We start from the raw sequence: 288,358 nt of genomic DNA, 5'->3' as shown, positions 1-288,358 counted from the left end.
TATTCTGCCACCGGGGCGTGCACTTTTTACGTACCATTGGGATACCCATCTTGGACTTTTTATCCTGCCTCCAAGGTGCACTCTTTGGCCATTGGCGTGCCACCGGAACACACCCTTTTCCCGTTGGCGTGCCACCGGAGCACACTCTTACCGTTGGCGTGCCACCGGAGCACACTCTTACCGTTGGCGTGCCACCGGAGCACACTCTTTACCCGTTGGCGTGCCACCGGACCACACCCTTTACCCGTTGGCGTGCCACCGGACCACACCCTTTACCCGTTGGCGTGCCACCGGAGCGCCCCTTTTCCCGTTGACGTGCCATCGAAGCATATCCTTTCCCCGATGGCGTGCCACCGAATCACACCCTTTTACCATTGGCGTGCCACCGGAGCACATCTTTTTCCAGTTGACGTGCCACCGAAGCACATCCTTTCCCCGTTGGCGTGCTGAAGAGGCGTGGCTCCGGTGGCACGTCAACGGGAAAAGGGTGTGTTCCGGTGGCATGACAATGGCCAAAGCGTGAACCTTGGAGGCAGGATAAAAAATCCAAGATTGGTACCCCGGTGGTACGCAAAAAGTGCACCCAAGTAGCAAGCTAAAATGCCCAGGTGGGGCAAGCCTGGTCATAAGCTAAATGGCCAAAAAATGCAGCCTGGTAGCAAGCTAAAAAGTCCAAGATGGGTGGACAGGTGGAAGGCAAGAGGCCAAATGGCACGCCCCAGTGGCAGAATAAAAAGCCAATGGGTGCCCTGTTGGTAAGCAAACAGGCCAGAGAGCACCCCAGTGTCAGGCTGAAAAGTTCAAAATGGGCGCCTCGGTGGTAAGCAAAACTGCCAAGTATTGGTCCCTTCTGGTGGGCCAATGGGAGATGGTGTGCTCCGGTAGAACGACAACAGGAAAAGGGTGTGTTCTGGTGGCACGCCAATGGCCAAAGAGTGCAACTTGGAGGCAGGATAAAAAATCCAAGATGAGCACCCCAATAGAACATAAAAAGTGCACCCTTCGGTGGCAGATTAAAAAGCCCAAGATTTGTGACCATATTCCCGTTAGCGTGCCACCATAGCACATCCTTTTCCCGCTGACGTGCCACCGAAGCACATCCTCTCCTCGTTGGCGTGCCACCGGAGCACACCCTTTTACCCGTTGGCGTGCCACCGGAGCACACCCTTTTACCCGTTGGCGTGCCCCCGGAGCACACCCTTTTACCCGTTGGCGTGCCACCGGAGCACACCCTTTTACCCGTTGACGTGCCACCGGAGCACACCCTTTTCCCGTTGACGTGCCACCGAAGCACACCCTTTCCCCGTTGGCGTGCCACCGGAGCACAGCCTTTTCCCGTTGACGTGCCACCGGAGCACAGCCTTTTCCCGATGGCGTGCCACCGGAGCACATCTTTTTCCAGTTGACGTGCCACCGAAGCACATCCTTTCCCCGTTGGCGTGCTGAAGAGGCGTGGCTCCGGTGGCACGTCAACGGGGAAAGGATGTGCTCCGTTGGCACGCCAATGGCCAAAGAGTGCACCTTGGAGGCAGGATAAAAAGTCCAAGATTGGTACCCCGGTGGTATGCAAAAGTGCACCCCAGTAGCAAGCTAAAAATCCCAGTATAGACGGCCCCAGTGGTAGGCAAAATGGCCAGTCATCCCGGTGGCGGAATAAAAAGCCCAAGTTGGGTGCCCCGATGGAAGGCAAAAATTGCACTCCAGTACCAAGCTAAAATGCCCAGGTGGGGCGAGCCTGGTCATAAGCAACAAGGCCAAACAATGCACCCTGGTAGCAAGCTACAAAGTCCAAGATGGGGGGACCGGTGGAAGGCTAGAGGCCAAATGGCACGCCCCAGTGCCAGAATAAAAGCCAATGGGTGCCCTGGTGGTAAGCAAACAGGCCAGAGAGCACCCTGGTTTCAAGTCCAAAATGGGCGCCTCAGTGGTAAGCAAAACTGCCAAGTACTGGTCCCTTCTGGTGGGCCATGGGAGATGGTGTGCACGTCAACAGGAAAAGGGTGTGTTCTGGTGGCACGCCAATGGCCAAAGAGTGCACCTTGGAGGCAGGATAAAAAAAATCTAACAAGGGCACCCCAATGGTACGTAAAAAGCCCAAGATTTGTGTCCACTTTCCCGTTGGCGTGCCACCGGAGCGCACCCTTTACCCGTTGGCGTGCCACCGGAGCGCACCCTTTACCCGTTGGCGTGCCACCGGGGCGCACCCCTTACCCGTCGGCGTGCCACCGGGGCGCACCCTTTACCCGTCGGCGTGCCACCGGGGCGCACACTTTACCCGTCGGCGTGCCACCGGAGAGCACACTTTACCCGTCGGCGTGCCACCGGAGAGCACACTTTACCCGTTGGCGTGCCGCCGGAGCACACCCTTTACCCGTTGGCGTGCCGCCGGAGCACACCCTTTACCCGTTGGCGTGCCACCGGAGCACACCCTTTACCCGTTGGCGTGCCACCGGAGCACACCCTTTACCCGTTGGCGTGCCACCGGAGCACACCCTTTTCCAATTGTGCCACCAGAGCACACTTCACCGTAGGCGTGCTACCGGAGCACAACATGTCCCGTTGGCTCACCAGAAGGGACCAATACTTCGCAGTTTTGATTACCACCGAGGCGCCCATTTTGGACTTTTCACCCTGACATCGGGGTGCTCTCTGGCCTGTTTGCTTACCACCAGGGCACCCATTGACTTTTTATTCTGCCACCGGGGCGTGCCATTTGGCCTCTTGCCTTCCACCGGTGCACCCATCTTGGACTTTTTAGCTTGCTACCAGGGTGCATTTTTTGACCTTGTTGCTTATGACCAGGCTCACCCCACCTGGGCATTTTAGCTTGGTACCGGAGTGCAATTTTTGCATTCCATCGGGGCACCCAACTTGGGCTTTTTATTCCGCCACTAGGATGACTGTTTGGCCATTTTGCCTACCCACCGGGGCGCACACTTTCCCCGTCGGCGTGCCACCGGAGCACACCCTTTACCCGTTGGCGTGCCACCGGAGCACACTCTTTACCCGTTGGCGTGCCACCGGAGCACACTCTTTACCCGTTGGCGTGCCACCGGAGCACACCCTTTTCCAGTTGTGCCACCAGAGCACACTTGCCCGTTAGCGTGCTACCGGAGCACACCATGTCCCGTTGGCTCACCAGAAGGGCCCAATACTTGGCATTTTTGCTTACCACCGGAGTCGCCCATCTTGGGCTTTTCAGCCTGACACCGGGGTGCTCTCTGGCCTGCTTGCCTACCACAGGGGCACCAATCTTGGGCTTTTAATTCTGCCACCGGGGCGTGCATTTTTTACGTACCACTGGGGTACCCATCTTGGGCTTATCCTGCCTCCAAGGTGCACTCTTTGGCCATTGGCGTGCCACCGGAACACACCCTTTTTCCGTTGGCGTTCTACCGGAGCACACCATCTCCCATTGGCCCGCCAGAAGGGACCAATACTTCGCAGTTTTGATTACCACCGAGGCGCCCATTTTGGACTTTTCAGCCTGACATCGGGGTGCTCTCTGGCCTGTTTGCTTACCACCAGGGCACCCATTGGCTTTTTATTATCTCACCGGGGCGTGCCGTTTGGCCTCTTGCCTTCCACCGGTGCACCCATCTTGGACTTTTTAGTTTGCTACCAGGGTGCATTTTTTTACCTTGTTGCTTATGACCAGGCTCACCCCACCTGGGCATTTTAGCTTGGTACCGGAGTGCAATTTTTGCCTTCCATCGGGGCACCCAACTTGGGCTTTTTATTTCGCCACTAGGATGACTGTTTGGCCTTTTTGCCTACCACTGGTGCCTTGCATCCTGGGATTTTTAGCTTGCTACTGGGGTGCACTTTTTACGTACCACCGGGGTAGACATCTTGCACTTTTTATCCTGCCTCCAAGGTGCACTCTTTGGCCATTGGCGTGCCACCGGAACACATCCTTTTCCCGTTCACGTGCCACCGAAGCACACCCTTCACCCGTTGGCTTGCCACCGGAGCACACCCTTTACCCGTTGGCGTGCCACCGGAGCACACCCTTTACCCGTTGGCGTGCCACCGAAGCACACCTTTTACCCGTTGGCGTGCCACCGAAGCACACCCTTTACCCGTTGGCGTGACACCGAAGCACACCCTTTACCCGTTGGCGTGCCACCGAAGCACATTCTTTTCCCGTTGGCGTGCCACCGGAGCGCCCCTTTTCCCGTTGACGTGCCATCGGAGCACATCCTTTCCCCGATGGCGTGCCACCAGAGCACATCTTTTTCCAGTTGACGTGCCACCAAAGCACATCCTTTCCCCGTTGGCGTGCTGAAGAGGCGTGGCTAGGGTGGCACGTCAACGGGGAAAGGATGTGCTCCGGTGGCACGCCAATGGCCAAAGAGTGCACCTTAGACAGGATAAAAAGTCCAAGATTGGTACCCCGGTGGTATGCAAAAGTGCACCCCAGTAGCAAGCTAAAAATCCCAGGATAGACGGCCCCAGTGGTAGGCAAAATGGCCAAACAGTCATCCCGGTGGCGGAATAAAAAGCCCAAGTTGGGTGCCCCGATGGAAGGCAAAAAATGCACTCCAGTACCAAGCTAAAATGCCCAGGTGGGGCGAGCCTGGTCATAAGCAACAAGGCCAAACAATGCACCCTGGTAGCAAGCTACAAAGTCCAAGATGGGTGGACCGGTGGAAGGCTAGAGGCCAAATGGCACGCCCCAGTGCCAGAATAAAAGCCAATGGGTGCCCTGGTGGTAAGCAAACAGGCCAGAGAGCACCCTGGTTTCAAGTCCAAAATGGGCGCCTCAGTGGTAAGCAAAACTGCCAAGTATTGGTCCCTTCTGGTGGGCCATGGGAGATGGTGTGCACCGGTAGCACGTCAACAGGAAAAGGGTGTGTTCTGGTGGCACGCCAATGGCAAAAGAGTGCACCTTGGAGGCAGGATAAAAAAAATCTAACAAGGGCACCCCAATGGTACGTAAAAAGCCCAAGATTTGTGTCCACTTTCCCGTTGGCGTGCCACCGGGGCGCAACCTTTACCCGTTGGCGTGCCACCGGGGCGCAACCTTTACCCGTTGGCGTGCCACCGGGGCGCACCCTTTACCCGTTGGCGCGCCACCGGAGCACACCCTTTACCCGTTGGCGCGCCACCGGAGCACACCCTTTACCCGTTGGCGCGCCACCGGAGCACACCCTTTACCCGTTGGCGTGCCACCGGAGCACACCCTTTTCCAGTTGTGCCACCAGAGCACACTTGCCCGTTGGCGTGCTACCGGAGCACACCATGTCCCGTTGGCTCACCAGAAGGGCCCAATACTTGGTATCTTTGCTTACCACTGGAGTCGCCCATCTTGGGCTTTTCAGCCTGACACCGGGGTGCTCTCTGGCCTGCTTGCCTACCACCGGGGCACCAATCTTGGGCTTTTAATTCTGCCACCGGGGCGTGCATTTTTTACGTACCACTGGGGTACCCATCTTGGACTTATCCTGCCTCCAAGGTGCACTCTTTGGCCATTGGCGTGCCACCGGAACACACCCTTTTCCCGTTGGCGTTCTACCGGAGCACACCATCTCCCATTGGCCCGCCAGAAGGGACCAATACTTCGCAGTTTTGATTACCACCGAGGCGCCCATTTTGGACTTTTCACCCTGACATCGGGGTGCTCTCTGGCCTGTTTGCTTACCACCAGGGCACCCATTGACTTTTTATTCTGCCACCGGGGCGTGCCATTTGGCCTCTTGCCTTCCACCGGTGCACCCATCTTGGACTTTTCAGTTTGCTACCAGGGTGCATTTTTTGACCTTGTTGCTTATGACCAGGCTCACCCCACCTGGGCATTTTAGCTTGGTACCGGAGTGCAATTTTTGCATTCCATCGGGGAACCCAACTTGGGCTTTTTATTCCGCCACTAGGATGACTGTTTGGCCTTTTTGCCTACCACTGGTGCATTCCATCCTGGGATTTTTAGCTTGCTACTGGGGTGCACTTTTTACGTACCACCGGGGTAGACATCTTGCACTTTTTATCCTGCCTCCAAGGTGCACTCTTTGGCCATTGGCGTGCCACCGGAACACACCCTTTTTCCGTTGGCGTGCCACCGAAGCACACCCTTTACCCGTTGGCGTGCCACCGAAGCACACCCTTTACCCGTTGGCGTGCCACCGAAGCACACCCTTTACCCGTTGGCGTGCCACCGAAGCACACCCTTTACCCGTTGGCGTGCCACCGAAGCACACCCTTTACCCGTTGGCGTGCCACCGAAGCACACCCTTTACCCGTTGGCGTGCCACCGAAGCACACCCTTTACCCGTTGGCGTGCCACCGAAGCACATCCTTTCCCCGTTGGCGTGCTGAAGAGGCGTGGCTCCGGTGGCACGTCAACGGGGAAAGGATGTGCTCCGGTGGCACGCCAATGGCCAAAGAGTGCACCTTGGAGGCAGGATAAAAAGTCCAAGATTGGTACCCCGGTGGTATGCAAAAGTGCACCCCAGTAGCAAGCTAAAAATACCAGGATAGACGGCCCCAGTGGTAGGCAAAATGGCCAAACAGTCATCCCGGTGGCGGAATAAAAAGCCCAAGTTGGGTGCCCCGATGGAAGGCAAAAATTGCACTCCAGTACCAAGCTAAAATGCCCAGGTGGGGCGAGCCTGGTCATAAGCAACAAGGCCAAACAATGCACCCTGGTAGCAAGCTACAAAGTCGAAGATGAGGGGACCGGTGGAAGGCTAGAGGCCAAATGGCACGCCCCAGTGCCAGAATAAAAGCCAATGGGTGCCCTGGTGGTAAGCAAACAGGCCAGAGAGCACCCTGGTTTCAAGTCCAAAATGGGAGCCTCAGTGGGAAGCAAAACTGCCAAGTATTGGTCCCTTCTGGTGGGCCAATGGGAGATGGTGTGCTCCGGTAGAACGCCAACGGGAAAAGGGTGTGTTCCGGTGGCACGCCAATGGCCAAAGAGTGCACCTTGGAGGCAGGATAAGCCCAAGATGGGTACCCCAGTGGTACGTAAAAAATGCACGCCCCGGTGGCAGAATTAAAAGCCCAAGATTGGTGCCCCGGTGGTAGGCAAGCAGGCCAGAGAGCACCCCGGTGTCAGGCTGAAAAGCCTAAGATGGGCGACTCCGGTGGTAAGCAAAAATGCCAAGTATTGGGCCCTTCTGGTGAGCCAACGGGACATGGTGTGCTCCGGTAGCACGCCAACGGGCAAGTGTGCTCTGGTGGCACAACTGGAAAAGGGTGTGCTCCGGTGGCACGCCAACGGGTAAAGAGTGTGCTCCGGTGGCACGCCAACGGGTAAAGAGTGTGCTCCGGTGGCACGCCAACGGGAAAAGGGTGTGTTCCGGTGGCACGCCACTGGCCAAAGAGTGCACCTTGGAGGCAGGATAAAAAGTGCAAGATGTCTACCCCGGTGGTACGCAAAAAGTGCACCCCAGTAGCAAGCTAAAAATCCCAGGATGGAAGGCACCAGTGGTAGGCAAAAAGGCCAAACAGTCATCCTAGTGGCGGAATAAAAAGCCCAAGTTGGGTGCCCCGATGGAAGCGCACCCTTTACCCGTTGGCGTGCCACCGGAGCGCACCCTTTACCCGTTGGCGTGCCACCGGGGCGCACCCTTTACCCGTTGGCGTGCCACCGGGGCGCACCCTTTACCCGTTGGCGTGCCACCGGGGCGCACCCTTTACCCGTTGGCGTGCCACCGGGGCGCACCCGTTGGCGTGCCACCGGGGCGCACACTTTACCCGTTGGCGTGCCACCGGAGCGCACCCGTTGGCGTGCCACCGGAGCGCACACTTTACCCGTTGGCGTGCCACCGGAGCGCACACTTTACCCGTTGGCGTGCCACCGGAGCGCACACTTTACCCGTTGGCGTGCCACAGGAGCGCACACTTTACCCGTTGGCGTGCCACAGGAGCGCACACTTTACCCGTTGGCGTGCCACCGGAGCGCACACTTTACCCGTTGGCGTGCCACCGGAGCGCACACTTTACCCGTTGGCGTGCCACCGGAGCGCACCCTTTTCCAATTGTGCCACCAGAGCACACTTTCCCGTTGGCGTGCTACCGGAGCACACCATGTCCCGTTGGCTCACCAGAAGGGCCCAATACTTGGCATTTTTGCTCACCACCCGAGTCGCCCATCTTGGGCTTTTCAGCCTGACACCGGGGTGCTCTCTGGCCTGCTTGCCTACCACCGGGGCACCAATCTTGGGCTTTTAATTCTGCCACCGGGGCGTGCATTTTTTACGTACCACTGGGGTACCCATCTTGGACTTATCCTGCCTCCAAGGGGCACTCTTTGGCCATTGACGCGCCACCGGAGCACACCCTTTCCCCGTTGGCGCGCCACCGGAGCACACCCTTTCCCCGTTGGCGCGCCACCGGAGCACACCCTTTCCCCGTTGGCGCGCCACCGGAGCACACCCTTTCCCCGTTGGCGCGCCACCGGAGCACACCCTTTCCCCGTTGGCGCGCCACCGGAGCACACCCTTTCCCCGTTGGCGCGCCACCGGAGCACACCCTTTCCCCGTTGGCGCGCCACCGGAGCACACCATCTCCCATTGGCCCGCCAGAAGGGACCAATACTTCGCAGTTTTGATTACCACCGAGGCGCCCATTTTGGGCTTTTCAGCCTGACATCGGGGTGCTCTCTGGCCTGTTTGCTTACCACCAGGGCACCCATTGGCTTTTTATTATCTCACCGGGGCGTGCCGTTTGGCCTCTTGCCTTCCACCGGTGCACCCATCTTGGACTTTTTAATTTGCTACCAGGGGGCATTTCTTGACCTTGTTGCTTATGACCAGGCTCACCCCACCTGGGCATTTTAGCTTGGTACCGGAGTGCAATTTTTGCCTTCCATCGGGGCACCCAACTTGGGCTTTTTATTCCGCCACTAGGATGACTGTTTGGCCTTTTTGCCTACCACTGGTGCCTTCCATCCTGGGATTATTAGCTTGCTACTGGGGTGCACTTTTTACGTACCACCGGGGTAGACATCTTGCACTTTTTATCCTGCCTCCAAGGTGCACTCTTTGGCCATTGGCGTGCCACCGGAACACACCCTTTACCCGTTGGCGTGCCACCGAAGCACACCCTTTCCACGTTGGCGTGCCACCGAAGCACACCCTTTTCCCGTTGACATGCCACCGAAGCACACACTTTTCCCGATGGCGTGCCACCGAAGCACACCCTTTTCCCGATGGCGTGCCACCGAAGCACACCCTTTACCCGTTGGCGTGCCACCGAAGCACACCCTTTACCCGTTGGCGTACCACCGAAGCACACCCTTTACCCGTTGGCGTACCACCAGAGCACACCCTTTACCAGTTGGCGTGCCACCGGAGCACATTCTTTTCCCGTTGGCGTGCCACCGGAGCGCCCCTTTTCCCGTTGACGTGCCATCGGAGCACATCCTTTCCCCGATGGCGTTCCACCGGAGCACATCTTTTTCCAGTTGACGTCCCACCGAAGCACATCCTTTCCCCGTTGGCGTGCTGAAGAGGCGTGGCTCCGGTGGCACGTCAACGGGGAAAGGATATGCTCCGGTGGCACGCCAATGGCCAAAGAGTTCACCTTGGAGGCAGGATAAAAAGTCCAAGATTGGTACCCCGGTGGTATGCAAAAGTGCACCCCAGTAGCAAGCTAAAAATCCCAGGATAGACGGCCCCAGTGGTAGGCAAAATGGCCAAACAGTCATCCCGGTGGCGGAATAAAAAGCCCAAGTTGGGTGCCCCGATGGAAGGCAAAAATTGCACTCCAGTACCAAGCTAAAATGCCCAGGTGGGGCGAGCCTGGTCATAAGCAACAAGGCCAAACAATGCACCCTGGTAGCAAGCTACAAAGTCCAAGATGGGTGGACCGGTGGAAGGCTAGAGGCCAAATGGCACGCCCCAGTGCCAGAATAAAAGCCAATGGGTGCCCTGGTTGTAAGCAAACAGGCCAGAGAGCACCCTGGTTTCAAGTTCAAAATAGGCGCCTCAGTGGTAAGCAAAACTGCCAAGTATTGGTCCCTTCTGGTGGGCCATGGGAGATGGTGTGCACCGGTAGCACGTCAACAGGAAAAGGGTGTGTTCTGGTGGCACGCCAATGGCCAAAGAGTGCACCTTGGAGGCAGGATAAAAAAATCTAACAAGGGCACCCCAATGGTACGTAAAAAGCCCAAGATTTGTGTCCACTTTCCCTTTGGCGTGCCACCGGGGCGCACACTTTACCCGTTGGCCTTGCCACCGGAGCGCACACTTTACCCGTTGGCGTGCCACCGGAGCGCACACTTTACCCGTTGGCGTGCCACCGGAGCGCACACTTTTCCAGTTGTGCCACCAGAGCACACTTTCCCGTTGGCGTGCTACCGGAGCACACCATGTCCCGTTGGCTCACCAGAAGGGCCCAATACTTGGCATTTTTGCTTACCACCGGAGTCGCCCATCTTGGGCTTTTCAGCCTGACACCGGGGTGCTCTCTGGCCTGTTTGCTTACCACCAGGGCACCCATTGGCTTTTTATTCTGCCACCGGGGCGTGCCGTTTGGCCTTTTGCCTTCCACCGGTGCACCCATCTTGGACTTTTTAGCTTGCTACCAGGGTGCATTTTTTGACCTTGTTGCTTATGGCCAGGCTCACCCCACCTGGGCATTTTAGCTTGGTACCGGAGTGCAATTTTTGCCTTCCATCGGGGCACCCAACTTGGGCTTTTTATTCCGCCACTGGGATTTCTGTTTGGCCTTTTTGCCTACCACTGGTGCCTTCCATCCTGGGATTTTTAGCTTGCTACTGGGGTGCACTTTTTACGTACCACCGGGGTAGACATCTTGCACTTTTTATCCTGCCTCCAAGGTGCACTCTTTGGCCATTGGCGTGCCACCGGAGCGCCCCTTTTCCCGTTGACGTGCCATCGGAGCACATCCTTTCCCCGATGGCGTGCCATCGGTGCACATCTTTTTCCAGTTGACGTGCCACCGAAGCACATCCTTTCCCCGTTGGCGTGCTGAAGAGGCGTGGCTCCGGTGGCACGTCAACGAGGAAAGGATGTGCTCCGGTGGCACGCCAATGGCCAAACAGTGCACCTTGGAGGCAGGATAAAAAATCTAAAAAGGGCACCCCAATGGTACGTAAAAAGCCCAAGATTTGTGTCCACTTTCCCGTTGGCGTGCCACCGCAGCACATCCTGTTGGCGTGCCACCGGAGAGAACACTTTTACCCGTTGGCGTGCCACCGGAGAGAACACTTTTACCCGTTGGCGTGCCACCGGAGAGAACACTTTTACCCGTTGGCGTGCCACCGGAGAGAACACTTTTACCCGTTGGCGTGCCACCGGAGAGAACACTTTTACCCGTTGGCGTGCCACCGGAGAGAACACTTTTACCCGTTGGCGTGCCACCGGAGAGAACACTTTTACCCGTTGGCGTGCCACCGGAGAGAACACTTTTACCCGTTGGCGTGCCATCGGAGCACATCTTTTTCCAGTTGACGTGCCACCAAAGCACATCCTTTCCCCGTTGGCATGCTGAAGAGGCGTGGCTCCGGTGGCACGTCAACGGGGAAAGGATATGCTCCGGTGGCACGCCAATGGCCAAAGAGTGCACCTTGGAGGCAGGATAAAAAGTCCAAGATTGGTACCCCGGTGGTATGCAAAAGTGCACCCCAGTAGCAAGCTAAAAATCCCAGGATAGACGGCCCCAGTGGTAGGCAAAATGGCCAAACAGTCATCCCGGTGGCGGAATAAAAAGCCCAAGTTGGGTGCCCCGATGGAAGGCAAAAATTGCACTCCAGTACCAAGCTAAAATGCCCAGGTGGGGCGAGCCTGGTCATAAGCAACAAGGCCAAACAATGCACCCTGGTAGCAAGCTACAAAGTCCAAAATGGGTGGACCGGTGGAAGGCTAGAGGCCAAATGGCACACCCCAGTGTCAGAATAAAAAGCCAATGGGTGCCCTGGTGGTAAGCAAACAGGCCAGAGTGCACCCTGGTTTCAAGTCCAAAATGGGCGCCTCAGTGGTAAGCAAAACTGCCAAGTATTGGTCCCTTTTGGTGGGCCATGGGAGATGGTGTGCACCGGTAGCACGTCAACAGGAAAAGGGTGTGTTCTGGTGGCACGCCAATGGCCAAAGAGTGCACCTTGGAGGCAGGATAAAAAAATCTAACAAGGGCACCCCAATGGTACATAAAAAGCACAAGATTTGTGTCCACTTTCCCGTTGGCGTGCCACCGCAGCACATCCTTTTGGCGTGCCACCGGAGCACACCTTTTTACCCATTGGCGTGCCACCGAAGCACACCCTTTTCCCGTTGGCGTGCCACCGGAGCACACCCTTTTCCCGTTGGCGTGCCACCGGAGCACACCCTTTTCCCGTTGGCGTGCCACCGGAGCACACCCTTTTCCCGTTGGCGTGCCACCGGAGCACACCCTTTACAACCGTTGGCGTGCCACCGGAGCACACCCTTTACAACCGTTGGCGTGCCACCGGAGCACACCCTTTACAACCGTTGGCGTGCCACCGGAGCACACCCTTTACAACCGTTGGCGTGCCACCAGAGCACACCCTTTACAACCGTTGGCGTGCCACCAGAGCACACCCTTTACAACCGTTGGCGTGCCACCAGAGCACACCCTTTACAACCGTTGGCGTGCCACCAGAGCACACCCTTTACAACCGTTGGCGTGCCACCAGAGCACACCCTTTACAACCGTTGGCGTGCCACCAGAGCACACCCTTTACAACCGTTGGCGTGCCACCAGAGCACACCCTTTACAACCGTTGGCGTGCCACCAGAGCACACCCTTTACAACCGTTGGCGTGCCACCAGAGCACACCCTTTACAACCGTTGGCGTGCCACCAGAGCACACCCTTTACAACCGTTGGCGTGCCACCAGAGCACACCCTTTACAACCGTTGGCGTGCCACCAGAGCACACCCTTTACAACCGTTGGCGTGCCACCAGAGCACACCCTTTACAACCGTTGGCGTGCCACCAGAGCACACCCTTTACAACCGTTGGCGTGCCACCAGAGCACACCCTTTACAACCGTTGGCGTGCCACCAGAGCACACCCTTTACAACCGTTGGCGTGCCACCAGAGCACACCCTTTACAACCGTTGGCGTGCCACCAGAGCACACCCTTTACAACCGTTGGCGTGCCACCAGAGCACACCCTTTACAACCGTTGGCGTGCCACCAGAGCACACCCTTTACAACCGTTGGCGTGCCACCAGAGCACACCCTTTACAACCGTTGGCGTGCCACCAGAGCACACCCTTTACAACCGTTGGCGTGCCACCAGAGCACACCCTTTACAACCGTTGGCGTGCCACCAGAGCACACCCTTTACAACCGTTGGCGTGCCACCAGAGCACACCCTTTACAACCGTTGGCGTGCCACCAGAGCACACCCTTTACAACCGTTGGCGTGCCACCAGAGCACACCCTTTACAACCGTTGGCGTGCCACCAGAGCACACCCTTTACAACCGTTGGCGTGCCACCAGAGCACACCCTTTACAACCGTTGGCGTGCCACCAGAGCACACCCTTTACAACCGTTGGCGTGCCACCAGAGCACACCCTTTACAACCGTTGGCGTGCCACCAGAGCACACCCTTTACAACCGTTGGCGTGCCACCAGAGCACACCCTTTACAACCGTTGGCGTGCCACCAGAGCACACCCTTTACAACCGTTGGCGTGCCACCAGAGCACACCCTTTACAACCGTTGGCGTGCCACCAGAGCACACCCTTTACAACCGTTGGCGTGCCACCAGAGCACACCCTTTACAACCGTTGGCGTGCCACCAGAGCACACCCTTTACAACCGTTGGCGTGCCACCAGAGCACACCCTTTACAACCGTTGGCGTGCCACCAGAGCACACCCTTTACAACCGTTGGCGTGCCACCAGAGCACACCCTTTACAACCGTTGGCGTGCCACCAGAGCACACCCTTTACAACCGTTGGCGTGCCACCAGAGCACACCCTTTACAACCGTTGGCGTGCCACCAGAGCACACCCTTTACAACCGTTGGCGTGCCACCAGAGCACACCCTTTACAACCGTTGGCGTGCCACCAGAGCACACCCTTTACAACCGTTGGCGTGCCACCAGAGCACACCCTTTACAACCGTTGGCGTGCCACCAGAGCACACCCTTTACAACCGTTGGCGTGCCACCAGAGCACACCCTTTACAACCGTTGGCGTGCCACCAGAGCACACCCTTTACAACCGTTGGCGTGCCACCAGAGCACACCCTTTACAACCGTTGGCGTGCCACCAGAGCACACCCTTTACAACCGTTGGCGTGCCACCAGAGCACACCCTTTACAACCGTTGGCGTGCCACCAGAGCACACCCTTTACAACCGTTGGCGTGCCACCAGAGCACACCCTTTACAACCGTTGGCGTGCCACCAGAGCACACCCTTTACAACCGTTGGCGTGCCACCAGAGCACACCCTTTACAACCGTTGGCGTGCCACCAGAGCACACCCTTTACAACCGTTGGCGTGCCACCAGAGCACACCCTTTACAACCGTTGGCGTGCCACCAGAGCACACCCTTTACAACCGTTGGCGTGCCACCAGAGCACACCCTTTACAACCGTTGGCGTGCCACCAGAGCACACCCTTTACAACCGTTGGCGTGCCACCAGAGCACACCCTTTACAACCGTTGGCGTGCCACCAGAGCACACCCTTTACAACCGTTGGCGTGCCACCAGAGCACACCCTTTACAACCGTTGGCGTGCCACCAGAGCACACCCTTTACAACCGTTGGCGTGCCACCAGAGCACACCCTTTACAACCGTTGGCGTGCCACCAGAGCACACCCTTTACAACCGTTGGCGTGCCACCAGAGCACACCCTTTACAACCGTTGGCGTGCCACCAGAGCACACCCTTTACAACCGTTGGCGTGCCACCAGAGCACACCCTTTACAACCGTTGGCGTGCCACCAGAGCACACCCTTTACAACCGTTGGCGTGCCACCAGAGCACACCCTTTACAACCGTTGGCGTGCCACCAGAGCACACCCTTTACAACCGTTGGCGTGCCACCAGAGCACACCCTTTACAACCGTTGGCGTGCCACCAGAGCACACCCTTTACAACCGTTGGCGTGCCACCAGAGCACACCCTTTACAACCGTTGGCGTGCCACCAGAGCACACCCTTTACAACCGTTGGCGTGCCACCAGAGCACACCCTTTACAACCGTTGGCGTGCCACCAGAGCACACCCTTTACAACCGTTGGCGTGCCACCAGAGCACACCCTTTACAACCGTTGGCGTGCCACCAGAGCACACCCTTTACAACCGTTGGCGTGCCACCAGAGCACACCCTTTACAACCGTTGGCGTGCCACCAGAGCACACCCTTTACAACCGTTGGCGTGCCACCAGAGCACACCCTTTACAACCGTTGGCGTGCCACCAGAGCACACCCTTTACAACCGTTGGCGTGCCACCAGAGCACACCCTTTACAACCGTTGGCGTGCCACCAGAGCACACCCTTTACAACCGTTGGCGTGCCACCAGAGCACACCCTTTACAACCGTTGGCGTGCCACCAGAGCACACCCTTTACAACCGTTGGCGTGCCACCAGAGCACACCCTTTACAACCGTTGGCGTGCCACCAGAGCACACCCTTTACCCGTTGGCGTGCCACCAGAGCACACCCTTTACCCGTTGGCGTGCCACCAGAGCACACCCTTTACCCGTTGGCGTGCCACCAGAGCACACCCTTTACCCGTTGGCGTGCCACCAGAGCACACCCTTTACCCGTTGGCGTGCCATCAGAGCACATCCTTTCCCCGATGGCGTGCCACCGGAGCACATCTTTTTCCAGTTGACATGCCACCGAAGCACATCCTTTCCCCGTTGGCGTGCTGAAGAGGCGTGGCTCCGGTGGCACGTCAACGGGGAAAGAATATGCTCCGGTGGCACGCCAATGGCCAAAGAGTGCACCTTGGAGGCAGGATAAAAAGTCCAAGATTGGTACCCCGGTGGTATGCAAAAGTGCACCCCAGTAGCAAGCGAAAAATCCCAGGATAGACGGCCCCAGTGGTAGGCAAAATAGCCAAACAGTCATCCCGGTGGCGGAATAAAAAGCCCAAGTTGGGTGCCCCGATGGAAGGCAAAAATTGCACTCAAGTACCAAGCTAAAATGTCCAGGTGGGGCGAGCCTGGTCATAAGCAACAAGGACAAACAATGCACCCTGGTAGCAAGCTACAAAGTCCAAGATGGGTGGACCGGTGGAAGGCTAGAGGCCAAATGGCATGCCCCAGTGCCAGAATAAAAAGCCAATGGGTGCCCTGGTGGTAAGCAAACAGGCCAGAGAGCACCCTGGTTTCAAGTCCAAAATGGGCGCCTCAGTGGTAAGCAAAACTGCCAAGTATTGGTCCCTTCTGGTGGGCCATGGGAGATGGTGTGCACCGGTAGCACGTCAACAGGAAAAGGGTGTGTTCTGGTGGCACGCCAATGGCCAAAGAGTGCACCTTGTAGGCAGGATAAAAAAAAAAATCTAACAAGGGCACCCCAATGGTACGTAAAAAGCCCAAGATTTGTGACCACTTTCCCGTTGGCGTGCCACCGCAGCACACCTTTTACCCATTGGTGTGCCACTGGAGCACAACCTTTTACCGTTGGCGTGCCACCGGAGCACACCCTTGGCCCGTTGGCGTGCCACCGTAGCACACCCCTTTTCCCGTTGGCGTGCCACCGGAGCGCACCCCTTTTCCAGTTGTGCCACCAGAGCACTCTTTCCCGTTGGCGTGCTACCGGAGCACACCATGTCCCGTTGGCCCACCAGAAGGGCCCAATACTTGGCATTTTTGCTTACCATCGGAGCCGCCCATCTTGGGCTTTTCAGCCTGACACCGGGGTGCTCTCTGGCCTGCTTGCCTACCACCGGGGCACCAATCTTGGGCTTTTTATTCTGCCACCGGGGCGTGCACTTTTTACGTACCATTGGGATACCCATCTTGGACTTTTTATCCTGCCTCCAAGGTGCACTCTTTGGCCATTGGTGTGCCACCGGAACACACCCTTTTCCCGTTGGCGTGCCACCGGAGCACATCCTTTTCCCGTTGGCGTGCCACCGGAGCACACCCTTTTCCCGTTGGCGTGCCACCGGAGCACACTCTTTCCCGTTGGCATGAGTGTCCCTTTTTGCTTACCACTGGGACACTCATTTTGGGCTTTTTTAGCCTGGCACCAGGGTGCACTTTGGTCTTTTTGTTTTCTACAGGGGCGCCTTTTGCCTTTTTAGACTACCACTGCGATGCACTCTAAGGCCATATTGCTTACCAGTGTGCACTCTTGGGCTTGTTAGCCTGCAACTGGGGTGCACTCACTGGCCTTATTGCGTACCACCAAGGCGACCACCTAGGGCTTTTTAGCCTGCTACCAGTATGCGCTGTCTCGCCTTTTTGCCTACCCCCAGGTAGCAAGCTTAAAAGCCCATGATGGGCACACTGTTTGGCCTTTTTGCCTACCACAGATGCTGCCCATCCTGGGATTTTCAGCTTGCTATCGGGGTGCACTTTTTGCCTATCACCGGGGCACCAATTTTGGGCTTTTTATTCTGCCACCGGAGTGTGTTGTTTGGCATTTTTTCTTATTACCAGGGTACCCATCTTGGACATTTTAATCTGCCACCAAGGTGCACTCTTTTGCCATTGGTGTGACGCTGGAGCACACCTTTTTCTGTTGGCGTGCCACAGGAGCACACCTTTTGCTGTTGGGATGCCACAGAAGCACACCCTTTGCCATTGGCCTGCAACTGCCTGTTTAACCACTTGCACTACTTATTTTTTTGTAGACAATTGTAGAGTACGAATTGAATCTTTTTACATACTCCCGGGATGTACACTCTTTGGCCAAACATTTAATGTAATAGGCCTCATATAGACCAACATTTAATGTAATGGGCACCACACAACCCAACATTTAATGTAATGGCTCCACATAAGCCAACATTTTATGTAATGGAGTTCACATAACAACATTTAATGTAATAGGCCTCACAAAGCCCTCCATTTAGTACAACAGAATCAGTGGCAATTAAAATTTGTTAGAAGCTGTTTTGACTGTGTGAGACAATCAGCATCTCCTGGGTATGATGCAGGCTCAGCCCACATGAAACACAAGAACCAAAATGTGCCATTAAGGGGTTGATAAAGGTCACAGATTTATGGCATCTGCACAACCTTTCCAATATAAAACAGTCATTTAAAATGTAGAACTACTTACCCTTCGCTGTCAGTATGAATAGTCAGTCTGGTAATATTGTTATCACGGGCTGGTACCTCTGTTCTGGCTGTCTAATAAAGGGAAACATGTAAGTTTTGCGCTGATTTATTCATACTTGTTTTCTGTTAGAAGAAGTATCCTTTCAAGTCTATACAGGAAATTTCAACAACTGCTTGCATATAGTGATTGTAAATGATTCTATGACCAGAGGAAAACAGAGGCCAGCGATGGTCTTTACAGGGTAATGGGGCACTTTTTATAATACACATACATTTATATATATGCATGTCTTTTTTCTACCAGGGAAGCAGAATGAGGGTGTTTTCTTATAGGTAGGTTCACACAGCAAAGTTTCTAATTGCCTTTATTTTACTGAAAAAAGGATTAAATCCAAAAAGTCCTTATTGCCTTAAAAAAAAACAGCCCAACTGTTCTGTGCCATAATCAACATATTAAAAAAGCAAATTGTGACACAGTGTTTAAAAATTATTGCAAGTTTTTAAGCAGTTATCTGCTCTTCGGAAGTAACAGGGCCAAATTGCAATTTTTTTATATACAGTTGTATTAAAAATTATTTATTCATTTCTTGCAAAAATGTCCAAACTTTCTGCTGTAAACTGATGAAGCAAGACAAACTTATATTGTTCATTACAACTAATATAACAAACGGATTCTTCAAATACAAAATAAAATGCCACTAATGACAACTACAGTCTCAGAATTATTTCCCCTCCCCCTTAAGACAGGAGACTACAGTACTAAGGCCAGAGTCACACTACAGCTACAGTCACACTATCAGTATTTAGTCATTATTTCACATCAGTATTTGTAAAGGTACTGTCACACTTAGCGATGTACCAGCGATTCCAACCAGCGATATGACGCGGTTAGGATCGCTGGTACATCGCTAAGTGGTCGCTAGTGAGCTGCCACACAGGCAGACCTCACCAGCGATATCGCTGGGGACGGGGGTCGCTACTTACGTGTCCCACTAGGCGATCCTGACGTCCTCCAGCCCGGGTCCACGCTCGTCTCTCCACAGGAAGCTGACGACGAGAAACAGTCCAGGACGTTCTCACGCGATCAGCGATAACCAGCGGGGGAGCGGGTCGTTGGTAAGTATCAGACACAGCGATCTCGCTAGCAATATCGCTATAATGTCACAAGTTATAGCAATATTGCTAGCGATATCGCTTAGTGTAACAGTACCTTAAGCCAAAACCCGGAGTGGATCAAACATGCAGAATTGGTGTACTTGTTTCTATTATACCTTGTCCTCTGATTGTTCCTCACCTGGTTTTGGCTTACAAATGCTGAGAAAAAATACTGAAGAAATACAGAGAGTGTGGCCATAGCCTTATAGACAGGGCTGTAGAGTCGGAGTCGTGGAATCGTAGCCCATCTTGGTGAAGTCGGAATAAAATGGGCCAACTCCGAAAATATAATAAATTGGGTACAGTAGTTCAATGCAGTTTATGTGTAATATTTTTTTCATAAGAATTTTGAAAAGTTATGAAATGTCCTATAAATGTCTGTCCTATTCCTGATCTAAGGTGTAGACTTTTAGCTGAGATGAATCTGTGATGCATTTTATGTTCATGATTAGTGAAGCCCCTCCTCTACAGATAAAATAACAAAACACACACGGAAGGAATGCCTGTATTCATCTCAGAACTTCTGAAGTGAACAGGAAAGCTGGATTAAGCTAAGTACTTCTTAAAGCATATCTAAACTTTCAATAAACTGTGCATAAATCAATAGTCCAGTATATGTTGTATGCTCTGTATTGCTTGAGGTTTTAGTTTGTTTTTCCTCTTAGCTCATGTTTGGAGAAATTAGCTGCTCTGATGACTTATATACACTGTACATAAAATATAAGGGGAAAAACCTTTTCTAACATCTCAAATTCGGAAATACAGTAACAGGACCAATGAGTAAGGTACATATATATTTGTGTGTATATTCTGGAATATGATTCAGCACAAACATGCTCCCTTCCTTCCTCCCCTCTTTGTAGACTGTGAAGAAATATGATGAAGCATTTAGTGAGCTGTACCCTGAGACAAGCCTAGCATTGAAATTCAGAGTAAAGCTATCTAACATATTTTACAAACTTTATACTTATCATATGTCCTGATTTATGCAAAGATTGTATAATTTAGGATAGAAATAAAACAGTGTATGATTCCCTATTCTTGTAAGAATTACAATATACCTTATTTTTTACAGGACAAAATTATTTTGAGAGCGAATTTACAAAATTACAAATTGTCTAAGAAGCATCTTATGAAGCAGGGCTGTGGAGTCGGTAAGCCACAGTTGCGACTCCGACTCCTGGATTTTATCAGGCTCCGACTCCTTCATAAATGGCCAATTCATAACAACAAATTTACTGTTGTAAAATATTAAACATCGTGCTCATTCAGTTTCTCACCATCATATAAGTAAGTAATCAGACCACTTAGAGCAAAAACTACATTTATTAGAATACAATTAGAATATAGCAAATAACTTTTATAAACTTTTCTAAACTGTAAGTAAATATGCAATAAACACTTTTATGCAGTTAATAAGAAGAAATCTATAAATTTGTCCTCAGAAAAAGTATTGCCTCTGTCAAATCCTCCTTCATGGATGCCCTCAAATCTGATCTAATTATTTTGAGAGCAGAGAACAACCTCTCTACACTAACTTGTGTTGGTGGCAAAGTAGTAACCACTCGGGCAACATCTCTGACAATGTCAGGATACAGAGGAATCGCTTGTTGCACTGTTATTTTTGATGAACGGTCAAATTTCTCAATTTCTTTTAGTGCACATGAAAAATTCTGCTGAAATGTAATGGCTGTGTTCCTTGATGGGGATGACTCTTCTTCTATGCGGGAACGCTTTGCACGGTCCTTGTGATCCAAATATTTTTCGAAATTAAATTCTTCATCAGTTGATGATGAGGGTGAAGATGTGTCAGGACGACCAAATTCTTCTTGTTCCTCCTGACGGTTCTGCAACCCTTTCATCCTTACTGCTATTTCAAACAGAGCTTCTTTTCTTTACTTAGCTGTTGATCATCTAGAAGAATCCGATGCATTGGGTCTACATAAACAGCTGCCAAAAGAATGTTATTTTGTAATAGTAGCTCCTCTCTGTTTCATTGATGTAGCAATGCCACTTGCAATTAACCCTCCTCTTTGGGACAGGCGAAACATCAGGTTCTTCCACTGCTTTAAGAAAATACCTGGAGTTAAGTCCTCTGCTTGTAATTTTTTAGTCACTGTAAATGGGTGCTCTAGCAATTTTTCCAGCTCAGTCACCTGATTCCACTGACTTTCATTTAGCGTCAGTTGAGGGTTAGCCATGTCTACAAGAAAGGTTTTCAGTTCAACCCAGCGCTGAATCATTAAGTAAGTACTGCCCCATCGTGTGGCTTGATCAATAATTGCCCCTTTTCCAGCACGTCTCTTCAAAATTGAGTCAACTTTAGGGGTTCTGGCAACAGTGGCCAATTTTCTCACCTTGCCAATCAGTGCAGCAGCATGTCCTTCTTGCAGACTGTCTCTTATAGCCAGCTGTAGCGTATGCACAACAAGGCGCATGTGATGAATGAAAGAACATATTGACAGTTTCAACAAGATCTAAACGATCATGTTGCTGTTCATCTGAAGCAACTTCAGTTTGCTCCTCAGTTACAATACTGTGTTCCTCTATTTCAAACATTTCTGTGTCTGTGGACCCAGAATGTTCTTCTAGCTGCTGGTCACCATCATTACTCTCATTCATTAGCTTAATAGTACTTATCATATTTGAAGCATTGTCACTTACGACAGAAAGACCTTGCTCTTTTTTAAGCTCATAGTCTTGCAGAACCTTTTCCACCAAGACCTGGAGAAACTCACTGGTGTGATGAGCTTTGGTGTCTTTTACTGCCAATGTCTTGGTAACTATTTCATTTTTGTCACAAACAAATCGGACATTGATGGCAAAATAGTTCACTCTGTGACGTGTGCAGGCATCCATTTTAAGAAACAGAAAGCGTCCCTTGAGAGTTTTTTTACGTTCTTCCTTTTGTTTAAAAGCTTCTTCGATTACTAATTTTCTAATACTCTCTCTCTCCAGAGAAACACCAAGCTTGCGGGCCATTTCCCCATTCAGACACATAAAAGCTGGTCGTGAAAATAATGAAATAGGCACACTATCCTTTACAACAAGCTCTATGATCTGTTTTTTAAATGTATCTACGGTCATTGTCACAGTAACTGTCACTGACAAAATATCTTGCAACTGATGGCTGCAAAGTTCTCTGCTCCTTTGTTTGGCTGGAAGAGCTGGGCACTGGTTCATTGGTTTGGATGCAGTCTCTCTCATCCACTGCTTTCAGTGCTTCTGGATGAAAGCGCTGTAAATGTCTCTTTACATTAGAAGCTCTGGTAGGAGCATTTTTATCTTTGCCTGAATATGCACTCATCTTGGCTTCACAGCATTTGTTTTCGTCTGGATCATTTGTCATACACTGACAGACATAATGTTTTCTATCTTGAGTGATGGTGAAATGTTCAAATACAGCTGATTTATTGTGATGCTTCTTTGACATTCTCAGGTTTTTAATTCTGCATTCACAATCCAAATGACAATTGTTTTTCCTAAAAACAATTGTACAAAATTATTGCCAGGTCGTACAACTGATATAGTGGTTAGTAATACTGTTATTATTCCTCATGTACTCACAGTTAACTGATGCAAAGTTTGTTGAAAGGATAATACTTCTTACAGTCTTCCTCTTCTGAGTAGCAGGCAGCTGTGAGATGCTTGGAAGACGCACACCTAGTATGATCTAGTCTAGAGGAGGAGCTTTACTACTAAGAATTTGCAACACATTTTCACTTTCAGTTTCATACATTGTAAGTAGGGAGGTTGGGGCAGCATGAGGTTAACCAAGTATAAGATTAGATAAGGGCAGTGGATAACAGTGACACACAAGAAGTAAGAAATGTCTCTATCTCCAGCAGAACTGCTTATAACTGTTGTTCATAGTTTGATAGAGCATATATATTTGAGTAACATTTATAAAATTAATATGAAAGTTCAATTATGAAATATTAATACATTTTTTTTTAAAGCTGGAGTCGGAGTCGGTACATTTCTACCGACGCCAACCAAAACTAACTCCGACTCCACAGCCCTGCGTGCCACACAAGAAATTGGTACACAAAATGAGAATGCTGGGTCTGGGGGAAAATTTGTGTAAATAGATAGTAACTGGCTTAGTGATAGAAAGCAGAGGGTGGTTATAAATGGTTTATTCTCTAACTCTGTCGCTGTGACCAGTGGGGTACTGCAGGGGTCGGTGTCGGGACCTATTCTCTTTAACATATTTATTAACGATCTAGTAGGTTTACACAGTAAATTATCGATATTTGCAGATGATACAAAACTAATTAAATCAGTCAATACAAGAGAAGATAGCATTCTGCTACAGATGGATCTGGATAAGTTGGAAACTTGGGCCGAAAGGTGGCAGATGGGGTTTAACAATGATAAATGTAAAGTTATACACATGGGAAGGCATTAATATCACCATTACACACTGAACGGGAAATCACTGGTTAAATCTGACATGGAGAAGGACTTGGGATCCTAGGTAATGATAAGACTGCTTAGTGCAGTTGAAACGCGTCGACTGGGTCATGTCGACAATTAAAATTTTCTTTTGTATGCACTATATTTTCTTTAGAAAAAGAGAAATCCTGTCCTGTTGAGCTGGACCCCAATTTTTTCTATTGTCCTTGATGGGAGGCCAGGGTGAGGCCGGTGTCTGAGCCCCAAGTGGGTGAGCATGGAGCAACTGGGTGAGCTGGAATCAAGATTTTGTTAATGATAAACTTACCTGGAGCAGTCGGTGCCAGGCAGCGGCTGCCACCAAAGCAAATAGGATCATGGGGTGCTGTCACGCTGCAGCACTGCAGGTAACTGCAAACTCCACTAGATGGCAGCAGAGTGGAGAGAGGCCTGAAAACCTGCTCAGAGCAGACCAGCAGCGAGGCTACCACCAGGTGGCAGCAGGATACTCAGACAAGCCGGGTGTTAGGCCTGTTTCACACTTCCGTTTGTCACCATCAGTCAAAATCCGCCGTTTTGCAAAAACAACGGTTCCGCCATTTCTCTTTGCGGATCCGTTTTTTTCCCCCATTGACTTGCATTGTGGGCGGATTGACTGATGATCAACCGTTGCGTCCGTGTTTGTGCGGATCCTCGAGAATTTTGGCGTCCGCCGAGATCACCGAACGAGCCTGTAACTTTTTTTGCTTCACGGATCCGCATTTTTCTCTCTCTCTCTCTCTCTCTCTCTCTCTCTCTCGGCGCGGTTCCTTTTAATATTTACCATCGGCGGATCCGTACATAGCAAAAGACGTGCTAAAGAAGCACGAAAACGCACAGTGCGAGAAGCAGCGTGCGTGCAAGGGAGCATAGAGGACACGACTGGGGCACCAGCAGGTGGTACCGGCTGAGGCACAGACAGGCGGGCACGACTGAGGCGGCACGGCTGAGGCACAGAAAGGCGGAGACCACTAGAGCACTGGCCGGCGAGCACGACTGAGGCACAGACAGGCGGGCACGGCTGTGGCACAGACAGGCGGGCACGGCTGTGGCACAGACAGGCGGGCACGGCTGTGGCACAGACAGGCGGGCACGGGTATGACCAGGCGCGTGCAAGGGGCACGCAGCCACAAGGCAGGGCTAGGCAAAAGTACAGAACTAAGACGTGTGCAAGACGACACGGCGAAGGCTGGTACGAAAGGAGAATGTGCAGGTGCGCACGAAAAATGGAACTAGTCAGGAAGTGCGCTAGGAGCACAGACAAGGTACAAAAGCTAGAGAGCGGAGAAAGCTAGAGAGCGGAACATAGGCTGAAGCACAGAGGCGGGTACAAGAGAAAGAAGCGGAATATATGCTTGAGCCCAAAGCCGGGTTCAGACAAAGCACACAGAAAGTACTACAGGGCTAAGAATAGCAAAGACAAAACATGGCACAAAAGACAACACAAGACATGGCACAGGACAATAGACAGTACAAGCACAGAGCGTGTGCAGAGAAGCACAACAGAGCAGGTTGCAGGGGCACTGAATACAGGGAGCGACCAAGCAGGGACCATGCAGCCCTAGCAGGGAAGCAAACACGATAATCAGGCCCCAACCATAGGAAGGGGTGGCCTAATAAAGGGCAGGAGCATCTGAACTTCCGAGTCAGAACCATGGAAAGGACTTCGGGTTCAGTGCCTCCAGGATCAGAGAGAGGACCGCTGGATTCAGTTCTCCAGGATCATAGAGAGGATTACTAGATTCGGTCCTCCAGGACCATAAAGAGGAATCGTTGCAGGCAGCATGGAGATGAGCGCGCACTCGGGTGCCGAGCACAGGCATCCGGCCAGAGGATCCAGCCCAGGAGATGCGCGTGCGCACCAGCAACGACGAGCAACCGCAAAGTAATGCACACAGCAACGGCATGCAGCCAGGGTGAGGTACGCGTGCACACTAGCGATGACGCACAGCCATGAGATGAAGCACATGTGCGCGCAAGCCATGGCGTATAGCCATGAGGTAAAGCACGAGTGTGCACCAGCAACGGCAAGCAGCCATGGGACGAGGTGCGCATGCACACTGCTCCAGGAATCATGCAGCATAACAGACACGACAGGCATGACTGTGGGGTGCGCATGCACACTGCTCCAGGGGTCATGCAGCATAACTGGCACGACAGGCATAAGAGGTGCTCGTGCACACTGCTCCAGGGGTCATGCGGCATAACAGACACGACAGGCATAACTGTTAAGTGCGCGTGCACACACGAGAGGGACCTCAGGGGCGCCCGCAGGGACCCGGCACTGGGAACAACGTGGCATGACAGTGGGGATCATGCAGCGCAAGCAGCATGACATGACAGCGGGTCAATACCAGAGTAGCGTAGTACCAAGGGGAATCCCAAACACAGAGTCAGAGGAGCACCAAAAGGTCAGTACCGGTCCGTAGCAGAAGTACCAGAAGGAAGAGAAAGGGAAGGAAGTTAGGCAGCAAGTTTACTCATACATGGACGAATGCTGCTGAGTTGGAGGGCATGGATATGGAGGGCAAAGATATGCTCACTCAGGTTGTCATTAGAGCAGATTTTACATCCAGAAATTCTGTTGCATACTACAGTACCAGCATTGAGAATGAGATGTTACAAAATGTCTTCCAACAGCCATTGAGAAAAACCACCAACGCGCGGAATTACATCAAATCCCCAGTGCGTTGTGCACACAATGTAAATCAATGGGAAATACAAAAACGCTGCGGAAAAAAAAAACAGCGAATTTGCAGCGTTTTATTTTGCGCAGCATGTCAATTCTTTGTGCGGATCTGAAGTGTTTCTGCACCCATTGACTTGCATTGAGTCAGGCACTTCCGCAGCAAAACCACAGGGCTAAAAAAGATCTGTCGTTTTGCTGCGGATGAAACGCTGCAGATCGGGAGAAGGGAAGTGTGTGGGGTGACTGTGTGCGTGTATAGTAGGGTGACCGCAAAAAATCGATGTCGGAATTTTGTCCGTCTGGACCCCACAGCGTGCTCTGATGGTTCATCTGTGCTACTGAGCAATTTATTAGCCATTAACAACTTTTCATTGTCTGTAATGGTGGGATCAAAAAACGATAATCCCACCAACTCTGCATTCAAATACCACAAATGGTTCGAAAATTTGGTCAGGGCTATTTCTGCAATGTTGTTGTCACATTCTTTATAGTCTAACAGACTATGCAAAATACCTAAATCTTAAAATACCTCAATTTGGATTTTTTCAAACTTTGAGCAACGAGCGGCACGGGTTAACGTCGTTTGATCGAGCTGAAATTTTGGCTCTCTCAATATCTGGAAAGGGGAATCGTTTTGTGGGGTCCAGATGAACAAGATTCCAACATTTTTTCCCCCCCATATGAGATCCGGTCACCCTAGTGTATAGTGTTGGGGCAATGACTGTGTGCGTGTATGGTGTGTGCGGTCTCTATGTGTGTGCGTGTGTGTGGGGGGGGGGGGGGGGGGTCTACCGGGGCTGTGCGTGGGCTGTGTGTGTGTATGCAGGCATCGTTCGATGTGACTACGAGTCCCATAGGGCTATGCCTGCTACAGTGGCAGTGAGTGACACATTAGCCAATGATGGGACAGTAGTAGTCCCATCATCCGGCTAATGTGTTGAATGTAAAAAAAAAAAAAAAAAACCCCCGCAGCCTCAGTGACGTCAGCAGGAGTCCCCGGCTGATCTGTGAATGAACTAATGACCGTGTGAAAAAAGTCAGAAACTTTCCCCCGGTAATTTGATCATATACAGGCAGCCATTGAGGCTGCACAGAGCTGAATCAATTAATTTTGTAGATTACAGTGAGGCTGGTCGCATTAGCATCGGTCCTCATTGTAAACTATTTAACCCCTTCTGATGGATTGCAGCGTGGGACATGACTGAACAGCGGAGAGGTAAGGATATTGGTGATTTTTTATGTTATTTTTGTTGCAGGTCATGGTTATTTTGGACTACCAGACTAATAAAAATTTGTCAAAAACTTGGTGTATTTATTTCATTAAAATACTTTTTAATTAATGTCTGGTGTGTGGTTTTTAACCCTTTCTTAGTATAGGGTTAATAATGGATCGGTGTCTTATTGACACCTCTCCATTATTAATCGGCTTAATGTCACCTTACAATCAAATGGTGACATTAACCCTTTGTTACATTAACCCATTCGCCACCGCTACAGGGCAATGGGAATAGAGAGGATAAGTGCCAGAAATGGCACATCTTATAGATGCGCCATTTCTGGGGTGTCTGGGGGCAAAAACAATGGTCTCTCTCATGGCTATTAGGCTGTGTTCACATACAGCTTTTTTTTAGCGGTATTTTTAGCGATTTTGCCAATAACACCGCTAAAAATAAGCTTCCCAGTCATTTCTATGCATTTTGCACTTTTTGTGCATACTGATGCGTTTTTACCACGAAAAAAACGCATTGCAGTAAAAACTGCAGCATGCTCATTAATTTCGCGGATTTTTCTGCGTTTCTGGCTATTTCTATGCGTTTTGAAAACGCGCGGAAAAAACGCATAAAAACCGCGCGTTTTCTGCGCAAAAACCGTACAGAAAGCGCGCAGAAAAAAAACGCGCGGTTTCTGAGAAGGGAGTCAGGTTTTCCAGCAGAAATTTTCTGCTACGTGTGCACTTAGCCTTAAAATTTGCCCTCACTCGCCTGCTTTACGTCTCTGGTTGACAAATTACAGCAGGAGCACACTTTTTTTTTTACAACGAATTAACCCCTTAAATTAACACCTACACCTCCCAAATTTGGCACACAAACCCTCATCTAATTATTAGTCAGGGACATATAAAAAAAAAAAAAACATGAAATGAAATGGTTTACTGTATGTAAACCATGTGTCACTTCATGTCGGGTTGGGGAATGATTTGACAGAAGCCGGCAATTGAATTAGCGGCCATTCTGCTATGAAGAACTCTGTGAAAAGTGAAATATAAATATATATGTGTCCCAATGACATATATATATATATATATATATATATATATATATATATATATATATATATATATATATATATATACACACCTATTCTTTCGTTTGGATTTGAAAACCTGTCATTGGGCTCCATTATATGTCCGTTTTGCAAGCCTGTGAGAAAAAAAAACGGTATACGGATGCCATACTGATTACATACGGATGCTTACATGAGAAAACTACGCAACCATACCCTGACAACGGATGACATAAGGAGCACTATTTAGGGACCATTTATGCGTATTACGGACGTAAAATACGGTCCGTATTTTTCTACCTTGTGTGTGACTCCAGCCTTAGGCCGGGATCACACACAGCGTAGTACGGCCGAGTCTCGCAGGTTAAAACCAAGTTCTGGCACCAGGACTCCTGAGCGGAGCGTGCAGCTCCATTTATTGCTGTGCGGCTGCACACTCCGCTCCAGAGTGCCGGCGCCAGAGCTTGGTTTTAACCTGCGAGACTCGGCCGTATTACGCTGTGTGTGATCCCGGCCTAATACACATGCACGCTCACACACACAGGAAAATACACATGCACGCTCACACACACAGTAAAATACACATGCACGCTCATACACATACAGGAAAATACACATGCACACTCATACACACAGGAAAATACAGATGCACGCTCACACGCACAGTAAAACACACATGCACGCTCATACAGGAAAATACACATGCACCCTCACACAAAAGAAAATACACATGCACATACACACACACACAGGAAAAGACACATGCATGCTTATACACATGCACATACAGGAAAATACACATGCACGCTCATACACACAGTAAAATATACATGCACGCTCATACAGGAAAATACACATGCACGTTCACACACATACAGGAAAATACACATGCACGTTCACACACAGGAAAATAAACATGCACGCTCATACATAGGAAAATACACATGCACATACACACACACAGGAAAATACACATGCACGCTCACACACATACAGGAAAATACACATGCACACGAACGATCACAAACAGAAAAGGTAAATATGCATCCGATAATTTGCGCAATAGGTGCGGGCATTATGCAGCGTCAAAACCGCAGCAGATCCTGAACGTGGGAATCGACCTTAATGCAGTGACATTGAGTACCACGACAAGAAGAGGCTGAAGTTGGTTTCCTATTAGTCCAGTTTCTTATTTGGAGCTGAAGTTGGTTTCTTAGTCGTCAATTTCTTATTCGGCAATTTTTTCGTTACTGCTTTTTATAGGTTTAACAAAAAATAAGCATCACAATAATAACATGCAATGCAGCGAGGTGCCCTGGTGTGAATACACTTAAAAACAGCTACAAAAACTATAAGGCGGGGGGTCACACTAGAGAGGAATACGGACGAGTGAGAGGCGTTAAAAGCACGCATTACACACAAACCAATGATTCTCTATGGGGTCCCTCGCACCAGCCGTATATTTCTCGTCTGTATTCTACGGTCCGTGCCAACCGCAGCATGCTGCGATTGTCAGCGTACTACGCCCGTAGTATGCCAATGCAAGTCTATGGGTGCGCAAAAAATACGGATTACACACAGACCACACATGTGACTTGCAAGAAATACGCACCCAGTGTCCTTTAGAAAAGCCGGCAATTCAGTGCGCGATACAGTAAAATCACACTGACAGGTTTTATAACACAAACGAAAGAATAGATATAGACACATATCTAATATATAAAGCTCAAAGTGTGTATGTATGTGTATGTTTGTATGTCCGGGATAGGCATCCGCACCGTCGCAGCTACAGCCACAAAATTTGGCACAGTCACACGTCTGGACCCCGAGAGCGTCCTAAGCTATGTTGTGAGGCGAAATTTTAACCCCGTGCGTTCCAATTCACCAAACAATTTTGCCCCTATCTACATACTGGGGGAAAAAAGTGTGGGCGAGTCAAGCCCCGCCCCTCATTATGTCATAATGCTCCTATTTGCATACTGGGGAACCAGTGTGTGTGTATCAAGCCCCGCCCCTCATTATGATGTCACAATGGTTGCCATGGCGACGCTGATGTCATCATAGGTTGCAAGCCCTGCCGCCGCTCATTATGATGTCATAATGGTTGACTATGGGATGGAGGATGTGTGATGGGTATATGGGCACGGGACTATGGGATGGCGGATATGTATATGGGCACGGGACTATGGGATGGAGGATGTGTATGACGGGTATATGGGCACGGGACTATGGGATGGAGGATATGTATGACGGGTATATGGGGACGGGACTATGAGATGGTGGATATGTATGACGGGTATATGGGCACGGGACTATGATATGAAGGATGTGTGATGGGTATATGGGCACTCGACTATGGGATGGCGAATATGTATGATGGTATATGGGCATGGGATGGAGAATATGTATGATGGGTATATGGGCATGGGACTATGGGATGGAGGATGTGTGATGGGTATATGAGCACTCGACTATGGGGTGGAGGATATGTATGACGGGTATATGGGCACGGGACTATGGGATGGAGGATATGTATGACGGGTATATGGGCACGGGACTATGAGATGGTGGATATGTATGATGGGTATATGGGCATGGGACTATGAGATGAAGGATGTGTGATGGGTATATGGGCACTCGACTATGGGATGGCGAATATGTATGATGGTATATGGGCATGGGATGGAGAATATGTATGATGGGTATATGGGCATGGGACTATGGGATGGAGGATGTGTGATGGGTATATGAGCACTCGACTATGGGATGGAGGATATGTATGATGGGTATATGGGCACGGGCCTATGGGATCGTGGATATGTATGATGGGTATATGGGCACGGGACGATGGGATGGAGGGTAATTATAATTTGCTATAACTAACCACAGTTAGTTACTATGCCCGGGCTCTGCAGCTAGTATATATACACACACGTCATTGAGACACACATATATTTTAGGCTAGTTTCACACTAGCGCTTTTGAGCGCAGCGACGGCCTGCGCACGGCCGCCGCTAAGCCCCGCCCCCTGCCGCGCCTCCGCCGGTAGCTCCGCCTACCGGCGCATGACGCTGCATGCGTCCCCTATCTTTGTCACTGGGGGCGCAGGCCGTGCGCAGTATGCGTTTGGCGGCGCATGCGCCTTTTTGACGGTGCACTGAGCGCAATCAAACTGCAGCAGGTTGCGTTTGGCGCAGGTCGGCGCACCGTCAAAAGGACGCATGCGCCGCCAAACGCATACTGTGCACGGCCTGCGCCCCCAGTGATAACGATAGGGGACGCAGGACGCATGCAGCGTCATGCGCCGGTAGGCGGAGCTACAGGCGGAGGCGCGGCAGGGGGCGGGGCTTAGCGGCAGCCGTGCGCAGGCCGTCGCTGCGCTCAAAAGCGCTAGTGTGAAACTAGCCTTACAGAGTTCTTGATAGCAGAATAGCCGCAAATTCAATTGCCGGCTTTTGTCAAATCATTCCCCAACCCGACATGAAAAGAGAGAGAGACAGATGATTTCAGGGTTAAATTTCCGCCTGACTTCATTCCTCCGGGTATGCGCACTATAAAAATGCGGATCCTGCAGTACAAAAAACGTTACATGGTCCGTCCAGGAATCTCGGCGGACGCAAAAAAAATTGACGGATCCGCAAAAAAACGGATCCAACGGATGGCCATCCGTCAAGATCCGCCGGTAATGCAAATCAATGGGGAAAAAACGGATCCGCCCAAAAAAATTGCGGATCCGTTTTTTTTTGCAAAAATGGCGGATTTTGACTGATGGTCAAAAACAGAAGTGTGAAACAGGCCTTACTCACCAATGGGGGAGGCAGCACTAAAAGTGCCTAGGGCAGCATAAACTCTAAATACGGCCCTGTCAGTGGCCCAAAGTCATTTAACCCATTCATTAACGCTCTTCGGTGCCCACGTTGATGCCCATTTTTGTGCCAGTTTTATAGTTTTTGTAGATGTTTGTAAGTGCATTCACATTAGGGCACCTCGCTGCATTGCATGTTATGATTGTGATCCTTAACCCCTTACCTACAATTGACGTAATATTCCGTCCATGTGACCATGGACCTAATTTCCATGGACGGAATATTACGTCATCGCGATCAGCGGCGCCCACGTGGTGAGCGCCGCTAATCGTGGCCGAGTGTCAGCTAATTATCATAGCTGACACCCGGCACACACGTTAACCCCTTGCACACCGCGATCAAACGCGATCGCGGTGTACCGGGGGTTAAAGGGAAGCATCGGCAGGGAGGGGGCTCCCTCCGTGCTTCCCTGAGCCCCCCACGGCTGCTCTTTCCCTACAGGCCCCCGGATCCAAGATGGCGACGGGGGCCTGCAGGGAGCTGACTTCCTCACTGCCTGCAAAGCGCAGGCATGAGGAAGTCTGCAGCAGTGCCTGTGACAGATCGCTGATCTGTCACAGTGATCTGTGATGTGACAGATCAGCGATCTGTCACAGGACAGTGATGTCCCACCTGGGACAAGGTAATAAAGTAAAAAAAAAAAAAAAAAAGTGTTAAAAATAATTTAAAAATCGCTAAATAAATTAGTAAAAAAAAAAAAAATATTCCCCAATAAATCCATTTTTTCAAAATAAAAAAAAACCAAAAACAATTAAAGTACACATATTTGGTATCGCCGCGTCCGTAATGACCTGCCCTATAAAACTGTCCCATTAGTTAACCCCTTTAGCGAACCCCTTAAAAAATAAAAAAACGAAGCAAAAAATAATGATTTATTATCATACCACCGAACAAAAAGTGCAATAACGCACGATCAAAAAGACGCATATAAATATCCATGGTACCGCTGAAAACATCATCTTGTCCCGCAAAAAACGAGCCGCCATACAGCATCATCCGCAAAAAAATAAAAGTTATAGCTCGCAGAATAAAGCGATACAAAAATAATTATTTTTTATATAAAATTGTTTTCATTGCAAAAAACCGACAAAACATAAAAAAACCACCTAAATGAGGTATTGCTGTAACCGTACTGACCCGAAGAATAAAAACGCGTTATCAATTTTACCGCACGCGGAACGGTGTAAACGCACCCCCCAAAAGAAATTCATGAAACACTGGTTTTTGTTCATTCTGCGTCCCAAAAATCGGAATAAAAAGCGATCACAAAATGTCACGTGCCCGAAAATGGTACCAATAAAAACGTCAACTCGTCCCGCAAAAAATAAGACCTCACATGACTCGGTGGGTCAAAATACGGAAAAATTATAGCTCACAATATGTGGTGATGCAAAAACTATTTTTACAATAAAAAGCGTCTTTTAGCGTGCGACAGCCGCCAAACATAAAAACCGCCATAAATCGTAAATCAAACCCCCCGTTATCACCCCCTTAGTTAGGGAAAAATAATTAAACTGAAAGAAAATGTATTTAATTCCATTTTCCCGCTAGGGTTAGGGTTAGGGTAGGGCTAGGGCTAGGGTTAGGGCTAGGGTTAGGGCTAGGGTTAGGGCTAGGGTTAGGGCTAGGGCTAGGGTTAGGGCTAGGGCTAGGGTTAGGGCTAGGGCTGGAGTTATAAATGGGGGTTTCCACTGTTTGGGCACATCAGGTGCTCTCCAAAGGCAACATGGCGTCTGATCTCAATTCCAGCCAATTCTGCGTTGAAAAAGTCAAATGGTGCTCCTTCCCTTCCAAGCTCTGCCATGTGCCCAAACAGTGTTTTACCCCCACATGTAGGGTATCAGCCTACTCAGGACAAATTACAAAACAACTTTTGGGGTCCAATTTCTCCTGTTACCCTTAGGAAAATAAAAAATTGGGGGCAAAAATATAATTTTGCGGGAAAAAATGTTTTTTTTATTTTCACGCCCAGGCGTTATAAACTTCTGTGAAGCACTTGGGGGTTCAAAGTGCTCTCCACACATCTAGATAAGCTCCGTGGGGGGTCTAGTTTCCAAAATGGGGTCACTTGTGGGGAGTTTCAATAGTTTAGGTACATCAGGGGATCTCCAAACGCACATGACACCCGCATACCAATCCATCAAAGTCTGCATTCCAAAACGTCACTACTTCCCTTCCGAGCCCCGACGTGTGCCCATACAGTAGTTTTCTCCCACATATGAGGTATCAGCGTACTCAGGACAAATTGGACAACAACTTTTGGGGTCCAATTTCTCCTGTTACCCTTGGGAAAATAAAAAAATGGGGACTACAAGATCATGTTTGTGGAAAAAATACGATTTTTTTATTTTCACGCCCGGACGTTATAAACTTCAGTGAAGCACTGGGGGGGTTCAAAGTGCTCACCACACATCTAGATAAGTTGCTTGGGGGGTCTAGTTTCCAAAATGGTGTCATTTGTGGGGGGTTTCCACTGTTTTGGTACATCAGGGGTTTTCCAATCGCGACATGGTGTCCGATCTCAATTCTAGCCAAAAACGTCAAATGGCGCTGCTTCCCTTCCGAGCTCTGCTATGCGCCCAAATAGTCATTTACACCCACATATGGGGTATCAGCGTACTCAGGACAAATTGCACAATAACTTTTAGGGTCCTGTTACCCTTGGAAAAATAAAAATTGGGGGTGAAGAGAGCATTTTTGTGGAAAAAATATGATTTTTTAATTGTACCGCTGTACGTTATAAACTTCTGTGAAGCCCTTGTGGGTTCAAAGTTCTCACCACATATCTAGATAAGTTCCTTGGGGGGGGTCTAGTTTCCAAAATGGGGTCATTTGGGGGTTTCCACTGTTTAGGTACATCAGGGGCTCTCCAAACGCGACATGGCGTCCGATCTGAATTCCAGCCAATTTTGCATTGAAAAAGTCAAACGGCGCTCCTTCCCTACTGAGGTCTGCCATGCGCCGAAACAGTGGTTCCCCCCCACATATCAGGTATCAGCGTACTCAGGACAAATTGCACAATAACTTTTGCAGTCCAATTTCTCCTGTTACCCTTGGTAAAATAAAGAAAATTGAACCTGAAGTATTTTTTTTGTGAAAAAAAGTTAAATGTTCATTTTTTTTTTAATATTCAAAAAATTCCTGTGACGCACCTAAAGGGTTAATAAACTTCTTGAATGTGGTTTTAAGCACCTTAAGGGGTGCAGTTTTTAGAATGGTGTCACTTTTGGGTATTTTCTATCATATAGACCCCTCAAAGTGGCTTCAAATGTGAAGTGGTCCCTAAAAATAAAATGGTGTTGCAAAAATGAGAAATCGCTGGTCAATTTTTAACCCTTATAACTTCCTAACAAAAAAAAATTTTGGTTCCAAAATTGTGCTGATGTAAAGTAAACATGTGGGAAATGTTATGTATTAAGTTTTTTGGGTGCCATATCTCTGTGATTTAAGGGCATAAAAATTCAAAGTTGGAAAATTGCAAAATTTTCGCCAAATTTCCGTTTTTTTCACAAATAAACGCAAGTTATTTGAATGCAATTTTACCACTAACATGAAGTACAATATGTCACGAGAAAACAATGTCAGAATCACCGGGATCCATGAAAGCGTTCCAGAGTTATGACCTCATAAAGGTACAGTGGTCAGAATTGTAAAAATTGGCCCGGGAGTTAACGTGCAAACCACCCTTGGTAGTGAAGGGGTTAAAAACAGAAAGGAAAAAATTGCCGAATAAGAAGACAACTTCGGCTCTGAATAAGAAACTGGACGAATAAGAAACCAACTTGAGCCTCATAACACCAAGCAGAAGTCAGCCTTTTTGTGACTTTCCCCTTGTGGTATCCTACGAGTTGCAATGGGACCCCCATTCACCTGAATTACGCTGTGATGTACCATAGTAACAGCACATAGTGATTTTTGGCCACGTGACATATGTTGCGGCTAAAGTCAGTGTAGCCCGGGTCTTAGGGTATGTGCACACTTTGCGGATTTGCCTCTGTGGATCCGCAAGTGATGTACAGTACAATGTTAGGCTATGGAAAATAAAAACCGCTGTGCACATGCTGCAGAAAATTCCGTGCGGAAACGCTGCAGTTTATTTTCCCCAGCATGTCAATTCTTTGTACGGATTCTGCAGCGTTTTTACACCGATTCCATTGTAGGAATCTGCAGGTGTAAAAAAGCAGGCGAAATCCACACAAAATTTGCTATAAATCCACAGGTAAGACGCAGGCATTTTGACCTGCGGATTCTGCAGATTCCAGGCAAAAAAATCCGCATACGAATCCGCAGCGTGTGCACATACCCTTACAAGGTCAGCACCCTAGCAGGACAAGGCACTGTCAAACTCTTTGCAATACTAATACATAAAAAATGAAATTACAAAATGGTTATTGCAGTAACTGTACAGATCTGGAGAATCCTGTTTCCAGGTTTTCTTTATCACACTAACTGCTCTAAAAACAAAACACATAAAAAAAAAAAAAAAAAGATAGCAGAATAATTTTTCCACACCACTTGAGACATTTTTTCCCCATTTTTCACTACATTATATGGTAAAATACATGGGGTGATTCAAAACTACAACTTGTCCTGCAAAATCCTGCAACTTGTCCTGCAAAATAACTAGCTCTAGTACAGCCAAGTCAGAAAATTACTACATGCTACATCTAAGGCCTCTTTCACACTTCAGTCTTTTGACGTCAGTTCCAAACCGTCAAAGTGTGAAAAAACGGATCCGTTGCAGATTTGAAAAAAAATGATGCACGGGATCCTTGTTTGAGAGAGAAAGAGAGATAGATTTTTCTTGAGCCAGAACGGGTTTTGGGGTTAAATTTTATGAAAGGAAATTCTTCTGGGCATGCTCAGATGAAAAAAAGCGGAATCCGTCACTGGATTCCATCATGTGGCGGACGGCGACGGATCCGCCGCCCGTAGACGTCCATCCTATCAGAGGATGGACAGCAATGGATCCATCATCGTCTGCCTTTTCAACGCAGACAAAAAATGTTCCCACGTCCGTTGTATCAAGACACCGGACATCACAATTATGACGGATCCGTCAAAAGGCGGATAAAACGGACGAACATCTGTTGCAATCCGCCACTAATGCAAGCCTATGGGAAAAAAACGAATTCCACAAAAAAAGAATTCGGATCATTTTTTTTTCTCAAAAGGGCGGATTTTGACTGACGCCAAAAGACTGAAGTGTGAAAGAGGCCTTCTCAGCAAAATCCTGTCAGGTGAAAGTGACCTAAAGGGCTTTCCACAATTTCCAGCCGCACAGTTACCGCGACAAGGAGGCAGGGAAGGATCTTTGCTAATCTAGACGTGGGCCAAACTGCGGGGACTTCTCTCATGCTTTATTTCCATAATTTTTTTAAACTGACCGAGTAAAATAATGCAATAAATCTACATATATTACAAATAACAGAGCATGAAATGGGCTAAACAAAAACTTTGCTCAACTCTTACAGTAACTGTTCTACTAACCTGTGGACAGTAGTAAGTTTAGCATGCGACATTTGCCAAGATAACTGCACATTAATTTCCACCTTTTTCTATTGATACCCTTTCTACGTGCAATATATAAAGCCTGCCATTATGCATAAGTACTGAACATTAGCGCCATGCTATTTGTTTAGCTCCTGCCACAATTTGTCGGATTTGCTGCTCGTTTCGTTATACAGAATTATGCGGAGCAGCGCAGCCATTTTGTGCCCGCTCTTCCCGCCATTTTCTGTGCGTGGGCAGCCTTATGGTTTCCCGCCTTATTTGCCCGCAGTCAGGGCATGTCCTCGTCTGCAGTTGCAGCAGAACCGCGCAGTTATCATCACAAGCACAACAGATTTCTCACTTCTGCCATAATAAAACCTCTATAATGTGCAAACAGCTTCTAGGAGGAACTAACTAGACTATAAAGTCTCTACCCCCGCGCTGTATGGCAACTGCTAATGGTTCTTGCCCCGCTCCTCACCAGTTCCTGTAGGCTCCTTGCCGAGGTCTGAGGTGAAAATCTGCAGCCAATACTCCACGGTGCTCGTCCTCATCGGTGGTGGAGTGATGATAATAATGACCACCACCTCACCTCTCCAGGCAGGGGGCGGGCTGTACAATGACACGTGTGAGGGGAAGGGCTGTCCTCATGGCCTGTCATCCTACACCACTATGCCCAAGAAAATAAGGGCAGACAGTGCAGGGAAGTAGACACAGCCCCTAAAATAATACCTGGCTCACAACTAAGTCATTAAAGGGTTATTCTCAAATTATTTAATGGGAATATTGCAAAGTATTTGTAAAAAACAAGCAGCTTTGCAAAGGGAATCTGTCACCCCATTTTTGGACAGCTGCCGGCATCGACATCAGGGGCTTATCTTCAGCATTCTGTAATGCTGTAGATAAGCCCCCGATATAACCTGAAAGATAAGAAAAAAAGAGTTATAGTCACCCAGGGGCGGTCCGGTCTTGGTCCGATGGCTGTCGCGGTCCGGCGCCTCCCATCTTGTAGCAGTGACGTCCTCTGCTTCCCGTCTCAGCTCCGGCACAGGCGCACTGCTCTGCCCCGTTGAGAGCATTATAAAGGTGTCAAACCACAGAGGAAAACTGCAGGCAAATCCGCAGGAAAACCGCAGGTCACTTTACCTGCGGATCCGCACGGAAAAATCTGCAGGTGAATCCGCAGCGTGTGCACATAACCTAAGGGCATTTTCTGGGCAGCACACTAAAAATAGTATTGAGAAAAGTAACAGAGAATCTAGTGGGGACATGACACAAGTGTACAAATTAGGCCCCTTCACATATCAGTTTTTTGCCATCAATCACAATCCGTCGAATTTTTTAAAAAACGCATCCGGCGACTGATGTCGCTGGATCCGTTTTTTTCTCATAGTCTTGTATTAGTGATGGATTGCGACGGATGGCCGCACGTTTCATCCGTCGTTCGACGGATCCGTCGGAAATTCTTTGTCCGTCGGCCGGAGACAACAGACATAGGAACATTTTTTGTCTACGTCGAAAAATCGGACAGAACAGAAGCCTATGGGTGACGGATTCCGTTTTTTTAACTGCGCATGCGCCGACACTGTGTGTCTGTATGGTGTGTGCGTGTGTGTCGGGCCCGTGTGTGTTTGTGTGTGTGTGTATGCAGGCATCGTCCGATGGGACTACAAGTCCCATCGGGCTATGCCTGCTACAGTGATTGATTGACACATTAGCCAGTGATGGGACAGTGGTAGTCCCATAATCCAGCTAATGTGTTGAATGTAAAAAAAAAAAAAAAAAAAACACAACCACATATAGTTCATACTTACCATATACTGCTAATCCCCGAAGCCATCGATCACGTGAAAAAAAAATTAGAATAATAAACCAACAATGTACTCCCTGTGACTGACATAATCCAATACGATTGTCCCACGACAATCTCCGTGGGACAATCGTGGGGGGTATATGTATGTGGGGCCGTCATACTGTGGGGGTATATGTATGTGGGGCCGTCATACTGTGGGGGTATATGTATGTGGGGCCGTCATACTGTGGGGGTATATGTATGTGGGGCCGTCATACTGTGGGGGTATATGTATGTGGGGCCATGATACTGTGGGTGTATATGTATGTATGGCCATCATACTGTCGGGGTATATGTATGGCCATCATACTCTGGGAATATATGCATGGCAATCATACTGTGGGGTTATATATATGTGGGGCCATCATACTGTGGGGGTATATGTACGTGGGGCCATCAAACTGTGGATGGTATGTGTATGTGGGGCCGTCATACTGTGGGGGTGTATGTATGTGGGGCCCTCATACTGTGGGGGTATATGTATGTGGGGCCATCATACTGTGGGGGTATATGTATGTGGGGCCATCATACTGTGGGGGTATATGTATGTGGGGCCATCATACTGTGGGGGTATATGTATGTGGGGCCATCTTACTGTGGGGGTATATGTATGTGGGGCCATCTTACTGTGGGGGTATATGTATGTGGGGCCATCTTACTGTGGGGGTATATGTATGTGGGGCCATCTTACTGTGGGGGTATATGTATGTGAGGCCATCTTACTGTGGAGGTATATGTATATGGGGCCATCATACTGTGGGGGTATATGTATGTGGGGCCATCTTACTGTAGGGGTATATGTATGGCCATCATACAGTGGGGGTATGTGTATATGTATGGCCATCATACTGTATGGGGGATTATAAATGATGTCATTATATGTGCAGGACTATATGTGGAGCCATTATATATGCAGGGCTATGTGCGATACCATTATATGTATATGTGCAGGGCTATATGTGATACCATTATATATACATGGCTATATGTGATATCACATATGTGGGCCATTATACTGTATGTGCAGGGCTATATGTGATGCCATTATATGTACAGGGCTATATGTGGGGCTGTTATATTATGTGCAGGACTACATGTGATACCATGATATGTGCAGGGCTATATGTGATGCCATTATATGTCCAGGACTATATGTGATGCCAATATATGTGCAGGGCTATATGTGACACCATTGTATGTGCAGGACTATATGTGATACCATGATATGTACAGAGCTATATGTGATGCCATTATATGTACAGGGCTATATGTGGGGCTGTGATATTATGTAAAAAAAAAAAGAAAGAAGCCAGCGCTGCTTGTGGTTAGAACACATAACATGAGGTGCATATGCACATATTAACATCTAACTGTATTCAAAATGAGACATTTGGCAAAATATTGATCAATAAATTGAGCCATCCCGCCGCGCCAAGGCAATCTCATGTGGGGGGTCCTACTCTACATTATTATTATTCACTGTGCCATTACGGCCTCCTAAATATTTTAAAAGCAAGACCATATCTAATGCAATCCGTACCTGAAGCATATCTGCATCACTCCCATGCAGCCAGATGAAGCAAGTGCAGATAAAGGCCAACCAGGTCTGAACATAGACATCTCAGGTTTGACCTCCACACATTGCCTGACCAGCAAACACAGATGAAGGGCGATGCAGGCTCAGACACAGGTGCACAAATTAAATAAAGCCTGGGGCGGGGCTGCTGTGTGTGTGTGCACAGCAGCCTAGATCCATCACAATGAACACAGCAAAGATGGCGAACATAACCCAGCGCGCACGGCAACAGTGGTGGTCAACCACAAACCAATATGCAAAAAAAAAGAGAAAGAAGCCAGCGCTGCTTGTGGTTAGAACGCATAACATGAGGTGCATATGCACATATTAACATCTAACTGTATTCAAACTGAGACATTTGGCGAAATATTGATCAATAAATTGAGCCACCCAACCACGCATATTGCGTCATGGTTGACCACTGTTGCCATGCGCACTGGGTTATGTTTGCCATTTTTGCTGTATTCATTGTGATGGATCTAGGCTGCTGTGCACACACAGCAGCCCCACCCTGCCCCAGGATTTATAATTTGTACATCTGTGTCTGAGCCTGCATTGCCCTTCATCTGTGTTTGCTGGTTGGGCAGTGTATGGAGGTGTTAAGCGTCAGATTTCCGGCGCTGCACAGCGGGAATTCCAAGCTTTGCCTCCGACAGTCTCCCATTCCTTCCCAGCCACAGAGGAGCTTGCTCAGCAAACTTGTCGATCCCGGCACTCTGTCCAGACCAGCTCCGTGGGTTTGATTGCTACTGCCACCCCTGGTTCAGCTTTGGCAATGCATGCTGCTCAGCAGCAAGATCCTCCAGGGACTAAGTCCTCATGTCGAGCCACTGAGCATGCCTGTGGAGTGATCTCCCATTGGAGATCAAAGGTCATGTGCTCAGGTCTTGCTCGTGTTCGGATTGGCCCATCCGAGAAGCAAGGAGGATCACGGACGCCTGTGGCTATAAAAGGTTCGCATGGTCGCTCGGCCATGCGCTAAGGCTGGTTTCACATTAGCGCATTTTCAGCGCGCGCACGGCCGGGGGTAGCTCCGCCCCCGAGCCGGCTCTCTGCCCGGCGTGCCCGCCCCTTGCTTGTAGCGCCGCCTACTAGCGGACAGCGGCGCCTGCGATCGGCGCACCCTATCTTTAGCATAGGGTGCGCAGATCGTGCGCAGGCCGTGCGCTAGTTGCGCTTTGACCTGTGCTGCGCACTTTTGACGGTGCGCCGTGCGCGCCAAAATCCGAAAAGTTTGATTTTGGCGCGCACGGCGCACCGTCAAAAGTGCGCAGCACAGGTCAAAGCGCAACTAGCGCACGGCCTGCGCACGATCTGCGCACCCTATGCTAAAGATAGGGTGCGCCGATCGCAGGCGCCGCTGTCCGCTAGTAGGCGGCGCTACAAGCAAGGGGCGGGCACGCCGGGCAGAGAGCCGGCTCGGGGGCGGAGCTACCCCCGGCCGTGCGCGCGCTGAAAATGCGCTAATGTGAAACCAGCCTAAGATAGACTCAAATAGTTTGGTGTGTATGATGATGGATGCATGTATCTGGTGTCTGACGCATTATGAAACCTCTACCCTTTGATACGTCTGTTGTTAGGGTTTAGGGACTGAGTCAGCGCCTGCTAGTGGCTAGCCTGTAGGCCACAGTGCATACCGGCCGTCTGCACACTTGCACACGCCATTTATTTGATCCCTGTTGGTATCGCAGTCGCGGTACCGGGCGCTAGCGGTCTAGAGGGACTTCAGTCCTGCTGTCTAAGGGCTGAGTCCTGTGACGTTACGCTAGCGCTTACTCTGCCGAGCTCTGTGAGGGATAACAGGCTACGGCATCTATTAATTGCGGTAGTGCGGCTCTAAGTCATAAGAGTTCGCCTCGGTACACCTTGGGTGAGGTTAACCCCGTGTGTGCCGTTATTGCACCGCCATATCGTGTCCGCCATTACCGAGCAGCAGTTAACACCTCTGCACGGTGGACCACGGGCTGCGAACGCACCTAAACACCATCTTATTATTTGGTGTGTTCCGCCAGCCCTTAACATTATCTTAGCGCCAGGGTCTGGCCGATAATGGCGGATGAACAATGACTGCATAGGTACATCCAGCAGCTGGAGGGTAGGTTGGCAGCGCTAGAGCGTTCCACCTCAGCTGCGGATGTTACCTCGGTCGCCGTCCAGGCAGCCACAGAGGCTGTCGCTCGTGTCTCCACGGCCAGTCCTGCCCCGACCTTGTCCCGCCTCCCGCTGCCCGAGAAGTTCTCAGGGCTTCATGTAGGGGTTTCGTGAGTCAGTGCTCCATTCACCTAGAGCTGCTGGCTACACGATTTCCCTCTGAGCGGGCCAAGGTGGGATTTATCATCTCCCTCCTGTCGGGCAGGGCCTTGGAATGGGCCACTCCACTGTGGGAGCGTGGGGACCCCCTGGTACAGAGTGCCACCCACTTCTTGGTCGCTCTGAAACAGGTGTTCCTGGGACCTCAGGTCACACATAATACGGCACTCCAGTTGCTGGCGCTAGCCCAGGGTTCGTCTTTGGTCAGCCAGTATGCCATCCTCTTCAGAACTCTGGCCTCTGAGCTGGAGTGGCCAGATAAGGTGCTCATACCCATATTCTGGAGAGGCCTGGCTGATCATGTCAAGGACGCCCTGGCCACCAGGGAGGTGCCTACCACCCTAGAGGAGCTCATTACAGTCTCCACCCGGATTGACATTCACTTCACGGAGCGAGGGTTGGAGCGCTCCAGGTCCCGCCAATGCTATAAGTTGGCTCCAAATTTCGCCAGACCGCTGGAACCCCTCGGCCCACCGCCTGAGCCTCCAGAGGCCATGGAGGTGTCCCGCACAGGGTCCAGGGCCCGGTCCGTGCGGGTACCCCCAGTCTGCTTCCGTTGTCGGCAGACTGGGCACCACGCTAACCAGTGCCCACAGCGGCCGGGAAACGCCCCCGTCTAGTGGTTATCGGAGGGGGTCAACTAGACACAGCTAATTTCTCCTTCAAGCCCCTGTTTAAAGGGGCGTTAGAGTTTGAGTCTTCCACTCTGATGGTGGAGGTTTGCATGGACTCTGGGGCGGAGGGCAACTTTATGTCATCTGCCTTCGCTCAACAACACGCAGTCCCGCTGGTTTTGCTACCTCAGCCAGTCACCATTAGGGTGGTGAACGGGGCGACACTCCCGTCCCGAATCACCCACCAAACGGCCCCACTGAGACTCTTACTGTCTCCGTCTCATCAGGAGATGCTGTCTCTCCTTGTGATGCCAGAAGGCATCGACCAGGTCCTCTTAGGGGTTCCCTGGTTACGGGCCCACTCTCCCCACATAGACTGGTCCTCGGGGAAGATCCTCGCTTGGAGTAAGTCCTGCGAGGGTAGGTGTCTGAGGGACTGCGTTCAGGTCGCTACTTCTGAGGTTCCTGCAGATCTCTCCTCGCTTCCCAAGCCATATCGGCAGTATGCAGACGTTTTCTCCAAGAAGGCGGCGGAGATCCTTCCGCCGCACCGCCCTTACGACTGTCCTATTGACCTCTTGCCCGGCGCTGAGCCTCCCCGGGGTCGAGTATACTCTCTATCGCTCCCAGAGACAGAGGCCATGTCGCAGTATATCAGGGAGAATCTGGCAAGGGGATTCATTAGGAAGTCGGTGTCCCCGGCGGGAGCGGGATTCTTCTTTGTCCAAAAGAAGAATGGGGAATTACGTCCGTGCATCGATTACTGGGGTCTTAACGCTATAGCCGTTAAGAACAAGTATCCTCTGCCCCTGATATCGGAACTATTTGATAGGCTACGGGGAGCGAGAGTGTTTACTAAGCTTGATCTGCGGGGAGCCTATAACCTGATTCGCATCCGTGATGGGGACGAATGGAAGACGGCATTTAACACCAGAGATGGGCACTATGAATATCTGGTGATGCCCTTCGGGCTATGTAACGCCCCAGCCATCTTCCAAGATTTTGTGAACGATATCTTCCGGGATATGCTTGCCACCTCGGTAGTAGTCTATCTGGATGATATTCTTATTTTTTCTCCAGATATTGACTCCCACCGGAGAGATGTTCGCAAAGTTTTCGATCTCCTACGGGCCAACTCCCTCTATGCCAAATTGGAGAAATGTGTGTTTGAGCAGGAGTCCTTGCCTTTCCTGGGTTACATCATCTCAGCCCAGGGTTTGGCCATGGATCCTGCCAAGCTACAGGCGGTGATGGATTGGCAGGAACCCCATTCTCTCAAAGCGGTGCAGCGCTTTATGGGGTTCATAAATTACTATCGCCAATTCATTCCCCATTTCTCAACTTTGGTTGCACCCGTGGTAGCCCTCACCAAGAAGGGTGCGAACCCCAAACTGTGGTCGGAGTCTGTCTCCAAGGCTTTCGCCTCCATTAAGTCCCATTTTGCTAGCGCTCCCATTCTACATCGCCCTGATGTAGATAAGCCATTCATTCTAGAAGTGGATGCCTCCTCCGTCGGTGCTGGGGCGGTCCTTTTCCAGAAGGACTCGCAAGGTCGGAAGCACCCATGCTTCTTCTTCTCCAAGACCTTCACACCGGCGGAGAGGAATTACTCCATCGGGGACAGGGAGTTGCTAGCAATGAAGCTGGCCTTCTCAGAATGGAGACATCTCCTGGAGGGGGCTCGCCACCCTTTCCAGGTGTTCACCGATCACAAAAATTTGTTCTATTTGCAGACGGCTCAGCGGTTGAATTCTCGTCAGGCCCGATGGTCCTTGTTCTTCTCCCGGTTCCATTTCACACTACATTTTCTCTCCGGGGAGAAGAACGTCCGAGCCGATGCTCTTTCTCGCTCTGTGGTGTCATCAGAGGAGGAGGAGCCTCGACTGATAGTCCCATCAGAGAGCCTGAGGACCGTGGCTCCGGTTGCTCTTGAGTCTGTACCTCCGGGCAAGACTTTTGTCGCTGTCCATCTGCGACCGGAGGTCCTCTCGTGGGCTCATTCGTCCAGAGTGGGAGGTCATTTCGGGATCAAACGGACCACTGAACTACTGGCGAGGACGTACTGGTGGCCGCATATGGCCCGTGACGTCAAGGATTATATTCTGGCATGCGTCTCTTGCGCCCAGAATCGACCCTCCTGGCAGCGGCCTGCTGGGTTACTCTATCCTCTGTCGGTTGCGGACAGGCCCTGGGAGATGGTTGGTATGGACTTTGTGGTGGGTCTGCCCAAGTCCAGTGGCAGCACCGTCATCTGGGTGATCACCGATCATTTCTCCAAGATGGTGCACCTAGTACCACTCTCTCGGTTACCGTCGGCACGAGACCTAGCGGCATTGTTCATTAAACATGTTTTCCGCCTACACGGCATGCCGGATAAGATTGTCAGCGACCGGGGTCCCCAGTTTGCTTCTCGGTTCTGGAGAGAGCTCTGTTCTCTGCTCAGCATTGAGCTAAATCTCTCTTCGGCCTATCATCCCGAGACGAATGGGTTGGTGGAGAGAGCCAACCAGACCCTGGTGACATATCTGCGACATTTTGTCTCGGCTAGGCAGGATGATTGGGCATCCTTACTGCCGTGGGCAGAGTTCGCCTTGAACAACGCGGTAGCCGATTCCACCGGTCAGACCCCATTTCTCTTAAATTACGGTCAGCATCCGCGTGTCCCCGTGCCCATGCCCGTGTCATCCACCGACTCTAGGGTGGCAGACTGGGCGGTGGAAGCACGTGACATTTGGGACCGCACGCAGGATCCCGGTTTTCTGAGCCAGCTGCCAGAACATCAGATCTGTCGTCTGACGAGTTTGAGGTCAATGCCATTGTGGGATGCAAGGTGATGCGGGGCAAAAAATTTTACTTGGTGGATTGGAAGGGTCATGGTCCAGAGGCCCGGACCTAGGAGCCGGTGGAGAATATCCACGCTCCTCTTCTCATTGCAGAGTTTGAGCGGAGCGACACTCAGAGAGGAAGGGGCCCTGGGAGGGGGGGTAATGTTAGGCGTCGGATTTCCAGCGCAGCACAGCGGGAGTTCCGAGCCTTGCCTCCGACGGTCTCCCATTCCTTCCCAGCCGCAGAGGAGCTTGCTCAGCAAACTCGTCGATCCCGGCGCTCTGTCCAGACCAGCTCCGTGGGTTTGATTGCTGCTGCCACCCCTGGTTCAGCTTTGGCAATGCATGCTGCTCAGCAGCAAGATCCTCCAGGGACTAAGTCCTCATGTCGAGCCACTGAGCATGCCTGTGGAGTGATCTCCCATTGGAGATCAAAGGTCATGTGCTCAGGTCCTGCTCGTGTTCGGATTGGCCCATCCGAGAAGCAAGGAGGATCATGGACGCCTGTGGCTATAAAAGGTTCGCATGGCCGCTAAGATAGACTCAAATAGTTTGGTGTGTATGATGATGGATGCATGTATCTGGTGTCTGACGCATTATGAAACCCCTACCCTTTGATACGTCTGTTGTTAGGGTTTAGGGACTGAGTAAGCGCCTGCTAGTGGCTAGCCTGTAGGCCACAGTGCATACCGGCCGTCTGCACACTTGCACACGCCATTTATTTGATCCCTGTTGGTATCGCAGTCGCGGTACCGGGCGCTAGCGGTCTAGAGGGACTTCAGTCCTGCTGTCTAAGGGCTGAGTCCTGTGACGTTATGCTAGCGCTTACTCTGCTGAGCTCTGTGAGGGATAACAGGCTACAGCATCTATTAATTGCGGTAGTGCGGCTCTAAGTCATAAGAGTTTGCCTCGGTACACCTTGGGTGAGGTTAACCCCGTGTGTGCCGTTATTGCACCGCCATATCGTGTCCGCCATTACCGAGCAGCAGTTAACACCTCTGCACGGTGGACCTCGGGCTGCGAACGCACCTAAACACCATCTTATTATTTGGTGTGTTCCGCCAGCCCTTAACAGGAGGTTTAACCTGAGCTATCTGTGTTCAGACCTGGTTGGCCTTTATCTGCACTTGCTTCATCTGGCTGCACGGCAGCGATTCAGACATGCTTCAGGTACATTTGTAATAGATATGGTCTTGCTTTTAAAATATTCAGGAGGCCGCAATGGCACAGTGAGTAATAAAAAATGTAGAGTAGGACCCCCACATGAGATTGCCTTGGCGCGGCGGCTCAATGTATTGATCAATATTTTGCCAAATGTCTCATTTTGATTAGTTAGATGTCAATATGTGCATTGCACTTCATGTCATGCGTTCTGACCATCGGCAGCGCTGGCTTCTCTCTTTTTATATTTGTTATATTATGTACAGGGCTTTATGTGATGCCATTATATGTGCATGGCTACATGTTTGGCCATTACATGTGCAGGGATATATATGATGCCATTATATATACAGAGCTATATATGTGATAGCATTATATGGGGGGTCATTATATGTGCTGGGCTATATGTGATACCACTATATGTGCAGGGCTATACGTGATGCCATTATATGTACAGGGCGATATGTGATCACCATTACACACTGAACAGGAAACCACTGGGTAAATCAGACATGGAAAAGAACTTGGGGATCCAGGTTAATGATAAACTTACCTGGAGCAGCCAGTGCCAGGCAGTGGCTGCCAAGGCAAACAAGATCATGGGGTGCATTAAAAGAGGACTGGATACACATGTTGGGAGCATTAGGCTATGTGCACACGTTGCGGATTTGCTGTTGGAATTTTCAGATTCTTCCTCTCTTGGCAGAAAACACAGGAAAACATCTGCGCGGATTTGATGCATTTTTGATGTGGATTTTCATGCGGGTTTGTCTGCGTTTTTGTAAGCTAAATAAAGATATATTAACAAAAAAAACAATTGTGATGTCATTTCCTTGTCCAACCTCTTCTTCCACTCTCCATTTTGTAAATAACACCACAGACATAAGTGCACAGCTGATCGCAGAGCATAGCGCACAGCAGAGCGCAAGCCATTCCGAACTATGCTTTTCAGCTTGTTGCTACTGTACTAACGTGTGCCGACTGGGGGGTGGTCCCTTTCGGCTACGAAAAAAACTGGAGACAGAAATACATTCAATCAGGTCCACTTTATTGGTGTCTTCTTTGAGATCCACAGCAATACGACAGCTTCTGCACACTGGCCTGGGTACCTGTCACCTCCTGCTACTCCTGTTGGCGACAGCCCTCTGGGTTATTTCACCGTGGCTGCCATTAGGCCCACTGCCACAGCACTTCCCCCAGTCGAGTTCGCCCGCTGCGACACTTACTACCCCTTCATTGTCCAGCCATCCGGTACCCCAAGCTTCCTTTATTCTGCGTCCTGTGTTCTGCAGCTGTCCTGTCAGGGCCACCCCCCAACTATCCGTCTCTCTCCTCTGTCTCCTCCTGAGCTCTTCTTTCCTCTGTCTCCTTCTGGGTTCTCCCTAACCCCAGGACTCTCCTTCCTTTTATCCCCTTTCCTGGGAATTCCCCTCCTTAGTCCCCATAACTTCGCCCACCATGACTTGGCGTTTCCTAGCTTCAGCTGCTGTTAGGTCCTCTTCTCACTATTCCTATGTCTCCATCTAGTGGCCAAAACTCAGTTCTACACTGTCTCTAACTCATTCTTGCTGTTGTCCCACACATATATACAAATTCCCGTCAAACATTGTACATTGCACATTTTACATTCACTTTCCTCCATCAAACAGGTCCACATATCAGTCCACCCTCCTACACTACAAATTATCAATAGTCACAGAGATCAGATAAGCTAAAGCATATGCAAATAATATTTACATGTCTTTCTTTTTTCACTTTGTTGTGCACTAACCAATAGTTTTATCTTAGTAGTGGCCCAGAAGGAGAGCCCGAAAGCTTTGGGTGCACCCTATTGATGCAGAGCAGACTGAGATGGTGCACTTTCATGTGCTATACAGAGATTTAAGGAGGTAAGTAGTGTTGAGCATTCCGATATCGCAAATATCGGGTATCGGCTGATATTAGCGGTATCGGAATTCCGATACTGAGTTCCGATACTTTTAGCATATCGGATACCGGAATTGGAAGTTGCCATAATGCTGTGAGCCAGTTTGCTTTGATTCAGCCAATGGGAATCTTCAGAAGTGTGGGCACATCCTGTTAGGCATGTAGGCATGTTAACTAATGGCATGGCTGTGATTGGCTGCTGAAATGATGTCATGATGCACAATAAAAGCCGCCGCAGCTGCCATTTCTGGTTCACTCTGCTGTGAATTCAGTTAGGGACAGGCTGCTGTTGAAGACTGTGAGGGACAGTTAGGGAGAGCGATTGTCAAATTATTCTTGTGCTTTACCCAGGCTACATAAACCACCACTGTAGCTTTCTTTTGCCTAGCAGCGCTGTTCACAGCTGTCTGCAAGGGCTGTGTGAGTGCAGTTCACGCTGTGTAGTGTGTCCTTCAGCCACGTCTGGTTGTAGGCCGCCCAGCGTGCGTCACTGCCTCATACATATTTTTCTTTTATTGCTGCTTATTTTTCATAAATTCTATATAGTGTGCTTCCATCCGTATCCATATACGTTGTTTGCAAACACTAGTAGTAGACAGCAGAGCCTCTCTGCAGCCTTTCAGTGCTAGTGCCAAGTTATCTGCACTGTTCTTGGCTGTCTCAGAGGTCTCTGTGTGTGAGTGCAGCTCACGTTGTAGTGTGTTCTGCAGCCCCACCTGGTTGTAGTCCGCTCAGCGTGCGTCACTGTCTCATACGTAGTCCTTTTTTTGATTTTTTGCAGCACATTTTTCCTGTTTTGTTTCTCCTATATTAGTGTGCTTCCATCCGTATCCATCTACATTGGTTGGTTGCAAACACTATATAGGAGTAGATAGAGGAGCCTTTTTGCTGGCTTGTGCCCTGCAGGCCCAGCCAGATTAGTATTACCCTATTTTTTGGGGCCTCATCTATTGCATTGTAGGTTTGCTTCCTGCATTATAATAGCTCCAAAAAGTTTGTGATACTATCCCTTTCACATCCCTTTCACATCTGTCACATCCTTATTTTTTTTGGAAAAAAAGTTCACCAAACACTCCACTTTACAGTTGTGTAGGCCACGGTAGCTTATATTAAAGTGTAGTCCACACACTTTATAAAATTAGTGTTTCTTATACCTGTTAGCAGCTGTTCAGGAATAAGCACACTAAGCCCCCTTTTTTACTTTTCTGCCTATCTTTATCAGTCTACCAAGATGAAGAAGGCAGGGAGTAAGGCTCGTGGGCGTGGAGTTGGAGCAGGGAGAGGACGTGGGGATTCTGTGCCGGCTGCGGGCACCAGTGACCCAGCATCCCCCAGTTTTATCAGGCAACAGTCCTTTATGCGCAGCTTTGTAGGACCTCGCCGTACCCCACTGCTGCGGGATGAACAATTTGAAGCCGTTGTCGGATGGCAGCCAACGCATCGACGTCAATGACTTCCACATCCTCTCAGGGCCAGAGCACTGAAGAGCAACCATCTGTCTCTTCACCACCTGCCAAATTGCCCAGGCAGTCAGAGAGCCCTGTACAGGAGCCATCTCAGTCTCTACTTCTGTTCTATGAATCTGTTGGCTTGGAAAGAGGGGGCCAGCCAAGCAGCATTCTAGAATGTGAAGAAGAGGGAGTATGCAGTGAGGCGCAACTGCTTTGTCCCTCTGAATCTGAAGAGGCGGGTGGGCCAGTGCCTATGGGCAGTACATTTCAGTACGCATCAGATGATGAGACTCAGGTGCCACTTTCTGGTGCGTACGGTGCTGGTGAGACTACCCAGGAGAAGCAGGTGTTTGCAGAGGGGAGTGTAGATGATGAGGTCCTTGACCCATCATGGCGTGAGGAACAGGAAGGTGGTGGGAGCAGCTCTGAGGAAGAGATTCCCCGAACGGCCAAAAGTGGAGGGAGAGGGAGGGGGCAGACTTGGTTGCCTGTAGCCTCCACTTCGGCACCCGTTAGGAGCACTCCTCTTCCAAAACATAAATCGGGCGCTCCCAGGACTTGCAGTGCGTGGTCCTTTTTTGACAGAGTTGTAGATGACATTTGCTTTGTCAAACGCAAGCTGTGTCATCAGAAAGTCAAAAGAGGGAAAAGTGTCAGCAACCTCAATACCACAAATATGTGGAAACATGTGCGGGCCAAGCACGTGTTGAAGTTGCAAAGACACACTTAAGACGTAGGCCAACCTACAGCACCACCTACCACCTCTTCAGCTCGTGTTGGTGCCTCTTCCTCCAGCTCACACACAGCTGGTTCGGCTTCCTCACAGGATCGCCATGGAAGAACCTCTAGCACTGTTGTCCAGAGACCCAGTGACATTCCACCCACAGCACCACATTCCCAGTCATCCTCACACTCCCAGGCCACTCTACAGCCATCGGTAGCACAGGCATGGGAGAAAAGGCCCGAGCACAGGCTCTGAATGCTTGCATTGCCAAACTACTGGCACTTGAAATGCTGTCATTCAGGCTGGTGGAGACTGACACCTTCCGGAACTTCATGGCATTGGCAGTCCCACAATACACCGTGCCCAGCCGCTTTTATTTCAGCAGGCAAGCCGTCCCTGCCCTGCAAAAGCATGTGGAGGGAAAAATAAAACATGCGCTACTAAACGCCGTCAGTAGCAAGGTCCACCTGACCACCAATGTGTGGACCAGTAACCATGGACAGGGACGATACCTTTCTCTCACTGCCCATTGGGTCAATGTTGTGGAGCCGGGTACAGATCAGGAGAGTGGCGCTGTACGTGTTCTGCCAACTCCAAGGATTGCAGGAATCCAGTCTGTACACATTGACTCATCCTCATACTCAAGTTCCTCAGAATCAGCGCAGCAAGAGCCTGTTACGACCGATATGAGCACAGCCGTGGCCAAACGTCAACAGGCTGTACTCAAATTAATTTCTTTGGGGAAACTAAGCCACACAGCGCAGTAGCTCTGGAATGCCATCAAGCAGGAGAGCGACGTGTGGTTTGTGCCAGAGAATCTCCAGCCAGGCTTGGTAGTGTGTGACAATGGCCGAGATCTGGTGGCAGCTCTGGGCCTAGGCAACCTCACTCACATACCTTGTCTGGCACATGTGCTCAACTTGGTCGTGCAGAGCTTTCTGAGGGACTATCCGGATCTTGATGCACTGCTGCACAAGGTCCGCATAGAGTGCGCTCACTTGCGGCGTTCGAGCATGGCAAGATAGCGCATTGCAGCTCTGCAACGCCAATTCCGCCTTCTGGAACATCGCAGCATATGTGACCTCCCTACCAGGTGGAATTCAACGTTACATATGTTGGAGCGGTTGTGTGAGCAGCAGGCAGCAGTAATGGAGTACCAGCTGCATCAGGCGCAAACAAGTCGCACTGTGCACCAGTCACAATTCAGCACCACAGAGTGGGCCACTATGAAGGACATCTGCCAAATTTTGCATGCCTTCGATGATTCCACGCAGATGGCGAGTGCAGATGATGCACTAGTCAGCATGACTGTCCCCCTTATCTGCCTGCTTCAAAAAACACTGCAAGCACTAAGGGACAAGGTTTTGGAAGAGGTGGAGGATGAGGAGTCACAAATGCCATCTGCTTCTGGACAGTCTGCGCAACATGGTTCCTCACAAAGGCCTAGGCCGGGGACACTTTGTGAGGAGGATGAGGAGGAGTCAATGGAGGAGGAAGACATCTCTCCAGAGGAGGGAGTTACACAAGGCTCTAGTAGTCAGTATGTACAGCGAGGGTGGGGTGATGCAGAGCAGGCAGAGATGACGCCTCAAGCAGGGGACAGCATTTCTTGGCCAGTTTGGAGTCTTCAGCACATGGTTGATTTCATGCTGCAGTGCCTGAGAAACGACCGCCGCATCGCCCACATTCTCCACACGGCTGATTATTCGATGTATACCCTCCTAGATCCTCGCTACCGGGACAACTTATAAAGCCTCATAACATCGTTGAACCGGGAGTGTAAAATGCGGGAGTACCAAGAGACACTGGTGCAGTCCATCATGTTCTCCATTCCACCCGAGAGCAGTGCTGCTAGTGCTTTTCAAAGCAGCTCTGTGTGTCGAGGCAGTGGAGGAAGCTCTGCACAAAGAGGGAGCAGAGGCAGCGCCGCAGCACAAGGCAAGACCAGTATGGCCCAAATGTGGCAAAGTTGTGTGTGCCCGCCAAAAATGGCTACACCATCACAGATGTTTCAGTCAGCAGGAGGCAATGTTTCCGTCAGATGGTGACATACTACATGTCTTGCCCTCTGTCCATGGTCTCTCAGGAATTGGCAGTGGTACCAATTGGCTGGCCGGTTATGGGGGGTTTTTGCACGGGCACAAACATCACAAGCAGACACAAATTCCCCAACATCAGAGGCTAAAGCAGACCACCAGAATACTCTAGCAATGGCCTTCCGGGTAGCCGAGATCCCTGGATGTCCACCCAGAACTGAGTCATGGAACTCCCGGAGGACCTTAAGGTGAAGCTGAGCTGGCACAAAAAGTTTGTCCACCGGCTTAGCCGGCGGTGCAAGAGACTGGGCTTCCCGAATCTCTCGTTCCAACATATTCGAAATACCTGCCACCACCACCCCAGGCTGAAGAATGGAGGATGGAGGTTCCGGGGGGGACACCGGATCTAAACTGCGTGACAAAGCATCCGCTCTGACATTTTTGGACCCTGGCCGAAAAGTGATCGAGAAGTTGAATCGGGAAAAAAAAAAGTGACCATCTAGCCTGTCTAGGAGTCAACCTCTTAGCTGACTCAATATAAGCTAGGTTTTTCTGGTCCGTAATTACGGTTATAGGATGGACAGCCCCCTCCAAAAAATGCCTCCATTCTTCAAAGGCCATCTTAACGGCCAGAAGTTCTCGATTTCCCACATCATAGTTTCTCTCCGCAGGAGAGAATTTTTTTGAGAAAAAGGTGCAAGGTCTTAAATTGGTCAAAGTGGCGGGTCCCTGGGACAATACCGCCCCCACCCCCACCTCTGAGGCATCTACCTCAACAATAAATGGTTCAGACGGGTCCGGTTGAACAAGAACCGGGGCCGACATGAAACATGTTTTCAAAAACTGAAATGCCGCTACCGCTGCGGTTGACCAATTCTTGATATCGGCCCCCTTTTGAGTCATGTCTGTGAGGGGTTTAACCACCTGTGAGAACCCCTTTATAAATTTGCGGTAGTAATTGGCGAATCCTAGGAAACGCTGCAGAGCCTTCAAATCACAAGGTTGAACCCACTCGACAATGGCCTGCACCTTATTTGGATCCATGCGATACCCTTCAGCAGACACAATGAACCCCAGAAACGACAGTTCCTGAACAAAAAACAAACATTTTTCCAGTTTAGCAAAGAGACAGTTCACCCGGAGCCTTTGGAGAACTGCCCGAACATGACCAATGTGAGTCTGTTTATCAGGAGAATAGGTCAATATGTCATCCAAATATACCACCAAAAAACATCCAATGAAATCAGAGAACACGTGATTTATGAAGTTTTGGAAGACCGCTGGAGCATTGGTCAAGCCGAAAGGCATGACCAGATTTTCAAACAACCCTTCAGTAGTGAGAAAAGCAGTTTTCCATTCATCTCCGTCTCGGACTCGGATAGGGTTATACGCTCCCCGTAGATCTAATTTTGAAAACCACTTAGCTCCGGAAAATTGGTTGTATAAATCAGGAATAAGTGGAAGGGGATACGTATTCCTCACAGTTATCTTATTTAACTCACGAAAATCGAGGCATGGGCGTAAACCACCGTCTTTTTTCTTTACAAAAATGAACCCCGCCTCCACAGGAGAAACTGAAGGACGAATGGGTCCCTTACGGAGGCTCTCGGAAATATACTCCTTCATCGCAGCCCGTTCTGGACCCGAAAGGTTATACAAGCGGGCTTTGGGCAATTTAGCACCTGGAACCAGGTCAATGGCACAATCAAATGGGCGGTGTGGTGGTAAAACCTCAGCCTCTTTTTCGGAGAAAACGTCCATATAGTCTTTCAGGCACTCCGGAATACCTTCCAGACCCACGGACGACACAGACACAGTATCAAGACATTTCTCAGAACAATAGGGACCCCATTAACAATGTCCCGACATTCCCAATTAATTACAGGATTATGCAATTGTAATCAGGGGAACCCCAACACCAGTCCCGCTGGCAGGTTGTCCATCACAAAACATGAAATACGTTCCTGGTGCAAGGAACTCACTTTAAGGAGCAACTCTTCAGTACGAAACATAATGTCATTCTTTACCAGTGGTAAAGTCTCCAACCTAACTGTCCCTATCTTACAAGTGGATATGGAGACACTCCCACAACAAAGTTCCACTTGCAACAACATTTTAGAGAAGGCAGAAAAAGGTACCTGAGAGCCTGGGTGACCTCCACGACAATCACCCGGGCTCAGTCGCTTGTTGGTCAGCGGACAGGAGGTGCAATCCTTTTTCCAATGTCCAGAATCGCCACAGTGAAAACATCATTTTCCCAAGCGCCGTTGTCTCCTTTCTTTCTCCTTGAGGTCGATGGTTCCCATTTTTATGGTTTCCAATATAGGACTGGCTCCCCTTCCTTGGGAGAATAACGGTGTCTCCAGTTTCATCACTCCCCTCGCCCGTAGCCTGCGATCCATTCAGACGGCCTGTGTCATAGCCTCCTCCAGGGAATCAGGCTGAGGGTCGAGAGCCAAGGCATCTTTCAGATATTCAGACAGGCCTCTACGGAACAAACCCTGGAGGGCGGCATCATTCCAACAGACCTCAGCAGCCCAGCGTCTGAATTCTGTACAAAACCACTCGGCTGAGTGCTTCTCCTGGCACACACTCATCACCATGTCCTCAGCCATACACATCCGATCTGGCTCATTATAAATATGCCCCAGAGCCTCAAAAAATGAATCCACAGTCATATGCTCAGGGGCCATGGTAGGAAGGGAGAAAGTCCAAGCTTGGGGGGCTCCCCTTAACAGAGACATGATGACCCCCACTCTCTGACTTTCATCCCCAGAAGAGTGTGGTCTTAAGTAGAGTTGAGCGACTTTTGCTTTTTTAGGGTCGAGTTTCGTTTCATGAAACCCGACTTTTCCAAAAGTCGGGTCGAGCAAAATCGGCCGACTATAGGGAAAAGTCGGGGGTCCGACCGAAACACGACACCCAATGTAAGTCAATGGGGAATTAAAGTCGGCAGTGAGAGGAGGACAGGAAACACACCTACAGTGCCCATTTGAATGCCAAAAGCATCAATTCTTCTTACTTAAGCTTGTCAACCTTAATTAACTTCATAATGCTAGTTACGCACTGAAAAATGGGGGTTATTTGGCTAAAGTTGTGGGGGGTAGGGCTGGCTCCATGTTTTCATGTGCCCTGGGCAAAAGAGCGCCCCTTTAACACATACCACAACTCATGATGCTCCGATACGGCAGAGAAATAGCGGTATAGTACAATGAAAAATACTTCACTTTTTACATCTCATGAGGAGGCCCATCTATTTCTCCATACAGAATCATTGGTCCCATATAATGTTTGAAACAGTATATGATGAGCTCCACATAATGCTACAGTATATGTTGGTCCCATGGATGAAGCTCCACTGTCTTATGGGCCCAAATAATGCTCCAAACATAATGGGCCCCATTTCTAATGCTCTAGTGTATAATGGGCCCTGGAAATGCTGCTCCAGTGTCTGATGTCCACCTTTAGAATGTTCCAGTGTATGGTGGGCCCCATCTATCATTCTCCAGAGTATAGTGCTCCCCAAAAATTGCTGTCCCAACATTGAAAACAATGAAATAAGTCTCCTCGCTAGGGAATCCCTGTACTAGTCTGGATTCCTCGTCGTCCCCATCTTCCATCTCACTGCACAGTATTTCAACCTTGCAAGTGCTGTGATCCTGAGCAAGCAGGGGGGGCCCACTCGTTGGCGACGGCACTGGCACAGGGCCCCAGATAGTACGGTGGTGTGTCTGACGGCGGGTGGGCCGAACCTGCACTTTCATCTGCAGCTTCCTCTTTGTCACCGTGTAAGATGGAACTGTATATGGGAAGGGTAACCTGAGTTTCATCAGGGTCAGATTCAGGCCGTGTAGCGTGCGAGGGGAATGTAGTGGTCTGGGTCAATGTACCAGCAGATTCATCGAGCAGTGGCTGGGCATCAGTGCACTTGTGTTGCCCCCAGGAGTACGGTCGCCACAGTGGCATTACCTTCCTCCTAGGGAGTGTGATGTCATGCTTGGGAGCAACGAAGGATCTCTCTAGCAGGTTAACTGATTGGGCGGCGTTATTCCCACGAGTCACGACCCTCCAAACAACGTTCATGAAGGCAAAGTGTTTGTTTTACGTGGGCAGTATGGTTGCAAAGCTGAACCTTAAAGGAACGTCCAGAAGGGCACCACCAGGAGTGGAGCCTACGGCATAATTTGACTCAACATGGGCAACCTCAACCATCCAGCCACAAAAAAGATGCACACATTGCAAGCTTAATTCCGCTAGCGAACGAGACTCCGTCATGCCCCGCGGTCCGAGTCCAGCTTACTAGAGGGACACACGAGGCTCTGGCACGTGAGATTGGCCAATAACTGGTGTGTCATGCCCTTACATGTCTGTGGCTGCATGTGCGCTACACTGAAAAGGCCAGCGTTTGTCGCTTACAGGTGCAGATAACCCGTTGAACAACGTTAGTGATGGGGATCTGGGATTACAATTATTACCCGCGAACGATGATTTCCCAGTAAGTGCAGGTCAACCGCAGTTCCGGAATTAGGCCTAACCGTCATTCCTGAAAAAATGAAAAACTTATGTGTGCAAACCACAGGTGCTGTAGCTTGCTTAACAGCTCGCCAGCCGTTCTCAGGCCCAGTATGGATTACACGTGATTGCACAAAGGTGAGAAAGGGTACCGTATCACCGGATAACATCTATGGATAGCATAGTGTACACATTCAAAATATATGTCTATAGATCAGGAGGCAGGCTCAAACGGTGTCAGGCCCAGTATGGATTACACGTGATTGCACAAAGGTGAGAAAGGGTACCGTATCCCCGGATAACATGTATGGATAGCATAGTGTACACATACAAAATATATGTCTATAGATCAGGAGGCAGGCTCAAACGGTGCCAGGCCCAGTATGGATTACACGTGATTGCACAAAGGTGAGAAAGGGTACCGTATCCCCGGATAACATGTATGGATAGCATAGTGTACACATTCAAAATATATGTCTATAGATCAGGAGGCAGGCTCAGACGGTGTCAGGCCCAGTATGGATTACACGTGATTGCACAAAGGTGAGAAAGGGTACCATATCACCGGATAACATGTATGGATAGCATAGTGTACACATTCAAAATATATGTCTATAGATCAGGAGGCAGGCTCAAACGGTGTCAGGCCCAGTATGGATTACACGTGATTGCACAAAGGTGAGAAAGGGTACCGTATCCCCGGATAACATGTATGGATAGCATAGTGTACACATTCAAAATATATGTCTATAGATCAGGAGGCAGGCTCAGACGGTGTCAGGCCCAGTATGGATTTGACGGCCCAGACTACACAGCGGAGGAGCAGGGAGAGGTAAAGATTGCAAATGCTGGGGCCCTGCCCAAGCAAGGGGGGCCCACTCGTGGGCGTCGGTACTGGCACTGGGCCCCTCATAGTACGGCGGTGTGTCTGACGGCGGGTGTGCACCACCACCGTCAGAAACACTTGATTGCACTATGAGGGACCCTGTGCCAGTGCCCGCGCCCAAGAGTCGGCCTACCCACCTGTCCAGGGCAACGGCACTCGCACGGTTTCGTGCGCTAGGTGGTGACCCCGGCCATGGGGGGGGCAGCACAGTTAGAGAGTTTTAGTGGCATATGTTGATGTTGGACATTCAGCTGATGCAAAAGGCGAAATTGTTCAAGTCCCAGGAAGAGGAAGACCAAAGCAAGCCATTTTTCTGTCACCCTATGTGTCATCAGGGGAAGGTGGGACAAAATCCTTGGAAGCCCATGCATGGTTCATTTTAATGAAGGTTAGATCATCCACATTTTGGGTTGACAGACGGGTCCTTTTTTCTGTCAGGATTGATCCAGCTGCACTGAAGACTCTTTCCGATAGCACACTTGCAGCTGGGCAAGCGAGCTCCTGTAAGGCATATTGTGCCAATTCAGGCCAGGTGTCCAGTTTAGCGGCCCAATAGTCAAAGGGGAATGACCTGTGTGGGAGAACATCGATATGGGAGGAAAAGTAGTTTGTAACCATAGTTGACAACTGCTGTCTCCTGTCACTTTCCATTGATGCAGTATTACCAGTTGTGTGAGCGTTACTTGAAAAATCAGTCCACAACATTGTCATGAAACCCCTGTCTCCAACGCCACTTCTGCTGTGTGCACCACGAATACCTCTGCCAAGCTGCCCCCGGCCCGTACGGCTCGTGTGAGAAACATCACCGCAGCTGTGTGCTGGGAATGCCTCAACCAACCGGTTTACTAGAGTTGCTTGTTTATTAGCCAATATTAGGTCAAGGTTCTCGTGTGGCATGATGTTTTGTAATTTGCCTTTATAGCGTGGATCCAGGATGCTGGCCAACCAGTAGTCGTCATCGTTCATCATTTTGGCAATGCGGGGGTCCCTTTTTAGGATCTGCAAGGCATAATCTGACATGTGGGCCAATGTTCCCGGTGTCAATGATGCACTGCGCGTGCTGGTTGGAGGAGCACTTTCTGGCAAATCCACATCCCTCCAGTCACGCACAAACCCTGTACCAGACTTTGCCACGCCAACATTTTCACTTGCCCCACGAGATGCATCCTCCTCCCCTAAGTAATCATCCCCATCATCATCCTCCTCCTCCTCTTCTTCCTCCACCTCGTCCAGGAGAGGTCCCTGAGCAGACAATGGCTGAATGTCATTAAGGATTCCCTCCTCCTCTTCCTCCTCGTCAACATTGGCTGCAGACGCCTGCTCCTTAAGGTGCGTCAAAGTTTGCATGAGCAGACGCGTAAGTGGGATGCTCATGCTTAGGATGGCGTCGTCTGCGCTTACCAGCCGTGTGCATTCCTCAAAACACTGAAGGACTTTACAGAGGTCTTTCAGCTTTGACCACTGCACACCTGTCAACTCCATGTCTGCTCTCAAAGTGCCTGGCTGTGTATCCTCCCACAAATGCATTATGGCCTGCCTCTGTTCGCACAGCCGCTCAACCATGTGCAGGGTGGAGTTCCACCTTGTTGCAATGTCGATAATGAGGCGGTGGTTGGGAAGGTGGAGCAATCGCTGCAGCTTCTGCATACGAATGGAGTGTACAGGCAACCGGCGGATGTGCACGCACAGTCTTTGCACCTTCTGGAGCAGGGCTATTAACTCCGGATAATTGTTGAGGAAGCACTGCACCACCAGGTTCAAGGTGTGAGCCAAGCAAGGTATGTGGCTGAGTTTTGAAAGGGCTATGGCTGCCACAAAATTACGGCCGTTATCACTAACTACCTTGCCTGCCTCAAGATGTATACTGCCCAGCCATGACTCAGTTTGTTGCTGAAAGTACTCGGCCAGCACCTCCGCGGTGTGTCTGTCGCCCAAACACATCATCTGCAACACAGCCTGCTGACGCTTTCCACTAGCTGCTCGATAGGGGGACACCTCGTGTGCAACAGTGGCAGCTGCAGATGGAGTGCTCGTACGACTGCGTTCTGTGGACGAGCTTTCGCTTCTGGAGGAGGAGGAGGGTCGAACGCCTACAGCCAACTGTTTCCCATACCGTGGGCTAGGCAGCACTGTCCCACCACCGCTGTCCCCTGTGGACCCTGCATCCACCACATTAACCCAGTGCGCAGTGATGGACACGTAACGGCCCTGGCCATGCCGACTGGACCATGCATCTGTTGTGAGGTGCACCTTTCCACTCACTGACTGCTTGAGTGCATGGACAATGCGGTCTTTCACATGATGGTGGAGGGCTGGGATGGCTTTGCGAGAGAAAAAGTGGCGACTGGGTAGGTCATAGCGTGGTACTGCATAGGCCATGAGTTCGCGGAAAGCTGCGCTTTCCACCAACCGAAAGGGCATCATCTCTAACGAGATTAGTTTGGCAATGTAGGCGTTCAAACCCAGTGTACGCGGATGAGAGACTGAGTACTTTCTTGACCTACTCATAGTCGCTGCACTTGAGAGCTGCATATGGTGGAACTAGCGGTGGACAGGGCGGACTGAGAGAGGGTTGATGATGGTGATGGAGTTGGTGTTCTTTCTGATGGCCTAGATTCAGTCTTTCGTTGATATAACAGTGGGATTCCCTGACTGCTTTGGCCTTGCAACGACACCTCAACATTTGCTGCTGTGCTAACCGGTGGGCTTACAGTGGGGGAAACAATGTAGCGTTGCTGACTACCTTCCTTGTGATCAGTTGCACATGTGGTACTTGAGGTTTGGTGTTGTGTCCACGCTTGCAAGTGCATGCTGGTTAAATGTCTAAGCATGTAACTGGTATTCAAATTTTTCAGATTTTTCCCTCGGCTAAAGGTCTTTGCGCACTTCTTACAGATAACCTTGGCCTGATCATGAGGATTTTGTTCAAAAAAGTGCCACACTGCACTCTTCCTACTTTGGAAGACATTTTGCGGCCTAGCACGCTGTGCTATTTTGACCATCTGGACAAGCTGTCCAGCAACTCTTTTGATTTTTGGAACCTGTCTTTGGAGTGCTCCGGGCCTGCCAGATAACAGCTGTTGCGATGTCGATGTCTGCTGTGGATGCTCCTCATCCTCATCTGAGCTATTGGAAGCAGCACCCTCTTCCCCCAATGGATGCCAATCTGGGTCAACAACTGGGTCATCCATCACCTCCTCTTCAATGTCATGTGCACCTTCCTCTGTGTCACCGTGTATGGTGGTATAGTATGCGGGAAGGGGCACCTGAGTCTCATCAGGGTCAGAATCTGGCTCTGTACACTGCGAGGACAATGTAGTGCTCTGACTGAATGTACCAGCAGAATCATCTATCAGTGGCTGTGCATCAGTGCACTCCATGTCAGATTCATCTTGGCCTGGGTAATTCACCATTTCACTTGATAACCCAGGCATGGTATGTGAAAACAGCTCCATGGAGTAATCAGTTGTATGGCCTGCGTCATCCTTCAATCTTGGTTGGGGTGAAGGACACAAGGAAAGGTGTGGTTCATGAACATGAGCCTCCAATGACGACTCAGTGCTTTTATTTTTTACAACTTCAGAAGAGGAGGCGATAGAGCTGGAGGCTGAGTCAGCAATGTAAGACAAAACTTTTTCCTGATGCTCTGGCTTTAAAAGCGGTTTGCCAACTCCTAGAAAACTAAGCCTTCGAGGCCTTGTGGAGCCAGACGATGATGCAGGCTAAACACCTCTTGCATTCGGTCCTATTTTGCTTTTGCCACTACCATCAGAACCACCACCAACATCATCATTACCAGCTGGCAACCCCCGCCAAATTCCACGGCCTCTTCCACCAGCCTTCCTCATTTTTGGTAAAAATGTACACAAAATCCCAGAAAGTATATGGTAATGTAAAACAAGGTACAAGGTGTATATAGGACAGGGGAGACGTAGAATTTCTGAACACACTTGTGGACACTGTTGGATTGTGTGAGGCCCAGTTAATATCACACCGCTATGTCACAGGCTCAATGTCGCAGGTGTGAAAAATGTCACTATAGGACAGGGGAGATGTAGAATTTCTGAACACACTTGTGGACACTGTTGTGTGAGGCCCAGTTAATATCACACCGCTATGTCACAGGCTCAATGTCGCAGGTGTCAAAAATGTCACTATAGGACAGGGGAGATGTAGAATTTCTGAACACACTTGTTGACACTGTTGGATTGTGTGAGGCCCAGTGAATATCACACCGCTATGTCACAGGCAGAAATTGGCTAGTGTATTACAAACTACAAGGTGTATATAGAATTGGGCAGAATAGGAATCTCGCTAGAGTGTAGGTCTGTAAGAGCGGAACATGTCCTCGACTTATTCTTACAGAGTGACACACAGATAGCTTCGCTGTGGCCGTGATAACAGCCGTTAGACGGTTCTGAGAGAGAGGCGTGCACGTACACCGCTGTCCGGTGTCCATAAAATTGTCAAGCTCCGTGTTTTTTAAGTATACGGACTGACACACGCTGTCTCTCTATAGTTTTGAATGTGATCAAACAGCAAATATACTTAACTGTTTGAAAAGCAGACAAAACTAGAAGGTGGAGGTCTGTAAGAACGGTACATGTCCTCGACTTATTCTTACAGAGTCACACACAGCTTCACTGTGGCCGTGATAACAGCCGTTACATGGTACTGTGTGAGGAGCGTACACCGCTGTATGGTGTGAAAAAATGCACGCTCAGTACCTCACCAGGACAAAAAAAAAAATTTGGATTGCTTTTAAAAAAGCAGTTTGCAGAGCAGTGGGAAAACAGCAATGCAGCTATCAGGAAGCCTTATAAGGCAGCCTAACAACCAACACAGCTGATCCAGCAAAATATAGCCTCCACTTGAACTGCACACACAGTGACTGGTGTGTTGTACAGAAAAAAATCGCTAGCAGCAGAAGCAGTTTTTGGTGTCTTCTTCCCTGCCTAACGCTCTCCCTACAGAATCAGCAGCAGCAGCAGCTCTCCCTATTCTGAGATCAGCATGAGTAACATGGCGGTCGGCGTGCACGCCCTTTTATACCCCTGTGACACCCCCCAAAGTAAGCCAGTCACTTGCATGCCCTTCTCAAAGAAGGTGGTGACCCCTGCCTATGTCATCACGTTGCCCACAGTGTCCGTGGATTCTGATTGGCTGAAAAAGGGCGGAAAACAAACTTTTGAAATGCGACTTTGGCGCTAAAGTCGCCAAGCTCGTGGCCGACCTCACCCTAGGGTCGGGTTTCGTTTCATGAAACCTGACTTTACCAAAAGTCAGCGACTTTTGAAATTTTTCGACCCGTTTCGCTCAACTCTAGTCTTAAGGAAAAAAAAAGCTTACAGCCCTCCTTGAAAACTCTGAATTTCCTTTTATCTCCAGAAAAGGTATCTGGTAACTTCACTGGAGACTCAGGGGAAACTAATGTAACATCCCGAGCCCCCGATGATAAAACCCCCTGCACAGTGTCAGCGATCAGCTGCTGAGAATGAGCCAGGACTCGTTCTCCAAGGAGTTTCTGAGACATCTGGGTCAGGTGTTTAACCTGCTCAGAAAGAGCGTGGATAGGATCCATCACACACACAGGAGAAAGGGAGCAGAGAAAAAAAATGGTATTGGTCAGTTATAATATCAGGATCCTGACAGTGCCGGCGTACAGCCTCCGCTGAGCAGGGACTCACCCGCACTGTAGGGACCCCTGGGGACCAGGATAGCCAGAAAGTATAGGTGCACAGGACCTGAGTGATGAAGATTAGCAAGCCGGCATGGGACCTACGGTCATGTGACTGCAAGGGGGTGGGGCTTAGCGTCCTGCTTTCAGAAAAGACAGAAAACTCAGTCGGGCAAAACGGAGGTCATTCACAGTACGGACAGTGAGGTACAGGAGGGGTAAACAGACGGGAGGTCAGACAAAGCCAAAGGTCATACACAAGAGGGCGATGCGGTACCAAGGGGATGAGCAGAGAAGTCGGGTCACAAGCAGAGAGTCATACACAAGAGGTAGTGCAGTACAAGAGGGACAGGCAGAACTCGTAACAGGCACAGAACCGGATCAAAACCAAACAAGCAAGCAAGATATCAGGCACAAGGCACACGTATGCACAAGGTCAACTAACTCAGCCAAGGGCAGGAGTATAACTGACTCCGGACCTAGGTCCAGTGAGCATTAAATAGCCGCCCTCTGCCAGGGAGAGGCGGAACAATTAACCCCCAGTCAGACCAGGACGGGCCAAAGCGAAACCCCGTCCTGGATCATGACACAATCGTTCCTGTGTAAGTCTGGTTCAGTAACGTCAGCTGATCCCCTGCTGTGTGTACGGCAATATCTCCTGCTCCCTGCAAATTCAAAGTACATGATACATAAAAATTGCTCCAAGTAGGCCTCATCCTACACCCTGATTGATCCTGGGCTCCAACACTGCCAGTTGGTGCTCAGAAGTGGAAGTGCTGTAGGCACAGAAAAACACACTCGCTCCTGTGTAAGTGGGGTTCAGTAACGTCAGCTGTTCCCCTGCTGTGTGTACGGCAAAATCTCCTGCTGCCTCCAAAATCACACTACTACTGATTTAAAACATTATCTGATTTGGCATCTGGCACCACTCTGTCTCTAGTATTTCCCCTGGCCTCCAACACCGCCAGTTGCTTCTCAGAAGTGCCGTCTGCACAATCAATACTTGTTCCTGTGTTACAGGTGTTCAGTAACGTCAGCTGATCCCGGCAATGTCTCCTGCTCTGTCCACATTCCCATAACTAGTAGTGGGAATGTGGACAGAGCAGGAGACCTTGCCGGACACACATCAGGGGATCAGCTGACATTACCGAATCCCAGTAACACAGGAACAAGTGTTGATTGTGCAGACGGCAACTCTGTGCATCAACTGGCGGTGTTGGAGGCCATGGTAAATACCGTATATACTCGAGTATAAGTCGATCCGAGTATAAGTCGACCCCCCTAAATTTGCCTCAAAAAGCTGGGAAAACTTATTGACTCGAGTATAAGTCTAGGGTGGGAATTGCCGAAGATACTGGTAAATTTAATGCTGCACAACATACAGTATGCCCCCAAAATGCTGCACAGTGAATGCTGGCCCAAATAATGCTGCACAACATACAGTATGCCCCCAAAATGCTGCACAGTGAATGCTGGCCCAAATAATGCTGCACAACATACAGTATGCCCCCAAAATGCTGCACAGTGAATGCTGGCCCAAATAACGCTGCACAACATATGCCCCCATAAATACTGCACAGTGAATGGTGGCCCAAATACCGTAATGCTGCCCCCAAAGTGATAGGATTACTGGTAATCCTATCATGTTGCTGCCGCTGCCGCTGCCCCTGCTGGAATTTAAAAAACAAAAAAAAAACACTATATACTCACCTACGTTGATGACAGCTGCTCCTGAGCGTCGCCGGCTTGTCAGTGACTCAGGCAGAGGGCGCGTGCTTTCCACGTCATCGTGCCCCCTGCACGTCACTGCCGGAGGACGGGAGAGAGCGGCGCGCAGAGATTTTGAACGCCGCCGCGGCCCTATCATCACCCGCCGCCGCCAGGATGCTGCAGGGGACCGCAGACGAACACCGGGGACCACGGAGACGACTGGGACCGCGGAGATGACGGGGACCAGGTAAGTTGGCACCGTGACCCGAATATAAGTCGAGGGGGGTCTTTTTCAGCCCCAAAAGGGGGCTGAAAAACTCAACTTATACTCCATTATATATGGTACTAGAAACAGAGTGGAGACAGAGGCCTAATTGGAGCACATTGACAATCAGTAGTAGTCTACAACCGATATTAGACTTGATGCAAATAGGCCTCAGCCTACTCCATGATTGTTCCTGGGCTCCAACACTGCCAGTTGGTGTTCAGAAATGCCGTCTTCATAGAGAAAAACACTAGCTCCTGTGTTAGTGGGGTTCAGTAACGTCAGCTGTTCCCCTGCTGTGTGGACGGCAATGTCTCCTGCTGCCTCCACATTCAAAAAACATCAGGCCTCAGCCAGCTCCATGCTTGATCCTGGGCTCCAACAACGCCAGTTGGTGCTCAGAAGTGCTGTAGGCACAGAAAAACACAATCGCTCCTGTGTAAGTGGGGTTCAGTAACGTCAGCTGATCCCCTGCTGTGTGTACGGCAATATCTCCTGCTGCCTCCAAAATCACACTACTACTGATTTAAAGCATTCTCTGATTTGGCATCTGGCTCCACTCTGTCGCTAGTATTTCCCCTGGCCTCCCACACTGCCAGTTGCTGCTCAGAAGTGCCGTCTGCACAATAAACACTTGTTCCTGCGTTACAGGTGTTCAGTAACGTCAGCTGATCCCCTGATGTGTGTCCGGCAATGTCTCCTGCTCTGTCCACATTCCCATAACTAGTAGTGGGAATGTGGACAGAGCAGGAGACATTGCCGGACACACATCAGGGGATCAGCTGACATTACCGAATCCCAGTAACACAGGAACAAGTGTTGATTGTGCAGACGACAACTCTGTGCATCAACTGGCGGTGTTGGAGGCCATAGTAAATACTATAAACAGAGTGGAGACAGAGGCCTAATTGGAGCACGTTGACAATCAGTAGTAGTCTACAACCGATATTAGACTTGAAGCAATTAGGCCTCAGCCTACTCCATGCTTGATCCTGGGCTCCAACAACGCCAGTTGGTGTTCAGAAGTGCCGTCTTCACAGAGAAAAACACTAGCTCCTGTGTTATTGGGGTTCAGTAACGTCTGCTGTTCCCCTGCTGTGTGGACGGCAATATCTCCTGCTGCCTCCATATTCAAAACACATCAGGCCTCAGCCTGCTACATGCTTGATACCTGGGCTCCAACAATGCCAGTACTTGTGTTCAGAAGCGCCGTCTTCACAGAGAAAAACACTAGCTCCTGTGTTAGTGGGGTTCAGTAATGTCAGCTGTTCCCCTGCTGTGTGGATGGCAATGTCTCCTGCTGCCTCCAAAATCACACTACATCAGGCCTCAGTCTGCTCCATGCTTGATCCTGGGCTCCAACAACGCCAGTTAGTGTTCAGAAGTGCCGTCTTCACAGAGAAAAACACTAGCTCCTGTGTTAGTGGGGTTCAGTAATGTCATCTGTTCCCCTGCTGTGTGGACGGCAATGTCTCCTGCTGCCTCCACATTCAAAAACCATCAGGCCTCTACCTGCTCCATGCTTGATCCTGGGCTCCAACAACGCCAGTTGGTGTTCAGAAGTGCCGTCTTCACATAGAGAAACACACTAGCTCCTGTGTCAGTGGGGTTCAGTAACGCCAGCTGCTCCCCTGCTGTGTGGATGGCAAAGTCTCCTGCTGCGTACACAGTCACACTACTACTGATTTTTAACCGTGCTCCACTTAGGCCTCTGGCTCCACTGTCTCTAGTATTTCCCCTGGCCTCCAACCCCGCCAGTTGCTGCTCTGAAGTGGCGTCTGCACAATCCACACTTGTTCCTGTGTTACTGGGGCTCAGTCACGTCAGTTGATCACCTGACGTGTGTCCAGCAATGTCTCCTGCTCTGTCCACATTCCCATTACTAGTAGTGGGAATGTGGACAGAGCAGGAGACCTTGCCGGACACATATCAGGGGATCAACTGACGTGACTGAGCCCCAGTAACTCAGGAACAAGTGTGGATTGTGCAGACGCCACTTCAGAGCAGTAACTGGCGGGGTTGGAGGCCAGGGGAAATACTAGAGACAGTGGAGCCAGAGGCCATAGTGGAGCACGGTTACAATCAGTAGTAGTCTACAACCTATATAAAACTTGCTGCAAGTTGGCCTCCGCCTGCTGCATGCTTGATCCTGGGCTCCAACAACGCCAGTTGATGTTCAGAATTGCCGTCTTCAGAGAGAAAAACACACTAGCTCCTGTGTTAGTGGGGTTCAGTAACGCCAGCTGCTCCGCTGCTGTGTGGACGACAAAGTTTCCTGCTGCCTCCAAAATCACTCTACATTTTATTTTCTACTCGCTCCAAGTAGGCCTCTGCCTGCTCCATGCTTGATCCTGGGCTCCAACAACACCACTTGGTGATCAGAAGTGCCGTCTCCACAGAGAAAAATGGGTCGCCCTCGCTCGCCTAGGGCAGCGGGGTACTCGGTACCGGGCCGGTGTCGAGGCGGGAATGTGTCATAGCAGCGGTGACCCGGTCCGTGGCCCTGGGCGCCCAATATCAATGGCGGTGATGTTAATGGTGTTAAAGTTTATATGAATAGTGTTAGGAATCTGAGTTCTGCCATACCTATGCAGAAACCCAGGTCCTCACATTTATCTCCAGAGGCTAAGTCCTTTGTGCCAACTTCTGAGCATGCTCACAGGACAAGCTCCTATTGGAGTTCGGGAGTCAGGTGCTCAGGTCCTGCTCTGAATCCTATTGGCTCCTATTGGAGTTCTGGAGATTTCCGGCAGGTCCCGTACGCTATAAAAAGCGCGCATGGCTGTTCCGCCATGTGCTAGTATAGTCAAACTTGCTGCTGTATGTTTGTTGATGGATGCATGGACTGGTGAATGACTCATTTGAAACCCCCATTCCTTGGTTATTACGAATGTGAGAGAGTTTGAGTTAGAGCCAGTACTAGTGCGAGTTCCAGCGCGCCTTTGCTCCAGCGCCTCAGCAGCTAGCTTCAGCTTGCGCCTGCTTGACAGCGGCGTTTCTTCAGCGGCTTAGTTATTGCCGCGCTGCAGTTGCAGCACTAGGTGCGTTCACACGTGCAACGCCCTATTTTCCAGACGTCCACGGTAGGTCTAGACGGAGTTGGTGCCGTCAGCTAGGGCCACTCCTGTGACCAGATACCGCGTCTGTGTCGCTGAGCTCCTGTGACATTTAAACAGACTCATCGTTATTGCACATGTGTATATGCTTGCAGCTCTGTTATGCTTGCAGCTCTGTGAGTGTAACAGAGCTTGTGTATATGCTTGCAGCTCTGTGTGTGCAACAGAGCTTGTGTATGCTTGAAGCTCTGTGTGTGCAACAGAGCTTGTGTATGCTTGCAGCTCTGTGTGTGCAACAGAGCTTGTGTATGCTTGCAGCTCTGTGTGTGCAACAGAGCTTGTGCATGCTTGCAGCTCTGTGTGTGCAACAGAGCTTGCTCCAGCCTTATCTGTTCATGTGCTTATCCTTGCAGCTCTGTGAGTGCAACAGAGCTTGCTCAGTGCACTTGGGTGAAGTCTGAACCCTGTGCACTCTACCGCCAGATACCTTCTGCCACCACCTAGCAGCGGTCTTACCATCTACCACACGGTGGACCCCGAGCGGTGAACGCACTTTATTTATAATTTTATTTAGTGCGTTCCACCACTCCTAACATTATACTAGCGCCAGGGTCTGGCTAGTGATGGCAGAACAGCAGCAGCTCCTGCAGTGCATTAAGCAGCTTGGCGACCGGGTGGCCGCTCTTGAAAAGTCTCTCTCTGCTGCTCAAGCCACTGATGCTGCTGTCCAGGCTTTAACCGATGCGGTAGCGCGTCTGTCCATGTCCACCCTTGCGCCAACAGTTACCCGCCTCCCGTTGCCCGATAAGTTTTCCGGCAATGGCACCTCCTGCAGGGGTTTTATCAGCCAGTGCTCAATCCATCTGGAGCTGCTGGCTGAACAATTCCCTTCGGAACGGGCCAAGGTGGCATTTATTATATCCCTACTGTCGGGCAAGGCTCTGGAATGGGCTACGCCTTTGTGGGAGCGTGGCGATCCCGATATTCGGACCGCAGCTCACATGCTTATGGCTATCAAGTAGGTGTTCCTCGGTCCTCCGGGTCACGCACGACACCTCTCTACAACTACTCGCACTCACTCAGGGATCCCTCTTGGTGAGCCAGTATGTTTTCGGACACTGGCGTCCGAGATGGAGTGGTCTGATAGGGCCCTCATCCCTGTATTTTGGAGGGGATTAGCAGAGCATGTCAAGGATGCTCTCTCTACAAGAGAGATCCCTACTAGCCTGGGGAGTTAAAATCGATCTCCTCACGCATTGACCTCCATTTTTCTGAGCGCGGTTTGGAGCGTGCCCACTCCAAACGGAGAGGTACTCCGGCTCTCGAATTTTTTCTGCCTCTGGAATTGCCTGAACCAGAGGTTCTACCCCCAGAGCCCATGGAGGTGTCTCATGCCACGTTTAATACACCTTCGGCTCAGGAGTCCGTTTGCGGTTGTCACCGTTTACATGCTGCTTCCCAGGAAGACAGCGCCCCGCAATGCTCGGATTTCGTGCCAGGCGATGAGACCTTTGTTCCTCCTCATCTCCGGCCTAAGTCTCTCGCGTGGGTACACGCGTCCAATGCGCACAACCATCGTGGATAGAGTTAAGCGAAACGGGTCGAAAAATTTCAAAAGTCGCCGATGAGGTCCGCCACGAGGTCGGCGACTTGCGCGCCAAAGTCGCGTTTCATAAGTTTGCTTTGCGCTCTTTTTCAGCCAATCAGGATCCACGGACACTGTGGGCAACGTGATGACATAGGCAGGGGTCACCACCATCTTTCAGAAGGGCATGCAAGTGATTGGCTTGCTTTGGTGGGCGTCACAGGGGGTATAAAAGGGCGTGCACGCCGACCGCCATCTTACTTCTGCCGATCTTAGCATAGGGAGAGGTTGCTGCTGATTCTGTAGGGAGGGCGTTAGGCAGGGAAGAAGAAACAAAAACTGCTTCTGCTGCTGGCGATTTTGCCTGTACAACACACCAGTCACTGTGTGTGCAGTGCAAGGGGAGGCTATATTTTGGTGGATCAGCAGTGTTGGTTGTTAGGCTGCCTTCTAAGGCTTCCTGACGGCTGCATTTCTGTTTACCCACTGCTCTGCAAACTGCTTTTTTAAAAGCAATCCCAATTTTTTTTTTTTTGTCCTGCTGAGGTACTGAGCGTGCATTTTTTCACACTATACAGCGGTGCACACTCCTCACACAGTACCGTGTAACGGCTGTTATCACAGCCACAGTGAAGCTATCTGTGTGTCACTCTGTGAGAATAAGTCGAGGACATGTTCCGTTCTTACAGACCTGCACCTTCTAGTTTTGTCTAGCTTTCAAACAGTTAAATATATTTGCTGTTTGATCCCATTCAAAACTATAGAGAGACAGCGTGTGTCAGTCCGTATACTTAAAAAACACGGAGCTTGACAATTTTACGTACACCGGACAGCCGTGTACGTGCACGCTCCTCTCAGTACCGTGTAACGGCTGTTATCACGGCCACAGTGAAGCTATCTGTGTGTCACTGTGGAAGGATAAGTGGAGGACTTGTTCCATTCTTACAGACCTACACTCTAGGGAGATTCCTATTCTGCCCAATTCTATATACACCTTGTAGTTTGTGATACACTAGCCAATTTCTGCCTGTGACATAGCGCTGTGATATTCAGTGGGCCTCACACAATCCAAAAGTGTCCAGTGTCCACTAGTGTGTGCAGAAATTCAAAATCTCCCTTATCCTGTAGTCACTTTTTTCACACCTGTGCCATCGAGCCTGTGACAGAGCGCTCTGATATTCAGTGGGCCTCACACAATCCATAAGTGTCCAGTGTCCACAAGTGTGTGCAGAAAATCAAAATCTCCCCTGTCCTATAGACACCTTGTACCTTGTTTTACATTACTATATAGTTTGTTGGATTTTGTCTACATTTCTACAAAAAATGAGGAAGGCTGGTGGAAGAGGCCGTGGAATTGGGTGGGGGTTGGCAGCTGGTAATGATGGTGTTGGTGGTGGATCTGATGGTAGTGGCAAAAGCAAAATAGGACCGAATGCAGGAGGTGTTGAGCCTGCGTCATCGTCTGGCTCCACAAGGCCTCGAAGGCTTACTTTTCTAGGAGTTGGCAAACCGCTTTTAAAGCCAGAGGTGCAGGAAAAAGTTTTGGCTTACATTGCTGACTCAGCCTCCAGCTCTATCGCCTCCTCTTCTGAAGTTGTAAAAAGTAAAAGCACTGAGTCGTCATTGGAGGCTCATGTTCATGAACCACACCTTTCCTTGTGTCCTTCACCCCAACCAAGATTGAAGGATGACGCAGGCCATACTACTGATTACTCCATGGAGCTGTTTTCACATACCATGCCTGGATTACCTAGTGAAATGGTGAATTACCCAGGCCAAGATGAATCTGACATGGAGTGCACTGATGCACAGCTACTGATAGATGATTCTGCTGGTACATTCACTCAGAGCACTACATTGTCCTCGCAGTGTACAGAGCCAGATTCTGACCCTGATGAGACTCAGGTGCCCCTTCCCGCACACTATACCACCATACACGGTGACACAGAGGAAGGTGCACATGACATTGAAGAGGAGGTGATGGATGACCCAGTTGTTGACCCAGGTTGGCATCCATTGGGGGAAGAGGGTGCTGCTTCCAATAGCTCAGATGAGGATCATCCACAGCAGACATCGACATCGCAACAGCTGTTATCTGGCTGGCACGGAGCACTCCAAAGACAGGTTCCAAAAATCAAAAGAGTTGCTGGACAGCTTGTCCAGAGGGTCAAAATATCACAGCGTGCTAGGCCGCAAAATGTCTGCCAAAGTAGGAAGAGTGCAGTGTGGCACTTTTTTGAACAAAATCCTCATGATCAGGCCAAGGTTATCTGTAAGAAGTGCGCAAAGACCTTTAGCCGAGGGAAAAATCTGAAAAAATTTGAATACCAGTTGCATGCTTAGACATTTAACCACCATGCACTTGCAAGCGTGGACACAACACCAAACCTCAAGTACCACATGTGCAACTGATCACAAAGAAGGTAGTCAGCAATGCTACATTGTTTCCCCCACTGTAAGCCCACCGGTCAGCACAGCAGCAAATGTTGAGGTGTCGTTGCAAGGCCACAGCAGTCAGGGAATCCCACTGTTATATCAACGAAATACTGAATCTAGGCCATCAGAAAGAACACCAAGTCCATCACCATCATCAACCCTCTCTCAGTCCACCCTGTCCACCGCTACTTCCACCATATGCAGCTCTCAAGTCCAGCTCACCCTCCCAGAGACTATGAGTAGGTCAAGAAAGTACTCAGTCTCTCATCCGCGTACACTGGGTTTGAACGCCCACATTGCCAAACTAATCTCGTTTGAGATGATGCCCTATCGGTTGGTGGAAAGCGCAGCTTTCCGCGAACTCATGGCCTATGCAGTACCACGCTATGACCTACTCAGTCGCCACTTCTTCTCTCGCAAAGCCATCCCAGCCCTCCACCATCATGTGAAAGACCGCCTTGTCCATGCACTCAAGCAGTCAGTGAATGGAAAGGTGCACCTCACAACTGATGCATGGTCCAGTCGGCATGGCCAGGGCCGTTACGTGTCCATCACTGCGCACTGGGTTAATGTGGTGGATGCAGGGTCCACAGGGGACAGCGGTGGTGGGACAGTGCTGCCTAGCCCACGGTATAGGAAACAGTTGGCTGTAGGCGTTCGACCCTCCTCCTCCTCCAGAAGCGAAAGCTCATCCACAGAGCGCAGTCGTACGAGCACTCCATCTGCAGCTGCCACTGTTGCACACGAGGTGTCCCCCTATCGAGCAGCTAGTGGAAAGCGTCAGCAGGCTGTGTTGCAGATGATGTGTTTGGGCGACAGACACACCGCCGAGGTGCTGGCCGAGTACTTTCAGCGACAAACTGAGTAATGGCTGGGCAGTGTACATCTTGAGGCAGGCAAGGTAGTTAGTGATAACGGCCATAATTTTGTGGCAGCCATAGCCCTTTCAAAACTCAGCCACATACCTTGCTTGGCTCACACCTTGAACCTGGTGGTGCAGTGCTTCCTCAAAGATTATCCGGCGTTAACAGCCCTGCTCCAGAAGGTGCGAAGACTGTGCGCGCACATCCGCCGGTCGCCTGTACACTCCATTCGTATGCAGAAGCTGCAGCGATTGCTCCACCTTCCCAACCACCGCCTCATTATCGACGTTGCAACAAGGTGGAACTCCACCCTGCACATGGTTGAGCGGCTGTGCGAGCAGAGGCAGGCCATAATGCATTTGTGGGAGGATACACAGTCAGGCACTTTGAGAGCAGACATGGAGTTGACATGTGTGCAGTGGTCGAAGCTGAAAGACCTCTGTAAAGTCCTTCAGTGTTTTGAGGAATGCACACGGCTGGTAAGCGCAGACGATGCCATCCTAAGCATGAGCATCCCACTTATGCGTCTGCTCATGCAAACTTTGACGCACCTTAAGGAGCAGGCGTCTGCAGCCAATGTTGACGAGGAGGAAGAGGAGGAGGGAATCCTTGATGACATTCAGCCATTGTCTGCTCAGGGACCTCTCCTGGACGAGGTGGAGGAAGAAGAGGAGGAGGAGGATGATGGGGTTGATTACTTAGGGGAGGAGGATGCATCTCGTGGGGCAAGTGAAAATGTTGGCGTGGCAAGGTCTGGTACAGGGTTTGTGCGTGACTGGAGGGATGTGGATTTGCCAGAAAGTGCTCCTCCAACCAGCACTCGCAGTGCATCATTGACACCGGGAACATTGGCCCACATGTCAGGTTATGCCTTGCAGATCCTAAAAAGGGACCCCCGCATTGCCAAAATGATGAACGATGACGACTACTGGTTGGCCAGCATCCTGGATCCACGCTATAAAGACAAATTACAAAACATCATGCCACAGGAGAACCTTGACCTAATATTGGCTAATAAACAAGCAACTCTGATAAATCAGTTGCTTGAGGCATTCCCAGCACACAGCAGTGGTGATGGTTCTCACACGAGCCGTACGGGCCGGGGGCAGCTTGCCAGAGGTGTTCGTGGTGCACACAGCAGAAGTGGCGTTGGAGACAGGGGTTTCATGACAATGTTGTGGACTGATTTTTCAAGTACCGCTCACACAACTGGTAATACTGCATCGATGGAAAGTGACAGGAGACAGCAGTTGTCAACTATGGTTACAAACTACTTTTCCTCCCATATCGATGTTCTCCCACACAGGTCATTCCCCTTTGACTATTGGGCCGCTAAACTGGACACCTGGCCTGAATTGGCACAATATGCCTTACAGGAGCTCGCTTGCCCAGCTGCAAGTGTGCTATCGGAAAGAGTCTTCAGTGCAGCTGGATCAATCCTGACAGAAAAAAGGACCCGTCTGTCAACCCAAAATGTGGATGATCTAACCTTCATTAAAATGAACCATGCATGGGTTTCCAAGGATTTTGTCCCACCTTCCCCTGATGACACATAGGGTGACAGAAAAATGGCTTGCTTTGGTCCACCTCTTCCTGGGACTTGACCTATTTCGCCTTTTGCATCAGCTGAATGTCCAACATCAACATATGCCACTTTCTAAAACTCCCTAACTGTGCTGCCTCCCCCCCCCATGGCCGGGGTCACCACCTAGCGCATGACACCGTGCGAGTGCCGTTGCCCTGGACAGGTGGGTAGGCCGACTCTTGGGCGCGGGCACTGGCACAGGGTCCCTCATAGTGCAATCAAGTGTTTCTGACGGTGGTGGTGCACACCCGCCGTCAGACACACCGCCGTACTATGAGTGGCCCAGTGCCAGTACCGACGCCCACGAGTGGGCCCCCCTTGCTTGGGCAGAGCCCCAGCATTTGCAATCTTTACCTCTCCCTGCTCCTCCGCTGTGTAGTCTGGGCCGTCAAATCCATACTGTGCCTGACACCGTCTGAGCCTGCCTCCTGATGTATAAACATATATTTTGAATGTGTACACTATGCTATCCATACGTGTTATCCGGGGATACGGTACCCTTTCTCACCTTTGTGCAATCACGTGCAATCCATACTGGGCCTAACACCGTCTGAGTCTGCCTCCTGATGTATAGACATATATTTTGAATGTGTACACTATGCTATCCATACATGTTATCCGGGGATACGGTACCCTTTCTCACCTTTGTGCAATCATGTGTAATCCATACTGGGCCTGAGAATGGCTGGCGAGCTGTTAAGCAAGCTACAGCACCTGTGGTTTGCACATGTAAGTTTTTCATTTTTTTCAGGAATGACGGTTAGGCCTAATTCCGGAACTGCGGTTGACCCGCACTTACTGGGAAATCATCGTTCGCGGGTAATAATTGTAATCACAGATCCCCATCACTAACGTTGTTCAGCGGGTTATCTTCACCTGTAAGCGACAAACGCTGGCCTTTTCAGTGTAGCGGACATGCAGCCACGGACATGTAAGGGCATGACACACCAGTTATTGGCCAATCTCATGTGCCAGAGCCTCACGTGTCCCTCTAGTAAGCCGGACTCGGACCGCGGGGCATGACGGAGTCTCGTTCGTTAACGGAATTAAGCTTGCAATGTGTGCATCATTTCTGTAGCTTGCATGGTTGAGGTTTCCCAGGTGGAGTCGAATTAAACCGTAGGCTCCACTCCTGGTGGTGCCCTTCTGGACATTCCTTTAAGGTTCAGCTTTGCAACCATACTGCCCACGTAAAACAAACACTTTGCCTTCATGAACGCTGTTTGGAGGGTCATGACTCGTGGGAATAACGCTGCCCAATCAGTTAACCTGCTAGCGAGATCCTTCGTTGCTCCCAAGCATGACATCACACTCCCTAGGAGGAAGGTAATGCCACTGTGGCGACCGTACTCCTGGGGGCGACACAAGTGCACTGATGCCCAGCCACTGCTCGATGAATCTGCTGGTACATTGACCCAGACCACTACATTCCCCTCGCACGCTACACGGCCTGAATCTGACCCTGATGAAACTCAGGTTACCCTTCCCATATACAGTTCCATCTTACACGGTGACAAAGAGGAAGCTGCAGATGAAAGTGCAGGTTCGGCCCACCCGCCATCAGACACACCACTGTACTATCAGGGGCCCTGTGGCAGTGCTGTCGCCAACGAGTGGGCCCCCCCTGCTTGCTCAGGATCACAGCACTTGCAAGGTTGAAATACTGTGCAGTGAGATGGAAGATGGGAACGACGAGGAGTCCAGACTAGTACAGGGATTCCCTAGCGAGGAGACTTATTTCATTGTTTTCAATGTTGGGACAGCAATTTTTGGGGAGCACTATACTCTGGAGAATGATAGATGGGGCCCACCATACACTGGAACATTCCAAAGGTGGACATCAGACACTGGAGCAGCATTTCCAGGGCCCATTATACACTAGAGCATTAGAAATGGGGCCCATTATGTTTGGAGCATTATTTGGGCCCATAAGACAGTAGAGCTTCATCCATGGGGACCAACATATACTGTAGCATTATGTGGAGCTCATCATATACTGTTTCAAACATTATATGGGACCAATGATTCTGTATGGAGAAATAGATGGGCCTTGTCATGAGATGTAAAAAGTGAAGTATTTTTCATTGTACTATACCGCTATTTCTCTGCCGTATCGGAGCATGATGAGTTGTGGTATGTGTTAAAGGGGCGCTCTTTCGCCCAAGGCACATGATAACCTGGAGCCAGCCCTACCCCCCCACAACTTTAGCCAAATAACCCCCATTTTTCAGTGCGTAACTTGTATTATGAAGTTAATTAAGGTTGACAAGCTTAAGTAAGAAGAATTGATGCATTTGGCATTCAAATGGGCACTGTGGGTGTGTTTCCTGTCCTCCTCTCACTGACGACTTTTATTCCCCATTGACTTACATTGGGTTTCGTGTTTCCGGACGAACCCGACTTTTCCCTATAGTCGGCCGATCTTGCTCGACCCGACTTTTGGAAAAGTCGGGTTTCACGAAACGAAACTCGACCCTAAAAAAACAAAAGTCGCTCAACTCTAATCGTGGATATATGCAAACCACGAAGCTGTTGGCTGGTGCGTATTGGTGGCCACACAGGGCTCGGGACGTTAAGAGGTACATTCAGGCATGCACCTCATGTGCTCAGCATAGCCTTCCTAGGCAGAGTGTGGCGACGACCGTCGACACACTGCGGCGTCCCACTGTCACTCCCGCTCCTCCCATCTCCCAGGTGTCCCTTCTGAGACCTGGTGATCTTGCCTCCACCGATCCCTTCCACGTGTCCCGGGCTATCGTGCCACCTACCAGGACACCAGCCTCGCCTTCGGACGAGTCTAAGACCTATGCCACTGTGGGGCACAGGCTTGTGGGTCGGAAGGCTCGGGGGGGGGCATTAGGAGGGGGGTAATGTTAGGAATCTGAGTTCTGCCATACCTATGCAGAAACCCAGGTCCTCACATTTATCTCCAGAGGCTAAGTCTTTTGTGCCAGCTTCTGAGCATGCTCACAGGACGAGCTCCTATTGGAGTTCGGGAGTCCGGTGCTCAGGTCCTGCTCTGAATCCTATTGGCTCCTATTGGAGTTCTGGAGATTTCCGGCAGGTCCCGTACGCTATAAAAAGCGCGTGTGGCTATTCCGCCATGCGCTAGTATAGTCATACTTGCTGCTGTATGTTTGTTGATGGATGCATGGACTGGTGAATGACTCATTTGAAACCCCCATTCCTTGGTTATTACGAATGTGAGAGAGTTTGAGTTAGAGCCAGTACTAGTGCCAGTTCCAGCGCGCCTTTGCTCCAGCGCCTCAGTAGCTAGCGTCAGCTTGACAGTGGTGTTTCTTCAGTGGCTTAGTTATCGCCGCGCTGCAGTTGCAGCACTAGCTGCGTTCACACGTGCAACGCCCTATTTTCCAGACGTCCACGGTAGGTCTAGACGGAGTTGGTGCCGTCAGCTAGGACCACTCCTGTGACCAGATACCGCGTCTGTGTCACTGAGCTCCTGTGACATTTAAACAGACTCAGCGTTATTGCACATGTGTATATGCTTGCAGCTGTGTGAGTGTAACAGAGCTTGTGTATGCTTGCAGCTCTGTGTGTGCAACAGAGCTTGTGCATGCTTGCAGCTCTGTGTGTGCAACAGAGCTTGCTCCAGCCTTATCTGTTCATGTGCTTATCCTTGCAGCTCTGTGAGTGCAACAGAGCTTGCTCAGTGCACCTGTGTGAAGTCTGAACCCTGTGCACTCTACCGCCAGATACCTTCTGACACCACCTAGCAGCGGTCTTACCATCTACCGCACGGTGGACCCCGAGCGGTGAACGCACTTTATTTATAATTTTATTTAGTGCGTTCCACCACTCCTAACAAATAGTTTGTGACGCCACCCGTGGTGTTTAGCAAGTAAGGTGGTAAGCCAATGCCGCATACAGATCCGCTGGGACTGATGGTGTGGTGCAGCAGAGATGGTATAGCTCCCCACAGTTTTTGGATCAATCAGCGTCTATGATCTCCACAGTTCCATTTGTAGAAACAGGCAACAAAAGTGCTACCGTAAAAACATGATAGCAAAAGCAACAAAGCACAACTGGTGCAACAAACCCTCCTGGGTAACGAAATTTGGTAAATGTAAATTTCAATTGTGGCTACCAGATTCAAAGTAGTCATTGGCAATCCGTAGGTACTCCTCTTCCCACGGTGTCAAGCCAGGGATCTTTGGTTTGGGCTGCCGAACTGGAGGTGTTGCAGGAGCAGCCTGGTTCCTAGGATCAGGTACCTGAGCAGTCTGAGTGGTACCGGTGGATGGAGGGGCATTGACTGGTTTCGATGGCAGGTACCTCTCGACGAACTCTGCAGGGATACGTCGTACATTCAGGGCGTACCACCCCCAGAGTCCTTCATGCCGGGTAAAGGTCACATACTCCCCAGACTGCAGGTCTCTATCTGGATGCCCTCTCCTCAGATGGGACTCCACATCCCGCCGGTTGAAGAACAGGTCACCAATGCGCTTGGGGTCCGCGATGAATCCAAAACCCCTCTCCTTATTCACATTCAGCACCTGCCCCCATCCGGCTGCATCCCGGAGGCCATGATGACCTGCACGGGCCCTCTCCTTCCGGGCTAGATCCGGGCCCAGCACAGCCTGCTTCCTCTGCTCCCTCTCCCGATATTCCGCTGCCAGCTGCCGAATAGTGTTCCGACATCCTGCCCAACTCTCTTCTTTCTCTCGCTCTTCCCGGGACCTGCTCTCACCCACGGCACCAGCATCCCGGTCCCAGACCAGATCCAGGACAACCTGGCCAGCCACTGCGACTGCGGTACACCCCGGGGCCTTCCCAGGTGGAGGAACATCCGACATACCTGGGGCCTCCTGGCGGTGCGGCCTCTGCTCCGGTACAGGCGGTGATGGAGCGGATGGTGGCTCCGGATCCGCGGGGGCTTTGGTCGGGACCTGCGCAGCCGCAACAGGTCCAGGCGGGAGCACGGTCTCAGCTCCCGGGTCCTCCGGTGACTTCTTTGGGCGAGCGGGACTCAACCGCACGGACAGCGTGGAGGTGAAAATTAACGCTGCCGGGGAACAGTCCGGTGCGGTAGCGGCAGGTACCGATGGAGGGGGTACCGCTAATGTAGGCCCCGCAGGGGCGCGCTGCTGTCTCAGCCTCTCCAGCGCTTCTCTTCTTAGCTGCAGACGGGTAGTCAGTTCCGTGATCTCATCCTGTAGCTGCCGGCAAGTCATGCCAGCTTCAGGGTTGGAGCCGTCAGCCATGGCGCCGGGGAGATCCACTTCCCCGCGTTCCGCAGGCCTCCTTCCCTCACTCTCCAAGATGGCGTTCTGGTGTTCTTCCTCTTGCTCCGCCCTTCTGCTCACCACTGGCTTTCTCTGCCCCTCCTTCCGGGGGCGGCGTCTTCTTCCCGCGCCTCCATACCAAGCCAGTATACGAATCCCTCGGGGGGTGGGCCATGCATCGGTCACATAGTAATTCAGGCAGGGACGGCCCAAGACTCTTCGTGGTCTTTTCTTGGGACCTCCCATCTCTTCACGCCCTTCTCCGCGCCAGGGGCTATTTCTAATGTCCATTTTACAGTCTATTAAGTTTGGTCTTTTGCACATTTTCAAAAGTTGTAAATCCAAGGCACACAGAACCCGATGGCATCGGGTCTCGTTATCCTGTTCGTGACGCCAAAATTGGGTCGCCCTCGCTCGCCCAGGGCAGCGGGGTACTCGGTACCGGGCCGGTGTCGAGGTGGGAATGTGTCACAGCAGCGGTGACCCGGTCCGTGGCCCTGGGCGCCCAATATCAATGGCGGTGATGTTAATGGTGTTAAAGTTTATATGAATAGTTCGTGACGCCACCCGTGGTGTTTGGCAAGTAAGGTGGTAAGCCAACGCTGCTTACAGATCCGCTGGGACTGATGGTGTGGTGCAGCAGAGATGGTATAGCTCCCCACAGGTGGAGCTGTAGTCCCAGGGCAGTGTAGGTGCAATGAATGAGGAGAGGCGCAGAATGGTATGGAGGCTGGTACCCAGGTGTAGTGGTGCTGGAATAACTGGAGGACACCAGAGTATGCGGTTCCAAAGCTTTACTCACTGTTTGCAGTTCACACAACTGCCTGCCTCCGTACTGTGTTCTCCAGGTCAGGGCTCCAGCCAACCTCCAGGCAGGATAGGATTCTCCCCCCCCACACTCCGCCAACATGTACCTTACTGAACGACTCCTCCTATGCGCCTTTAGGTGCGAAGCACTCCAGTACTTAGTTACCCTGTAATGCCTCTCTCTAGGTGTTCCTAGTCTTTACTTGTATGACACAGCTGTAGCCTGCTTCGGGGACTCCACTCTGCGTCCCGGCTCTCTATTCAGTTGCTGTTGTGTCCCAAGTCTATGATGGGAGCAAGGCGCTAGCGGATCACTACTCCTCCGGTGTCTGTTGCCGGACATAAAGTTCCAATCAACCTTGGGGACCGGGCCCCGGCCTTTGCACTCTCTGGACTGGAAGGGTTCTCTCTCTTTCTCAACCTGCTTCCCACCGTCCTTCTATTCTCCTTCGTTCCGATGTGTTCTATCTCTCTTATGGAATCTGTAGTCTTCAGTCTACGTCTTTCTCCTTCTCTTCCTTCCCTGAGGAGCTCGTTCCACTAAGACCAGTCCTCAGCTTCTCCTGACTGACTGCCTTCCTCCGCCTTGAGCTCCTCTCAGGCTGACCTGCTGTCAGCCTGCTCTCTCTCTGGGACTCACCCCAGACTGACTCTGTCAGACTGACCTGAAATCCTACACCTTCCCTTTTATATCTAACTCCACCCGACTCCCCAGCACCTCTCGTGATACGAAGCCAGGGACCACAAAAGGCACCCTTTGACCTTTCCAGCATAAAGCATGGATGGGTCCCTGCTGAACTATCCTGTGTGTGGGGTGCAGGTGTTGGAGTGCGGAAAGGAGTTCCCAGCCTACCTGGATGGTGGGGCACTACACCTTAGGAGAAGGTGCAGTACCTCTGTGGCGACTGAAGCCTCAGGGGTGCCACAAAAACACACTAGCTCTTTTGTTAGTGGGGTTCAGTAACGCCAGCTGCTCCCCTGCTGTGTGGACGACAATATCTCCTGCTGCCTCCACATTCAAACTAGATCATATTTTCAACTTGCTCCAAGTAGGCCTCAGCCTGCTCTATAATTGATCCTGGGCTCCAACATCGCCAGTTGTTGCTCGGAAGTGCCGTCCGCACTAGCTCCTGTGTTAGTGGGGTTCAGTAACGCCAGCTGCTCCCCTGCTGTGTGTACGGCAAAGTCTGCTGCTCCCTCCAAAATCACACTACATCAGCTTTTCAACTTGCTACAAGTAGGCCTCAGCCTACACCATGATTCACCCTGGGCTTCAACACAGCCAGTTGTTGCTCAAAAATGCTGTGTACACAGAGAAAAACATATGCTCCAGTGTTAGTGGGGTGCAGTAACGCCAGCTGCTCCCCTGCTGTGTGTACGGTAAAGTCTCCTGATCCCTCCAAAATCACACTACATCAGCTTTTCAACTTGCTCCAAGTAGGCCTCAGCCTACACCATGATTCACCCTGGGCTTCAACACAGCCAGTTGTTGCTCAGAAGTGCCGTGTACACAGAGAAAAACACATGCTCCAGTGTTAGTGGGGTGCCGTAACGCCAGCTGCTCCCCTGCTGTGTGTGCGGCAAAGCCTACTGCTCCCTCCACATTCAGACTACTACTGATTTTTAACCATGCTCCAATTAGGCCTCTGGCTCCAGTGTCTCTAGTATTTACCCTGGCCTCCAAAACCGCCAGTTGCTGCTCAAAAGTGCGGTCTGCACAATCAACACTTGTTCCTGTGTTACTGGTGCTCAGTAACGTCAGTTGATCCCCTGATGTGTGTACTAGTAGTGGGAATGTGGACAGAGCAGAAGACATTGCCGGACACACATCAGGGGATTAACTGACGTTACAGAACCCCAGTAACACAGGAACAAGTGTTGATTGTGCAGACCGCACTTTTGAGCAGCAACTGGCGGTGTTGGAGGCCAGGGTAAATACTAGAGACACTGGAGCCAGAGGCCTAATTGGAGAACGGTTAAAATCAGTAGTAGTCTACAACCGATATTAAACAGGATGAAATTAGGCCTCAGCCTACACCCTTATTGACCCTGGGCTCCAACATCGCAAGTTGCTGCTCAGAAGTGTCTTTGGCACGAGTACTTCCTCCTGCCCATCCTGGTTCCAGCACGCCTGCTGTTTTCGGGGAGTGTCAACGTCACTTTGCCATCAAAACGTTGTCCAGTTGTGTTGCGGTCAGGTTAGCCGAGTCTATGGTGCCTGCAGTTTAGGTGCTTCCTATGTGGGCTGCGGGTTCTGGTAATAAAGGCTGGTTCCGTAGTGCCAATAGGACAAGCACCCCGTGTAGGACAGTGGGTTTCGGTAACTGCGGCCGGCTCGCGGCCTTGCAACGTTGGTTTTCAGGGGTAGCTTCTGCTACCCATCCGGGTTCCTGTACCGTCAGCTGGTTCTCGGCAGTGCCTTTGGCCTAGGTGCCTCCTTCTCAGTATCCGAGTTCCAGCAATGTCTGCTGGTCCTTGGTAGTGCTTTGTAGCACAGGTACCTCCTGCTTAGTAACCGTGTTCAAGCACCGTCAGCTGGTCCACTGTTGTGCCATTGGCTCTTGTTCCTTCTGTTGCCACTCTGGGTACCAGCACCGTCAGCTGGTTCTTGGTAGTTCCATTGACTCTTGTAGTTTCTGCTACCCATCCGGGTTCCAGCACCTTCAGCTGGTCCTCGGCAGTGTCTTTGGCACGGGAACTCCCTCCTGCCCAACCTGGTTCCAGTACGCCTGCTGTTTCCGGGTAGTGTCAACGTCACTTTGCCGCCAATACGTTGTCCTGTCGTGTTGCAGTTGGCTTAGCCGAGTCTATGGTGCCTGCAGTTTAGGTGCTTCCTATGTGGGCTGCGGGTTCTGGTAATAAAGGCTGGTTCCGTAGTGCCAATAGGACAAGCACCCTCTGTAGGACTGTGGGTTTCGGTAACTGCGGCCGGCTTGTGGCCCTGCGACGTTGTTTTTCAGGGGTAGCTTCTGCTACCCATCCGGGTTCCTGTACCGTCAGCTCGTTCATGGCAGTGCCTTTGGCCTAGGTGCCTCCTTCTCGGTATCCGAGTTCCAGCAATGTCTGCTGGTCCTTGGTAGTGCTTTGTAGCACTGGTACCTCCTGCTTAGTAACCGTGTTCCAGCACCGTCAGGTGGTCCACGGTTGTGCCATTGGCTCTTGTTCCTTCTGCTGCCACTCTGGGTACCAGCACCGTCAGCTGGTTCTCGGTAGTTCCATTGACTCTTGTAGCTTCTGCTACCCATCCGGGTTCCAGCACTGTCAGCTGGTCCTCGGCAGTATCCTTGGCCTAGGTGCCTCCTTCTCGGTATCCGAGTTCCAGCAACGTCTGCTGGTCCTTGGTAGTGCTTTGTAGCACTGGTACCTCCTGCTTAGTAACCATGTTCCAGCACCTTCAGCTGGTCCACGGTTGTGCCATTGGCTCTTGTTCCTTCTGCTGCCACTCTGGGTACCAGCACCGTCAGCTGGTTCTCGGTAGTTCCATTGACTCTTGTAGCTTCTGCTACCCATACGGGTTCCAGTACCATCAGCTGGTTCTCGGCAGTTCCTCAGCCTTCTTGTACCTTCTGCTACTTTTCAAAGTTCACGCTTGTGGAAATGGTTTTTGGTTCTCACTCTGGATCTCCCTGACGACGACCCTGAAGACGACGACCCTGAAGACCACATCGAAGAAGACCAAAGAGATGACCCTGAAGAAGATGACCAAGAGGACAAAGAACATGAAGACAACCACCAAGATGCAGAACAAGAGACAGAAGACCAAGAAGCAGAAGGACCAAAAGCAGAAGAACATTAAGCATAAGACTAAAAATCAGAGCAAAAGATATTATCTAAATTATAAGCAGAAGAAGACTAAGCAGTGTATGGGGGTGAGTCCGTTCCTCCTCGTGGTGCCCCTGGAAAATGTCTGCTGCTGCAGGCCAAACTGAACGCGGACAAATCCTGTTGTAAATCTTTTGTGACAGGCTGAACGGAAGGTGTAATCTTCAAACTTTTAGAGATAACAACTACAGGAATGCCTGTCACAAATAAGAATATGATGAAGAAGAAGAATAGGAAGAAGTAGAATATGAAGAAGAATAATTGGTGAATAAGAAGAATATGAAGAATGTAAAAAAAATAATAGGAAGAATGTGAAGAAGAAGATGAATAAGGTGAAGAAGAAGTTGATGAAAAAGATGCTGCTGCTGCTGAGGATGATGAAGGAGAAAGTGTGGGAAAAGTAAAAAAGAAGGTGAAGAGCATGGAAGTAGTGAAACATAAATATCTAACAAAATATACAAAGGTTAACATAGTCAATATCTTTGTAACTCCGAACATCTTTAAAAAAAAATTTATTCCTGCTATTCCATTTGATTGGGCTAAACCTCTATGCCTTTTACCCCCTTTCTGACATCATACGTACTATCCCGTCCATGGGACCCGGGCCCCTATGCCCATGGACGGGATAGTACGTCTACCGCGATCAGCGGCGCCCACGTGGTGAGCGCCGCTGATCGCGGCCGGGTGTCAGCTAATTATCACAGCTGACACCCGGCACAATGTGTTAGGGGCGGTCACGGACCGCCCCCGACACGTTAACCCCTTGCACACCGCGATCAAACATGATCGCGGTGTACCGGGGGTTAAAGGGAAGCATCGGCAGGGAGGGGGCTCCCTCCGTGCTTCCCTGAGCCCCCCCACAGCAGCGCAATGTGCAGCGCTGCTACGGGGGGCTCCTTTCCTGCAGGCCCCCGAATCCAAGATGGCGACGGGGGCCTTCGGGGGCCTGCAGGAAGCTGGCTTCCTCAGTGCCTGCAAAGCGCAGGCATGAGGAAGCCTTCTGCACTGCCTGTGACAGATTGCTGATCTGTCACAGTGATCTGTCACAGGACAGTGATGTCCCACCTGGGACTATTTAATAAAGTTAAAAAAAAATAAAAAAAAGTGTTAAAATAAATTTAAAAAAATCGCCAAATAAATTAGAAAAAAAAAATATATATTCCCCCAAATAAATCCATTTTTTGGAAATAAAAAAAAACAAACAATAAAAGTACACATATTAGGTATCGCTGCGTCCGTAACGACCCGCCCTATAAAACTGTCCCATTAGTTAACCCCTTTAGTGAACCCCTTAAAAAATAAAAATAAAAAACGAAGCAAAAAATGATTTATTATCATACCGCCAAACAAAAAGTGTAATAACGCGCGATCAAAAAAACGCATATAAATATCCATGGTACCGCTGAAAACGTCATCTTGTCCCGCAAAAAACGAGCTGCCACACAGCATCATCAGCAAAAAAATAAATAAGTTATAGCTCGCAGAATAAAGCGATGGAAAAATAATTATTTTTTATATAAAATAGTTTTCATTGCATAAAACCGACAAAACATAAAAATAGACCTAAGTGAGGTATCGCTGTAACCGTACTGACCCGAAGAATAAAACCGCTTTATCAATTTTACCGCACGCGGAACGGTGTAAACGCACCCCCCCAAAAGAAATTCATGAAACGCTGGTTTTCGTTCATTCTGTGTCCCAAAAGTCGGAATAAAAAGTGATCAAAAAATGTCACGTGCCCGAAAATGGTACCAATAAAAACGTCAACTCGTCCCGCAAAAAATAAGACCTCACATGACTCGGTGGGTCAAAATACGGAAAAATTATAGCTCTCAATATGTGGTGATGCAAAAACTATTTTTACAATAAAAAGCGTATTTTAGCGTGCGACAGCTGCCAAATATAAAAACCGCCATAAATAGTAAATCAAACCCCCCGTTATCACCCCCTTAGTTAGGGAAAAATAATAAAATAAAAAAATGTATTTATTTCCATTTTTCCGCTAGGGCTAGGGTTAGGGCTAGGGTTAGGGTTAGGGCTGAGATTAGGGTTAGGGGTGTGTTGGGGTTCGGCTTGGAGTTAGAATTGGGGGTTTCCACTGTTTGGGCACATCAGGGGCTCTCCAAATGCAACATGGCGTCTGATCTCAATTCCAGCCAATTCTCAGTTGAAAAAGCCAAATGGTGCTCCTTCCCTTCCAAGCTCTGCCATGCGCCCAAACAGTGTTTTACCCCCACATGTAGGGTATCGGCCTACTCAGGACAAATTGCAAAACAATTTTTGGGGTCCAATTTCTCCTGTTACCCTTAGGAAAATAAAAAATTGGGGGCAAAAATATCATTTTTGTGGAAAAAAATGATTTTTTTATTTTCACGTCTGAGCGTTATAAGCTTCTGTGAAGCACTTGGGGGTTCAAAGTGCTCACCACACATCTAGATAAGTTCCGTGGGGGGTCTAGTGTCCAAAATGGGGTCACTTGTGGGGAGTTTCAATAGTTTAGGTACATCAGGGGCTCTCCAAAGGCAACATATGGGGTGTCAGCGTACTCATGACAAATTGGACAACAACTTTTGGGGTCCAATTTCTCCTGTTACCCTTGGGAAAACAAAAAAATTGGGGACTAATTGATCATGTTTGTGGAAAAAATATGAATTTTTTATTTTCACGCCCGGGCGTTATAAACTTCTGTGAAGCACTGGGGGGTTAAAAGTGCTCACCACACATCTAGATAAGTTCCTTGGGGGGTCTAGTTTACAAAATGGTGTCATTTGTGGGGGGTTTCCACTGTTTTGGTACATCAGGGGTTTTACAATCGCGACTTGGTGTCCGATCTCAATTCCAGCCAAAAACGTCAAATGGAGCTGCTTCCCTTCCGAGCTCTGCCATGCGCCCAAATAGTGGTTTACCCCCCACATGTGGGGTATCAGCGTACTCAGGACAAATTGCACAATAACTTTAGGGTCCTGTTACCCTTGCAAAAATAAGAATTGAGGGTGAAAAGATCATTTTTGTGGAAAAAATATGATTTTTTAATTGTACGGCTTTATGTTATAAACTTCTGTGAAGCCCTTGGGGGTTCAAAGTTCTCACCACATATCTAGATAAGTTCCTTGGGGGGTCTAGTTTCCAAAATGGGGTCACTTGTAGGGGGTTTCCACTGTTTAGGTACATCAGGGACTCTCCAAACGTGACATGGCGTCCGATCTGAATTCCAGCCAATTTTACATTGAAAAAGTCAAACGGCGCTCCTTCCATTCTGAGCTCTGCCATGCGCCGAAACAGTCGTTCCCCCCCACATATAAGGTATCAGCGTACTCAGGACAAATTGTACAATAACTTTTGCAGTCCAATTTCTCCTGTTACCCTTGGTAAAATAAAAAAAATTGAACCTGAAGTATTTTTTTTGTGAAAAAAAATTAGATGTTCATTTTTTTTTAAATATTCAAAAAAATTCTTGTGACGCACCTAAAGGGTTAATAAACTTCTTGAATGTGGTTTTGAGCACCTTAAGGGGTGCAGTTTTTAGAATGGTGTCACTTTTGGGTATTTTCTATCATATAGACCCCTCAAAGTGGCTTCAAATGTGTTGTGGTCCTAAAAATAAAATGGTGTTGTAAAAATGAGAAATCACTGGTTAACTTTTAACCCTTATAACTTCCTAACAAAAAAAATTTTGGTTCCAAAATTGTGCTGATGTAAAGTAAACATGTGGGAAATGTTAGTTATCAAGTTTTTTGTGTGCCGTATCTCTGTGATTTAAGGACATAAAAATTCAAAGTTAGAAAATTGCGAAATTTTCAAAATTTTCGCCAAATTTCCGTTTTTCTCACAAATAAACGCAAGTTATTTGAATGAAATTTTACCACTAACATGAAGCACAATATGTCACGAGAAAACAATGTCAGAATCACCGTGATCCATGGAAGCGTTCCAGAGTTATGACCTCATAAAGGTACAGTGGTCAGAATTGTAAAAATTGGCCCGGTCATGAACGTGCAAACCACCCTTGGAGGTGAAGGGGTTAATGTCTCCTCCACCTCCCCCAATACATTCTACAATATTCTTAGTTGTTTTTCTTCATGTAGAATTAAACTACAGGGAAAGAAAGGGTTTTTTTTAATTCCGATATTTCTGTTCCATTGACTTGAATGGGACTTTCGGAATCGGCGATACCCGATACTTTTTTGATATCGGCTGATCCAATCCGATATTTTTCAATATCGGGTGGTATCGCTCAGCACTAGTGCTGAGTAGAGTTGAGCGAAAAGGGTCGAAAAAATTCAAAAGTCGCCGACTTTTGGCAAAGTTGGGTTTCATGAAACGAAACCCGACCCTAGGATGAGGTCGGCCACGAGGTCGGCGACTTACGCGCCAAAGTCGCGTTTCAAAAGTTTGTTTTGCGCTCTTTTTCAGCCAATCAGGACACTGAGGGCAACGTGATGACCTAGGCACGGGTCACCACCATCTTTCAGAAGGGCATGCAAGTGATTGGCTTGCTTTGGTGGGCGTCACAGGGGGTATAAAAGGGCGTGCACGCCGACCGCCATCTTACTTCTGCCGATCTTAGTATAGGGAGAGGTTGCTGCTGATTCTGTAGGGAGAGCGTTAGGCAGGGAAGAAGACAAAAAAACTGCTTCTGCTGCTAGCGATTTGGCCTGCACAACACACAAGTCACAGTGTGTGCAGTGCAAGGGGAGGCTATATTGTGGTGTATCAGTGGTGTTGGTTGTTGGGCTGCCTTTTAAGGCTTCCTGACACGCTGGCATTGCTGTTTACCCACTGCTCCGCAAACTGCTTTTTTAAAAGCAATCCAATCTCCCTTATCCTCTAGTCACTTTTGTCACAGCTGTGCCATCGAGCCTGTCACATAGCGCTCAGATATCAGTGGGCCTCACACAATTCACAAGTGTCCAGTGTCCAAAAGTGTGAGCAGAGATTCAAAATCTCCATTATCCTCTCGTCACTTTGGTCACAGGCAGCTGTGCCATCGAGCGTGTCACATAGCGCTCAGATATCAGTGGGCCTCACACAATCCACAAGTGTCCAGTGTCCAAAAGTGTGCGCAGAGATTCAAAATCTCCATTATCCTCTCGTCACTTTTGTCACAGGCAGCTGTGCCATCGAGCCTGTCACATAGCGCTCAGATATCAGTGGGCCTCACACAATCCACAAGTGTCCAGTGTCCAAAAGTGTGCGCAGAGATTCAAAATCTCCATTATCCTCTCGTCACTTTGGTCACAGGCAGCTGTGCCATCGAGCGTGTCACATAGCGCTCAGATATCAGTGGCCTCACACAATCCACAAGTGTCCAGTGTCCAAAAGTGTGCGCAGAGATTCAAAATTTCCATTATCCTCTCGTCACTTTGGTCACAGGCAGCTGTGCCATCGAGCGTGTCACATAGCGCTCAGATATCAGTGGGCCTCACACAATCCACAAGTGTCCAGTGTCCAAAAGTGTGCGCAGAGATTCAAAATCTCCATTATCCTCTCGTCACTTTGGTCACAGGCAGCTGTGCCATCGAGCGTGTCACATAGCGCTCAGATATCAGTGGGCCTCACACAATCCACAAGTGTCCAGTGTCCAAAAGTGTGCGCAGAGATTCAAAATCTCCATTATCCTCTCGTCACTTTGGTCACAGGCAGCTGTGCCATCGAGCGTGTCACATAGCGCTCAGATATCAGTGGGCCTCACACAATCCACAAGTGTCCAGTGTCCAAAAGTGTGCGCAGAGATTCAAAATCTCCATTATCCTCTCGTCACTTTGGTCACAGGCAGCTGTGCCATCGAGCGTGTCACATAGCGCTCAGATATCAGTGGGCCTCACACAATCCACAAGTGTCCAGTGTCCAAAAGTGTGTGCAGAGATTCAAAATCTCCATTATCCTCTCGTCACTTTTGTCACAGGCAGCTGTGCCATCGAGCCTGTCACATAGCGCTCAGATATCAGTGGGCCTCACACAATCCACAAGTGTCCAGTGTCCAAAAGTGTGCGCAGAGATTCAAAATCTCCATTATCCTCTCGTCACTTTGGTCACAGGCAGCTGTGCCATCGAGCGTGTCACATAGCGCTCAGATATCAGTGGCCTCACACAATCCACAAGTGTCCAGTGTCCAAAAGTGTGCGCAGAGATTCAAAATCTCCATTATCCTCTCGTCACTTTGGTCACAGGCAGCTGTGCCATCGAGCGTGTCACATAGCGCTCAGATATCAGTGGGCCTCACACAATCCACAAGTGTCCAGTGTCCAAAAGTGTGCGCAGAGATTCAAAATCTCCATTATCCTCTCGTCACTTTGGTCACAGGCAGCTGTGCCATCGAGCCTGTCACATAGCGCTCAGATATCAGTGGGCCTCACACAATCCACAAGTGTCCAGTGTCCAAAAGTGTGCGCAGAGATTCAAAATCTCCATTATCCTCTCGTCACTTTGGTCACAGGCAGCTGTGCCATCGAGCCTGTCACATAGCGCTCAGATATCAGTGGGCCTCACACAATCCACAAGTGTCCAGTGTCCAAAAGTGTGCGCAGAGATTCAAAATCTCCATTATCCTCTCGTCACTTTGGTCACAGGCAGCTGTGCCATCGAGCCTGTCACATAGCGCTCAGATATCAGTGGGCCTCACACAATCCACAAGTGTCCAGTGTCCAAAAGTGTGCGCAGAGATTCAAAATCTCCATTATCCTCTCGTCACTTTGGTCACAGGCAGCTGTGCCATCGAGTCTGTCACATAGCGCTCAGATATCAGTGGGCCTCACACAATCCACAAGTGTCCAGTGTCCAAAAGTGTGCGCAGAGATTCAAAATCTCCATTATCCTCTCGTCACTTTGGTCACAGGCAGCTGTGCCATCGAGCGTGTCACATAGCGCTCAGATATCAGTGGGCCTCACACAATCCACAAGTGTCCAGTGTCCAAAAGTGTGCGCAGAGATTCAAAATCTCCATTATCCTCTCGTCACTTTGGTCACAGGCAGCTGTGCCATCGAGCGTGTCACATAGCGCTCAGATATCAGTGGGCCTCACACAATCCACAAGTGTCCAGTGTCCAAAAGTGTGTGCAGAGATTCAAAATCTCCATTATCCTCTCGTCACTTTTGTCACAGGCAGCTGTGCCATCGAGCCTGTCACATAGCGCTCAGATATCAGTGGGCCTCACACAATCCACAAGTGTCCAGTGTCCAAAAGTGTGCGCAGAGATTCAAAATCTCCATTATCCTCTCGTCACTTTGGTCACAGGCAGCTGTGCCATCGAGCGTGTCACATAGCGCTCAGATATCAGTGGCCTCACACAATCCACAAGTGTCCAGTGTCCAAAAGTGTGCGCAGAGATTCAAAATCTCCATTATCCTCTCGTCACTTTGGTCACAGGCAGCTGTGCCATCGAGCGTGTCACATAGCGCTCAGATATCAGTGGGCCTCACACAATCCACAAGTGTCCAGTGTCCAAAAGTGTGCGCAGAGATTCAAAATCTCCATTATCCTCTCGTCACTTTGGTCACAGGCAGCTGTGCCATCGAGCCTGTCACATAGCGCTCAGATATCAGTGGGCCTCACACAATCCACAAGTGTCCAGTGTCCAAAAGTGTGCGCAGAGATTCAAAATCTCCATTATCCTCTCGTCACTTTGGTCACAGGCAGCTGTGCCATCGAGCCTGTCACATAGCGCTCAGATATCAGTGGGCCTCACACAATCCACAAGTGTCCAGTGTCCAAAAGTGTGCGCAGAGATTCAAAATCTCCATTATCCTCTCGTCACTTTGGTCACAGGCAGCTGTGCCATCGAGCCTGTCACATAGCGCTCAGATATCAGTGGGCCTCACACAATCCACAAGTGTCCAGTGTCCAAAAGTGTGCGCAGAGATTCAAAATCTCCATTATCCTCTCGTCACTTTGGTCACAGGCAGCTGTGCCATCGAGTCTGTCACATAGCGCTCAGATATCAGTGGGCCTCACACAATCCACAAGTGTCCAGTGTCCAAAAGTGTGCGCAGAGATTCAAAATCTCCATTATCCTCTCGTCACTTTGGTCACAGGCAGCTGTGCCATCGAGCGTGTCACATAGCGCTCAGATATCAGTGGGCCTCACACAATCCACAAGTGTCCAGTGTCCAAAAGTGTGCGCAGAGATTCAAAATCTCCATTATCCTCTCGTCACTTTGGTCACAGGCAGCTGTGCCATCGAGCCTGTCACATAGCGCTCAGATATCAGTGGGCCTCACACAATCCAAAAGTGTCCACTGTCCACAAGTGTGTGCAGAAATTCTAAATCTCCCCTGTCCTATAGACACCTTGTACCTTGTTTTACATTACTATATAGTTTGTTGGATTTTGTCTACATTTCTACCAAAAATGAGGAAGGCTGGTGGAAGAGGCCGTGGAATTGGGCGGGGGTTAGCAGCTGGTAATGATGGTGTTGGTGGTGGATCTGATGGTAGTGGCAAGAGCAAAATAGCACCGAATGCAGGAGGTGCTGACCCTGCGTCATCGTCTGGCTACATAAGGCCTCGAACGCTTAGTTTTCTAGGAGTTGGCAAACCGCTTTTAAAGCCAGAGCATCAGGAAAAAGTTTTGTCTTACATTGCTGACTCAGCCTCTAGCTCTATCGCCTCCTCTTCTTCAGTTGTAAAAAGTAAAAGCACTGAGTCGTCATTGGAGGCTCATGTTCATGAACCACACCTTTCCTTGTGTCCTTCACCCCAACCAAGATTGAAGGATGACGCAGGCCATACTACTGATTACTCCATGGAGCTGTTTTCACATACCATGCCTGGATTATCAAGTGAAATGGTGAATTACCCAGGCCAAGATGAATCTGACATGGAGTGCACTGATGCACAGCCGCTGATGGATGATTCTGCTGGTACATTCACTCAGAGCACTACATTGTCCTCGCAGTGTACAGAGCCAGATTTTGACCCTGATGAGACTCAGGTGCCCCTTCCCGCACACTATACCACCATACACGGTGACACAGAGAAAGGTGCACATGACATAGAAGAGGAGGTGATGGATGACCCAGTTGTTGACCCAGATTGGCATCCATTGGGGGAAGAGGGTGCTGCTTCCAATAGCTCAGATGAGGAGCATCCACAGCAGACATCGACATCGCAACAGCTGTTATCTGGCAGGCCCGGAGCACTCCAAAGACAGGTTCCAAACATCAAAAGAGTTGCTGGACAGCTTGTCCAGAGGGTCAAAAGATCACAGCGTGCTAGGCCGCAAAATGTCTGCCAAAGTAGGAAGAGTGCAGTGTGGCACTTTTTTGAACAAAATCCTCATGATCAGGCCAAGGTTATCTGTAAGAAGTGCGCAAAGACCTTTAGCCGAGGGAAAAATCTGAAAAATTTGAATACCAGTTGCATGCTTAGACATTTAACCAGCATGCACTTGCAAGCGTGGACACAACACCAAACCTCAAGTGCCACATGTGCAACTGATCACAACGAAGGTAGTCAGCAACGCTACATTGTTTCCCCCACTGTAAGCCCACCGGTTAGCACAGCAGCAAATGTTGAGGTGTCGTTGCAAGACCACAGCAGTCAGGGAATCCCACTGTTATATCAACGAAAGACTGATTCTAGGCCATCAGAATGAACACCAACTCCATCACCATCATCAACCCTCTCTCAGTCCGCCCGGTCCACCGCTACTTCCACCATATGCAGCTCTCAAGTCCAGCTCACCCTCCCAGACACTATGAGTAGGTCAAAAAAGTACTCAGTCTCTCATCCGCGTACACTGGGTTTGAACGCCCACATTGCCAAACTAATCTCGTTTGAGATGATGCCCTTTCGGTTGGTGGAAAGCACAGCTTTCCGCGAACTCATGGCCTATGCAGTACCACGCTATGACCTACCCAGTCGCCACTTCTTCTCTCGCAAAGCCATTCCAGCCCTCCACCATCATGTGAAAGACCGCATTGTCCATGCACTCAAGCAGTCAGTGAGCGGAAAGGTGCACCTCACAACTGATGCATGGTCCAGTCGGCATGGCCAGGGCCGTTACGTGTCCATCACTGCGCACTGGGTTAATGTGGTGGATGCAGGGTCCACAGGGGACAGCGGTGGTGGGACAGTGCTGCCTAGCCCACGGTATAGGAAACAGTTGGCTGTAGGCGTTCGACCCTCCTCCTCCTCCAGAAGCGAAAGCTCGTCCACAGAGCGCAGTCGTATGAGCACTCCATCTGCAGCTGCCACTGTTGCACACGATGTGTCCCCCTATCGAGCAGCTAGTGGAAAGCGTCAGCAGGCTGTGTTGCAGATGATGTGTTTGGGCGACAGACACACCGCCGAGGTGCTGGCCGAGTACTTGAAGCGACAAACTGAGTCATGGCTGGGCAGTGTACATCTTGAGGCAGGCAAGGTAGTTAGTGATAACGGCCGTAATTTTGTGGCAGCCATAGCACTTTCAAAACTCAGCCACATACCTTGCTTGGCTCACACCTTGAACCTGGTGGTGCAGTGCTTCCTCAAAAATTATCCGGAGTTAACAGCCCTGCTCCAGAAGGTGCGAAGACTGTGCGCGCACATCCGCCAGTCGCCTGTACACTCCGTTCGTATGCAGAAGCTGCAGCGATTGCTCCACCTTCCCAACCACCGCCTCATTATCGACATTGCAACAAGGTGTAACTCCACCCTGCACATGGTGGAGCGGCTGTGCGAGCAGAGGCAGGCCATAATGCATTTGTGGGAGGATACACGGCCAGGCACTTTGAGAGCAGACATGGAGTTGACAGGCGTGCAGTGGTCGAAGCTGAAAGACTTTTGTAAAGTCCTTCAGTGTTTTGAGGAATGCACACGGCTGGTAAGCGCAGACGACGCCATCCTAAGCATGAGCATCCCACTTATGCGTCTGCTCATGCAAACTTTGACGCACCTTAAGGAGCAGGCGTCTGCAGCCAATGTTGATGAGGAGGAAGAGGAGGAGGGAATCCTTGATGACATTCAGCCATTGTCTGCTCAGGGACCTCTCCTGGACGAGGTGGAGGAAGAAGAGGAGGAGGAGGAGGATGATGGGGATGATTACTTAGGGGAGGAGGATGCATCTCGTGGGGCAAGTGAAAATGTTGGCGTGGCAAGGTCTGGTACAGGGTTTGTGCGTGACTGGAGGGATGTGGATTTGCCAGAAAGTGCTCCTCCACCCAGCACTCGCAGTGCATCATTGACACCGGGAACATTGGCCCACATGTCAGATTATGCCTTGCGGATCCTAAAAAGGGACCCCCGCATTGCCAAAATGATGAACGATGACGACTACTGGTTGGCCAGCATCCTGGATCCACGCTATTAAGGCAAATTACAAAACATCATGCCACAGGAGAACCTTGACCTAATATTGGCTAATAAACAAGCAACTCTGGTAAATCGGTTGCTTGAGGCATTCCCAGCACACAGCAGCGGTGATGGTTCTCACACGAGCCGTACGGGCCGGGGGCAGCTTGGCAGAGGTGTTCGTGGTGCACACAGCAGAAGTGGCGTTGGAGACAGGGGTTTCATGACAATGTTGTGGACTGATTCTTCAAATACCGCTCACACAACTGGTAATAATGCATCGATGGAAAGTGACAGGAGACAGCAGTTGTCAACTATGGTTACAAACTACTTTTCCTCCCATATCGATGTTCTCCCACACAGGTCGTTCCCCTTTGACTATTGGGCCGCTAAACTGGACACCTGGCCTGAATTGGCCCAATATGCCTTACAGGAGCTCGCTTGCCCAGCTGCAAGTGTGCTATCGGAAAGAGTCTTCAGTGCAGCTGGATCAATCCTGACAGAAAAAAGGACCCGTCTGTCAACCCAAAATGTGGATGATCTAACCTTCATTAAAATGAACCACGCATGGGTTTCCAAGGATTTTGTCCCACCTTCCCCTGATGACACATAGGGTGACAGAAAAATGGCTTGCTTTGGTCCACCTCTTCCTGGTACTTCACCTATTTCGCCTTTTGCATCAGCTGAATGTCCAACATCAACATATGCCACTTTCTAAAACTCCCTAACTGTGCTGCCTCCCCCCCCATGGCCGGGGTCACCACCTACCGCACGACACCGTGCGAGTGCCGTTGCCCTGGACAGGTGGGTAGGCCGACTCTTGGGCGCGGGCACTGGCACAGGGTCCCTCATAGTGCAATCAAGTGTCTCTGACTGTGGTGGTGCACACCCGCCGTCAGACACACCGCTGTACTATGAGTGGCCCAGTGCCAGTACCGACGCCCACGAGTGGGCCCCCCTTGCTTGGGCAGGGCCCCAGCATTTGCAATCTTTACCTCTCCCTGCTCCTCCGCTGTGTAATCTGGGCCGTCAAATCCATACTGTGCCTGACACCGTCTGAGCCTGCCTCCTGAGACATATATTTTGAATGTGTACGCTATCCATACATGTTATCCGGGGATACGGTACCCTTTCTAACCTTTGTGCAATCACGTGCAATCCATACTGTGCCTGACACCGTCTGAGCCTGCCTCCTGAGACATATATTTTGAATGTGTACGCTATCCATACATGTTATCCGGGGATACGGTACCCTTTCTAACCTTTGTGCAATCACGTGCAATCCATACTGTGCCTGACACCGTCTGAGCCTGCCTCCTGAGACATATATTTTGAATGTGTACGCTATCCATACATGTTATCCAGGGATACGGTACCCTTTCTAACCTTTGTGCAATCACGTGCAATCCATAATGGGCCTAACACCGTCTGAGCCTGCCTCCTGAGACATATATTTTGAATGTGTACGCTATCCATACATGTTATCCAGGGATACGGTACCCTTTCTAACCTTTGTGCAATCACGTGCAATCCATACTGGGCGTGAGAACGGCTGGCGAGCTGTTAAGCAAGCTACAGCACCTGTCCAGACAAGTACAGGGATTCCCTAGCGAGGAGACTTATTTGATTGTTTTCAATGTTGGGACAGCAATTTTTGGGGCGCACTATACACTGGAACATTCCAAAGGTGGACATCAGACACTGGAGCAGCATTTACAGGGCCCATTATACACTAGAGCATTAGAAATGGGGCCCATTATGTTTGGAGCATTATTTGGGCCCATAAGACAGTGGAGCTTCATCCATGGGGACCAACATATACTGTAGCATTATGTGGAGCTCATCATATACTGTTTCAAACATTATATGGGACCAATGATTCTGTATGGAGAAATAGATGGGCCTCGTCATGAGATGTAAAAAGTGAGGTATTTTTCATTGTACTATACCGCTATCTATCTGCCGTATCGGAGCATGATGAGTTGTGGTATGTGTTAAAGGGGCGCTCTTTCGCCCAGGGCACATGAAAACCTGCAGCCAGCCCTCCCCCCCCACAACTTTAGCCAAATAACCCCCATTTTTCAGTGCGTAACTTGTATTATGAAGTTAATTAAGGTTGACAAGCTTAAGTAAGAAGAATTGATGCTTTTGGCATTCAAATGGGCACTGTAGGTGTGTTTCCTGTCCTCCTCTCACTGCCGACTTTTATTCCCCATTGACTTACATTGGGTTTCGTGTTTCGGGACGAACCCGACTTTTCCCTATAATCGGACGATCTTGCTCAACCCGACTTTTGGAAAAGTCGGGTTTCACGAAACGAAACGCGACCCTAAAAAACCAAAAGTCGCTCAACTCTAGTGCTGAGTAGTAAGCTATTGGTCTCTATTTCCCTCCATGTTGTTGTGTCAGTACTGGGGTAGCATGTCCTCCCTGCTCTGTGCAAAACAAGAAAAATGGCTGGTCATAGTTGAGAATGCCTAAGGCTGTGGCTGACACAATGAGCAGTTTGAGAGAATGGAAGGAATTAATTGCTTCTTGAGTGAGATCATAGGGGTCTGATGACAAGCAGTCATAAAGTGGTTGCATCATTTGTGAAGCAGACCTTATCCAAGGCCTGCAGCAGGTCACCATACCTAGGAAAGTGTGTAGATGCTGATGTGACCTGGGTAGAGGGAGATTTTGAATTGCCTGTTTCCTGTCTTCAGTCAGGTGTCTGGTACCTTCGGCAATACAATGTCCCAAAAATGGTCACCTTTTGTTTGTAATACTGTAATTTGTCACGTGAGACCTTGCAACCCTTTTCTGCTAAAAAAAAACATAGCAAGGAAACTGTAGCTTCCCTGCAGGACCTCTGGTCCATGCAGAACAGCAAAAGGTCATCCACGTACTGTACTAGTACAATCTGCGGATGAAGTGATTGCCACTACTCAAGGATCCCTGCCATCGCTGCTGAATAGATGGCAGGGGATTTCTTTCCCCCTTTGTGGGAGGACTGTCCAACAAAATTGTTTACCTTTTATGAGTAAAGGAAAAAGATACTGACAGCCAGGGTGCAGGGGTACACCTGCTAAATCAATGACTGTGAAACATTTTGACATCACTGGGATCTGTGACAGATGTGTGTGGATCAGGGACAATTGAGGTTATACTCCCTGTAACATCATTAATAGCCCTTAAGTCATGAATAGTGTTGAGCGATACCATCCGATACTGAGAAATATAGGATCGGACTGGATCAGCCCGATACTTTTTGGGTATCTGGTATCGCCGATTCCGATACCGGAAGTACCATACAAGTCAATGGGACAGAAATATCGGAATTAAAAAAAATCCCTTTCTTTCCTTGTACATCCATTTCGGGAGGGGGGAAGAGTGTGGGCGGTGCGTGGGCGGACACTGTGCGTTTCTGAGTGTGCGGACAGGGACTGTGCGGGCCTGCCGGGGGCCTGTGCCGGCTGTCGGGGGTCTGTACGGGCCTGCCGGGGGTCTGTACGGGCCAGCCGGCTGTCTATAAGTCCCATCGGGCGAAGCCTGCTACAATGACAGTGATTGACACATTAGCCAATGATGGGACTGTAGTAGTCCCATCATCCGGCTAATGTGTAGAATGTAAAAAAAAACATACATACTACATATATACTACATATTTACTACATTCATACAACATACATACATACTTCATATATACTACATTCATACAACATACATACTACATACAAACTTCATATATGCTACTTTCATACAACATACATACATACTACATACATACTTCATATATACTACATTCATACAACATACATACTACATATATACTACATTCATACAACATACATACATAGTACATACTACATACATAATACATACAACATGCTACAGACATACAAAATGCATACAACATACATACTACATACCACATACAATACATTCATACATACATACTACATACATACAACATACATACATACAACATACATGCATACATACTATATATATATACTACATTCATACAACATACATACATGCTACATACATACAACATGCTACAGACATACAACATACATGCATGCATACTACATATATACTACATTCATACATACTACATACATACTACATACATACTACATACATACAACATGCTACAGACATACAACATACATGCTACAGACATACAACATACATGCTACAGACATACAACATACATGCTACAGACATACTACACTCATACAACATACATACTACATACATACTTCATATATACTACATTCATACAACATACATACATACTACCTACATACTACATACAATAGATTAATACATTCATACAATACATACATATAGACATACAGTACATATATCATAGAGTACATACTCACCATAACTTGTCACTTTGTTCCCCGAAGCCAATGTCATCTGTGGAAAAATATGAAAAAAACAAACACTCCCTGATCCGCAGAAATCCAGTGTCCCACGACGATCTCCTGTAGAGAAAAGCAGCATCAGCTGATGTGACCGCTCTTTAGGGGGCTCCTCCGCCACTGTAAAAAAATAGTCCCTAGTCTCACTTTATGGCAATTGCTGCGTGGGAACTTTCTCACACAGCAATGCCAAAAGTGAGACTAGGGACTATTTTTTTTACAGTGCGGAAGGATACCTACCTCCCGTCATTGTATTCCTGGGACCCGCAGAGAGCGGTGGCATCAGCTGATGCTGCTCTTCTCCACGGGAGATCGTCATGGGACACTTGTGGATTTCTGTGGATCAGGGAGTATATATGTTTGTGATTCTCATATTTTTCCACAGATGACTTTAGCTTCGGGGATCAAAGTGACAAGTGATACTGAGTATGTACTCTATGTTATATGTACTGTATGTCTATATCTATGTATTGTATGAATGTGTTGTATGTAGTATGTATGTAGTATGTATGAATGTAGTATATATGAAGTATGTATGTAGTATGTATGTAGTATATATGAAGTATGTATGTAGTATGTATGTATGTTGTATGAATGTAGTATATATGAAGTATGTATGTAGTATGTATGTATGTTGTATGAATGTAGTATATATGAAGTATGTAGTATGTATGTATGTTGTATGAATGTAGTATATATGAAGTATGTATGTTGTATGAATGTAGTATGTTGTATGTATGTAGTAAGTATGTAGTATATATGTAGTATGTATGTAGTATGTATGTTGTATGAATGTAATATATATGTAGTATGTATGCAGTATGTATGTATGTTGTATGAATGTGGTATATATGTAGTATGTATGTATGTTGTATGAATGTAGTATATATGAAGTATGTATATAGCATGTATGTAGCATGTAGTATGTATGTTGTATGTATGTAGTATATATGTAGTATGTATGTAGTCCCATCGGACGATGCCTGCACACACAAGACCCCCGGCAGGCCCGCATAGACCCCCAAGAGGCCCGTACAGGCCCCCGACAGCCGGCACAGGCTCCGGCAGGCCCGTACAGGGCCCCGGCAGGCCCGCATAGACCCCTGAGAGGCCCGTACAGGCCCCCGACAGCCGGTACAGGCCCCCGGCAGGCCCGTACAGACCCCACATCATGATGCGCACAGACCGCACATCATGATGACATCATTTCAGCAGCCCATCACAGCCACAACAGTGGCTCATTGCATTATGGGGACTTCCGATTCCGGTATCCGATATTGAAAAAACATCGGTACTCGGTATCGGAATTCCGATACAGCGAATATCGGCCAATGCCCGATATTTGCAGTATCGGAATGCTCAACACTAGTCATGAACCATTCTGTGTCAGGGGAACCCTTGGGTCCTTTTTTCATAATGGGATACAATGGGGTGTTGCAGGGGGGAAGATCTTTGCACCAGAACCCCTGCCTTAACATACTCTTCAATATCTCTGCTCAGGGCCATTGATTTTGCTAGGCTCAACGGGTATTGCGTTTAACAAGGAAGAGTAGTTCCTTTTTTTTTCAATTTAATCATCACAGGGGGAATGAGCAGCTGACCCACTTCAGTTTTTCCCCTTGCCCAAACATTGTATGGCACCTGTCCCATTTCCTCATCCTCAGGCTTTTTGGTGTCAGGTGTTAGTTTCACTGCTTTTGTCATATACACCATTCTTGCAATCTTACACAAATGTTTACCTGAGAGGGGACTTGTGACTGTAATACCCTCAGGAGAGTAGTGGTAAAAAAGAAAATTTTTTCAGCTCACCCCAAAGAAGACAGCTATAAGTCCGATCGGTGCACGGAATGTGGAAACAGGATCCCTCTGCAGCAAAGCGTAATATGGAAAAAAATTCCAGCATCCAGATCAGTAATTAGATTAAAAAAATTTTTATTCCTTTATTCCAAAATTTAAAAAAATCATAAGATTCTCCATCATGATAAGAGACGCATCAGGACGTGTAGTTGGACGTGTTTCGGACAAAAAAACAGTCCTTATTCTAAGACGAAGGTCTTAGAATAAGCACTGTTTTTTTGTCCGAAACACGTCCAACTACACGTCCTGATGCGTCTCTTATCATGATGGAGAATCTTATGATTTTTTTAAATTTTGGAATAAAGGAATAAAATTTTTTTTAATCTAATTACTGATCTGGATGCTGGAATTTTTTTCCATATTACCCTCAGGAGAGTACTGTATGGTGGCCTGGATTGCACTCAGCACATCGGCTCCCAGTAAATTCATAGGGGTATTGTCACTAACAATAAGTTTTGTAAGCACCTCCTGGCTATCTCGTAATTTTAGTCTTATTTGTTTAGTCATGGGGGCTTCTGTCACTTGCCCCTCTACCCCCACACATTTCAAAATCTCATTAATCATGTCTGGCATTATCAAGTCTTTGTGTACCACAGTCCCGGCTGCCCCAGTGTCAATCAAAAATTCTGCCTTTCTCCCTCCCGGCATTGTTATGGTGGTCATCAAGGCATGACCAAGTCCGGAGGGCACACAGTTGTCACTGGGTTGCCAGTTTCCTAGTCTGGATGTGGGGGAGGTGGAAGGTTGGTCTGCTTACTCTCCTTTATAGTGTTTTTGCAATGGTTGACGTAGTTCCCATTCTCACCACAATTCCAGGACCTCATTTACATTCCTTTGGTTAGAAGATAAGTGTTAAGATAATAAAAAACAGTTATTTAACTTATCCTGTCAGACGTTTATCAAAACGTGGTAGTTTCGGAGCAGGTGATGGCGCCAACAATGGCTGACGTGGCGCTTATCCGATGTGGTCCTGTAGCTAATGATGATCAATCTCCTGGTGGCAGCGGTTAGTCCGCGGGGCCCTTTGTCAATATACTGTGGCCGGAGGAGCGTGGGCCCGACAGATATACACTGGAGAATCAGGACGCAGATGGCCGTCCTGCACCCGGTCTTTCTCTGGCAACATGCACGCAGTACTCACTAGCCTGGGAAGTTCAACACCTCGCTTTGTGGAGACCAATGGGCGCACTGCACGTCTCTCTTCACAGTCTGTCAGTAGTGGTGGGGAAGCTCGAGCGCGGACCTGTGTTATATTGATGTTCAAAGGCCAGAGCACTCACATCCCCTTACTATGCGCTTTATCTTCCCACCAAGTCTGCCAGTTTCTGCGCGTGGTGAGTCTGTAAGCGCTTAGCCACACCCCCTGTTTCCACCTGCAATGATTGGTTGATTGGTCTGGTCTCTTAAGCTTTCGTCCGGAAAACAGAGGAGACAGCCCTGACAGTTCTTGACCCGGCACAAAAAAGTTACCAGCGGCACGGTCTTCTTCTTACAGTAGCTCAATAGGACAATAATAGGGTCTATGAGGAGGAAGCTGATCTGCCATTTTCTTATCACAGATATCAGAAAATTCATTATAAATGGGTGGTAACATAGATACTTTAGTGGTACATTCCATATCACGAGAACTTGCATGACCTGTTACAGATATATTCTTTGATGAAAAGGTGATCTCCTTGGTCTCCCAGGCAAATTTGACAATGCTAAAGATGTTTTTGTGTTAACAAGCTTGAAAGGGGTAAAGTCCTAGGATACCTCAGAGGGTTACACACATGTTTTCAGCGCAAATGGTGTCTTTGTAATATTGTAAATCATGAATCCACTTTGAATTGAAATTTTGAAAAAATTTAACGAACTTGAAGAATTCAAATTTAAAAAATATTTTGTCATCTCTATGGTCCACCATTTGTCATACTGTTTTTGGAAACTCTCAAAGAAAGTATGTGAGGTTCTAAGAAGTAGCAGAGACTTCAAATATCCAGTACACCACCTAAACCTCCAAGAAGCAATTACCGTATATACTCATGTATAAGCCGACCCGAGTATAAGCCAACCCCCCCAATTTTGCCACAAAAAACTGGGAAAAATTGACTCACTAGGGTGGAAAATGCAGCAAAATAAAAATAGATACCAATAAAAGTAAAATTGAGACATCAGTAGGTTAAATGTTTTTGAATATCCATATTGAATCAGGAGCCCCATATAATGCTCCATACAGTTCATGATGGGCCCCATAAGATGCTCCATACAAAATACACCCCATATAATGCTGCACAATGGTTAATAATGCCCCCATAAGATGCTCCAAAGAATAATATGTCCCATATAATGCTCCATAAAGGTTATGGCCCCATAAGATGCTCCATAGAATGTGTTCCATAAAATGCTGCATAGATTATGCCCCCATAAGATGCTTCATAGATTATGCCCCAATAAGATGCTCCATAGATTATGCCCCCATAAAATGCTCCATAGATTATGCCCTCATAGGCTGCTCCATAGATTATGCTTCCATATGCTGCCCCATAGAATATGCCCCCATATGCTGCCCCATAGAATATGCCCCCATATGCTGCCCCATAGAGTATGCCCCCATATGCTGCTCCATAGACTATTCCCCCATATGCTGTCCCCATATGCTGCTCCATAGACTATGCCTCCATATGCTGCCCCATAGAATATGCCCCCATATGCTGCTCCATAGAATATGCCCCATATGCTGCTCCATAGAATATGCCCCAATATGCTGCCCCATAGAATATGCCCCCATATGCTGTTCCATAGAATATGTGCCCATATGCTGACCCATATGTGGCCCCATAGAATATGCCCCCATATGCTGCTCCATAGAATATGCCCCCATATGCTGCCCCATAGAATATGCCCCCATATGCTGCCCCATAGAATATGCCCCCATATGCTGCCCCATAGAATATGCCCCCATTTGCTGCTCCATAGAATATGCCCCTATATGCTACCCTATAGAATATGCCCCTATATGCTGCCCCATAGAATATGCCCCCATATGCTGCTCCATAGAATATGCCCCCATATGCTGACCCATATGCTGCTCCATAGACTATGCCCCCATATGCTGCCCCATAGAATATGCCCCCATATGCTGCTCCATAGAATATGCCCCCATATGCTGACCCATATGCTGCTCCATAGACTATGCCCCCATATGCTGCCCCATAGAATATGCCCCCATATGCTGCTGACGCGCCCCTGGGGCCATGGGATTCTCGGTACCTGGCCCGTTAACTTCAATGGGAAATGTCACAGTGGCAGTGACCCGGTCCGTGGCCCCTAGCGGTCATGTAAATTTGGTGCGTAATTAAATGAGAATATAGTTTATATGTGATTTGTGACGGCACCTGTGGTATTCTGGTCAGAGGCGATCAGCGCTGCAATGCCGTTCCCCTGGGACCGTTGGTATGATGCAGCTGAAGTGAAAATCACTCTCCACAGGTAGAGCAGTAGTCCCAGGGCCATCGAGAATAGTTTTTGAGGTGGTGATGTAGTGGGGAGTGAAAATTGAAGCTGTGCCGGGTTGATGACACAGGAAGGAAACAGATGACGCAGTTGAATGCACTTCCAAGACTTTACTCACAGTTCTGTTCATGATACAGATGCCCGCTTTAGTGCTGAATCCTCCAGGAAAGGGGGTCCAGTCATATCCCAGGCAAAATAAAGTACACCCTTCCAGCACTCCCTGCCAGTTTGTACCTTCCCTGGCCGTCTCCACAATGCTACCTGCTGCTTTCCTTCCTTTCAGCATCTCAAAGTCAGTGTCCCAGGGCAGCTGCCGTGGATCCTGTCAGATAACATGACTCAGGAGTTTCTTTGATCCTATGTGGCTGCCTTTCTGGCGAAGATAACTGTGGTAATTCGCTGCGGCCCATAAAGTAGCCACAGCTGTCAGCGAGCTAGTTAAGTCACGATGTACACTCCACTAGGCTAGGGGCTGAGACCATTCTGCAACCTGGACTCTTTCCCCACCTGATGGCTGTCAGCATGGGACGAGCCCCACGGGGAGCATTCTCCACCCGTGCCTCTAGAAGAACCACTCTTTCCTTCAGGGAGCTTTCCTTCAAAGTCAATCCGTCCAGCAGCTCCTCCTGACAGGAGCTGCTCCAAACATGTCCTTTCACTTCCCCTCCCTCTGAGGGAACTCCCAACTGACTACAAATCTCCTGCTCTTTTCCTAAGCTCCGCCCACCTCCCAACAATCTTTATGAACCAAGCAGGGTCCATAGAGGGTGTTCTGCTGTTCAAAGTGTGAGTGGGATGCAGGTGTGGAGTGTGTTCAGGTGTCCCCATCTTTTCTGGTCGTGAGATACCACACCCCTGGGTGAGGTGCGGTACCTCTGTGGCGACTGAACCCTCAGGGGCACCACACTGCCCCATAAAATATGCCCCCATATGCTGCTCCATAGAATATGCCACCATATGCTGCTCCATAGAATATGCCCCCATATGCTGCCCGCTTAGGCTGCTCCATAGACTATGCCCCCATATGCTACCCTATAGAATTTGCCCTCATATGCTGCTCCATAGATTATGCCCCCATATGCTGCCCCATGGATTATGCGCCCACATGCTGCCCCAAAGAATATGCCTCCATATTCTGCTCCATAGCCTATGCCCCCATATGCTGCCTCATAGAATATGCCACCATATGCTGCCCCATAGAATATGCCCCATATGCTGCCTCATAGAATATGCCCCATATGCTGCTCCATAGACTATTCCCCCATATGGTGTCCCCATATATTGCTCCATAGACTATGCCGCCGTATGCTGCCCCATAGAATATGTTCCTATATGCTGCCTCATAGAATATGCCCCCATATTCTGCTCCATAGAATATGCCCCCATATTCTGCTCCATAGAATATGCCCCCATATTCTGCTCCATAGAATATGCCCCCATATTCTGCTCCATAGAATATGCCCCCATATGCTGCCCCATAGAAAATGCCCCAAAATGCTGCTCCATAGACTATGCCCCCATATGCTGCCCCATAGAATATGCCCCCATATGCTGACCCATAGAATATGCCCCCATATGCTGACCCATAGAATATGCCCCCATATGCTGCTCCATAGACTATGCCCCCATATGCTGCTCCATAGACTATGCCCCCATATACTGCCCCCATATGTTGCTCCTTAGAATATGCCCCATATGCTGCCCCCATATGCTGCCCCCATAAGATGCTCCATATATTATGCCCCCATATGCTGCTGCAAAAAAATGCCATACTCACCTCTCCTGCTCAGGACCCGGCACCTGAGATATTCACCTGTCCGGGGTCCACCGCTGCTCATTGCTGTCTGCTGCTTCCCGTGTCAGTGACTGTTCAGCCAGCAGAGGGCACCGCGCGCACTAGCCATGTCACCATGCCCCCTGCTACCTAAACGTCACTGACACAGGACGCAGCAGACAGCGGTGAGCAATGATGGACCCGGGACAGGTGAATATTGGATATACTTACCCCCTCCTGGCGCGGTCTCTGCAGCCCCGCTTCTCTGACTCCTACAGTCTCTGGCAGCTCTTCCTTCAGTGGTCACATGTGCATATTCATGAGTTTAAAGAGCGGTACCACGTGACCGCTGAAGGCAGGAAGGGAGACCGTGGGAGAAGCGGGGGGCTGCAGAGACCGCGTCAGGGAGGGTCAGTATGATCTCTGACACCCCGCTCCACCTCCCCCACTGACCCCCAGGTATATGACGCATGTACAAGCCGAGAGGGGGACTTTTAGCCCAAAAAAATGGGCTGAAAATCTCGGCTTATACACGAGTATATACAGTAATCCAGAAAATTTCTGTGCCTGATGCCATGATGGTCAATCCTCTAATCATGCACTCAAGGGAGGAAATGGAGCATGACATTTTCACCCATCTAAAGTTATCTAAAGTAGTAACATTACCCTGTAACTGTTCTCCAATACGATATTTTAACTAATGCAGACTTCTAAGCCGTTCACAAATAAAATATTAATTATAGTAATGTTATTATTTCTCATTATTACAATAGTAAGAATACCATATATATGTATTTATAACAATTTTTTTTTTTCCTAAAAAGAACAAGTTATCAAATCCCCAAAGAATGAGAGAAGAGCTACCAAGTGCTGGAAGACGCACCATTCTCGAAAACAGGACCCATGAAGTCCTCTTTGAATGGAAAGGAGGTACATTTTATTGATTACCTAGACTGTCGGTATGATCCCCTGTAATGCCCTATATTGGAATAGTCTTAACTATTAGTTTCAGTTTTATTCAGTGGGGTAACTCCAATTCCTACCAGTAATGTTGGTCTCATTCCTATTTCTATATTTAGAGCCCATTTGATTTACCATGTATTACCAACACATGGATATTAGTAGTTCAACCTTTGAATGTGCACCTTGTACAAGCTCTTCAGGGTGAACCAGATTGCTTCACTCAAGCAATGTTAATTTTGGAGTCTCTCCTTTACCGGCTGCTAAAACAATGGCCGCTCCCACAGTCTATATTCATGAAAGGGTCCTGTCCACACCACTGGCATATGCTCAACAGGCTGAACAGACCAACAAGTCACCATCCATGTTTGTGAGTGCCCTTTCACAAGTCTGTTCAACCTAAATACTGTATAGATATGCATGTGAGGAATTCTAGATAATTTTGCAACCATCTTTGCCATCCTCATAAAAATAACTGTTTTTAGGGAAAAAATACACATTTCTATTGTTTTAGTATAGATACGTATGTCCATCAATAGCCAATATAATCCCTTCTAAGTGCTAAACAAGCAAACACAGTGCATCTATGCTGAGCTTTCATCTCTGGACAGGGAGGAGTAGACAACACTGTATGGTCACTTCCGTGAAAGCAAATATACAAAAAGGCGAGCATAATATAAAGTGTCTTATAACAAGTTCTGCTTTGGAACATAATGAATCTTATTTTCTTGCTCCTGCTTTCTAAAGGTAAGAATTTTCCAGTCACAACATCTCTATCTTATTTCTACACTTAGATTACTTATCATTTATAATATGTATTTTCATTTTACAGGTTTTTTAAGTTTAACATTTTTAAAGTGTGTTTTGTTTTCTTTTTTTTTTAAAGAGTCAAATGTAGTTGCAAATACTTTCTCAAATAAAAAACTACTTTGGCGATCCATTCCAAATTATATTTGTTGAACTAATTTAGGATTAAAAGATTTTAGGATTCGTGTATTTGTTAGGTTTTAAGTTTTTTTGTATTTGTTTTTATGATTTACATTTCTTTCATCATTCTTAAAAAATCAAGACATATAAAGTAAATTATGCAGACATTCAAGTATAGTCCAACACATCCCTGATTGAGGCTGCCAAGAAATGACTCTCCTGCCTGATGTGGCCAAAAAGTAAATAGAGCAAATTCCAGCGATTTCTTTGATTAAAATAATAAAAGACACCTTTATGCCAAAACATAGTAAAAAATAGCAATCTTGGTCTATCTGACTAAATGTGTTCTTTACCATGCATTTCAGACTAAAAATAAGTCTTTAATCATGGTAAAGTAAATAATTGAATCAAAAATTATAGCTGAATCAAATATACAAAAAATATAATTTTAGATTTATAGCAGTTTTATGTGATTTTATAATGATAGTATGACAGCAACAACAAGAAACTCAACTTTACCTTTATACTTTGGGTCATTGCCAAACAACATCAACTCAACAGGATCCTAATGGGGAACAAATATGTTTTGAAAAATCCATTTAAAATTACTTGAATTTTGTATATGTTAAAAAAATTGAAAAATGGCTAATATGTTTTGAATTAAAATTTTGACTTACCGGAATTTTTATTATATTTGTAAAGAATCATCAAAATTTATTTTATTTATAAAAATTATATATTTTATTTAGAAGAGTAATCTGTTTCTATATCACATTTTTTTAGCCATTCAGGAATTCTGACAGATAGTTCTAGTGATATTTTATTAACATATAGATATATCTATATCTATCTATATATATATGTATATATATGTATAATTGCCTTAAATTGTCCATCATTCACTTCCATCTTGATGTCCCCGAATCCCACAGTCCACCACGCTGCACCAGAAGTACGCCGACCACCATATTGAAATACCCAAGTGATGGGTATTCCAATTTGACACCTGTGGTACCAGGCCCTTCCATAATACCACCAGCGGGACACTGCTGGAACCCCTCCGTCGCCACCAGACCACCTGCCGCCGCCGGACCCCCCTGCCGCCGCTACTGCTGGACCCGCCGCCACCTCTGCCTGCCCACCCACCTCTGTGCAGTCACAGCCAGCAGGAAAGACCTCGGCTTGCGGTCTGTGCTGGAGATGGGGTGCGGGTACCCCCTGGTGGTGCCGCACCCCATCTCCAGCACAGGCCGCAAGCAGCGGTCTTTCCTGCGTGGCTGCCCGCCGCCGCCAGGAACCCCCCCGCCGCTGGACCCCCCGCCACTGGATCCCCCTGCTGCCGCTGCTGGCCACACCGCTGGACCCCCCGGCCGACCCGCCGCTGCCAACGAGGGGGGTATAATGACGGGGGTGTAACGAGGGGGGTGTAATGAGGGGGGAATCACCACACATGTACACACACACACACATTTACACACACTCACACACACACGTACTCACATACACACACACGTACTCACATATACACACACACACGTACTCACATATATACACACACACACACACACACGTACTCATATATCCAGCACAGGCTGCAAACCACACTCTTTCCTGCTTGCTGTGACTGCACGGAGGTGGGTGGGCAGGCAGCTGCGGGACACACACACGTACTCACACACACACATGTACTCACACACACACATGTACTCACACACACATACACATGTACTCACACACACGTACACACATGTACACATGCACACACATGTACCCACACACGTACACACACGTACTCACACACACTTCCCTCCCAATGCGATAGCATCAGGCACACCTCTAGTATATACAGTATATAAGTATTTGATGCGGGATGTCACAGAAAAACTAATAGTATGTGTCACAGATGGAAAAATAGTATGTGAATTATAAAATCCATTAACGCTGACAATGCTTTTCCTTCATGTCACACTTGCGGGGACATGAAAGCTGAAAATAATGGGACACTTGCTGAATTCTTACACTCTGTAGATGCATTAGCAATCCCAAAATCAATCGATGATATTGTAAAATATTACTTTTTTCCATATGAACCAAATCATAGTGCACAAAGTCAAAATAAAAATCTTAACAACTAATAAAAATAAAAATAATACAAACAATAAATAAACTTAACTGGCACACAAGCACACAATGTGAAACCTGCACAGATTAGATCCAAGCTCTATAAATAAACAAAGTTATTTCATAGCTGAATATACCCAATTTATGTGACGAGATTTTGGGCTATATTGTTCAATTTAGACAAAAAAGGTAAATTGAAGTCCTAATTTCACATTTGATGCAGACTGGCTGTCTGATGCAGTATTTATGACTTTAATCACCTCTTTTTTGCCATTTTATATATATGAGAACTTTTTACATGAAAGTTTGTTGGATCACTAAACCACCCGCATGTTGTTATCCAGCTGGGGTTTAGGCTTCCAAAAATGCATACAGTATATTAAAAATATCCATGTAGGCATCAGGTAGCAGAAGGATTTTTTTCTCAACGGCAGTGGGTGCATGTGCAGTGTCATGCTAGGTGACGGGTCTTTGCTTTATCGGCGTAATGCTAATCCGTGCACTGTTGATGGACCTATCACCCGAAAAATGTTCGTCTTTATAATGCTTAATGTAAAAAGGAACAGGTTTTGACTTTAGCATGTTTAAAATGATAAACCCCAGCTGCCCACTCACATGCTAGTGTTCTAGATGGCCAAAATTTTGTAACAATTCCCTTTTAGCTCTTGAGTTGACTGCTGCCGATCTAGATGTGTGTTAACTAGAGATGAGTGCACCTAACAAAATTCAACAAATCGCGTACATTTACCAGAAAATTCTGTTCACAGCTAAGTTATTCTCCTTGAATTGAATGTCCCTTTTAACACTGTGGGGTCTCTTCAGACTCTAAAGCATGATAAATGTAAGATGAAAAAAAAGCAAAACAAAACTTATCCTCACTTCACCACTCACCTGCCTTGCTATCACCAGCTCAGTGCCTGCTGTCTGGTCCTCATAGACACCTCTGCTTTCCCCTGTCACAAGCCATATCTCCCAGCTTGTTTACTCTAAGCTGGGACGTCCAGGTGCAACTAGGCCTCAGAGGTCGCACTGCACATCCCACACAGGGAAATGTAACGTGCATTCATCACTGACACCTCGTTTCAGCCAGAAGTCCTAGACTACAGTAAATAGGCCATAGCTACGATGGCAGAAAGAAGAAATTCTGAGAATAGATGCCGGGCAGCGAGCAGCATGCTCACTCCTATACTTTATGCTCTTGGATATTTGACCTGCTCACTCTGGGTCATGACTTCTGGCTGTGACCAGGCTCTGACATGTGAAGCATAGTAACCTCCAGGGCCCGTCACAGTCAAAAGCCCCAAGCTAGAGATGGGGGAAAGAAGACTGGATGGTGGGAAGCAGAGCCATCAAACAGGTGAGCAGTGAAGTAAGTGTAATTTTGGGGGGATTTTTTTCAAACTTTTGTCGGCTGTCTATGGTTCAGCAAAGCAAATTGACAAAAATTCTCAAAATTGTAGATTTTGTGTATATTCAAGTATAATTCAGTTACACTGAAATAAATTCTCTCGCCTCTAATCTTAACTTCTCTGTAATCTTACAGTTCTATGCAATCTGGTTCCCAAATTGGTTTCCAATAGTGGATTATAATAAAAAATTGTTCTTTTTGTTCTATGTTACATTATGAAGCTATCTTGGTCATAGTGACATAAAATATTTTAATTTGCAGTATTTCAAATTAACAATGATATCTTTAGCAGTGATTAAGATTCCGATGGCCCTGTATCAGCCAGTGGATGTCATGTTTGTGGATGTGGAGACCACCGCCGAGCTCTCCTGTGTGTCCAGTGAACACTTAGAGGCTGGAACTGGGATCTCCTGGTACCGAAAAAGTTGGAGAACTGGAGGAAACATTTCACTAGTAAAATCCTGTGCTTTGGATAATGGCCAGAATAAATATGTCTGTAGTAATAGACCTTATACAGCTACACTTCAGATACGTAACACACAGACCAGCGACTCCGGAGATTACATCTGTACATCTCACATCGATAATATCATTGGAAATGGAACCGCTCTGGTTGTCAGAGGTAAGACACATCATATAAAATCATGATTATTTTGAAGTACACAGAAAAAAAAAATAAAATAGAAAGAAAAACAATTTTCACCTTTAGGATCTGACATTTTTCACATTTTTCATTGTCAAATTGCAAAAGCATTAACATTTTAATTTTTTCTGTATGTTTTTGTGGTAAGAGTTTAAATTTTAATTGTGCCATTTTGGAGTACATATAATTTATTAATCAAATTAAAAAAATAAGAGGGAATGCAACAAATAACAGCATTTCTGCAATTTTGTATATTTGTTTTTTAAAATATGGTTTTATAGCATTCACCGAATGGTTTCAATGACATGTTAAAGGGAATCTGTCACCCCTTGAGATATCATATAATGATACCATTCAATTGTGTGTCACATAAGGATTCTCTTAGTACTTTTGCTTCCCCCTGACGCCGCACCTTTCATGCATAAATACCTTTTTATATCGGTTCAGATGTATGTAAACTGCTGCTGTCCGATCCGCTGGGCGGGGCTTATTCACCTGCTCCCCCCCTCCCTGTCTTGCACTACACAAGAAGAAATGAGTAGAGCAAGACAGGGAGGGGGGAGCAGGTGAATAAGCCCCGCCCAGCGGACCAGACAGTGGCAGTTTACATACATCTGAACTGATATAGAAAAGGTATTTATGCATGAAAGGTGCGGGGTCAGGGGGAAGCAAAAGTACTAAGAGAATCCTTATGTGACACACAATTGAATGATATCATTATATGATATCTCAAAAAAGGGGTGACAGATTCCCTTTAAGTTTTTTCAGAGGCTCAGCATAATTAACACAATATCAAGCTTACATATAAATTTATTACTTTTGCATACTAAAAATAATTTAAATGAAAATTTTGTTTGTGTCTCCATATTCTTGGGGCTATACCTTGAATTTTTCTGTATACAAAACTTTGAGAAGAATAATTTTTAGCAAGATAAATTGATTTATTTATTTATATCGTACGGGAGTAAATTCAACTTTTTGGTCACCTTTTATTCCAATTCCTGCAAGAAGAGATTAAAGAGAATAAAAAAAGAGAAATTCTGACATTCTGTTTTTTACATGTTAAATAGCATCATCAATACAAGCTCAATTTTTTGTGTTTTTTTCTTTGTATTTTCACATTTTGTTCATGTCAGGATGTGGCCTTCCTTCCTTGAGCTGCATATTACATTTAACCCCCTAGTGACAGCCAATTTGGTACTTTATGACCAAACCAATTTTTGCAATTATGACCACTGTCAGTTTTATCGTGATATATTGTACTTCATATTAGCGGTAAAATTTCTTTGTCAAGACTTGCGTTTATTTATGAAAAAAATGAAAATTTGGCAAAAATTTTGAAAACTTTGCAATATTCAAACTTTTAATTAAACACTAAAACCAAACCTAACCTTAGCTATAACCCCAACTTTAACCCCAGCCATAACCCTAACTCTAGCCCATCACTAACCCTAGCTATAACCCCAATCTTAACACTTGCCCCAACCCCAACCCTAGCTATAACCCAAACTATAACCCCAACCATAACCCTAGCTATAATCCTAACTATAACCCCAACCCTAACCCTAGCCCAAACCAAACCCTAGCTATAACCTCAACTATAACCCCAACCTTAACTCTAGCCCCAACCATAACCCTAGCTGTTACAGAACCCCCCAGCACTCCGAATAGGAGATGTATGCCCTTAATGCATCAACCGACCGGCTGCGACCCCCTGGGCAGAGGTAAACGAGATATCCAACTTCTGACCTCCCCCCACCTTTGTAAATCCCACAGCTATTGTAATGTTAATCTGGCGTCTTAACTGGAGCCTGTTATCTACTGGCACAACACACATTGATTGATCTGCCCTCTGTATGTATATATATACCGAGACCGATGAGTAAAATGTTGTCACACTGGAAATACATGGCGTAGCAGTGATGTTTTATATGTTCCCATGTTACAAAGCCTTTTGAACCAGCGTCCTTAATTCAGAAGTGAGGAAAAGCAGAGTGAATGTCCTGAGAAACGGGCTAGTAATGTAACAGGTATTACAGCATAGAAGACCCCGTTACTAGAGTTGAGCGACTTTTGTTTTTTTAGGGTCGAGTTTTGTTTCTTGAAACCTGACTTTTCCAAAAGTCGGGTCGAGCAAGATCGGCCGATTATAGGGAAAAGTCGGGGTCGTCCCGAAACACGAAACCCAATGTAAGTCAATGGGGAATAAAAGTCGGCAGTGAGAGGAGGACAGGAAACACACCTACAGTGCCCATTTGAATGCCATAAGCATCAATTCTTCTTACTTAAGCTTGTCAACCTTAATTAACTTCATAATACAAGTTATGCACTGAAAAATGGGGGTTATTTGGCTAAAGTTGTGGGGGGGGAGGGCTGGCTCCAGGTTTTCATGTGCCCTGGGTGAAAGAGCGCCCCTTTAACACATACCACAACTCATCATGCTCCGATACGGCAGAGAAATAGCGGTATAGTACAATGAAAAATACTTCACTTTTTACATCTCATGACAAGGCCCATCTATTTCTCCATACAGAATCATTGGTCCCATATAATGTTTGAAACAGTATATGATGAGCTCCACATAATGCTACAGTATATGTTGGTCCCCATGGATGAAGCTCCACTGTCTTATGGGCCCAAATAATGCTCCAAACATAATGGGCCCCATTTCTAATGCTCTAGTGTATAATGGGCCCTGTAAATGCTGCTCCAGTGTCTGATGTCCACCTGTCATGATCTGGTTCAGGTTGGAGCCAGTGTTATTGTAACCACTAGAGGGAGCAAGGCAGGAAGCATAGTCAGGTGAAGCCGAAAGTCAGTACACTGGATAAGCAATACTTTAGCAATGGAGCAGGCAGATAACGAAGTCAGAGGAAAAGCCAGAAGTCGGTACACGGGATCAGCGATACTTAGCAGATGGAGCAGGCGGATAACGAAGTCAGAAGAAAAGCCAGAAGTCGGTACACGGGATCAGCGATACTTAGCAGATGGAGCAGGCGGATAACGAAGTCAGAGGAAAAGCCAGAAGTCGGTACACGGGATCAGCGATACTTAGCAGATGGAGCAGGCGGATAACGAAGTCAGAGGAAAAGCCAGAAGTCGGTACACGGGATCAGCGATACTTAGCAGATGGAGCAGCAGCAGCAGCAGCAGCAGGAGCAGGAGAAGGAGCTTGACTACAGGCTGGAAGCACAATAATCACGCAATGAGGAAGTGTACTGGCTGAGGTTATATAGGGTGGGCAATTAGCAATTAATGGGCCAATTAGGAGAGCACAGGGTGGAGCTGATCAAGAACAAGAATCACTGGTATCTGGTTTTGCATGGGATCTTCCAAGCAGCCGCATAGCTCAGATGGCTGAGCTGCTGGCCAGCAGACAAGAGGTTCCCGGTTCGATTCCTGACAGTACTCCCCTCCTTCCAGGATGGCCTCTGGACATCTCAGTGGCTGGTTTATCTGGATACCTCTGATGGAAGATTCTTGTTAACCTAGAAGCATGAACATTTTCCTACGGTTCCCATGAGTTTTCTTCTGGTCCGTAACCCTTCCATTGCACAAGATACTGCAGGTTACCTCTGATTCTCCTAGAGTCCAGAATCTTCTCCACAATAAATTCTTCCTCGCCATGGACCCTTTCAGGTGGAGGAGGAGGCTGAGTTCTTCCTGGAAATGGATTTTCACAGAATGGTTTGAGCAGAGATACATGAAACACTGGGTGAATCTTAAGACTGCTGGGAAGTTCCAATCGGAAAGCAACTTTGTTAATTTGTGCAGCAATTTGGAAGGGTCCTATGAATTTTTGTCCCAATTTAGAAGATGGCACGTGTGTTTTTAGGTTTTTAGTGGACAACCAAACCTTGTCACCCACGTGCAGATTAGGAGGTTCTCTATGGTGTTTATTTGCTGCTTTTTTATAGTCTTCTTGGGCCTTTTGCAATATCTCAATTAATTTCTCCTGGGATTCCTTTAATCTGTTGAGTCGGTCAGCAACCGCAGGGGTAGAAGTTTCAAAAGGAAGATTAGGAATACATACTGGATGCAAGCCATAGTTAGCATAAAAAGGACTTTGGGCTGTAGAGCTGTGCTTAGCGTTGTTATAGGCAAATTCCGCTGTTGGTAAATAGTCCACCCAATCATCTTGAAGATATGAAATGAAGCAGCGGAGGTATTGCTCGAGAGTCTGGTTCGTCCTCTCCGTCTGGCCATTTGATTGCGGATGGAAAGATGTAGAAAGATTCACAGTGACTCCCAGGGCTGTACAGAAGCTTTTCCAGAATTTCGATGTGAACTGCACCCCTCTGTCGGAGACTACATTATCAGGAGTCCCATGCAGCTTAAAAACCTCTTTGATCATAAACTCAGCAGTTTGTTCCGCAGTAGGAATTCTTTTAGTTGGGATGAAATGGGCCATCTTTGTGAGTCGGTCTACCACAACGAGAATCACAGTCATCTTTTTAGATGGAGGTAGATCCACGATGAAATCCATTGAGATTGATCCCCAAGGTCTGGATGGAACTGGAAGAGGTTGTCGAAGTCCTAAAGGAGAGGAACGTGGTGTCTTATTACGTGCACATGTTACACAGGAGGACACATATTTTTTCACATCCCTTCTACAATTAGGCCACCAAAAGGAACGAAGTAGTAGTTCTTGGGTTTTCATGACTCCGGGGTGTCCTGCAAGTTTAGAATCATGGACTAATTTGAGGACTTCGAGTCTCACCGATTCTGGGATATAAACCCTGTGGTTCAGCATCCAAAATCCCTTCTTGAAAAAAAGATTGACATCTTTAGGAGGATGGTTAAGAAAAGGGTCGTTGTGGTAGCCATTTTTAATCTGAGCAAAAAAAACTTTAGAGTCCAATATTCCCAAAAAATTTTTGGGGCCCAGAATAGTACTGTCAGTATTAGAACTCTCCTGAGGTTCAGAACAAATCCTGGACAGGGCGTCAGCTTTGCCATTTCTCGAACCAGGCCGATAGGAAATTACAAAATTAAATCTTGAGAAAAACAAGGCCCACCATGCCTGTCTCGCAGACAGTCTTCTTGCTGTGCGTAAAAACTCTAGATTTTTGTGGTCAGTGAGGACGGTCACCGGATGATTGGCACCTTCTAGGAGATGTCTCCACTCGGAGAAGGCGACTTTTATGGCTAAAAGTTCTTTATTTCCAATGTCGTAGTTCTTTTCCGCCGGTGACATGGTATGAGAAAGAAATGCGCAAGGATGAAGCTGCATCTCATCTCCAACTCGCTGAGACAGAATGGCTCCCACTGCAGAATCCGAGGCATCCACTTCAACAACAAATGGTAGTTCCGGATTTGGATGGACTAGTAGTGGTGCAGAAGTAAAAAGATTTTTTAATTTGTCAAAAGCCTCCTGTGCCTCTGTAGACCAAAAAAAACCTTGGGTTTTCTTGGTTAGCAAGGTGATTGGCAGAATAATTTTTGAAAAGTTTTTAATGAATCTTCTGTAGAAGTTGGCAAAGCCAATGAAGCGCTGAACGTCTTTCAAATTCTTTGGGGGTGGCCAATCCACCACTGCATTGATCTTACCAGGATCCATGCTCAGACCTTCTGGGGAGATGACATATCCTAAAAATTGGATCGTGGGTTGTTCGAATTCACATTTCTCAAGTTTTATGTAGAGATGATTCTCCTGTAGACGTTCCAAGACTAACTGGACTTGCCTGCGATGCTCCTCCAAGGTATCTGAAAATATAAGAATGTCATCGAGATAAACAACAACAAATTGATCCAAAAAATCTCGAAACACATCATTAATGAAGTGCTGAAAGGTGGCTGGGGCGTTGCTAAGGCCAAAAGGCATCACTAGGTACTCAAAATGTCCGTATCTTGTTCTGAAGGCGGTCTTCCACTCATCTCCAGGGCGAATCCGTATGAGGTTGTAGGCCCCTCTCAGGTCCAGTTTAGTAAAAATTTTAGCAGAGCGGAGTCTTTCTAATAACTCTGGAATTAACGGAAGTGGGTAGCGATTTTTTACGGTAATTTTATTAATTTCCCTGTAATCGATACATGGCCGCAGAGTTGAGTCTTTCTTTTCAACAAAGAATAAGGGTGCCCCAGCTGGAGATGTAGAAGGTCGGATGAAGCCTTTCTCTAAGTTTTCATCCAGATACTCTCTCAGTACCTTCAGTTCTGGTTCAGAGAGATTGTAAATTCGCCCGAATGGAATAGTTGTTCCAGGAAGCAGCTCGATGGGGCAGTCATACGGACGATGAGGAGGCAATTGATCAGCTTTTTTCTTGCTGCAGATATCAGAAAATTGTTGGTATTGTGGTGGTAGTTTATCTTCCTTCGTATGAGAAATCTCAGATACTTGGATTTGTTTAGGAACAGGTGGATCACTATGGCAATTGTTCTTACAGTATTCTGAAGGGAAGGTAATGGTCCTTGAAGCCCAGGTGATAGAGGGGTTATGAGTTGAGAACCAGGGAACTCCTAGGATAACAGGAAATTTTGGAGAGGAAATCAGATGGAAACTGACAGTTTCGTGATGATCAGGTTCCATACAAATCTCAAGTTCAATCGTCTCATGAGTAACAGGTCCAGAAGATAAGGGTGATCCGTCCACCGTTTCCATTTCGATTGGTATGGATTTAGTTCTGCTTGAAATATTATTATCCAATGTGAATTTTAAGTCCATAAAATTCCCTCCTGCTCCAGAATCTAACAAGGCCGAACATCGTACTGTTTGGTTGCCCATTATGACCTGAATGGGAATGACAAAATGAGATGATGATGCACACATCTTGTTTTTCTCCTGCGTTACTGATGAAATCTTCTGCATACTAGGATATGGCTGTTGGGAGAGGTCTGTATCGCTTGCAGTCATGTCGCTTATGAAGGCTATAGTCCTCTTATTAGGACAATTGATGGCGAAATGACCTGAGCCCCCACAATAGAGAAATAAATTTTCAGCCCGTAGCCTCTGCTTTTCTTGTGCTGAGAGCGGTTTTCGAATAACATCGATTTGCATCGGTTCAGACACACTTTGCGTCTTTTGTTCATGATTAGACGAAGAGAAAGAAAAGGCAGGGTTATTTTCCAGTACTCGAAGTCTCTCCTTTCTCCGCTCGGTGAGCCTCTGGTCTATTCGAACACATAGGTGAATAAAGTCTTCCAACTGATCAGGGGTTTCGCCCCTGGCAAGCTCATCCTTTACTGACTCTGATAATCCTCGTCGAAACTGACTTCTCTGGGCCGCTGAGTTCCATGTGGTGTCGGCCACCCAGCGACGGAACTCTGATGTATATTCAGCGACCGAGCGTCGTCCTTGGCGTAAATTATGCAATTTGGTTTCTGCTGTGGCACAACGGTTTGGATCATCAAAAACTTGATTCATAGCTGTGATGAAGGAATCTAAGTTATTAAGGATGTCATAGTTCTTTTCCACATATGGTGAGGCCCATGCAAGAGCTTCATCAGTCAGGAGATTAATCAGAAAAAATACTTTCTTCCTATCGCTGGTAAATGGAGCAGGTTGCATTTGGAAGTATATCCGGCATTGGTTGAGGAATCCTCGGTACTGCTGACGATCCCCACTGAATTTTGCAGGCAGCGGCATTCGTGCGTTTGATTCTGGGCTTGAATTGCGCATGTCAAGAAGTTGCCTTTGTAGTTCAATTATTTCCTTTTGTTGGCCTGATACTACTGTTTGTAGTTTAGAATATTTTTCTTGGTAAGTGGTACAAAAACTTTGAAGTTCAGAAACTTGTTTTGTCAGGGTGGCTACAACGGACTCCATTTTGGCGCGTGATTATTCTGTCACGATCTGGTTCAGGTTGGAGCCAGTGTTATTGTAACCACTAGAGGGAGCAAGGCAGGAAGCGTAGTCAGGTGAAGCCGAAAGTCAGTACACTGGATAAGCAATACTTTAGCAATGGAGCAGGCAGATAACGAAGTCAGAGGAAAAGCCAGAAGTCGGTACACGGGATCAGCGATACTTAGCAGATGGAGCAGGCGGATAACGAAGTCAGAGGAAAAGCCAGAAGTCGGTACACGGGATCAGCGATACTTAGCAGATGGAGCAGGCGGATAACGAAGTCAGAGAAAAAGCCAGAAGTCGGTACACGGGATCAGCGATACTTAGCAGATGGAGCAGCAGCAGCAGCAGGAGAAGGAGCTTGACTACAGGCTGGAAGCACAATAATCACGCAATGAGGAAGTGTACTGGCTGAGGTTATATAGGGTGGGCAATTAGCAATCAATGGGCCAATTAGGAGAGCACAGGGTGGAGCTGATCAAGAACAAGAATCACTGGTATCTGGTTTTGCATGGGATCTTCCAAGCAGCCGCATAGCTCAGATGGCTGAGCTGCTGGCCAGCAGACAAGAGGTTCCCGGTTCGATTCCTGACACCACCTTTGGAATGTTCCAGTGTATGGTGGGCCCCATCTATCATTCTCCAGAGTATAGTGCTCCCCAAAAATTGCTGTCCCAACATTGAAAACAATGAAATAAGTCTCCTCGCTAGGGAATCCCTGTACTAGTCTGGACTCCTTGTCGTCCCCATCTTCCATCTCACTGCACAGTATTTCAACCTTGCAAGTGCTGTGATCCTGAGCAAGCAGGGGGGGCCCACTCGTTGGCGACGGCACTGGCACAGGGCCCCTGATAGTACAGTGGTGTGTCTGATGGTGGGTGGGCCGAACCTGCACTTTCATCTGCAGCTTCCTCTTTGTCACCGTGTAAGATGGAACTGTATATGGGAAGGGTAACCTGAGTTACATCAGGGTCAGATTCAGGCCGTGTAGCGTGGGTCAATGTATCCAGCAGATTCATCGAGCAGTGGCTGGGCATCAGTGCACTTGTGTCGCCCCCAGGAGTACGGTTGCCACAGTGGCATTACCTTCCTCCTAGGGAGTGTGATGTCATGCTTGGGAGCAACCAAGGATCTCTATAGCAGGTTAACTGATTGGGCGGCGTTATTCCCACGAGTCATGACCCTCCAAACAGCGTGCATGAAGGCAAAGTGTTTGTTTTACGTGGGCAGTATGGTTGCAAAGCTAAACCTTAAAGGAATGTCCAGAAGGGCACCACCAGGAGTGGAGCCTACGGTTAAATTCGACTCCACCTGGGAAACCTCAACCATGCCAGCTACAGAAAAGATGCACACATTGCAAGCTTAATTCCGTTAACGAACGAGACTCCGTCATGCCCCGCGGTCCGAGTCCGGCTTACTAGAGGGACACGTGAGGCTCTGGCACATGAGATTGGCCAATAACTGGTGTGTCATGCCCTTACATGTCCGTGGCTGCATGTGCGCTACACTGAAAAGGCCAGCGTTTGTCGCTTACAGGTGCAGATAACCCGCTGAACAACGTTAGTGATGGGGATCTGTGATTACAATTATTACCCGCAAACATTGATTTCCCAGTAAGCGCAGGTCAACCGCAGTTCCGGAATTAGGCCTAACCGTCATTCCTGAAAAAATGAAAAACTTACGTGTGCAAACCACAGGTGCTGTAGCTTGCTTAACAGCTCGCCAGCCGTTCTCACGCCCAGTATGGATTACACGTGATTGCACAAAGGTGAGAAAGGGTACCGTATCCCCAGATAACATGTATGGATAGCGTACACATTCAAAATATATGTCTATACATCAGGAGGCAGGCTCAGACGGTGTTAGGCCCAGTATGGCTTGCACGTGATTGCACAAAGGTGAGAAAGGGTACCGTATCCCCAGATAACATGTATGGATAGCGTACACATTCAAAATATATGTCTATACATCAGGAGGCAGGCTCAGACAGTGTTAGGCCCAGTATGGCTTTCACGTGATTGCACAAAGGTGAGAAAGGGTACCGTATCCCCAGATAACATGTATGGACAGCGTACACATTCAAAATATATGTCTATACATCAGGAGGCAGGCTCAGATGGTGTTAGGCCCAGTATGGCTTGCACGTGATTGCACAAAGGTGAGAAAGGGTACCGTATCCCCAGATAACATGTATGGATAGCGTACACATTCTAAATATATGTCTATACATCAGGAGGCAGGCTCAGACGGTGTCAGGCACAGTATGGATTTGACGGCCCAGACTACACAGCGGAGGAGCAGGGAGAGGTAAAGATTGCAAATGCTGGGGCCCTGCCCAAGCAAGGGGGGCCCACTCGTGAGCGTCGGTACTGGCACTGGGCCCCTCATAGTACGGCGGTGTGTCTGACGGCGGGTGTGCACCACCACCGTCAGAGACACTTGATTGTACTATGAGGGACCCTGTGCCAGTGCCCACGCCCAAGAGTCGGCCTACCCACCTGTCCAGGGCAACGGCACTCGCACGGTGTCATGCGCTAGGTGGTGACCACCGCCATGGGGGGGGGGGGCAGCACAGTTAGGGAGTTTTTGAAAGTGGCATATGTTGATGTTGGACATTCAGCTGATGCAAAAGGCGAAATAGGTCAAGTCCCAGGAAGAGGTGGACCAAAGCAAGCCATTTTTCTGTCACCCTACGTGTCATGAGGGGAAGGTGGGACAAAATCCTTGGAAACCCATGCATGGTTCTTTTTAATGAAGGTTAGATCATCCACATTTTGGGTTGACAGATGGGTCCTTTTTTCTGTCAGGATTGATTCAGCTGCACTGAAGACTTTTCCGATAGCACACTTGCAGCTGGGCAAGCAAGCTCCTGTAAGGCATATTGTGCCAATTCAGGCCAGGTGTCCAGTTTAGCGGCCCAATAGTCAAAGGGGAATGACCTGTGTGGGAGAACATCGATATGGGAGGAAAAGTAGTTTGTAACCATAGTTGACAACTGCTGTCTCCTGTCACTTTCCATCGATGCAGTATTACCAGTTGTGTGAGCGGTACTTGAAAAATCAGTCCACAACATTGTCATGAAACCCCTGTCTCCAACGCCACTTCTGCTGTGTGCACCACGAACACCTCTGGCAAGCTGGCCCGTACGGCTCGTGTGAGAACCATCACCGCTGCTGTGTGCTGGGAATGCCTCAAGCAACCGATTTATCAGAGTTGCTTGTTTATTAGCCAATATTAGGTCAAGGTTCTCCTGTGGCATGATGTTTTGTAATTTGCCTTTATAGCGTGGATCCAGGATGCTGGCCAACCAGTAGTCGTCATCGTTCATCATTTTGGCAATGTGGTGGTCCCTTTTTAGGATCTGCAAGGTATAATCTGACATGTGGGCCAATGTTCCCGGTGTCAATGATGCACTGCGAGTGCTGGTTCGAGGAGCACTTTCTGGCAAATCCACATCCCTCCAGTCACGCACAAACCCTGTACCAGACCTTGCCACGCCAACATTTTCACTTGCCCCACGAGATGCATCCTCCTCCCCTAAGTAATCATCCCCATCATCATCCTCCTCCTCCTCTTCTTCCTCCACCTCGTCCAGGAGAGGTCCCTGAGCAGACAATGGCTGAATGTCATCAAGGATTTCCTCCTCGTCAACATTGGCTGCAGACGCCTGCTCCTTATGGTGCGTCAAAGTTTGCATGAGCAGACGCATAAGTGGGATGCTCATGCTTAGGATGGCGTCGTCTGCGCTTACCAGCCGTGTGCATTCCTCAAAACACTGAAGGACTTTACAGAGGTCTTTCAGCTTCGACCACTGCACACCGGTCAACTCCATGTCTGCACTCAAAGTACCTGGCTGTGTATCCTCCCACAAATGCATTATGGCCTGCCTCTGCTCGCACAGCCGCTCAACCATGTGCAGGGTGGAGTTCCACCTTGTTGCAATGTTGATAATGAGGCGGTGGTTGGGAAGGTGGAGCAATCGCTGCAGCTTCTGCATACGAATTGAGTGTACAGGCAACCGGCGGATGTGCGCGCACAGTCTTCGCACCTTCTGGAGCAGGGCTGTTAACTCCGGATAATTATTGAGGAAGTACTGCACCACCAGGTTCAAGGTGTGAGCCAAGCAAGGTATGTGGCTGAGTTTTGAAAGGGCTATGGCTGCCACAAAATTACGGCCGTTATCACTAACTACCTTGCCTGCCTCAAGATGTACACTGCCCAGCCATGACTCAGTTTGTCGCTGAAAGTACTCGGCCAGCACCTCGGCGTTGTGTCTGTCGCCCAAACACATCATCTGCAACACAGCCTGCTGACGCTTTCCACTAGCTGCTCGATAGGGGGACACCTCGTGTGCAACAGTGGCAGCTGCAGATGGAGTGCTCGTACGACTGCGCTCTGTGGACGAGCTTTCGCTTCTGGAGGAGGAGGAGGAAGAGGAGGAGGGTCGAACGCCTACAGCCAACTGTTTCCTATACCGTGGGCTAGGCAGCACTGTCCCACCACCGCTGTCCCCTGTGGACCCTGCATCCACCACATTAACCCAGTGCAGAGTGATGGACACATAACGGCCCTGGCCATGCCGACTGGACCATGCATCAGTTGTGAGGTGCACCTTTCCACTCACTGACTGCTTGAGTGCATGGACAATGCGGTCTTTCACATGATGGTGGAGGGCTGGGATGGCTTTGCGAGAGAAGAAGTGGCGACTGGGTAGGTCATAGCGTGGTACTGCATAGGCCATGAGTTTGCGGAAAGCTGCGCTTTCCACCAACCGATAGGGCATCATCTCAAACGAGATTAGTTTGGCAATGTGGGCGTTCAAACCCAGTGTACGCGGATGAGAGACTGAGTACTTTCTTGACCTACTCATAGTGTCTGGGAGGGTGAGCTGGACTTGAGAGCTGCATATGGTGGAAGTAGCGGTGGACAGGGCGGACTGAGAGAGGGTTAATGATGGAGTTGGTGTTCTTTCTGATGGCCTAGATTCAGTATTTTGTTGATATAACAGTGGGATTCCCTGACTCCTGTGGCCTTGCAACAACACCTCAACATTTGCTGCTGTGCTGACCGGTGGGCTTACAGTGGGGGAAACAATGTAGCATTGCTGACTACCTTCTTTGTGATCAGTTGCACATGTAGTACTTGAGGTTTGGTGTTGTGTCCACGCTTGCAAGTGCATGGTGGTTAAATGTCTAAGCATGCAACTGGTATTCAAATTTTTCAGATTTTTCCCTCGGCTAAAGGTCTTTGCGCACTTCTTACAGATAACCTTGGCCTGATCATGAGGATTTTGTTCAAAAAAGTGCCACACTGCACTCTTCCTACTTTGGCAGACATTTTGCGGCCTAGCACGCTGTGATATTTTGACCCTCTGGACAAGCTGTCCAGCAACTCTTTTGATTTTTGGAACCTGTCTTTGGAGTGCTCCGTGCCAGCCAGGTAACAGCTGTTGCGATGTCGATGTCTGCTGTGGATGCTCCTCATATGAGCTATTGGAAGCAGCACCCTCTTCCCCCAATGGATGCCAATCTGGGTCAACAACTGGGTCATCCATCACCTCCTCTTCAATGTCATGTGCACCTTCCTCTGTGTCAAAGTGTATGGTGGTATAGTGTGCGGGAAGGGGCACCTGAGTCTCATCAGGGTCAGAATCTGGCTCTGTACACTGTGAGGACAATGTAGTGCTCTGAGTGAATGTACCAGCAGAATCATCTATCAGTGGCTGTGCATCAGTGCACTCCATGTCAGATTCATCTTGGCCTGGGTAATTCACCATTTCACTTGATAATCCAGGCATGGTATGTGAAAACAGCTCCATGGAGTAATCAGTAGTATGGCCTGCGTCATCCTTCAATCTTGGTTGGGGTGAAGGACACAAGGAAAGGTGTGGTTCATGAACATGAGCCTCCAATGACGACTCAGTGCTTTTACTTTTTACAACTGAAGAAGAGGAGGCGATAGAGCTGGATGCTGAGTCAGCAATGTAAGACAAAACTTTTTCCTGCAGCTCTGGCTTTAAAAGCGGTTTGCCAACTCCTAGAAAAGTAAGCCTTCGAGGCCTTGTGGAGCCAGACGATGACGCAGGCTCAACACCTCCTGCATTCGGTCCTATTTTGCTTTTGCCACTACCATCAGATCCACCACCAACACCATCATTACCAGCTGCCAACCCCCACCCAATTCCACGGCCTCTTCCACCAGCCTTCCTCATTTTTTGTAGAAATGTAGACAAAATCCAACAAACTATATAGTAATGTAAAACAAGGTACAAGGTGTCTATAGGACAGGGGAGATTTTGAATTTCTGCACACACTTGTGGATACTTATGGATTGTGTGAGGCCCACTGAATATCAGAGCGCTATGTCACAGGCTCGATGGCACAGGTGTGAAAAAAGTGACTACAGGATAAGGGAGATTTTGAATTTCTGCACACACTTGTGGACACTGGACACTTATGGATTGTGTGAGGCCCACTGAATATCAGAGCGCTATGTCACAGGCTCGATGGCACAGGTGTGAAAAAAGTGACTACAGGATCACGGAGATTTTGAATTTCTGCACACACTAGTGGACACTGGACACTTTTGGATTGTGTGAGGCCCACTGAATATCACAGCGCTATGTCACAGGCAGAAATTGGCTAGTGTATCACAAACTACAAGGTGTATATAGAATTGGGCAGAATAGGAATCTCCCTAGAGTGTAGGTCTGTAAGAACGGAACATGTCCTCGACTTATTCTCACAGAGTGACACACAGATAGCTTCACTGTGGCCGTGATAACAGCCGTTACACGGTACTGAGAGGAGCGTGCACGTACACGGCTGTCCGGTGTACGTAAAATTGTCAAGCTCCGTGTTTTTTAAGTATACGGACTGACACGCTGTCTCTCTATAGTTTTGAATGTGATTAAACAGCAAATATATTTAACTGTTTGAAAGCTAGACAAAACTAGAAGGTGCAGGTCTGTAAGAACGGAACATGTCCTCGACTTAATCTCACAGAGTGACACACAGATAGCTTTACTGTGGCTGTGATAACAGCCGTTACACGGTACTGTGTGAGGAGTGTGCACTGCTGTATGGTGTGAAAAAATGCACGCTCAGTACCTCAGCAGGACAAAAAAAAAAATTGGGATTGCTTTTAAAAAAGCAGTTTGCAGAGCAGTGGGTAAACAGCAATGCAGCCGTCAGGAAGCCTTAGAAGGCAGCCTAACAACCAACACCGCTGATCCACCAAAATATAGTCTCCACTTGCACTGCACACACAGCGACTGGTGTGTTGTACAGGCAAAATCGCTAGCAGCAGAAGCAGTTTTTTTTTCTTCTTCCCTGCCTAACGCTCTCCCTACAGAATCAGCAGCAGCAACCTCTCCCTATGCTAAGATCGGCAGAAGTAAGATGGCGGTCGGCGTGCACGCCCTTTTATACCCCCTGTGACGCCCACCAAAGCAAGCCAATCACTTGCATGCCCTTCTGAAAGATGGTGGTGACCCCTGCCTATGTCATCACGTTGCCCACAGTGTCCGTGGATCCTGATTGGCTGAAAAAGAGCGCAAAACAAACTTTTGAAACGCGACTTTGGCGCGTAAGTCGCCGACCTCGTGGCCGACCTCATCTTAGGGTCGGGTTTCGTTTCATGAAACCCGACTTTGCCAAAAGTCGGCGACTTTTGAAATTTTTAGACCCGTTTCGCTCAACTCTACTTCAGGCTTAATTAGTCCTCCGGCTGTGACGAAGCGTCTAGGACCATCGTAGGTACGCTCCACGGCTGCTGCTAGTTGTGTGGTTAGGATCAGGGATCTGCAATCTGCATAGTTACCAACCTCTCTGGTTTTCTGTGACTTAGCTTTGTTTTTTTTTCTCCTCGGTGACTAATTCATAACAGAATCACCAGCCATTCCGCAGATTCTAGGGTACTCAAAAGCAGGAAAAAGTTGTTAAAGAAAGAAAAGAAAAAAGTGTCAGAATTTTTTTTTTTTTTAATTTATTTTTTCCTCTTTTTTTTTTTTCTGGGGCCGTAGGAGGATTTTTTTTTTCCTAATGGAGATTAAGCAATTGTCTGATCGTGTGGAGCAACTTGCTGCTGAAGTACAGGGAATTTCCACCTACCTCATTCAGTCACATGCTGCTGAACCTAAGATCCCTACTCCTGATGTGTTTTCTGGGGATCGGTCTAAATTTCTGAATTTTAAGAATAATTGTAAATTATTTCTTGCCTTGAAGCCTAACTCATCGGGGAGCTCTGTGCAGAAGGTTAAAATTGTCATCTCCTTGCAGCGCGGCGATCCCCAGGATTGGGCTTTTTCTCTGACACCTGAAAATCCTGTTCTTACTAATGTGGATGCATTTTTTTCAGGCCTTGGGGTTGTTGTATGATGAACCTAATGCTGTTGATCAAGCTGAGAGAACCCTATTGGCATTAAACCAGGGTCTGGATTATGCAGAGTTATACTGTCAAAAATTCTGAAAATGGGCGGTCCTTACTACATGGAATGATAGTGCATTGGCAGCTCTCTTTCGGAAGGGTTTATCAGAGACCATAAAAGATGTTATGGTGGGATTTCCTGTTCGATCTGGTCTGGATGACTATGTCATTAGCCATTCAAGTTGATCGGCGTTTACGTGAACGTAAGACTACACGGGAGGCGCTGCCACCTTTTGAACAAACGTCTGAACCTATGCAATGTGATGGGGTTTTGTCTAGGGTGCAACATCAGGAGTTTAGAAGGCGTAATAAGCTGTGTTTTTTCTGTGGAGACGCCTCTCATACTATTTCTGTGTGCCCTAAACGAGAGAAACGTTTTGCACACACATTTGCTGTGGGCAGTGTACAACCTAAGTTCCTTTTGGCAATTACTCTGATCTGCTCCTTATCCACGTTTTCTACTAAGGCTTTCGTGGATTCAGGAGCAGCGTTGAATCTGATGGATTTGGGCTTTGCTAAACATTGTGGTTTTTCCATGACGCCTCTGCAGATGCCTATTCCTTTGTGGGGTATTGATGCTACTCCTTTGGCGGAGAATAAACCTCAGTTTTGGACCCAGGTGATAATGCGAGTTGCCCCAGACCACCAAGAAAATTGTAAATTTTTGGTGCTGCATAATTTGCATGATACTATTGTTCTGGGTTTTCCCTGGTTGCAAACTCATAATCCAGTTTTGGATTGGAAGTCTGGGTCTGTGGTGAGTTGGGGTTGTCAGTGTGTTCTTAGGGGCGCTCCTGTTTTCTCCACCTCTTCTCAGTCTCATGATATTCCTGATTATCTAGCTGATTTTTCTGATGTATTTAGTGAGAGTAAGTCTGCGTCTTTGCCTCCTCATAGGAGTTATGACTGTGCAATTGAGTTGATGCATGGGTGTAAATTTCCCAAGGGTCGGCTTTTCAACTTATCAGTACCCGAGCATGATGCTATGCGGTCCTATATTAAGGAGTCATTGGAGAAGGGTCATATTAGACCATCCTCATCACCTTTTAGGTGCTGGGTTTTTTTTTGTGACCAAGAAAGATGGTTCATTAAGACCGTGTATTGATTTTCGTTCCCTTAACAAGATGACTGTTAAATATCAGTACCCGTTACCTCTGATGTCTGATTTATTCTCCAGAGTTAAGAGTGCCTGCTGGTTTACTAAGCTTGACCTCAGGGGGGCGTATAATCTTATTCGTATCAAGCACGGGGATGAATGGAAGATGGCGTTTAATACTCCGGAGGGACATTTTGAGTACCTGGTGATGCCTTTTGGGCTCACTAATGCCCCTTCTGTCTTCCAGTCCTTTATGAATGATATTTTCCGTGACTTTGTGGATAAGTTTTTGATCATCTATCTGGATGATATTTTGATCTTATCTAGTGATTGGGATTCTCATGTGGAACACGTCCAGACTGTGTTCTGAATTTTGAGGGAGAATTCCCTGTTTGTTAAGGGATCAAAATGCCTCTTTGGTGTACAGAGGATTTCATTTTTGGGATTTATCTTGTCTCCATCGAATATTGAAATGGACCCAGCCAAGGTACAGGCCATTTTTGATTGGGTTCAGCCTACTTCTTTGAAGGCCCTCCAGAAGTTTTTGGGTTTTGCCAATTTTCTAAATTTATTGGTAATTTTTCTGGTATTGTCAAACCACTGACTGATCTGACCAAGAAGGGTGCTGATGTGCTGAATTGGTCTCCTGAGGCTGTTTCAGCATTTCAGGAGCTTAAGCGGAGATTTACTTCAGCTCCAGTTTTACGGCAACCTGATGTCTCACTTCCATTTCAGGTGGAGGTAGATGCTTCTGAGATTGGTGCAGGAGCTGTTTTGTCCCAAAAAGACCCTGTGACTTCTAAGATGAATCCCTGTGCCTTCTTTTCTCAAAAGTTCTCCCCATCTGAACGCAACTATGACGTGGGGAATCGGAATTGTTGGCCATAAAATGGGCATTTGAGGAGTGGAGACATTGGTTGGAGGGAGCTGGACATCAAGTTGTGGTCCTCACCGATCACAAAAATTTGATTTATCTGGATTCGGCCAAACGCTTGAATCCTAGGCAGGCTAGATGGGCCTTGTTTTTCAAGCGTTTTAATTTTGTGGTCTCTTTTCATTCGGGCACTAAGAATGTTAAGGCAGACGTCCTTTCTAGGAGTTTCTTTGCCGATTCTTTTAATGTGACCGAGCCTACTACCATCCTAGGTGAGGGGGTAGTTCTTTCTGCCATTTCGCCCGATTTGAGACGCGCCCTGGAGGAATTTCAGGAGGATAAACCTGAGCATTGCCCTATGGGAAAATTGTATGTTCCTGATCAGTGGAGAAAGAGAGTGATGTCGGAAATTCATTGCTCCGCATTGGCTGGTCATCCAGGTATTTTTGGTACCAGAGATTTGGTGTGTCGGTCTTTTTGGTGGCCTGCCTTATCTCGTAACGTTAGGAATTTTGTACAGTCCTGTGGGACTTGTTCTCGGTCTAAACCCTGTTCTCGTTCTAGTGGGTTGCTGATGCCCCTGCCGGTGCCCAAGAGGCCATGGACCCATATCTCAATGGATTTTATTTCTGATCTTCCTGTCTCTCAGAGAATGACTGTTATCTGGGTGATTTGTGATAGATTTTCGAAGATGATCCATCTTGTACCACTCCCAAAATTGCCATCTTCTGCTGAGTTGGTGCCCTTGTTTTTACAACAGGTGGTTCGGTTACATGGGATTCCTGAGAACATTGTGTCCAACAGAGGAGTCCAGTTTGTTTCCAGATTCTGGAAAGCCTTTTGCTCCAATCTGGGAATTCAGTTATCCTTCTCCTCTGCGTTTCATCCCCAGACCAATGGACAGACTGTGAGAACAAACCAGACCTTGGAGTCTTAATTAAGATGTTTTATATCTGCTGATCAGGATGATTGGGTCTCATTTTTGCCCCTGGCCGAATTCGCACTGAACAATAGAGCTAGTTCTGCCACTTTGTTGTCACCCTTTTTCTGTAATTTTGGGTTTCATCCTCGATTCTCTTCAGGGCAAGTGGAATCTTCGTCTTGCCCAGGTGTGGACACAGTGGTTGAGAGAATGCAGCAGATATGGGACCAAGTGGTGGATAAGTTGTCACTCTCTCAGGAAAAGGCCCAGCGATTTTCCAACCGGCATAGGACCATTGGTCCTTGGTTTAAAGTGGGTGATATGGTTTGGTTGTCGTCTAAGAATATTCCTATGAAGGTTGCATCTCCAAAATTTAAGCCAAGATTTATTGGACCTTATAAGATTTTGGAGATTCTTAATCCTGTTTCTTTTCAATTGGCTCTTCCAGTTACGTTCAAGATCCATAACGTATTTCACAAGTCTCTGTTGAAGAGGTTTGTTGAGCCTGTGGTTCCTAAGGCAGCACCTCCTGACCCTGTGTTGGTTGAAGGCAATATGGAATATGAGGTAGAGAAAATATTGGATTCTCGTTTGGTTAGACGGTGACTCCAGTATTTGGTCAAACGGAAGGGTTATGGCCAGGAGGATAATTCTTGGGTCTCTGCCTCTGATATTCATGCCAATATATTGGTTCGTGCTTTTCACCGGGCCCATTCTGATCGGCCAGGTGGCGTGGATGAGGGTTCGGTGACCCCTCCTCAAGGGGGGGGTACTGTTGTGAGTTCATTTTCCGGTCCACCAGTTGTGAGTTCTCCTTCCAGGCTCCCTCTGGTGGTAACTGGAGGTAGTGAGACTGATTTTAATCAGTAGTAATCTGCCACCTGATAATGAGGATGACGATTGGACCTCAGGAATCTCAGACTGGATTTAAGACAGCCGACGCCCTAGTCTGGTGCTGGTGTTTCCTTCTGGCTTGTCAGGTCTTTGTTTTCAGCTTTGTTCCAGTCATCTAAAGCTAAGTTTTTCTGCTAATGTTCACACTTGATTTTGTTGGTCTATTCAGTTTTTTGTGTGGTCTGCCAGCCTCGACTAGGGCTGCACTAAATTTCCACTCTTATTTATCTGTATTTGCCAATTTTGCTTTTGTCCCTTATTAGATTGGCCTCTTTTTGCTCTGTCTCAGAATATTTCAGAGTGCTGATATAGTGGGAGAAGTCTAGTGACTTCAGGGTTAATTTTGCTATCAGAAGTGTTGGACTTTATTTTTGAAGGTTTTTTTGCAGATTGCAGATAGTGTCTGTCCTTTCCTATCCTTTCTAGTTAGTTTGGGCCCCATCGTTTGCTCAGCCTATTTTCCTGCCTGTGTTTGTGCTTTCATCTTGTTTCACCGTCAATACATGTGTGGGGGCTATCTTTCCTTTGGGGTCTGCTCAGGGGCAGTTAGTTTCCCCTTTCCTTGCTTCAGGCTTATTTAGTCCTCCGGCTGTGACGAAGCGTCTAGGGCCATCATAGGTACGCTCCACGGCTGCTGCTAGTTGTGTGGTTAGGATCAGGGATCTGCAATCTGCATAGTTACCAACCTCTCTGGTTTTCTGTGACTTAGCTTTATTTTGTTTTTTTTCTCCTCGGTGACTCATTCATCACAGGGGGGTATGCTTTTCCTGAGGGAAGCCTGGCCATTTTATGAGAGCCTGCCCAGTTCATGCCAAGTACCCTGACGAACCCATGCAAGTAGGAGGAGCTAGTTTGTATTCGGAGCTGCCTACGGTTCAGGGAGTGGTGTTGGCATGTTTGTACTGTAGGCAGACTGGTCATGTTCCGAAGGCTTGCCCATTGCGCGCCAAATTATCTGTGCCATCTGAGAAGCCGCATTCCCCATGTCACTTGGAGAGAGGCAACCAGGGAGTATACATTTCCTCCATTTTGCCCTCCCAAGGTACCATGTCAGCAGAGGTGTTGGCAGGTGGGGTACCAGAGGTGATACCGGTGCTTGTGGACAGCGGAGCAGGAGTCAGTCTGGAGGATGCTCGCTTTGTCCAGACTCATGGTTGAAGGTGTAGGACGCTAGCCCAACCTATAAGCGTCCAGGCCATAAACTCTGTTCCACTGAGCCAGGGAAGCTTGACCCAAGTCGTAGAGAATATCCATCTGCGTAGCGGACATCATGAGGAGTCCTTGTAATGCTACGTCTTGAAGGGAATGCCAGCACCTATTGTTTTAGGCCTCCCTTGGCTGAAAAGACACAACCCGGTAATAGGCGGTGAGGGAAGTGGTCAGCTGGGGGCAGTCGTGTGAGGGCTGCTGCCTAGGAACTACTGTCTCTGCCATCTCTCCTCAATGGACCCCTTCCTCTCCGGTGAGAGCAGCAAATGTGCTGCAGGAGAATAGGGGCAAGTCTCAAGCCTCACCATTGGCCAACCCTGGGAGGTGCAGACCTCGTGGTGGAAGGGGTTGGAGGGTGGTGTACCCCTTGGTGAAGTGCGGGGGTGTGAGTGTGGTGACACGGGGGGACGCCTCTGTTGTCAATCCCAGAAAGAGTTCTCCAAATGGTGACAAACGAACGAGTGGCAATAAACGTTCAGGTCTGGACCTGTGTGTGAACGAGCATGTATGGGTGGCCACCAAAAAACATCCAGTGGAAGTGTGTTGTGGAATGTTACCAGTTCATACCAAACATACACATACACAACCCGTTCCCCAGGTCAGCGCGTCGGAGATGTGTGTTGCCTCCAGGACATACGTTGCCAATACCAGCGGGCTCTGTTGTGAGTTCATTTTCCCCTGCATCACTGAGGCCCGAGGAACTCCCTCTTCTAGTAAGGAGAGGTAGTGAGTCTGATTATCAGACACCTGAGATTAATGATGATGACTGGCTGAGTGGAGTCACAGACTGGATATAAGGCTGCATACGCCCATTCTCCTTGCGGGTGATTTTTCTGTGGTATCCTTGGAGTCCAGTCTGAATTCCTGCTCTGCTAAAGTTAAGTTTTCTTCCTTGCTTTTTGCATTTGTGCCTTGCTTTGTTTTTTCTGGATTTCAGCCATTCCCTGCTGGAGTGAGCTGTACTCCTTAGCTCTTTCTCCTGAAAATACCAGAGTGCTGATTTAGTTTTGAAGCTTAGTTGCTTCAGGGTCTTTTTCCATTTCAGCTTGCTGGCCTATGTTTTTGATAGGGTTTTTTGCCGACTGCAGACAGCAGCTTTCCTTACCTTTCCTGTTTAGATTAGATTGGGCCCCAACGTTTGCTCAGCCTATCTTTCTATCTGTGTCAGTGTTTTTTCATCTTGCTTCACCGTCATTATATGTTGGGGGCTGCCTTTTACTTTGGGGTCTGCTCTGGGGCAGTTTAGATTTCCCTTTCTATCTTTAGGCTATTTAGTTTCTCCGGCTGTGATCGAGGGGTCTAGGGCACCGTAGGAACCCCCCACGGCTACTGCTAGTTGTGTTGATAGGTTCAGGGGTCTGCAATCGGATAGTTGCCAGCTCCTCTGGTTTTCTGGACGTAGCTTCTATTTTTTGTGTCTGCCTCCTACGGCCACTCAATCATAACAGAATCACCCGCTTGACCGCAGATCCTAGGGTACTCAATAGCAGGAAAGAATTGCAAAAAAAAAAAAAAAGTGTGTATATTTTTTCCTCTATATCTCTGAGGCCGTAGGGGGAATTTTTTTTTCTCTCAATGGAGATAAAGCAATTGTCTGATCGTGTGGAGCAGCTCGCTGCGGAAGTGCGGGGAATTTCCGCCTACCTTGCTCATTCACATGCTGCTGAACCAAAGATTCCTACACCTGATGTATTTTGTGGTGATCGGTCTAAATTTTTGAATTTCAAAAATAATTGTAAATTATTTTTTGCCTTGAAGCCTAACTCGTCAGGGAGCTCCGCGCAGCAGGTTAAAATTGTCATCTCTTTGCTGCGTGGCGATCCCCAGGATTGGGCGTTTTCTTTGAAACCAGATGATCCTATTCTGACTAATGTGAACGCATTTTTTCAAGCCTTGGGCTTGTTGTATGACGAACCTAATGCCATTGATCAGGCTGAAAAGACCCTGCTGGCATTGAATCAGGGTCGAGATTCTGCAGAATTGTACTGTCAAAAATTCTGAAAGTGGGCGGTACTTACTACTTGGAATGATAATGCCTTGGCTGCTCTCTTTCAGAAGGGTTTGTCAGAAGCCGTAAAAGATACTATGGTGGGATTTCCTGTTCCCTCTGGTCTTGACGATTCTATGTCATTAGCCATTCAGGTTGATCGGCGTTTGCGCGAACGCAAAACTGCACGAGAGGTGTTGCCACCTGTTGAACAAGTGACTGAACCTATGCAATGTGATAGAGTTTTCTCCAGAGAGCAGCGTCAGGAGTTCAGAAGGCGTAATAAGTTGTGCTTTTTCTGTGGAGATGCCTCGCATATTATTTCTGTCTGTCCTAAACGAGAGAAACGCTTTGCACACACGATTTCTGTTGGTGGTGTTCAACCTAAGTTTCTTCTGGCTATTACTCTGATCTGCTCCCTGTCCACATTTTCTGCCAAGGCATTTGTGGATTCGGGAGCAGCTCTAAACCTAATGGACTTGGATTTTGCTAAACGTTGTGGATTTCCTATGACACCTCTGCGGACGCCTATCCCTTTGAGGGGGATTGATGCTACTCCTTTGGCTAAAGATAAACTTCAGTTTTGGACCCAGGTGGTGATGCGGGTCGCCCCAGACCATCAGGAAAATTGCAGATTTTTGGTGTTGCATAATCTGCATGATACCATTGTTCTGGGGTTTCCCTGGTTACAAATCCATAATCCAGTTCTGGATTGGAAATCTTTGTCTGTGGTGAGTTGGGGTTGTCGGTGTGCCCTTAGTGATGCTTCTGTTTTCTCCACCTCTCCCCAGTCACATGATGTTCCTGACTATTTGGCTGACTTTTATGATGTATTTAGTGAGAATGAGTCTGCGTCTTTGCCTCCTCATAGGAGTTATGACTGTGCTATTGAGCTGAACCCGGGGTGTAAATTCCCCAAGGGCCGGCTTTTCAATTGATCTGTACCCGAGCACGAGGCTATGCGATCCTATATTAAGGAGGCATTGGAGAAGGGTCATATTAGACCATCCCCATCACCCTTAGGTGCTGGTTTTTTTTTTGTAGCCAAAAATGATGGATCATTAAGACCTTGTATTGATTATTGTGCCCTCAACAAGATTACTGTTAAATATCAGTATCCATTACCCCTGATTTCGGATCTATTCTCTAGAGTTAAAGGTGCTTGCTGGTTTACCAAGCTTGACCTCAGGGGGGCGTATAATCTTATTCGCATTAAGCATGGGGATGAATGGAAGACAGCGTTTAATACTCCGGAGGGACATTTTGAGTACCTGGTGATGCCTTTTGGGCTCACTAATGCCCCTTCTGTCTTCCAGTGCTTCATGAACGATATTTTCCGAGACTTTGTGGATAAATTTTTGATTATCTATCTGGATGATATTTTGATCTTCTCCAAGGATTGGGATTCTCATGTGGAACATGTTCGGACTGTGTTCCAGATCTTGAGGGAGAATTCCCTGTATGTCAAGGGATCTAAATGCCTTTTTGGGGTACAGAGGATTTCATTTTTGGGATTTATTTTGTCTCCGTCAACTATTGAAATGGATCCAGTCAAGGTACAGGCCATTTATGATTGGGTTCAGCCCACTTCTTTGAAGGCCCTCCAGAAGTTTTTTGGGTTTTGCTAATTTTTATCGGAAATTTATAGCAAAATTTTCTAGTATTGCCAAGCCATTGACTGATTTGACTAAGAAGGGTGCTGATGTGTTAAATTGGTCTCCGGAGGCTGTTTCTTCCTTTCAGGAGTTGAAGCGAAGATTCACCTCCGCCCCGGTTTTGCGGCAACCTGATGTCTCACTTCCGTTCCAGGTAGAGGTGGATGCTTCTGAGATTGGTGCAGGAGCTGTTTTGTCCCAAAAGGATCCTGTAACATCTAAAATGAATCCCTGCGCTTTCTTTTCCCAAAAGTTCTCTCCATCTGAACGTAACTACGACGTGGGGAATCGGGAACTGTTGGCCATGAAATGGGCATTTGAGGAGTGGAGACATTGGTTGGAGGGAGCTAAGCATCAAGTCGTGGTCCTCACCGACCACAAGAATTTGATTTATCTAGAGTCGGCTAAGCGCTTGAACCCTAGACAGGCTAGGTGGGCCTTGTTTTTTACACGTTTTGATTTTGTGGTTTCTTTTCTTCCTGGAACTAAGAATGTCAAGGCAGACGCACTCTCTAGGAGTTTCTTTGCTGATTCTCCTGTGGTGACCAAACCTGCTACCATCTTAGGCGAAGGGGTAGTTCTTTCTGCCATCTCGCCCGATTTGAGACGTGCTCTGGAAGAATTCCAGAGAGACAAACCTGAGCGTTGTCCCAGTGGAAAGTTGTACAGTATGTTCCTGACCAGTGGAAGAAGAGAGTGATGTCTGAAGTTCATTGCTCTGCTTTGGCTGGTCATCCAGGTATTTTTGGTACTAGAGATCTTGTGAGTCGGTCTTTTTGGTGGCCCTCCTTGTCTCGTGATGTCAGGAATTTTGTGCAGTCCTGTGGGACGTGCTCCCGGTCTAAATCATGCTCCCGCTCTAGTGGGTTGTTGATGCCTTTGCCTGTCCCCAAGAGGCCATGGACCCATATTTCAATGGATTTCATCTCTGATATGCCTGTCTCTCAAAGGATGACTGTTATTTGGGTGATTTGTGATAGGTTCTCTAAGATGGTTCATCTTGTACCACTCCCTAAGTTGCCGTCTTCCTCTGAGTTGGTGCCCCTGTTTTTGCAACAGGTGGTTCGCTTGCACGGGATTCCTGAGAACATTGTGTCTGACAGAGGAGTTCAGTTTGTGTCTAGATTTTGGAGAACTTTCTGTTCCAAGCTGGGAATTCAGTTGTCCTTCTCCTCTGCCTTTCACCCTCAGACCAATGGGCAGACAGAGAGAACAAACCAGACCTTGGAGTCATATTTGAGATGTTTTATTTCCGCTGATCAGGATGATTGGGTTTCATTTTTACCCTTGGCCGAATTTGCTTTAAATAACAGAGCTAGTTCTGCCACTTTGATGTCACCTTTTTTTTGTAACTTTGGGTTTCATCCTCGATTTTCTTCAGGGCAGGTGGAGCCGTCTGCCTGCCCAGGGGTTGACACTGTGGTGGAGAGAATGCACCAGATCTGGGACCAAGTGGTGGATAAGTTATCTCTCTCCCAGGAAAAGGGACCATTGGTCCCCAGTTTAAGGTTGGTGATTTGGTGTGGTTATCATCAAAAAATATTGCTATGAAGGTGGCTTCTCCTAAGTTTAAGCCTAGATTTATTGGACCTTACAAGATTTTGGAGATTATTAATCCGGTCTCTTTTCGTTTGGCCCTTCCTGTCACATTTAAAATCCATAATGTGTTTCATAAGTCCTTGTTGAAGAGATTTGTTGAACCTGTTGTTCCGGGAGTGGCACCTCCAGACCCTGTATTGGTTGAAGGTAACATTGAATATGAGGTAGAGAAAGTACTGGATTCTCGTCTGGCTAGACGGAGACTCCAGTATTTGGTTAAGTGGAGGGGTTATGGTCAGGAGGATAATTCCTGGGTCTCTGCCTCTGATGTTCATGCTAAAAGACTGGTGCGTGCCTTTCATCAGGCACACCCTGATCGCCCTGGTGGCGTGGTTGAGGGTTCGGTGACCCCTCCTCAAGGGGGAGGTACTGTTGTGAGTTCATTTTCCCCTGCATCACTGAGGCCCGAGGAACTCCCTCTTCTAGTAAGGAGAGGTAGTGAGTCTGATTATCAGACACCTGAGATTAATGATGATGACTGGCTGAGTGGAGTCACAGACTGGATATAAGGCTGCATACGCCCATTCTCCCTGCGGGTGATTTTTCTGTGGTATCCTTGGAGTCCAGTCTGAATTCCTGCTCTGCTAAAGTTAAGTTTTCTTCCTTGCTTTTTGCATTTGTGCCTTGCTTTGTTTTTTCTGGATTTCAGCCATTCCCTGCTGGTGTGAGCTGTACTCCTTAGCTCTTTCTCCTGAAAATACCAGAGTGCTGATTTAGTTTTGAAGCTTAGTTGCTTCAGGGTCTTTTTCCATTTCAGCTTGCTGGCCTATGTTTTTGATAGGGTTTTTTTGCCGACTGCAGACAGCAGCTTTCCTTACCTTTCCTGTTTAGATTAGATTGGGCCCCAACGTTTGCTCAGCCTATCTTTCTATCTGTGTCAGTGTTTTTTCATCTTGCTTCACCATCATTATATGTTGGGGGCTGCCTTTTACTTTGGGGTCTGCTCTGGGGCAGTTTAGATTTCCCTTTCTATCTTTAGGCTATTTAGTTTCTCCGGCTGTGATCGAGGGGTCTAGGGCACTGTAGGAACCCCCCACGGCTACTGCTAGTTATGTTGATAGGTTCAGGGGTCTGCAATCGGATAGTTGCCAGCTCCTCTGGTTTTCTGGACGTAGCTTCTATTTTTTGTGTCTGCCTCCTACGGCCACTCAATCATAACAGGGCTTGTTTCTCATCAACCTGACGTGCAGGTAGTTGCTGGGATGAACTCTGGGTCTGGGCGTCCCCGCTGTAGGTGGTTCCCTGATGAGGAGCGGTCTTGAGGGTTCAGAGGCCCCTCATTAAGGGGAGGGTACTGTCATGATCCATGCTGGATTAGGACTGATAAAAAGCACAGGTAACCTTTTTTTTCTTAAGCTGTGCTTGTTTGGTTTTTGCCCCCGGTGGCCATTAGGATTATTGCACTGTGGTGTCTTTTGTTCTAAGTTTGCCCTCGGTGGTGGTGAGCATCATTGCACTCTGGTTTCTTTAGTTGTGCACATGATTATAATGCGGGTGTGATTGCTCTGGCTCTGCAATAAGAGTCACAGGTGTTGCAATCAGTGTTGGTGATAGTGTTCATGTCAACCATCCTTGGTGGAGGAAGGAGCTGGAGAGTGTTCCTTGCAGCACTGTCTTAGCCCTGGTGTGAAAAGAGTCAGAGGGGATTTCCTTGTAGCTCTGACAGAGCTTGGTGGCAGCTATTCAGGAGGAGAGCTGCATTCTGGTGGTGGACTCTGTTGCCAGGAGCAAGAGCAACAGAGTAAAGTTAAGTGGTGTTTCCCTTTTTGTGTTTTTCCTTAGTGTGTATTAGTACAGCGGTGGGGCCAGTGCTTGCGCCACCCAGCTCCCTAGCAAGGGATAGGTGTAGGGTGTGCTAGGGCGACAGGTTCCTGATCTGCGCCCGGTGCGGAACCGGCATAGGGAACGTTAGGAGCATTAGGGACACTGACTCAGGGGAGTGCAGGAGGTCTCCACGTCCCCTTTCCCTATCGCAGGGTCCACCGTTGTAACTGTCTCCCCTTTCCCCGTGTCTTGTTTCAGTTACTGGCCTGCGGGCCGTGTCACACAGGACAGTATCACGTGCCGCGTCTTGTTGTTTCAGTTACCGGCCTGCTGGTCACGTCACACAGGACGGGTCATCGTGACACCCCCCCATTTTCTTTCCAGAAGAAGACGCCGGGGAACAGGACAGGAGGATGCGGGAGAGTCTACAGACACCGGAGGTACAGGGGGAGCTCGGGGGACCCTCATTTCTTTCTCCTCTGATATGCGATCACATCAGAGGAGAGAGAAATTAAATGGGAAATCAGACTTTTTGCCCTTGCCGTTATTCTGTTAATAATGGTGATTGCAACACCAGGGTCAGTAAAAACCGACCTGAATCATGTTCTCTGGGGTTTCAACTACTCCAGACCCCAAAGAAATTTCAAAGCTGGGGGGGGGGCGCTATACCCTTATTTCTCAGCACCATTAAAAAGTGGAGCTGAGGAATAAGTACCTTTTATCTGCTGCCGTTACAAGGCGTATCGGCAGTCATTAAGGGGTTAAATAGCTTCCCATGGCTGGTGTCAACAGTTTGGGACCCAGCCCTTTTTCTGCCCTTATACACAATGACGTCAATTCTGAAACATGGTAAGGTTTTTAATATTAGACAGTGTAGGACCGTCCCAATCTGGGTCACCTTGCCGATGGTGGATGGCTTTTATGCTTTTTTGATCAAAAACAGGATTTACTAAGAAGGTACTAAGGACCCTATATTATTTAAATGCACTTTTTCTTTTTTACTTATTTAATTACAGCAGTATATATGATCATTTTGTTTCTTGCAGGTTTTGTATACCAACTTAAACTCGAGCTCAATTGTTTTGTGTTTTTTCATATCATACCCTGCAAAATGTCATTATTAGGTGAACTAAAATTATAGCCCTGTGGGTCAGTTATTCCCAGGTGCCAAAACAGCATATAATTAATGTTGAGGGATGATGGGGTGAAAGAGTGAGTCTCCTCCCTATGTCAAATCCATTAAATGCTGCATTATTACTGACAGCATCACCTAAGGTGTTAAATTGCAAGGGTCAAGGGTGTTAACTTTAGATCTTTGTAGTTGCAGAAGGAGGATGGATAGGATTTACAGCCTGACTTCTGTCACTGATCTTTTGGGTGACCATCACCAACCTGATGAAAATCTCCATCATACTGCAGGAACTACCTCTGGACCATGATGTACATTTTTTTTATAGGTTGTGAACAAGTTAACATAAAAACTTGATTTGCACAACAGAAGATTTCGTAATGCATCTTGTATCTTCTTGATCTAATTTTACAGCATAAAATATGGATTCACTTTGCAATCACTTTATACTATTTATTTTGTACTGATCATTACTTACTTGTTGTAAAAATTATTTACATGTGGATGTGATATGTGGATTAAATCCACGCTGCCATAAAAATACAAATCCAATTGTGTTTGGAGAAAACTCAGGTGGTTTATATTGTCCGTATACAAAAACACAGAGCTTGACAATTTTACATACACACGGTACAGCGGTGTACGTGTACGCGCCTCACACAGTACCGTGTACCGGCTGGTATCACGGCCAAATTGAAGCTATCTGGGTGTGACTCTGTAAGAAAAAGCCGAGGAGTTTGTCCGTTCTTACAGACCTACACTCTAGGGAGATTCCAATTCTGCCCAATTCTATGTACACCTTGTAGTTTGTCATACACTAGGCAATTTCTGCCTGTTACATTGCGGTTTAATATACACAAGGCCTGACAGAATCCAACTGTGTCCTGAAGTCTGTAGAGAGATTCCATTTCTCCCCAGTCCTCTATACACCTCTTTTTCACCATCCAGAATCAGCCTGTTACTTTGAGGTGTAAAATACACAGGGCCTGACAGAATCCAACTGTGTCCTGAAGTCTGTAGAGAGATTCCATTTCTCCCCAGTCCTCTATACACCATACACCTTTTTTTCACCATCCAGAATCAGCCTGTTACTTTGAGGTGTAAAATACACAGGGCCTGACAGAATACAACTGTCTCCTGAAGTCTGTAGAGAGATTCCATTTCTCCCCAGTCCTCTATACACCTTTTTTTACACCATCCAGAATCAGCCTGTTAATTTGAGGTGTAATATACCCAGGGCCTGACAGAATCCAACTGTGTCCTGAAGTCTGTAGAAAGATTCCATTTCTCCCCAGTCCTCTATACACCTTTTTTTAACCATCCAGAATCAGCCTGTTAATTTGAGGTGTAATATACCCAGGGCCTGACAGGATCCAACTGTGTCCTGAAGTCTGTAGAGAGATTCCATTTCTCCCCAGTCCTCTATACACCTTTTTTACACCATCCAGAATCAGCCTGTTACTTTGAGGTGTAAAATACACAGGGCCTGAGAGAATACTTCAGTGTCCAGAAGTGTGTAAGGAGATTCAAATTCTCCCCACTACTATATACACCTTGTACCTTGTTTTACAGTACCATATAGTTGGTGTTTTTTTGGGTACATTTTCCCCCAAAATGAGGAAGTATGGTGGAAGAGTCCGTGGAAGTGGGCGGGGGTTGGCAGCTGGTAATGATGGTGTTGGTGGTGGATCTGCTGGTAGTGGCAAAAGCAAAATAGCACCAAATGCAGGAGGTGTTGAGCCTGCGTCAGCGTCTGGCTTCACAAGGCTTCGAAGGCTCCCTTTTCTGGGAGTAGGTAAACCGCTTTTAAAGCCGGAGCTTCAGGAACAAGTTTTGGCTTACATTGCTGACTCAGCCTCCAGCTCCATCACCTCCTCTTCTGAAGTTTTAAAAAATAAAAGCACTGAGTTGTCATTGGAGGCTCATGGTCATGAACCACACCTTTCCTTGTGTCCTTCACCCCAACCAAAATTGAAGGATGCGGCAGGCCACACTACAGATTACTCCATGGAGTTGTTTTCACATACCATGCCTGGGTTATCAAGTCAAATCTTGAATTACCCAGGCCAAGATGAATCTGACATGGAGTGTACTGATGCACAGCCACTGCTAAATTTATCTGCTGGTACATTCACTCAGATCACTACATTGTCCTCGCAGTGTACTGAGCCAGAATCTGACCCTGATGAAACTCAGGTGCCCCTTCACGCATACTATACCACCAGTCACGGTGACACAGAGGAAGGTGCACATGACATTGAAGAGGAGGTGATGGATGACCAAGTTGTTGACCCAGATTGGCATCCATTGGGGGAAGAGGGTGCCCCTGCCAATAGCTCAGAAGAGGAGGAGGAGCATCAGCAGCAGGCATCGACATCGCAACAGCTGTTATCTGGCAGGCCCTGAGCAGTCCAAAAACGTGTTACAAAAACCAAAAGAGTTGCAGGACAGCTTGGCCAGACGGTCAAAATAGCAGAGCGTGCAAGGCCTCAAAATGTCTTCCATAGTAGGAAGAGTGCAGTGTGGCACTTTTTTGAACAAAATCCTAATGATCAGGCAAAGGTTATCTGTAAGAAGAGCGCAAAGACCTTTAGCCGAGGGAAAAATCTTAGAAATTTGAATACCAGTTGCATGCTTAGACATTTAACCACCATGCACTTGCAAACGTGGACGAACTACCAAACCTCACGTACCACATGTGCAACTGCTCCCAAAGAATGTAGTCAGCAATGCTACATTGTTTCCCCCACTGTAAGCCCACCGGTTACCACACCACAAGCAGCAAATGTTGAGGTGTCGTCGCAAGGCCAAAGCAGTCAGGGAATCACAATGTTATATCAACGAAAGACTGAATCTAGGCCATCAGAAAGAACACCAACTCATCACCATCATCAACCCTCTCTCAGTCCGCCATGTCCACCGCTAGTTCCACCATATGCAGCTCTCAAGTCCAGCTCACCCTCCCAGAGACTATCAGTAGGACTAGAAAGTACTCATCCTCTCATCCGCATACACTGGGTTTGAACGCCCACATTGCCAGACTAATCTCGTTAGAGATGATGCCCTATCGCTTGGTTGAAAGCTCAGCTTTCCGCAAACTCATGGCCTACGCAGTACCACGCTATGACCTACCCAGTCACCACTTCTTTTCTCGCAAAGCCATCCCAGCCCTCCACCTTCATGTGAAAGACCGCATTGTCCATGCACTCAAGCAATCAGTGAATGGAAAGGTGCACCTCACAACTGATGCATGGTCCAGTAGGCATGGCCAGGGCCGTTACGTGTCCATCACTGCGCACTGGGTTAATGTGGTGGATGCAGAGTCCACAGGGTACAGCGGTGGTGGGACAGTGCTGCCTAGCCCACGGTATAGGAAACAGTTGGCTGTAGGCGTTCGACCCTCCTCCTCCTCCAGAAGCGAAAGCTCGTCCACAGAGCGCAGTCGCACCAGCACTCCATCTGCAGCTGCCAGTGTTGCACACGAGGTGTCCCCCTATCGATCAGCTAATGGAAAGCGTCAGCAGGCTGTGTTGAAGATGATGTGTTTGGGCGACAGACACACCGCGGAGGTACTGGCCGACTACTTTCAGCGACAAACTGAGTCATGGCTGGGCAGTCTACATCTTGAGGCATGCAAGGTAGTTAGTGATAACGGCCAGAATTTTGTGGCAGCCATAGCACTTTCAAAACTCAGACACATACCTTGCTTGGCTCACACCTTGAACCTGGTGGTGCAGTGCTTCCTCAATAATTATCCGGAGTTAACAGGCCTGCTCCATATGGTTCGAAGACTGTGCTCGCACATCTGCCGGTCGCCGGTACACTTCAGTCGTATGCAGAAGCTACAGTGATTGCTCCACCTTCCCAAGCACCGCCTAATTATCGACGTTGCAACAAGGTGGTACTCCACCCTGCACATGGTTGAGCGGCTGTGCGAACAGAGGCAGGCCGTAATGCATTTGTGGGAGGATACACGGGCAGGCACTTTGAGAGCAGACATGGAGTTGACAGGTGTGCAGTGGTCGAAGCTGAAAGACCTCTGTAAAGTCCTTCAATGTTTTGAGGAATGCACACAGCTGGTAAGCGCAGACGATGCCATCATAAGCATGAGCATCCCACTTATGCGTCTGCTCATGCAAACTTTGACGCACATTAAGGAGCAGGCGTCTGCAGCTGAGGTTGATGCGGAGAAAGAAGAGGAGAGAAGCCTTGACGACAGTCAGCCAATGTCTGCTCCGGGACCTCTCCTGGACGAGGTGGAGGAAGAAGAGGAAGAGGAGGAGGATGATGATGATGGGGATGATTATTTAGGGGAGGAGGATGCATCTCGTGGGGCAAGTGAAAATGTTGGCGTGGCAAGGTCTGGTACAGGGTTTGTGCGTGACTGGAGGGATGTGGATTTGCCAGAAAGTGCTCCTCCACCCAGCACTCGCAGTGCATCATTGACACCAGGAACATTGGCCCACATGTCAGATTATGCCTTGCAGATCCTAAAAAGGGACCCCCGCATTGCCAAAATGATGAACGATGACGACTACTGGTTGGCCAGCATCCTGGATCAACGCTATAAAGGCAAATTCCAAAACATAATGCCACAGGAGAACCTTGACCTAATATTGGCTAACAAACAAGCAACTCTGGTAAACCGGTTGGTTGAGGCATTCCCAGCACACAGCAGCGGTGATGGTTCTCACATGAGCCATACAGGCCGGGGGCAGCTTGGAAGATGTGTTCGTGGTGCACACATCAGAAGTGGTGTTGGAGACAGGGGTTTCATGACCATGTTGTGGACTGATTTTTCAAGTCCCGCTCACACGACTGGTAATACTGCATCGATTGAAAGTGACAGGAGACAGCAGTTGTCAACTATGGTTACAAACTACTTCTCGTCCCATATCGATGTTCTCCCGCACAGGTCATTCCCATTTGACTATTGGGCCGCTAAACTGGACACCTGGCCTGAATTGGCACAATATGCCTTACAGGAGCTCGCTTGCCCAGCTGCAAGTGTGCTATCGGAAAGAGTCTTCAGTGCAGCTGGATCAATCCTGACAGAAAAAAGGACCCGTCTGTCGACCCAAAATGTGGATGATCTAACCTTCATTAAAATGAACCATGCATGGGTTTCCAAGGATTTTGTCCCACCTTACCCTGATGACACATAGGTTGCCTGAAAAATGGCATGCTTTGGTCCTCCTCTTCCTCGGACTTGACCAATTTCGCCTTTAGCAGCAGCTGAATGTCCCACATCAACATATGCCATTTTGTAAACCTCCCTAACTGGGCTGCCTCCCCCCCATGGCCGGAGTCACCAGCTAGCGCACGTAACCGTGAGAGTGCCATGGCCCTGGACAGGTGGGTAGGCCAACTCTTAGGTGCGGGCACTGGCACAGGGTCCCTCATAGTGCAATCAAGTGTTTGACGGGGGTGGTGCACACCCGCCATCAGACACACCGCCGTACAATGAGGGGCCCAGTGCCAGTACCGACTCCCACGAATGTGCCCCCCTTGCTTGGGCAGGACCACAGCATTTGCAATGTTTACCTCTCCCTGCTCCTCTGCTGTGCAGTCTGGGCTGTTAAATCCTTCACTGGGACTGCCACTACAAATTTGTTGAACTGATAGATAATGGTTAAGACGTAGCTATGCCTTGTCCCGCTGGCCGGGCTCTAGCTTCAGATGATCAATGGCTTCCATTTCTTATGGACGTCGACTCACAGTGACATGCAGTGGTGGTTTATCATCAGCTTTCACAGTTTTCCTACTCACAGACGTGTGACATTCCGGCGTCCATTTTTAAATGTGCCCTCTCATGCCAATCCCATAGAATCGCCTACGGCCTGTGGCTTCTGTCTTTTGCACTCCAAAGTTACGTGACAGATCATGATAGGCAGTGAGCAACATGTTTACATCTCTCCCTGTGATAAAAATTTGATGGAGATGAGTAACACTGATGGGATCAACGGTACTGCGATACAGCAACACTTTCTTCACAAAGAAATGTTTTCGCTGTCTCCATACACAAATTAATTGAGGGTCAGCATCGCCTCTGAGAATTGTGATGGAAGTTTTTCCCGTGATTATTAATTCCTAGATTTCTTCAATCACTAGACTTTATGTCAGTAATTGTATGCATCTCATTTCCTATTGCGGAGAGGCTGGACTGTCTTACTGAGACAGAAATATATATGAAGATTTAAAAATACCACCAAAAGTGTATACTGGTGTACGCTTCAAATACATTTCCTTTATTCTACTTTTTAGATTTTTGTCTAATCCATACTGAGAACACGGAGATTTTAAATGTTTAAACTATGCTATATATACCTGCTATCCAGTGATAATGTACCCTTTCTCAATTTTGTACAATCTGGTCAAATCCATACTGGGCCTGAGACCGTCTGAGCCTGCCTCTTGATCTATAGACAAAGGTTTTTAATGTGTAAACTATGCTATACATACCTGTAATCCGGTGATACGTTACCCTTTATCAACTTTATACAATGTTGTCGAATCGATACTGGGCCTGAGAACGGCTGCCGAGCTGTTAAGCAAGCTACAGCACCTTTGCTTTGGACACGTAATTTTTTCATTTTGTCAGGAATGCCGGTTAGGCCTAATTCCGTAATTGCGGTTGACCTGCACTTATTGGGAAATCATCGTTCGCGGGGAATAATTGGAATCCCAGATCCCCATCACTAACGGTGTTCAGCGGGTTATCAGCACCTGTAAGCGAGAAAAGCTGGTCCTGTCAGTGCAGCGCGCATGCAGCCCCGGACATGTAAGGGCATGATAGACCTGTTATTGCTCGATCTCGCATGCCAGAGCCTCGCATATCCCTCTAGTAAGCTTGACGCATACCGCGGGGGCATGCCGGAGTCTCGGTCGTTAGCGGAATAAAGCTGAGAAATCGCTAGCACAACTACAAACGGACATACCACACAACACACAGAATCGACAAAGCCTGCAATCTGTCCATCTTTTCTGAAGCTTGTATGGCTGTGGTTTCCCGGGTGGAGTCCAATTAAGCCACAGGCTCCACTCCTGGTGGTGCCCTTTTGGACTTTCCTTTAAGGTTCAGCTTTGCAATCATACAGCCCCCGGAAACCAAACACTTTGCCTTCATGGACGCAGTTTGGAGGTTCGTGGGAATAATGCCTCCCCATCGGCAGTTGGCATAATTTATTGGTGGGAAGTCCGACGGTATATGATCGTGTTCGATTTCAGAATTTTTTGTTTTGTTTTGGTTTGTATTTTACATTTTTTTTCCAGCCTTTCTTGACTTCATAAGGGCATGACAAGTGTTATGAATGAGTCACCATAGGAGGCAAAAACAGAAATACTAGCTAAGTCCAGAAAACCAGAGAAGTTGGCAGCTATCGGATTGCAGACCTCTGAACCTAACAACAACTAGCAGTAGCCGTGGGGGGTTCCTATGGTGCCCTAGACCCCTCGATCACAGCCGGAGAACTACATAGCCTAAAGACAGAAAGGGAAATCTAAACTGCCCCAGAGCAGACCCCAAAGCAATAGGCAGCCCCCAACATAATGACGGTGAAGCAAGATGAAAAAACACTCACACAGATAGAAAGATAGGCTGAGCAAATGATGGGGCCCAAGCTAACTAAATAGGACAGAATAGAAAAGCTGCTGTCTGCAATCCGCCAAAACCCTCTCAAAAACAAGAGCCAACAGCTGATAGGGAAAAAAGCCCTGAAGACGCTAGGCTTCAAAAAGACTATATCAGTACTCAGGTATTATCTGAAGACAGAGCAAAAAGGAATTCAGCTCACACAGCTGGGAAAGGCAGAAATCCAGAAAAACAAGGCAAAACAAAACCAAAACACAAATGCAAAAAGTAGAGCAGAAAACTTAGCTTTTGAGGAGCAGGAATCAGACTGGTCTCCAAGAATCCCTCAGAGTAATCACCCGCAAGGCAGAAGGGCGTCGGCTGCCTTATATCCAGTCAGCAATCCCAGTCACCCAGTCATCATCATTCTGCTCAGGTGCTTTGTAATCAGCCTCACTACCTTCCTTCACCAGAAGAGGGAGTTCATCAGACCTCAATGGTGAAGGGGAAAATGAACTCACAACAGACAAGCCTATATCTGTGTCTCCTCCACCTCCTCCATTTACTCCTCCACCTCTTTTCTAAATCTAGTTGCCCTTTTCCATATGTTATTTTTGTCTTCTGAGCATTTTGTCTGCTTTAAAGGTGTTTTGTAATTGTTTTCTATGTGTTTGTATGCCATTGTTTTCAATGGGGTTCGACGGTGTTCTTCGAACGTTCAACAAACATTCGACGATCTTGCCTCCTGTGCGACGAACCAAAACACTAGCGGGGTGGCTCAACACTACTCCTGATATATAGATGTACATTGTTAATGTTTAAAGTATGCTATATATACCTGGTATCTGGTGATACTGTACCCTTTCTGCCAGGAAGTCCTCCTCCAACCACCACTCTAAGTGTATCATTGACACCTGTAACATTGTTCCACATGTGTGATTATTTCTTGCGGATCTTCTTGTTATATTGTGGTGTGATCCATCCTGAGCTTGTGAGTGTCTATGGGTTACTACTGCAATTTAGATGTAGATTTAAAAATTACCCCAACACTGTATACAGCTCTACACTTGTGATACATTACCCATTTACTGCTTGTTATATTCTGGTCTAATCCAAACTGACCAAGTGAGAGTTATTTTCTGACTGTGGAAATGAATACTGAGATTGACAACAATGACACCTACACTGTGTACAGCAGTACTCTAGAGATCCATTACCGTTTTATGGCTTTTTAGATTGTGTTGTAATCCAATACTGAGCCTGAGAGTGTCTGTGTGTGCCTCCTCAAATATCTACGGAGATTTAGAATGTTTAAACTATACTGTATATACCTGCTATCTGATGATACTGTACACTTAGTCTAATTTTTATATTCTTGTCTAATCCATACTGAGCCTGTGAGCATCTCTGTGTGACTGATGGAATATATAGGGAGATTGACAATTATCCTTTGACTGAATAGAGCTGTACGCTTCTGATACAGTGCCATACATCTGATGTTATTTTGGGTCTATTTTCGGCAAAATGTTGCAGTTTGGTGGAAGAGGCCGTGGATGTGGGCGTGAGGGGGCCAACTGGTGCTGATGGTGGTGGTGGATCTGCTGGTAGCGGCAAAAGCACAATAGCAGCTAAGGCAGGAGGTGTTGAGCCTGTGTCATGATCTGGCTCGAACGCCTGGAAGGCTACCTTTTCTGGGAGTAGGTTAACCGCTTTTAAATGCGGAGCATGAGGGACTGGTTTTGGCTTACATTGCCAAAACAGACTCCAGCAAATATGCCCTCCTCTTCTGAAGTTTCAAAAAATGCAAGCACTGAGTCGTCAAGTGCTGGTTCCTGGTCAGGAAGAACCCCTTTCCTTGTGTCCTTCACCCCCACCAAAGTGAATGATGCAGCAGGCCACACTTCACATTAGTCCATGTAGCTCTTTCTATCATACCATGCCTGGGTTATCAAGTCATATCGTGAATTTCCAAGTCCAAGATGAATCTGACATGGAGTGTGGGTGGCCAGCCAGGGCAGTGGGGTTAATCGGTATCGGGCCGGTGTCTCAGAGGGATGTGTCACGGTGGTGGTGACCCTTCCGTGGCCCTGGGCGTCCATGCAAAGGGGTGAATTACGTTTATAGATGAATGATACGTGACGCCACCTGTGGTTTCTGATTAGATTGACCAGCGCTGCAGTGTTGCTTCTCTGGGACAGATGTTGTGGTGCAGCTAAGATGTAGAAGCCCTGCACAGATAGGGCCATAGTCACAGGGCAGATGAAAGAGTTGGTAGATGGTGTGCAGTGCAGGATGTAGCAGAGCCGTGCGCCAGGCGCAAGAGAAAGATGACAGACACAGTCGTGCAGTTCCTTTACCTGTACTTGGTAAGTGCGGTCCAGGACCCAGAGTATAGATGGAGAAGGAGTTGGTCAGCCTGGAAGCCAATTTCGAATTCTCTCTCTGCAAATAGGTAGTGTGGCCTCCGTTCTAGCGCTTATCTGAGGTACTCACAGTGCTGAGTTCAATGAAGTTCCCCCTGTTGACTCTCTTTTGGAACTTTCTCGTATGGCAGGCAGCCATAGCCTTCTCCTTCTGGCTCCCACACGTCGATGCTGGGGCCTCTGAGCCTTAGTTGGGTACAGAGCATTTACAGCTGCTACTTCCTCTGGTTTCTGCTGCAGGAACGTCAGTGTCCCTACAAAACTCGGAGACCGGAATCTGGACCATGCGCTCCAGCTTGGAGTGAGCCTTAACTCTGCTCATCCTCCAGCTCCTTCTCACATCCACACACTTCCCCTTCCCTGCACAGAGTGCCCTAACTTACCTCCTTCCAACCACAGAGAGCAGCTCCTCAGCAGTCAGGTTCAGAGGTCTCCCTGCTGGCCTGGAGTGGGAAATGTGTTGTGTGTTGGTTGAACTGCTAGAGAGATCCTTCGTTGCTCCCAAGCATGACATCACACTCCCTATGAGGAAGGTAATGCCACTGTGGCGACCGTACTCCTCGGGACGCCACAAGTGCACTGATGCCCAGCCACTGAAAGATGATTCTGCTGGTACATTGACCCAGACAACTACATTCCCCTCACACTCTACACAGCCAGAATCTGACTCTGAGGAAACTCAGGCTCCCCTTCACGCATACTATACCACCTTACACAGTGACAAAGAGAAAGGTGCAGGTTCCTTGAGCAGGTGGGGGCATACTCATGGGCGACGGCACTGGCACAGGGCCCCTCATAGTACGCAAAAGTGTCTCTGCCAGTGGGAGGGCCCACCCGTCGTCAGACACACCGCCACACACCGCCATACTATGAGGGGCCCTGTGCCAGTGCCGTCCCCAACGAGTGGACCCCCCCTGCTTGCTCTGGATCACAGCACTTGCAAAATTGAAACACTTACCTCTCCCTGCTCCATTGCCATGACATCTTCCGCGTGTCCTGACAGTGATATTCTGATCAGACAGTGCAATGACATCACATCTGTACGCCCTCTGCTTAAACAGCCAAGTGCAGTGAGATGGAAGATGGGGACAATGAGGAGTCCAGACTAGTACAGGGATTCCCTAGCGAGGAGACTTATTTCATTGTTTTCAATGTTGGGACAGCAATTTTTGGGGAGCACTATACTCTGGAGAATGATATATTGGGCCCACCATACACTGGAGCATTCAAAAGGTGGACATCAGACACTGGAGCAGCATTTACAGGGCCCATTATACACTAGAGCATTAGAAATGGGGCCCATTATATATGGAGCATTATTTGGGCCCATAAGACAGTGGCGCTTCATCCATGGGGACCAACATATACTGTAGCATTATGTGGAGCTCATCATATACTGTTTCAAACTTTATATAGGACCAATGATTCTGTATGGAGAAATATATGGGCCTCATTACTCTGTATAGCACACTATGCGGTGCCCATAATACTGTATGGAGTTATATACTGTCCATTTTTGGAGCTATTGGAGAATTTAAAATCGCTATCAGTCATGAGACGTAAAAAGTGAAGTATTTTTCATTGAACTATACCGCTATTTCTCTGCCGTATCGGAGCATCATGAGTTGTGATATGTGTTAAAGGGGCGCTCTTTGGCGCAGGGCACATGAAAACCTGGAGCTAGCCCTACCCCCCCCAACTTTAGCCAAATAACCCCCAGTTTTCAGTGCGTAACTATTATTATGAAGTAAATTAAGGTTGACAAGCTTCAGTAATAAAAATTGATGTTTTTGGCATTCACATGGGCACTGTTTGAGTGTTTACTGTCCTCCACTCCCTGCCGACTTTGCTTCCCCATTGACTTGCATTGGGTTTCGTGTTTCAGTCGGCCTTCGACTTTTCACGATAATCGGCCGATCTCGTTCGACCCGACTTTTGAGAAAGTCGGGTTTCATGAAACCCGACTCGACCCGAAAAAAGGCAAAGTCTCTCATCTCTAACGTACATGCATTCATTCTAAACCATCAGGTGAGCAGTTCTTTGAAATTAATTGAAAATTCTGGGGGATAACACCCTATTTGCACTTTTTCTGTTCCCCAAATTCTACTAAAAATTATTTTTAGGGTCTGCATGGGTCAATTTTAATGGCTAACTCCTCCTTGACATGTTTATTTTTAATAGTTTAATATTTAAGCCCGACTCCCTTTCTACGCACAGGCTGTGATAAAAAAATGTGTGGACTTAGCTATTGAAACTAGAGCCAAAGGGAGATTTTCATATTTTTTATGTGAGTTATGGAACCAGTGGGATTGATATGTTTCTATTGTAGCTAAGTCATTGGTAGAACCCACAATGCACTATCATGAAATAAACAAACCAATAAATTAATTAATGTGGAAAACGTTTATTGATGACATTATAAAAAAATAATGATATCTCATTTTTAAAGACAAAACAACCTCTGGAATATTTGTCCATCTCCTCAATCCACACCAGCATCCTCATCTTAACAACCATCTCAGTTCCATATTGGCTTGTGTGGTACATAACGTCCCTCATGCAATTTATATAACCTGGAACGTTTCCGGAAGATTTTCCGAGGGCAAGATGACCTCCATTCAGAGATCATATGGAAGATGGACGTTTATGAACATCATCTCACTTCCTAAAGGCACCTTAAAGACTGGAGGTCAGGTGACCTGTGAAGTCCAGTTTAATTCTTCTACTATAGTAGTTGTCCACTGGCAAAACACAGGTAAGATAAAAAAAGTAATCAGAATGATCAAAATAATTAATTGTTGCCCAAAATATTATATTGTTATAAGCCAAAAAATGAACACTTTTAAAAACAGCTCTACAAACTCAAATTATTATCATACAAATGTGAATCATTACCAATTATATGGTCGTTGACTGGTGTTCTTCTGTTCATCATTTTAGGGTTTAATGATTTTTTTAAAAATAGCATATGGTGTTCATCTCCTAGGTAAACATTGGAATAATTTTGCTTCTGATTGTCAAAATTATTTGATGCCAGTAGTGACATTGGGTCTTGTACTGCTGCTGACTTTGTTTAGTCACCTGATATGGATCTACAAGAGATCAGGTAAGAAACATTTACTCATGGAGACTCCCCACTTTTTGCATAAAGTTCAATCTTTTGGAGTAGATGATAATAATGGAATATTTGAATAGATGAAATAAAAAAGATCATAGAGTGAATCTTTTTAAAAGACCAGTAGGTGATAAATATTAGCTTGGTAGAGGTCCAAAGACTGGGATTCCCATAAATCACTTGAATTTTTTTGTTTTTTGCCTTTTTTTCATATGGCCGTTAAGTTGCATTTTGTGTTAGCATTTATACTTGACAACTGCTCAATACAATATCCTCCACTTTGTGGATATGCTAGAGAAGGGTGAAGGGCTCCTGAAATGGGTCACCACTAATACATTATCATTTAAAGATTTATTATAGCAGTGTCAAAAGGGGTTTAATTAACTCTAGAACTTCTAGGTAAATTGTCTTTGAAACCACTGTCTTTGTTTAGAAGCGTATTTCAGTCAGGGGTTTATGTTATCTGAAGGGTGGAATTCTGAGATCTTAGCCTTCATCATTCAAATGTTTCAATTTTTTTTCAGATAAATTTAGCAACATTCCCACTGATAAAAATAGAAGTCAGGTAAGTTTTCAACTAACTAACTTGCTAAAATGTATTACTAGAAAGAACATTTGCAAAGGTTGGTCTGGCTCCTGGACACGCTCAGCTGGAATTGTTGGGAAAAGACTTAAAGGCCCAAATGATTTTTTCATTCTTGCCTTTATTTTGATTATTTTTTATGTTTTTTGCATATTTTTCATTTATGACTAGTCCTTTTAATTGCAGCCTTTTTAAAGCCTATTGTATGTGTTCTTCTGGGTCTTTACGTTTGCAAAAAATTTTTTTTTGTTTTCCAGATGTTTTTGGCTGTTTTTGTTGGCATATGCAACAGAAATGGACTTATTGTTTATGTAAAGGAAGACTTTACACTAGCCAGACAGCAGATAGCGATAGTGTGAAGTTATATGTTTGCTGTATTGTGGGGAGGGAAGCTCTCTTGTTGATGTTACTTTTACTTTCGCTTTTCACTGTATTATGCCAGCAGCAAGGCTGTGTGCTTCTGAATTCTTATCTCATGTTTACCCGTAAGAAGTAAATGCTGTTTACTCAACAGAACTTGCTCAATGAAGTTCTCCTGTGTACCGATGGAGTCTCAAAAGATACACTCTGCTACAGGTTATGGGCCCAGAACAGAAGATAGGCCCAGACACCCAGGACAGAGACACCCAGGAGATAACCTCAGACACCAGAGAAGCAGATAAGCTCTGTTAACAGGAGGAGATAAAACTCAGTGAACGGAGGCTGAGAAGAAAAAATCCAGATACAGAGGGACAAAGGAATTTATGACCCAGGAACTGGATGACCGCACATTGGAGATAATTACAGAGAATCACCACACATAAGATATACAGGAACTCCAAAGAAGAGAGAATAAAGAAAATCTTCATAAAACAAGTAAGATTATATAAAAATGATGTGCAGCACTGAGCGGAAACTCACAGTAGCTAAGCTGAACAGTGAAAGTTATCAGTTATGGAAATTCAAAGTAGAGATGTTGTGATCTAAAGATGATTTATGGGAGCTAATTAATACAGATAGACCTGATGAAGATAATCAGACATGGGATAGAAAGAATAGAGAAGCTAGAGCCACCATTAGATTATTAGTGGATGATGCTCAATTAATACACATAAGAAATGAAGAAACAGCGAAAGGAATGTGGGACGCACTAAGAAAATTACATGAAAGATCCAGTTTAAATCACAAGTTATTTCTATTAAGAAAGCTTTACAGTATGGGATTGAGTGCAAATGACGACATGCAGAAGCACATATTCTCAATGATGGAAGTAATATCACAGCTAAGGTCTATTTGTGAAGACATTAAAGAAAGTCATGTAGCAGCAATATTATTGCGCAGTTTACCAGATTCGTATACAGCCTTGATAAATGCCCTAGGACAAGGCCAGAAAAAGACATCACATTAGATTTTGTGAAAACCAGACTAATAGATGAATATCAGAAGAAAAGAACAGATAAATGATTCTTCTACTTACAAGGACAGTGGAAACGCTCTTAAAGCTACAGAATTTAAAAAACCCTATAATAAAGAGACAAGAGAATGTTTCAGATGTAAGAAAAAATGTCATTTAAAGAAAGACTGTACCATATGGAAAGCAGAACAACCAAAATTACAACATAGAGAGCATACACAGAAAATGAAAAACACAATTTCTGATTCATGTGAGAATAATTGGAAAGGCACATTTAAAGTAACAGACAAGAAATCATCACTTGGTTGGTTTATTAATTCAGTAGCAACAAGTCATATGACAAGTGACAAGAATTTCTTCACTGATCTTGATTTAGATAAGAAAGAAGCCATTTATTTTGCAGATGGGAGAAAAATAACCACAGAAGGTATAGGACAAGGTATGCTAAACTGTTCAAACAAGTTTGGACAAGATTCAAAGATACTTGTACAGAATGTGTTGTATGCTCCAAAATTGGAAGGCGGATTGTTATCTGTGAAGCGTTTAACAGCCAATGGACTCACTGTAAAATTCAAAGACAATGAGTGTGCAATTCTAGCAGGAAACAAGGTGATAACCAAGGTCAAGGCAGATGAACAATTATATCATCTCGACACACCAAAGGAACAGATGAAGGTATGTACACATGATCATAAGAACTGTATTCATGTGTGGCATAGACTTCTAGGACACAGACACCCTGACAGTATAAAGGAACTACAAAGAAAAGAATTTACAAAAGATCTAAAGATATCAGATTGCTCAATTACCATAAGATGTGAATGTTGTATAAAATCTAAAGCCACAAGAATATTTATTCCAAAAGAAAGAGAGATGAAAAGCAAAAGACCACTTGATTTGGTGCATAGTGACATATGTGGACCCAAGAAAGTGACTACATCAGGAGGAAAGAGATACATGGTGACTTTCATAGATGACTACTCAAGATACACAGTCACATACTTAATTAAGAACAAAAGTGAAGTTTTTGATAAACTTGTAGACTATGTAACAAGATCGAGTAACAAATTTCAAAGGAAGCCAATTGTCATCAGAAGTGATAATGGAGGTGAATTTACAGGTCACAAAATAGAAAACAGACAGAATGGAATAGAACACCAGAAAACTGTTCCGTACACAACTGAACAAAATGGAGTAGCAGAAAGGAAAATCAGAACTCTGACAGAAATGATAAGATATATGCTGACAGATTCCAAACTACCAGAGAAATATTGGGGTGAGGCAGCAATGACCGCTACATATCTACAGAACAGGCTTTTTTCCAGAAAACTGAAGAAAACTCCATATGAACTGTGGCAAGTAGAGTTGAGCGACTTTGCCTTTTTTCGGGTCGAGTCGAGTTTCATGATACCCGACTTTCTCAAAAGTCAGGTCGAACGAAATCGGCCGATTATCGTGAAAAGTCGAAGGCCGACTGAAACACGAAACCCAATGCAAGTCAATGGGGAAGCAAAGTCGGCAGGGAGTGGAGGACATTAAACACACCTACAGTGCCCATTTGAATGGCAAAAACATCAATTTTTATTACTGAAGCTTGTCAACCTTAATTTACTTCATAATAATAGTTACGCACTGAAAACTGGGGGTTATTTGGCTAACGTTGTGGAGGGGTGGGGCTGGCTCCAGGTTTTCATGTGCCCTGGGCCAAAGAGCGCCCCTTTAACACATACCACAACTCATGATGCTCCGATACGGTAGAGAAATAGCGGTATATATTGATATTGATTTTAAATTCTCCAATAGCTCCAAAAACGGACAGTATATTACTCCATACAGTATTATGGGCACCGCATAGTGCGCTATACAGAGTAATGAGGACCATATATTTCTCCATAGAGAATCATTGGTCCCATATAATGTTTGAAACAGTATATGATGAGCTCCACATAATGCTACAGTATATGTTGGTCCCCATGGATGAAGCTCCACTGTCTTATGGGCCCAAATAATGCTCCATATTTAATGGGCCCCTTTTCTAATGCTCTAGTGTATAATGGGCCCTGTAAATGCTGCTCCAGTGTCTGATGTCCACCTTTGGAATGCTCCAGTGTATGGTGGGCCCCATATATAATTCTCCAGAGTATAGTGCTCCCCAAAAATTGCTGTCCCAACATTGAAAACAATTAAATAAGTCTCCTCGCTAGGGAATCCCTGTATTGGTCTGGACTCCTCGTCGTCCCCATCTTCCATCTCACTGCACTTGGCTGTTTAGGCAAAGGGTGTACAGACGTGATGTCATTGCGCTCTCTGATCAGAATATCACTGTCAGGACATGCGGAAGACGTCATGGCGGTGGAGCAGGGAGAGTGTGAGGGGAATGTAGTGGTCTGGGTCAATGTTACCAGCAGAATCATCTAGCAGTGGCTGGGCATCAGTGCACTTGTGGCGTCCCCAGGAGTACGGTCGCCACAGTGGCATTACCTTCCTCCTAGGGAGTGTGATGTCATGCTTGGGAGCAACGAAGGATCTCTCTAGCAGTTCAACCAACACACAACACATTTCCCACTCCAGGCCAGCAGGGAGACCTCTGAACCTGACTTCTGAGGAGCTGCTTTCTGTGGTCGGGAGGAGGTAAGTTAGGGCACTCTGTGCAGGGAAGGGGTAGTGTGTGGACGTGAGAAGGGGAGCTGGAGGATGAGCAGAGTTAAGGCTCACTCCAAGCTGGAGCGCATGGTCCGGATTCCGGTCTCCGAGTTTGTAGGGACACCAACGTTCCTGCAGCCGAAACCGGAGGGAGTAGCAATTGTAAATGCTCTGTACCCAACTAAGGCTCGGAGGCCCCAGCATCGACGTGTGGGAGCCAGAAGGAAAAGGCTACGGCTGCCTGACATACGAGAAAGTTCCAAAAGAGAGTCAACAGGGGGAACTTCATTGAATTCAGCACTGCGAATACCTCAGATAAGAGCTAGAATGGAGGCCACACTACCTATCTGCAAAGAGAGAATTCCAAATTGGCTTCCAGGCTGACCATCTCCATCTGTACTCTGGGTCCTGGACGGCACTTACCAAGTACAGGTAAAGGAACTGCATGACTGTGTCTGTCATCTTTCTCCTGCGCCTGGCGCACGGCTCTGCTACATCCTGCACTGCACACCATCAACCAACTCTTTCATCTGCCCTGCAACTATGGCCCTACCTGTGCAGGGCTTCTACATCTTAGCTGCACCACAACATCTGTCCCAGAGAAGCGACACTGCAGCGCTGGACAATCTAATCAGAAACGACAGGTGGCGTCATGTATCATTCACCTATAAACGTAATTCACCCCTTTGCATGGACGTCCAGGGCCACGGAACGGGTCACCACCACCGTGAAACATCCCTGTGAGACACCGGCCCGGGAACAATTAACCCCACTGCCCTGGCTGGCCACCCACACTCCATGTCTGATTCATCTTGGACTTGGGAATTCACGATTTGACTTGATAACCCGGGCATGGTATGATAGAAAGAGCTACATGGACTAATGTGAATTGTGGCCTGCTGCATCATTCACTTTTGGTGGGGGTGAAGGACACAAGGAAAGGGGTTCTTCCTGACCCGGAGCCAGCACTTGATGACTCAGTGCTTGCATTTTTTGAAACTTCAGAAGAGGAGGGCATATTTGCTGGAGTCTGTTTCGGCAATGTAAGCCAAAACCAGTTCCTCATGCTCTGCCTTTAAAAGCGGTTAACCTACTCCCAGAAAAGGTAGCCTTCCAGGTGTTCCAGAGCCAGACCATGACGCAGGCTCAACACATCCTGCCTTAGCTGCTATTGTGCTTTTGCAACTACCAGCAGATGCACCACCACCATCAGCACCAGCTGGCCCCCCACGCCCACGTCCGCGGCCTCTTCCACCAAACTTCAAAATTTTACAGAAAATAGACCCAAAATAACATCAGATATATTGCACTGTATCTGAAGCGTACAGCTCTATTCAGTCAAAGGATAATTGTCAATCTCCCTATATATTCCATCAGTCACACAGAGATGCTCACAGGCTCAGTATGGATTAGACAAGAATATAAAAATTTGACAAAGTGTACAGTATCATCAGATAGCAGGTATATACAGTATAGTTTAAAAATTCTAAATCTCCGTAGATATTTGACGAGGCACACACAGACACTCTCAGGCTCAGTAATGGATTACAACACAATCTAAAAAGCCATAAAACGGTAATGGATCTCAAGAGTACAGCTGTACACAGTGTAGGTGTCATTGTTGTCAATTTCAGTATTTATTTCCACAGTCAGAAAATAACTCTCACTTGGTCAGTTTGGATTAGACCAGAATATAACAAGCAGTAAATGGGTAATGTATCCCAAGCGTAGAGCTGTATACAGTGTTAGGGTAATTTTTAAATGTACATCTAAATTGCTGGAGTAACCCATAGACACTCACATGCTCAGGATGGATCACACCACAATATAACAAGAAGACCGCAAGAAATAATCACACATGTGGGACAATGTTACAGGTGTCAATGATACACTTAGAGTGTTGGTGGGAGGAGGACTTCCTGGCTGAAAGGGTACAGTATCACCAGATACCAGGTATATATAGCATACTTTAAACATTAACAATGTACTTCGATATATCAGGAGTAGTGTTGAGCCACCCCGCTAGTGTTTTGGTTCGTCGCACAGTAGGCACGTTCGTCGAACGTTCGAAGAACACCATCGAACCCCATTCAAAACAATGGCAGGCAAACACAAACACATGCAAACACATAGAAAACAATTACAAAATACCTTTAGAGGTGTCCCAAAGCAGACAAAATGCTCAGAAGACAAAAATAACATATGGAAAAGGGCAACTACATTTAGAAAAGAGGTGGAGGAGTAAAAGGAGGATGTGGAGGAGACACAGATATAGACTTGTCATGCCCTTATGAAGTCAAGAAAGGCTGGAATAAAAATGTAAAATACAAACCAAAAAAAAAAAAAAATTCTGAAATCGAACACGATCATATACCGTCGGACTGCCCACCAATAAATTATGGCAACTGCCGATGGGGCGGCGTTATTCCCACGAACCTCCAAACTGCGTCCATGAAGGCAAAGTGTTTGGTTTCCGTTGGCTGTATGATTGCAAAGCTGAACCTTAAAGGAATGTCCAAAAGGGCACCTCCAGGAGTGGAGCCTGTGGCTTATTTGGACTCCACCCGGGAAACCACAACCATGCAAGCTACAGAAAAGATGGACAGATTGCAAGCTTTGTCGTTTCTGTGTGTGGTGTGGTATGTCCGTTTGTAATTGTGCTAGCGATTTCTCAGCATTACTCCGTTAACGACCGAGACTCCGGCATGCCACCGCGGTACGCGTCAAGCTTACTAGAGGGATACGCGAGGCTCTGGCACGCGAGATCAAGCAATAACAGGTCTATCATGCCCTTACATGTCCGGGGCTGCATGCGCACTACACTGAAAGGACCAGCTTTTGTCGCTTACAGGTGCTGATAACCCACTGAACACCGTTAGTGATGGGGATCTGGGATTACAATTATTTCCCGCGAGCGATGATTTCCCAGTAAGTGCAGGTCACCCACAATTACGGAATTAGGCCTAACCGGCATTCCTGACAAAATGAAAAAATTACGTGTCCAAACCACAGGTGCTGTAGCTTGCTTAACAGCTCGGCAGCCGTTCTCAGGCCCAGTATGGATTCGACAACATTGTAGAAAGTTGATAAAGGGTACAGTTTCACCGGATAACTTGTATATATGTAGCATAGTTTACACATTAAAAACCTATGTCTATAGATCAGGAGGCAGGCTCAGACGGTCTCAGGCCCAGTATGGATTAGATGTGATTGGACAAAGGTGAAAAAAGGTACATTATCACTGGATAGCAGGTATATATAGCATAGTTTAAACATTTAAAATCTCCGTGTTCTCAGTATGGATTAGACAACAATCTAAAAAGTAGAAAAAAGGAAATGTTTTTGAAGCGTACACCAGTATACACTTTTGGTGGTATTTTTAAATCTTCATATATATTTCTGTCTCCGTAAGACAGTCCAGCCTTTCCGACATAGGAAATGAGATGCATACAATTACTGACATAAAGTCTAGTGATTGCAGAAATCTAGGAATTAACAATCACGGGAAAAACTGCCGTCACAATTCTCTGAGGCGATGCTGACCCTCAATTGATTTGTGTGTGGAGACAGCGAAAACATAACTTTGTGAAGAAAGTGTTGCTGTATCGCAGTACTGTTGATCCCATCAGCGTTACTCATCTCCATCAAATTTTTATCAACGGGAGAGATGTAAACATGGTGCTCACTGCCTATCATGATCTGTCACGTAACTTTGGAGTGCAAAAGACAGAAGCTGTAGGCGATTCTATGGGATTGGCATGAGAGGGCACATTTAAAAATGTGCGCCGGAATGTCACGCGTCTGTGAGTTGGAAAACTGTGAAAGCTGATGATAAACCACCACTGCATGTCATTGTGAGTCGAGGTCCACAAGAAATGGAAGTCATTGATCATCTGAAGCTAGAGCCCAGCCAGCGGGACAGGGCATAGCTACGTCTTAACCATCATCTCTCAGTTCAACAAATTTGTAGCGGCAGTCCCAGTGAAAGATTTGACAGCCCAGACTACACAGCGGAGGAGCAGGGAGAGGTAAACATTGCAAATGCTGTGGCCCTGCCCAAGCAAGGGGGTCACACTCGTGGCTGCCGGTACTAGCACTGGGCCCCTCATAGTACGGCGATGTGTCTGATGGCGGGTGTGCACCCCCACCGTCAGAGACACTTGATTGCACTATGAGGGACCCTGTGCCAGTGCCCGCGCCCAAGAGAGTCGGCCCACCCACCTGTCCAGGGAAATGGCACTTGCACGGTTGGGTGCACTAGGTAGTGACCCCGGCCATGGGGGGGGAGGCAGCCCAGGTAGGGAGGTTTACAAAATGGCATATGTTGATGTTGGACATTCAGCTGTTGCAAAAGGCGAAATTGGGCTAGTGCGAGGAAGAGGAGGACCAAAGCAAGTCATTTTTCTGGCAACCTAGGTGTCATCAGGGGAAGGTGGGACAAAATCCTTGGAAACCCATGCATGGTTCATTTTAATGAAGGTTAGATCATCCACATTTTGGGTCGACAGACGGGTCCTTTTTCTGTCAGGATTGATCCAGCTGCACTGAAGACTCTTTCTGATAGCACACTTGCAGCTGGGCAAGCGAGCTCCTGTAAGGCATATTGTGCCAATTCAGGCCAGGTGTCCAGTTTAGCGGCCCAATAGTCAAATGGGAATGAACTGTGCGGGAGAACATCGATATGGGACGAGAAGTAGTTTGTAACCATAGTTGACAACTGCTGTCTCCTGTCACTTTCAATCGATGCAGTATTACCAGTCGTGTGAGCGGGACTTGAAAAATCAGTCCACAACATGGTCATGAAACCCCTGTCTCCAACGCCACTTCTGATGTGTGCACCACGAACACATCTTCCAAGCTGCCCCCGGCCCCTACGGCTCGTGTGAGAACCATCACCGCTGCTGTGTGCTGGGAATGCCTCAACCAACCGGTTTACCAGAGTTGCTTGTTTGTTAGCCAATATTAGGTCAAGGTTCTCCTGTGGCATTATGTTTTGAAATTTGCCTTTATAGCGTGGATCCAGGATGCTGGCCAACCAGTAGTCGTCATCGTTCATCATTTTGGCAATGCGGGGGTCCCTTTTTAGGATCTGCAAGGCATAATCTGACATGTGGGTCAATGTTCCCGGTGTCAATGATGCACTGCGAGTGCTGGGTGGAGGAGCACTTTCTGGCAAATCCACATCCCTCCAGTCACGCACAAACCCTGTACCAGACCTTGCCATGCCAACATTTTCTCTTGCCCCACGAGAAGCATCCTCCTCCCCTAAATAATCATCCCCATCATCATCCTCCTCCTCTTCCTCCACCTCGTCCAGGAGAGGTCCAGGAGCAGACAATGGCTGACTGTCATCAAGGCTTCCCTCCTCCTCTTCCTCCTCATCTACCTCGGCTGCAGACGCCTGCTCCTTAATGTGCGTCAGAGTTTGCATGAGCAGACACATAAATGGGATGCTCATGCTTATGATGGCATCGTCTGCGCTTACCAGCCGTGTGCATTCCTCAAAACACTGAAGGACTTTACAGAGGTCTTTCAGCTTCGACCACTGCACACCTGTCAACTCCATGTCTGCCCTCAAAGTACCTGGCTGTGTATCCTCCCACAAATGCATTACGGCCTGCCTCTGTTCGCACAGCCGCTCAACCATGTGCAGGGTGGAATTCCACCTTGTTGCAACGTCGATAATTAGGCGGTGCTTGGGAAGGTGGAGCAATCGCTGCAGCTTCTGCATACGACTGGAGTGCACCGGCGACCGGCGGATGTGCGAGCACAGTCTTCGAACCTTATGGAGCAGGCCTGTTAACTCCGGATAATTATTGAGGAAGCACTGCACCACCAGGTTCAAGGTGTGAGCCAAGCAAGGTATGTGTCTGAGTTTTGAAAGGGCTATGGCTGCCACAAAATTACGGCCATTATCACTAACTACCTTGCCTGCCTCAAGATGTAGACTGCCCAGCCATGACTCAGTTTGTCGCTGAAAGTACCTCCGCGGTGTGTCTGTCGCCCAAATACAACATCTGCAACACAGCCTGCTGACGCTTTCCACTAGCTGATCGATAAGGGGACACCTCGTGTGCAACACTGGCAGCTGCGGATGGAGTGCTCGTGCAACTGCGCTCTGTGGATGAGCTTTCGCTTCTGGAGGAGGAGGAGGAGGGTCGAACGCCTACAGCCAACTGTTTCCTATACTCTGGGCTAGGCATCACTGTCCCACCACCGCTGTCCCCTGTGGACCCTGCATCCACCACATTAACCCAGTGCGCAGTGATGGACACGTAATGGCCCTGGCCATGCCTACTGGACCATGCATCAGTTGTGAGGTGCACCTTTCCACTCACTGATTGCTTGAGTGCATGGACAATGCGGTCTTTCACATGAAGGTGGAGGGCTGGGATGGCTTTGCGAGAAAAGAAGTGGTGACTGGGTAGGTCATAGCGTGGTACTGCGTAGGCCATGAGTTCGCTGAAAGCTGCGCTTTCATCCAACCAGTAGGGCATCATCTCTAACGAGATTAGTTTGGCAATGTGGGCGTTCAAGCCCAGTGTACGCAGATGAGAGGATGGGTACTTTCTTATCCTACTCATAGTCTATGGTAAGGTGAGCTGGACTTGAGAGCTGCATATGGTGGAACTAGCGGTGGACATGGCGGACTGGGATAGGGTTGATGATGGTGATGGAGTTGGTGTTCTTTCTGATGGCCTAGATTCAGTCTTTCGTTGATATAACATTGTGATTCCCTGACTGCTTTGTCCTTGCGACAACACCTCAACATTTGCTGGTGGTGGTGTGCTAAACGGTGGGCTTATAGTGGGGGAAACAATGTAGCGTTGCTGACTACCTTCTTTGGGAGCAGTTGCACATGTGGTACGTGAGGTTTGGTAGTCCGTCCATGCTTGCAAGTGCATGGTGGTTAAATGTCTAAGCATGCAACTGGTATTCAAATTTCTCAGATTTTTCCCTCGGCTAAAGGTCTTTGCGCACTTCTTACAGATAACCTTTGCCTGATCATTAAGATTTGGTTCAAAAAAGTGCCACACTGCACTCTTCCTACTATGGAAGACATTTTGAGGCCTTGCACGCTGTGCTATTTTGACCGTCTGGCCAAGCTGTCCTGCAACTCTTTTGCTTTTTGTAAACCGTTTTTGGACTGCTCCGGGCCTGCCAAATAACAGCTGTTGCGATGTCGATGCCTGCTGCGGATGCTCCTCCTCTTCTGAGCTATTGGCAGCGGCACCCTCTTCCCCCAATGGATGCCAATCTGGGTCAACAACTGGGTCATCCATCACCTCCTCTTCAATGTCATGTGCACCTTCCTATGTGTCACCGTGTATGGTGGTATAGTATGTGGGAAGGGGCACCTGAGTTTCATCAGGGTCAGATTCTGGCTCAGTACACTGCGAGGACAATGCAGTGCTCTGAGTGAATGTACCAGCAGATAAATCTAGCAGTGGCTGTACATCAGTGCACTCCATGTCAGATTCATCTTGGACTGGGAATTCACGATTTGACTTGATAACCCAGGCATGGTATGAGAAAAGAGCTCCATGGAGTAATCTGTAGTGTGGCCTGCCGCATCCTTCACTTTTGGTAGGGGTGAAGGACACAAGGAAAGATGTTGTTCCTGACCAGGAGCCTCCACTGACGACGCAGTGCTTTTATTTTTTGAAACTTCAGAAGAGGAGGCGATAGGGCTGGAGGCTGTGTCAGCAATGTAAGCCAAAACTTGTTCCTGAAGCTCTGGCTTTAAAAGCAGTTTACCTACTCCCAGAAAAGGGAGCCAACGAGGCCTTGTGGAGCCAGACGATGACGCCGGCTCACCACCTCCTGCCTTAGGTTCATTTGTGCTTTTGCCACAACCAGCAGAAGCACCACCACCAACACCACCATTAGGACCAGCTGGCAACCCCCGCCCACTTCCACGGCCTCTTCCACCATACTTCTTCATTTTTTTGAAAAAGGTACCCAAAATAACAACAGCTATATGGTACTGTAAAACAAGGTAAAGGGTCTATAGAGTATTGGTGAGAATTTGAATCTCAATGTAGATTTTAGGATGCTGAACTATTGTCTCAGGCCCAGTATAGATTATACCGCTATGTGACAGTCAGAAATTGGCTGGTGTATGAGAAGGCAGAAGCTGTATAGAGTATTGGTGAGAATTTGAATCTCAATGTAGATTGGAGGACGCTGAACTATTGTCTCAGGCCCAGTATAGATTACACCGCTATGTGACAGGCAGAAATTGGCTGGTGTATGAGAAGGCAGAAGCTTTATAGAGTATTGGTGAGAATTTTAATCTCACTGTAGATTGGAGGACGCTGAACTATTGTCTCAGGCCCAGTATAGATTACACCGCTATGTGACAGGCAGAAATTGGCTGGTGTATGAGAAGGCAGAATGTTATGAGTTCATTCTCCCCTTCATCACTGAGGCCCGAGGAACTCCCTCTTCTGGTTAGGAGAGGTAGTGAGTCTGATTATCAGACACCTGAGATTAATGATGATGACTGGCTGAGTGGAGTCACAGACTGGATATAAGGCTGCCTACGCCCATTCTCCCTGCGGGTGATTTCTCTGTGGTATCCTTGGACTCCAGTCTGAATTCCTGCTCTGCTAAAGCTAAGTTTTCTTCCTTGCTTTTTGCATTTTTGCCTTGCTTTGTTTTTTCTGGATTTCAGCCATTCCCTGCTGGGTGAGCTGAACTCCTTAGCTCTGTCTCCTGAAAACTCCAGAGTGCTGATTTAGTTTCGAAGCTTAGTTGCTTCAGGGTCTTTTTCCATTTCAGCTTGCTGGCCTATGTTTTTTATAGGGTTTTTTGCCGATTGCAGACAGCAGCTTTCCTTTCCTTTCCTGTTTAGATTAGATTGGGCCCCAACGTTTGCTCAGCCTATCTTTCTATCTGTGTCAGTGTTTTTTCATCTTGCTTCACCGTCATTATATGTTGGGGGCTGCCTTTTACTTTGGGGTCTGCTCTGGGGCAGTTTAGATTTCCCTTTCTATCTTTAGGCTATATATTTCTCCGGCTGTGTCCGAGGGGTCTAGGGCACCGTAGGTACCCCCCACGGCTACTGCTAGTTGTGTTGATAGGTTCAGGAGTCTGCAATCGGATAGTTGCCAGCTCCTCTGGTTTTCTGGACGTAGCTTCTATTTTTGTGTCTGCCTCCTACGGTCACTCAATCATAACAGCAGAAGCTGTATAGGGTATTGGTGAGAATTTGAATCTCAATGTAGATTGGAGGACGCTGAACTATTGTCTCAGGCCCAGTATAGATTACACCACTATGTGACAGGCAAAAATTGGCAGGTGTATGAGAAGGCAGAAGCTGTATAGAGTATTGGTGAGAATTTTAAACTCACTGTTAATTGGAGGACGCTGAACTATTGTCTCAGGCCCAGTATAGATTACACCGCTATGTGACAGGCAGAAATTGGCTGGTGTATGAGAAGGCAAAAGCTGTATAGAGTATTGGTGAGAATTTGAATCTCAATGTAGATTGGAGGATGCTGAACTATTGTCTCAGGCCCAGTATAGATTACACCGTAATGTGACAGGCAGAAATTGGCTGGTGTATGAGAAGGCAGAAGCTGTATAGAGTATTGGTGAGAATTTTAATCTTACTGTAGATTGGAGGACGCTGAACTATTGTCTCAGGCCCAGGACAGATTACACCGCAATGTGACAGGCAGAAATTGCCTAGTGCATGACAAGGTGTATATAGAATTGGGCAGAATTGGAATCTCCCTAGAGTGTAGGTCCGTAAGAACGGACAAACTCCTCGACTTTTCCTTACAGAGTCACACAATACATATATGATAATGCCCAGTATCAGAGAACGAGACAAGGCGGTGACCATGGTCCAAAAACGCCTTGTGCATGGATTACCACTCCATATGCTAATCTTAAAAAGGAGAAAACGGAGTAACGGATACAAAATATATGCAAAAGTATAAATTTTATTAATACTCACATCAAGTGCTGACAAGTATACAAGTTGACTAAAATAGGGGGGATAAGCCCCAATGATACAACAATCAGGACAGACAAGGACAGGGTAAAAAATGATACCAGTGCTCGAAATCTACATGGCACAACGTTCAGTCAGCCCATGGGCATTGCACATAACAGACATGTGTCTAATGGTAAAAGATAGTCAAATATGGCATACTCAATTAAATGTGTATTGTACATAGTTGTACATGTCTAGAGCGCAAAAAAAAAAAAAAAACATCCAGAGGGGTCAATGTGCAAGTCCAATGGACACTGAACATAAATGAATCAATGACATGTGGAAGGATTCTTACATAGTAAATAACATATGTATCAGCATATCAAAACTGCGCAATTGTGCCAGAGAGAACCCGGGAGACGACCCGCCCAGCGGTCCAAATGACCGAAGTGTGGAAACAAGTAAAAAGGCAGGCTGCTTACCGGGGAGCAGAGGAGGTGAAGGCCCATGCAACGACACCCGACGTACGTTTCGCGCCCGCCACAGGCGCTTTATCAAGGGAGTGTTGACTGAGGTGAACCACCATGTTTTTATGCAGAAAGACCTCCCACTTGAAAGCGGTCACATGGGGCAGGTCTACCAACCAAAGGCAGCGGACAGAGCATGTGCAGTGCAGCTCACTCAAACCAGGAAGTGATCAATGGTATGGTCACAAAAAAAAAAAAAAAAAAATATGGCGGGACAAAACCGCACTCATATAAAAACTAGCTAGGGACCTACAGACTCGTTTCCGCAACCGGGGATATAGTAACAGGAGCATACGAAAGGGTTACAGTAGAGCCAGGGCTACTGCCCGTAGGGACTTGCTTTATCCGAGGCGTGATAATACTGGGAGATCTGCTAAGTCAGGTGGATCTGCCCCAATACGTTTCATCTCTACCTTCAATCATGAATGGGAACACATGAGGAGCATTTTGGCCAAACACTGGGCAATTCTTGGCTCGGAGCCATCTCTGGGCCAGGTTATCGGTGATCGTCCTCTGATGACTTCAAGAAGATGTAGAAACTTGAGGGATTTTTTGGTCAAGAGCCATTACATCGCGACGACAACGAACCCCTTTGGATCTACTGGTCCAACTCGGGGGTGTTTTCCTTGCGGCCACTGTGTTGCCTGCCCGAATGTCCTTCGCTGCTCCTCCTTTCAGTCCTCCGATGGTGAAAAAGATTTTCACATCAAACAACACATTTCCTGCAGTAGTACTAATGTCATATACTACGCGACATGTGGGTGCCCACTGATATATGTGGGCCTCACATCAAGAGAATTACGTGTGAGAGTTCGTGAGCATGTTAGGGACATTCGGGCGGCCAAGACAGTGGTCGATCCTACTACCCTTAAGACCATCCCACGTCACTTCAGATCCTCCCATGATTGTGACCCGGGGTCCTTCATGGTAAGAGGTATTGAATGTGTACACTTGGGAATCCGAGCTGGAAATTACAAAAAGGCGTTGGCCCAGAGAGAGACTAAGTGGATCGTCGCCCTGGATACTATGACCCCCAAAGGACTTAACGAATCTCTGAGTTTCTCCTCATTTTTATAGCTTCTGCTGTCTCCGCTGCACTCACCATTGTTTCATTTTTTTAGGCCCTATCAACATTCGGTTTGTATGATTTTAACTTTTTGTCTTTTTATATATTTTTTTAGTTTCCCTGTGTTTTCTGTGTTGGCTACATGTGGACTCACTGGTACCATTGTGTGGTGTGGACCCCTCTATTCTGGATGTCCATACCCACGCCTGCGTTTATTATCTGTTGGATCTGGAAAGAATATCTACCTTCATCATCGTTTCACGGCATATTGATATTATGGAGAATGCGGACACTCCATCGTGTTCGGGTCACTCGTCTATTACTATATAAGAAGAAGAGAAAGGAAGAAGGGGAAGAAGGGGTTCTCTCTGGCACAATTGCGCAGTTTTGATATGCTGATACATATGTTATTTACTATGTAAGAATCCTTCCACATGTCATTGATTCATTTATGTTCAGTGTCCATTGGACTTGCACATTGACCCCTCTGGATGTTTTTTTTTTTTTTTTTTTTTTTTTTTTTTTTTGCGCTCTAGACATGTACAACTATGTACAATACACATTTAATTGAGTATGCCATATTTGACTATCTTTTACCATTAGACACATGTCTGTTATGTGCAATGCCCATGGGCTGACTGAACGTTGTGCCATGTAGATTTCGAGCACTGGTATCATTTTTTACCCTGTCCTTGTCTGTCCTGATTGTTGTATCATTGGGGCTTATCCCCCCTATTTTAGTCAACTTGTATACTTGTCAGCACTTGATGTGAGTATTAATAAAATTTATACTTTTGCATATATTTTGTATCCGTTACTCCGTTTTCTCCTTTTTAAGAGAGTCACACAAGTAGATAGCTTCAATTTGGCCGTGAGAACAGCCGTTACACGCTACTGAGAGAGGAGCGTGCACGTACACCGCTGTACGGTGTATGTAAAATTGCCAAGCTCCGTGTTTTTGTATACGGACTGACACACGCTGTCTCTCTCTAGTTTTGAATGTAATCAAACAGCAAATATACTAAACTGTTTGAAAAATGGACAAAACTATAAGGTGTAGGTCTGTAAGAACAGACAAACTCCTCGACTTTTCCTTACAGAGTCACACATGTAGATATCTTCAATTTGGCCGAGATAACAACTGGTACACAGTACTGTGTGAGGAGCGTACACCGCTGTATGGTGTGTGAAAAAATGAACGCTCAGTAACTCACCAGGACAAAACAATAAAATTTGGATTGCTTTGAAAAAAGCAGTTTGCTCAGCAGTGTGAAAACAGCCATGCAGCTATCAGGGAGCCTTAAAAGGCAGCCTAATAACCAACAGAGCTGATGCACCGAAATATAGCCTCCCCTTGCACTGCACAGTAACTGGTGTGTTGCACAGGCACAATCGCTAGCAGCAGAAGTAGTTTTTGGTATCTTCTTCCCTGCCTAACGCTCTCCCAACAGAATCAGCAGCAGCAGCAGCTCTCCCTATTCTGAGATCAGCATAAGTAACATGGCGGTCGGCGTGCACGCCCTTTTATACCACCTGTGACGCCACACAAAGCAAGCCAATCACTTGCAGGCCCTTTACAAACATGGTGGTAACCGCTGCCTATGTCATCACGTTGCCCACAGTGTCCGTTCTTCCTGATTGGCTGAAAAAGGGCACAAAAGCCTCTTTTGAAACGTGACTTTGGCGCAATGGTCGCCGACCTCACGCTAAGGTCGGGTTTCGTTTCATGAAACCCGACTTTGGTGAAAGTCGGAGACTTTTGAATTTTTTCGACCCGTTTCGCTCAACTCTTGTGGCAAGGTATGAAACCAAGTGTCAATCATTTAAAAGTTTTTGGATGTAAAGTTTTTATATTCATTCCAACAGAAAAATGTTCCAAACTTCAAAACAGATCCATGGAGGGAATATTTGTTGGATATAGTGAAAATTGCAAGGAATACAGAATCCTAGATCCTAAAACAGACAGAGTCACGGTGAGCAACAGTGTGACATTCATTGAAGATCTAAATGAAGACACTATGATTTCAATTGGCACAAAAAATGAGAAAAACAGCAGTGACATAGCTGAAGAGGTATCTGATGATAAAGTAGTTGAAATTGATGAAGAGCAGAATACTGAAAATGAAGAAATACAACTACAAACAGACACAGAACCAAGCCGTTCAATGAGGGAGAACAAAGGTAAACCACCAAAACGTCTCTCATACAAGACAAGCACAAGTAAAATTTATGAACCTACTTCTTGGGAAGACATATCTAAACTCCCTAAAGAAGGAACTATTAAATGGATAGAGGCAACAGAAACAGAAATGAAATCCATGCATGACTCAAATACATGGACACTGACAGATTTACCAGAAGGAAGAAAAGCCATAGGATGTAAATGGATTTTTAAAGTAAAATACCAAACAGATGGCACACCTGAAAGATACCAAGCAAGACTCGTAGCTAAAGGGTATTCTCAAAAATATGGAGAAGACTATGATGAGACATTTGCTCCAGTTGTCAAACATACTACAATTAGAACTATACTTACAGTTGCAGCAATGAAACAGATGGAACTGATACATCTGGACATTTACATGGAACAACCTCCAGGATTCAAAGATGAAAGAAACCCAAACAAAGTTTGCAAACTACAGAAAAGCATATATGGTTTAAAGCAAGCAGCTAAAGCGTGGAATGACAAAATCATGGAAGTGCTTAAAAAAGTCCCTAGTCTCACTTTATGCCATTGCTGTGTGGGAAATTCCCACGCAGCAATGGCATAAAGTGAGACTAGGGACTTTTTTTTTTTTTAAGTGGCGGAGGAATACAGTGCGGAAGGATACCTACCTTCCGTCATTGGATTCCTGCAGCCCGTAGAGAACGGCAGCAACAGCTGATGCTGCAGTTCTCTACCCAAGATCGTCGTGGGACACACTCGTGGACTGCTTCGGATCGTGGGTGAGTATTTTTGTGGTTTGTTATGTTAATATTTATTCCGTAAAAGACAATGGCTTCGGGGAACAATGTGACAAGTATTGGTAAGTATGTTACTCTATGTTATATGTACTGTATGTCTATGTATGTATTGTATGAATGTATTGTATGTAGTATGTATGTAGTATATATGTGGTATGTATGTAGCATGTAGTATGTATGTAGTATGTATGTAGTATGTATGTGGTATGTATGTAGCATGTAGCATGCATGTAGTATGTATGTAGTATATATGTGGTATGTATGTAGCATGTAGTATGTATGTAGCATGCAGTATGTATGTAGCATGCATGTAGTATATATGTAGTATGTATGTAGCATATATGTAGTATGTATGTAGCATGTAGTATGTATGTAGCATGCAGTATGTATGTAGCATGCATGTAGTATATATGTAGTATGTATGTAGCATATATGTACTATGTATGTAGTATATATGTAGTATGTATGTAGCATGTAGTATGTATGTAGCATGCATGTAGTATATATGTAGTATGTATGTAGCATGTAGTATGTATGTAGCATGCATGTAGTATGTATGTAGTATGTATGTAGCATGTAGTATGCATGTAGTATGTATGTAGTATGTATGTAGTATGTATGTAGTATATATGTAGTATGTATGTAGCATGTAGTATGTATGTAGCATGCATGTAGTATATATGTAGTATGTATGTAGTATATATGTGGTATGTATGTAGTATGTATGTAGTATGTATGTAGCATGTAGTATGTATGTAGTATTTTTTTTTTTTTTAACATTTAACACATTAGCCGGATGATGGGACTACTACTGTCCCATCATTGGCTAATGTGTCAATCACTGTCATGGTAGCAGGCATCGCCAGATGGGACTTGTAGTCCCATCGGACGATGCTTGCACAGACCCCCGGACATCAGCACAGCCCCCCGGCAGGCCGGCACAGCCCCCCGGCAGGCCGGCACAGACCCCCACAGGGTGCACAGACCACCGGCAGGCCGGCACAGCCCCCCGGCAGGCCGGTACAGACCCCCACAGGGTGCACAGACCACCGGCAGGCCGGCACAGCCCCCCGGCAGGCCGGTACAGACCCCCACAGGGTGCACAGACCACCGGCAGGCCGGCACAGCCCCCCGGCAGGCCGGTACAGACCCCGGGCAGTCCACACAGCCCCCCGGCAGGCCGGCACAGCCCCCCGGCAGGCCGGCAGAGACCCCCGGAAGGCCCGAAATGACGGCGCATCATGATGCGCACACACTGCGCATCATGATGACGTCAGGCTGTCAATCAACTTTGAACTTCCGATTCCGATGCCGACTTCCGATATTGAAAAAATATCGGAAGTCGGTATCGGAATTCCGATACAGCAAGTATCGGCCGATACCCGATACTTGCGGTATCGGAATACTCAACACTACCTGCTACGCATTTTTGTATACAACACACAGGCTTCAACATGTTCCGCAAGACCTTTAATAGATTTTGTTTATGATGCAAGTTTTAGAAGTTAAATATTCAGTGAATATGTTTGGAAAATTAATAAGGTGAGTAATTCCAAATATTGCACAATTTTCAAATAACTGTATATGTTTATTAAATATTAAGTAGTTTTAAACAGTAAATATTTAAACTTTGTTCACTTAAACATAACATTACTTAAACATTAACAATTTGTTCAGTTTTAAGGTACTGTCACACTTAGCGATGCACCAGCGATCCCGACCAGCGATATGACGCGGTCAGGATCGCTGGTGCATCGCTAAGTGGTCGCTAGTGAGCTGCCACACAGGCAGATCTCACCAGCGACATAGCAGGGATCGGGGGTCGCTACTTACCTGTCAGACGAGGCGATCCTGACGTCCTCCCGCCCGCGTCCAAGCGTCACTCGTCGGCACCACAGGAAGTCCAGCAGGAAGCTGACGACGAGAAACGGCCCAGGATGTTCTCGCGCAATCAGCGATAGCCAGCGGGGGAGCCAGTCGGAGGTAAGTATCAGACATAGAGATATCGCTAGCAATATCGCTATAACGTCACAAAACCATTGACGTTATAGCGATATTGCTAGCGATATCGCTTAGTGTGACAGGTCCTTTAAACAGCTACTTAAACATTTGTTTCCTAACTTTCAGAGAAGCGAATTCATCAATTACTTTGTCAAAGTTGATCTGTTGAGCTCGATCATTCTCCACTGAAAGTAAAGCTAAGCTGTTGAGTCTTTCTTGAGCCATAGTAATTCTCAAGTAGCTTTTTATGAGTTTAAGGCTAGTTTCAGACTAGCATTTTTTGCCAGCAGCGCATGCCGCCGCTAAGCCCTGCCCCCTGCCCGCCCCTTCCGATCATCTCCGCCTAGTATCGCACACGGCTGCATGTGATCTGCACACCCTATCATTAGCATAGGGTGTGCAAACCATGCGCTAGTAGAATTTTGCGTGTGCTGCACCCTTTTGACGGTGCTCCGAGCGCACCAAAATGCAACATGGTGCATTTGGCGCACACCGGCACACCGTCAAAAGGGCGCAGCAAATGAAAAATTCTACTAGCGCACGGTCAGCGCACGGTCTGCTTACCCTTTGCTAAAGATAGGGTGTGCAGGTTGCATGCAGCCGTGTGCGATACTAGGCGGAGATGACCGGAGGGGGTGGGGCTTAGCGGCGGCGTGCGCTGCTGGCAAAAAAACGCTAGTCTGAAACTAGCCTACGATTAGAGAAGGATCGTTCAGCCTTAGACACAGTCACAGGAACAGTCAAATACATGATGCACACTGTGCAAACGTCTGGATAGCTTGATGAAAGTGAAGAATGCTCGACTATTAGGAAATCAGCAAATTCCTTAACACTTTTCATTTTTTCCAGTTGCTTTTGAAACAAAATTTTTACTGAACATAACTGTGAAGGAAAGGCTGGATTTACATAATCTGCAAACTTGTTAACAAAATCAACAGCTTTTTTGTGAATATCTCTTTCACTTGCACTGGCTAAAAAATCAGGTTTTATTACTTCATAAGAGTCAAGAACAGCTTTCATCCCTTCAAAGCGGCGATGAAGATAAGTACAAAGTGTGTCTACCATTGGATAGAACACAGTAACTTGGAAACAAGTTTTTGGGTCTGCTAATCTCTCGTCTTCACACAACTCATCAAAGTGTTTCTGCACTTTCCTTACTCTGTTCTGGTGAAATTCATTTTTTATTCCCCATTGACTACACACATCTGATGCTTCAGAAACAAGTGCTTCGAACCTTTCACGCTCACGCATTTCGCTTAGCTTTAACAATGCATTACCCAATAACCCATATGCAGACAAGAGGTCCATGGTTTCAGATTGTAAGGTTTTCGATACGAGGTTGAGAGTCTCTAAGACTTCACACTGCACAACCAAAAGTAATACAAAATCAAAACTTTCAAGTTTGTTCTTTAGCTGCTGTGCTTCATTTCTTTCCTTGCTTTTTTTGGAAGTCAAACTTATGCGAGTAAGACTTTTCATCACGTCACAAAACCTGTGTTTCAGTGCATACACTGCATCATGTCTGCCAGACCAACGAGTTGGATTAAGAGTTTTCAGTGTTACTTTTGAATTCAGTGAATCGGGCTGAGCTTCGATGCAGTACACTGATTTCAAATCTTGCCAGCAAACAATACTATTACCAAAAAAAGCAATATACACTTTGAATTGTTTCAAAAAACTGGCTCACCACTCGGTTCTCTTCCACAGCATCCTACAACACTAAATTAAGGTTAGGAGCAGCGCAGTGCACAAAGTATGCGTGTGGGTTTTTTCTTTAATACGTTGCTGCACTCCATTGTATACCCCACTCATGACAGCAGCACCATCATAGCCTTGTCCCCGACATTTGGTCAAATCCAAGTTTTTCTCTTTCAATGAAGTTATTATTTCTTCTGCAAGACCTTGCGCAGACTGATCTTTTATCTCTCTAAAGGATACAAAAGTTTCACATATTTTGATTTCAATAGGTTTCCCTTCTTCATCATTACTATTTTGACATACCGGTAAACTTCACTCACCTGATCAATTTTAGCTTTGTCCTGGCTGGTATCTTGGATCAATGGAAAAAACAAGGAATTTTGAAGCTCAACTACAATTTCATCTTTGATTTGTAAGGCTAATAGATGAAAAAGCTCATTCTGAATTTTAGGACTGAGGTATTTCACAGTCCCTTGCGGACGCTGAAGCAATTCTTGTAGTACTGGGTCATATTTTGACAAAAGCTCAACTATCGAGAGAACGTTTCCTTTGTTACTATATTCTAACTTTTCAATAGATCCACGAAAGGCAAGATTACATGTTGCAAGTGTTAATGTCACATTCAGGATTCTTTCAAGAACTTTACGCCAAAAGCTTCTTTCACTCTCCACATTTTTGTCGAAAACGTCTTCTAAAGTACCACGTTTCCGCCATTGCTCATAAACTACACAAGCATGTGTATGGCTTTTGGATGCTTCATGAACTGAAATACGTTCTGAAATATGCTTCCAGTCTCGAACTCCGGTTGTTGAAAACGGTAATACACGATTTCTGAATTATTTCTGTAGCAGTAAACACAATCTAATTTTGTTGAGTAACATAACCAACTTCTTTTAAGCTTCAACCCTGACTTTGTGTTGATAAAATAATAGTTACTTGAAAAAGATCGACCTTGTTGATTGATATCCTTGGGAAATGGTCCGTCAGGCTGGTTTGGACCAAACGCTATCAGCCTACGTTTCTTATCTTGATTTTCAATCACAGTAGGAAAGGCGTTGTAGTAGGCAGAATCTTCATCTTCCCAAAAATTTGGTGTATCATTGGTTGGGTCTGTTATATCTTCTTTGCCTATAAATTTTTGGTTTTTCGAGTCATTATCATTGTTAAGGTTGTCTTGTTCCGACGTATCTGAATTTAATTTTTGTGAGATTTCAATATCATTCCCTGTCGAGTGGTTTTCAACATCCAGCCATGCTGCTAAGTTCTTTGAACTTTTTTCAGCCTCCAAGTTTCTTCTTTTTGCAGTCTGTCTCTTTATTTCCACTTGGCTGGTGCCGAATTCGTTGCGTAATAAATGGTTTTATTAACACACTCAATCACAGTACCGTATTTTCCTTTTCCGGCATATAAGACTACTTTTTAACCCCTGAAAATCTTCTCAGAAGTCAGGGGTCGTCTTATACACCAGGTGCAGGGCGCCACCTACTGGCAAAGAGACAGTGCGGCTGCCCAGGATATGTTCACTGTGTCCAGCCGCTCTCTCCAGGAGGAGAGAGACTGGAGCTGACATTTCTGCCTCCCCCAGAAGGTGCCAGACATCAAATACTACAAGAACCGACTACAGGTACAGCAGTCACTATTGCTCCCTCCCGGTTGTGAGGAGAGACTGAGTGGGGGTTGTACACAGCTCTGATTATTGAAAACAAGAGGCAGATGACTCACTGAAAAGATAGATACTGCATGACCCGGTGCCGGGAGGAATGTGTGATTATGGAGACTTCCTCCTCCCCTCCCCCTCGCAGCAGTATAGACCTGCAGACTGGAGAGGGGCAGGGCTTCTGACAGTTTGTTACAGAGATATTTGTGTCTGCTGAGACTGTCTCCTCTCAATGCTGAGAGTTTGCTACAGTGTGCACTGTGCCTGCCTTGCCAACTCTCTGTGATCTCCAGACTAACATATTATTACAAATCTTGTGCTATGAGACTCTCCAGGCCAGTGCAGGTTTTCATTCATTGACAGCTGGCAGAGCTCCTGGAAATTATTGAAATGAGAGTCTCCTGTCCTCCGGGTGACATTGTTACTGAATACTATCTACCTACACACGCACTACAGCTGCTATGTGCGACACAGACTGCACTGATGATCCGACACTGGCCGCTGACCGAAGAGCAATGACCAATGAGCAGTTCAGCAGTTGGGGTAAACAAGACCTCAGTGTCAGTGCACGTCACGTCGCGGCTGCTGCCTGAACTATTGGCTGAGTCACCGCCTGGCGCGACACCACACAATCAGCTAACAGTCTACTGTCGGCCATAGAGCTCCTGTTACTAGCGTTTCCCCGTTTAAAGTGTAAACGAACAAAAAACATTTACGCTTGCACTTTCATGGATCTTTTTATTTTTATTAACTTTAAACTCAAATAATATAGGAGCTGGGTATTTTATGAGAAATTAAAGTATTAAAATACAATTTTTTACCATCAGTTTGGAGCCCCTTGGGTGGTTGGGGCCCCAGGGCAGTGCCCCGGCTGCCCCGTTTGTAGTTACGGCCCTGGATGAAGTGCATGGAGGAGAATGCCATTGCAAAGATGCACCACTAAGGGGCTTGTGCCTTTTTATGAATTCTGCGCATCATACTCCAGCGAGCCCTTCATTAAGATTGGTGAGTGGAGCAATCGGCTCCATTATATTCTCAATGATCTTAAATTACATCTAGATCTCAAGGAACAGGCAATTGTCGTAATATAGGGTAAATGCATTACAATCTGTTCCCATTTGCATCATAGTTTTAATAGAAGTCACAACATAAAGTAATGCACCTGGGACGGAGTAAACCTGTTGCTGCATAAACATTAAGGCCGGGGTCAGACTAGCGTATAGCATGCGATGCGAGAGCATGCGTCTGTGCTCCGAGCCTCTTGCACAGAGGTGGAGAAATGAATTTCCCCATTTCCTCCATTGCCGGGGTCAGTGTATATGGCACATCGTTCGGATGATATCTGAGTGATGTGTGTTGTCTCACTCGCACCCATAGGCTTATATGGGTGCGAGTGAGCCAAGACTCGGCCGAGTGTCGGTGACAATCGCAGCATGCTGCGATTCCACTTGCACGTTGAAAATGGCCGAGAAAAAAATGCTAATGGGAGCTGCCCCATAGATGAATACTGGTCCGAGTGCTATGTGATGTTTTATTGAATAGCACTCGTCCGTATTCATCGCTAGTGTGACCTTGGCCTAAATGGGAGTATAGTTGGGATTACAGAAGAGGAGAAGGACTTAGGTATTCTGGTTACAAGTAAGCTGAGCAGCAGCACTCAATGTGAAGCGGAAGCTGCAAAAGCAAACAAGATTTTAGGATGTATAAAAAGAGAGAGAAAATCCCGCAATCCTAACGTATTGTTACCCCTTTATTAATCACTGGTGAGGCCACATCTAAAATATGGGATCCCCTTTGGGCTTCACATTTTAAAAAAGATATTCAGAAGTTAGAATCAATTCAAAGGCGGTGAGAAACTAAATTATTCCAAGGGATGAAAGGCCTCTCATGTGATGAAAGGTTGGAAAAGTTGGGCTTGTTTAGCTTAGAAAAAAGACGCCTCAGAGGAGATCTCATTTACATGTATAAATAAATGTGTGATCAGTACAAAGGATGATGCATGACTTAGGCTACTTTCAGACTTACATTATGAGGTGCAGCGCAGGGCTGCCGCTAAGCTCCGCTCCCGGCCGCGCCTCCTCCAGTCAGCTCCTCCTATGGGCGCATGACGCTGCATGTAACTGGCGTATCCTATATTTAGCATAGGGTCCACTGGCCGTGTGCTGGTATGCTTTTGCCAGCACATGCGCCCTTTTGGCGCTGCTCCGATGTGGCGCTCTACGTATTTACTGCCACAAAAAGGGTTAAATATGTACTGTTTTGCATGTGTTTTGTGAGCAATGGGAGTTATGCTTTCTCTGCTAGAGACCAGAACACACACACAATTCACACAATTCACCTCACTCCCTTACTTGTCTGAAGCTTAGAGCTTTGCAGACACACCCTAACTGGGAGGGGGAGGAGCAGAGTTGTTTTTTTCAGTATGAACGAGATGGAGGAGAAGAAGAACTCTCTTGGAAGCCATTAGACAGTGCTCTATCCAGGAGTAGAGCTAAGGAGCATCAGGGAATCAGCCCCTAGACCATCCATGCTTTCAGAGCAGGATGGTAAGCTGAGAGACTGTGTGGGATTATACAACCAACAGCATTGTGTTTATCCCAGGAAGACTGCAGCGAACTAGGATCAGTGAAGGATTGTGCAAGAGGGAACTTGAGCTTCACACAGGATCCGTGCTGCAAGTTGCCAGAGGGGAAATACACAGTGAGTAGAAGCTATACTGGAAGTTTCTAGACTCTGGGAAGCCTTGGTCCCTGAAGGGATTAGAATAGCAGAAAGATACACTGAGTCTCAGCAGAGAGAGAAAACTCCCATTTTGCAAAGCAGACTGTAACCTGGTGAGAGTTGTAATATCTCCTTTGAACTGCACCTGAACTACAGTAAATGATAAAGTGACTTTCCTTCTCTCCTGCCTTATTACTCCGTGCCTTCTACTTGCATCGCAATCTCTGGGGGTCTGCCCTGGTTGGAGAGGGTTAAACATCTGCACTGCCATCACCATCTACTCCCCCAGGGATCATTTGCAGTGCCGGCTATATTACTGTCGAACACTCCAACTGGCGTCACGAATCACTACATAAACTTTATCCCTAATCAATACTCCCCTTTTACATGACCGCCTGGGGCCATGGACCGGGTCACCACCACTGTGACACATCCCTTTAAGATGACCGGCCCGGTATTGAGTATCCCACGGCCTCTGGGGCGCATCACCGAAGTGCGCCAAATGCAACATGTTGCATTTTTGTGCACTTGGCGCAGCATCAAAAGGGCGCATGCGCTGGCAAAAGCGTACCAGTGCATGGCCAGCATACCCAACGCAAAATATAGGATACGCCGGTCACATGCAGCGTCATGCGCCCATAGGAGGAGCTGACCGGAGGAGGCGTAGCCGGGGGCGGAGCTTAGCGGCGGCCCTGCGCTGCGCCTCATAACGCAAGTCTGAAAGTAGCCTTATTCCTTCAAAAAACCATACTGAGGCATAGGGGGCACTCATTACAGGTGGAAGAAAGGTGATTCTGACAGCTAAACAGGAAAGGGTTCTTTACACTTAGAGCAGTCAGACTGTGGAATGCCGACCACAAGAGGTAGTAATGGCAGACACTGTAACAGCTTTTAAAAAAGGGCTGGACGATTTCCTCAATACACATAACATTGCAGGTTATAGTTTAATTAGTGATGAAATGTACAATTGATGGAGAAAAGTTGAACTTGATGGACCTAGGTCTTTTTTCAACCTTTGAAACTATATGTAACTATGTAACATAATGCCCTACCCACCATATGTCAAAACACAGGTGCCTAATGGACAACAATGACTTTAAGCAGTGTTCATTGGGTGCTGTCATGGTGTTCTTGGTTCGGCAGGAAAATCCAAATAGGACTACCAATAGAGGTTTTGTCCAGTGTGAACAGAGCTATTGTTGGTGTAGGTTGATTTCTGTTAAGTATTTTTCTACCTCCAAATCTGGTTGGTAATCTAAAAAATTGGATTGACAGCCCATCTATATTGTGATGCCCAGGAATAATCCACCTTTAATGAAACAACACTTTGAACAAAGGGTTTTTATCTGGTTTGTCAGAATGTCCAAGGAAAGTTGTTCTGAAGGGACTAGTAATATTAGGCCATGTATGATTTGGATTTTGTACCCTGGTTGATATTAAGAATGACAATATTATTTGCATTTTTAGGATGAAATTACGTATGCACAGCTGAACATGTATGAGCTCAACAAAGGAAGAAAATAGACATGTCTGCTTCATCGACCCCTATTAATGACTTGTCCTATCATGTAACGAATTACACATTTAGTGTAAAATACTGTAGTTAGAATTTTTCAGAAAAATCGTATTTTGAACCTTAAGCTGGATACTCCTATCTTGTTTATCATTGTACTTGGCAGTGGATAAATTCTTTCAGATCATGAGATATAAGAAATTACTTTTTTAATTTGTACATATGTGTGTGATCCTTTTCATGCAGATTTAATAACCTTAATAGATGGTAACCTGGATGTACCCGAGGAAATGACCCACCCTTTAACTTTATGTAATATGTGCAAGTACCCTTTAGGTGTCCTTGTAGACCACAAAACCAATAAAGAGATCGCAAAGATCGTCTATGATGAGCTTTCTTATGGGTAGTCTTCTGCTGGAGCACAAAGGTTCCATCAATTTGCCACATTTATGTTTCCACCAAAAGATTTTTTATTTGGCAGCTGATCTTCATTTAAAATCACAAAATGGGTATAACCACGATGTTCCTATGTCTCCAAATTTAATCTGTATAGTAGATAAACCGAGGCATGAGTAGATAATCAGAGTCATGAGGGTTTACATACATGCCCAACAAACCTAAAACAAAGGTCAAATCTTCTTAATTTCCAATATAACACCTGATTGGAGCCTCCAAAACTTGTGGCTTATCATGTAACAAGTTGTGGATCTATAACTACAGTTCTCCATCAAGTCAACACTCTCGTCTACTGCGAAACGGTCGTCAGGGTCTCTGCATCCCATACCCCCTGGTTCTGAATGTATACGTCTATAATCTGCTCATAGAGAATTTCTTATTTTGCACATTATTTGCATACTTTACACAGTCATATGATCTATTTTGCCTTTTTACTGCCTATGATCTTTTCTGCATTTTCTGCTATACCTATGTGTGCACTAGATATATATATATATATACATATCTACAATGTATTGCCAGCCTTTTTCATGGTCTTGGCTAATCAGGCTATATTTTTACTGCAGAAATATTTTGAGCTATTCATACACTTTTCAAAGATTTTTTATTATTTCTGTATTTATTTACTTATTTTGTTCAGCTCTGTGTAGGACTTTTATCCACATTCAGTAACTAACTACAGTATCTACTTTGTTTTTCAAAAACATTTTTTGCATCTATATATTTTTATATTACACTAAATAGGTGATTCTATACCTTCATTGCCATAATCATACAAATATAATACTTTGTGTTGTGAAATACCTGTTATACCTATATATTGATAAAACCTTGGTGTTATGGGGTGTTTCTGACCACATCACCTATTTTTTATGTTTTTTAATCATGTCTGTTGGTATTGTGAATAAAGACTTTCTGTACATTATTAACTTGGCTATAAATGCTTCCCCTTTTCTTTAGATTTGTATACTCTCCTCTACTGGTAGCCTTCTAAAACAGCTTAATACTAAAGAGAAATGGTCCACATCTGTGCTACCTACGATCACCATTGTGCAGATCAATGGTGGTCAATCTACCACAATTAGAGGGTTCCAAGATCTGCACATGCACATAATTTTCATGGCTCTGATTGGAACATGAATTTGCCCACAAGGAGTAAGTCATTTTCACAGACTGAAGGATGTACAGAATGAACTGATTCCAAATTAGTTTTTATATCTAAGCTATTTTGCTACTTCTTCGCACTGTCACTCATGAAAAACTAAGCGACAATCTTTTTGTTAAACTTGCAGGCTTCATCACATGAGAGAGTGAAAGTACAAAGTAAATGTCTTCTTTCAGTTAATAGCAAGTGTTTGGAAAAATAAAGACAACCAATAGGTTGGGTTTTAATTAATCTTCAAATGTACATGTATTTCTAACTGTGCACGCTCTTCATCCTCTTACACTTCTCATTACTTTGTTACCACCTTAACCACCTGCTTGTCATCGAACTCCCACATGACATTAATGCAAACTTTAACTACTCATAATAGACTATTGTATGATGGTGTAGGGACCAGTGGCAGGCTGGGGTGGAGGGTAGCGTGCTGTGGTAATTAGGAGGTGTGGCTGGTAGGCGGTGGAGGTGTGCTGTACTCAAAGAAATGGGGGGGTGACCCGCTTCTTGGCATCGACAGGCACGAGACAGAGACAGGAGATATATTCAACAGGTTTTTCTTTTATTGGCCGCCCATAAAACGACCAGCACAATGCATGACAAATATTGCAGACTGTTCTCCTCTTGCAGAACGGCCCGAGTACCTTCACTTATTTATTTCTTCAGCATGCGTACTTCGTGGCTCTATCCACCGTGGCTGCCCTAGGCCAATCCACCATGGCGTTTCACCTTACAAAGTCCACTATACACCAGGTCCTCACAGGCCGTCTCTACCTGTGACCAATGTCCTGTAGGGTCACCCCTGTGACTGTTTCTACTGTCAAGACTCTCTGAGGGGTCCCCTCTGTGTAACAGTCTCTCTTCTCTTGTGAGCTCCCCTAGCTGACTGAAGCCTCTAGAAGCTCACCTCAGTATTTATCCAGTCAGTTCAGGTAGCCCCACCCTCTGTCACCTGACAGTCACTTTCGCCCAATCAGAGTCACCTTGACCTCTGGCAGTTATGTAACCCTCATATCACAGTCAACAACCAATATAGCATTTACGGATATTCATGAAAGACAATAGAAACCTTCTCAACTTATGAATAAACCAAATTAAAGTCCAGATTATAAAGACTTAAAAAGTTTTTATTAACCGCTTCCCGACCGCCCACAGTAGATAAACATTGGCGCTTGCTGGGCTTTGTGCAGTGCCGACGTTTATCTACTGTCGGCGGTTTTGTGCCCCCCGGGACCCCCACATACCTTACAACGCGGGGATCCCGGTGCACAATGCATGCTGGGACCCCCGACGTCATCGAGACCTGATTGGTTCAGGTCCTGATGACGTCAGCGTCACAGCAGCCAATGGGAGCGATCGCTGGGAAAGCTGCTTGTTTCCCGGCGATCTCCCTCATTGTAACGCGGCTTCTCCCTCTGATCTCACTGACAGATGATCAGAGGTGAAGCAGCGTTACTGTGTGACTAGATCGCTGCCAGGCACAGCTGATCGCTGCCTGGCACAGCTGTGCCAGGCAGCGATCTTGTCACACAGTAACGCTGCTTCACCTCTGATCATCTGTCATTGTGAGATCAGAGGAGAAGTCACGTTACAGTGTGCCAGGCAGCGATCTAGTCACATAGTAACGCTGCTTCTCCTCTGATCATCTGTCAGTGTGAGATCAGAGGAGAAGTGGCGTTACTATGAGTCAGATCGCAGCGCAGCGATCTTGTCACAAAAATAAAAAAAGTAAAGAAAAAAAAAGAAAAAAGCAGGTACACAGGTTAGGGCTAGGGTTAGGGTTAGGGCTAGGGTTAGGGTTAGGGTTAGGGTTAGGGCTAGGGTTAGGGTTAGGGTTAGGGCTAGGGTTAGGGCTAGGGTTAGGGCTAGGGCTGGGATTAAGGTTATGGGTGTGTTGGTGTTAGGTTTGTGGTTAGGGTTATGGTTAGGGCTGAGATTAGGGTTAGGGGTGTGTTGGGGTTAGGGTTGGAATTAGAATTGGGGGTTTCCACTGTTTAGGTACATCAGGGGCGGTTTTGTGCCCCCCGGGACCCCCACATACCTTACAACGCGGGGATCCCGGTGCACAATGCATGCTGGGACCCCCGACGTCATCGAGACCTGATTGGTTCAGGTCCTGATGACGTCAGCATCACAGCAGCCAATGGGAGCGATCGCTGGGAAAGCTGCTTGTTTCCCGGCGATCTCCCTCATTGTAACGCGGCTTCTCCCTCTGATCTCACTGACAGATGATCAGAGGTGAAGCAGCGTTACTGTGTGACTAGATCGCTGCCAGGCACAGCTGATCGCTGCCTGGCACAGCTGTGCCAGGCAGCGATCTTGTCACACAGTAACGCTGCTTCACCTCTGATCATCTGTCATTGTGAGATCAGAGGAGAAGTCACGTTACAGTGTGCCAGGCAGCGATCTAGTCACATAGTAACGCTGCTTCTCCTCTGATCATCTGTCAGTGTGAGATCAGAGGAGAAGTGGCGTTACTATGAGTCAGATCGCAGCGCAGCGATCTTGTCACAAAAATAAAAAAAGTAAAGAAAAAAAAAGAAAAAAGCAGGTACACAGGTTAGGGCTAGGGTTAGGGTTAGGGCTAGGGTTAGGGTTAGGGTTAGGGTTAGGGCTAGGGTTAGGGTTAGGGTTAGGGCTAGGGTTAGGGCTAGGGCTGGGATTAAGGTTATGGGTGTGTTGGTGTTAGGTTTGTGGTTAGGGTTATGGTTAGGGCTGAGATTAGGGTTAGGGGTGTGTTGGGGTTAGGGTTGGAATTAGAATTGGGGGTTTCCACTGTTTAGGTACATCAGGGGCTCTGTAAATGCAATATGACGCCCGCAGGCCATTCCATCAAAGTCTGCATTTCAGAACGTCACTACTTCCCTTCCGAGCCCCACCGTGAGCCCAAACAGTAGTTTTCTCCCACATATGGGGTACCAGCGTACTCAGGACAAATTGGACAACAACTCCTAGGGTCCAATTTCTCCTGTTACCCTTGTGAAAATAAAAATTGGGGGCTAAAAGATCATTTTTGTGGAAAAAAAATGATTTTTTTATTTTCACGCCTCTACATTATAAACTTTACTGAAACACTTGGGGGTTCAAAGTGCTCACCATACATCTAGATAAGTTCCTTGGGGGGTCTAGTTTCCAAAATGGGGTCACTTGTGGGGGGTTTCCACTGTTTAAGTACATCAGGGGCTCTGCAAATGCACATGACACCCGCAGACCATTCCATCAAAGTCTGCATTTCAGAACGTCACTACTTCCCTTCCGAGCCCCACCGTGTGCCCAAACAGTAGATTTTGTTCCACATATGGGGTATCAAAGTACTCAGGACAAATTGGACAACAACTTTTGGGGTACAATTTCTCCTGTTACCCTTGTGAATATAAAAATTGGGGGCTAAAAGTTCATTTTGTGGAAAAAAAAATGATTTTTTATTTTCATGGCTCTACGTTATAAACTTCTGTGAAGCACTTGGGGGTTCAAAGTATTCACAACACATCTAGATAAGTTCTTTAAGGGGTCTAGTTTCCAAAATGGGGTCACTTGTGGGGGGTTTCCACTGTTTAGGTACATCAGGGGCTCTCCAAATGCGACATGGCATCCGATCTCAATTCCTGCCAATTGTGCATTGAAAAAGTTAAACGGCGCTCCTTCCGTTCTGAGCTCTGCCGTGTGCTCAAACAGTGGTTTAGCCCCACATATGGGGTATCTGCGTATTCGGGAGAAATTGCACAAAAAATTTTGTGGTTCATTTTCTCTTTTTATACTTGTGAAAATAAAAAAAAATGGTTTTGAAGTAAAATGTTTGTGAAAAAAAGTTAAATGTTTATTTTTTCCTTCCATATTCCATTCATTCATGTGAAGCACCTGAAGGGTTAATAAACTTATTGAATGTGGTTTTGAGTACATTGAGAGGTGCAGTTTTTAGAATGGTGTCACTTTTGGGTATTTTTTGTTATATTGACCCCCCAAACTCACTTCAAATGTGATGTGGTCCCTAAAAAAAATGGTGTTGCAAATTTTGTTGTAAAAATGAGAAATCGCTGGTCAACTTTTAACCCTTATAACTTCCTAAAAAAAAAAAATTATGTTTCCAAAATTGTGCAGATGTAAAGTAGACATGTGGGAAATGTTATTTCTTAACTATTTTGTGCGATATCACTCTCTGATTTAAGGGCATAAAAATTAAAAGTTTGAAAATTGCAAAATTTTCTAAATTTTCGCCAAATTTTGATTTTTTTAACAAATAAGCGCAGCTCATATCTAAAAAATTTTACCACCATCATGAAGTACAATATGTCATGAGAAAACAATGTCAGAATCAGTAGGATCCGTTGAAGCGTTCTAGAGTTATGACCTCATAAAGTGACACTGGTCAGAATTGAAAAAATTGGCCCGGTCACGAAGGCAAAAACAGGCTCGGGTGTGAAGGGGTTAATTACACAATAAAAGAAAAACCAGACAAATAGGACATAATACAATACCATAAAATGTCATAATGTAAGAAGGTAGTTACATAGTGAACACATAAGCCATGAGTAAATATGGTGATCATAGAAATTCCATCGACAAAAAAGTGCATATAGTGAACAGACACAGAGTATAAAAACTCAAATAAAGTGCATAGGAGATGTAATAAGATCATAGATACCCGTGATCAATGGCTCAATGCGTCTCCAGCTCCCTCCAACGTACGTTTTGCCTACCCGTGATCATTGAGCCATTGATCACGGGTATCTATGATCTTATTACATCTCCTATGCACTTTATTTGAGTTTTTATACTCTGTGTCTGTTCACTATATGCACTTTTTTGTCGATGGAATTTCTATGATCACCATATTTACTCATGGCTTATGTGTTCACTATGTAACTACCTTCTTACATTATGACATTTTATGGTATTGTATTATGTCCTATTTGTCTGGTTTTTCTTTTATTGTGTAATTAATAAAAACTTTTTAAGTCCTCATATCACAGTTACATAACCATTGCCGTTGGTGCTCTCCAGTGACCTCTGATGGCGGACTGCCAAATGACACTTACTGTCAATCACTCTGTCTTCCTATTACAGACAGAACCGTACCCAACTCAACCTCCCCACAATGGCATGGAACTACTGTTCTCATTAAAAGATATTTAGTGCCCGTGGAGTTGCATGGGTAGCCAGTGTCAGAGCAAGGCAAGTAATTTGAACTGGGTGAACCAGAACGGTAAAGGTCAGGGTTTGTGCCAAACACCTAGTGTCTGTGTGAGGTCCTGAACACAGACTTCTCAAGGAAGTCCATGCCTCTGCTCTGGTTCGGCTGTCTGAACAAAGTTTGTTGAAAGGCTGCAGTGCATCCAATCTTCAAGCTTTACTGGTATGGGCACTTATGGCTCAATCACAGCCATGACAAGTTTTGGCATAGCTGTAGTTGGCCAGGGCACTATGTGTAAACTAAAAAAAAATGGCGTGCAGTCCCCTCTATTTTTGATCACCAGGTGCAGGTAAAACTGACAGTTGCAGACTGCAGCCCTCAGCTTCCAGCATTATATTAGCTGGCTATCATATATTGAGGGGTCCCACACAGTTTTTTTTATTATTTAAATAAATAATTAAAAAAAAAAAGCTGCATGGGGTCTGCTCTCCCACTTTTGACAATCAGCCAAGCTAAATCTGATAGCTGATGGCTGGTATCCTCAGACTGGGAAGGGGCCATGGATATTGGCCCTCACCAGCCTAAAGATAGGAGTCTGCATCTACCCCAGAAAAGGTGCATGTGTTAAATGCGCCAATTATGGCCCTTTGCCTGGCTCTTCCCACTTGCCCTTGTGCAAGTGGGGTAATAAGTTAGGGTTTCATGTCAGCTGTTTTATGCCTGCTGACATCAAGCCAAGGGGTTAGTAATGGAAAGGTGTCTATAAGAAGCCAGCATTACTACCCCCATAGTAAAATATAAAAGACACATACAGAAAAAAATCCTGTTAATTGAAATAAATACAGAGAAAAACTCCTTTATTTGAAATAAACACTCTCCATCCTCTTTTACCCACTTAGTAAAACATATAGTATAAAAATAATTCCTCTCCTTTCTGATGACAATCCATTTTTTCCCTGAAGATCACAACTCTTGAGCTGTGGAATGATGCAACCTTTCAACAGTGAATCCAGGATATACTGGGCTCAGTGTGAGAACTTGGCTGCTTGTGACCAGCAGTGATGTCATTGAGGTTACCGTCAGTCACTGAAGCTGTGCTTTCACGCTCAGTTCAGTATCTCCTGGATTCAGGACTGACCGGTTGCATCGTGCCAATGCTCAGCTATGCAATCCTGAAGTATCACAGTTGGAACAGGGATATATGGATTATCAATGTACAGGTGAGGAATATTCTGTTGATTTTTAATTTTATAGTAGTAAATAGGTAAAATAGGGTGGGGAGTGTTTATTTCAAATAAAGGAGTCTGTGTTTTTATTTCTATTAAATGACTTTATGCTGTGTGTGACTTTATTACTATATGACTATGAGATTAGTAATGGGGGGCATCTCATAGACAAAGCTGCATTACAATCCCCTGGGCGTTATTGTAAGCTGACTCTACAAACCTGGCATCAACCCCACAAATATTATTCAACTTGTAACCACACCAGAACAAGTGTGAAGATCTGAGGCTTAGCATCAGAATTTGTGCATCTAATAGATGCACCATTTCGGGGGCGCCTGAGGGCTGATGTTATTAGTCTGGGAAGGGTCAATGTTTATGGCCCTTTCCTAGGTTATTAATATCAGCCCACAGTTGTCTGTTTGCTGGTTATTGAATATAGGGCGGAATCCCACATCATTATTGGTGGGTCTCTCCTCTAATAACCAGTAAAGGCTAAGAAAACAGCTGTGAGATTATATTAATAACTGGGGAACCTTTAGGGCTATTAGCCCATTCCCACAATATTAATGTCAGCCCCAGCCATCGGCTTTCCCTCAGTTGGTTGTGAAAATTATTGGGGACCCCAAGCCATTCTTTTCATTCATTTATTTATTTATTTTATTCAATAAATACATTTTACAGGAAAATACACACTCGCTTTCTGTACTATATTACACTGACATCTTTATTAAAATGCACAGGTGCCAGAAGATGAAAGTACTACTCTCACCATTGTCGACTCCTCTCACTCCTATCATCGAGAGTAGGTGTACGTTCATGAGAGTAGTAGTACTCTCATCAGCTGATGCCTGACTGGAGGTAACCATTTTATCACCTGTCCCAGCTGCTGTGCTGGCTCACAAGCTATCAAGTGTTTGACAGTGTGGGAACCGCAGTGCTGTGACCAGCGGTAACATATAACGCCAGATGCTCGGGTCCGTGTGCGCAGACACATGAAACGCATTGCTGTTGCAAGTCATGTCAAGTTGTATTGCTGACTCTGTATGTCCTCAAAGTATTTTGTGTGAATTAAAGAATCACAGTTCGTGGAGCTCAATTTTCATCATTTCTGCATTCTCTACACCTTGACAAGGCATTTCTATGCTCTGAATACCCTCAAGATGCATATCATGGTGAGCTGGATTTTAATTTGCTTTGTAAAAATCACTAAGCTCCCTCATTCTGATGCTCATTTCCATTTTGCACACTTCATTCCATTACAGAGAAATTTTTTTTTTATTTTTTCTGTAGCACTGTATGTGAAATCGTTGCTTTGCAGTCCAACTTGATATTTTGTCATAGTCTCTTGAGGTGTGCGTGCTCACCCCTCCTTTTTAAATGCTGTCAATCACAGCTCAGCAGTATCTGATAAACTGCTAGAGCAGCTAAAATTGGTAGCTTCTGAGTTGAGAGGTGAAAGCACACTCCTCCAGATAACATTCCAAAGAAATGCCCAGTTTGACTGCTAGCAGAGATTTCACATACTGAGCTCCAGAAGAAACAAATATGAATATCTCTGCAGTGGAGGGAAGCAACGCAAAAGGGAAAAGAGCGGCAGAATCAAGGGAACTCAGTAATTTCTATAATGTATTTAACTCAACAGGTCCTTTTTTATTACTCTATTCCTAACCCAGCCCTACTACTGTCCCTAATTATCATCCCAAATCTAATTTGGCACACAAAACACTGCACCACTGCTTGCGGATCATTCACTATGGTTCAGCTTTCTAAAAATCATTGCTCAAACTAAATATGAAAAAGAAAAAGCTTTACTATGGCTTATAAAACATTTGATTTATAGTGATAAACTTTGCTTATTATTTTTTTCCAGTCAGCCCACCACAGGATGTAACACCTCTGACCGTAGAGTCATAAGAGCAGAAATGCAACTGGAGGTGTAAATGTAACATTTGCACTTATTACAGGACATTAATAAGAAAAGCAGTGCACAATACTGTTTAATTTCCAACTATAATAAATGTTCGACATTGCCCAAAAATTACATTGTGCACGCTGATAAGACAAAATGGTAGGCCTTCCTACTTGACTAGGAAGTAACCCTAGAAGTTTATACTAATAAAAATGAGAAAGCGAGAACATTCCCTGCGCAGACTGATAGACGGGATGGTAGGATGTATGTCTCTCACCTGGATAAGTTGTGTGCTGCACAACTCCAATGTAGGTATAGAGCCAAATGATAGAAGGCTGCTGCTTCGGCCGCTGCACTCACATCCAGCGGGTGGAGAAGAGAATCAAAATGTGGGAGGAAAATTGCGGCTGTGGTGTCTGGGTGTTGCCAAATAGGAATGGTGGACCAAATGTAGAGAATCGGATGTATTTAAAAAAATGTAATACAACGCATTTTGGACTTTGATCAACTCCTTCTTCAGGTAATATACAGTATATAAACTAGTTGTAATAGTCTCAACATCCCTAGATTAATGAAATGAGGGTAACAGCATCCCTGGTGGTCTACTGATTAATGCCAGAATACTGGTGGTCTACAGTCATGATCTAAATAATGCCAACAATGCTGTATTCTAGGATAATCAAGCGATTAATGCCAATATACCTGAAGCAGTAAGGTAATGAAGGTGCTGGTGGTCTTGGGTAATAAAGTGATTAATGCCTGCATCTCTTGTGGTCTTGGGTAATGATGTAAACAGCGTCAGAATCCTTGGTGGTCTAGGGTAATGCAGTGATTAATTATGCCATCCTCTCTGGTGGTCTAGAGAAGTGAAAACATCCAAAATCCTGGTTGTATAGTGATCAATATCAGAATTCCTTTTGGTCTATGGTAATGAAGTGATTAATACCAAGTGATTTACTAAATATTTCCAGCATCCACGGTTGCATAGTGAATAGTGCCAACATCCCTGATGGCCTAGGGTAATGCAGTTAACAATACCAGCTTCATTGGTGCTTTATTCTAAAGAATTTAATAATAAAAGCATCCCTGGTGGTCTAGTGATTAATGCCAGCATCCTGCTCATCTAGAGTCATGATTTAAATAATGTGAGCAACCCTGTATTCTAGTGTAATCAAGTGCCAGTATGCCTAGTGGTGTAAGGTAAGGAAGTTATTAATGCCAGCAAGTTATTTTTTTCTATATCAAATTACTGTTTCAGGAAAATAATGTATCAGTAGTGAATTCTAAGAAGAAAGTCCATATGCTGCTTTACTTTTACCATAAACCCTCAAACCACCAAACTTATAAAACTATGAAGAGTGTTTGTCCTGGTGACATCATCAAGGCAAAACCAGCATAAAACAAAGCATTTACTTGATTTACTTTTTTATTTAATGAATCTTACATAGAGAGCAGCAAATCAATTTGATGCACAGTGATTCTATGTTGAATTTTGGCATAATTTACTGAATCTTATTAATTTAAATAATTTGTAAATATCTTTGCTGCCATTTTACACATTGCAGAGGATTGCATCTGCCAGAGAAGGATCACATGATCATAGGCGTGTTTCCTCATAGAGCATCGCAGCTTTTACATCACATGGCATACCACAGCCAATCAAGAGAGACTATCATAGCTCATTATGCATAAAAATAAATGCAAGGAATGCAGATGCACCTGCTACATCATAGTAATAGCTTAGCCATAGAGATAGGTACAGAAAAATACAGTATAAGACAATGACAAAACTGTATAGACAGTGTGCGACAGCACATGATAGTAAAAGATTAAGATGTTAGGTGAAGTGAATGGTGTTGTTCCTGTTTTTGTGAATAACTGGAGGCTCAATTTGCTGGGAATCAAATTTCCTGGAAATTTGGCGTATCTGGAAAATTTGAATTTCAACAGAATCACTCTCTACCCAATACCTAAAATCCATGATCACACTACCCTTTAAATGCTTGTTTGCTGTTAGTAAAGCCCTTTTGTTAGAGGAGATACCCAAATATATGCTGAATACAAGGTCTTTTGTGCTTGGAAGCCCCGGTAGTCATCAATAATCTCCAGTGCAAAGTAACAGCAGGTGTTCAGTTCATCTGCAGTGCCTATTGAGGCCAAATGATGTATTACATGTATTGGGTCCTCCAAAGAGACAGATGTCCAAAGTATGGTGAGACATATAAAAATGGCATTCTTCAAGGGGCAATTATTGGAAATGTTTTTGTCTTAAAACCTGTTGGGTTTGAGAAAACTAAAAGACATAAAATGTCAGTCGCTCTATAAAATAGTAGGTTTGGACATCTGAGAAACCAAAAGAACTAATGAGGTGGGCATGACCTGTTCATAGTCAAAGAAGAGGCCAAGAACAAAGCTTTACAACACACCGATGGGGTTTTAAGGTACGACTCTAACTATCGCTTCATGATTACATATTTCATCATGAATATTTACTGCAGTACGCCAATCAGGAGCACCGCACTGCACTTGCTCACTGAGCCAGTGCGCGTGTCCTGAGTACAAAAACAGTGCTCAAAGATACCTGTGGACCGGGGCAGCAGTGGTGACGATGCATGCTTCAGACTATCAGGACCTAAAGCACGTGACTGCTGGGGGCGTGACCTAAGCTCCACAGAGTTAGGAGCTGCAGGGAAACTCCTAGAAAGGTAACTACGGGACAAGTTACCAAGGGGCATAGACAGGGACGTAAACCAGATCAAGCCGGGTCAAAGCACGAGATAGCAGGACAGTACCAAAGGGTTAGACAGAGCGAATAGTCAGGACGTAGCAATAGATCAGAAAACCAGAACAGGCAATGGACGGTACAATAGGGACAAACTGTAATGGAGTAACAATAGCCAAACCAGGAGGTCAGAACCGGAGAAGACAATAGTACCAAAACGAGAGACGAGTACAGAGTGAGGGGACAGGCCGGGTCATACACGGAAATCAAACAAGCAATGCAGTATACACGCACACAAGGGGGGTCAGACACACAGCCAGAATAACAGTATAGCTGACAGGGAATCCTAGTCTGGAGTGAGCATAAATACCCCTCCCAGATCCAAAGAGAGGCCGGCAAAAGTTAACCCTGTGAGAACAGGACATTAACCATGTCCTAACCATGACAGTACCCCCTCTTAATGGGGGGCCACTGGACCCCCAAGTTTCTCAGGGTATCTGGCATGAAAAGCCCGCACCAGTCGATCAGCGTGCACCGAACTGGCCGGAACCCATGACCGATCCTCAACAGAATATCCCTTCCATTGAATAAGGTACTGAAGTCTCCGGTGCACCCACCGTGAATCAATGATGCGCCATAACTCGTACTCCAGTTGACCCTGTACCAACATTGGTGGAGCCACAGATGAGGGATCTTCTCTAACTGTCCCCACAGGTTTTAATAGGGACCTGTGGAAGACGCTAGATATTTTGAAGGAGGTGGGCAACTGTAATCTGTTTGCCACCGGGTTGATCACCTCTACAATCTTGTATGGGCCAATACATTTTGGGCCCAACTTCATAGAGGGTATTTTAAGTTTGATGTTACAGGTGGACAACCAGACTTTTTCCCCCACTGTTAAAGCAGGACCCAACCCTGTTATGAATGAGTTAACGGAGGAGGAAAAAACAAAAATGCAAGCTAAGTCCCGAAAACCGGAGGGGTTGGTAGCTAGCAGATTGCAGACCCCTGATCCTATTCACAACAACAGTAGCCGTGGAGCGTTCCTACGGTGGGCCTAGATGCCTCTTCACAGCCAGAGAACTAAATAAGCCTAAAGAAAGAAAGGGGAAATCTAAACTGCCCCAGAGCAGACCCCAAAGTGATAGACAGCCCCCAACATGTATTGTCGGTGAAAACAGATGAAAACACAAACACAGACAGAAAGACAGGCAGAGCAAATGATGGGGCCCAACTAACTAGATAGGAAAGGACAGAAAAGATGCTGGCTGCAATCTGCAAAAACCCTACCAAAAATGTCCCAACACGTCTGATAGGAAAAACGGCCCTGAAATCACTAGACTTCAAAATCCCTATATCAGCACTCCGATATATTCTGAAGACAGAGCAAAAGAGATTTAACCGATCAGGGACAAAAATGGAAGTTCAGCAGAGCCCCAGCCGGGGCTGGCAGAACACAAAACTAAGCAAATCAGACAAAATCTCATGGATCAATAACAGAGCAAAACGTAGCTTTAGAAGAAAGGAACTGAACTGGAGGCCAGAGCTCAGAGCATAGAAATCACCAGCAACCCTACAGGGCGTCGGCTGCCTTATATCCACTCAGAGATTCCAGATGTCCAATCGCAATCCACCTGTTCAGGTGACAGGTTTCTCCCATCCAAATCTGTTTCACCACCTCCTTTCACCAGCAGAGGGAGTTCATCGGACATCAAAGGTGAACTAGAAAATGAGCTCACAACAGTACCTCCCCCTTGAGGAGGGGTCACCGAACCCTCATCCACGCCACCTGGCCGATCAGGATGGGCCCGATGAAAAGCACGAACCAATCTTTCGGCATGTATTTCAGATGCAGAGACCCAAGAATTATCCTCCTGGCCATAACCTTTCCACTTAACCAAATACTGGAGTCTCCGTCTAGCCAGACGAGAATCCAATACCTTCTCAACCTCATATTCCACATTACCTTCAACCAATACAGGGTCAGGAGGTGCCACCACAGGAACTACTGGCTCAACAAACCTCTTCAACAGAGACTTATGAAACACGTTATGGATCTTAAATGTAACAGGAAGAGAAAATCGAAAAGAGACCGGATTAAGAATCTCCAAAATCTTGTAAGGTCCAATAAATCTAGATTTAACATTTGGAGAAGCCACCTTCATAGAGATATTCTTTGATGACAACCAAACCATATCACCCACCTTAAACCGGGGACCAATGGTCCTATGCCGGTTGGAAAACCGCTGGGCCTTTTCCTGGAAGAGAGACAACTTATCCACCACTTGGTCGCAAATCTGGTGCATTGTCTCCACCGCAGTGTCAACACCTGGGCAGGCAGAAGACTCCACCTGCCCTGAAGAGAATCGAGGATGAAACCCAAAGTTACAAAAAAAAGGTGACATCAAAGTGGCAGAACTAGCTCTATTATTTAAAGCAAATTCGGCCAAGGGCAAAAATGAGACCCAATCATCCTGATCAGCAGAGATAAAACATCTCAAATAAGACTCCAAAGTCTGGTTTGTTCTCTCCGTCTGCCCATTGGCCTGAGGGTGAAAGGCAGAGGAGAAGGACAACTGAATTCCCAGCTTGGAACAAAAAGTCCTCCAAAATCTAGAGACAAACTGAACTCCTCTGTCAGATACTGTACAATGTTCTCAGGAATCCCATGCAAGCGAACCATCTGTTGCAAAAACAAGGGCACCAACTCTGAGGAAGATGGCAACTTAGGGAGTGGTACAAGATGGACCATCTTAGAGAATCTATCACAAATCACCCAGATAACAGTCATTCTCTGAGAGACAGGCAGATCAGAAATAAAATCCATTGAAATATGGGTCCATGGCCTCCTGGGCACCGGCAAAGGCATCAACAACCCACTAGAGCGAGAACAAGGTTTAGACCGGGAGCAAGTCCCACTGGACTGTACAAAATTCCTAACGTCACGAGATAAGGCAGGCCACCAAAAAGACCGACTCACCAAATCTCTGGTACCAAAAATACCTGGATGACCAGCCAATGCGGAGCAATGAACTTCAGACATTACTCTCTTTCTCCACTGGTCAGGAACATACAATTTTCCAATGGGACAACGCTCAGGTTTGTCCTCCTGAAACTCTTCCAGAGCACGTCTCAAATCGGGCGAGATGGCAGAAAGAACTACCCCCTTACCTAAGATGGTAGCAGGCTTGGTCACAATAGGAGAATCAGCAAAGAAACTCCTAGAGAGGGTGTCTCTGCCTTGACATTCTTAGAGCCCTGAAGAAAAGAGACCACAAAATCAAAACGTGTGAAAAACAAGGCCCACCTAGCCTGTCTAGGATTCAAGTGTTTGGCCGACTCAAGGTAAATCAAATTCTTGTGGTCAGTGAGGACCACGACTTGATGTCTAGCTCCCTCCAACCAATGTCTCTACTCCTCAAATGCCCATTTCATGGCTAACAGTTCCCGATTCCCCACATCATAGTTGCGTTCCGATGGGGAGAACTTTCGGGAAAAGAAAGCACAGGGAATTATTTTAGATGTCACCGGATCTTTTTGGGACAAAACAGCTCCTGCACCAATCTCAGAAGCGTCCACCTCTACCTGAAACGGGAGTGAGACATCAGGTTGCCACAAAACCGGAGCAGAGGTGAACCTCCTCTTCAGCTCCTGAAAGGATGAAACAGCCTCCGGAGACCAATTCAGCACATCAGCACCCTTCTTAGTCAAATCAGTCAATGGTTTGGCAATACCAGAAAAATTAGCTATAAATTTACGATAAAAATTAGCAAGACGCAAAAACTTCTGGAGGGCCTTCAAAGAAGTGGGCTGAACCCAATCCTAAATGGCCTGTGCCTTGGCCGGGTCCATTTCAATAGTTGACGGAGACAAAATAAATCCCAAAAATGAAATCCTCTGTACACCAAAAAGGCATTTCGACCCCTTAACATACAGGGAATTCTCCCTCAAGATCCGGAACACAGTCCGAACATGTTCCACATGAGAGTCCCAATCCCTGGAAAAGATCAAAATATCATCCAGATAGATGATCAAAAATTTATCCACAAAGTCCCGGAAAATATCATTCATGAATCACTGGAAGACAGAAGGGGCATTAGTGAGCCCAAAAGGCATCACCAGGTGCTCAAAATGTCCCTCCGGAGTATTAAACGCCATCTTCCATTCATCCCCATGCTTAATGCGAATAAGATTATACGCGCCCCTGAGGTCAAGCTTGGTAAACCAGCAAGCACCTTTAACTCTGGAGAATAGATCAGAAATCAGGGGTAACGGATACTGATATTTATCAGTAATTTTGTTGAGGGATCGATAGTCAATATAAGGCCTTAATGAACCATCTTTCTTGGCCACGAAAAAAAACCCAGCACCCAAGGGTGAAGAGGATGGTCTAATATGACCCTTCTCCAACGACTCCTTAATATAAGATTGCATAGCCTCATGCTCGGGGACAGATAAATTGAAAAGTCGACCCTTGAGAAATTTACACCCAGGGCTCAGCTCAATTGCACAATCATAACTCCTATGAGGAGGCAAAGACGCAGACTTATTCACACTAAATACATCATAAAAATCAGCCAAATAGTCAGGAACATCTTGCGACTGGGGAGAGGTGGAGAAAACAGGAGTGTCACTAAGAGCACACTGACAACCCCAACTCACCACAGACACAGATTTCCAATCCAAAACTGGATTATGGATTTGTAACCAGGGAAACTCCAGAACAATGGTATCATGCAAATTATGCAACACCAAAAATCTGCAATTTTCTTGGTGGTCTGGGGCGACCTGCATTACCATCTGGGTCCAAAGCTGAGGTTTATTCTTCGCCAAAGGAGTAGCATCAATACCCCTCAAAGGGATAGACGTCTGCAGAGGTATCATAGGAAACCCACAACGTTTAGCAAAATCCAAGTCCATCAGGTTCAGAGCCACTCCTGAATCCACAAAAGCCTTAGCGGAAAATGTGGACAGGGAGCAGATCAGAGTAATTGCCAGAAGAAACTTAGGTTGTACACCACCCACAGCAAATGTGTGTGAAAAACATTTCTCTCGCTTAGGGCAGACAGAAATATTATGAGAGGCATCTCCACAGAAAAAACACAGCTTATTACGCCTTTTGAACTCCTGACGTTGCGCCCTAGACAAAACTCTATCACATTGCATAGGTTCAGACATTTGTTCAACAGGTGGCAACATTTCTCGTGTAATTTTACGCTCACATAAACGCTGATCAACCTGAATAGCTAATGACATAGAATCGTCAAGACCAGAGGGAACAGGAAATCCCACCATTATATCTTTTACGGTTTCTGACAAACCCTTCCGAAAGAGAGCTGCCAAGGCACCATCATTCCAGGTAGTAAGGACCGCCCACTTTCGGAATTTTTGACAGTCCAACTCTGCAGAATCCTGACCCTGGCTCAATGCCAACAGGGCTTTTTCAGCTTGATCAATAGCATTAGGTTCATCATACAACAACCCCAAGGCTTGAAAAAATGCATCCACATTAGTTAGAATAGGATCATCAGGTGTCCAAGAAAACGCCCAATCCTGGGGATCGCCGCGCAGCAAAGAGATGACAATTTTAACCTGCTGCGCAGAGCTCCCCGATGAGCTAGGCTTCAAGGCAAGAAATAATTTACAATTATTCTTAAAATTCAAAAATTTAGACCGATCCCCAAAAAACACATCAGGAGTAGGGATCTTTGGTTCAGCAGCATGTGAATGAGCAAGATAGGCGGAAATTCCCCGCACTTCAGCAGCGAGCTGCTCCACATGATCAGACAATTGCTTAATCTCCATTAAGAAAAAATTCCTCCTACGGCCCCAGAGAAAAAGAGGAAAAAATATACATTAAAAAAAAATTCTGACATTTTTTTTTTTCACAATTCTTTCCTGCTATTGAGTACCCTAGAATCTGCGGTATGGCTGGTGATTCTGTTATGAATGAGTCACCGGAGGAGGAAAAAGCAAAAATGCAAGCTAAGTCCAGAAAACTGGAGAGGTTGGTAGCTAGCGGATTGCAGACCCCTGATCCTATTCACAACAACTAACAGTAGCCATGGAGCATTCCTACGGTGGTCCTAGATGCCTCTTCACAGCCGGAGAACTAAATAAGCCTAAAGAAAGAAAGGGGAAATCTAAACTGCCCCAGAGCAGACCCCAAAGCAAAAGACATCCCCCAACATGTATTGTCGGTGAAAACAGATGAAAACACAAACACAGACAGAAAGACAGGCAGAGCAAATGATGGGGCCCAACTAACTAGATAGGAAAGGACAGAAAAGATGCTGGCTGCAATCCGCAAAAACCCTACCAAAAATGTCCCAACATGTCTGATAGGAAAAACGGCCCTGAAGTCACTAGACTTCAAAATCCGTATATCAGCACTCCGATATATTCTGAAGACAGAGCAAAAGAGATTTAACCGATCAGGGACAAAAATGGAAATTCAGCAGAGCCCCAGCCGGGGCTGGCAGAACACAAAACTAAGCAAATCAGACAAAACCTCATGGAACAATAACAGAGCAAAACTTAGCTTTAGAAGACAGGAACTGAACTGGAGGCCAGAGCTCAGAGCATAGAAATCACCAGCAACCCTACAGGGCGTCGGCTGCCTTATATCCACTCAGAGATTCCGGATGTCCAATCACAATCCACCTGTTCAGGTGACAGGTTACACCCATCCAAATCAGTTTCACCACCTCCTTTCACCAGCAGAGGGAGGTCATCGGACATCAAAAATGAACTAGAAAATAAGCTCACAACACAACCCCCTCCTGTCCGCAAAATGTTTGTTCTTCTTCTGGGCTTTGGAGATGTTCCCCTGCACCTCCCTCCAGAGGGTTTTTAACTGTTGTACCATCCCCTCGGCACCAGGGCAATCCGAATCCATATGGGAAAATTCCCCAAACTGCGGAACAAACCCATAATTGACCTGAAAGGGAGACTTTCCGGTAGACGGATTAATATGACAGTTGAATGCAAATTCTGCCATGGGCAATACCTCACACCAGTCTTCCTGTCTGGAGGAGGCCATGCATCTCAGAATCTGCTCCAATGACTGGTTGGTGTGTTCAGTCTGTCCATTGGATTCCGGGTGATAAGCAGAGGAGAATGACAACGTGACCCCCAACTTCATACAAAACGCTCTCCAAAACATGGCCACAAATTGCACACCCCTGTCCGACACCACGTTCACGGGCACTCCATGCAATCGAACAATGTGCTGTATAAACAAGCAGGCCAAGGTTTCAGCAGATAGTAATGCAGGTAATGGCACAAAGTGGGCTTGCTTAGAAAATCTATCAACCACTACCCATACCACTGAGTTGCCCTTGGAAGATGGAAGATTAGTAATAAAGTCCATGGACAGGTGTGTCCATGGTATATACAGAATTGGCAAAGGCACCAATTCCCCGGCCGGCCGGACCTGAGAGCTTTTAGAGCACGTTTACACCCCACAAGTATTTACAAACCTTTTTATATCAGTACCTACAGAGTGCCACCAAAAACCCCTAGCTACTGCCCCACCCGGGTAGCTGCAATACCAGGGTGTGCACTTAACACAGAATCATGAAATTCTTGAATGAGTGTGAGACGGAATTGTTCGGGTACAACCAATTTACCTGGGGGTTTATTCCTGGGAGCTTGTACTTGTGCTTCCAGAATCTCTCTCTGTAACTCAGAGGAGATTTCGGCTAAAACCACTCCCGGTTGAAGAATGGAGGAAGGAGGTTCTGGAGGGGACACAGAATCAAAACTATGGGATAAGGCATCCGCCTTTACATTTTTAGACCCTGGGGAGGATGTAATGCCAGAGCGTCCTGCAGACAGTCAGACAGGCCCCTGCGGAACAACCCCCTCAGGGTGGCATCGTTCCAGGATACTTCGGCGGTCCAACGTCTAAAATCTGAGCAGAACCATTCAGCAGAGTGCCTCCCCTGTGTCACACTCATCACCATATCCTCTGCCAGACGCACTCTATCAGGTACATCATAAATGTGAAGACCACAAAAAGAGGAAAGACAACAAATGTGCCCCAGAGCCTCAAAGAACAAATTCACAGACATACGTTCAGGAGCAGTGGAAGAGAGAGAGAAGGCCCATGCCTGTGGAGCCCCCGAAGTAGGGAAATGACGACCCCCACCCTCTGGAACTCATCCCCGGAGGAGCGGGGCCTCAGAGAAAAAAAAAGGTTGCATCCTTCTCTGAATGACCTGAACTCCCTTTTATCCCCTGAGAAAGAGTCTGGCAATTTGACCGGAGATTCGGTGGATGCCAATGACACATCTCTATCCCCAGCACTATGAGCCCCTGCAGCAACAGCCCCCTGCACAGTATCCACCAACTGTTGCTGGGTATGGGCCATCGTGCGCTGTTCCACATTAAGTTTGTGGAACATTTGGGTCAGGTGTTTGACCTGATCAGCCAAAGCTTGTATGGGATCCATGAGGATAACACACTTTTTTTTTTCCTTCAGATGAAAAAAAACCTGAAATGGTCAGCTATAATGTCAGGAACACCACACTGCACTTGGTCACTGAGCCAGTGCGCGTGTCCTGAGTACAAAAACAGTGCTCAAAGATACCTGTGGACCGGGGCAGCAGCGGTGACGATGCGTGCTTCAGACTATCAGGACCAAAAGCACGTGACTGCTGGGGGCGTGGCCTAAGCTCCAAAGAGCTAGGAGCTGCAGGGAAACTCCTAGAAAAGTAACTACGGGGCAAATTACCAAGGGGCATAGACAGGGACGCAAACCAGATCAAGCCGGGTCAAAGCACGAGATAGCAGGACAGTACCAAAGGGTTAGACAGAGCGAATAATAATAATCTTTATTTTTTATAGCGCTAACATATTCCGCAGCGCTTTACAGTTTACACACATTTTCATCACTGTCCCCGATGGGGCTCACAATCTATATTTCCCTATCGGTATGTCTTTGGAGTGTGGGAGGAAACCCACACAAACACGGGGAGAACATACAAACTCCTTGCAGATGTTGTCCTTGGTGGGATTCGAACCCAGGACTCCAGCGCTGCAAGGCTGCAGCGCTAACCACTGAGCCACCGTGCTGCCCTAATAGTCAGGATGTAGCAATAGATCAGAAAACCAGAACAGGCAATGGATGGTACAATAGGGACAAACTGTAACGGAGTAACAATAGCCAAGCCAGGAGGTCAGAACCCGGAGAAGACAATAGTACCAAAATGAGAGATGGAGTTCAGAGTGAGGGGATCGGCCGGGTCATACACGGGAATCAAGCAAGCAATGCAGTATACACACACACCAGGGGGGTCAGACACACAGCCAGTATAACAGTATAGCTGACAGGGAATCCTAGTCTGGAGTGAGTATAAATACCCCTCCCAGATCCAAAGAGAGGCCGGCAAAAGTTAACCCTGTTAGAACAGGACATTAACCATGTCCTAACCATGACAACTTCATTTTTTCATTTTGGTGAAGGTCAAAATGAAAATCAGAGGGTCAAAATGAAGGAACAAATGAGCAACAAGAGCTTCTAAACTCTGTTTTCTATCAAGCAGAGCTTTATGGTGGTTAGTTATACAGATGAGAACTTCAGAAGAGTGATTGTGTTACATGAGATGGGGGAAACCACTGAACGTCCTTCTACGTGTTGAGAAGAAGTTAATATTGGTCATTCATGTAGGGTCGGGGCTGAGGGAAGGCGATTAGGTGGTTCTGATCCAGCAGGACTGGGGTGGAGGAGATGATGAAAGAGATTTGGAGACCAGCAGGGATGGGGGGTAACCCACTTCTTGATGCCAACAGACTGGAGACTGAGACAGAAAATGAATTCAACAGGTTTGTGTTTATTCACTGCCTTTTGATGACTTCCAGCTTCACGACAGGACTTTCACAACTCCTTTTTACACAGACCCAGGTACCTTCACTTTCTCTGTTTCACCGTCGTGGCGTCCTTTGTGACTCCTTCCACTGTGGCTGCCCTAGGCACTTTCACCTCAGCGGTTTGCCATTCAAAGTACACCGTTGTCTGTTGCTCTCAGACCATCTCTGTGTGCCGCCACTATCCTTTTGAGTCACCCCCCGTGACCGTCTCTACTGTCAGATACTCTCTGAGGGTCCTCTGTTGCCTTTCACCTCACAGCAGACCCTCCTATCTAGTGTGCTCCCCTGGCTGACTGGAACTTCTGGAACCTTCCCTCAGCCTTTATACTACCTGCACTGGTAGCTCCGCCCACTATCACCTGACAGAGACCTGTGACCAATGACAGTGACCTTGAACCCTGGCAGTTACATAATCACTTTCTTCTTCGCTCCCCACTGCCCTCTTATGGTCACTCTACAGCACGGCACCCATTTTCTCTTCATCTCAGTGCTTCCATTCCTACACTGAGCTATCCCTCTGCCTACCACTAAAGGCAGATCCATCCGCCAGGTCAACCTCCCCACATTCACACCAACCTACACATATACACAGATCTTAAAATTTCCACAAGATAACATTTATCAAATCTAATCATTGACATGTGTACACTCTGTGAAGAGGTCATTTCTCCTGATATTTTGCATTGTAATTTTTTACTTTAGAAGCAATATGTCCTTTTATGTCATTCAAAGCTCATGCAGATGGAAGATTCAACTGTGATCAATACCATGACCCCTTCATCAAGTCATCTCATTCTTCACTTGGTCCCATTGTGTCATGCATGGTGAGACACATGTCATTGACATGCGTTGTGTCCAACATGATCATGCAGAGTGTGACACACATCAATGACTTTAATAACGTGTGGCCCGACACTCACGGCGGCTGCGCTTAGCGTCTACTGCACACCGGCCTTAACCAGGCACTTAGGAACGCCCGCAATCACCTGCTTGCCTGGGCGTGTTTCACAGCTGCCCACCTGCCACAGGACATGCCGCAGCTACTTCGGATCCAGAACCTCTCATCTTTGAATCTGAAATACCAGCGTTCTATTAATTCCTATTCTCACCTTCGCCACTCACCAGTGTTATGCCGGAATGTATAACCCTCCAAGGTTAGTAGTCAATTGGCTATAAATTTACCCCATTACCTTATTGGTACCGATCATGTGCACTCCCTCACCTTTTTATTTTACACATCAATGACAAGCTTTGAGACCCACACAATGACTTGAAGAATGGTGAAGAACAGTGAACAAACTGAAGTCCTGGAACGAAAAGAAGATAAAAGACGAGAGTCAAAATATAGGCACCGACTAGAGGACTACCAGTGGTGGAAGAGGTATGGTAAAGGCAAGGAGAGATGATTGTTTCACTTTTTACCAGCAGATTCAATTGACTCCGAAGTTATTAATTGAAAATTCGATTCCCTGGCAATATTCAAGCGAATCTGTCAAATTTCAATTTAGATTAATCTTTATTAGATGGGCAACCATAAAGGGTGCCAGTAACCAAGCACTAGAGGGCGTATAAGTGGCACTGGCAGGTGTGCCTCACATCTGGAGATGCCTGTAGGTCCCCTCTGCTACATAAGAAGGTTCTCTAACTACATATTGCACACGGTGGGTGGCCTTTTTAGAGACTGAGCATGGGGGACCAGGAGCTGTATTCAACATGCCTGGATTCATCTTTGACTTGAGTCTAAAAGTGACAAGTACAGAAATCTACTTGTAACTAGAATGTATGTTTAATGGCCCAAAGTGACTAATCTGAAAGACCTATTGCCAAATTAAAACTTATTTTATGCCCACTGCTCACCTTAATTGCCCATTTTTCTTTTCTTTCTATTTTTTATCCAGATACATGAGCCTTTCTTTTTAGTTCTAATTTTTATGGCCTTCTACAATGAAGGCAAAGCTTACAGGTAAATTGTGCTAAGCAGGCTAAACCACGCCCCTGAGGATCCTGTGAGCGATACCCTCACACTAAGTGCCTTAAAAACTAACACTAAAAAAATCCCCATATCTCTTGAACCTTGTGGCAGATTTTAAAAGAAAGTGATACTCAAACGAGCAGTGTGAATAGATTAAGCAAAATCTGTCCCTTTTTGATATTGTGACAAGTCCTCTTTAAAGCAAAGCCCATCTTTAGGCAGCTTTGTGTAAGTATTGTAGATAGAAGACCTTTAAATGGCATTGGGGTCTATTTCCATGGCCTTAATGTGATAGTGATAAGATCATCAGTAATTCTAGAAATCACCTCAGGTACCAGCCCCCTCTCACAGCAAAGCTTATTGGTGAAAAATATACAGTATGTTGGAGCCTCCCTTGCTTAGTTTTTCAGGTCCATTCACATACATACTCATATATAACTATGATATGAGCACATCATTCAGACATCATCACACAAAATAACTGCAAAAAAGCAAAACCGCTTCTCTATGTCACCATCCATTACCGCTGACGGTCCCCTCACTATGTACCAGCATTATTTATCACTGCTGTCATCTCTGTAACACCATGAGTTTCCTCCTGTTGAGAGGACAGGAAGTCAGTGAGCGCGCTCCTTATTATAAACCTGTTGCTACTGTACGCGGAAACATGAAATTCTGGATTGTTTTTGCATTTTCTACTTTTATCCCGGGTAAGTAATAAATTAATCTAATTATTTTACATTGAATTGCCCGTCCATAATGTGATGGTGACTGCTACAAGGGTTCTATCATTCTGCTCACGTTGAAGATATGTAAAAATTGGTATCGCAAATGTATACTGTCTTAATGAATAAAGATATAGATATGAGAGTGTGGGATAGAATAATTTTGAAAAAGATCCAAAATAATATTTATATATATATATATATGAGAAAGAAAGATGGATAATAGATAGATAATAGATAGATAAATAGATATATAATAGATAGATAATGGATAGATAGATAATAAATAGATAGATAATAGATGATAGCTAATAGATAGATATACACTTAGATACTGGATAGATAGATAATAGATTGATAGATAGCTAGATAGATAATAGATGATAGCTAATAGATGGATAGATAGATAATAGATGATACCTAATAGATAGATAATGGATAGATAGATAGATAGATAGATAGATAGATAATAGATATATAGATAGATAATGGATAGATAGATAATAGATAGATAATAGATGATAGCTGATAGACACTTAGATAATGAATAGATAATAGATTGATAGATAGATAGATAGATAATAGATGATAGCTATTAGATAGATAGATAGATAATGGATAGATAGATGATAGATAGATAGATAGATATATAGACAGACAGACAGATAGATAGATAATAGATAGAATGATAGATAGATAACGGATAGATAGATAGATAGATAGATAGATAATAGATAGATGATAGATAGACAGACAGATAGATAACACTGGTCAACAGCATTTTTGGTGCCAAAGATATTTCATCGAATTTAGGGTATTTTTGGGGTGCTGATTCTGAATATGTCATCAGTTTTGCCAGATTGGCTCAAGTTTTTGAGATTTTTGGTATCTTATTTATAGCACTTGTTGGTAAATGCGACGCATCATCTCATTAATTTCTTTGGATTAGTACTTGAACTGAGCAGTTCTCAATATAGTTTTGTGTTAATTAGTGTTCTAAAAGTTTGTTCATAGCTTGATTTTTGCACTAACTTTATGTTGTTGTCTGTTTTCCAGTGAAAAGCATGAACTCATCATGAAGAAGTTGTCTTAACGATCCAGACTCATTCTGTTACATTTGTGGTGAATACACACTGCCAAAACATAGAAGAAACATAACAGACTTCGTAAAAAAAGTGTATTTTGCCTATTTTGGGGTTATGCTTGGGGACCAAGACAAGTTTTGGGCACCACACATAGTGTGCAAAGCATGTATCGAATTATTACGAAAATGGAGCAAAGGACAAAGAAAAAGCTTCAAATTTGGTGTTCCAATGGTGTGGAGAGAGCCAAAAAATCATCATGATGACTGTTATTTATGGTAAACACAGGTACAGGCACATCTTCACAATGAGGGACAGGCCTTCTTGCAGATTCCATGTTACTCCCATTTTCGTTTCTTATGCTTATTGAATCCTTGCACTTGCACTGCACAGAAATAACAGTCATCATGATGATTTTTTGGCTCTCTCCACACCATTGGAACACCAAATTTGAAGCTTTTTCTTTGTCCTTTGCTCCATTTTCGTAATAATTCGATACATGCTTTGCACACTATGTGTGGTGCCCAAAACTTGTCTTGGTCCCCAAGCATAACCCCAAAATAGGCAAAATACACTTTTTTTACGAAGTGTGTTATGTTTCTTCTATGTTTTGGCAGTGTATATTCACCACAAATGTAACAGAATGAGTCTGGATCGTTAAGACAACTTCTTCATGATGAGTTCATGCTTTTCACTGGAAAACAGACAACAACATAAAGTTAGTGCAAAAATCAAGCTATGAACAAACTTTTAGAACACTAATTAACACAAAACTATATTGAGAACTGCTCAGTTCAAGTACTAATCCAAAGAAATTAATGAGATGATGCGTCGCATTTACCAACAAGTGCTATAAATAAGATACCAAAAATCTCAAAAACTTGAGCCAATCTGGCAAAACTGATGACATATTCAGAATCAGCACCCCAAAAATACCCCAAATTCATTAAAATATTTTGGACACCAGAAAAAAAATTTTTTTTCGTTGACCTGTGTAATAGATAGATTATAATAGGTAGGTAACAGTTAGATATTAGATGATTGATAGATACAGTATATAATGGATAGATATATAATAGAAGAAAAAAATGGAACCACACCTTCAAACAAATATCCATTTGTATAAATAATAAAAGAGAGAAAAGGAGGCAGTACTCCAATAAATGACGAAAAATGTGGACTTTATTAGCCCATAAGATATGGCAATGTTTCGGCTGTGACCAGATTTTTTCTCTTTTATTATTTATACAGATTCAGGGTGCATTGCCCTCCAAACAAATATCCATTTGGATAAATAATAAAAGAGAAAAAACAGCTTTTTTCTCTTTTATTTTTTTATGTAGATAGATAAATAGATAGATAAAAAGATAGATAATAGGTAGATAACAGATACACAATAGATAGATAACAGATAGATAGTAGATAGACAGATAAATAGATAATAGACAGATAGATAATATATAATAGATTAATAAGATAGATATCTAAATAGATAATAGATGACTGATAGATAGAAAATCACTGTATATATCTATAAGATCAAACAGTAAATAGAGCGTCTTTAGGGAAGTAAATAGGGGCTGACATTCCACATATGCAATGGCACTCATATAGGTGTGGTCAAGAACTTATTTATTGGATGAAGAAATTCCAGAGAAATGAGACACTTCCTGTCTTAGCAGTGAACACTGCAGACCTTCACACAGTGCACTTCCACACAGATCCCAACTGTCCAGATGACTGATGAAGGTCCGGTATTGACTAAAACGTCTCATTTTTCTGGAATTTCTTGATCCAATAAATAAGGTCCTGAATGCACCTATATGAGTGCTCATATTTCTACATCACAGCTGATTTGGTTATCTTACTTGTGCACCACCAGAATTCCAGAAGTGCTGTGTTTTCCTAATTATTCTACATATGCAGTCGGTTTATCTGCACAAGGGTCTGTGGGACCCAGTGATGCTACAGGTTGCTGAGATTCTGATCATTCCACTTTATCCTCATATATATTCTTATTCTCTAATTCAGGGGGTTGGGGGCAGGAGCCCCTGTGTCTCTCTTTGCTTTTAGTTATAGTTATTTGCTATTCTTGATCTGTGGCTAGTCCACAGATTCACGTTCACAACCACTTGCTTTACCAATTAGCCTGCACTGCCAGATATAGGAGGACTTTTCCTGACTAAAAACCTAAATTGTATTCTTCTTTACAGGCATATTGTACTGGTACATCTCCATGTTCCAGTGCATTTCTGTATACCTGTATGTTGTAAGGAGAAAAAGATGAGATTTATTTCCAACAAAATTATTAAAAAATTATGAAAAACAATTCTGATAAACACACTTACTAGACTTTCAGAAAATGATCAATAAATACTATGAATGTATTTGGTATCACCCCTAATCTTAATACCCGTACAATACAGAACACTGATTATTTATGGTGATCGGTATGTGGCATTAAAAAAGGTTGATTGCTTTTTCTTCTTGATTAAATCAATAAAAATATACAATGTAATGTATACATATTTGTTTGGCCAAAGGGCACCTTAAAAAATATACAAATTGGTCTAGCACAAAAACAAAAACTTCAAATAGTGAAATATTTAAAAAAAAAAATGAAGAAGAATGGCTGCTGAAACTATGAATGACTAAAAAAAGATTGTCTGGTCGTCCGACTCCTAACAATTGCATCACAAAAATGAGTTTGTGCATTTGTATGTGTGTATTTTATATTTGCTTGTGTGTATGTTTGTTCTATGTATATGTGTGTGTAATGTGTAATTCTGTGTCCATGATGTGTTAGCATGTGCCCAAATATTGCTTCTAATGTGAATATGTAAGCAAACCTGTCTGCACAGGGGGCCTTTGTATAGAAAAATAAATATAGATATAAAGATATATGTGAGATACATAGAAGATGGATAGATAGATAAATAATAGATAAATAGATATATAATAGATAGATAGATAATAGATGATAGATAGATAGATTAATAGATAGATAGATAATAGATAAATAGATAATAGATAGATAGACAGAGATAGATAGATAAATAATAGATAGGAAATAGATAGATAGATAATAGATAGATAGACAGAGATAGATAGATAGATAATAGATAGATGATAGATAATAGATAGATAATATATAGATAGTTAGATAATAGATAGATAATAGATAGATCGATAATAGATAGATAGATAAATAGATAATAGATAGATAAAAGATAGATAGAGAGGTAGATAGATAATAGATAGGAAATAGATAGATAGATAATAGATAGATAGATACATAGATAGATAATAGATAGATAAATAGATAGATAATAGATAGATAATAGATAGATAAAGAGATAGATAGATAATAGATAGGAAATAGATAGATAATAGATAGATAGAGAGATAGATAGATAGATAGATAGATAATAGATAGGAAATAGATAGATAGGAAATAGATAGATAGATAATAGATAGATAATAGATGATAGATAGATAGAAAATAGATAGATAGATAGATAATATACAGATATATAGATAATAGATTATAGATAGATAGATGATAGATAGATAGATAATAGATAGATAATAGATTATAGATAGATAGATGATAGATAGATTATAGAAAGATAATAGATAGATGATATATAGATAGATGATAGATAGATGATAGATAGATAGATAGATAATAGATAGATAATAGATAGATAGATGATAGATAATAGATGATAGATAGACAGATAATAGATGATAGATAGATAGATAATAGATAGATAATAGATAGATAGATGATAGATAATAGATGATAGATAGACAGATAATAGATGATAGATAGATAGATAGATAGATAGATAACTATATTGCATAATTTTATGTGACCTTCAATTCAAATAACAGAACATTGTGTCCCCCCAGGTACATGTACAGATGAAAGCATCCCAGATTTTTCACATGTTCTCTTTGTAGAAAAAGGCAAGAACATTAACATCACATGTGACCTTGCTAAGAAACGCAATGATGTTCAATGGTACAAAGAGAAAGAGGACGGGGGATTAGAGTCCGTGCCACGAAGTGGATGTTACGCACAAGACAAGACTAGATATCATGTCTACTGTAGAAATATGGCTTTAGTCAGCATGGAGATTAGAAATGTCCGTACATCTGACTCCGGGGTGTATTACTGCTCTTTATCGGGACTGGACCCGACCTTCAGTCTAGCCAGCACTTTAATTGTGACAGGTAAGAATACATCTGTCTGTCTGTCTAGCTAAATTATCTACCTATCTCATATCTATCTATCATACAAAAAAAGTTTTAGATTGCATTTGGTAATATATATTTGTCATTATTCAAATGATAATTTAACACAAAGTTCATAAAAATTTAATTTTTTTGAAAAATGTGTTGATCGAGAATTAGTGTAAAAATGTCAATTTGATAATTTATGTCAGGTGTTGTCCAGGACAGGATGATTGACGCTTATCTCAATGGTTCTTCTACTTGTAGTTATGATGATTGAGATATCACAAGTTCCGAAGATCCGAATTACAAGGTTATTAGGTGAAAGTGCAAAATGAAACAGATATGAACAGAACAAATAGGAAAAATTATGAATGTTAACAATTATGTTTACATTGTACATTATCTTAACTTGTCTCATAGTGTTCTTTGGCTCTAGCCAATGTATGATGCCTCATCAGGGTATTTTCAGTTTTCAAAAAATCCTCCTCTATTAACCCCTTCACCCCCGAGGGTGGTTTGCACGTTAATGACCGGGCCAATTTTTACAATTCAGACCACTGTCCCTTTATGTGGTTATAACTCTGTAATGCTTTAACAGATCCCGGTGATTCTGACATTGTTTTCTCATGACATATTGTACTTCATGTTACTAGTAAAATTTCATTCATATAACTTGCGTTTATTTCTGAAGAAAATGGAAATTTGGTGAAAATTTTGAAAATTTTGCAATTCTCCAACTTTGTATTTTCTTGCCTTTAAATCACAGAGATTCGGCACACAAAAAACTTAATAAGTAACATTTCCCACATGTCTACTTTACATCAGCACAATTGTGGAACCAATTTTTTTTGTTAGGAAGTTATAAGGGTTAAAGGTTGACCAGCGATTTTTCATTTTTCCAACAACATTTACAAGGGACCACATCACATTTGAAGTCACTTTCAGGAGTCTATGTGACAGAAAATTCCCAAAAGTGACACTTTCTAAAAACTGCGCCAATCAAGGTGCTCAAAACCACATTCAAGAAGTTTATTAACCCTTCAGGTCCTTCACAGGGACTTTTGGAATGTGGAAAAAAAATGAACTTTTACTTTTTTTTCAAAAAATTTAATTCAGATCCAAATTTTTTTTATTTTGATAAGGATAACAAGAAAAAATGGACCCCAAAATTTTTTGGGTAGTTTCTCCTGATCTAGATGTGTGGTGAGCACATTGAACCCTCAGGTGCTTCACAGAAGTTTATAACATTGAGTCATGAAAATAAAAAAAATCACATTTTCCCCACAAATATGTTTTAACCCCAAATGTTGCATTTTTATAAGGGTGACAGGAGAAATTGCATTATACAATTTGTAGTATAATTTCTCCTGAGTACGCCAACACCCCATATGAGGGAGAAAACTACTGTTTGGGTGCACGGCAGGGCTCAGAAAGAAAGGAACGTCATTTGACTTTTTGAATATATAATTTCCTGGAATCATTAGCAGACGTCATGTCCCATTTGGAGAGCCCCTGATGTGCTTAAAAAAGTAGAAACCTCTCAAAAGTGAACCCATTTTGGAAACTATACCCCTCAAGGAATGTATTTAGATGTTTGGTGAGTACCTTGAACCCGCATGTGCTTCACAGAAGTTTATAACGTTGAGCTGTGAAAATAAAAAAAAAACAAATTTTCTCCACAAAAATGTAATTTTGGCCCAAATCTTGCATTTTCATATTTTCATAAGGGTAACAGGAGAAATTGCATCATGCAACTTGTTGTTCAATTTCTCTTGAGTATGCCGATACCCCATATGTGGGGGAATACTACTTTTAAACCACAGTGTAAATCTCAGAAGGGAAGAAGCGCCATATTAAAGTTCAGATTTTGCTGGAATAGTTTGCGGGTGCCATGTTACATTGGCAGAGCCCCTGAGGTGCCAGAACAACAGAAACCTGCTATATGTGAACTCGTTTTACAAACTACACTCCAAAATGAATTCATCTAGTGTTGCACTAATCATACTGACACCACATGTGCCTCACAGAATTTTATACCACTGAGTGGTGAAGAAAGATTAAACTAAATTTTTACCACTAAAATGTTGTTGCCCCAAGTTTTTAATTTTTCTAAGGGCTAATAGGATTTTTTATTTTTTTACAACAAACTGACATCCATTTCTTTGTGATTGTGCCAATATCCTAAATGTAATCGGTAAATATCTTTCAGGCACAGTACAAAGGTCAGAAGGCAAGGAGAGCCAGATTTTACTGCTATGGTTTTGTAGGTGCCATGACCCACTGAGAGGAGATGTCAGAACAGTAGAACCCTCCATAAGTGACCCCATTTTATGAACTACACCTATCAATGAATTCATCTAGGAGTGCAGTGATCATATTGACACCACGGGTGTGTCACAGAATTTTATACCATTGGGCAATGAAGAAAAAATTACAACCAAAATTTTGTTTTAGCCCCACATTTTAAATTTCTCCTCATTGTGGCAATACCCCATATGTGGCTGTACATACTACTTAACCATACGGAGAGACTCGGGAGGGACGGAAGCGCAGACTTTCCTAGAACAGTTTGCGTACTTCATATAAAGAGCCTTAATTGCTTGAAGAGTAGAATCTCCCCCTCAAATGACCCCATTTTGGAAATTATACCCCTTTGGGAATTTATCTACAGGTGTAGTGCCAATTTTGACTCCATGAGTATTTTCCCGAAACAAGCAGCAATGAATGCCATTGTAGCAAGCAGTGCACTGTAGTCACCAATACTTTGCATTCACCAGTACGTTATGCCCAGCCTGTGCTTCTGGAGGCGGACTCTCTTAGCTTCAGAAATGCTAAACATGTGGATGCTATACAGTGGGGAAAAAAAGTATTTAGTCAGTCAGCAATAGTGCAAGTTCCACCACTTAAAAAGATGAGAGGCGTCTGTAATTTACATCATAGGTAGACCTCAACTATGGGAGACAAACTGAGAAAAAAAAATCCAGAAAATCACATTGTCTGTTTTTTTTTTCATTTTATTTGCATATTATGGTGGAAAATAAGTATTTGGTCAGAAACAAAATTTCATCTCAATACTTTGTGATATATCCTTTGTTGGCAATGACAGAGGTCAAACGTTTTCTGTAAGTCTTCACAAGGTTGCCACACACTGTTGTTGGTATGTTGGCCCATTCCTCCATGCAGATCTCCTCTAGAGCAGTGATGTTTTTGGCTTTTCGCTTGGCAACACGGACTTTCAATCCCTCCAAAGGTTTTCTATAGGGTTGAGATCTGGAGACTGGCTAGGCCACTCCAGGACCTTGAAATGCTTCTTACGAAGCCACTCCTTCATTGCCCTGGCGGTGTGCTTTGGATCATTGTCATGTTGAAAGACCCAGCCACGTTTCATCTTCAATGCCCTTGCTGATGGAAGGAGGTTTGCACTCAAAATCTCACGATACATGGCCCCATTCATTCTTTCATGTACCCGGATCAGTCGTCCTGGCCCCTTTGCAGAGAAACAGCCCCAAAGCATGATGTTTCCACCACCATGCTTTACAGTAGGTATGGTGTTTGATGGATGCTACTCAGTATTCTTTTTCCTCCAAACACGACAAGTTGTGTTTCTACCAAACAGTTCCAGTTTGGTTTCATCAGACCATAGGACATTCTCCCAAAACTCCTCTGGATCATCCAAATGCTCTCTAGCAAACTTCAGACGGACCCGGACATGTACAGGCTTAAGCAGTGGGACACGTCTGGCACTGCAGGATCTGAGTCCATGGTGGCATAGTGTGTTACTTATGGTAGGCCTTGTTACATTGGTCCCAGCTCTCTGCAGTTCATTCACTAGGTCCCCCCGCGTGGTTCTGGGATTTTTGCTCACCGTTCTTGTGATCATTCTGACCCCACGGGGTGGGATTTTGCGTGGAGCACCAGATCGAGGGAGATTATCAGTGGTCTTGTATGTCTTCCATTTTCTAATTATTGCACCCACAGTTGATTTCTTCACTCCAAGCTGGTTGGCTATTGCAGATTCAGTCTTCCCAGCCTGGTGCAGGGCTACAATTTTGTTTCTGGTGTCCTTTGACAGCTCTTTGGTCTTCACCATACTGGAGTTTGGAGTCAGACTGTTTGAGGGTGTGCACAGGTGTCTTTTTATACTGATAACAAGTTTAAACAGGTGCCATTACTACAGGTAATGAGTGGAGGAAAGAGGAGACTCTTAAAGAAGAAGTTACAGGTCTGTGAGAGCCAGAAATCTTGATTGCTTGTTTCTGACCAAATACTTATTTTCCACCATAATATGCAAATAAAATGAAAAAAAAACAGACAATGTGATTTTCTGGATTTTTTTTTCTCAGTTTGTCTCCCATAGTTGAGGTCTACCTATGATGTAAATTACAGACGCCTCTCATCTTTTTAAGTGGTGGAACTTGCACTATTGCTGACTGACTAAATACTTTTTTTCCCCACTGTATGTGGTTTAGGTAAACTGTGGGGCTCAGAAGGGAGGGGACATTTGGATTTGGGAGCAGAAAATTTGCTAAATTTCTTTTGGTGGGTGAGGAGCCATTTTGCTTTTCCAGAGCTTTTGAACTACCAGTAATGTGGAAACCTCCTATATTTCCGTTAACAGATGACGGACCTGAGTGGGGACTTAATTTTATTGTTGATTGAGTTAACACTTTTATTGAGAACATTTTAGATAACTTTTGGGATCACATTTATCCATCGCTCTACACTGATCACTTACTTTGGGGTTTCTACCTAAATTTCTGAGTGACGTGATTTAGGTGGAACACCCGAGGGATCCATAACTATAGTGAGGCAACAGAGTTACTCTTGACTCTGTCTGGCCTTTGTTCAGCAGTGTCCTTCTTTTAAGAAATGCACAAAACTGAGGCCAACAGCACATTTATTCAATCAAAAAACATTTTAACTAAATTACCATACATTAGTTTCATGCACTATGCTATTTACTTATTTACTGTAGAGTGTTTTGTCATGTTTCTGTCTTTAGTTTTTACTGTGGACTCCTTCTGGAATCTGTTCAGCTGTGTCCTTCTTTTCAGAAGTGCACAAAAATGTGGCCGACTGCACTTTTATGCAATCCTAAAAAGACGGACACCAGCAGATCACAGGTCAGACTGCGTCCACAGTGCCTCCAACTGCTTCACTATAAGGAATCTTTCACCGACTGTTCTGTCTGAATCACATATTTCAGAGATTTGTAGTGTAAGCGCTCAGTGCAGAGTGCAGGATAAATGTGCGCCGAACCTTACTGCGATCTTTAGGAGGCAGAGTGAAAAAATCAACAGCATGTGAAGAATTGGTTTTATTTATTTTTAAGCAGTTCCTTGTGAGGTATAAGGATTAGGCGATTTTATTCTTTGAGTCGGTGCGATTACAATGATACCAGATTTATATCTGGTTTTTATGTTTGGCTGCTTTCACATGCTAATAGACGCATTTTATTGCAAAAAACTGTTTTTTGCATCACCATATTTTGAGAGCTTTAATTTTTTCATATTTTGGCCCACAGAGTCAAGTGAGGGCTTGTTTTTTACGGAACGAGTTAACATTTTTTCATACAAATTACTTTTTTGATCGCTATGTTTTGCGATTTTTGGGAGGCAGAATGAACAAAAACCGTCAATTCAGGATTTTTTTTAGGGGGATTTATGTAATTCCGCATGTGATAAAATTGATAAGTGAGTTTTATTCTTCAGTTCAGAAGTAATACAGCAATACCTCATTTTTATCTTTTTTTATGTTGTGGCGGTTTTACACAATAAAAACTTTTATAGAAAAAATATTTTTCCATCGCTTTATTCTGAGAGCTATAAATTTTTTATTTCTCCACTGATGGAGCTGTATGGCACCTTGTTTGTTGCGAGACAAGATGACGTTTTCAGCGGTACCATGTTTATTTATATCCTTCTTTGTGATTGCGTTTTATTACACTTTTTGCTCAGAGGCATGATGATAAAGCATTGTATTTTGTCTTGTTTTTTTTTGTGGTGTTCACTAAAGGGGTTAATTAGTGAGACACTTTTATAGGTCAAGTTGTTCCGGACATGGCGATACCAAATATGTGTAATTTTTTATTTTTTTCATAAGATAAGAGCGGGAACGTTCCTCCCGGTCAGATAAGTATGTAAGTATGGCGCCGGACATAGCGGTATGCAGTGTGTATGCGTACCGCCATCTCCGACGCCATACACACTCCTCACCGCTGGCTGCCTCATTCTGTCTGGAGCGTCGCGCTTGCACAGTCTATAAAGGCTTCGGACAGAGTGATGCTTAGCCGTTTATAGTATAGATGTTTTTACAATTATTTTTAAAAAAATGTTTACTTTTTTATACTTTACTTTGTCCCACTATGAGACTATCATATATTGCAGGCTGATCGCTTATATATTATGGGGATGCAGCAGCATCCCCTTACTATGCAAACTGTCAGCGCTGCACTGACAGAGAAAGTTGCTGATCATGACTGCGCATGATCAAGCAACTTTCTTAGTTCTGGTGACCCGGATGTCGTCATGAAAACATCAGGTCACCATGGCAATGCTTGGGACCCCAAGTGGTCTCTGATCCAAGGGCAGAGGGGCTGTCATCCCTCTGCCAATGTTTCGCCTCTGAGGGTCCAGTTGCCACAGAGGTACTGCACCTCACCCAGAGGTGTGGTATCCCACAACCAGGTAAGGTGGAGACACCCGACCGTCATTTCATCCCACATCCCACACACACACAAGTAGTGTAGCAGAGCACCCATTCTGGACCCTGCTTGGAACACGAAGAGTGCTGGGAGGTTATAGAGGGAAGATTGTAGGAAGTAAGGTTGGAATTCCCTCAGAGGGAGGGAAGGAAAAGGACATGTCTGCAGCAGCTTTACAGATTAGAGGCTGCTGGATGGATTGGATTATTAAGAAAGCTCCCTAAACTGAAAGAAGGTTCTTTTGGGACGCGGCTGGAGCATACTCCCCGTGGGTCCCTTACAGGGCCGACATTGTGGGCAGGCAGACCAGGCAGCTTCCTAGGGCCCCCACTCCCCCAGGGGCCCCCAGCTAGCGGCACATCACGCAGCTGCTATGGGGCCCCTGGGAGGCAGGGGGCCCGCCTGCCCCCAGCGCCCACTCACCCCCGCCGCATTGAACTATACCGGCAACTGCCAGTACAGTTCAAAGCAATGATGGAGGAGAGAGCATCAGCCGACGCTCCCTTTCCCATCATTCCCCGCTCTGCCTCTGACACAGTGGGTGCGTGATGATGTCATCGCGCTCTCACTGTGTGCCAGGCAGAGCAGGAGACAGGAGCCGGGAACAGCGCGGGCGCGAAGAGAAGGTGAGGAGAGTGTTTTTTTGTTTGTTTTTTTTTTATATATCAGTGTGAGTACTGGACTGTGGGGCCATTCAGGGGGGGCGGCTATATACCATGCTGGGCTATATACCATGCTGGATTATATACCATGCTGGGCTGTATACTATGCTGGGCTATATACCGTGCTGGACTATATACCATGCTGAACTATAATATACTATGCTGGGCTATATACTATGCTGGGCTATATACCATGTGGTACTGGGCTATATACCATGCTGGGCTTTATACCATGCTGGGCTATATACTATGCTGGGCTATATATCATGTGGTGCTGGGCTATATGCCATGTTGGGCTATACTATGCTGGGCTATATACTATGCTGGGCTATATACCATGTGGTGCTGTGCTATATACCATGTTGGGCTATATACCATGCTGGGTTATATATCATGCTGGGCTATATACTATGCTAGGCTATATACTGTGCTGGGCTATATACCATGCTGGGCTATATACTATGTGGGGCTGGACTATATACCATGTGGTGCTGGGCTATATACTATGCAGCTGTGTTATATACCAAGCGGGGTACATTTTACATTATATGCTATGGGGAAGGCTGTGTTATATAATATGGGGGGTTACATTATACTCTATGGGGAGGTGGGCTGCATTATATTCTATTTGGGGCTACATTATATTCTATGGGGGGCTGTATTATATTTATTATATTCTATGGGGGGTGATTGCATCATACTCTATGAGGGGGGTTACATTATACTATATGAGGAGGCTACATTGTACTCTATGGGTGGCTAGATTATATTCTATGGGGGCTTTATTATATTCTATGGGGGCTGCATTTTACAATATGAGGAGGACCACATTGTATTATTTGGAAGGGCTATATTATACTATATAAGGGGCTGCATTATACTCTATGAGGGGGTTGCATATATTCTATGGAGGGGCTGCATTATATTATAAGGGGGGTTACATTATATTCTGTGTAGTGGCTGCATTATACTCTGAGGGGTAGCTGCATTATGCGCTAAGGGGTGGCTGCATTATATTATATGGGGGTTACATTATATTGTTTGACGGGGCTGCATTATACTCTGTGAGGTGGCTGCATTATGCTATACGTGGGCTGCATTATACTGTATCGAGGACTATGGGGGAATATATTATACTATATGAAGAACTATATACTATGGGAAGTGAATTGTACTACATGGATGACTATGGCGGTGCATTATACTATATGGAGCACTATGAGGAGTGTATAATACTATATGGAGGACTGAGCAGTGTATTTTAATGGAGGGCTATGAGGAGTCTATTATACTATATTGAGGACTATGGGGAGTGTATTATACTATGTGGAGGACTGAGGAGTATATTATACTATATGGAGGACTATGGGGGACATTATATTATATGGAGGACTATGGGGTGTAAACTCTAGATGTGCTGCTGATAACATGATACTGTATGGTGATCTGTTAGTGATCCATTAGTGATTGTTCTGTTCCCGTCATTCTTTCTCAGTTGGTGGAACGAAGCCGGGAAACAAGGGTTGAACGACTTCAATATTGTCGATCACACTCGTTTAGCGACCTGAACTCAGCGCATGTAAATACAATCGAAATGCTTCTGTGTGATGTGCAATATGTCAGCATTTGGGGCCCCATTTTAAACTTTGCCTATGGCCCCACTTTGCCTAAAACCGGCCCTGGTCCCTTATCCACACTGACTGCAGGTCAGGTGGAGGGAGAAACTGGTCGCAAAGGGCCTAGCTAGCATATCTCAGCGTGCTACTAGTAGGCCAATAGCTTTGGTTACTTTATGGACCATCGCCCCTACCACAGTTATTCAAACTGGAAAGGCAGCTATTTAGGATCACAGAAACGGAAGGGTACGCGTTGTTTGACAGAATTTGCAGCTGCTGGCCTAGAGCGATAATTGTGAAGTGCTGAAGTGGAAGGAAAGTGGAAAAGCAGCATATTGTGTGGAGACGGCCAAGAAAGGTACATACTGACATGGAAGGTTGGAAGGGTGTACTTCATCTTATCTGGAAGTTGTCTGGACCCCTCACCTGGAGAACACAGCACTGAAGCGGGCATCTGTATCGCAAACAGAATTGTGAGTAAAGCCCTTGGAACTACATGCAACTGAGTCATTTGTCCCCTTTTCTGCGCCTTTCACCCAGCTCTGCTACATCTTCCTGTCCACACTACCTCACCATCTACAAATTCATCTCTTCTGCCCTGGGAATACAGCTCTACCTGTGGAGAGCTTTAACAACTCTGCTGCACCATAACATCTGTCCCAGAGAAGCAACACAGCAGCGCTGGTCATTACTGACCAGAACACCACAGGTGGCGTCACGAATCTCTACATAAACTCTATTCCTAATTAATATTGCCATTTTACATGACCGCCTGGGGCCACGGACTGGGTCTCTGCCACTGTGACACATCCCTTTAAGATGACCAGTCCGATACCGAGTATCCCACGGCCCCTGGGGCATGTCATTTTTGGCATCACGAACAGGATGACAAAGCCCGGTTTCACCGGGTCCTGTGTGCTGAAGATTTTATGCATTTAAAATTGCCTGAAAATGTGCAAAAGAACGGATAAAATGAACTGTAAATTGGACTCTAAAAATGGCCGCCATGGCAGTGCTGAGAGGCTTGTCAGCGTGGGTGGCACTCAGAAAAAGGACCGAACCATCCTGGGCCTCTCCTACATATATTTTTATGCTACAGCGCCATGGCCGATGCCCAGAGGAGTCCAGGTCTTGGCCTGGTATGGTGGAAAGGGGAAGTGGTACCGCCCCCAGAAGGGGGAGAGAAGCTCAGCGGTGGGAAGAAGAGCCAGGAAGAAGCCACAACCCCAGGCAGCCATGATGGAGAACAGACGGAGGCCTGAAGAGTGTGGTGGAGAAGAACACCTCTCCCCTGGCATTATGGTCACAGGCTCTGACCCGCTGGAGACCATGGACCTGGAACAGCTGGAGGAAGAGATTGCCCAGCTGAACCGCAGCCTGCAGATAAGGCAGGCCTTGCTGAAGCAACGGAGGCTGCACGCCCAGGAGGGGTCTGCTGAAGGAGTACCCTCCCCATCGGTACTCGCTGCCACGGATCTAGTACCCACCGATGCTGCACAAGTCTCATCACAGCGGCAACTGCTGCCCCCACTGCACCAGTAACATCATTGCCAGTACCCGCCGCAGCCGTCGCCCTGAATCCTCTGCTGGAAGCCGCTGTCATCACCCAGGAGGCGCCACCATCAGCCCCTGAGAGCGGCTCTCCATAATCAGAGCCTGCAGACTCCTCAGTCTTCCTGCCGTTGACACCTGCAGTGGCGCCATGTGACCCCGAGGATTCCGGTACAGCCACCACCCCTGTGTCCCGGGAAGTCCGCTTAGGCTCCATCGGGTCCCCGCCTGACCCAAAATCTGGTCAGGTGGTGCTGGACATAGCATGGGACCGGGAAACCACCCCCAGGGGGAAATACTGGAGCCCCTCATGATACTGCAGCCACCCTCTGTAGGCAGAGGCCGTCATGATGACACCACTCGGGAAACCCTGGAGGCCAGGGCCAGGGGATACCCTTTGATGCGAGAAGAAATCTGCAACCAGCAGTTCCTGCAGTTTGCAAAGGAGAGGAGGGAGAGGCAGGAGCAGCGGTTAGCAGGAATAGATCGGGACCTGCAAGACAAGTGTCTAACCTGTGCTGAACGGATGGAGCGGAGTGACCCCATAGGGTGGGGCAAGGTCCTGAATTTTGACACAGAAAAGGGGTGTTCGGGTTTATCCAGGACTTCAAGGAAATTTCTGACCTGTTCGTCAGCAGGAGGGATGTGAAGGCACATCTTGTTAAGGGGCATCCAGGCCGTGACCTATACAAGGGGTGATTACTAGTGTTGAGCATTCTGATACTGCAAATATCGGGTATCGGCCGATATTCGCTGTATCGGAATTCCGATACCGAGTACCGATATTTTTTCAATATCCGATATCGGAATCGGAATTTCCCATAATGCAAAGAGCCACTGCTGTGGCTCTGATTGGCTGCTGAAATGACGTCTGTGCCGGCCTGCCGGGGGGCTGTGCCGACTGTCCGGGGGTCTGTGCTGACTGCCTGGGGGTCTGTGCCGACTGCTGGGGGTCTGTACCGGCCTGCCGGGGGCTGTGCTGGCCTGTCGGGGGGCTGTGCCGACTGTCCGGGGGGTCTGTGCAGGCTGCGGGGGTCTGTGCAGGCATCGTCCGATGGGACTGCAAGTCCCATCGGGCGATGCCTGCTACCATGACAGTGATTGACACATTAGCCAATGATGGGACAGTAGAAGTCCCATCATCCAGCCTATGTGTTGAATGTAAAAAAAAAAAAAATACATACTACATACATACTACATGCTACATACGGTGGGGAAAAAAAGTATTTAGTCAGTCAGCAATAGTGCAAGTTCCACCACTTAAAAAGATGAGAGGCGTCTGTAATTTACATCATAGGTAGACCTCAACTATGGGAGACAAACTGAGAAAAAAAAATCCAGAAAATCACATTGTCTGTTTTTGTTTCATTTTATTTGCATATTATGGTGGAAAATAAGTATTTGGTCAGAAACAAAATTTCATCTCAATACTTTGTGATATATCCTTTGTTGGCAGTGACAGAGGTCAAACGTTTTCTGTAAGTCTTCACAAGGTTGCCACACACTGTTGTTGGTATGTTGGCCCATTCCTCCATGCAGATCTCCTCTAGAGCAGAGATGTTTTTGGCTTTTCGCTTGGCAACACAGACTTTCAACTCCCTCCAAAGGTTTTCTATAGGGTTGAGATCTGGAGACTGGCTAGGCCACTCCAGGACCTTGAAATGCTTCTTACGAAGCCACTCCTTCGTTGCCCTGGTGGTGTGCTTTGGATCATTGTCATGTTGAACGACCCAGCCACGTTTCATCTTCAATGCCCTTGCTGATGGAAGGAGGTTTGCACTCAAAATCTCACGATACATGGCCCCATTCATTCTTTCATGTACCCGGATCAGTCGTCCTGGCCCCTTTGTAGAGAAACAGCCCCAAAGCATGATGTTTCCACCACCATGCTTTACAGTAGGTATGGTGTTTGATGGATGCAACTCAGTATTCTTTTTCCTCCAAACACGACAAGTTGTGTTTCTACCAAACAGTTCCAGTTTGGTTTCATCAGACCATAGGACATTCTCCCAAAACTCCTCTGGATCATCCAAATGCTCTCTAGCAAACTTCAGACGGGCCCGGACATGTACAGGCTTAAGCAGTGGGACACGTCTGGCACTGCAGGATCTGAGTCCATGGTGGCGTAGTGTGTTACTTATGGTAGGCCTTGTTACATTGGTCCCAGCTCTCTGCAGTTCATTCACTAGGTCCCCCCGCGTGGTTCTGGGATTTTTGCTCACCGTTCTTGTGATCATTCTGACCCCACGGGGTGGGATTTTGCGTGGAGCACCAGATCGAGGGAGATTATCAGTGGTCTTGTATGTCTTCCATTTTCTAATTATTGCTCCAACAGTTGATTTCTTCACTCCAAGCTGGTTGGCTATTGCAGATTCAGTCTTCCCAGCCTGGTGCAGGGCTACAATTTTGTTTCTGGTGTCCTTTGACAGCTCTTTGGTCTTCACCATAGTGGAGTTTGGAGTCAGACTGTTTGAGGGTGTGCACAGGTGTCTTTTTATACTGATAACAAGTTTAAACAGGTGCCATTACTGCAGGTAATGAGTGGAGGAAAGAGGAGACTCTTAAAGAAGAAGTTACAGGTCTGTGAGAGCCAGAAATCTTGATTGCTTGTTTCTGACCAAATACTTATTTTCCACCATAATATGCAAATAAAATGAAACAAAAACAGACAATGTGATTTTCTGGATTTTTTTTCTCAGTTTGTCTCCCATAGTTGAGGTCTACCTATGATGTAAATTACAGACGCCTCTCATCTTTTTAAGTGGTGGAACTTGCACTATTGCTGACTGACTAAATACTTTTTTGCCCCACTGTACATACTACATACATGCAACATATACACTCACTGGCCACTTTATTAGGTACACCTGTCCAACTGTGTGTTAAGACTTAATTTCTAATCAGCCAATCACATGGCGGCAACTCAGTGCATTTAGGCATGTAGACATGGTCAAGACAATCTCCTGCAGTTCATACCGAGCATCAGTATGGGGAAGAAAGGTGATTTGAGTGCCTTTGAACGTGGCATGATTGTTGGTGCCAGAAGGGCTGGTCTGAGTATTTCAGAAACTGCTGATCTACTGGGATTTTCACGCACAACCATCTCTAGGGTTTACAGAGAATGGTCCGAAAAAGAAAAAAAATCCAGTGAGCGGCAGTTCTGTGGCCGGAAATGCCTTGTTGATGCCAGAGGTCAGAGGAGAATGGGCAGACTGGTTCGAGCTGATAGAAAGGCAACAGTGACTCAAATTGCCACCCGTTACAACCAAGGTAGGCAGAAGAGCATCTCTGAACGCACAGTGCGTCGAACTTTGAGGCAGATGGGCTACAGCAGCAGAAGACCACACCGGGTACCACTCCTCTCAGCTAAGAACAGGAAACTGAGGCTACAATTTGCACAAGCTCATCGAAATTGGACAGTAGAAGATTGGAAAAACGTTGCCTGGTCTGATGAGTCTCGATTTCTGCTGCGACATTCGGATGGTAGGGTCAGAATTTGGCGTAAACAACATGAAAGCATGGATCCATCCTGCCTTGTATCAACGGTTCAGGCTGGTGGTGGTGGTGTCATGGTGTGGGGAATTTTTTCTTGGCACTCTTTGGGCCCCTTGGTACCAATTGAGCATCGTTGCAACGCCACAGCCTACCTGAGTATTGTTGCTGACCATGTCCATCCCTTTATGACCACAATGTACCCAACATCTGATGGCTACTTTCAGCAGGATAATGCGCCATGTCATAAAGCTCGAATCATCTCAGATTGGTTTCTTGAACATGACAATGAGTTCACTGTACTCAAATGGCCTCCTCAGTCACCAGATCTCAATCCAATAGAGCATCTTTGGGATGTGGTGGAATGGGAGATTCGCATCAGGGATGTGCAGCCGACAAATCTGCGCCAACTGTGTGATGCCATCATGTCAATATGGTCCAAAATCTCTGAGGAATGCTTCCAGCACCTTGTTGAATCTCTGCCACGAAGAATTGAGGCAGTTCTGAAGGCAAAAGGGGGTCCAACCCGTTACTAGCATGGTGTACCTAATAAAGTGGCCAGTGAGTGTATACTACATGCATGCAACATACATACATACTGCATATATACCACATGCATGCAACATGCATACTACATATATACCACATATATACTACATGCATGCAACATACATACTACATATATACCACATATACCGGGGGTCTGTGCCGACTGCCGGGGGTCTGTACCGGCCTGCCGGGGGGCTGTGCCGGCCTGCCGGTGGTCTGTTCCGACTGTCCGGGGGTCTGTGCAGGCTGCGGGGGTCTGTACCGGCCTGCCGGGGGGCTGTGCCGGCCTGCTGGTGGTCTGTACCGACTGTCCGGGGGTCTGAGCGGACTGCCGGGGGTCTGTACCGGCCTGCCGGGGGCTGTGCCGGCCTGCCGGGGGGCTGTGCCGACTGTCCGGGGTCTGTGCCGACTGCCCGGGGGTCTGTGCGGACTGCCGGGGGTCTGTACCGGCCTGCCGGGGGGCTGTGCCGACTGTCTGGGGGTCTGTGCAGGCTGCGGGGGTCTGTGCAGGCATCGTCCGATGGGACTACAAGTCCCATCGGGCGATGCCTGCTACCATGACGGTGATTGACACATTAGCCAATGATGGGACAGTAGTAGTCCCATCATCCGGCCTATGTGTTGAATGTAAGAAAAAAAAAATGCATACTACATACATACTACATGCTACATACATACTACATACATGCTACATACATGCAACATATAAACTACATGCATGCAACATACATACATACTGCATATATACTACATGCATGCAACATGCATACTACATATATACCACATATACCGGGGGGCTGTGCCGACTGTCCGGGGGTCTGTGCCGACTGCCTGGGGGTCTGTACCGGCCTGCCGGGGGGCTGTGTCGGCCTGCCGGTGGTCTGTACCGACTGTCCGGGGGTCTGTGCAGGCTGCGGGGGTCTGTACCGGCCTGCCGGGGGGCTGTGCCGGCCTGCCGGTGGTCTGTACCGACTGTCCGGGGGTCTGTGCAGGCTGCGGGGGTCTGTACCGGCCTGTCGGGGGGCTGTGCCAGCCTGCCGGTGGTCTGTACGGACTGTCCGGGGGTCTGAGCGGACTGCCGGGGGTCTGTACCGGCCTGCCGGGGGGGCTGTGCCGGCCTACCGGTGGTCTGTACCGACTGTCCGGGGGTCTGAGCGGACTGCCGGGGGTCTGTACCGGCCTGCCGGGGGTCTGTACCGGCCTGCCGGGGGGCTGTGCTGGCCTGCCGGGGGTCTATACCAACTGTCCGGGGGTCTGAGCAGGCTGCGGGGGTCTGTGCAGGATCGTCCGATGGAACTACAAGTCCCATCGGGCGATGCCTGCTACCATGACGGTGATTGACACATTAGCCAATGATGGGACAGTAGTAGTCCCATCATCCGGCCTATGTGTTGAATGTAAAAAAAAAAAATACATACTACATACATACTACATGCTACATACATACTACATACATGCTACATACATACTACATGCATGCAACATACATACTACATATATACTACATATATACATACTACATACATACTACATATATACCACACATATACTACATGCATGCAACATACATATATACTACATATATACTACATGCAACATACATACTACATATATACTACATGCATGCAACATACATATATACTACATGCAACATGCATACTACATGCATGCAACATACATACATACTACATATATACCACATGCATGCAACATGGAAACTACATATATACCACATATATACTTCATGCATACTACATATATACCACATGCATGCAACATACATATATACTACATGCAACATACATACTACATATATACTACATGCATGCAACATACATATATACAACATATATACTACATGCATGCAACATGCATACTACATATATACCACATATATACTACATGCATGCAACATACATATATATTGCATGCAACATGCATACTACATATATACTACATGCATGCAACATACATACTACATATATACCACATGCATGCAACATGCAGACTATATATATACCACATATATACTACATGCATGCAACAAACATATATACTACATATATACCACATGCATGCAACATATATATAATACATATATACTACATGCAACTTACATACTACATACATACTACATATATACCACATGCATGCAACATGCATACTACATATATACTACATGCATGCAACATACATATATACTACATACAATACATTCATACAATACATACATATAGACATACAGTACATATAACATAGAGTACATACTCACCATCACTTGTCACTTTGATCCCCGAAGCCATTGTCATCTATGGAATAAATATTAAAATAACAAAGCACCAATATACCAATATGGCTTCGGGGATCAAAGTGACAAGTGATGGTGAGTATGCTCAGACCCCCGGACAGTTGGTATAGACCCCCGGCAGGCCAGCACAGCCCCCCGGCAGGCCGGTACAGACCCCCGGCAGGCCGGTACAGACCCCCGGCAGTCTGCTCAGACCCCCGGACAGTCGGTACAGACCACCGGCAGGCCGGCACAGCCCCCCGGCAGGCCGGTACAGACCCCCGGCAGTCCGCTCAGACCCCCGGACAGTCCGTACAGACCACCGGCAGGCTGGCACAGCCCCCCCCGACAGGCCGGTACAGACCCCCGCAGCCTGCACAGACCCCCGGACAGTCGGTACAGACCACCGGCAGGCCGGCACAGCCCCCCGGCAGGCCGGTACAGACCCCCGCAGCCTTCACAGACCCCCGCACAGTCGGTACAGACCACCGGCAGGCCAGCACAGCCCCCAGGCAGGCCGGCACAGACCCCCTGCAGGCCGGTACAGACCCCCGGCAGTCCGCTCAGACCCCCGGACAGTCGGTACAGACCACCGGCAGGCCGGCACAGCCCCCGGCAAGCCGGTACAGACCCCCGGCCGTCCGCTCAGACCCCCGGACAGTCGGTACAGACCACCGGCAGGCCGGCACAGCCCCCCGGCAGGCCGGTACAGACCCCCGCAGCCTGCACAGACCCCCGGACAGTCGGTACAGACCACCGGCAGGCCGGCACAGCCCCCCGGCAGGCCGGTACAGACCCCCGGGCAGTCGGCACAGACCCACGGACAGTCGGCACAGCCCCCCGACATATGTGGTATATATGTAGAATGCATGTTGCATGCATGTAGTATATATGTGGTATATATGTAGTATGCATGTTGCATGCATGTAGTATATATGTAGTATGCATGTGGTATATATGCAGTATGTATGTATGTTGCATGCATGTAGTATATATGTTGCATGTATGTAGCATGTATGTAGTATGTATGTAGCATGTAGTATGTATGTAGTATATATATATTTTTTCTTACATTCAACACATAGGCCGGATGATGGGACTTCTACTGTCCCATCATTGGCTAATGTTTCAATCACCGTCATGGCAGCAGGCATCGCCAGATGGGACTTGTAGTCCCATCGGACAATGCCTGCACAGACCCCCGCAGCCTGCACAGACCCCCGGACAGTCGGCACAGCCCCCCGGCAGGCCAGCACAGCCCCCCGGCAGGCCGGTACAGACCCCCGGCAGTCCGCACAGACCCCTGGGCAGTCGGCACAGACCCCCGGACAGTCGGCACAGCCCCCCAACAGGCCGGTACAGACCCCCGGCAGTCCGCTCAGACCCCCGGACAGTCGGTACAGACCACCGGCAGGCCGGCACAGCCCCCCGGCAGGCCGGTACAGGCCCCGCAGCCTGCACAGACCCCTGGACAGTCGGTACAGACCAGCGGCAGGCCGGCACAGCCCCCTGGCAGGCCGGTACAGACCCCCGGCAGTCCGCTCAGACCCCCGGACAGTCGGTATAGACCACTGGCAGGCCGGCACAGACCCCCGCACAGTCGGTACAGTCCACCGACAGGCCGGTACAGACCCCTGGCAGGCCGGTACAGACCCCCGGCAGTCCGCTCAGACCCCGGGACAGTCGGTACATCCCGCCAACAAGCGGCAATTGTACCACCACAGGCAGCAATCAGTCAAGTTCCACCAGGAGGAACTCACCAGGAGGAGTACCTCCAATTTGTTATGCCACCAGGGAGTGGACACCCAGAAAACTTACCCTGGAAGCAGAAAGGCTACAAAGCTTCCATCACCCCAGGAGGTGAACCCCAGTAAAGTGTTAACAAGTTAATTGTCAGTTACCCAGGAGGGCTTTGGCACCGTTTTGCCTTGTTTGTATTGCTTGTATTTTTGCACAAGTTTGCCCAGTTTTGGCACTAGTTCCCCAGTTCACTGGAAATAAAAACTGTTGAGATCTTGGACAAGGAGTGATCCAAAAACTTTGTTGTATATAGTTTTGCACCTCTTCAGGTGCTTCCTCTTGGTTTTACTTAAACCACTGAAAAATAAGGACCCATCATTGCACAACTACAACAGACCTGAACAAAAACCCATTGGGTTTGGCCGAAGACATGGTCTAAAGGGGAAGACCAGTTATGTCCTGCAGTCCACCCAGGACCACCGTTGGAGGTTTGGAGCAGGTCCTCCACCAGCAAAAGGACACTTGAAGATACCCCGGCTGTGACAGTATCTATCATTTTCCATTAATGATTGCCGTTTTGCCTAATAAAAATGTTGATAGTATTTTATAGTGATAGCATCAAAAGCACTTTTCTACAGAATATATTACAGTGGTAATATTTAATAAAAATGAAAGGTTAATAACTAAAGATTTAAGACAGGTGACAAACTAAAGTTGGCGGTTGTCACCAGGCAGCACTCACAGTCATAGATAATTTTAATAGAAATAATTTGTAACGTTTAAAGTAAAAATGCCTCTCTCAGGAGAATATGCAAATAATGTCCGTGGAGCCTCATTTAAGAGTCTCAAACATGTATTTCCCAGGGAGCAATGCACCTAGGATTTCACTTATTGAGCGCCTTTGCCGACTGCCGCAGTATTTTCTTTGACTGGTCTCCCTGAGGTCAGTGATTGTTTCATGATCTCTCAGGAGAAGATGTTTTATAGTGAAATAAATATTGTTAACTGCTGGCAGTATTGTTGGAAAAATATGATTTTTTGTAATGTTCCTCTGTCACATCTTATGCTTTATTTTCAGCCCGCAGATGTGCTGGGTTCAACGGGGGGAATGTGGTGCCCCTAGGGTCCAGTCGCCACAGAGGTACTGCACCTCACCCAGAGGTGTGGTATCCCACAACCAGGTAAGGTGGAGACACCTGACCATCATTCCATCCCACATCCCACACACACACAAGTAGTGTAGCAGAGCACCCTTTATGGACCCTGCTTGGAACACGAAGAGTGCTGGGAGGTGGGTGGAGCGTAGTTATAGAGGGAAGATTATAGGAAGTTGAATTGCCAACTGTTTAGCAATAAGGTTCGGATACGGTTTTAAAGAAGGCACCACTTGGATATGACACAATTTTATTATACAATGATTAATTTAAATGATAAAACACCAAATTAATGGAATGGCAGATATAATATTACCCTGTTTTGTGTTAATTCATTTCATGTGAATCATACAATTACTATGAATTATAGTACATAGAGAAATAAGCATCAATACTATACATTACCAAGTATTGTAACATCACTTCTCCACTGGAGGGACCACAGTGTCAGCGAGAAGGAAATACTCTGGTCTTGTCATCACAGAAGCCGTGCATCCATGATACCTTCTGGAAATGTCCCTACCTCACTGACACAGGGTCCACCTTTTTATACACAACTCCCACATCCTCCCCTATTACATCTGCTGAATCATCAGTATCCTGCCACTGCACAGTTGTTTGCCGTCTTGACAACAGCACAAGACTTCAAGGTCTGTTTGTTATAGACTACTACAATCTTAAAGTTTGTTTGCACCAACCCAAGATTTATTTGCCATTGGCATGTCTCTTAACAATAGCACAATGCTTGAAGGTTGTTTGCTATTAATTACAACCCAAGATCTGTTTGCCTCTAACAATCAAGGTTGTCTGTCAGTGTTCAAAGTTCAACATATGTTGCTTGTCACAAAGTTAACTCTTCATGATCATAGCATAACGCACTAAGATGGTGGCATGTGATCAGCATGACTTCCATAATCACCTATTCTGAAAACTGGATACCTATCGTAACCCAGTCACACACTCATACTTGTCTCATTTGTATCACAATCGGTCCTTGATTATTTATGTCATGCATGACCATTGCTACATGAGACCATCAAAACATTTTGGTCTCCCTTGTCTCCGAGCATCATACTATTATTGAACACAAGACATCCTTGTTCAAGCAGCATAAATATTCATTATCTGTACAGTTATTTTTCCTATTGTCTTTGTAATTTTTCCTAGCACATGTGTAAGAATACACCACACAACTCTTACCCCTATATATATTAGAATACCACACAGAATTAGTTGGAAAGCTCCTTGTAGAATTCCCATCAACAACCCCCCAAGTGAAAGTATTCAATTCTGTAGCACTGTTTGTCAAAGCAAATATCACAGTGGTCACTTGTGTGCAAATCAGGATAATGAATCTTTGAAACACACAGCCTCAAAGACCATAGGACAATTAACCTTGTCTTATGGTATTAACACAGAGCAAACACTTTGTGGCTCAGTATCAAAGTTCAGCATCAATGATGTTACAATATATATAGTTATATATAGGTATTGCAATATATAGTGTTTGGATTCAAACAACCATATTTCATTTTTGCAATACATTTATCATATATATCAAAGCATATAAACAACATATTATAATATGTAGGCTATAAGATATCCATACTTTTATTAGCACCACAGAAGTAAGGTTGGAAATTCCCTCAGAGGGAGGAAAACTGGTCACAAAGGGTCACGGCCCCTAGTCTAGCTAGCGTACCTCAAGGTGCTACTAGCTTTGGTTACTTTATGGACCATCGCCCCTACCACAGTTATTCCGACTGGAAAGGATCACAGAAATGGAAGGGTATGCGTTATCTGACAGGATTCGCAGCTGCTGGCCTAGAACGATAATTGTGAAGTGCTGAAGTGGAAGAGCAGCATATTGTGTGGAGACGGCCAAGAAAGGTACAAACTGACAAGGAAGGTGATCACAGCATGTAGGGGGTTAAAGTGCCAGGAGCCGTGTGCAACCTCTCCTAGCACTGAGTGCAAGGTGTCAGCATCAGCTGCATTTGGCAGTGATAGCCTGTGTGCACGCACGATCGCGTTGCAATAGTAATATGTCCCACGTCAATAAGTATCAGGACACAGACATTTTATTACTGACTATTGTAATGGGGTTAATACGGTGGAGAGATACTGCATGGAATGGCTCTTCTATAATAATCTTTATATAGCGCTAACATATTCCGCAGCACTTTACAGTTTGCACACATTATCATCACTGTCCCCGATGGGGCTCACAATCTAAATTCCCTATCAGTATGTCTTTGGAGTGTGGGAGGAACCCAGAGTACCCAAAGGAAACCAAGGGAGAACATACAAACTCCTTGCAGATGTTGTCCTTGGTGGGATTTGAACCCAGGACTCCAGCACTGCAAGGCTGCAGCACTAACCACTGAGCCACCGTGCTGCCCTGCTAGTGTAGCCTCAATAACTTAATAGACAGTCCTCTGAGTTCAATAAAATGATTTGAAATGTTTCTGTCCCACAATGAATAGCATGTTTATATTGTGATCAGCCAATGACATAGATGTCCATGTGCCACTGTGATTGGGTCACTACTAGCACCAGATGAAAAATCTTATGACTTGAAATGAACATATTTTTTTAAATGGAAATTTTCCAAATTTCCTAGGAAATTCATTCTAGAGTATTCAAAATCCTTCAATAGCCCTAAAAAACTGTATGGTGAAATATTTTGTTTTGTCGTACACAATAATCTTCATAACTGCTGTCCTGTCGCACTGTCTGTACAGTTTCTTCAGTGTTTTAAGGCTTTCTCTCCCTACTTCTAAGGCCAATTTGTGAGCTGTGACATCATCTATCTATTCAGATTAACTATGAAATGGCTGCTGCTTTCCCTCCCTCTGCTTTTATGCTGACTATGATAGCACCTTCTGATTGTCTGTACTATACCATGTGACACGATAGTTGCAGAACATTATGGAAACCTTGGCAGAAAATATGTGATTCTTCTTTGGCAGATGCAAATATGTAATATGAGGCAATTTTAGGCAATTTGCACAAAGCAAATGTTAAATTGGTCGGATTCATTGAATTCCTACAAATTCTACACAAATTTCATTGCCAGTGAATCAGTTCAGTCATCTTTTGTTATGGGAAGGCTTATATACTATTTTGGCACTAGGCTCCCTTTCTACAGACAGCAGAGCCAATATTGAATGGTAGCAGGGCTAGACGAGCTTATTATTCAGCTGCTAAGCTACAATCCATGTTCCTTCTATGTCATCATATAGAGGGTGATATATATTATGTTGTGTTGTAATGTAGGGATACCAAGCTTCATTGTTTCCTTGGTAAAAATGAAATCAAAGTGATCACATTGTCATAGTAATTATAGGGGGTGCAGAGGTAGAAGTTGCATCTGATAACTTAGGCCATTTGGAGACCCTTCAGCTATAAAAGAAGATATGATAGTTGGAAGTTCTGGTGCAGACTTTGGGAACAAAGCGTTTTATGTTAGCTCAGGATGTCCAGCAAAATAAAAAATGATCAAGGAGATATTTTAGGAGCACTATCCTTGAATAATTTGTATCTTCTTTTTCAGAAAATAATCCAGAGAAACCTACTTTGTCAATACTGTCATCAGTAGAAGAACATCCAAAAGATCCAGAGTCAATTGTCTTGCTGTGCATTGCTTTCAACTGGACAAAGAATTGGGGTGTGATTAAATGGACCTTGAATGACACAGAAAATCATGGGTGGACAACTCTCGATCCAGATGGGAGTTTACGAAGCTTACTTGTCATGTCTAGATCTCAGTCTCAGCATTATCCAGTAATTACTTGTTACATAAAGGAGTCTACAAATGATGAAAGGATCTCCTTAAAGTTCACCACAGTATTTAATGGTGGTAACATTGGTAAGTAAAAAATTATGGGTGGGTCTAAAAGCTGAAACACCCACCAGACCTTTTATGGCTATCACTTCGATACCTATTGTGGAATCAAGGAAAAACAAGTATTGATAGTAAGGTTTTAGTAACCAGAGGGGCTCACAAACCTCTAATACCTTTAAAATACACCTTTTATTGTAAACTGTTTAAAACACAGCAAACGAAAGCTAATAACACCCTAACAGGAAATAAGTCAAAAACAGTAAATGGTGTGAGGGTAAGCCATGATAAGTCCTAGGTAACCTTGCTGTGGAGGTTGGCATCCTATCTTGAACGCAAAATGGCTCCCACGCTCACCGATGACTTCCCCTAAATTCTCCCTGGAAATCCCTGACCATTGATAATTGTCATAAGGAACTCAATTCACCAGATACCACACTTGTCCCTTTATGGGTTAAATAACCCCTAAGGAGTAACCAGTAATGATGAGCGAATTTGTCCAGCAAATGATCTCCAAACATAAATTGGCCACGAATATGGCACATGGATTCGTGATCGCAAACACAAGCAAAATTTTTTAAAATCTGAAAAAATAGGTAACATTCGGTAAAAAGTGAGGGAAAAATATTTGTGTTGCCACTAAAGTATTTTCAGCACTTTAGCAACAATAATGATAGTGTATCATGAGCGTTTGACACGTATTTGATGAGGGGGGGGATTTTGCAGAGCTCAGAGGCGCAAAGTTCTTGTAAACAGTCTTTTTTTTCCCCTAACTTTATGTGTGCACATTGTGGCTAGCCAATCAGTGTGCAGGAAACACCCACAATGTCCTGATGTAAGGCGGTCAGGGTGGTAGTCATGGCAATGGGCTGTACTGTTCCCACACCCTGGTGCCCCACAGATAGAATATAGTGTCCATTCTGCCGCATGTGCAGCAAAATACTTACATTCACTGCCAGGATTCTCTCCAGTTCTGCACTCCAGCTCCATATTTCAGAGCTCCACAAAACATCTCAGAGTCACAGTTCTTTTCCAACAGTTGAACTTTATTAAACAGCAGGGCATTCATCACACTGGCAGCACAGGTTAAACACAGAGACATTTCTTATCTTTCCCTGCCATCCGGACAGCCTCTATCCTTTCTATCAGCTCTGTCTGCCATCTCCCGGCAATCTCTGCTGTATCTCTGGACAGTCCATGTCCCATCCGTGCATTCAGCATCACCAGCTCCCTGTCAGCCCCTCATCCGTTTCCAATAGGGAAAGGTTCTGAGAACACCATCTCAGCTGCTTCCGCCCCGGTTGTAGACCCTGGATCCTTCTTGGGGATGGTCCTTCCGATCTGGTGCCCGACTTCACTATTCTCCACCTGAGGCCCCTTACTACCGTAGCAGCTTTATCCCCATGGTCAGCCGTCTGCTTCAACTGCTGCTCACACCTTGCCCTGGGTAAGCCTGCCTTGGCTCTGCTGCCTATCCAGAAAGTTCCTTTCCTATATCCCTATGACCCTGTCCTCCTCTAGATCCTCCCCATTGAACAACCCCTTGCGGACCATCAAAATCAATGCACCTGGAGTTCACATAAACCTTGTCCCCAGTCTTGGCCTTGTGAATCAGTCCATGCCCTCAGGTAGGATTGAAGTACTTGATGAGGCTGCATGTCATCTGGCCTGACATGGCTCCCCTGCCAGGATGCCGCAGCTCTTTTAAGATTTGGCGCTCCCGCTGTTTCTTTTCTTCAATAACTTCCTTCACCCACTGAGCCTCCTCAGCCATGGGAGCCCGGGGTTCATCCGGATAGACATTGCGGGAGGACGCTGGGGCCAGGGAAGGTGACGGAGCAGGAATCGGTGTGGAAACTGAGGTGAGTGCAGGTCTTTCACTCACCAAAGCTGCAGCCAGCTGTGACGGTCCTCCATCACTGCCATGTGAGCTTGGAATCACAGCTGTGATGATTCCTCTCTGTAAGGCTTCCGGCATCTCTATTACCCCTTCCGATTCCAGCTGCTCCACGTCCGCGGTGTCTCAGCTAGCAAAAATCTTCCGTTCCAGCCAGCCAAAGGGGAGCCAGTGTTCTAGTTCTACTGTCCACCAGTCCCTAGGGCACAAGTCTGCCTTTGACAGGGCCATGGACCACTGCCAGTCTTACCGACTGATGCCCCCACAAAACGACATGCTCCTTCACTGCATCTCAGTAGGTAATTCGCTGGGTAATAGCGTCTTGCTTCTGAGCACGCCGTCGTGTTCTTCTGAGCTCCATCCGTTCATGGATGGAGTTACTTCCGGCTGCCCCACCCATTCCTTCAGATTCTGCTGCAGGGGCCGCGGCTTCTTTTCCAACCGCACCCATCTCAGGCAGGCACCAGTCACTATGGGATGTGGCCTCGTCTCAGGCCAATACTTCTTCCATCTTCGCTCCCTTTTCTGCTTAGGACGCCCACAGTGGGCAGCACCGCTCTCAGCTTTCCCGTCACTGACAGCCATCTTAAAGATAGTACAGTCAGTGTTCGGCTCCATCTTTAACTCTCTAATGGCCACCATATTTGCCGTCTTCAAGACTACTCCACTCTCTGTACACAAGTATACAAGGCATCGCAATCCTGCCGACTACACTACTTCTGTAAGGCAGCCAGGGTGGTAGTCGTGACAATGGGCTGTACTGTTCCCACATCCTTGCGCCCCACAGAGAGGATCCAGTGTCCATTCTGCCGCACGTGCTGCAAAACACATACATTCACAGCCAGTATTCTCTCCAGTTCTTTCACTCTGACTCCACAGTTCCGAGCTCCTCAAAACATCTCAGAGTCACAGTGCTTTTCCGACAGTTGAACTTTACTAAACAGCAGGACATTCATCACACTGGCAGCACAGGTTAAACACAGAGACATATTTTTATCTTTCCCTGTCGTCCGGACAGCCTCTATCCTATCTATCAGCTCTGTCTCCCATCTCCTGGCAATCCCTGCCATATCTTTGGACAGTCTGTGTCCCATCTGTGCCTTCAGCATCACCAGCGCCCTATCAGCCCCTTGTCTGGTTCCAATAGGGAAAGATGCCAGGGACACCATTTCAGCTGCTCCTGCCCCAGTCGTAGACCCCGGATCCTTCTTCGGGATGGTCCTTCTGATCTGGTGCCTGACTGCACTATTCTCAGCCTGGGGCCCATTACTGCCATAGCAGCTTTATCCCCACATCCTGCAGTCTGCTTCATCTGCTGCTCACTCCTTGTCCTTGGCAAGCCTGCTCGGGGCCTGCTGCCTATCCAGGAAGTCCCTCTCCTATATCCCTATGACTCTGCCCTGCTCTGATATAACTCCTCCCCACTGACCAACCCATTGTTGCCTATACCTAATTAACCCTGTTATCTATTCTCTATGATACCCCCTCTACTCTAATCCCCTATGATCCTATAATATTTCATAACATATCCCTAAGCCTATGACCAGTACATGACAAATACATTTACATTACAGTACACAAACATCAGTGAACATGCATAAAAGTCAAGGTGCCGCACATGATATATGAATAGTGTCCAGGGGAGTGGAGGCAAGTGAGGGTCCCCTGCTACCTCCTTACACTGACACAATGGCTTGTGTCATTGGCTACTAAAATCATATGTACCTCTCCATATAAATAGCGGACATCTTGTTTTAGCACCATTTTGACACTAACAGCTCAGAGAGGCTGCTTCTGCCGCTGGCACTGTTAGCAGCAAGATTTTAGCTAGTTAGCTAGGTGGTTGAATATCAGTCAGATAGTGTCCAGTGTGGCTTTTAAATTTACCTTCCAGCATTTTTCTTTTGCCATTACTGAGGTCCACAGACAAAGCCAGCAGGGCACATGTCCCACAAGTGTGTTGTGTACTGCTTCTATTGTGCTCTATGCATGAGTATAGTGTTTTAAATAATATTTTTTCACCAGCTAAATGTGAAACAGCATGCTGTATCCCATCTTGTCATTTTAGTGGTGTGGTGATATGAAACTGTCTGCAGACTTAAGGCATGTTAAAAAAAAATATATAATATTTTCTGTTGCTGAATATGATACAGCCCACCATGTCCCACATTGTCATGTTGTGGTGGTGATGTGAACCTGTCTGCAGACCTAAAGCACATTAAAAAAAATTGCAATATTTTCTGTTGCTGAGTGTGATACAGACCACCATATCCCACGTTGTCATTTTGTGGCGTTGATATGAACCTGTCTGCAGACCTCAAGCACATTAAATTATTATTTTTTTCTGTTGATAATCATGATACAGCCCGCTATATCCAACCTTTTAATTTAGTGGCATTGAAATTGTTCTGTGTGCAGAGCTGTTGCACATTAAATTTCATTTATTTAATTTTTTTTTAAAAACGTGATACAACAGCCAAGATCTGAGTTTGAAATTGTTTTAAGCCTATCTTCTAGATTATGTGCATCTTTGGCATCCAATTTCTCATGGGCATCTTTTATGCCTAGATTGAGATGAGCATCTGTGACACCTATCTTCTGACGAACATCAAACGCTCTCCGATAATTGGTTTTGAGTAATCGTTATAGGCTGGATCCTGGATCTCATACTTCACATAGCCGCCCTTTTGTTGATCCTGTTGTACGCTCCCATTCCCATCGTCGTCATGCCCCTTTTCCTGATCAGTTCATATAATGACATGTCGGACATTTTTCTCCAGTCAACCCACACCTTACCAGCAGCAACTGTAGGAAAGAGGGGGCTCCAACGCCACGGACAATCTTATTGATCATACAGACCTCGTCCACACTAAAAAAAAAAATGATTTTATGTTACAAACATAACACTAGTTAATGTTATACAGGCCTCTTCGACAGCCCCTCCCAAATTCTTCTGTTACTAACGTAATACAGTAGGGGAAATCTATTTTAAAAATTGTTTGGAGAATATCTACTTTGTCATCCAGCCCTCATCCACACTTAAACAATTCTTTCTTCTTTTATTAACGTAATACAGCAGGGGACATCTCACTTACAAATTGTTTGCAGCATCTAGTCAATGTTATACAAGCATCATCCGCACAAAATAAACCCCAAAAATATTCTGTTACTAACATCATACAGTAGGGGGCATCTCATTTCGAAATTTTTTGGAGCACATCTTCTATGTCATACATGCCTCATTGACACTGAAACAATTCTTTCTGCTGTGAGTAACGTGACTAATCACGCCATATTTTACCTTCTATGTTTGTGCTGCTGAAATTCAGCTGTGTGCAGAGGTTGTGCAGAGTGAAAAATCTATTTTTAGTTGCTAATAGTGTGCTCCTAGTACACTATCTGAGCAACATGACTGGGAGAAAGCAAGGTCGTGGAGGAAGGGGATTAGGCTTGATGTTTGAGGTGTATGTGGGGTAGGTGAAAATGTTTCTGAAAGCACTAGTGAATCTCTAACGTGACATCATATCCAAAGACAACTGACAACTTCTGTTACTGGATGTTGTAGTTTTTAAAGTGTTGCAATGTTCTTGCATAATTGCAGTCTCTGATATCTTTAGTGGGGTATATGTGCCTGTTGTTGCTGCTGCTGCTGCTGCTAGAGATATTAACACTAATTTGTAGAAATGTAAACAGTCCTGCTTGGGTATCCATCTGCTGGGTTGGGATTAGTGGAAGACATGTCGGTCCCTATTAAACTACTTCTACTGTGTTAAAATTGATGCTGCTTTGTTAGTATCTGACACTAATTTTTAGAATTGTGAACACTCTTAGTTGGGTGTCCATCTCCTGGGTTTGGTGTAGTGGAAGACCTGTTGATCTCTATTAGACTATTTCTAATGTGGTGAAATTGATGTCACTTTGTTGGTGTGTGCAAATAAATTTTTGTTAATGTGTAGATTTCACTTTGGGTCTTCTTCATGTGTGTTGCCTGTAGCAGTAGGCCTCCGATTCCGGCAGTCTTCCACTGTCTTTAAGTCAACTACCCATGTTACTATCCTTACATTTTCTGACTACAGTAATCTACGAAACTGATATGAGTGCCACCTGAGTGTGGCCGAGCATCACTTGTAATTTTTTTTGGAGGGTTTTATCACTTATATAGTGCCAATAATTCATTCGCTTTACAGACATTTACAGACATTACTGGCACTGTCATCACTGGGACTCAAAATCTTAATTTTCTATCTGTATGCCTTTGTAGTGTGGCTAGAAAATTAATTACTAGGAGTAAACCCTCGTAAACACGGGTAGAACAAACAAACACTTTGCAGATGCTGCTGTTGGTGGAGTTTTAATACAGGACTACAGTTGGAAGGCTATCACTGCGTTGCAAACTGTATACCTCACTGCTGTGTTGGGGAAAACCACTGTCAAGATTGTCTTCCAGCATGTTTTGATACTGCAGCATGGGCGCGTCCCTTTCCAGGGTTGGAAGCAAGTGGCAAAATTTACTTTTGTATAGTGGATAGAACACATTAGCAACCCAGTAGTCAGCACTATTTGGAATCATAACTATACGGGTAAGGCCGGTTTCACATTAGCGCTTTTTAAGCGCACGCACGGCCGGGGGTAGCTCCGCCCCCGAGCCGGCTCTCTGCCTGGCATGCCCGCCCCTTGCTTGTAGCGCCGCCTACTAGCGGACAGCGGCGCCTGCGATCGGCGCACCCTATCTTTAGCATAGGGTGCGCAGATCGTGCGCAGGCCGTGCGCTAGTTGCGCTTTGACCTGCGCTGCGCACTTTTGACGGTGCGCCGTGCGCGCCAAAATCCGAAAAGTTTGATTTTGGCGCGCACGGCGCACCGTCAAGAGTGCACAGCGCAGGTCAAAGCGCAACTAGCGCACGGCCTGCGCACGATCTGCGCACCCTATGCTAAAGATAGGGTGCGCCGATCGCAGGCGCCGCTGTCCGCTAGTAGGCGGCGCTACAAGCAAGGGGCGGGCACGCCGGGCAGAGAGCCGGCTCGGGGGCGGAGCTACCCCCGGCCGTGCGTGCGCTTAAAAAGCGCTAATGTGAAACCGGCCTAACAATCATGCTGCAAATAGTGCTGCAAGAAAGCACTCATGGGTCAAGTTCTTTCACGAGGTACAACTCCACATTGCGTTGGTGGTGGTATAACACTCAAGCTTTCTTTCTTCAACCTCTCCTGACAACCACAGAAAACATAGATGGAATCATTATCATCTTCAACTCCTAACTGTTACGCGTCCATCACCTCTTCCTTCTCACCTTTTTCAAGGTTCTTTTCCATTTCTTCCTCTCATTGCAAAGTCTGTGAGATGACAGATCTGAACTTACAGATATTGTTAACCCTAAAGGTATCCTCCTCTGCTTCTTCTTCTTCCCCCAGGGCCACCACCAACACCTGCTCATCCACACTATTTAAAGTGTGCTCCAGCATGTAGATGACAGTAATAGGGATGCTGATGATGGCATCATCACCGCTAACCATCTAAGTAGCCATTAAGAAAACATACAGAAGGGTACAGAGGTCCTTCGTCTGTATCCAGTATGTAAGTGTGAATTGCACCACTTCCGTACTGCATTTTGACAGGCTATGAAAAATGTCATCCTGCACCAGATCTCGTTGCTGCTGCCGAGTCACTGCAACATGTGCAGAGTTTAATTCCACAATGTGATCATATCGTATATCCACTGGTTATCCGGTAGTCTGAAAATCTCTAAACCAAATGAAGTGGAATGGTGGAAGTCAGCATGACAGTGGTTTCTGCAGCAGCGCATCTAGGCTGAGTCAGTGGTGGAGTAATTGCTGTACCATCAGGTTGAGGATGTGAGCCATGCAAAGCTCGTGTGTAAGATTGGCCTGGCATAGGGCCACCACCAGGTTTGCACCGTTATCGCACATGGCCTTCCCTGGCTCCATGTTGACTGTAGACAGCCATTGCTCAAAGTTGGCATGGATAACTGTCCACAACTGTTGATCTGTATGACTGTGATCTCTAAGGCATATTAATGTAAACACTGCCTGATTACGGTGAGACCTAGCTGTGCAGTTGTCATGGTTAGGACATGGTTAATGTCCTGTTCTCACAGGGATAACTTTTGCCGGCCTCTCTTTGGATCTGGCAGGGGTATTTATACTAACTCCAAACTAGCATTCTCTGTCAGTTATACTGCTTTTCTGGTGTGTCTGACCCCTGGTGTGCGTGTACTCTGCGTTGTTTGTTTGCTTCCCATGTATGACCTGGCTTGTTCCTTCACTCTGTACTCCGTCTCTTGTTTTTGTACCATTGTCTTTTCTGGTTCTGACCTCCTGGCTTGACTATCGTTACTCTGTTACAGTTTACCCCTATTGTACCGTCTAATGCCCGTTCTGGTTTTCTGATCTATTGCTTCGTCCTGACTATCCATTCTGTCTAATCCTTTGGTACTGTATTGCTATCTCATGCTTTGACCTTGGCTTGATCTGGTTTCTGTCTCTGTCTATGCCCCTTGGTAACATTGTCCTGTAGTTACCTTTCTAGGAGTTTCCCTGCAGCTCCTAGCTCCGTGGAGCTTAGGCCACGCCCCCTGCAGTCACGTGATTCAGGTCCTGGAGCATGCATTGTCACCACTGCTGCCCGCTCCGCAGGTATCTTTGTGCACAGTCTTTGTACTCAGGACACGCGCTCTGGCTCAGTGAGCAAGTGCAGTGCGTTGTTCCTGACAGCAGTACAGAGGTGGGGGAGGGATTCTCTTTACAGTGTTGGAACGTGTGTTTAATTAAAACATAGGTTGAGGGCCCAGGTGGAGGACCTAGAGGAGGTGGAGGAGGCAGAAGCACTGCAGGAACTGTTACATACACATGTTTGTTCCGCAAGCCCTGGGGATTCCAAGACTTGGTGCCTAATTTAGCTACCTTGTGGTGTGTAGTGGTTTATTTCTTCATCCCCAAGCTCCCTGTAAACCTTGGGGGTTGCAAGACTTGTGGAGCAGCCCTTTCCCCGCCTGCCCCTACAGCCACCAGTCACCCAGTGCCCAGTCATCTAGATGTAACTCCCCTGTCCATGCTTGCTCGTCCAGGTGTCATTGTTGAAATGCACCCTGGCAGACATAGAATGTTTCAGGGAATGGATGATGTTGTCTGCGACCTGTTGCTGTAGCGCAGGCACATGTTTCTTAGAGAAGTAATGCTGACTGGGCAATTGGTACTGGGGGCACTGTGATGGCAATCAGCTTTCAGAAACTGTATCCATAAGGAGGAAAGGCTACATTTCCGAGGCCAACAGATTGGAGTGGCCATGCAATAATCACAGAGATCACAGGCCATGGGTCATACAGAAACAAGCACTGTGATCTTTGTAGCAAATAGCTCTCAGCTGGCCTCTATTGTCCAGACAATGAATGACATGATTGTGCTACGAATCATCCAAGGAGGCTGTCGGCTGTTCACAATAATTAGTTCTCAGAAAAGTAATAGTGAGCATAAGGCTTATTAACGTCCAGATTAGAACACCTGGAATATGCGTATATCCCGCCGTACTATCACTGCTAACTCCACGATAAGTCTACACTCCTTGCTGCCAACAACAATCCTTTTTTTAACCCAATAAATAAATACAGGCCGATTGGACGCCATTCTTATTTTGAGGTTCACACCATCAGGGTGTTCCATCCCCTCTCCCTCAGAGCAGCAGTCATATACCGGCCCCCAGGCTCACCCACCCACGTCCTTGACCACTTTTATGCGTTGTCCTCAGAATTGACAACTAGAGTTGAGCGAAACGGGTCAAAAAATTTCAAAAGTCGCCGACTTTTGGCAAAGTCGGGTTTCATGAAACGAAACCCGACTCTAGGATGAGGTCGGCCACGAGGTCGGTGACTTACGCGCCAAAGTCGCGTTTCAAAAGTTTGTTTTGCGCTCTTTTTCAGCCAATCAGGATCCACGGACACTGTGGGCAACGTGATGACATAGGCAGGGGTCACCACCATCTTTCAGAAGGGCATGCAAGTGATTGGCTTGCTTTGGTGGGCATCACAGGGGGTATAAAAGGGCGTGCACGCCGGCCGCCATCTTACTTCTGACGATCTCAGTATAGGGAGAGGTTGCTGCTGATTCTGTAGGGAGAGCGTTAGGCAGGGAAGAAGACAAAAAAACTGCTTCTGTTGCTAGCGATTTGGCCTGCACAACACACCAGTCACTGTGTGTGCAGTGCAAGGGGAGGCTATATAGTGGTGTATCAGTGGTGTTGGTTGTTGGGCTGCCTTCTAAGGCTTCCTGACATTCCTGCATTGCTGTTTACCCACTGCTCCGCAAACTGCTTTTTTAAAAGCAATCCCAATTTTTTTTTTGTCCTGCTGAGAAGAAAAAAAAACTGCTTCTGCTGCTAGCAATTTGGCCTGCACAACACACCAGTCACTGTGTGTGCAGTGCAAGGGGAGGCTATATTGTGGTGTATCAGTGGTGTTGGTTGTTGGGCTGCCTTTTAAGGCTTCCTGACAGGCTGGCATTGCTGTTTACCCACTGCTCTGCAAACTGCTTTTTTAAAAGCAATCCAATCTCCCTTATCCTCTAGTCACTTTTGTCACAGCTGTGCCATCGAGCCTGTCACATAGCGCTCAGATATCAGTGGGCCTCACACAATCCAAAAGTGTCCAGTGTCCAAAAGTGTGTGCAGAGATTCAAAATCTCCCTTATCCTCTAGACACTTTGGTCACAGCTGTGCCATCGAGCCTGTCACATAGCGCTCATATATTCATTGGGCCTCACACAATCCAAAAGTGTCCAGTGTCCAAAAGTGTGTGCAGAGATTCAAAATCTCCCTTATCCTCTAGTCACTTTGGTCACAGCTGTGCCATCGAGCCTGTCACATAGCGCTCAGATATTCATTGGGCCTCACACAATCCAAAAGTGTCCAGTGTCCAAAAGTGTGTGCAGAGATTCAAAATCTCCCTTATCCTCTAGTCACTTTGGTCACAGCAGTGCCATCGAGCCTGTCACATAGCGCTCAGATATTCATTGGGCCTCACACAATCCAAAAGTGTCCAGTGTCCAAAAGTGTGTGCAGAGATTCAAAATCTCCCTTATCCTCTAGTCACTTTGGTCACAGCTGTGCCATCGAGCCTGTCACATAGCGCTCAGATATTCATTGGGCCTCACACAATCCAAAAGTGTCCAGTGTCCAAAAGTGTGTGCAGAGATTCAAAATCTCCCTTATCCTCTAGTCACTTTGGTCACAGCTGTGCCATCGAGCCTGTCACATAGCGCTCAGATATTCATTGGGCCTCATACAATCCAAAAGTGTCCAGTGTCCAAAAGTGTGTGCAGAGATTCAAAATCTCCCTTATCCTCTAGTCACTTTGGTCACAGCTGTGCCATCGAGCCTGTCACATAGCGCTCAGATATTCATTGGGCCTCACACAATCCAAAAGTGTCCAGTGTCCAAAAGTGTGTGCAGAGATTCAAAATCTCCCTTATCCTCTAGTCACTTTGGTCACAGCTGTGCCATCGAGCCTGTCACATAGCGCTCAGATATTCATTGGGCCTCACACAATCCAAAAGTGTCCAGTGTCCAAAAGTGTGTGCAGAGATTCAAAATCTCCCTTATCCTCTAGTCACTTTGGTCACAGCTGTGCCATCGAGCCTGTCACATAGCGCTCAGATATTCATTGGGCCTCACACAATCCAAAAGTGTCCAGTGTCCAAAAGTGTGTGCAGAGATTCAAAATCTCCCTTATCCTCTAGTCACTTTGGTCACAGCTGTGCCATCGAGCCTGTCACATAGCGCTGAGATATTCATTGGGCCTCACACAATCCAAAAGTGTCCAGTGTCCAAAAGTGTGTGCAGAGATTCAAAATCTCCCTTATCCTCTAGTCACTTTGGTCACAGCTGTGCCATCGAGCCTGTCACATAGCGCTCAGATATTCATTGGGCCTCACACAATCCAAAAGTGTCCAGTGTCCAAAAGTGTGTGCAGAGATTCAAAATCTCCCTTATCCTCTAGTCACTTTGGTCACAGCTGTGCCATCGAGCCTGTCACATAGCGCTCAGATATTCATTGGGCCTCACACAATCCAAAAGTGTCCAGTGTCCAAAAGTGTGTGCAGAGATTCAAAATCTCCCTTATCCTCTAGTCACTTTGGTCACAGCTGTGCCATCGAGCCTGTCACATAGTGCTCAGATATTCATTGGGCCTCACACAATCCAAAAGTGTCCAGTGTCCAAAAGTGTGTGCAGAGATTCAAAATCTCCCTTATCCTCTAGTCACTTTGGTCACAGCTGTGCCATCGAGCATGTCACATAGCGCTCAGATATTCATTGGGCCTCACACAATCCAAAAGTGTCCAGTGTCCAAAAGTGTGTGCAGAGATTCAAAATCTCCCTTATCCTCTAGTCACTTTGGTAAAAGCTGTGCCATCGAGCCTGTCACATAGCGCTCAGATATTCATTGGGCCTCACACAATCCAAAAGTGTCCAGTGTCCAAAAGTGTGTGCAGAGATTCAAAATCTCCCTTATCCTCTAGTCACTTTGGTCACAGCAGTGCCATCGAGCCTGTCACATAGCGCTCAGATATTCATTGGGCCTCACACAATCCAAAAGTGTCCAGTGTCCAAAAGTGTGTGCAGAGATTTAAAATCTCCCTTATCCTCTAGTCACTTTGGTCACAGCTGTGCCATCGAGCCTGTCACATAGCGCTCAGATATTCATTGGGCCTCACACAATCCAAAAGTGTCCAGTGTCCAAAAGTGTGTGCAAAGATTCAAAATCTCCCTTATCCTCTAGTCACTTTGGTCACAGCTGTGCCATCGAGCCTGTCACATAGCGCTCAGATATTCATTGGGCCTCACACAATCCAAAAGTGTCCAGTGTTCAAAAGTGTGTGCAGAGATTCAAAATCTCCCTTATCATCTAGTCACTTTGGTCACAGCTGTGCCATCGAGCCTGTCACATAGCGCTCAGATATTCATTGGGCCTCACACAATCCAAAAGTGTCCAGTGTCCAAAAGTGTGTGCAGAGATTCAAAATCTCCCTTATCCTCTAGTCACTTTGGTCACAGCTGTGCCATCGAGCCTGTCACATAGCGCTCAGATATTCATTGGGCCTCACACAATCCAAAAGTGTCCAGTGTCCAAAAGTGTGTGCAGAGATTCAAAATCTCCCTTATCCTCTAGTCACTTTGGTCACAGCTGTGCCATCGAGCCTGTCACATAGCGCTCAGATATTCATTGGGCCTCACACAATCCAAAAGTGTCCAGTGTCCAAAAGTGTGTGCAGATATTCAAAATCTCCCTTATCCTCTAGTCACTTTGGTCACAGCTGTGCCATCGAGCCTGTCACATAGCGCTCAGATATTCATTGGGCCTCACACAATCCAAAAGTGTGGAGTGTCCAAAAGTGTGTGCAGAGATTCAAAATCTCCCTTATCCTCTAGTCACTTTGGTCACAGCTGTGCCATCGAGCCTGTCACATAGCGCTCAGATATCCATTGGGCCTCACACAATCCAAAAGTGTCTAGTGTCCAAAAGTGTGTGCAGAGATTCAAAATCTCCCTTATCCTCTAGTCACTTTGGTCACAGCTGTGCCATCGAGCCTGTCACATAGCGCTCAGATATTCATTGGGCCTCACACAATCCAAAAGTGTCCAGTGTCCAAAAGTGTGTGCAGAGATTCAAAATCTCCCTTATCCTCTAGTCACTTTGGTCACAGCTGTGCCATCGAGCCTGTCACATAGCGCTGAGATATTCATTGGGCCTCACACAATCCAAAAGTGTCCAGTGTCCAAAAGTGTGTGCAGAGTTTCAAAATCTCCCTTATCCTCTAGTCACTTTGGTCACAGCTGTGCCATCGAGCCTGTCACATAGCGCTCAGATATTCATTGGGCCTCACACAATCCAAAAGTGTCCAGTGTCCAAAAGTGTGTGCAGAGATTCAAAATCTCCCTTATCCTCTAGTCACTTTGGTCACAGCTGTGCCATCGAGCCTGTCACATAGCGCTCAGATATTCATTGGGCCTCACACAATCCAAAAGTGTCCAGTGTCCAAAAGTGTGTGCAGAGATTCAAAATCTCCCTTATCCTCTAGTCACTTTGGTCACAGCTGTGCCATCGAGCCTGTCACATAGCGCTCAGATATTCATTGGGCCTCACACAATCCAAAAGTGTCCAGTGTCCAAAAGTGTGTGCAGAGATTCAAAATCTCCCTTATCCTCTAGTCACTTTGGTCACAGCTGTGCCATCGAGCCTGTCACATAGCGCTCAGATATTCATTGGGCCTCACACAATCCAAAAGTGTCCAGTGTCCAAAAGTGTGTGCAGAGATTCAAAATCTCCCTTATCCTCTAGTCACTTTGGTCACAGCTGTGCCATCGAGCCTGTCACATAGCGCTCAGATATTCATTGGGCCTCACACAATCCAAAAGTGTCCAGTGTCCACAAGTGTCTGCAGAAATTCAAAATCTCCCTTATCCTCTAGTCACTTTGGTCACAGCTGTGCCATCGAGCCTGTCACATAGCGCTCAGATATCAGTGGGCCTCACACAATCCAAAAGTGTCCAGTGTCCACAAGTGTCTGCAGAAATTCAAAATCTCCCCTGTCCTATAGACACCTTGTACCTTGTTTTACATTACTATATAGTTTTTTGGATTTTGTCTACATTTCTACCAAAAATGAGGAAGGCTGGTGGAAGAGGCCGTGGAATTGGACGGGGGTTGGCAGCTGGTAATGATGGTGTTGGTGGTGGATCTGATGGTAGTGGCAAGAGCAAAATAGGACCGAATGCAGGAGGTGTTGAGCCTGCGTCATCGTCTGGCTACATAAGGCCTCGAACGCTTAGTTTTCTAGGAGTTGGAAAACCGCTTTTAAAGCCAGAGCATCAGGAAAAAGTTTTGTCTTACATTGCTGACTCAGCCTCCAGCTCTATCGCCTCCTCTTCTTCAGTTGTAAAAAGTAAAAGCACTGAGTCGTCATTGGAGGCTCATGTTCATGAACCACACCTTTCCTTGTGTCCTTCACCCCAACCAAGATTGAAGGATGACGCAGGCCATACTACTGATTACTCCATGGAGCTGTTTTCACATACCATGCCTGGATTATCAAGTGAAATGGTGAATTACCCAGGCCAAGATGAATCTGACATGGAGTGCACTGATGCACAGCCGCTGATGGATGATTCTGCTGGTACATTCACTCAGAGCACTACATTGTCCTCGCAGTGTACAGAGCCAGATTCTAACCCTGATGAGACTCAGGTGCCCCTTCCTGCACACTATACCACCATACACGGTGACACAGAGGAAGGTGCACATGACATAGAAGAGGAGGTGATGGATGACCCAGTTGTTGACCCAGATTGGCATCCATTGGGGGAAGAGGGTGCTGCTTCCAATAGCTCAGATGAGGAGCATCCACAGCAGACATCGACATCGCAACAGCTGTTATCTGGCAGGCCCGGAGCACTCCAAAGACAGGTTCCAAACATCAAAAGAGTTGCTGGACAGCTTGTCCAGAGGGTCAAAAGATCACAGCGTGCTAGGCCGCAAAATGTCTGCCAAAGTAGGAAGAGTGCAGTGTGGCACTTTTTTGAACAAAATCCTCATGATCAGGCCAAGGTTATCTGTAAGAAGTGCGCAAAGACCTTTAGCCGAGGGAAAAATCAGAAAAATTTGAATACCAGTTGCATGCTTAGACATTTAACCAGCATGCACTTGCAAGCGTGGACACAACACCAAACCTCAAGTGCCACATGTGCAACTGATCACAATGAAGGTAGTCAGCAACGCTACATTGTTTCCCCCACTGTAAGCCCACCGGTTAGCACAGCAGCAAATGTTGAGGTGTCGTTGCAAGGCCACAGCAGTCAGGGAATCCCACTGTTATATCAACGAAAGACTGATTCTAGGCCATCAGAAAGAACACCAACTCCATCACCATCATCAACCCTCTCTCAGTCCGCCCTGTCCACCGCTACTTCCACCATATGCAGCTCTCAAGTCCAGCTCACCCTCCCAGACACTATGAGTAGGTCAAGAAAGTACTCAGTCTCTCATCCGCGTACACTGGGTTTGAACGCCCACATTGCCAAACTAATCTCGTTTGAGATGATGCCCTTTCGGTTGGTGGAAAGCACAGCTTTCCGCGAACTCATGGCCTATGCAGTACCACGCTATGACCTACCCAGTCGCCACTTCTCTCGCAAAGCCATCCCAGCCCTCCACCATCATGTGAAAGACCGCATTGTCCATGCACTCAAGCAGTCAGTGAGCGGAAAGGTGCACCTCACAACTGATGCATGGTCCAGTCGGCATGGCCAGGGCCGTTACGTGTCCATCACTGCGCACTGGGTTAATGTGGTGGATGCAGGGTCCACAGGGGACAGCAGTGGTGGGACAGTGCTGCCTAGCCCACGGTATAGGAAACAGTTGGCTGTAGGCGTTCGACCCTCCTCCTCCTCCTCCAGAAGCGAAAGCTCGTCCACAGAGCGCAGTCGTACGAGCACTCCATCTGCAGCTGCCACTGTTGCACACGATGTGTCCCCCTATCGAGCAGCTAGTGGAAAGCGTCAGCAGGCTGTGTTGCAGATGATGTGTTTGGGCAACAGACACACCGCCGAGGTGCTGGCCGAGTACTTGAAGCGACAAACTGAGTCATGGCTGGGCAGTGTACATCTTGAGGCAGGCAAGGTAGTTAGTGTTAACGGCCGTAATTTTGTGGCAGCCATAGCCCTTTCAAAACTCAGCCATATACCTTGCTTGGCTCACACCTTGAACCTGGTGGTGCAGTGCTTCCTCAAAAATTATCCGGAGTTAACAGCCCTGCTCCAGAAGGTGCGAAGACTGTGCGCGCACATCCGCCGGTCGCCTGTACACTCCGTTCGTATGCAGAAGCTGCAGCGATTGCTCCACCTTCCCAACCACCGCCTCATTATCGACATTGCAACAAGGTGGAACTCCACCCTGCACATGGTGGAGCGGCTGTGCGAGCAGAGGCAGGCCATAATGCATTTGTGGGAGGATACACGGCCAGGCACTTTGAGAGCAGACATGGAGTTGACAGGTGTGCAGTGGTCGAAGCTGAAAGACCTCTGTAAAGTCCTTCAGTGTTTTGAGGAATGCACACGGCTGGTAAGCGCAGACGACGCCATCCTAAGCATGAGCATCCCACTTATGCGTCTGCTCATGCAAACTTTGACGCACCTTAAGGAGCAGGCGTCTGCAGCCAATGTTGATGAGGAGGAAGAGGAGGAGGGAATCCTTGATGACATTCAGCCATTGTCTGCTCAGGGACCTCTCCTGGACGAGGTGGAGGAAGAAGAGGAGGAGGATGATGGGGATGATTACTTAGGGGAGGAGGATGCATCTCGTGGGGCAAGTGAAAATGTTGGCGTGGCAAGGTCTGGTACAGGGTTTGTGCGTGACTGGAGGGATGTGGATTTGCCAGAAAGTGCTCCTCCACCCAGCACTCGCAGTGCATCATTGACACCGGGAACATTGGCCCACATGTCAGATTATGCCTTGCAGATCCTAAAAAGGGACCCACGCATTGCCAAAATGATGAACGATGACGACTACTGGTTGGCCAGCATCCTGGATCCACGCTATAAAGGCAAATTACAAAACATCATGCCACAGGAGAACCTTGACCTAATATTGGCTAATAAACAAGCAACTCTGGTAAATCGGTTGCTTGAAGCATTCCCAGCACACAGCAGCGGTGATGGTTCTCACACGAGCCGTACGGGCCGGGGGCAGCTTGGCAGAGGTGTTCGTGGTGCACACAGCAGAAGTGGCATTGGAGACAGGGGTTTCATGACAATGTTGTGGACTGATTTTTCAAGTACCGCTCACACAACTGGTAATACTGCATCGATGGAAAGTGACAGGAGACAGCAGTTGTCAACTATGGTTACAAACTACTTTTCCTCCCATATCGATGTTCTCCCACACAGGTCATTCCCCTTTGACTATTGGGCCGCTAAACTGGACACCTGGCCTGAATTGGCACAATATGCCTTACAGGAGCTCGCTTGCCCAGCTGCAAGTGTGCTATCGGAAAGAGTCTTCAGTGCAGCTGGATCAATCCTGACAGAAAAAAGGACCCGTCTGTCAACCCAAAATGTGGATGATCTAACCTTCATTAAAATGAACCACGCATGGGTTTCCAAGGATTTTGTCCCACCTTCCTCTGATGACACATAGGGTGACAGAAAAATGGCTTGCTTTGGTCCACCTCTTCCTGGGACTTGACCTATTTCACCTTTTGCATCAGCTGAATGTCCAACATCAACATATGCCACTTTCTAAAACTCCCTAACTGTGCTGCCTCCCCCCCCATGGCCGGGGTCACCACCTAGCGCACGACACCGTGCGAGTGCCGTTGCCCTGGACAGGTGGGTAGGCCAACTCTTGGGCGCGGGCACTGGTACAGGGTCCTTCATAGTGCAATCAAGTGTCTCTGACGGTGGTGGTGCACACCCGCCGTCAGACACACCGCCGTACTATGAGGGGCCCAGTGCCAGTACCGACGCCCACGAGTGGGCCCCCCTTGCTTGGGCAGGGCCCCAGCATTTGCAATCTTTACCTCTCCCTGCTCCTCCGCTGTGTAGTCTGGGCCGTCAAATCCATACTGTGCCTGACACCGTCTGAGCCTGCCTCCTGATGTATAGACATATATTTTGAATGTGTACGCTATCCATACATGTTATCCGGGGAAACGGTACCCTTTCTAACCTTTGTGCAATCACGTGCAATCCATACTGGGCCTAACACCGTCTGAGCCTGCCTCCTGAGACATATATTTTGAATGTGTACGCTATCCATACATGTTATCCGGGGATACGGTACCCTTTCTAACCTTTGTTCTATCACGTGCAATCCATACTGGGCCTAACACCGTCTGAGCTTGCCTCCTGAGACATATATTTTGAATGTGTACGCTATCCATATATGTTATCTGGGGATACGGTACCCTTTCTAACCTTTGTGCAATCACGTGCAATCCATACTGGACCTAACACCGTCTGAGCCTGCCTCCTGAGACATATATTTTGAATGTGTACGCTATCCATACATGTTATCCGGGGATACGGTACCCTTTCTAACCTTTGTGCAATCACGTGCAATCCATACTGGGCCTAACACCGTCTGAGCCTGCCTCCTGAGACATATATTTTGAATGTGTACGCTATCCATACATGTTATCCGGGGAAACGGTACCCTTTCTAACCTTTGTGCAATCACGTGCAATCCATACTGGGCCTGACACCATCTGAGCCTTCCTCCTGAGACATATATTTTGAATGTGTACGCTATCCATACATGTTATCCGGGGATACGGTACCCTTTCTAACCTTTGTGCAATCACGTGCAATCCATACTGGGCCTAACACCGTCTGAGCCTGCCTCCTGAGACATATATTTTGAATGTGTACGCTATCCATACATGTTATCCGGGGAAACGGTACCCTTTCTAACCTTTGTGCAATCATGTGCAATCCATACTGGGCCTAACACCGTCTGAGCCTGCCTCCTGATGTATAGACATATATTTTGAATGTGTACGCTATCCATACATGTTATCTGGGGATACGGTACCCTTTCTCACCTTTGTGCAATCACGTGTAATCCATACTGGGCGTGAGAACGGCTGGCGAGCTGTTAAGCAAGCTACAGCACCTGTGGTTTGCACACGTAAGTTTTTCATTTTTTCAGGAATGACGGTTAGGCCTAATTCCGGAACTGCGGTTGACCTGCACTTACTGGGAAATCATTGTTCGCGGGTAATAATTGTAATCAGTGATCCCCATCACTAACGTTGTTCAGTGGGTTATCTGCACCTGTAAGCGACAAACGCTGGCCTTTTCAGTGTAGCGCACATGCAGCCACGGACATGTAAGGGCATGACACACCAGTTATTGGCCAATCTCATGTGCCAGAGCCTCACGTGTCCCTCTAGTAAGCCGGACTCGGACCGCGGGGCATGACGGAGTCTCGTTCGTTAACGGAATTAAGCTTGCAATGTGTGCATCTGTTCTGTAGCTGGCATGGTTGAGGTTTCCCAGGTGGAGTCGAATTTAACCGTAGGCTCCACTCCTGGTGGTGCCCTTCTGGACATTCCTTTAAGGTTCAGCTTTGCAACCATACTGCCCACGTAAAACAAACACTTTGCCTTCATGAACGCTGTTTGGAGGGTCATGACTCGTGGGAATAACGCCGCCCAATCAGTTAACCTGCTAGAGAGATCCTTCGTTGTTCCCAAGCATGACATCACACTCCCTAGGAAGAAGGTAATGCCACTGTGGCGACCGTACTCCTGGGGGCGACACAAGTGCACTGATGCCCAGCCACTGCTCGATTAATCTGCTGGTACATTGACCCAGACCACTACATTCCCCTCGCACGCTACACGACCTGAATCTGACCCTGATGAAACTCAGGTTACCCTTCCCATATACAGTTCCATCTTACACGGTGACAAAGAGGAAGCTGCAGATGAAAGTGCAGGTTCGGCCCACCCGCCATCAGACACACCACTGTACTATCAGGGGCCCTGTGCCAGTGCCGTCACCAACGAGTGGGCCCCCCCTGCTTGCCCAGGATCACAGCACTTGCAAAGTTGAAATACTGTGCAGTGAGATGGAAGATGGGGACGACGAGGAATCCAGACAAGTACAGGGATTCCCTAGCGAGGAGACTTATTTGATTGTTTTCAATGTTGGGACAGCAATTTTTGTGGAGCACTATACTCTGGAGAATGATAGATGGGGCCCATCATACACTGGAACATTCCAAAGGTGGACATCAGACACTGGAGCAGCATTTACAGGGCCCATTATACACTAGAGCATTAGAAATGGGGCCCATTATGTTTGGAGCATTATTTGGGCCCATAAGACAGTGGAGCTTCATCCATGGGGACCAACATATACTGTAGCATTATGTGGAGCTCATCATATACTGTTTCAAACATTATATGGGACCAATGATTCTGTATGGAGAAATAGATGGGCCTCGTCATGAGATGTAAAAAGTGAGGTATTTTTCATTGTACTATACCGCTATTTCTCTGCCGTATCGGAGCACGATGAGTTGTGGTATGTGTTAAAGGGGCGCTCTTTCGCCCAGGGCACATGAAAACGTGCAGCCAGCCCTCCCCCCCACAACTTTAGCCAAATAACCCCCATTTTTCAGTGCGTAACTTGTATTATGAAGTTAATTAAGGTTGACAAGCTTAAGTAAGAAGAATTGATGCTTTTGACATTCAAATGGGCACTGTAGGTGTGTTTCCTGTCCTCCTCTCACTGCTGACTTTTATTCCCCATTGACTTACATTGGGTTTCGTGTTTCGGGACAACCCCGACTTTTCCCTATAATCGGACGATCTTGCTCGACCCGACTTTTGGAAAAGTCGGGTTTCACGAAACGAAACGCGACCCTAAAAAACCAAAAGTCGCTCAACTCTATTGACAACTATTATCATGGGAGACTTTAAAAGCTCCACCTTCCCAACTGCATCCCGGCCTCTATCTCTAGCCAATTCTCGTGGCCTCTCATAACTTTCAAACTCTGAGACACACAGAGACGCTAACACCCCTGATCAGGACTTTGTCAGTCTCAGTTCAGTCTCCTACCTAGATGACTCACTTCTTAAACACATCTGTTTAAGGCAGCCTATCACGTTCCCTAATCAAAGTACTATATATATATATATATATATATATATATATCAAAAAGTAAAAAAATAGGCAGCACTCAAATTAAATGTGAAAAAAAAGTGGATACTTTACTGATCCTCAAGTGGCAACGTTTCAACGGTGACCCGTCTTTATCAATATGTATATATATATACTGCTCAAAGAAATAAAGGGAACACAAACAGCCTGTTGCAGATGGAATAGTGTTCCCTATATTTTTTAGAGCAGTATATATATATATATATATATATATATATATATATATATATTGCTTATTCTCTGCTTCTCTGACAATAATTTGCCATTAAACTCAACCGTACCCAAAATGCTCATGCAGCCTTTATCAACCCCCACCTCCTCAAGATGGTTGTACCATCATTGTAAATAAGCATCTGTAATTGGTGTCACTCCCACCTCATTGTAGATTGTAAGCTCTGAAGAGCAAGGTTGCCATTATTTTTGTCTTAATAGTTTGATTATCTGAAGCTTGGTAAATTTTGACTGTTTTATATGAACTACTGACTTGTAAATCTATGCGGAATGTGTTTGCGATATATAAATAAAATTATTATTAGTAGATTGAAGATGGTGAAATTCAAGCTGTTAGCTTTGCCATGTCTAGGAGGAAGACTACTACACAAAGGAGGGTTTGCTGTAGGGTGAACACGACAAGCTGCTGGACTGTGAGAGAGGTGCAGGCGGAGATGTTACAGTGGATTGAGAAAGATGGAGTGTGCTTGATATGCAAGATCAGTCAAAAACAGCAAGCATGTCCAATCCCGTATCAGCTGACAGACTCTCAGTCACCCCAACTGTAGGGGGTAAACAAGTTGAGGTTCTGCGGCCTGAGACCTCTGTGACATCACTTGCCACGGTGAGGGAGGAGGAAGAATCAGAAGATGTGGTTGATGGGGTGGACGATGGTTGGCGATGCCTGCTAGTCTTCATTTTATCAGTGACATTCTCAGAATAATGCATTCTGATCATGCATGTGCCAGTTCATGCATTTAGTACTGAAATTATTTACTTTTTTTACTTTTTCTTTACTCTACTAGGTATTTTTTTTTAAAAGTTGACAGCTAACGTGATTTTTTAGATTTTTGCCTGTCTGAAAAAAATACCCAAGATAGGCAACTGCATAACCGCGAATGCTGCTGTCCACTGCCAAAGTTGGGGTTCAGGATGCATTGGTTGTCATGGTTGCATAACTCAGTGTCTACGTAATCTCCTCATCTTCCTCCTCTTCTGATGAGCTAGTCAGTTTTATGCCTCTGGGTTTACACTAAGTGTGATCTACTATCTCATCATCATCCTCTCTGTTCTCCCATTCCTCATCCTGAGAGTCCCCCTCTGCCTCTTCCTGCTTTAACAGCACAGTACAGTCCGCGGGCACCTCAAGTATCTGAGTCTCATCACAAACGGATCATCTTCACCCAACGGGGTTAATGTCTGTTGAAGAGGGTTTGTTTTATGCTCAAACCAAACTTCATCCAGCCATGGATCAAAGGGAAAAAAAATTGGTTATTGGTGCAGATGATTTCCTCCTTTTGACTCTGTGAATCTTTAGAGTACACTTCCTATGTCCATGGCATACAATGTGTGAAGAGATCTGCAGACACAGCCATTTGTAGTTTGCAACAGTCAGTTGGGTGCTTAGAGAGTTGTGATGTGGGGGAAAAAGGGTAATTGGGGTGCCACCACTGAGGACTGTACTGTGGGTGATGTTATGGTGGAGGAAGAGGAGCAGAGGCCACTTGATGCCGCGCTTGCCATATACTGGAGCACATATTTTTTCTGCTGCCAAAGAAAGGGAGCGGAGTTGCCCGTCTAGTAACAGAAGTTGTAAAAATGCTATGCAATTGCTCACTGCAGCAAAACAAATCAACTTCTCATCCCTTATATCATACCTGTCTCACAACCCTAAGCAACTATTCAGTACTTTCAATTCTTTCCTGTGTCCACCAGGTCCCTCTACTTTCATCTCAGCTGAATACTTTGCCTCACCACTTGACACAATAACGTCCCTCCTCATTCTAAACTTTACCAAAGTCTTCATCACAAACCTAACCCACCTCTTCAATCTGTCACTAACCACTGGTGTCTTTCATCCAGATTTATACATACCTCGATCACACCCATCCTCAAAAAGTCCACCCTTGACCCATCCTCTGTGTCTACCTCTGTGTCGCCCCATATCATTTCTTTCCTATGCCTCCAAACTACTGGAACAACACATCGATTTTGAACTATCCTCCCACCTCTCCTCTTGCTCCCTCATTGAACGCTTATAATCTGGCTTCAGTCCCCGCCATTCAACTGAAACTGCCCTGTCTAAAGTTACCAATGACTAATTAACCACCAAATGGAAGCCACACAAGTTTGTCCTCCTTTTCCTGGACCTGGCATCTGTCTTTGACATAGTGGACCATTTCCCCTTACTACAGACTTTCTGATCTGTTGACATTACAGACTTAGCCCTTTGTTGGATCTCCTCATACCTAACAGACTGGACATTCAGTTTCACTCACTCACACACCACCTCCTCAACTCGACCCCTATGTGTCGGTGTCCATCAATATTCAGTTGTAGGACCGGGAACTATGATAGGGCGCACGCACTTGCTCCTCTCAATTAATGGGACAACTCACATCAACCTAAGGTATTCCAACCTATAGCAGGGTGACACCTTATATTAAAGGCTCCTCCTCCAATATGGAGGTGCCTGAGCTACAATGTTAGTTTGCTTTGTATGCTTGCTAGTTGTCAGGTTCCCCAGATCTGTCTGTCTGCTTGTCTACACTTTACAATCTGCTATTACCTGTCTGTGCCTATCTGCTTGTACATGTCTGTGCTCTTCTGTCAATCAGCTGGTCCAGATCGCACCTGCGAGTGCCCATCTGTCAAACACCTGGTCCAGCCCGCACCTGCCAGTGCTTTTCTGCTTCTCAGCCAGTCCCATATACACTCATGATTCCAGAGTCCCTACAGTGCCTGCCTGCATTTTTCATCCCTCCTTCGGGCCGTAGGAGCTTACCCGCTGCAGGGGGTCAGCTGTCACCTTCCGTATGTTAGCCATAGAGTAGCACTTGGTGCCACCACTTTGTCCCTCCTTTGGTTGCAGTTTTCACCTGCTGCAACTTGTCCAAGTAGGGATTTGGTAGGCCACCTAGTTATGCCCCTTCCAGGCTTTCAGAGGGGTGCAGAACAGTGATTCCACCACCTTGCCCATTACAGTCTACATCTGCTGGGTTGGCTTTACTGGAAGAGGTGTCAGTCCCCGCTATACTAGTTCTACTCTATTGCAATTGATGCCACTTTATTGGTGTCTGCCACTATTTTTTGTAAATACAGTATGTAGACTCCTGGTTGGGTCTCCTTCATGAGTGTTGCCATTAGCAGTAGGTCTCCAAGACCATCAGGCATCCACTTACTTGAAGTCAACTACCCGAGTTACTATCCTTAAATTTTTCTGACAATGATAGTTACAAAACTGATATTTGTGCCTCCTGAATGTAGCTCAGAATGAAAGCAGGTAGAAGTGTTGCATCTAGTATCAGGGCTCCCAGCAAAGCAGTTCAACAACAATCCCTCACCCACCTCATCTTACTGTGACATTCAATTGAAAGCTGTAAATGCCGTCCCAGACCTTGATACCTCATGCCTGGCTGATTGTTGCAGTGCTATTCTAAAATTTTTAATGTGGGTAAATTGAGGCCACTTTCCATAATAATAATCTTTATATAGCGCTAGCATATTCCACAGCGCTTTACAGTTTGCACACATTATCATCACTGTCCCCAATGGAGCTCACAATCTAAATTCCCTATCTGTATGTCTTTGGAATGTGGGAGGAAACTGGAGTACCCAGAGATAACCCACACAAACACAGGGAGAACATACAAACTCCTTGCAGATGTTGTCCTTGGTGGGATTCAAACCCAGGACTCCAGCACTGCAAGGCTGCAGTGCTATCCACTGAGCCACCGTGCTGTCCACAGGTGTATGCCCCTAAATTAAAGTGCTTTGGCAGCATTTGGGGAGGTTATACGGTGTTGTGCATGTGTTTGTTTTTGCCTCCTATTGAGATGAATGGCGTTTGGTTATGTTTGGCAAATATTTGTCGAATTAATCAGCAAATATTGCAAATTCGGCGATCGTAATGCAAATCGAACATTGAAATATTTGCTCATCTCTAGTAACCAGTACCCAATGAGGAACAAAAGTGTTAAGGGAAAGGTAGGGTAGGGGTAAGGGTGGAGAGTATTAATACATTAGAGCCAAAGGAGAGTGCCCCAGTGTAAGGCCAATCGTCCAATTTTCCAACAAACCTATGAAGCCCGTCACATCATTCTTTTTCTGTAGGAATAAATAAATGTCAGATATCCGGAGAAAAGCAATTTCAATTACTTTGGGGATTGTCGACAGGGCCTTATCTAACATAACTCACCCTCCGGTATCACTAATCAATTGACCCTACCTTGCTGCCGAGGTTGGCACTCTAATCTTGTATGCAAAGTGGCGCCCCCACTCAACGGCGGCTTACCCTCACTTCCCCTGGATACTCTCCCTTCCAACTCTCTGCATAATCATAGAAAGGCAATAGTGGAGGTAGGGATAGGGAAGGGGGAAGTTAAAGAGGTGAGTCAGTCAACTTATTGAGATGATAAAGCAATATTACAAACCCCAACTAGAGAGACATAGAAGACAAGGTGTCTGGGCAATCAATTCTGATACAGTGCCATAGTGCCACAAAAGAAAATAGGGGTCCATGCTTTGATAGTGTCTATTTGTGCAGCACAACACCTCTAAATACAGTACTTGTTACACTAATCATATAAGGTACCTTTTATTTTTCAAAAATAGCCAGGTAATTGTACTATGCCCTAAAGTGCCAAAAACATATCATTTGTGATGATTGCCATAGATATTCCGGATTGTATACCTCAGTTATATTGATTTATTGTCACAAAAGCATAATGTCAGTACCCCATGATTATTGCACTGTGCCCAATATATGCACCATGTCAGAAAATAAGTAAAGCAAAAGCTTATCTATAATCCATTAGAAATATTGAAGCAGCCTCGACGCGTTTCCCTCCCATGATAAACGTTCATCAGGAAGTGAATGGAACATTCAGTGTCGGTGGATTCATGACATCAGACATCTGCGACAGCCTAGTTATAGGTATATACATATATAGTAGCAATGGAAAACTGACCGAACAAAGAGCTAATCTCAATAGTGCATACCAAAAACAATTAGCATAATAAATAAAGCAAATGTTGTACTTAATTGCACTAAAGCAAATCAGTGTGGCAGTGCAACCTTTGGTTTATTTACTTTGTTAATTGTTTTTGGTATGCACTATTGAGATTAGCTCTTTGTTCGGTCAGTTTTCCATTACTATGTAATATTTTTTTCTGACATGGACACCCCGCCCTTCACCATGCTGTGGTTTTAATTACATCCAATCACATTTAGTTCTGACCGTCCTATAAATATAGGCTTTACCAAGTTATTAGCCAGAGGTAAGTGTTCTGTTCACCCTAGGCAGTTTGATCAGGGACCCATCTGATCCATGAGATTACCTTGACGTTGGTGGATGGACTTACAATTTTTGGCAAATTTTGTGCTAAGCATCTTGTGTTCTTTCATTTCTAAAAGCCATTATGCTATTCATACTTCATGTATCACACACTGATTTGCTTTAGTGCAATTGAGTACAACCTTTGCTTTATTGACTACGTAGGTGTATACCCTCACACGAGTTAATGTTTTTGACTTATTTAATGGTAGGGTGTTAGCTTTCGTTTGCTGTGTTTTAAATAGTTTCAAATAAAATGTATATTTTAATGTCATTATATTTTTGTATGGTGGAATCAACTATGAAATGAACTTTGAATACATTAATATACCAATGCCCTCAGTTTTAGGCAACTTGAAAGAAAACTTTAAAAAAGTTTGCAACCGCATCAATAGATCTACAGTAAAAAAAAGAATCAAGATTGCACATACTTTTGGTCAGAGTTGATGAACACTTTGAGAAAGCTAGTGGATCTGTGGCAGGCTTTGAAGTGGACAGCATAAAATGTACTTATGAGTTCTAGAGGACCATCAAGCAAAGTGATAATGATAAATATCTAGTGTATTGACCATTGAAGGTTCTTCTCATTTTTTTTATTTTGGTTTAGATCAGTCATCCAACATGCAGTGCTATATTGTACTGTATGTGGGTATACCCATTATTATCGGCATCATCCTTATACACCAGTTTATTCTTGCTGTCCGACGAAGAACTTTGTCAAAAGATACCCCTCGTCAAGAAACTCACTCAGGTAAGATTTCCAAAAATGTGAAAAGAAAAATGCTTAAATAAATGTCTTCTAACTATGATCCCAGTCTGGTTTTAAATCTGTTTCCATACATCCTTGTAGGGAATTTTGAGGGGTCCACCCTTTAGAGCCTTGATTTTTTAGCCAGAGATTGTGTGCGGCTATAAAGCGTGTCTCTTGCTCTGGAGTACAGGGCAAATGCATAAGCTACATGGATGGCCAATTAATTATGCTATGTGTAATTCTTCATCTTTCCTGTAGTGGCACTGTAGGGAAAATGATTATTTGCTGTCAGCTTTCCCCAGCTAATCATTGCGGGTCCCATCAGTGGGACACCTTCTGATCAACTGATTAATGTGGGACTCTCGGTCTGTGGAAGTAACAAATTAAAAGGGAGCCATGAAGCACCCCTTATTTCCAGCACTTGGCACTGCAATGGTTTTGCACAGAGTGCTTCTTAAAGTTGCTTAAAATGAAATAGTAACTGCCAGAGAGCTTCCATAGTAGTGCCCTAAAGCAATGAAAAACACTGTGTTACCCATGAGCAGTGACAACTACAGTGCCCTATTTTAGCAACATCATCATAACTTCCCAGCCAAAGCAGCAACATCTACGATGCCCAAAGGACAGTGATCGCCCGCCAGAGTGGCCTAAATAAAAATTAATCATATACATTTTTTCTTTTTGTAGAACGTCATGTGAGATTTAAAGCTGAAGATGAGTCGGTGAGTATGAAAATACATTAGTGCTTAAGTTAAAATATTAGATTAATATTGGGAGGGAACATTACTAGTGATGCGCGAATTTGATGAAATTCAAATTTGGCATCTCGCTTGAATTTTACCCTAAATTGAATTGTTGCAAATGGAATGTTCCTTCTTATGATTGCTGGAGACATTAAAGCATAGTAAAAGTAACATAAAAAAAAATAATACCTTGGGGCTCACCTGTCCTACATCTGCAGTCCCCTGTCTGGCTCCCCTTATATGGCAAATCTAATCTCCTTTCTGCACTGTGCAGATGATCTGGATCTACAAAAATAAAGAGTTCCATTTAGTGGCATAACTAGAAACCGATGTGGGTTGATGTATAAATTGGGCCTGGAGCTGCTTGTTGGTCAGATGTATGGGCCTTTGTAACATTCTAGATCCTATAATGACATGCGTGTTCACCCCCTCATGTAATAATGTCCCTGGTCCTGGCTATGTTCTGTAATAACCTGCCATTATCATGGCCTCAATCCTGTAATAATGCCTGTAATCCTAGCCCCCTTCCTAGTGTAGAGCACACATCCAAAGTCCCATTCTGGTATAATAATCCCCATTGTGGGACCCTTTTTGGTGTAATGTGCTCTATCCTGGATCACTTCCTGGTATAATGACCCACATCCTGATAAAATGTCCCCCAATCCTCGTCCCTTTGCTTGCATAATGCAAGCCATCCTGTGTCCCTTCATTATATAATGCTCCCCCTCCTGGGCACTTTCTTTGTATAATGTTTTCCATCCTAGAACCCCTTACTTCTATAATGCTCCCCCTCCTGAGCTACTTCCTTGTATAATGCCCCCCAATAATGGGCCCCTTTCTTGCATAATTCTCCCCATCCAATATCCTGGTATAATATTCTGCTGATCTTTTCCAATTTATTAAATTTTAAAAAACATACAATTCTTCTTACTCTCCGCCACTCAAACAATGTGGGTGTCTTCTTCTGTAGCTGACTTCAGTGTGCCGTCACTGTAGTGACTGGCTTGCCAACCTCAGCTGTCTGACTCTGATTGGCTGGTGGCGTGTATTGCATTGCAGGAAGTTGGCGGCTCCCTGAGCAGCAACACACTTCAGCTGAATGTGTGTCCTCATTTGCACATTCAGCTAAAATAGAAGCTGGCATTGGCAGCTTCCTTCCCACATTGACCCTGTCCCAGTTGCAACCTCTGCTACAGCGATCGTTACGCCCAATTCAACTTGTTCTGTGACTGAGCACATGCAATATGTCTGCCCTTAGACTGTAGACATCCTTATACTGTTTAGGTGTTATAATTATTATTTTTATTATTAATTTCCTTTTTCTGAAATTTTTTTCAGGTGACATATGCTGCAGTAAAATCATAGACCATCATTCTAAGATTTGACTATTTTGTGCTCATCAAACTCTAACTACTTGTATTCAGACTGTGTTTCCCAGTGTTCTGCTTTACATTTTCTCACCTTATTCAACTTCTCTAATGCCCCATACTTTTAGCTGTGCTTTTTCTAAAGGATATGCTACATCCGTTTCTATTATGTCACTCATGCTATCTATAAATTTTTACAATTTGAATATTGTAATTTATGGTCTGAAAATGTTTGCAGATTAATATCTGAATAATTCTTTATAGTGGTCTGAGTTCAGATCCAGATCTTACAAATTAAATATAATAAGGATGAACGAATGTATTATAAATTCATTGAATTCAATTAGAATTTCCCAAAATTTGCAAATTCGAGTAAATTCAAATATTGGGAAAATTGATTCATGTAAATCCAGTAAAAAGTTAGGCCACTTAGCCACCATTTCTGTGTATTCATATGGGTCTGAAGGGGGTTAAAAAACAATAAAATATCATACTCAACAAGCCCCTTTCACCACTACTCCCCGTGGGTCCTGCACTGGCCTTCTATGGCACTCATTGCTTCACTATTTGCAGTCACTTCCATTTTTGTAATTATCTAATATTCCAGTGCTCAGAAATCAATCTGCAACTCCACCCTTGGCTCACTAAATGCCTAATGTCGCAAAGAATAGACCTGCTAAGCAATGAGAAGACGATAATACCAGGCGTTGATTAATTAAGAAGGCAAGTGCACTCAAAAGCCATAATGCACTTAAACTTTAATTAAGATGTGTAGTTATCACACTGCTGCAAATGCAGGTAGAAACTAGCTCCACTAGGGGGCAGAAGAGTGGAGAGAGGTCCAGCACACAGATGAAGCAGACCTGCCATGCAGCAGTGAAGCTACCACCAGGTGGCTGCAGAGAAATCAAGCAAGCCGAGTCAAATCCTAGACTGTAGCGCAGTACCAAAGAAATAAGCAAACTCAAGGTCAGAGACAAGCCAGGGGATCAGTAACGGTCAGAAGCGGATATGCCAGAGACAAGAGACAAAAGCAGGTCAGGGTCCAAGCCGAGTTCCAGTACAAAGCGCAGTACCAAAGGAATAAGCAAACTCAAGGTCAGAGACAAGCCAGGGGATCAGTAACGGTGAGGAGCGGATATGCTAGAGACAAGAGACTAAAGCAGGTCAGGGTCCAAGCCGAGTTGCAGTACAAAGAAGTCCAGACACAAAGAGAACACACAGAGTCGGGACAGGTAGCAGGGAATGACACAGACATGGGTTGAGTCAGGAATAACAGCAGGACAAATCAGGGTGTAACAGAGTCAGCTACTCATGCTGTAGACAGAACTATAACTGATACCGCCTGCAGGAAACAGCAGCGAAAATAGCAAACCTGAACCAGACAGAGGCTGAGAATGATTAACCCCTGAAATGACCAGACCGGGAACATGGAAAGACAGGACTCAAAACTCAGTCTGGATCATGACAGTAATCAAACCTTGATTTCCCAGCTTTAACACATCAGATTGTTAGAACATTGGTATCATTTTATCACTGATCTAATGGCTTTTAAAGCCTTATCTCTAATTTTACTTGCAATATTTCTCAGACGATTTGAATTAAAGTGGTTAACCAGCAACTGCAAAAAATAAAAAATGTATATTTACTTTGTTGATTTCCTATTGCTCCAGTTACAACACAATCTGAGTGCCCAGCAGTTTGTGTACTTATTGCTAATTAATGTGGCTTCTGCATCCAGTCACCAGGCCGATATATTACTGATGCAGCCAGTAATTGGCTTCAGTGGTCACATGTCTGAGTGGCAGCGGCGTGTCTAGGGGGGGCAGCCGGGGCATTTGCCCCGGGCGCAGCCAGCAGGGGGGCGCAGTCGGGCCGCCTAATGCAGCGGTCTGCAGTGTCCTCCCTGGTGGCTGCGTTCTGCCGTCCCCCCGGCCTGGGAGTCAGCGGTTCTCTGTGTCAGCTGTCAAGCTGACAGCCGGCGCAGAGAAGGAGCCAGACGCCAGTGCAATTGCAGCTCTGACCGCTGGGTCAGATCGACGTTAGCAGCGTGATCAGGTCATGTGATCACGCTGCTGACGTCACTCCCCGGCGCCGAGACAACCCTGGTGGTAAGTGTGCTCTACTGTGGAGCTGAAGAACCACTGAAGATGGGAGATGGGGGTGATTTGTAGAGGGGATGGGGGTTATTGTGTGGGGATGGGGGTTAATGTGTGGGGGGATTTGTAGAGGGCATGGGGGTTAATGTGTGGGGATGGGGGTTAATGTGTGGGCATTAATGAGTGAGGATGGGAGTTAATGAATGGGGATGGGGGTGTTAATGAGTGGGAATGGGGGGTTAATGTGTGGGGGGGTTAATGAATGGGGATGGGGGTTACTGTGTGGGGGCGTTAATGAGTGGGGATGGGGGTTAATGAGTGGGGGGGTTAATGAGTGGGGATGGGGGTTAATGTGTGGGGGGTTAATGGATGGGGTTAATGTGTGGGGGACATTAATGAGTGGGGGGGTAATGAGTGGGGATGGGGGTTAATGTGTGGAGGCATTAATGAGTGGGGATGGGGGTTAATGTGTGGGGGGGTTAATGAGTGGGGATGGGGGTTAATGAGCGGGGATGGGGTTAATGTGTGGGGGTATTTTGAGTGGGGATGGGGGTTATTTAATGTGTGGGGGGATTTGGAGTGGTGATGGGGTTAATGAGTGGGGATTGGGTTAATGTGTGTGGGGATTTGGAGTGGAGATGGGGGGTGCTTAATGTGTGTGGGGGGATTTGGAGTGGGGATGGGGTTGCTTAATGTGTGTGGGGGATTGGGGATGGGAGGATTTAATGTGTGGGGAGATTTGAGGACACAAAATGAAGAGTATGTATGAGGAAACAGTATGGGGGATTGGTGCAGACACAGTATGATGGGTGCAGACAGTATGGGGAGCGAACGGGTTAATGTAAATGGACAGAGTATGGGGAGTGAGGGTGATGGGATGTGTGCAGACACAGTATGGGGAGTTGGGGGTATGTGTGAGCAGACAGTATAGAGAGTGAGGGGTAAATATATGAGGAGACAGTATGGTGAACAGGTGGGATGTTAGAGGAGACAGTATGAGGAGGGAGGGGAATAGTGTGAGGAGACAGTATGTTGCAGATATTTGTATTTAGGGGCATTATAATGACACTTCTATCTTTATGGGGATCGTGTGGAGGTTTGCTGCAGAAGACTGGAGAAGATGGAAGTCTGCAGAGACGGCTGGTGATGAGAAAACTCATCATGGAGTCTGGACAAGAAGAAGAAAAGAAGGAGAACGACTCCAGAGATGACGACATCTATAAGGTACCTGGATGCAAATGTTATTTGTGACACTGACTAATTCTCAAGTTTTTATTTATGTTAGGAACATTAAAGGGGTTGTCCAGGTCTGTGCTGAGTCTGCTGTCATTCTATGTGACTGCAGACTTCTGAATTCTCACAGTGCTCACTGCACGCTGTTAGGATTCTCTTGTGCCGGTAATTTACATACATACGGTCACATGCTGACTAGACATGTGTGGCCTCACTCAATGAAAATGATAGAGCGAGGCCGGGCACGTCTAGTCGGAGTGTGGCCAGAAGTATACAAATCACATAATTGTGCTGACATGATTGTACATCGGCAAGGGAGAATCCTAAAAGTGTGCAGTGCATTCGTTGTGAGAATTCAGAAGCTGCAATGTCAGGATTCAGCTCTGCAGGTTCCAGTGCCATCACATGGACACTTCATTCATATGTGATTTTCATACTTATGGTCCTGTGACAACGAGCTTCTCATCCTGCTTCTCTCAGTTTTTTACTGAACATTGAGAGCATTAGGGAGAGCAGCTCATCGGTACATGGCTAAGTGTGCAAGTCGCATATGTACTGGGGGGGGCGCCAAATCGAATTCTTGCCCCGGGTGCCAGAAAGCCTAGATACGCCTCTGCTGAGTGGACCAAGTTGAAGTTACATAAAGGGTCTCAGAACTTCCTGTTCTATCCAGAGGCATCATTGTGTGGTCAATGACTGGCTGCCGTGGTCACATGTCCATCCAACAGAGCAGGAAGTACATAGACTGGTGAAAAAAACAAGGCAAAATTGGGGTGGAATTGACAGAGGTTTTGTAAGGCAATTGTTACTACTTTTATTACTTTACAGCATTTTTCTTTTCACTTCAGGGCTGGATAGCTCGTATGTTTCCAGTAGGAAATTGGCAGTCATGAATAAATTAAGTTGGGTTTTTGCAGTAGTGGTCAACTACTTTAAGCAACTAATACCTAAGTCTATATGTCCTAGTTGTTTACAGGGACTTGGACATCTGCATAACTGCTCAGAAAAAAAAAATAATTTTCACTTTATGGATTTTGGTTCAGATGGTCAATGTGATCCCAGGATTTCATGGCTTGTAAAATGCATATTAAAAAATTAAATATTTACGTTTTTCTTTACTTTATGTTCTAATTAATGAACATGAAAAGTTGAAAAAAAAGTGAAAGAATGTAATAAATAATGTTTTCATATTTTGGATTATTTTCTTTGTACTTTGCATGACCGGTGGTTATTTTTTCATACATTCTGGCATTGTTTAAAGTTAAACACATTATTAAATCCACATAATAATATTCTCTTCTTTGGCTCTTTAAGGAGCTAATTTCCAGTATCTGTAATGATGTTATGATGTTTGCCGCAGCTGAACGCTCCATTGAGAAATGTATTGCCGCTGTGTATCCCAGAAGGTTAATTTATTCCACAGAGAAAGATCTATTCTGAGCTGATACATTGGATGTACAAAAGAAACAAATAATCTAATTAATTTAACAGGTAAAACAGAATGATGTAAACTTTCAGTGAGATAACGATGGACAGTTTTCAGTGAACTTGAATATGTTCTAGCAAGTCGGATGCCAATTTAAGTTGAACTGCAAAGTTCGAGAAGCAAAGTTATTTTTTTGTAGAGTCACTTCTAACTTGTTAGTCAGGATACAGAACCTGCAGGTCCAGTCACAGGCACTTCTCTTACACTGCAATATGATTGGCTAAAGCAGTTTGATTGACCAAGGAGCAGAAAAAGCAGTGGACTTGTAGAGATACAAAAGAGTAGATCAAGAGAAAAAATGTAGGAACAATACAGGCTTGTAAAAAAGTACAGGCCAAAAAGGTAGAAAAAGCAATATGGTTTAGTAATATACACCCTATTTAAAAAACAAAACCAACTTAAAGGGATCCTCCAGTAAAGTATTAATGTTCCCATTCCAGTATATAGAAAAATAATAATATTATATACAGTATCTACATTGTAGGGGTTCAGTCTCTCTGGTAGCCATGAAGAAGCAGGCTTTTTCAATCAAACACGGAATAATGTTTATTTCCTCTGGTTGCACAGTACCAAAAACAAAACCATAAACACAAAATCCCTAGCATTGTCCAGGTCTGTCTCTCTCCAGCTCCAACAAATCCCAATCTGCTCGGCTTCACCCATTTGGATGGCCAGTGAGCACATGGCCTCGTTCTAGTCATAGTTATCCAGGTGCACCTAATCAGAACCTGTAGTGTAAGGATTTACCCCCCAAGCTACTTTAATTTCCTAATACACACACTCATTTTTAAATACTGTACTTATGTATATATCTGAAGGACCCCTTTTCAATGCAGAAAAAATTCCCAACAACTTATTTAAAATCTTTTAAAATAATCCATAGACAGTCTTATATAATAGAAACTGAATGAGTAGAATAAATATAACAATCCAAACTCCAGAAACCCCTTTGGCCAAAAATGAATGAGTACTAAAAGCAGCATAACTATCTTGTAATGGTAAAAGTGTAGAAGTAATAAAGTTGCTAGATTATTGTATAAGCTTTAAAAAAAAGTATAGAGACAGCAAAGGCAGTCAACAAATCATGGACATTGGCCTAGTACTGCTGTAGTTACCACTGTCCCTTCATACACAGACTTCTCCTCCCTGACAAGTATATTCAGTACTGATCTGCTGCTGCTGCCACCAATACCACTTCCACTACCACTGCCATTACACAGCCTGAAAACTCCTGTTTCTTCATCATATTCCAAATGGGCCTGCTATTTATACTTTTCCAATCTGCTAACTCAGAAGACTTGAAGCATCTACCCGTGAAAGGTCTAATTCCAAGTATAATTGAACTTGATTTTTCAGTACGTGCATCTCCATTTGCTGGTATGCATCAAATTGGAGAAGCAGATGAATAAACAACTGGTCCATCAACTTCAAAAGACTTTACTGATTGCTCGATTGTGCTGACAGAGGTGGTGGAATGGTGAGTCAGCAGGGAGCGAATTGGAGCCTTTTGGTGCCTGCTGTGAATTTGGAAGCATGAAAAAAATCCTTTATTTTGCCTTTATACCATGGGCGAAAAATATTGGCTATCCAATAGTCTTTCCCTTTGGTTGATGGGAGCAATATGCTTGTCAGCACATAAGCAACCAAGTGCGCAGCTTTCCATGTTCACCGCAGGACCCAGTTATATTGGGCTCCTCTCTGTACTGTGATGGCTGGTAATAGTCAGTGTCGTTGTTATGATCATCATCACAATGCATGTTAGCCTTATCTCCTAGGCTTGTCAGTAGAGATGGGCGGACACCTGCAAGTTCGGGTCCGGTGGGCTTGGCCAAACAGTTTCAAAAAGTTCGGGTTCGGGTACCAGAACAGTACTCGGACCTGAACCCGGACCCCATTCACTTGACTGGGGGGCCTGAACATCCAGTGATTGCCACGCTGTCATGTGCAGTTTTTCTCTCATGCTGCTTGTGGGGATCTCACTGAGGTGACCGGACTTAACCTCATTGACGTCACCACCAGTCACTGAGGCTGCGCTCGCAGCCACTAAGTCACCAATGGTTCTCAGCATGGATGGTCACATCTTGGCACTGTCCAGGTTGAAAACTGTTTATCCCCCAGACATGGATTATGGCGTGGGGCAGAACGATAGACAGGCATGGTATATTGTTGTTTTTTTATTTTAGTTCTATTACAGGAGATCAAGGGCTTTGGTGGAATTAGGCAAGGTCATAAGTATGGTTTATTTAAGATTTTTAAAGGAGTCTGTGTCATTTATTCACTTAAAGGACTTTTCTCTGGGTGTCTGTGTTTTCTTACAATGTGACTATGGGGTTAGTAATGGGGGTGTCTTATTGACGCCTATCCATTACTAACATTGGGGCTTGATGTCACCTGACAATACAAAGATAACAACAACCCCCTCCAACTATTACCCCACTTGCCACCACTACAGGGCAAGTGGGAAAAGCTGGGAAATGCTCCAGAATTGGCACATCTAATAGATGAGCCTTTTCTGGGCAGCTGTGGGCTTCTGTTTTTAGGCTGGGTGGCCAATATCCATGGCCCCTTACAAGCCTGAAAATACCAGCCCCCAGCTGTCTGCTTTAACAAGGCTGGTTGTCAAAAATGGGGGGAACCCCACACCGCTTTTTTAAATTATTTAAATAATTAAAAAAAACAGCATGGGTTGCAGCCCTCGGCTGTGAGTTTTGTCTGGCTGATTAGCAAAAATACAGGGGAACCCACACCATTTTTTAAAATAAATTATTTATTTACAGCGCAGGAGCGGCTGATGAATACTCCCATCCGCTGCTCCTGCTCTCACTGTAATTAGTGGCAGCAGGTGTCGGATGATGGGATCAGTAGTCCCATCAGCTGACCTCAGTGACAGGAGGTAAACTTTATACTTCCGATCACAGCTGAGCGCTTACGCTGCCTTTTGACAGCATGGGAACCGCGGCTCTCTGACTGGCGGGGATGGTTTTACCGCCGATCAGAAGAGGTGTTTGCCTTACTGCAATGCACATGACAGCACAGCAAACACCTGGTGTTCGGGCAGCTGAACCCGAACAGTAACATGAACTTCCTGGTGAAGTCCGTGTTCGGTGTCTGTGCCTGAACAGTAGGTGTTCGGTATGGACGCCGAACTTTATTGTCCGGATCCGCCCATCTCTACTTGTCAGTAAAAACTTAATGTTGCTCTCTACATCCAACTTCTATTCCTAAACTTCTCCTAGTTCCTCATCTTCCAAACCCTCCTGTACATGAAATAGTCTAAAAGCAAATAAACAAGGGAAAAACAAATACTATGTGTGCTGTGGTAGAGTGGCTCACTCGACTGGACACTTGTAGTCAGCTTAAACCAAGCTTGGGAAAATAAACATAGCCTACTGGGCAAAACAGCAAAAACAAAGAAACAAAAAGAAACACAGTCCTTTTCCTAGCAGGGATCAGCCTGCTCACAGGCAGCAATGCCCATAGTTCAGATTTAGCACACACTTTCCTGGAGTGCTCCCTCTCCAGGCACACACTGAACATTGAAAGCTCTGTCCGTCAGTCATTTAAGTCCAGACCTTGTGACTCCTTCATCATGTGATTGATCACATGATCTTGATATCACATAGGTCCTGTCAGGTCTTGGCAGGTGAAGATACGGTGTACCTCCGCCTACCTGCTCTAAGAAGGTCCACTAAAAACAGCCCATGACATAATTTTCATTTAATCCTCCCAACATGTAGTGTGCTGGGGGAAACTACTCTGGTTTTACATCGCCGACGCCATCATGCGCAGTGACAAGTATCTCTCCTCAATCACTTCCCCAGTGACTCTGTCACAGTGCATTAATGGTTGGTAAAATACATATGTCCCCAATACCATATAAAGTAATAAATACACATATATTGCAAGTATACAAAATACAGACCTATTGGGGAACCGGGGTAGCACAAAAACAACAAGAGAGACTCCGAAAACAAGGGTCAATAGATGAGAGGATGGCATTAATATTACGCTTGGCGCTTTAGTACTTTATGTTCATTTGTTACTTTGAAGGTTCTTTGTATGTTTTTATTTTTCAATTTATGTAATTTTTCACATTGTGTGCACACGTGTCTTTCAGCCACCACATATCCACTTGTACATTTAATAAATGTTTTATATATTTTAACAAAAATACTGATCTATTGACACTAGTTTTTGGAGTCTCTCTTGTTGGTTTTTGTGAAATAGTCTTTACAGCTTCCCAACAACCCAAAGGTTGTTAGCAAGATGTTCTTCATCTGTTCCTTGTTGCAACAAATATGAGGTTTGATCGAATATATACCAGGTGGATGACATAGTTGATGCCACAGTTGTCCCTACTCAAAAAACTAATGGCCTCTTCATTGGGCCGAAGGAGGCGATACAAATTCTTGATGATCTCTCAATGCTTAATTTCAAAACACATCATTCTAACGGTTTGTTGAATGATGTAATCATTGACCACATCCCAGTGCTTGTACAGTTGTCCAACACATGTAAGCTGCAATTCCAGTGAGCTGAAATGCCGCATTTCAGTCTTTGCGTGTTCTGTAGGGCGTTCTTAGCCACATAAGTGCTTAGATATGCAGAAACTCTTCTGGCCAATGGGACATTCTACAAGCTGCTCCATCTAAAAGAGTTGCGCTATCAAATTCTGTATGTGCACCAAGTAGTGAAAATATTTTAGATTTCATATCTACAGTCCAGGTGCAAAGTTCTTGCCATTGTTGAATGATTACTTTGCCAAGTTGCAGTTGATGAGGAGACATCAAGCAGGAAATGCAGAGGAGCAATTCATGTGCTTTGTGGTTTCTCTTGACAAGGCACCTGATCTGTAAGACAGTATGGCAGCACTTCAGCTTACCCACATGAAAGGATAAAAGAGGAATATCCTGCACTGTTGCTGTTTGGTATGATAACATGTCAATTGAGGAGGATGTAAAAGATATGGATAATTAATTTCTCATGTCCAACTGTAGACACCTGTCCTTCTACTGTAGAACTGTCAGAAGTACTTGTCTTTATTGCAATGGTGCATTCTAATTTTCCAGTTGCTCGTAGCAGTGACTCATGTACTGACCAGGACTGTTTCTCATGTCTGTGGTGGAGTGCGCATTGCTGCCAAAAAAGAATTCAAAGGAGTAACCAATGATTTCAAACATGTAAAAGTACAAGACAAAAAGTTTGGCATCTGCCGTCAAGGATACGCGCACACTATCTGTTGCCGGATGTGGTCAGGCTATTAGAATGATGATGGGGAGAAGGAGGAATGTCTTGCCTACATTTCTGGCCAGTTCAATTTTCGACATGAAAAAAAAATATTCAGAATTGAGAGTCCTCAGTGGTTGATACCTTTTAATGGATAACTGAAAAGATGGTAACACATTGCAAGCTTTCGAGACTACTCAGGTCTCTTCATCAGGCTTGACTAATACAAAATCTGAAGAATCACATATATATGCACAACACAGCACAGAAAAAATGCAATAGATAAGACAAGTGACGTGAAGCAGAGCTATCATTATGGGGGAGTGATAGACAGTTGTGGATATAAATATTGGAGCAGGTCATAGATAAGCAGTGAAGGTTTTTATTGTCCTCTGATTGGGGTCTGGTAATGTGATGCCCCCTTGCGTCACTTGTCTTATCTATTGCATTTTTTTTATGTTGTCCCAATCAGAGGACAATAAAAACCTTCACTGCTTATCTATGAACTGCTCCAATATTTATGGCCACAACTGTCTATCACTCCCCCACAATGATAGCTCTGCTTCAGGTCACTTGTCTTATCTATTGCATTTTTTCTGTGCTGTGTTGTGCATAAATATGTGACTTCAGATTTTGTATTAGTCAATGCCTGATGAAGAGACCTGAGTAGTCTCGAAAGCTTGCAATGTGTTACCATCTTTTCAGTTAGCCATTAAAAGGTATCAACCACTGAGGACTCTCAATTCTGAATATTTTTCTATCTACTGGCTAACACGGTACAAAGATATACATCTTTCCTGTACCTACATGAATAAGTGATGCCACTATATGTGCTGAAAGAAAGTTGTAGTTTCTATGTGAACTGTCATGTCTTTTTCTCTGCCTGATCACTGTGGTGGCTCTGTCGATGTAGAGAAAAGTTCTAAAACAGGAAAAGACCGAATATCAGCAATGCCCGCAAGATTTCTACCCTAGTACTGACAAATTTTGAACATACTTCGACAGGAGCTGCAGCATCACCTTCTTTAGTACTGACTGCAGCAGAGGCAGATTTGTTTTGGAAGAATTCAATGTGTTAGCAGTAAATAAACTCTGCTCTTTAGCGCCACTGCCATCATTCTGCTCTTTTGACAACATCAACTTTTTCTTGTTCTCGTGTTCTTCTGATTTCCAGATTCTGTTCAGCACACAATCATTGTCATCATAATCTCTGTAACTTTCTTCAGGCAATGAAATGCTATGAGCTCCTTCATTTTAAACACCTCATGATTTTCACCTCTAGAATTTGATAAAATACCACTAATAACACTTTCACTGCCTCTACTCACCCAGCTACCAAGGCCCCATGTATGATGGCTGCCAATGCCATGACCACCACCTCTACCTGGAGTGATGTCTCTTAGGAGAAAAGAAGGCCAGTCATTAGTGGTCAGTCAATAGAGATAATGGAATAGAAAGGCCACTATGGAAATAAGCCTTTACAGTAGTGGAGGAAGGGGCTGAACCGTTGTTGGTGTGAAATGAAATATGCATAACAGGTCCTTTGTGCTGACAGTTCCGCTACTACTTTTTGTGCTCCACTCTACTACATTCTTACTGGCAGATGACATGGTGTCTCCTTTTACATTGCACTATCCATTGCCTCTCCCTTTATTTTACCCTATATTTGTAAATGCGCCTGCACTAGTTGTTGTGCCGTGCCTCACAAAATTCTCAAAGGCTGAATTAGAATATTCAGTGATGTGGTTTTTATAAGTTAGTAGTATTATGCAGAAAATACAGCAGCAATACTTGGAACAGCAAATGCGGTCACTGCACAGATGCTAAAAATATTAATGCTGGGACACCTAATATGTTAAAAGACTAAACTTCAATTTCCGATAATGTCTAATTCTTATACTGGATGGACAAATAGAAACAACTATGTAAGGTTTAGCAGTCAGACACAGGTGCGGAAAAAACTGAGTGTTGTAAACCAAAAACATGGAAATACTAAACTATAAGTAACTGCTGCTAATTTTGTGCAGAAAGTGAAAAAACTAATATTGGATGCAGCAATCACACATTTCACAAGTGCTAAAACAATTAGTGCTGCGACAAAGAACATTAAAAAGCTGAACTATAAATAACTCTTTATTTCCTGCAGAAAGAGATGTATTTGTCATTGGCATCATGTCCGGGTACAAAACAACCTAATACCAAATGTTTGTTAGCTCTTTATGGGAAGAAGTAGAAAAAAATCAACCAATTCTCCAATTTTTTAAAATATTTTATGCTTTTTATTTGTTCCGCAAAAAGTATTTTATGGCTATACCAGACTTTTATCATTTTTTATGTATTCTTTATTTTCTATTTTTATTTTACAATAAATATTCTGTTAGAAAAACAATCTTGTTTTTTGATCACTATTTTAACTCTAAAACTTTTTAAGCAATAGAGGGTTTTTATGGATCTTTTGTTTTTTCATGGCGACGAGATGTCGTTTTTATTGGTCTCATTGTCGTGCACATGTGACTTTTTGTTAATCTTTTATTAGACATTTTGTGAATTCTTAAACAATATTTTTTATTGAGGTTTTCAGAGTAATAAGCAAAAATGTAAGGCATACATTTATACAATCACATCCAAATGAATTTTGAGTGATGTAAAGCAATACATCACAGTGTAATGACATTACAATCTTATCAACACTTGAAATAAGTGCGGTAAACAATAAACATAATAATACAAAAAAAAAAAAAAAAAAAGAAGAAAAATAAAGAACCTTTACAAAAGTACACTAGGCACCTAGATATATGAAATTTTGGCACATCATGAATAAAAAAAAAAAAAGAAAATAAAAGTTCAGGATATGAAATCTTCTTCTATTTTGGGCTTGAGTTCCACCCATCTATACCACCTTTCATCAAATAACTTTATTGATATATTGTTAATGTAGTGAATACTCTCATAAACACAGTGTTTATCTACCAGCATAATAAGTGTGACAATATCTGGAGGTTGCTTACTGTTCCAACCTTTCGCTATGAGGAAAGCTGCGGACATAAGAATGTGAGCGGCCAGGAACTTTTCCTTTTTAAGTCTGTGTATGTCTATAAGTAGCAAAGCTAAAGCAGGCTGTGGCTGAATACGCCAATTACATATGAGTGAAAGTAAGTCAAAAACTTTAAGCCAATATAGCTTCAATATAGGACATCCCCAAAAGACATGAAGTAAATCTGCTTGAGATCCACAACCACGCCAACACGTTCCAGAACCCCCCCTCCAAAGTGCCTGAGTCTATTTGGGGTGAGGTAATATCTGTGAACAAACTTGTAGTGTGTTTCAAGTATGTTCATGCACCTCGTAGATTTAACCGCAATTTTAAGAGATGAAGTCCATTGAGGGATATATATCTGTCTCTGCAGAGTGGTTTCCCATTTCTCAAAGCATCCCTCATTAGTGAAGGTGTCCTTGCCAGTCAAGCTGTTATACAGAGGTCTGAGATAGCTCCCATGTCTGGGGGACGTGCTAAATAAAAAATTATAAATAGTGTGGTTAATCAAAACCAATCTGCAGAAGTATTTCTTATATTTATTGTATTCCTCCTTGAGCAAAAGATATTTCATGTATTCCGTATTAGATGTAATTCTGGAGTTTTTGTGTTTTTGTTTTTCATAAACATGACTTTAGTGTAACAATTTTTTTATATTTATCAATATAAAAATTCATTTAGATTTTTAATGATTTCTGCAATTGATGAACTTAAAAAATGATGTCTTTTGATCATCATTTTTGGAGATACAGCTTTTTTTATTTTTTTTGTAGGTGTGAGGAGACTGCAGGCACGTAGGATGCAGTAACGGGCTGTACACAGACCAAGGGTGAAAGGGGTTTATTATACAGTAGAAACTCCACGCAGGCAGAAAAAGGAGGGATAATATTCCCTAATACAGCAAAAGGCTAATGGGGATAACTTAAAGAACAGGGACAAGTAATGCAGACAATGCAATAAAATATAACTTATCACTCAGGCGCCAGTCGCAGTTGAACTTCTGTCTGTGACTGGTGCTGCCTAGATTTCGTCACAGTGGGGGGTCTGTCACAGTCCTAAGGTAAATGATGTAGTATCTTGTGACATTGGCGGTGTCCTCCCGTGGTCCTGACGATGGCGGCAAATCCTCGGGATCCTGATGCAGGTCTTGGGTCCAGCAGATGATGTGATGAAGAGGGATACGTCTTTATCCTCAGCGGTGAGTGTCCCAACACTATGGAGCTTTGCAGCACTGCCCACACACAGTTTACAATGGGCAGCCCGTTTCGCTGTGCCAAATCGACACACGCCTAAGTCCCGTTCATAGACCTTGTCTCTCACAGTCAGTACTGCGAGCAGGGGTGGCTTTGGCAGCGTTGTCGACTGTGTCAGCGGTCTCAGCGAAGGCAGTGATGTCGGCTGGGACAGTGGTGTCTGAGCATTACTCAGTCGACTGTCTCCTGTCAAAGTGCTCTGCTGTCTCAGGCTCTGCTCTGCCAAGACGCCTCTCAGCTGATTTTACCTCACAGACATCCTGTGCACCTGAAGGTCCCACCCAAACTGTCTGGTCACTCGCGCGTTGCAGCTCTGTCTGCTTAGCCATGCCCCCTTTTCTCAAATACAGAGTAAGGTCTGGAGTCTCAAGCTTTCTACCCCGCAATATAGGTGACAGCCCTGACGGTTCAGGACCCTTCACAGAGGGGACATGCCTAGTTAGTTCCTTCCCCTTACATTCCCCCTCTCTTTGTGCTCACCATTCCACGGGTGAGTGTTCTTGAAGTATGCATTGACATTCTTCTATGTTTTGAACACCTTGCTGACAAACAAAACTATCTTGATCAAATCGGTGAGGGGGTTTTCCTGCTGTCGAACGTTCAGAACATTGTAAACTGGGAATATCAGTTGCTTCTACTTGACTAATAGAATCAGGCTGAATTGACAAAGGTGGGGGCGTGCTCAACCCTGGAGAAACAGCCCTTGTAGGAATTTCAGGGGTCCCAGGTTTCTGTTCTTTTTTTGGTTCTGCCCGTGGTGGTTCAGGGCATTTGTCATCTTCATCTTCATTAGTGAATGATAGAAGATTCTCAGCAGCATCGTGCGTTTCTTTCTCTATTCATGTAGGGTCTCTAGACACACAGGAGCGTAACATGATTTGGTGCACAATACGAGTTGGTGCATCATCTGCCCCCTCAGGCTGAATTTCATAGATAGGCCCTTCAGAACTGACTCACCACCGTACACGATACAGTGTATTCTCCCATCTATCATCTAACTTGTCTCGAGGACGTTTTTCTCTAACTAGCTCCCAGTTTCTGGCCTGTAGAGCTGTCCCTGGTAGAGGTGAAAAAAGTAGAGTATAGGGCATGTATCCTATGATGCGATGTACCCGATTGTTGTACACCCACACTAGTTCTGCTACAAATTCTGGCTAATGGGCCTTTCAATCTTCTTCTAAGGTCCTCAACATTTGAATAAGGGTTCAATTGAACAGTTCACATGCTCCATTGCCCTGAGGGTGGTAAGGGGTCGTACAAGATTTCTCAATTCCATACAGATGGTGTAGCTCCTCCATGACTCGCCGTAAGAAGCAGGCACCTTGATCTGAGTGAATTCTTTTCGGGCAGCTATATACTTGAATTTTTACAGATAACATAAGCTGAGGATTCGGCAGTTTGGTCCCGAGTAGGGGTCATGACAGCAAACTTAGTGAAGTGGTCCACCATGACTAAGCAATGTTTATACCCTTGATGGGCTGGGCCTATTGTTAGATAGTCTATCATCAACAATTCTAATGGGGCAGAGGTTACGATAGGTTATGCGGGTGCTCTCTGTTCCAGAGGTTTGGACAGTTCACAGTTCCTACAGTCTACATACTTCTTCCACCATTGTTTTAAGAAGTTGATGGTACACCAGTCTCTGCAACCACTGAAAGGTTTTTTGTTGAAAGAAGTGGGCCCCTTTTTCATGTGCCTTTGTGGCTACTTGATGTAACAGCTTCTCAGGAATCACTGTTTGCCAAGTGACAGTCAGGTCCCGCTGTAGCTGGACTTTTCTACAGCAATCCTTCTCTCAGGTAGATCCTCTCCCATTACCAGGAGACAGGTTTTCTCTCTCCTCCCAGCGAGGCACTTGCTTGAGGGCCACTCAATGAAGACAGGCAAGGTCTCCATCCTCCTGCTGAATTCGTACCCATTCATCACAAGGCTGTCCCAGCACACCTTTCTGAGATTCTGCCTGATTTTGTTCCCCCGTAGCTGCCAACATCCTGGCAGATCTTCGGAACTCCTGCACTTTGTCGGCCTTGAGCTCTCCAGAGCCCCTAACTTCGCGTTCTCCAAGTGGGCCAGTGGGTAGTTGTCTGTGCGCACCAGTACCTCAGACTCGGATAGGTATTCCGCAAACTTTTCTGTCATGGTCCATTCCAGTGCCAACAATTCTAGTTTGAATGATCTGTAGTTGTTTGGATTCTGTTCACAGTCATTGAGGGAACGACTCACATAGGCAATCACCCTCCCTTTTCTACCTTGGATCCACGCGTGACAGTACGGCTCCGACCCCATGTAAGCTCCCATCTGTATGGAGAATGAAGGGTTGAGAAAAATCAGCATAAGCCAGGACTGGGGCTTCTGTCACAGTCATTCTCAAGGCTTGGAACTCTTTGCCCTGGCGCTCTCCTCACTGAATCTTCCGTTTTTTTGCTCCTGCCGGTACTCCTTTCAACAGTTCTAATAACAGATTCACAATGTGGGTGAAATTTTTCATGAACCGTCGATAACACCCAGTCAGCTCTAAGGAGGCACAAACATCCTTTACGGTTCTCGGGGTAGGCCAGTCTTGCACTGCCGCAATCTTCTCACGGGACGTATGTACGCCTTCTGCGGAGACCACATGCCCCAGGTACTCAATCTGGGTGCGGAACAGATGACATTTAGATGGTTTCACTCGCAGCCCATGTTTCTGGAGTCAGCTGAGTACTTGCTCAAGGTACTGTAAGTGCTCTTCAAAAGTGGGGGCGAACAGAATTATATCATCCATGTAGATGAGAGTGTGCCCAAAGTTTTGATCTCCCAAACATCATTCCATGAGTCGCTGACAAATACCGGGAGCATTAGCCAATC

General features: G+C 46.2%; 2 protein-coding genes across 3 annotated transcripts; both read left to right on the top strand.

Annotated features, from left to right (window-relative positions):
- Nucleotides 1–47,766: 47,766 nt before the first annotated feature.
- LOC141082717 (uncharacterized) lies at nucleotides 47,767–188,416 on the top strand. 2 transcript variants are annotated; one of them, XM_073566651.1, is made up of 7 exons: nucleotides 47,767–47,807; nucleotides 110,667–110,772; nucleotides 115,551–115,880; nucleotides 157,679–157,984; nucleotides 158,216–158,335; nucleotides 158,869–158,909; nucleotides 187,011–188,416. In XM_073566651.1, exons 2-7 carry the CDS (start codon nucleotides 110,691–110,693, stop codon nucleotides 187,065–187,067), a joined length of 936 nt encoding a protein of 311 aa, XP_073422752.1. In that variant the 5' UTR covers nucleotides 47,767–47,807; nucleotides 110,667–110,690; the 3' UTR covers nucleotides 187,068–188,416. The 2 variants fall into 2 exon arrangements, with proteins under 2 accessions (XP_073422752.1, XP_073422751.1); XM_073566650.1 differs by having other exon boundaries at nucleotides 115,548–115,880.
- Nucleotides 188,417–211,982: 23,566 nt separating this feature from the next.
- LOC141082716 (uncharacterized) lies at nucleotides 211,983–271,389 on the top strand. The gene is made up of 6 exons (XM_073566649.1): nucleotides 211,983–212,214; nucleotides 217,227–217,550; nucleotides 240,864–241,178; nucleotides 268,930–269,073; nucleotides 269,761–269,795; nucleotides 271,155–271,389. The coding sequence occupies exons 1-6, from the start codon at nucleotides 212,091–212,093 to the stop codon at nucleotides 271,179–271,181; spliced, it is 969 nt and encodes a 322-aa protein (XP_073422750.1). The 5' UTR covers nucleotides 211,983–212,090; the 3' UTR covers nucleotides 271,182–271,389.
- The last annotated feature ends 16,969 nt before the right edge of the window (nucleotides 271,390–288,358 follow it).

Source organism: Dendrobates tinctorius, unplaced genomic scaffold (assembly GCF_039654945.1).
Source record: "Dendrobates tinctorius isolate UK_male_01 unplaced genomic scaffold, ASM3965494v1 ptg000019l, whole genome shotgun sequence".
NCBI lineage: Eukaryota > Metazoa > Chordata > Amphibia > Anura > Dendrobatidae > Dendrobates > Dendrobates tinctorius.
The sequence above is the reverse complement of the archived record's forward strand: the minus strand, read 5'-3'. Positions and strand labels throughout refer to the sequence as shown.

Excerpts from the sequence above, each read along its gene's own strand:
- LOC141082717 (XM_073566650.1), top strand. The coding sequence starts at position 110,691 with ATGAGAGAAGAGCTACCAAGTGCTGGAAGACGCACCATTCTCGAAAAC. Across the intron at positions 157,985-158,215 it reads TGTCCACTGGCAAAACACAG|GTAAACATTGGAATAATTTT; the intron begins GTAAGATAAAAA and ends TTCATCTCCTAG. Across the intron at positions 158,336-158,868 it reads ATGGATCTACAAGAGATCAG|ATAAATTTAGCAACATTCCC; the intron begins GTAAGAAACATT and ends ATTTTTTTTCAG.
- LOC141082716 (XM_073566649.1), top strand. The coding sequence starts at position 212,091 with ATGAGTTTCCTCCTGTTGAGAGGACAGGAAGTCAGTGAGCGCGCTCCT. Across the intron at positions 212,215-217,226 it reads ATTTTCTACTTTTATCCCGG|GTACATGTACAGATGAAAGC; the intron begins GTAAGTAATAAA and ends GTGTCCCCCCAG. Across the intron at positions 217,551-240,863 it reads CAGCACTTTAATTGTGACAG|AAAATAATCCAGAGAAACCT; the intron begins GTAAGAATACAT and ends CTTCTTTTTCAG.